At 35.5% G+C, this 267,722-nt stretch overlaps 32 protein-coding genes across 65 annotated transcripts in view; 16 read left to right on the top strand and 16 right to left on the bottom strand.

Moving 5' to 3' along the window:
* The first annotated feature begins 17,750 nt into the window (after positions 1 to 17,750).
* On the top strand, positions 17,751 to 25,876 carry LOC123316020 (lipase member K-like). The gene is made up of 8 exons (XM_044901929.1): positions 17,751 to 17,912; positions 18,336 to 18,509; positions 20,113 to 20,231; positions 20,286 to 20,526; positions 20,783 to 20,935; positions 21,059 to 21,283; positions 23,608 to 23,733; positions 25,766 to 25,876. Exons 1-8 carry the CDS (start codon positions 17,754 to 17,756, stop codon positions 25,874 to 25,876), a joined length of 1,308 nt encoding a protein of 435 aa, XP_044757864.1. The 5' UTR covers positions 17,751 to 17,753.
* Positions 25,877 to 42,029: 16,153 nt separating this feature from the next.
* On the bottom strand, positions 42,030 to 46,992 carry LOC123315421 (importin-11). 2 transcript variants are annotated; one of them, XM_044901110.1, is made up of 13 exons: positions 46,929 to 46,992; positions 46,615 to 46,842; positions 46,388 to 46,488; positions 46,074 to 46,327; positions 45,681 to 45,947; positions 45,149 to 45,612; positions 44,906 to 45,088; positions 44,117 to 44,449; positions 43,702 to 44,059; positions 43,397 to 43,634; positions 42,766 to 42,983; positions 42,396 to 42,676; positions 42,030 to 42,268 (listed from the first exon to the last, which is right to left on the bottom strand). In XM_044901110.1, exons 2-13 carry the CDS (start codon positions 46,777 to 46,779, stop codon positions 42,164 to 42,166), a joined length of 2,967 nt encoding a protein of 988 aa, XP_044757045.1. In that variant the 5' UTR covers positions 46,780 to 46,842; positions 46,929 to 46,992; the 3' UTR covers positions 42,030 to 42,163. The 2 variants fall into 2 exon arrangements, with proteins under 2 accessions (XP_044757045.1, XP_044757044.1); XM_044901109.1 differs by having other exon boundaries at positions 46,615 to 46,984.
* A 291-nt stretch (positions 46,993 to 47,283) lies between these two features.
* On the bottom strand, positions 47,284 to 62,387 carry LOC123316019 (anoctamin-6-like). The gene is made up of 30 exons (XM_044901928.1): positions 62,082 to 62,387; positions 61,790 to 61,983; positions 61,346 to 61,553; positions 60,733 to 60,938; positions 60,426 to 60,586; positions 60,257 to 60,347; positions 60,078 to 60,204; positions 59,852 to 60,019; positions 59,627 to 59,770; positions 59,029 to 59,198; positions 58,674 to 58,804; positions 58,357 to 58,562; positions 57,954 to 58,053; positions 57,532 to 57,707; positions 57,152 to 57,358; positions 52,736 to 52,927; positions 52,439 to 52,632; positions 52,136 to 52,346; positions 51,864 to 52,069; positions 51,438 to 51,559; positions 51,091 to 51,181; positions 50,835 to 50,961; positions 50,597 to 50,764; positions 50,385 to 50,528; positions 50,167 to 50,333; positions 49,966 to 50,087; positions 49,273 to 49,478; positions 48,984 to 49,080; positions 48,717 to 48,892; positions 47,284 to 47,490 (listed from the first exon to the last, which is right to left on the bottom strand). Exons 1-30 carry the CDS (start codon positions 62,247 to 62,249, stop codon positions 47,320 to 47,322), a joined length of 4,851 nt encoding a protein of 1,616 aa, XP_044757863.1. The 5' UTR covers positions 62,250 to 62,387; the 3' UTR covers positions 47,284 to 47,319.
* Positions 62,388 to 62,440: 53 nt separating this feature from the next.
* LOC123315774 lies at positions 62,441 to 63,328 on the top strand. Its single transcript, XM_044901622.1, has 2 exons — positions 62,441 to 62,459; positions 62,555 to 63,328. The coding sequence occupies exon 2, from the start codon at positions 62,608 to 62,610 to the stop codon at positions 63,292 to 63,294; it is 687 nt and encodes a 228-aa protein (XP_044757557.1). The 5' UTR covers positions 62,441 to 62,459; positions 62,555 to 62,607; the 3' UTR covers positions 63,295 to 63,328.
* A 1,024-nt stretch (positions 63,329 to 64,352) lies between these two features.
* Positions 64,353 to 65,416, bottom strand: LOC123315134 (60S ribosomal protein L24). The gene is made up of 4 exons (XM_044900710.1): positions 65,313 to 65,416; positions 65,117 to 65,192; positions 64,806 to 65,053; positions 64,353 to 64,517 (listed from the first exon to the last, which is right to left on the bottom strand). Exons 1-4 carry the CDS (start codon positions 65,315 to 65,317, stop codon positions 64,382 to 64,384), a joined length of 465 nt encoding a protein of 154 aa, XP_044756645.1. The 5' UTR covers positions 65,318 to 65,416; the 3' UTR covers positions 64,353 to 64,381.
* Positions 65,417 to 65,696: 280 nt separating this feature from the next.
* On the top strand, positions 65,697 to 66,394 carry LOC123315623 (transmembrane protein 216-like). The gene is made up of 2 exons (XM_044901380.1): positions 65,697 to 66,084; positions 66,136 to 66,394. Exons 1-2 carry the CDS (start codon positions 65,868 to 65,870, stop codon positions 66,327 to 66,329), a joined length of 411 nt encoding a protein of 136 aa, XP_044757315.1. The 5' UTR covers positions 65,697 to 65,867; the 3' UTR covers positions 66,330 to 66,394.
* Positions 66,395 to 66,712: 318 nt separating this feature from the next.
* On the bottom strand, positions 66,713 to 68,300 carry LOC123315184 (germinal-center associated nuclear protein). The gene is made up of 6 exons (XM_044900780.1): positions 68,138 to 68,300; positions 67,887 to 68,075; positions 67,588 to 67,749; positions 67,244 to 67,486; positions 66,984 to 67,121; positions 66,713 to 66,926 (listed from the first exon to the last, which is right to left on the bottom strand). Exons 1-6 carry the CDS (start codon positions 68,200 to 68,202, stop codon positions 66,728 to 66,730), a joined length of 996 nt encoding a protein of 331 aa, XP_044756715.1. The 5' UTR covers positions 68,203 to 68,300; the 3' UTR covers positions 66,713 to 66,727.
* A 265-nt stretch (positions 68,301 to 68,565) lies between these two features.
* On the top strand, positions 68,566 to 69,554 carry LOC123315173 (signal peptidase complex catalytic subunit SEC11A). The gene is made up of 4 exons (XM_044900770.1): positions 68,566 to 68,747; positions 68,810 to 69,069; positions 69,134 to 69,311; positions 69,459 to 69,554. Exons 1-4 carry the CDS (start codon positions 68,694 to 68,696, stop codon positions 69,507 to 69,509), a joined length of 543 nt encoding a protein of 180 aa, XP_044756705.1. The 5' UTR covers positions 68,566 to 68,693; the 3' UTR covers positions 69,510 to 69,554.
* Positions 69,555 to 69,831: 277 nt separating this feature from the next.
* LOC123315113 (J domain-containing protein CG6693-like) lies at positions 69,832 to 71,063 on the top strand. The gene is made up of 3 exons (XM_044900686.1): positions 69,832 to 70,021; positions 70,095 to 70,607; positions 70,668 to 71,063. Exons 1-3 carry the CDS (start codon positions 69,928 to 69,930, stop codon positions 70,832 to 70,834), a joined length of 774 nt encoding a protein of 257 aa, XP_044756621.1. The 5' UTR covers positions 69,832 to 69,927; the 3' UTR covers positions 70,835 to 71,063.
* Positions 71,064 to 71,543: 480 nt separating this feature from the next.
* On the bottom strand, positions 71,544 to 109,570 carry LOC123315609 (tiggy-winkle hedgehog protein). Its single transcript, XM_044901367.1, has 3 exons — positions 108,814 to 109,570; positions 77,966 to 78,227; positions 71,544 to 72,617 (listed from the first exon to the last, which is right to left on the bottom strand). The coding sequence occupies exons 1-3, from the start codon at positions 109,102 to 109,104 to the stop codon at positions 71,941 to 71,943; spliced, it is 1,230 nt and encodes a 409-aa protein (XP_044757302.1). The 5' UTR covers positions 109,105 to 109,570; the 3' UTR covers positions 71,544 to 71,940.
* LOC123315610 lies at positions 89,895 to 128,976 on the top strand. Of its 3 annotated transcripts, XM_044901370.1 has the most exons (6): positions 89,895 to 89,911; positions 89,976 to 90,035; positions 127,045 to 127,343; positions 128,086 to 128,235; positions 128,501 to 128,624; positions 128,722 to 128,976. In XM_044901370.1, exons 3-6 carry the CDS (start codon positions 127,275 to 127,277, stop codon positions 128,829 to 128,831), a joined length of 453 nt encoding a protein of 150 aa, XP_044757305.1. In that variant the 5' UTR covers positions 89,895 to 89,911; positions 89,976 to 90,035; positions 127,045 to 127,274; the 3' UTR covers positions 128,832 to 128,976. The 3 variants fall into 3 exon arrangements, with proteins under 3 accessions (XP_044757305.1, XP_044757304.1, XP_044757303.1); XM_044901369.1 differs by lacking the exons at positions 89,895 to 89,911; positions 89,976 to 90,035 and adding an exon at positions 99,767 to 99,948; XM_044901368.1 differs by lacking the exons at positions 89,895 to 89,911; positions 89,976 to 90,035 and having other exon boundaries at positions 126,878 to 127,343.
* On the bottom strand, positions 123,618 to 125,514 carry LOC123315611. Its single transcript, XM_044901371.1, has 4 exons — positions 125,181 to 125,514; positions 124,978 to 125,124; positions 124,407 to 124,530; positions 123,618 to 124,314 (listed from the first exon to the last, which is right to left on the bottom strand). Exons 1-4 carry the CDS (start codon positions 125,247 to 125,249, stop codon positions 124,223 to 124,225), a joined length of 432 nt encoding a protein of 143 aa, XP_044757306.1. The 5' UTR covers positions 125,250 to 125,514; the 3' UTR covers positions 123,618 to 124,222.
* Positions 128,977 to 129,090: 114 nt separating the features above from the next.
* LOC123315608 lies at positions 129,091 to 129,849 on the bottom strand. The gene is made up of 2 exons (XM_044901366.1): positions 129,679 to 129,849; positions 129,091 to 129,434 (listed from the first exon to the last, which is right to left on the bottom strand). Exons 1-2 carry the CDS (start codon positions 129,768 to 129,770, stop codon positions 129,107 to 129,109), a joined length of 420 nt encoding a protein of 139 aa, XP_044757301.1. The 5' UTR covers positions 129,771 to 129,849; the 3' UTR covers positions 129,091 to 129,106.
* A 98-nt stretch (positions 129,850 to 129,947) lies between these two features.
* LOC123315050 (NAD(P)H-hydrate epimerase) lies at positions 129,948 to 131,081 on the bottom strand. 2 transcript variants are annotated; one of them, XM_044900598.1, is made up of 3 exons: positions 130,984 to 131,079; positions 130,297 to 130,767; positions 129,948 to 130,247 (listed from the first exon to the last, which is right to left on the bottom strand). In XM_044900598.1, the coding sequence occupies exons 2-3, from the start codon at positions 130,764 to 130,766 to the stop codon at positions 130,019 to 130,021; spliced, it is 699 nt and encodes a 232-aa protein (XP_044756533.1). In that variant the 5' UTR covers position 130,767; positions 130,984 to 131,079; the 3' UTR covers positions 129,948 to 130,018. The 2 variants fall into 2 exon arrangements, with proteins under 2 accessions (XP_044756533.1, XP_044756532.1); XM_044900597.1 differs by having other exon boundaries at positions 130,297 to 131,081.
* A 257-nt stretch (positions 131,082 to 131,338) lies between these two features.
* LOC123315057 (protein OPI10 homolog) lies at positions 131,339 to 132,848 on the top strand. Its single transcript, XM_044900605.1, has 4 exons — positions 131,339 to 131,474; positions 131,667 to 131,796; positions 131,853 to 132,041; positions 132,128 to 132,848. The coding sequence occupies exons 1-4, from the start codon at positions 131,445 to 131,447 to the stop codon at positions 132,358 to 132,360; spliced, it is 582 nt and encodes a 193-aa protein (XP_044756540.1). The 5' UTR covers positions 131,339 to 131,444; the 3' UTR covers positions 132,361 to 132,848.
* Positions 132,849 to 133,451: 603 nt separating this feature from the next.
* On the top strand, positions 133,452 to 145,176 carry LOC123315713 (protein obstructor-E-like). The gene is made up of 4 exons (XM_044901545.1): positions 133,452 to 133,599; positions 143,503 to 143,733; positions 143,792 to 143,980; positions 144,356 to 145,176. The coding sequence occupies exons 1-4, from the start codon at positions 133,560 to 133,562 to the stop codon at positions 144,640 to 144,642; spliced, it is 747 nt and encodes a 248-aa protein (XP_044757480.1). The 5' UTR covers positions 133,452 to 133,559; the 3' UTR covers positions 144,643 to 145,176.
* Positions 145,177 to 145,596: 420 nt separating this feature from the next.
* Positions 145,597 to 147,372, bottom strand: LOC123315340. Of its 2 annotated transcripts, none has more exons than XM_044900999.1 (5): positions 147,135 to 147,372; positions 146,905 to 147,072; positions 146,532 to 146,717; positions 146,133 to 146,360; positions 145,597 to 146,071 (listed from the first exon to the last, which is right to left on the bottom strand). In XM_044900999.1, the coding sequence occupies exons 1-5, from the start codon at positions 147,183 to 147,185 to the stop codon at positions 145,700 to 145,702; spliced, it is 1,005 nt and encodes a 334-aa protein (XP_044756934.1). In that variant the 5' UTR covers positions 147,186 to 147,372; the 3' UTR covers positions 145,597 to 145,699. The 2 variants fall into 2 exon arrangements, with proteins under 2 accessions (XP_044756934.1, XP_044756935.1); XM_044901000.1 differs by having other exon boundaries at positions 146,905 to 147,069; positions 147,135 to 147,368.
* A 371-nt stretch (positions 147,373 to 147,743) lies between these two features.
* Positions 147,744 to 149,143, top strand: LOC123316147 (mitochondrial import inner membrane translocase subunit TIM50-C-like). Its single transcript, XM_044902140.1, has one exon. The coding sequence runs from the start codon at positions 147,885 to 147,887 to the stop codon at positions 149,109 to 149,111; it is 1,227 nt and encodes a 408-aa protein (XP_044758075.1). The 5' UTR covers positions 147,744 to 147,884; the 3' UTR covers positions 149,112 to 149,143.
* Positions 149,144 to 149,378: 235 nt separating this feature from the next.
* On the top strand, positions 149,379 to 150,805 carry LOC123316150 (ribosomal RNA-processing protein 8). Its single transcript, XM_044902143.1, has 3 exons — positions 149,379 to 150,196; positions 150,254 to 150,490; positions 150,549 to 150,805. Exons 1-3 carry the CDS (start codon positions 149,544 to 149,546, stop codon positions 150,757 to 150,759), a joined length of 1,101 nt encoding a protein of 366 aa, XP_044758078.1. The 5' UTR covers positions 149,379 to 149,543; the 3' UTR covers positions 150,760 to 150,805.
* LOC123316145 (helicase POLQ-like) lies at positions 150,800 to 155,843 on the bottom strand. Its single transcript, XM_044902136.1, has 17 exons — positions 155,667 to 155,843; positions 154,788 to 155,606; positions 154,457 to 154,635; positions 154,130 to 154,403; positions 153,776 to 153,978; positions 153,520 to 153,665; positions 153,339 to 153,463; positions 153,135 to 153,247; positions 152,867 to 153,081; positions 152,576 to 152,807; positions 152,404 to 152,521; positions 151,997 to 152,154; positions 151,804 to 151,899; positions 151,652 to 151,750; positions 151,403 to 151,591; positions 151,214 to 151,348; positions 150,800 to 151,116 (listed from the first exon to the last, which is right to left on the bottom strand). The coding sequence occupies exons 1-17, from the start codon at positions 155,719 to 155,721 to the stop codon at positions 151,006 to 151,008; spliced, it is 3,267 nt and encodes a 1,088-aa protein (XP_044758071.1). The 5' UTR covers positions 155,722 to 155,843; the 3' UTR covers positions 150,800 to 151,005.
* A 235-nt stretch (positions 155,844 to 156,078) lies between these two features.
* LOC123316149 (phosphatidylserine decarboxylase proenzyme, mitochondrial) lies at positions 156,079 to 162,543 on the top strand. Of its 2 annotated transcripts, XM_044902141.1 has the most exons (7): positions 156,079 to 156,205; positions 157,124 to 157,242; positions 159,085 to 159,267; positions 159,356 to 159,594; positions 159,705 to 159,868; positions 160,871 to 161,040; positions 161,541 to 162,543. In XM_044902141.1, exons 1-7 carry the CDS (start codon positions 156,177 to 156,179, stop codon positions 161,813 to 161,815), a joined length of 1,179 nt encoding a protein of 392 aa, XP_044758076.1. In that variant the 5' UTR covers positions 156,079 to 156,176; the 3' UTR covers positions 161,816 to 162,543. The 2 variants fall into 2 exon arrangements, with proteins under 2 accessions (XP_044758076.1, XP_044758077.1); XM_044902142.1 differs by lacking the exons at positions 156,079 to 156,205; positions 157,124 to 157,242 and adding an exon at positions 157,334 to 157,494.
* A 214-nt stretch (positions 162,544 to 162,757) lies between these two features.
* Positions 162,758 to 179,868, bottom strand: LOC123316146. Of its 3 annotated transcripts, none has more exons than XM_044902137.1 (17): positions 179,618 to 179,868; positions 178,024 to 178,295; positions 175,786 to 175,844; positions 168,083 to 168,387; positions 167,788 to 167,977; positions 167,500 to 167,675; positions 167,045 to 167,213; positions 166,856 to 166,993; positions 166,544 to 166,699; positions 166,332 to 166,493; positions 166,163 to 166,270; positions 165,929 to 166,108; positions 164,278 to 164,419; positions 163,967 to 164,160; positions 163,445 to 163,864; positions 163,028 to 163,228; positions 162,758 to 162,917 (listed from the first exon to the last, which is right to left on the bottom strand). In XM_044902137.1, exons 1-17 carry the CDS (start codon positions 179,854 to 179,856, stop codon positions 162,828 to 162,830), a joined length of 3,201 nt encoding a protein of 1,066 aa, XP_044758072.1. In that variant the 5' UTR covers positions 179,857 to 179,868; the 3' UTR covers positions 162,758 to 162,827. The 3 variants fall into 3 exon arrangements, with proteins under 3 accessions (XP_044758072.1, XP_044758073.1, XP_044758074.1); XM_044902138.1 differs by lacking the exon at positions 179,618 to 179,868 and adding an exon at positions 178,870 to 178,988; XM_044902139.1 differs by lacking the exons at positions 162,758 to 162,917; positions 163,028 to 163,228; positions 163,445 to 163,864; positions 163,967 to 164,160; positions 164,278 to 164,419 and adding an exon at positions 165,253 to 165,796.
* A 2,933-nt stretch (positions 179,869 to 182,801) lies between these two features.
* LOC123315253 (tropomyosin-1) lies at positions 182,802 to 189,018 on the bottom strand. Of its 2 annotated transcripts, XR_006537934.1 has the most exons (6): positions 188,864 to 189,018; positions 185,095 to 185,381; positions 184,770 to 184,992; positions 184,360 to 184,668; positions 183,661 to 184,107; positions 182,802 to 183,124 (listed from the first exon to the last, which is right to left on the bottom strand). XR_006537934.1 is itself a non-coding variant. In XM_044900875.1 (5 exons), the coding sequence occupies exons 2-5, from the start codon at positions 185,332 to 185,334 to the stop codon at positions 183,042 to 183,044; spliced, it is 855 nt and encodes a 284-aa protein (XP_044756810.1). In that variant the 5' UTR covers positions 185,335 to 185,381; positions 188,864 to 189,018; the 3' UTR covers positions 182,802 to 183,041. The 2 variants fall into 2 exon arrangements, 1 of the variants encoding a protein (XP_044756810.1); XM_044900875.1 differs by lacking the exon at positions 183,661 to 184,107.
* Positions 189,019 to 194,994: 5,976 nt separating this feature from the next.
* LOC123315664 (tropomyosin-2) lies at positions 194,995 to 218,721 on the top strand. Of its 23 annotated transcripts, none has more exons than XM_044901479.1 (10): positions 194,995 to 195,148; positions 199,946 to 200,089; positions 200,195 to 200,320; positions 207,907 to 208,040; positions 208,836 to 208,953; positions 213,221 to 213,291; positions 213,559 to 213,634; positions 214,298 to 214,360; positions 216,188 to 216,257; positions 218,440 to 218,721. In XM_044901479.1, exons 2-10 carry the CDS (start codon positions 199,976 to 199,978, stop codon positions 218,517 to 218,519), a joined length of 852 nt encoding a protein of 283 aa, XP_044757414.1. In that variant the 5' UTR covers positions 194,995 to 195,148; positions 199,946 to 199,975; the 3' UTR covers positions 218,520 to 218,721. The 23 variants fall into 23 exon arrangements, with proteins under 23 accessions (XP_044757414.1, XP_044757413.1, XP_044757411.1 ...); XM_044901478.1 differs by lacking the exon at positions 213,221 to 213,291 and adding an exon at positions 212,294 to 212,364; XM_044901476.1 differs by lacking the exons at positions 214,298 to 214,360; positions 218,440 to 218,721 and adding exons at positions 214,528 to 214,590; positions 216,517 to 217,763.
* Positions 218,722 to 220,198: 1,477 nt separating this feature from the next.
* LOC123316017 (protein JINGUBANG) lies at positions 220,199 to 222,284 on the bottom strand (the record flags this gene model as incomplete). The annotated part of the gene is made up of 6 exons (XM_044901927.1): positions 220,199 to 220,518; positions 220,628 to 220,785; positions 220,874 to 221,006; positions 221,463 to 221,696; positions 221,785 to 221,901; positions 222,258 to 222,284. Coding segments are annotated over 6 exons (906 nt in total), but the record flags the coding sequence as incomplete, so codon positions are not given.
* A 409-nt stretch (positions 222,285 to 222,693) lies between these two features.
* On the bottom strand, positions 222,694 to 223,404 carry LOC123315756 (small lysine-rich protein 1). The gene is made up of 2 exons (XM_044901593.1): positions 223,304 to 223,404; positions 222,694 to 222,998 (listed from the first exon to the last, which is right to left on the bottom strand). The coding sequence occupies exon 2, from the start codon at positions 222,992 to 222,994 to the stop codon at positions 222,749 to 222,751; it is 246 nt and encodes an 81-aa protein (XP_044757528.1). The 5' UTR covers positions 222,995 to 222,998; positions 223,304 to 223,404; the 3' UTR covers positions 222,694 to 222,748.
* A 2,063-nt stretch (positions 223,405 to 225,467) lies between these two features.
* On the top strand, positions 225,468 to 232,139 carry LOC123316016 (adenomatous polyposis coli protein-like). The gene is made up of 20 exons (XM_044901926.1): positions 225,468 to 225,659; positions 226,037 to 226,860; positions 226,951 to 227,399; positions 227,467 to 227,731; positions 228,257 to 228,393; positions 228,518 to 228,857; positions 228,913 to 229,109; positions 229,167 to 229,433; positions 229,495 to 229,668; positions 229,723 to 229,905; positions 230,024 to 230,218; positions 230,275 to 230,330; positions 230,422 to 230,596; positions 230,653 to 230,705; positions 230,760 to 230,889; positions 230,943 to 231,194; positions 231,256 to 231,314; positions 231,399 to 231,597; positions 231,674 to 231,717; positions 231,862 to 232,139. The coding sequence occupies exons 2-20, from the start codon at positions 226,141 to 226,143 to the stop codon at positions 232,137 to 232,139; spliced, it is 4,173 nt and encodes a 1,390-aa protein (XP_044757861.1). The 5' UTR covers positions 225,468 to 225,659; positions 226,037 to 226,140.
* A 34-nt stretch (positions 232,140 to 232,173) lies between these two features.
* Positions 232,174 to 236,794, top strand: LOC123316015. The gene is made up of 14 exons (XM_044901925.1): positions 232,174 to 232,442; positions 232,931 to 233,080; positions 233,136 to 233,188; positions 233,248 to 233,503; positions 233,558 to 233,598; positions 233,656 to 233,949; positions 234,054 to 234,246; positions 234,303 to 234,352; positions 234,408 to 234,561; positions 234,613 to 234,650; positions 234,706 to 234,949; positions 235,020 to 235,063; positions 235,121 to 235,325; positions 236,278 to 236,794. The coding sequence occupies exons 1-14, from the start codon at positions 232,174 to 232,176 to the stop codon at positions 236,630 to 236,632; spliced, it is 2,346 nt and encodes a 781-aa protein (XP_044757860.1). The 3' UTR covers positions 236,633 to 236,794.
* Positions 236,795 to 243,811: 7,017 nt separating this feature from the next.
* Positions 243,812 to 244,932, top strand: LOC123315587 (cardioactive peptide). Its single transcript, XM_044901341.1, has 3 exons — positions 243,812 to 243,861; positions 244,199 to 244,277; positions 244,568 to 244,932. The coding sequence occupies exons 2-3, from the start codon at positions 244,238 to 244,240 to the stop codon at positions 244,837 to 244,839; spliced, it is 312 nt and encodes a 103-aa protein (XP_044757276.1). The 5' UTR covers positions 243,812 to 243,861; positions 244,199 to 244,237; the 3' UTR covers positions 244,840 to 244,932.
* A 242-nt stretch (positions 244,933 to 245,174) lies between these two features.
* On the bottom strand, positions 245,175 to 252,962 carry LOC123316014. The gene is made up of 4 exons (XM_044901924.1): positions 252,945 to 252,962; positions 250,069 to 250,135; positions 249,848 to 249,963; positions 245,175 to 249,188 (listed from the first exon to the last, which is right to left on the bottom strand). The coding sequence occupies exons 1-4, from the start codon at positions 252,960 to 252,962 to the stop codon at positions 245,721 to 245,723; spliced, it is 3,669 nt and encodes a 1,222-aa protein (XP_044757859.1). The 3' UTR covers positions 245,175 to 245,720.
* A 10,922-nt stretch (positions 252,963 to 263,884) lies between these two features.
* On the top strand, positions 263,885 to 266,767 carry LOC123315497. Its single transcript, XM_044901209.1, has 4 exons — positions 263,885 to 264,105; positions 264,158 to 264,334; positions 265,933 to 266,047; positions 266,103 to 266,767. Exons 1-4 carry the CDS (start codon positions 264,060 to 264,062, stop codon positions 266,230 to 266,232), a joined length of 468 nt encoding a protein of 155 aa, XP_044757144.1. The 5' UTR covers positions 263,885 to 264,059; the 3' UTR covers positions 266,233 to 266,767.
* Positions 266,768 to 267,456: 689 nt separating this feature from the next.
* The window catches only part of LOC123314760 (neurexin-4), an 11,138-nt gene continuing 10,872 nt past the window's right edge, over positions 267,457 to 267,722 (bottom strand). For all 3 annotated transcript variants that reach the window (XM_044900094.1, XM_044900096.1, XM_044900097.1), the window contains one exon: positions 267,457 to 267,722. This exon is cut by the window's right edge and continues 392 nt beyond it. The gene's annotated coding sequence lies outside the window, so the exon portion shown is untranslated.

The following is a 267,722-nucleotide window of genomic DNA, read 5'->3' as shown; positions in this document are numbered from 1 at the left end:
CATATTCTCTGAGGCGATTTCTTATTGTCTGAGTGCTTATTTGCACCTCATGAGTTTGCTCAAGCTGAATTTGAAGGAGGCGAGCGGTTGCAAACCGTTGTCTCAACGAAGAAACCCTCAAGTAACGTTCTTGAATGGCAGTTGTTACCCGTGGTCTACCCTGTCCTGGTCTTCGGACATTCATACCTGTCTCCCTGAATCGCTGCAACATTCTGGACACACTTGTATGGGAAACTCCAAACCTTTCTGCAATTCTTGTGTATGTCCACCCTTCTTCTCGCAAAACTACCGCTTGGGCACATTCCTCTTGGGTCAAATTGCGTGTTTCGCTTTGCATAGCGATCGAGTGTAGAAACTCAAACGAAAGAAAAACTATTGATCACTAGAATTGATCGAGAACAACTGATTTAAGAATGGAGCCAATACATTCAAAATCTGATAATAGCATCTTTTTTTATTCCTGCTAGGAAAAAACATCTGTATTGAAGAAAACCGTTGAAAGTGGATAACATATGCATGCATAATTCTGAAAAAAATAATTATCATTGAGAACACCTTCAGTTGTAGAATAAATTTGAGATTTCCATAATGTGCGTTAATTTTTTTGCGCAGTATATTTTATCATTCATTTGATGAATCTTTTTCGAATACAAGATAACACCCACTTCTTCCAGTTTTCTCATTATGATCATTACGTACCATGAAAATACCAAAAATTCAAAGAACCCAACTGTCGGAACTAAGTTTGACGCTATCTAATAAATATTTGAACGTTTTGTAAAATAAAAGTATTCTTCATGTTTTCTCGTATAATGCAATTTTTTCGAGTAATTTGATTCGAAATTGGGTACTTTGGCTGAATGCAACTCTGTTCAAAAGGTCCTCAGATTTGTAGTGTCATAGATTTAGCTTGTTATTCGTAGGGAAATTTTGTTTCTCCAGGGTTGGTATAGCTCATTATGAAAATTAAAAATGGCTACATCAGGGCCGAATCGGAAATAATGGTAAAGGAAAAAAGTTTTTCTTTTGACCTCAAGCATCTACTGTTGAAATATTTGTAAGAGTCAAAGACTTACCCTGTATACGTTGCAATTTCATAGATGTTCATTTCGGATAGGCTGACTTGCCCTGAGGGGCAAAAAAAAGTGGTAATATGAGAGTAAGCTATGATAGAAAAGTGACTATTACTGTGATCATTTGTGTCATAGATGATTTGTTGGAACCTCAGCGTGACGTCTGGTGACAACAAATAAACAAGGTAAATAGGAAATGTCGATAAATATTTCAAGGGATGAAAAAACACAAAACATAAGTGCTTTCCTCTAATGAACTTATGCAATTCTATTCAAAATTATGATAGTTTTGAGGGACGGAGATCATAGACTTTTCATCAAAGCATGGCGTCGTCAATATGGCTCCAGTTCTTCTCTTCTGTCAATGATGACAGCACAAGGTTATTTTTTTTGCTTGGTTTATTTCCTATGTCTTTTTCAATTCGTATTAACTTAACTCAACTATCGAAAATTTGTGGGTTAGTCACCAAGATATCACGGTATGACATTGTCGGTGAAATAGAAGGAATTAGGGGTTATGAATGAACTGTTTTTATCTGAGATGATCATCTGGAAGGGGGACTACAACAAGCTGAGTATTTCATGGCCGGAAAGCTGACTTCCCATTAATCAGGGAGAATGAATCTGCTAAAAACAACTCGGAATCACAAAAGATATAATTAATTATTCCATATTTGTCGGAAGAGTGAAATTTGTAGTGGTATTATTCGATGATGGATTATGATTTTTAATTAATTGATCTGGTGTTGGAACATCAGGAAGTCTCCATGTTTAATTTCTCAGAATCGTGAAGATGATCAATTATTCAGTCTTCCAGGTAACATAAACATAAATTTATGAATCTGGTGATTAATGGTAGTGAGACAATTGCTGCTGTTTATTGGATGTCTCTTGATTTCTTCCCCGTGGATCATTTCAACCGTGCTCTAATTGGGATTAACTTCCCATGGACTCAGCAGACGAGCCTCTTAATCAATTAACAATTTCACATCTCTTCTTGTCGAAATAAATCTGGAAGAAAGTGACTCCTTCAATTTGGTGGAAGAGATTTGTCATATTGTCTGTTTTCTTTTGAAATCATTTGAGTAACTTAAATTTTCATTCACATATCCAAAGTGGCGGACTAGCCTAGACCAGTTCCATGCATAAAAAAAATATTACGTTACCACAGCAACGAACAATAACTCATTAGAAGTGTCAGTGTGAAGTTTGAGGTCAAAAAAGTAAACCAAAGTTACGCAATAAATTAAAAGAAAGAAGATGTCCACCGAAATTGTGAAAATCGAAAAATTGGAGTATCGAGCCATCATCAAGTACCTGTAAAAAGGGTTAAGAGCTAAGCAGATTTAGGAAGATATGCTTAATACCCTTGGTGAATGTTTTTCGTATGCGACCGTGAAAAATTGGACTGCAAACGTCAAAATAGGTGAATTTTCCATTGAAGATGATGACCGATCGGGAAGGCCAGTTTCTGTGTCAGTCCCCGAAAATATCGATGCAGTTCATGACATGATTTTATCAGACCGTCGAATTGGGCTAAAACGGATATCCGAAGCACTAAATATTTCATACGAACGCGTTCATCATCTAGTTCACGTCAATTTGGACATGAGAAAAATTGCTACAAAATGGATCCCCAACAGTTTGAATGTTGACTAAAAGCGTGCAAGATTAGAAGCATCGCGTTCGATCTGTGCTCGATTTGAAAACGATGTAGACTTCTAAAACCGAATTGTTACTATGGATGAGACTTGGGTACATTTCTACGATCCAGAAACAAAGCAGCAATCGATGGAATGGTGACACTCTGGTACTCCAAGACCTAAGAAATTTCGTGTCCAAAAATCTGCTGGAAAAGTTCTTGCTTCAGTTTTTTGGGATTGCCATAGAGTAATCATGATTGATTTTTTGGATAAGGGTAGAACAATAACCGGAGATTACTATTCCACATTACTGACCACTCTACAGGAAAAAATTAAAGAGAAAAGACGCGAAAAGCTATCCAAAGGTGTTTTGTTTTTGCAGGACAACGCCCCTGCACACAAATCTCATGTTGCCATTACTAGAACATCCCCCTTATTCACCAGATTTGGCTCCATCGGACTATCATCTCTTTCCTCAACTGAAAAAGAGTTTGAAAGGTCGTACATTTTCTTCCTACGACGGGGTAATAAAAGCTGTGGAGGTCTGGTTTGCAGAGCAAGAAGAAACATTTTTTCTGAAAAGTCTAGAGACGTTGAGGGTTCGCTGTAATAAATAAATCCAATTAAGAGGAGAATATGTTGAGTTATCGAATATTTCGACATTAAAACTTGATTTGGTTCTATAGTAGGCTAAGAATTTTCCAATATATCCACGTATGATCAACATCTGATTCCGAATTTTTGACAATATCGTTCACTATTGGGATTCTGAAGCTAATGTGTAGCGAAACACGTGTCGTGGTTAAATAACTCATGTAAGTGAAAAGTCAGGTAATGGTTAAATTGTATTTTTAATTTTTCTACTAGGGGATAAAGTGATAAGGTTTTATAGGGTTCATAAGCGTGGATGAAATTTTTTCTGGAAGTAAATAGATATGTATCTGTTTAGGTGACCGCTAGTTGAAAAATTGAGCAACAAACTTCACATCAACGCCTCCCCCATTTTTCATTCTAGATTTTAATGCTCTATTCCATACATCTGAATACATTTGTTCGAAATATTAATTTTTTCCAATCTTTCTGACCGAACAGAACGAAGGCTTATTAAAAATGGGTCTAGTCTGTTCCTATTTACGTGCACTACATTACCTTCCTACGGATTAAAACGGGAAAATACGAACATGAAGTCCATTAACAACTATGACAGAATCCTTCGCGAAATTGAAAAATCCCGGGAAATTTCACTCTAATACACCTCGCTCGAAACGCGAAGGGAGGATGAAAACCGCTGCTCTCATACCCACCACAATAACGCCTGCGGCAATTATAATTTCATCCGTATTTTCTGTTCCTAATTTCATCCATTCATTATTTGCCAGTCATTGTATGAATAGCCCGAATGAAATGGAGGACCAAACCACTCATGAAAGCGGAATAACAAAACGCAGATATTCCGCTGATCGATCGGAATGAACATTATGATTCAATTTGCATTCAAAATGTGCAAAAACAGACGATGAATCTGCATAATCTTTCGCGAAGTTGAGACTGATTTAGATCGGTTGGATTTCGGGAGTTTTGAAGGAGGACACTCAGTGGTTTTATATGATAGCTCCGTAGAAACTGATCCAGAAGTAACGTGCTTTCAAAAAATTCATTGTCAAGTAGGAACTTTGAATCGCTGGAATGTATAGGATGGGCAAAATTCGTTGTCTACTGAGGCGCTCTCGAGAACTATAGCAGCTAGAAGAAAACGGATGACACATACTTAAGTCATATCAAACAAGCAATCGACAAAACGAAAGCAGCGATGAATAGACTCTACCCTCTGATAGGAAGAAGAAGCCACATGTCGAAAGAGACAAAATTGAAGATAATCGAAGCCGTTGCTAGGCCTCAACTGACTTATGGATCAGTTGCCTGGGGTTTCGCGGCAAAGAGCCACATCAAAATAATTCAGGCCACTGAAAACAAGCTGCTACGATGTGCAATAGATGCACCTTGGTTTGTCAGGAATAGACAGATTTATAGGGACCTAAAATAGGAAACCATAACGGAATTCATGAACAGAAAAGCAGAGAAATTATTCGAAACAGCGAAAAACCATCCGAATCAAGAACTCAGGAGACTAGTGGAGTACGACCCAGAGGAAGACAAAAGGAGAATGCGAATTTACCGAAGGAGACCAAGAGATCAATTAAGAAGAGATTAATATAAGAACATAAACTTATTGAAAAATCCAATAAAGTGTTATCCAATAGAGGATAAACACATAAATCCCAGCACGATAGTGTGCGAGAAGAAAACCGACTACGAGATGAACGGTTAATAGGCAAATGCCTGGAACCAATATTCAAGAAGCAGTTAAGGGTTTTTAGTGAGTCTCGAGCTCAGGAGAGTGAGAATCCCCACACTTGTTTCCCCCCAGGAGAGGGTGGTTCGTTTGACTTGCAGATTTTCCCCCTGCTACACCAAAAAAAAAACACATACTCGAGCTCTTTTTTCATGACTAATCCAAATCTGAAAACAGAATCGGCCTATCATTTTTAGAATTCGAGTTATAAACAAAAATTGATATTTTAACGATTCCGAAAAGTTCTCGTAACTGTTTAGTCTTTGAAGTTACAGATCTGAAACTTGAACCTTCTCAGGCACTTTCATACGTAGAATCTACTGACAAAAGATTTTTTTCCAATTCAGAAATAACAAATTCAATAAAAGTTTGCACGTAAAAAAATGAAAGTTCACCTAATGTTTATAAATGAAAAAATATTTTGAGCTCATTAGTGGATTCTACATAAAAAAGTGCCGGTAGAAGGTTCAAGTTTCAGATTTGTAACTTCAAAAACAAAAAAGTTATGAGAACTTTAGGAAATTGTCAAACTCAAAAACGAAGTATAGAAGGAGGCTACGGTTTTCACAATTCTTTGTTTCTTTGAAAAAGAGCTCGGAAATATGTCATCCGTTTTCTTCTAGCTGCTATTGTTCTCGAGATCCTCTCAGTAGACAACGAATTAGGCCCACCCTGTACAGGGTGAGTCTTTGACTCGTAAAAATATTTTAACAGTAGATTTCTGAGGTCAAAAGAAACACTTTTTTTTCCTTTCCATTTTTTCCAAATCGGCTCGGTTTAAAAGATACAGGCTGTTGAAAAACCATAAAAAAATGTTTTTTAGTTCTATCACACAAACGGTTTTATCGAATGAAATGAATTTCGGAACATATTTTTTCATTTATTTGATGAAACTTTTTCGAACACAAGATATCACCCACGTCTTCCAGTTGACTCATTATGAGCATTACGTACCATAAAAATACCAAAAGTTCAAAGAACCTAACTCTTGAAACTAAGCTCGACACTTTCTAATGAATACTAGAATGTTTTGTAAAATGAAAATATTCTTCATATTTTCTCGTATAATGCGCCGTTTTCGTGATATTCCATGTTAAAAATTAAAAAATAACTGTGAAATTTGAAACATTGGCTGAATATAACTCTGTTCAAAAGATTCACAGATGTGTAGTGTCATAGATTGTTGTGCTAAGGGAATTTCGTTTTGCCATAGGTGGCATAGCTCATTATGTAATCTCAAAATAGATTCATCTTTCGATCAAGGCTGAATTGGAAAAAATGATAAAGGAAAAAAGGGTTTCTTTTGACCTCAAAAATCTTCTGTTGAAAATTCAAGTCAAAGATTCGCCCTCAGTTGAAAGACACTGCACTCAATATCAACTACGTTGAGCCCCACTTATTCGGAGCTGTTACCCCTAATCTGGGTAATCGATAAAAATCCCAATTTAATCAGTGCGACTTATTTACAAACGTCTTCAAATCCCGAATATCCAGTTACTCGAATTCCGAGGTATTTCAGTCAATATAATCTCTATGGAAGATTATGGAAATCATTCTCGAATTTTTCCAGATTTCCAATGCAAATCGAATCATAAAGTTCATCCCCACCGAACCGAAGCCGGTCGTCTTTTGTTATTCCGCTTTCGCGAGTAAGCATTTTCCATTTTATCCACACCGTTCATACAAGAGGATACCGATCATTATGAAATGGGGATTGGAAATGTGAATGAATTCGTAATTGCTTCGGGAGAATCATAGAATCCTTGGGGATGGCCTCTTTTGAAGGTACGCACTGTGAGGCAATTGGCAAAGGGGGTTATGAAATGGGCAGATTTGGAATTCATTATTTGATGATGGTTTTTATTAAAACATGTATACGAAGCTTAAGGCCTTAGACTCAATATTGACAAAACCAAAGTCCTGGTAAGTCCGCCAGAAAGCCTTCAAACATCATCCTGGAGGATGAAACTCTAGATCAGGTCGAGCAGTTCAAATACTTGGGAAGCTTCATAAATACTAGGGCTAACCTGGACAAGGAAATACACAACCGTATCAATTCAGCATCACGGGCATTCTGGAAGCTAAGAGAAGAGTGTTTCAAAATCATGACCTCAATCTGAAGACCAAGACAGCTGTTTCCAAAGAAGTGGTCCTCCCAATGCTTCTTTACGGAAGCGAAAGCTAGACGCCCTACAGGCCACATATTAAACAGCTTGAACAAGTGCAAGAACGTCATCTAAGACAAATAATGCACATCAGATGGTTCCACAAAGTTTCAAATGCAGAAGTCATGCAGCGCGCGAGTTGTATAACAATTGAGACCCAAGTAACGAGGGTCCGACTCAGATGGAGCGACCACATTCTGAGGATGCAAGACACAAGACTCCTTGCTTTGTATACAGGACCGAGCTCCCTCTGTAAATTCGCCATACAGAGCTATTTGGGGAGTCTTGTGTCTTGCATCCTCTGAATGTGGCCGCTCCATCTGAGTCGGGCCCTCGTTACTTGAGTCTCAATTGTTGTACAACTCGCGCGCTGCAAGACTTCTGCATTCGAAACTTTGTGGAACCATCTGATGTGCATTATCTGTCTTAGATGACGTTGTTGCGTTTGTTCAAGCTGTTTAATATGTCGTCTGTAGGACATCCAGCTTTCGCTTCCGTATAGAAGCGTTGGGAGGACGACCACTTTGTAAACAGCTGTCTTGGTCTTCAGATTGAGGTCGTGATTTTGAAACACTCTGACCTTTAGCTTCCAGAATGCCTGTGATGCCGAATGGATATGGTTGTGTATTTCCGTGTCTATAGGTATCTCTTTCCTTAATTCGAATGTGAGGGACAAGGACATTTGATCTGAATGGAATAGGTGCACTATTTTCAACAACGAATTAGTTACTGATCCCTCGAATAGAGTTCCTGGTTTTGATCTTCCCAGTAAAATATGGTGTATTCTGAATCGTATAAGAACAGATCACGGACGTTGCAATCGTATGCTTTTCCGATGGAATTCAGTTGAAAGCCCTAGTTGTGAATGCAGGGAACCAAAAAAAATCATAAATCTTTGTCCCATTTAGTATAAATTTCAGGATGGTTTTAGAGCTATTCATGCAGTTTCCGAATCTTTTTTTAATTTGGTTGTGAATTTTAGCTCAATCTAATCTGATATATAAAACATAATTTGTTATAATAAGGATAAATTCAGATGCATACCACCCGACGATATGAATATCGACAAGTGTTACGATCTGAATTGAGCTAGCCAATTTGCCATCGTCAAGGCCCCAAATGGAGTACGTCCCACCGAAGAAAAGCAGATGCTGACCATGGTTTCGGCCTCATTTGGCCTCATCAGAGCAACATAGCATTTTTCCACGGTGGAGAACGTTTGGAATTGATGGAACTTTATTCAATGTTGTTATGTTCTACCGGCCGAAACCATGGTCAGCATCTGCTTTTCTTCGGTGGGACGTACTCCATTTGAGGCCTTGACGATGGCAAATTGGCTAGCTCAATTCAGATCGTAACACTTGTCGATATTCATATCGTCGGGTGGTATGCATCTGAATTTATCCTTATTATTTTATTCATTGCCTCCCCGTTTAGGCGTGATCATTCTTCATTATAATTTGTTATGTCGCATTTTCCTGATTTTATTTTTTTTATTTCAGATGGTTTTCCTGGATTTTCTTTTTCTTCGAGGAAAGGATCAATTTTTGCAGTGCGGGATGCCCTTCAATATAAAATGTTTCAGTATATTCTGTAGACAGTTTCATCTCTTACAATCCTCTACAATCAGGGAAGGAAGGATTCTTTACTTGGGTTTTCCTTAAGTTCATGATTTCAAAAATTGTAGTAGTAGTAGTAGTAGTAAACTTTATTGAAACAATGTTTCAAAGGGCTAATGACCTAGGTCTTCCTGCCCTCAAAAATTGTACTGCTCTATATCAAAAGAAAATATATATAGAGAACATGTTTACCGTTCCCCTTCTTTCAATCTAACATTTTAAAATGGTTATTCTCGGAGAAAACGGATGAAGCAATATTACGTTTCAATCCAACTTCTGCAGTTTCTCCCCAGGTTGTTGGGGTATCAACAACAGAAATGTTTCTATAGCCAAAGGCTGCTGTTAATATCGACACAGGGCATTCTCGGCGAGAGGAAATAAAGGCGAAATTCAGTTTGCGCTGACCCAACTGGGGGCCTCCAGTTGACGATGTCTCTATTTATGTTCTCCCCGTAAACCAACAACAGAGTTCAAACAGAGGTGAATTATTCAGTTCAAGTCTCGTGATGTTTTGAATTTCACGCATTCGTAATTTGCCAGTCAACTGCCCCCACGGAAGTTTGTCCTGGCGGGGACACGTACCGTATGTTTCAACTTTGTTGGTGCAGATAGGGCCCAGTCCTAGTTTGAAATTCGCACTGTTTTTCTATCGAAGTTTCGGGCGGGAGTTTTATGACAACTAGATTAGACTGGAACTGTGTGTGGGAGACGTCTATTTTTGTGTCTCTTCTTGAGGGGGTGATTTGTTGGCTACGTTAATATATTTTTGAATATTCTTCCACACTGGGTGAGGGGTGAACAGCATTATTGGGATGTTCATGATGTGAAGCCATAGTGCTGCATGACAGTCTTGCAGCAACTGGCATCTTGTAGCTGAGAGGAGTATAAACAGAGATTATATCTATATACAGAATATCATTTTCATGAGGTAGAATCTGTTAGACTCCTACCCTACCTCTCTCTTCTTAAGGTGCATTTATACCAAACGAGCATTGTTTTCGAACGTTTCAAAACGTTTTGAAATGTTTTCAAACGTTCGAAAACTCAGAATGGGAGGTGTTCACACAGCCCGCGCCTGTCCGAACGAGCAGTTGTTCTTGATAATTCAACGAGGTCTCTCTAAAGTGCACCGACATGGCGCCCTCATTATCTAAAATTGCAATTTCTACTGAATCTATAGTACCTAATCAGAGTCTCTGATAGTAATACTCTCTCAAATAAAAGAACTACGCAAAGGAGGAGACGAACAACCTGGGTGAATTCTTTTCTGAAAGGAAGAAATGATACCCAGCTGCTAGATGACTTAAGAGTGGACGAAACTGAACTGTTTTTGGCTTCTTGGAGGAATTTTGGATGGATGAAATGATATTCTATTTTTCTCTTCGGTTGCACCATAGCTGAGCTGCCCCAAAGCTTCGTGCTCAGTGCTTGTGAAAGCACTTGGAGTATTTTTGTACTCCCGAGAATTATGCTCTTGGGAACTTTTCAAAACCTTCCTTACGGCTTAGTGATTCGAGCACTTTATCGAAATTTCTACATCCAGTTTCATAATCAAGTTCAAAGTCACTTTAAGTTTCGTTTAGTGTTAGTTTTGGTAGGGTTAAAAAAAAGCTTTAAAATTGAAGGGGCTTTGAGTTTGATTATGAAAGTGGCCATTAGTCCTTAGTAATCCCTATAAAGTGCTCGCGAGAGGCCTTCGGAAATCGTGTCAAAACACGAAGAAGCAATCGACTTATTGTCACCCTACGAGCATATATGGATACTACAGATATATTATATATTATTATATTATCCTGATTCCCCGTAGGTTACGACGAACCCCTCAGAAGCTCTGTGAGCTTGTCAGAATCAATAACGTCCGTTAAAACTTTTTAAAGAAAAGAGATAGGGTAGACATAGGTTAAGGGTCCAAATGTGCTTATACATGCGATACATGAGATAAATCTGCTCTACAGTGGGCATTCTGCTCACATGATTCGGCAACAATCGAAAGCAACAGAACATTCGACCAATTCTAACCCCACTACTGTCTTGCATCTCAGAATTCTGACTTGTATCTCAGAATTCCGACTTGTAACTCAGAATTTCGACTTGCAAGTCGGAATTTCGACTTGTATCTCAGAATTCCGACTTGTAACTCAGAATTTCGACTTGCAAGTCGGAATTTCGACTTGTATCTCAGAATTCCGACTTGTAACTCAGAATTTCGACTTGCAAGTCGGAATTTCGACTTGTATCTCAGAATTCCGACTTGTATCTCAGAATTCCGACTTGTATCTCAGAATTCCGACTTGTAACTCAGAATTTCGACTTGCAAGTCGGAATTTCGACTTGTATCTCAGAATTCCGATTGTATCTCAGAATTCCGACTTGTATCTCAGAATTCCGACTTGTAACTCAGAATTTCGACTTGCAAGTCGGAATTTCGACTTGTATCTCAGAATTCCGACTTGTAACTCAGAATTTCGACTTGCAAGTCGGAATTTCGACTTGTATCTCAGAATTCCGACTTGTAACTCAGAATTTCGACTTGCAAGTCGGAATTTCGACTTGTATCTCAGAATTCCGACTTGTATCTCAGAATTCCGACTTGTATCTCAGAATTCCGACTTGTAACTCAGAATTCAAGTCGGAATTATACATTTGGATTATTATTTTTGCGAATACAACGAAACATTCGACCAATTCTAGCCCCACTACTGTCTTGCATCTCAGAATTCTGACTTGTATCTCAGAATTCCGACTTGCAACTCAGAATTCCGACTTGCAAGTCGGAATTCCGACTTGTATCTCAGAATTCCGACTTGTAGCTCAGAATTCCGACTTGTATCTCAGAATTCCGAATTGTTTCAAAGAATTCCGACTTGCAAGTCGGAATTCTGAGCTACAAGTCGGAATTCTGAGATACAAGTCGGAATTCCGAATTGTATCTCAGAATTCAGAGTTGTAACTCAGAATTCCGACTTGCAAGTCGGAATTCCGACTTGTATCTCAGAATTCCGACTTGTAGCTCAGAATTCCGACTTGTAGCTCAGAATTCCAACATGTAACTCAGAATGCCGACTTGCAAGTCGGAATTCCGAATTGTATCTCAGAATTCTGACTTGTAACTCGGAATTCCGACTTGTATCTCAGAATTCCGACTTGTATCTCAGAATTCCGACTTGTAACTCAGAATTCCGAATTGCAAGTCGGAATTATACATTTGGATTTTTTTTTGTGTTGCCCTTCAGCGCTTTCGTAGATCACTAACTAATTCTTGGTTGAAAATAGTGCACGTATTCCATTCAGACTGCCAAATGTCCTTGTCCGTCACATTCGAATTAAGGAAAGAGTTGCACCATAAGGGTTCACGCGACTTCAGTCTGGGAATCGTATTTTGTGGTATATATATGACAGAATTGGAACTATATCGTGGAAGGAGTGGAATTTATTCCAAGAATTTATAACTGCACTTTGTCTACGAATATGGGATGGTACAATGTTTGAAAGAACTAATAGTTCCAGTAATAATTCTCATAGAAAGATTTAGCTGTGCATCAATTTTTTGTACATGAGCACTATCAACCCAAACAGGGTAACAATATTCAGCAGCCGTAGTTGCATCAGCACCTTATGAAGTACCAGCTAGTTTATGCAGGATATTGTTCCTACTGTTCATCTTCAGACGCGAATTTTCCAAAGTTGCTTTGAAATTCAGCGCAATTTTCTATATTTTTGACGCAAACGCCACTCGAAAAAGTAATTCTTCAAAATTTCTAAATATGTAGATAAATGATCTCGACGTATGGGGTACTTATGGAAGGGGTGTTTCAAGGACTCGAGCTTCGTCCTCGCTCCCTTAGAGCCCTGTAGGCTCATTTAGAGCGTTTTACCACCTTCTTTTTTTACCATTTCTATGTTCCATTTCCGTTTAGTATATAGATTATTGTCTATAATATAATGTGAGGTATATTACGCATTGTTCAGGAAATTGATTGAGCGTTCTATCTAGCTTGGTTGAAAATTTTCAAGCATTTCCTGGAGTTGGCAATTCCACGCCACATACAGCATGGAATTGGCTTTCCACGAATAATTTTTCGTGTTGTTCGCGCATTTTGAACGTTAACGACGCCGGAAAATCAAGTCGCCCTTCGGAAAAGAGCGCGGGAATTTTCATTTTGATTTCCCAGGGCGTCGATCGGCCTGATCGATTCGAACGGCTACAAACATCCGTCGAATGGTTCCTGGTTTGTCCATACATTAGCTCATTCACCGGATGCTCCGATACATCAATGGGAGGACTGGGGATCGAGTCCACTCAATGAACCTTCATTGGTGTAATCCTCCCGGTATATGGCACTGATACGGATCTCTTTTTTGTCATTCTTCGTGACAAATTGCGTGAAACCAATTAACTGAACGTGTTGAATCCGGTTCGTGATTTTTTTCAGGACGCTGCCTCATAAATTCATTAGGGATGGCGGCCTTTAACTGATGGCTTATTGATTCATCGATGAATTGACGTGGATGTGCAGATTGAGTCACTGGTTTAGACGGTTTCAATTGGCTTCCAAGCAGAACTTCAGTGTCACTTTCAACTTTCGAAATTGAACTTCTCATATTGAGTCCATCCAAATAAGATGGCTGGTTGATTCCACAGGGCAAACTGTGTCATCTTCAAGAGGTCATCAGATCTTGAAATTTGAGTAATTTTCTGACGTACATCTGATAGAGTAGATCTTAAGGTCTATTGTGCCCTTCCATCAGAGCTGTTCTAATCACTACGCCATCTACAACTGAGTTCCAATGAACTCCAGTATCTGGGTGGTCTTCAAGAAGGCTATGACCTCACTCCTCCATGCCTGAAGCATTCTTTGCATTGGAATGAAATAGCGAGAGACTCTGTTACTAGATGAACAGGAGTTTTCTCCTCTGTCCCACCATCTAATTTACATCCCTCAGTTTCTGATGGACTTCTTCTCATCATATGCTTTCTGAGGCCAGTGAGGAGGCGTAAAAAGACAAAGATGGAGCTAGAGCTCCATAGATGAAACTCAAATGTTGTTCTCAAGCTAGAAGAGCTCATGAATTACTCCCCCTCCTCCAGCTAACTACTCGCCAGAGCATTCGACAGAGTATGGCATGAAAAATCAATATATAAGAAGAGATGTGCTGGATGTTCGATCAAAATATGCAAGTTGATCCGGAATTATCTCAAAACTAACAGATTTTAAGTGAAAGTGGAAGGAGAATGCTCCACAACAAGAGATATAGAGGCTGGAGTACCCCAAGGGTCAGTACTTGGGCCACTTCTGTACTACTTATACAATCACGATATTCCGAAGAATGCAAGAACCATGCTAACGTTATATGCTGACGACACAGGCATTGCAACTCGACACCGCAACCCAGAAGTAATAGAACGAGTTCTACAAGAAACGATTGACGAAACAAATGACTGGTGCATAAAGTGAAAAATCAAGCTCAATGGACAAAAAAGCCAAGCAATATTACTACAGAAGAGAAGACTGCGACCCACAACGAATCTAGAAGTTGACGGCGAAGAAATCTACTGGAAAAATGAAGCCAAATACTTAGGAATAGCGTTTGACAAAGGACTTTCTTGGAAAAGTCATATCAAACAAGCAATCGACAAAACGAAAGCAGCCATGAATAGACTCTACCCTCTGATAGGAAGAAGAAGCCACTTGTCGAAAGAGACAAAATTGAAGATAATCAAAGCTAGGCCTCGACTGACTTATGGATCAGTTGCCTGGGGTTTCGCGGCAAAGAGCCACATCAAAAGAACTCAGGCCACTGAAAACATGCTGCTACGATGTGCAATAGATGCACCACGGTTTGTCAGGAATAGACAGATTTATAGGGAGAAACCATAACGGAATTCATAAACAGAAAAGCAGAGAAATTATTCGAAATAGCGAAAAACCATCCGAATCAACAACTCAGGAGACTAGTGGACTACGACTCAGAGGAAGACAAAAGGAGAATGCGAATTTACCGAAGGAGACCAAGAAATCAATTAAAAAGAGATTAAAATATGAAGAGAAACTTATTGAAAAATCCAATAAAGTGTTATCCAATAGAGGGTAAACACATAAATCCCAGCATGATAGTGTGCGAGAAGAAAACCGACTAAGAGATGAACGGTTTATGGGCAAACGCCCGGAACCAATATTCAAGAAGCAGTTAAGGGTTTTTAGTGGGTCTCGAGCTCAGGAGAGTGAGAATCCCCACACTTGTTCCCCCTCAGGAGAGGGTGGTTCGTCTGACTTGCAGATTTTCCCCCTGCTACTCCAAAAAAAAAAGTTAACTGTATCTCAGAATGTTGAATCTTCAGTAAACACCCTGTATACTCCCCTCAGATACGCCAAATAGGCGGATATCGACAATATTTGTGAGAATTTCCCAATCGATCTACAACAATTTGACTTCGCAACGCAGAATTCTTCGAAAGCAGAATAATTAGCGATATAGTGAAAAGTGGCCCATCATAAAGTTATTCTCGCCCGTTTGCCCATGAGTTCCGTGGAAAAAATCAGGAAATCCAATCAAAAGCGGACGCCGACGCGGGTCTGTAACTTTTTCGCAGTTCAGCAAACCGAAAAAAACTCCATCGCATAATGAGTAAATAAATTGCAGAACAAACCGCTTCAGAAATTTTACAGCTTATGGTCAAAGCACGGAAATAAGCTGCACGAGTGAAAAAACATGAATAACGTGAAATTTTTAATGACTTCTTTCGAATGCGATATCAAAGTAACAATTCAGAGGATGTTAAAGGAAATTAGTGGAACTTTACAGAGTAACGTGGTAATCTACAATGTACCGGTCGATTTTCTATCTTTTCGTATTCAGGAAAACATGAAGTTGGAAGAAAATTTACGACCTTGTAAACTTTTTTTCAGTTGAGGAGATGATAGTCGGATGGACTCAAATCTGGTGAATAAGGGGGGTGTTCTAGTAATTCAAACCTTAAATCACGAATTTTTCATGGCAACATGAGATTTGTCTGCAGGGGCGTTGTCCTGCAAAAACAAAACACCATTGGATAGCTTTCCGCGTCTTTCCTCTTTAATTTTTTCCCGTAGAGTGGTCATTCATGTCGAATAGTAATCTCTGGATATTGTTCTACGCTTATTCAAAAAATCAATCATGATTACTCCATGGCAATCCCGAAAAACTGAAGCAAGAACTTTTCCAGCAGATTTTTGGACACGAAACTTCATAGGTCTTGGAGAACCGGGTGTCGCCATTCCATCGATTGTTGCTTTGTTTATGGATCCTAAAAATGTACCCAAGTCTCATCCATAGTAAAAATTCGGTTTAAGACGTCTTCATCGTTTTCAAATCGAGCACAGATCGAACGCGATGCTTCTACCCTTGCACGCTTTTGGTCAACATTCAAACATTTGGGCATAGACAAACTCTCTGATTTGGGGATCCATTTTGCAGCAATTTTTCTCATGTCCACACGTGAACTATATGATGAACGCGTTCGTATGAAATATTCAGTGCTTCAGATATCCGTTTTAGCCCAATTGGACGGTCTGATAAAATCATTTAATGAACTGCATCGATATTTTCGGGGAATGACACAGAAACTGGCCTTCCCAATCGGTCATCATCTTCAATGGAAAATTTACCTCTTTTGAAGCTTGCAGTCCAATTTTTCACGGTCGCATACGAAGGACATTGATCACCAAGGGTATTAAGCATACATTCCTAAATCTGCTTACCTCTTAACCCTTAAATACAGGTACTTGATAATGGCTCGATACTCCAATTTTTCGATTTTCACGATTTCGGTAGACATCTTTCTTCTTTTAATTCATTGCGTAACTCTGGTTTACTTTTTTGACCTCAAACTTCCCACTGACACTTCGAATGAGTTATTGTTCGTTGCTATGGTAACGCAATACTTTTTTATGCATGGAACTGATCTAGGCTAACATCAATACATCCTCGCATATTCCAAATAACGCACTCATTCCAAAAATTTCTAATTGAAATCAATAACCCGGTGATTTTGCGACATATCCCTATTTTGGATTGCTACTAATGAGATCATACAATCTGGGAAATCGAATTAGTATACTCCCTAATTAAGTGACTACAAATCTAAAACGTTCGTCTCTTCTGTTTCATTATATTCGAATGGAGATCCCGAATGTAGCTGGAATAGCTAAAATTAACATGTCTGCAGTAATAATATTCGTATGTTATGTAAACACAAGGGAGCAGGTGCCATGAAGTATATAATAATTTTCTACTCCGCATAACGCGCGAGTTGTGCCGATGAAATTATTGCTTAAAATTGCGTTCATTAACTGCGTTATTAACTGGGAACAAGAGCTCGATAATCAGGAGAAAATATCATAAGTTAAATGTAACCATTCTATTTTGTATAGTGTCAGGTATTCCATGAAATACTTGACAATTGGAGGATTGATTTATTGGATTGATTATAATATATTAATTATTATTAACTATTATTTTATATCAAATAATATTTTTTGTCTTCATATGTGAATACTTGACAGGTAGGTCTGTAAGTCCAAGGTCTAACAAGTTAAACACAATTTTCACCAAGTTCAACTTCATACGTTAAATCTCCACCTAGCATCTCTCCTATATTGTTAAGTCTCACACGCAAGAACCATTGCATATTAGGTATTGTTGAAAATTAGATTCTCATCCTTAAAATATACATGTAAATGAATATTGATTCCTATTTTTGGCCATGATTAAAAATTCTCTACCCAAGCGTAGCCCAAGCACCTTGTATATTTGATAGATGAGGTCCTTCAATAATGATATCGTGTAATTAGCGCTAGATGCTAATAAATATAAATAATCGTTGGATTCGTATTTAATCGGATGCTGTGAGAGTTATACCCATGGTAATGTTTCGGTTAAGATTGCTTTTTTTTCAGTTCGTTCTCGCTAGTTGTGTATTTGCCAAGAATAATGTTTGTAAGAGTTTTTCCGACTATTGGTACCATGATTTGGATAAAAATGAAAATTGCACGTACAATCCTGACATGTACTTAGATAGTGTGAGTTTTTCAGTTATTTTTTTAATTTGAATGTTCAAAATCGAAACAGAATAGCTTCAGAGCCTAAGCCTTAGCTCGAAAAAAAATTTGAGTAGCGAAAAATACATGATTTAAGTCTTAGAAATAATATTTTTTAGAAGTAGAGCAAATGTCATTCTTACCAGTAAAAACAACATTTTTCAAAGACTAGAAAGTATATTTTTCGAAGCAGAGAAGAATATTCCTGAAGCTCTAGAAAAAATTTCTCCATGAACAAATAAGTTTGATGCCGAAAAGAAATACATTTTGTCTTGATATTTTTAAGAATTCTATGGTTTGTATTCATATTACAATTAAATGGCCACTGACAGTTTTGATTCGAGTTTCAACCCCAAATGAAAGGGGAAGAAATTTTTTTTCGCCATCTCTTCTCTCTCATTTCAGCCGCAGATTCTGGAGAAATATTTCGGAAAGTATGAGGTGCACGAAATTCCAACGGAAGACGGTTATTTTGTCACCACCTTCAGGGTTCCGAGAAATAATTCCAGAGGCACAATATTGTTTAGACATATAGCAACATCGGACGCCATCATTTGGCTCGGTTTTGGCAAAGATTCGGTGAGTATGCGTCTTCTAAAAATGAAGGGAGGTATGAAGGGGGTTCCTGAATTGGGGATATAAACGAAAACAGGATCCCTTGAATAATTTCAAAAAATAGCATAAAAGTGGGCTTCGTTTTTGAGATACCTACAGGGTTTTGAAGTTATGTAATGAATTGTAATAAAAATTGCACTATGCCTTCAGGATGATTTGGTTAGTGTAGCTATAAGTCACTCAAAAAGGGAGCAGAGGGGTTAATTCTTCAGAAAATACAATTGGTTGTTCACTTTCGATAAAATTGAAGCATGTACCATTTACTGCCTAATTAAATTTATAAACCTTCTCTCAGTAAAAAAGATTAAAGTATACTCCATTCACTTTTATTTTAGCACTCGTTTGGCCATGGAAATTTGACACATTTCACTCTGTATAGTACGAAAATGTGGGGTTATGACGCTTGTCAAAACATTTTTGGGTTTTAAATTAATGCTATGTTGCCCGTTCCACGTAAAAGTTTCTGTTATAACGTATTTTATCACATTTTATGTCGAATCTCTTCGAAAAATATGTGACGAACATAATTGAAGTTTATACAAACTGATTGAAGGCATACTGAATCCAGTTATTCGCATGGAAAATACAAGAAATCAGAATAATACCATAATATGCACCATCTTGAGGAGAGTTTATGTTCGTTATCTTTTTTGGCTAAAGTTTGAATACATTACATCAGTTGTCGTTTTCAAAAATATTAACCTGAAGATGAAATGCATATGATGCAGTGATTGGGAATGGGTATCTCCCGAAGGAATTAACAATTACAAGAATGTTAAATTCTTCAACAAAAATCATCTTGCATCAATATAAGTAAAAGGAATTAAAGGAAGTTTCAAGTCAAGATTAACTTCACCTTTGAACAAAAATTTCACATGAATAAACAATTAACAGGATCACCGTCGCGTATTTGTGGCTGTTCATCTTAATACATTGGTATAATAATAATAATTAGGTATTTATTGGTACCTTGAGACATTTACAATGTATAGGACAAATCAAAAGAAAAATGGAAAAATCAATTTTCGGAAACTTATTCTACGATGACATTCATCAAAAATTCTGTAGTAAACTTTTCGCATTAATTCACTCAAACATAAAATTCTCAAATGCCACCACTTTTTTGGGTCTCTCAATTGAAGGAAATTCTTAGTCATCCTCTTCATTCACAATCTTTCTGATTCTAGAAATATTCAGCTGAAATATAAGTCGTTTAGATTCATATGAAACATTATATAAATTCTCTTACATTGAATATGTTCGCTACCGTCTGACGTATTGTAGATTTTAGAATATCAGGGTATAACTATTTGTATTAGCGGACCTGAATTCTAAATAGCACTTCCTGAAACCCTTTTTTCAATCACTTTCGGCATTTTCGTAATAAAAATTGATATTAGTTGTGGAACCGGCGTTATGATATTAACGACATTTCATGAGTGCCAACCTTACTCCGTTCTAGTTACAAAAACTTGAGAAAATTATTTCATGGCCAACCGACTGCTAAAATAAATGTGAATGGAGTATACACATCAGGAATTTATGGTTTTACCCTTTTTTATTTCAGATAGCTTATTATTACTGGCAAAGAGGATACGAGCTATGGCTGACAAACACTAGAGGAACTGACTACTCAACCAAACACGTAAACTTGACTATCAACGACTATGCATTCTGGAATTTTAGGTAAACGTTAAAAAAATTCAAATTTTCGAAAATAAATTTTCTGTTCATCGACAGTTTCCACGAAATAGGCATATACGACCTCAGGGCTTCGCTCAAATATATCTATGAATTCAACAACAACACCAGTCCTGCTATCATTGCTAATTCTATGGGGTGTACAGAAGCCCTGATTTACGCATCGCTGTTTCCAGAGGAAGCAAAGAAGCTGTGTAAAATTTATATACTACACGCGCCACCCTCCAGTTTTCAGTATTCACCACTGAAATTCTTAGGTTTTTATCGCCGTTATTGGGACGTGAGTATTGTCATATACACAGTGGGTCATTGAAAACGAAACAGCGACTCTATGGGTCAGCAAAACCGAATTATATAAGTTTAGCATATTCAAATATTTTCATTGAATCCGTTCATTTTCGAAATATTCCCAGTTTAGGCTCTGTCGATCTACAGAGCCAACGTTTCGTTTACAATGGCCCACTCTGTATATTTTCAAATGTGGACAGATTATGAACTTTATCAGTAGTCGAAGCTTTGAAGATCTTTATTCGTAGTACTCCGCTAAGGAAGAAAAATTGGGCGATATCTTCAGAAGAAATGGTACAATTTCTCGCGTTATGCATAGTTTATGTCCTAAGAAACCAGATCTATGCATCACGTTGTTCAGCGCGTTTGGAGCTGGTTGGTCTCAACATGAACCAGACCCTGTAAGTATGTCACGATATTCGATTGCAAAATTTATTATAATCATGAGTAGATCCACCTGTCACCGAATATCCAGGCCAAAGAATATGATTCCCCTCAAATCATGGTTGCAACATAATTTTCAGCTTTTAGCTCCGGTGATGTTCATGCAAAACCCGAGATCTCTTTCGACGAAGGCCCTATCACACTATGCCCAATCTTTCATTTCTGGAAAATTCACGATGTTCGATTACGGGGAGAAAAATTTTGAAGTTTACGGAAGACACGAACCACCTGAATATCCTGTTTGGAAAATTGTTGCACCCATCTATTTGGTGCACAGCCCTGCAGATTATTTAGCTCCGAAAGGGGTGAGTTTGAGTCAAGTCTGCGTTTTGGATTTTTGTTATCAACAAATTATAAAGATGGCTCAACCTGCAAAATGCATCTACACTGCGCAAAAAAAATAACGCACATTCTGAAAATCTCAATTTTCATGTTAACTCTACATTGACTTTATAAATTATTTTTTATGTTCTCTCGGGAAGGTTTTGAACAAAACAAGACACATTAAATGGAATAAAAATTCTGGATTTCACCTAATCTTATGTGAAAGAAGAGAAATGAACAATTTTCAAAATACTGAAATGCTGATAAGTGATTTAATACTTGGTATTTCCACCCCTTGCGTTAATCACAGCTCGGCAACGACGGTTCATACTCAAAATGAGTGATCTTAAAATGTTCTGATCTAATCCTTCCCAGATTTCTCCGAGTTGGATTCCTAAGTCATTAAGAGTAGCTGGATGATTTTCGGAACTTCTCAGCCTTCTATTGAGGTTGTCCCAAACCTCCTCTGGACTTCTTGCTGGCCATTACATTCGAGAGACTTCAACCTCTTCAAGGTACTCCTGAACGATGCGCGCACGATGGGGTCTGGCATTATCGTCCATAAAAATGAAATTTTCACCAATGTATGGGGCAAATGGCACTACATGCTCTTCAAGAATGTTCCTTATATACTTATCAGCATTCATAGCTCCATTATCAACCACCACTAGGTCTGTGCGAGCAGTCAAAGTTATTCCACCCCATACCATAATCGATCCTCCCCCGAAACCAGTAGTATTCAGGAAATTGCACTGAGCATATCTTTCATGTGGACGTCTGTATACAAGGGAACCTCGATCACAATGGTAGAGGCAGAATCTAGACTCATCTGTGAAGAGAACTCTTTCCCAATCGGCCTCTTCCCAATGAATATGCTCTCTCGCAAAATCCAAACGCGCCCTTCGATGGGCTGGGGTAAGAGCTGGGCCTCTTGCCGCGACACGAGGCCTTAAACCATATTCTCTGAGGCGATTTCTTATTGTCTGAGTGCTAATTTGCACCTCATGAGTTTGCTCAAGCTGAATTTGAAGGAGGTGAGCGGTTGCAAACCGTTGTCTCAACGAAGAAACTCTCAAGTAACGTTCTTGAATGGCAGTTGTTACCCGTGGTCTACCCTATCCTGGTCTTCGGACATTCATACCTGTCTCCCTGAATCGCTGCAACATTCTGGACACACTTGTATGGGAAACTCCAAACCTTTCTGCAATTCTTGTGTATGTCCACCCTTCTTCTCGCAAAACTACCGCTAGGGCACATTCCTCTTAGGTCAAATTGCATGTTTCGCGTTGCATAGCGATCGAGTGTAGAAAATCAAACGAAAGAAAAACTATTGATCGCTAGAATTGATCGAGAACAACTGATTTCAGAATGGAGCCAATACATTCAAAATCTGATATCATCTTTTTTTATTCCTGCTGGTAAAAAACATCTGTATTGAAGAACACCGTTGAAAGTGGATAACAGATGCATGCATAATTCTGATAAAAATAATTATCATTGAGAACACCTTCAGTTGTAGAATAAATTTGAGATTTCCGTAAGGTGCGTTAATTTTTTTGCGCAGTGTATTATCAAATTGTACCTGAGGAATGGAAAGAAAATAGAAAGAGTGTAGATTACGAATATTTACAAAGTACTGTTTCACGATATGTGAAGTAATCATGTGTATTGTGCATGACAGAAAAAAGTATTTCCTATCTACAGGGCGAGTGTTTGACTCGTACAAATGTTTCAACAATAGATATTTTTGAGAACAAAATAAGGCCTTTTTTCCTTAAACATTTTTTCCGAATCTGCTCGGTTTAAAAGAAACAGGCTATTGAAGAACCATAAAAAAATATTATTCTTAGTTCTATCTCACAAACTGTTTTATCAGATGAAATGAATTTCGGAATATAATTTTTCATTTATTTGATGAATCTTTTCCGAACACCAGATATCACCCACGTCTTCCAGTTTTCTCATTATGACCATTACGTATCATAAAAATACCAAAAATTCAAGGAACCCAAATCTTGAAACTAAGTTGGATGCTATCCAATGAATATTTGAACGTTTTGTAAGATAAAAATATGTGTTTGAAAGATCCACAGATGTGTAGTGTCACAGATTTAGCTAGTTATTCTGAAGGTAGATTCCTTTATCAGGGGTGCATGGCACAGCTCATTATGAAAACTCAAAATGTCTTTAACATTTGATCAGGGCTGAATCGGAAAAAATGGTATAAAAAAAAAGTGTTTCTTTCGACCCCAAGAATCTACTGTCAAAATATTCGTATACCCTGTATACTTTCATTTTTTTCCAGGATACCGACGACCTCTATGACAAATTGACTAAAAGTGCCAAAATCTACGGAAGGTTGGTAGTAGAAGGCATGAATCACATCGATACATTCCTGGCCAAACTAAGAAATGAAAAGATTCATTACAAAGTATTGCTTTTGTTGAATAAAATCTTTCCAAAGTAATCAAGCGTTTCTTATTCGGAAAAAAATCGTTAACTTCGCATTTTTTGAGGACCTGATGACGTTATCGTACTAGCGAAACACATTTCGATAGTTCATGGAAGTCTATTCAGCGGAAAACATCTAGATTCGTCATGTCGTCAACTAAAATTATTTGCAAACCCTCACAATTTCCATTATTGCAGTAGATGAAAATTTCATGAAGAGGTAATCTTTTCCTGCAGTTCTTGAGGAACACGTTTTGACCTTGGAAGGAATGGTAGGGTTAATCTGATATGACACCTTTCAACTGCCTTAAATTTGAAACAGCAACGTTATCTAGAAAGACCCATTTTAAAACAGTACACCTTTCTATAGAGTACCAGGAGATCTATTTAGAAGAATCATTGCATCTTCTAACTGTTAACTTGACATTTTTTTGGGTGTTATACAGAAGCAACATAACAAACTCCGAAGCTGGTAAACTGAGATATATCTCAGTGGAAGGCTTAGAAATAGTTTCACAACTATTTTATCACAGATGTTGCTATATAAATGCATATCTTCTCTACCTTTTGGACCCTTTTCAAAAGAGAAACAACTGATTGCCTCCCCTAACATATCAAGTGATCTCCATGCAGTTACCAAAACGATCTTTGGTATTCATGTTCGTCCCATCTATACTACGAGTGTTCTCCTCTGTTATATTTACAGTAAAGAGAGAATCTTCAAGAATAGAACAACCATCCTAGAGCTCCAATTTTTTGGAAATTTTAAGTACTGAGGGGTGCAGATGCATGACTTATTTCAACTTTATTTTGGCTTATTTCAGTGTTGGTTAAAATTAGAGCTTTTGGGGCGAAAATTCTCTAGTTAAACATGAATTTCACCTAGAAATTTCAATCAAATAAATTCACTTAGTGCGAGATCGTGTGAAAGTTTTCTGAGAGATGATTTTTTCAGGAAAATAGTTCGAAACCTGTCTTGCAGTAAAATCCAAGCCGAGAAGACTGCATAATGGGATAGAAGACGCTGATTAAAAACGGTTTCATTTTGGGTAAACACTTCCTGGAGTACTCAAGATTCATCAACGTCTAAAGTACGCTGTTCGCATGGCCCAGATATCTTGGCAAATACCCAGAGAATTATGTAGCCAAAGCATAAGACGTTTAATACGAACTGACGTGAATGGTTAAACAAACTTCAACATATTCTAGATAATATTCCATCTAGTAAAATATTCTGAGGGGCAGTTTTCGTCTATATCACGGTATTCGAAGTTGGGCCGTGGATTAGAGTACATCCTTCCGCTAGAGCGACTCGGTAATTAGTTCGGAAGTTTTAGTTGAAATTATAGCGATTCCTTATATCTGAGTAAGTTCGACTTCCATCCGTTCCCAACCTCCTGGTGATTACTTACCTTGAGCTGGGGAGGATGCCGACAATAAACCATCGTTGGAGGATGCAGGAGTCAATTTTTCTACCCATACAAATGGGAAATGCGTTATCTGGAGGGAAATGCCTGGAATCGATAGGATTCTGCTTTCAGGGAAGGGATACTTTCCGGAATAATAAATCAGGATGGTTAATTCAGGTAGATTCCGTGGAAATCTCCAGCGAAGCTACTGTTTCGGATTTTAATGCTTATCTGAATGTTCGTATGTTGTTATACCTGTAAATTTGGCAGTAGGCGAAAACCCCAGCATTCGAAGGTTAATAAAAGCTGTGTTTCTTATTTGTTATTTCAAAGTGTTTCTAACCATAAATCTTCAATTCAAGAACGAAAATCCTTTCCATCCTTTAAAGCCATAACTGATGCTTCGATGTTGCTTCCATTTCTTCAATTATTGTCTTTTTAAATCGAACTCACGCGTTCAAACAAGAAAAAAACAAATACCGGGGTTTTTCATGCCACCATCAGCAACCTACTACAGTTAAACGATTTCAGGTAGCAAGAGTTTGAGAAGTGAAAAAAGAATGTGATTAAAACAACTCAAAATATCCCAGTTTCTTTTTAAAGAACACAGAAGTTCCAGGTAACTCAACAGAAATTTACCTGACTCTAACCACTCAAGTAGCTAGTGCCAGAACAACCGCTGAAGACAACTTCCATACTGCAGTCCAGAGATAAGACAGGACCACTTACTTTTAATTGGGAACCTCAGTTTCAACCTTTTTTCCTACTCAGTTCTACCACTATTGGGAGTACGATTTCCTGGATGGCGTGCAAACCCGCTGGAAGCAGAACCCAGAGTGGTGAACCATTGTGCACCCTTTTCCTTTAACCTTTTTGGTTTCTCTTCGCTCCAATAGCAAGACTTATATCCTTCATCGAGAGCATTTGAGAAGACTCAAAGGTATACCTACTTTTCTTCTTTTCTATATGTTTACGGTAGTATTATTATTTCCTTTTCATTTGACAGTTTATGATAAAACCATGATTTTGCAAGAATGTTGAGTCAAATCCTCACAAAAGCAAATGTCTTTCTAGAATGTTGGTCAATATTCTTATTATTTTCTTGAACAGCTTTACAGGTACCTACATCAGATCGACTGAAACACAGTTCAATTCATATAAACTGTATAAGTTACTGTTAGTTTCCACAAACTAAAACAAATTTCATGTTTGTTAGATCATTTTCATTTCACTTTCAAGTCTGAAATAAGAAAAAGTGAAGTTTTGTTTGTACCCTCCTCAAATATCTTCCCCTCCATTTAAACTGCAAAGTTCAAGCTCCGAAACATCAATTCCTGTGAAGTTGTAGCCGAAATTTCATCGAAAAACTTCGTTTTTAATCTGAATCTGTTGAAATACATAACTCAAATAACTCACAAACTCCGCATGTACTGCAATAATAAGTACAGGAAGTAACTGCTAGAAGCCACATCGGAAAGATCAACATATTCCTCTAACTCAAACTGGATTCTTAGTATCAATGGTCCCTTTCATCCTTCATTAGGGTCTAAATTATTCTTTGAAGACGCTGAATCCTGATTGCTGCAGGCCCATAACGAGTTCCACTTGTTCAAACTGAATCTGCGGCGAACACGGTCCTTCCTATTCGGCTAAAGCAAACTGCCGATGCCGTCGAGAATGGTATAAGACGTTGAACGATCGATCCCGTATGATTTTCTTTCAAGATCTAATTTTCCAAGTTGCTATCGAACTGCGACCGAGCTCTCAGACTGGGTTAATTAGACGTTCAGAATTGAAAGCTGTGTAAATTATTAAATCAGAATCGTACTTGGAGACGTGAACTTTAGCGTACATGCATTTTGCATTGAATAACTACCATGTAGAAAGCACAATGGAGTAATATATCGATAAAAATGTCTGATCCAACAAGAAAGTTTCGGTATTTCATCATCAAGTACCTGTATTAAAAAGGGTTAAGAGGTAAGCAGATTTACAAAGATATGCTTAATACCCTTGGTGATCAATGTCCTTCGTATGCGACCGTGAAAAATTGGACTGCAAGATTCAAAATAGGTAAATTTTCCATTGAAGATGATGACCGATCGGGTAGGCCAGTTTCTGTGTTAGTCCCCGAAAATATCGATGCAGTTCATGACATGATTTTCTCAGACCGTCGAATTGGGCTAAAACAGATATCCGAAGCACTGAATATTTCATACGAACGCGTTCATCATAAAGTTCACGTCAATTTGGACATGAGAAAAATTGCTGCAAAATAAATCCCCAAATGTTTTAATGTTGACCAAAAGCATGCAAGGGCATAAGCATCGCGTTCGATCTGTGCTCGATTTGAAAACGATGTAGACTTCTTGAACCGAATTGTTACTATGGATGAGACTTGGGTATATTTCTACAATCCAGGAACAAAGCAACAATCGATGGAATGGCGACACTCTGGTCCTCCAAGACCTAAGAAGTTTCGTATCCAAAAAACTGCTGGAAAAGTTCTTGCTTCAGTTTTTTGGGATTGCCATAAAGTAGGTAATCATGATTGATTTTTTGGATAAGGGTAGAACAATAACCGGAGATTACTTGCAGAGAAAGAAGAAACATTTTTTTAAAGGTCTAGGGACGTTGCAGGTTCGCTGTAATAAATGTATCCAATCTAAAGGAGAATATGTTGAGTATTAAAATATTTTGACATTGAAATTTTGTTTGGTTCTATAGTAGGTTAAGAATTTTTCCAAGTATATTTTGATAGTGGATTCGGTCAAGAGAAACACTTTTTCCCCTTTCATTTTTTTGATTCCGCCTAGATAAAAAGATGTAGCCATTTTAAGTTTTATATCGAGCTATGCCAATCCTGGAAAAACAACATTCTCTTCAAGATAACAAGCTAAATCGTTGACACCATACACATATGTGGGTCTTTCAAACAGAGCTGCATTCAGCCAACGTATCCAATCATTTTTAATTTTTGAATATCAAATAACTGGAAAACGGCGCATTATAGAGTCATTCGGGGTAACTGAGCGCAGTGGGTAAGTGTGCGCAGTGCGTATATCTCGACTATGCAATGTATGAAAGAGGGGTTCATTTGGGTGAAGCAAGGGCGCAGAATCGCCATATTAGTTTTTCATAGGAGTGCGCATTGCGACGTTTCGTTAACATTTTATTTGCAATCAATCAAATTCACTAGTTTTCTTGTTAATTTTTAGCATCTCTGCAAATTCTGCCAGGTCCAAGTCCCTCAGTGTTAAACAATATTTTATTCGATCATGGGCATATTAATCTAAATATGTAATAAAAAATTTTAGGTTCTCTTAGCTGCTCAACTCTATAAGAACGTCAATTCAAATTTTGGCTTACTGGGGAAAGTGTGCGCGGGTAAGTGTGCGCATAGATTCATTATATGGGCATTAGTTCAGTGAGGAATAAATTATGACATTGCTGATTTTCTTGGTTAAGACTCGATCAGTATTGTCCTATTTGTTCAGAAAAATATGAAGAGCCACCAACAGGGGAATGTATCAAGTGTTGTGTTCACCAAGAATTGTGGCACGAACAATAATGCACTGCTTGTAAAAAGACGCTTCTGTATTAACAATAAACAGCATTTCCCTAATATTGTAACATTTTGATGACATTATTTTGTAATTTGTTTTGATTGTGTGGTTCACAAAGCACTGCGTTCACTTACCCCGTGAGGGTGCGTACACTTACCCGCAATGCGGGGCATGTGAACGCACTCCGACTTTCTCTACTAAATTCTTTTTTGCGGAAAGAAAACGTTTTTGTTTGTTTGCTTTTTGATGTTTTTTTATAGATTAGAAAATTCTCTATCTTATGAATATGTTTTAATTTTCCTAGCTTCAACATTTGAAACAGGGTATGGCTTGAAAGGCAAAAGTGCGCACAGTTGCCCCTAATGACTCTACGAGAAAATATAAGGATTACCCACTATATGGGTGTTCATATGTGGAATCTCGAAACAGTATGGGTTTAAGCTTCACATCAATCTTAAAAGTTCGTTAGCCTTGCTGAAGCCGAATTTTACCAAAACAACTTCTCCGGCAAGTCCGTTCTTGGACCAGAAGTAGCCGGCTAAGTTGCACTGGACTCTGGACTGGAGACTTGGGGCGGAAAATCACTTTTTCGAATTAGAAAATTATGAAAGAAATGCCCGAAAAGTTTAACGAACACAGAAGACATCGGAACTTTTTGAGCTCGCAGCACATCATCAGGCGAAAGTCTTAATTCCCAAACGAATTAATTACGAAAAGGCGAAACTTGAAACTTTTCCCGCCGAATCGACTTCTGACCGGTCCGCGAGCCCTTCTAACGACCCCGTCCGGATTAATCCGGACCAAGTACTCCGTTAACGACATCTTCAACCCTTTTTTCCCGCTGCCATATTAATTTTTCGTTGTGTCTTTCTCGGAGCTCGAATTTAATGAGTCTTTTTGTAGGCCCGAGCAAACTGACGTACGTTGAACAAGCCTGCTGACTGAATACACCTGTTTTGATAGCTCTTGCTCTCGCATTCCGTTGGATATTTCGAACAATATTTCATTTGATGCGGAAAGTGCCTCCTACATGTATATTATATGAACGAGTATATTTGAAACGGGAAGAATTGAAGTGGCATATGCTGTTACGTGGATGCATGCACGCTGGAGTGGGTTGAAGGGGTTCTTCAGAATGGACGTGTAATGATATTTGAGATGCATTTGTGTAAATACGTACTCGCGTATGTTTCCGGCAACTTGTCGATCCAAAAATGATACATTCACCACTCGAGACTGCTCCATGATATCCTGTCAACAGCAGAGGCGGTCTGTGCCTACTGAAACTGTGAATAATTGAATCAAACCTGTTTTTTTCATCTCTGATTACCCAGGGAAATGAAAAACTTGGTTTTTGATGCGAACGCAAAGAGGCAGCCTCTCCATTCTTATACTAAGTGGTTGAAATACTGTGAACTCAACCAAAAAATAAACCATTTACAGGGAGAGTCTTCGACTCCTACAAATATTCAAACAGTAGATTCTTGAGGTTAAAAGAAACACTTGTTTCCTCTACCATTTCTTCCAAATCGGCTCGGTTTAAGAGATGCAGGCTGTTGAACAACCATAAAAAAAATGTTATTTTTAGTTCTATCTCACAAACGATTTTATTGAATGAAATGAATTTCCGAATATACACTGCGCAAAAAAATTAACGCACATTCTGAAAATCTCAATTTTAATGAAAGTTAACTCTACATTGACTTTATAACTCATTTTTTATGTTCTTTCGGGAAGGTTTTGAACGAATCAAGACGCTTTAAATGGAAGAAAAATTCAGGATTTCACCGAATCTTATTTGAAAGAAGAGAAATGAACAATTTTCAAAATACTGAAATGCTGATAAGTGATTTAATACTTGGTATTTCTACCCCTTGCGTTAATTACAGCTCGGCAACGACGGTTCATACTCAACATGAGTGATCTCAAAATAATAAACGAATTAATTCAGATGCATAACATCCGCAGATAATTAAATCAACGAATGTTACGATCTAAATCGAACTAACAAACTACCATCGCTCGAAGTATTACCAGAATTTTCATTTCGTCGACAAAGAGTAGATGCTGACCATGGTTTCGGTCTTATTTGACCTCGTCAGAGCAACAAAACTCAATTGTCAACGAAATGCTATGAATTGCTGGCTCCTTTTATTCCATATCAGTAGCGGGTATGATGTATAAATACATCGTACCGACATCTGACAGAGAAACGGGAACCAACCCAATTCAATTTCCTAACTCTCAGAGCGAAGATAGCAGTATGCATCCATATGCTTTATTCCCATATTGCAGATATCGTATATTACGATAATTAAGCAAGGGAAAAAGCGCGGAAAGGTTCGGATCATGGCAGTAACCGATCTGCCGCGGACATGTAAAATAAGAAATGGATCACGCCTTCACAGTAAGGCAGGTAAATAATACCTTATACATACATCTTAAAATGTTCTGATCTAATCCTTCCCAGATTTCTCCGAGTTGGATTCCTAAGTCATTAAGAGTAGCTGGATGATTTTCTGAACTTCTCAGCCTTCTATTGAGGTTGTCCCAAACCTGCTCAATCGGACTGAGATCTGGACTTCTTGCTGGCCATTCCATTCGAGAGACTTAAACCACTTCAAGGTACTCCTGAACGATGCGCGCACGATGAGGTCTGGCATTATCGTCCATAAAAATGAAATTTTCACCAATGTATGGAGCAAATGGCACTACATGCTCTTCAAGAATGTTCCTTATATACTTATCAGCATTCATAGCTCCATTATCAACAACCACTAGGTCTATGCGAGCAGTCAAAGATATTCCACCCCATACCATAATCGATCCTCCCCCGAAACCAGTAGTATTCAGGAAATTGCACTGAGCATATCTTTCATGTGGACGTCTGTATATAAGGGAACGTCGATGGTAGAGACAGAATCTAGACTCATCTGTGAAGAGAACTCTTTCCCAATCGGCCTCTTCCCAATGGATTTGCTCTCTCGCAAAATCCAAACGCGCCCTTCGATAGGCTGGGGTACGAGCTGGGCCTCTTGCAGCGACACGAGGCCTTAAATCATATTCTCTGAGGCGATTTCTTATTGTCCGAGTGCTAATTTGCACCTCATGAGTTTGCTCAAGCTGAATTTGAAGTAGGCGAGCGGTTGCAAACCGTTGTCTCATCGAAGAAACTCTCAAGTAACGTTCTTGAATGGCAGTGGTTACCCGTGGTCTACCCTGTCCTGGTCTTCGGACATTCATACCTGTCTCCCTGAATCGCTGCAACATTCTGGACACACTTGTATGGGAAACTCCAAACCTTTTTGCAATTCTTGTGTATGTCCACCCTTCTTCTCGCAAAACTACCGCTTGGGCACATTCCTCTTTGGTCAAATTGCGTGTTTCGCCTTGCATAGCGATCGAGTGTAGAAAATCAAACGAAAGAAAAACTATTGATCACTAAAATTGATCGAGAACAACTGATTTTAGAATGGAGCCAATACATTCAAAATCTGATAATATCATCTTTTTTTATTCCTGCTGGGAAAAAACATCTGTATTGAAGAAAAAAATTGAAAGTGGATAGCATATGCATGCATAATTCTGATAAAAATAATTATCATTGAGAACACCTTCAGTTGTAGAATAAATTTGAGATTTCCATAATGTGCGTTAATTTTTTTGCGCAGTGTAGTTATTCAATTATATTTGATGAATCCTTTTCGAACACAAGATCACCCACGTCTTCCAGTTTTCTCATTATGACCATTACGTACCATAAAAATATCAGTAATTCAAAGAACTCTTGAGACTAAGTTTTCTAATGAATATTTCAATAACGTTTCGTAAAATAAAAGTAGGTACCTACATAATGCTGCTTACTGATTTCCTCCACTCATTTTGGCGAACAGATTAAAATCATGTGAACTGTCGTATAGAAGGTGATTCCTATTGCGGCAAAAATTCGGGAGATGATTTCTTATCAGAAGTAATCATCAAAAAAACAGAATATTCTGACAATTACTTCATTCAGCATATCCCTCCACTTAACATCTCTACAGTGAATATCAAATAGTGTTCCTGTTCCAGAAATCCCAATTATTGTTCCAGATAGAAAAAGGGCCCAAAGGGGATGCATCTCCTGGCATTCCGATTGCTGGTGTCTGACAATTCTGTTTATTTTCATTGCTACGTACGAACTCCGCAGGGGTAGTAGAAGTGTTAGTATTGCAAACACTTACTCTTGTAAACATCAAGCGGATGCTGGAATAGCAATTTTGCGCTTGCTACAACTATCCAACGTATGTCCAATAGATTACAGCGTAATCGATTGGAGTGAAGCTAGTCCGAGAAATATAACATGAGTTCGAGAATAGATATACCCTATTTCTGTCCTTTGTTGATTCAGTGGGGGAAATAATCTTATTGAACAATATAAAAGGATTGTTCTGCCTCTACCAATACTTTGAAATATATTGCCACTGAAGTTTTGCGATTTCCATATCACGACGAGGAGTATTTTATATTTTTTCTCAACACAGGGTTTGTATGAATAAATAAAAGATGAGAAGAAATCTTAGTGAATTGATATGGAAATTTTGTATGAAAATATAGATTTCCAAAAAAACTGATTGATCTTATGGCGTCCTATTTCAAGGAAGTATAAAAAAAAGATGAATACAATCGGTGAATCTTCTTTCGTGCCTTCAAAAGTTTGCATTCAGGAATTAAACACCACTCATTCGATTACAAGGCACAAAACTGCCAGAACTACTCTCACAGTCTCAAATGAAAGGATATCACGAAGACATAAAAACTTCCAACATCGATTTTCTCAGATGACTCAGAGGAAATCCATTTTCAAGAGGAACAAATTAACAAATTAATCAGCTCTGTAGTTACCCGAGTTCAGAAATCGAACACGAATCCAAACAAAGCCTCCGTTTGATGCGATTGCTCATTCATTGCCCTATTTATTCATTATGCACTTAATTGGAACCAGTACAGATTGCCAGACTTGGAATTTCTAATCAGAGAATCTGAGGATTTAGATTCTTATTCGCCACTTTTCTGCAGTAGGAGTCGAGCAAGATGAAGGCTCAATACTTCTTCAGATTTTATGACACAATCGAGTTTTGAAAAGTTGTATGGGTAGGTACTTATTAGCCTTTTGAATAGTTTCATCTTCTCGATTGGTAAATTGGTATTTGAGTGATATTATTTCTCGCTCTATAGGGTGGGTCTTTGACTCGTATATTGAATAACCACTGGTATATCGTATATCTATGGGAAATGATTCCCCAACATAAGGGTCCTATAGTGTTCCTCGAACAACTGAAGAACAGAAGAATCATCACTTTGAAGACTGGACCAGGTCGAAAGACCCTCCCAGTCAAAAGCAAGATTTGGCTACTATTAATTTTCTACTGAAGGCATTTCTAACGACGAGGGTGATCCTCCACCAAGATCAGCAGAAGGTTTTTGACGCAGAGATGATATTCCTCGGAGTGCAATTGAAGGAGAAGTTATGTACCTATAATTATTTATTTTTTCTTCATTAATCATCTAGTCTTCGAATGAGTTTTGATGAAAGCTTTATTATTCACTTTTCTTCCTCGTTTTCTGCTCTGTTTCTTTGTTTCAGATGTTATTTCGCAATGAAAAGAGGATAAAGAAATTTTTATATCAATGGAAAAGAAGCCCTTCAGTATTAAAAGCTTATTCTGTACACAAATTTGTCATCAGTACACTACTCACGGGGAGACAGGGTTTTTTTTACTGAGGTTTATCCCTAAGCTCTTGTATCATACTCCAAATTGTATGGTACCCCGTTACACTAACTTTTGCTAAAACTCAACATATGCTATATTGTTTGATAACCAAAAATGTATTGCTTACATTCAAAAGAATATACAGGGTTAGAACTATTTAGAGGCTGACTATAAGAATATCGAAAAGCGTTAAAAATAAAAGGTGGCTCAAATTACAAAAAAGGAGTACACCAGTATAATCGCTATATAGGATTATGACTACAAACCGAATTTCGCGTAGTTATCCCCAAAAACAAATGAGTTATGAAGGAAAAATGATAATCTTGATTTTCAGTTTTTTCGAGATATCTCAGGACAATGAAAATTGGCCTTAAAGGTCACAAAAATCAGTTTTTTTTTAATTATCTCCTTCCTTGAGCTTCAAATTTTTTTCGCATTCATTATAAAAGTTGTAGAGCATAACATTTTCTACAAATTTTGTCCCAAGCAATTTTTTCTACGTTCAAACGTTTTTGAGATATATGGCGATTAATGCGAGGTGTTTAGCGATACATGCTGAAGCGAAAATTCACTCGTTGGAAAATAGTACATTCTAAGGTTCAGTCACAGACAATACTAAAATTTTCGTGTCTAATTCCGAAATTGTCATCATAGAAATACCTTGTCATTTTGACAATTCTAGATTAGACTGGGATTCTACATTGACCTTGCCCTTTCGCATGTGTGGCTGAGCTTCTCACACTTATCGCCCTCTAACTCGAGAACGGTTAAGAGTATGTAAAATTGCTTCAGACAAAAGTTGTGTAGAATTTTATTATCTACAACTTTCATAATGAATACAAAAACGATTAGAGGTACAGGGAGGGAAATATTCGAAAAAAAGGGATTTTTATCATCTTCAAAGTGTCAGATTGAGAAAACCCCCCCTGATCCATGATTTGTGTCAGATTAATGGGTCAACACGTCTACAACACCCAGATTAACCAACTGTATAAAAATCTGACACGCTCGAGTATGTACAAGTAACGATTTTTTTTTTACATTTTCAAAGGACCACTGTGACCTCGCGTCACGTCCAAATTGTCAGTCCTTTGAAAAGTAGCTTACTTTGGGTCCAATTAACATATCCTCCAAAAATCTGACACGCTGAAAAAAATTTTTTTTACCATTTTCAACTCTTCCGTAAGGCCAGTCCCACCGCACAAAGTGTCAGTTAAGAATGAATTCATTATCAGAGACACGTGGAGCATATACAGTATCTTAATCTGACACGCTCGAGTATGTACACCTGACGATTTTTTTTTAATCTTTGGGACCCTGCAGACGCTTTCCCCACCAAGTGCATACATCATAGAACCTTTTTTTCTTTCTACCATCTAATCTTCAAAATCCACTAGGTCTCCAGGAAGCTCGAGTAAATCCCGATTCAGCATCGTCGGCTCCCCAACTAAAATTCATTTCATTCGATGAAACCGTCTGTGAAATAGAACTGAAAATAATTTCAGGTTTTTCAACAGCCTGTATCTTTTAAACCGAGCCGATTCGAAAAAAATGTTAGGGGAAAAAAGTGTTTCTTTTAACCTCAAGAATCTACTGTTAAAATATTTTTACGAGTCAAATACTCGCCCTGTATAGCCCTGAGAACCATTCCCAACAGCCAACAAAACGATCCAAAAGTTCGGAATTCCTTTGCTGCATGCGAAAAATATCGAGGTGTAGTGCCATGTGGAAAATGTGAAATGAAAACATAAAGGAACCAGAACATCCGCACCATTCCAAGGATGAACCTCATTCTTCCACTCTCCGCAACACATTCACGGTTTTATTCGGCTGGATTTTCCGCTGATTGCTAGACGAATTCGAAACTAGAATGATATGAAACCCAGCTCATCACGTCGTTCTTGGAATAATATACGAGTTCAGAGTTATGCCACACTCCACTACACACATTCTCATTTTGTTCTCGAACAGAAAAGTTTCGCTGAGAATGTTGGAGGCGTAGCTGCGAGGGGCATTCGAATTTCCTCGTTTTATTTCAGTGTTGGGGAAAAATAGAAGTTCGGGGGATAAGGTGTCATGCGGAAATAATTTTCCTGTTTTTTTTTTCAGACATTAACGGTTACACTGCGTTTTATGAATATGGAGAGATTTGTTGAGTTTTCAACACGAAAAGAATTCTCTCACTTCACTCCTCAAGAATTAATAGGGAGGGATGACGTATAAATATATCATCATTACCTAGTGGCTCTTGTTAAGTTATCTAACATCTTAATACATGTGTTCTTTCAGGAAAAACTGGAATATTTTGTTGTTTTTATCATATTCATGCTCTTGTCATTTGAAAACGATTAATTGTACGAGGATATACTGAAAATTTTTTAGCCTACTATAGAACCAAACAAAATATCAATGTCAAATTATTTCATTACTCAACATATTCTCCTCTTAATTCGATACATTAATTACAGCGAACCTGCAACGTCTCTAGACCATCCAAAAAAAATGTTTCTTCTTGCTCTGCTAACCAGACATCCACAGCTTTTATGACCTCCTCGTTGGAAAAAAAATTACGACCTTTTAAACTTTTTTTCAGTTGAGGAAAAAGATGATAGTCGGATGGGGCCAAATAATCTGGTGACTGAGGGGTGTTTTCTAGTAATTCAAACCCTAAATCACGAATTTTTTGCATGGCAACATGAGATTTGTGTGCAGGGGCGTTGTCCTGCAAAAACAAAACACCTTTGGATAACTTTCCGCGTCTTTTCTCTTTAATTTTTTCCCGTAGAGTGGTCAGTTATGTCGAAGAGTAATCTCCGGTTATTGTTCTACCCTTATCCAAAAAAGCAATCATGATTACTCCATGGCAATCCCAAAAAACTGAAGCAAGAACTTTTCCAGCAGATTTTTGGACACGAAACTTCTTAGGGCTTGGAGAACCAGAGTGACGCCATTCCATCGATTGTTGCTTTGTTTCTGGATCGTAGAAATGTACCCAAGTCTCATCCATAGCAACAATTCGGTTTAAGAAGTCTACATCGTTTTCAAATCGAGCACAGATCGAACGCGATGCTTCTACCCTTGCACGCTTTTGGTCAACATTCAAACATTTGGGGATCCATTTTGCAGCAATTTTTCTCAGGTCCAAATTGACGTGAACTATATGATGAACGCGTTCGTATGAAATATTCAGTGCTTCAGATATCCGTTTTAGCCCAATTCGACGGTGTGATAAAATCATGTCATGAACTGCATCGATATTTTCGGGGACTGACACAGAAACTGGCCTTCCCTATCGGTCATCATCTTCAATGGAAAATTTTCCCCTTTTGAAGCTTGCAGTCCAATTTTTCACGGTCGCATACGAAAGACATTGATCACCAAGGGTATTAAGCATATATTCGTAAATCTGCTTACCTCCTTAACCCTTTTAAATACAGGTACTTGATGATGGCTCTATACTTAATTTTTTCGATTTTCACAATTTCGGTGGACATCTTCTTTCTAATGAGATATTGTTCGTTGCTATAGTAATGCAAAATCTTTTTTTTATGCATGAAACTGGTCTAGGCTTACTAGATATCAATACATCCTCGTACTAGACTGCAGATGGTAGCATAAAATGCATGTAGTATTTTTTGCTAAACCTTTACCTTTATCTATAAAATAGATTGAAGATCCTATAATGTCCCTACATAATAACTAGAGAAAACTAGAGAAAAGCAGTCACTTGGCAATAGGCTTGAATTTTCAAATTAAAACACAAAACTAACTATTGACGTCATCAGCATTATCATCTCGAAATTAGAAACTGATGTTTATTCATCACCTGAGTCATAATTGCCAGGCAATCTGGACAAACGTTCTGGTTATATTGTGGCTATGATAAGAGTCTATTTACACGCTCCTATTATCAGTCCGAATTACAAAAGATAAGGTTTTTCAATAGGCCATAAACAAGTCATACTTCAGCGCTCGTTGAATCAACTCTACTTTTTTTTTCCTCTATCGATAGAAATGCAACATATCACACCAGAAATAAAGCAAATGTGCGCGAAGTGTGCGTGTGCCAGTCGTACAGACGCAGGCCCAGTAGAATCTTCTATTTATCCTACACTGCGCGAGATATATGAACAAAAGGAGAATTACGTAAGGACCTCAACTCTTTGTCAGTGCCAACACTTTTCAAACCATAACCTAAGACAAGAGAAAACGTGTTACAAATCCGAGGAAGGAACAGAGAAAGAACAGATTCAGCAATGCCTCCGGGAGCGTCACAAGAATCACGAGAGTAGCCACAAAGATAGCAGCTTTGCCGAGAAAGTTTGCATATCCTGCAGCGGGATAGACGTTGAAATAGACTTCAAAACTTGTGACAATATATACGTGAACGATGTAGGAACTCTGCAGCTCAACTATTGTTTCAGGATCACTGGACAGGAGGACTATCAGTTTTGTATAAAAAACCTGAAGACTAATCAAGAAACCAGTTACAAGAAGATTATCGGCGAAGGTTCGCTTTTACTAGAATTCCCAGGAATTCCTGGCCAGCATAAAAACCACTCCCAAAACGAATGTGGAGGTGAACCTGTCGAAAATTATGGCCATGATAATCGAATTTTCCTTAACGATAACCATGAAAACGTTGTGGATCAACCTGATGTCATTAACGAGGAAATATTGACCAGTGGCTGCAGTTCGAAAGAAGACTTGATAAGTGAATGCAGTGAAACTGAATCGAGGAAGGAAAGCAGTTGCGAAACTATTGAAATAACGTTGAAAAGTGACGCAACAAGTGTGACAACTGTTTCGAGATCCAGCAAAGATTTCAGCGGTGAGAACATTGAGATAAGACCAGTAGAATCGGAAAGCATCGCGACAGAAATCTTCGACTCAAGCACCTCCAAAAAAATCTGTAGTAACTGCACTAAAACCATCGAAGAAGACACCATCTACCTCTGTCTCTTCGGGCACGATTCCTGCAAGGAATGTAAGGGAAGACCCTGCACCATATGCCACACGATGATGGGAGAAGCAAAGTCCTACTGTAAAAACCACCACAAAGGCTGCCCCGTCCTTCAAACTCAAGACCAACTGGCGAAACACGAAACAGACTGCGAATTCAACAATTTCAGATGCCCCTCTCCCAGGTGCGTTTTCCTAAACACCCTCTCAGACCTCAAACTCCACTTCTTGAACTCCCACGCCAAGAGTCTGGTTCAAGGCAACAGTATTTTGGAGGTTTTGTACGGGAGGAAGGACAGAAAATGGTTCCTGTACTGTTACGAAAGCTTGTTCGTTTGTTCCTATTATTACTACGGCAGTCATGTAGAATTTATACTCCAGTATATTGGCGCCAACGACAATGCGAAGTTGTTTGTGTTTGAGGTGGAAATTAAAACGATGAAAGAGAAGAAACTGTTCAAACGGGTTAGGTGTGCTGGGTGGAATGATTTGAGCTTGTGTAAGGGTGTGTGTTATGACTACGAGGATTTAACTAACTGTGATAATTCAAGATTTCAATTCACTGCCAACATGAAGATTGTTAATATGAATACTGACGGATTATATACATCTCTTTGATATTATTTGTGTTTTGATTCAATTCCAGTGTGAATACAGAATTGTTTAGTTTTCTTACAAGAAAACACAGCGAATTTTAAGCCTCGGTGGAATGTTCTCGAGTCATTTCGCAATAGAATTTGCAGATTATAAAAAAATCACGAGCTGTAACGAAGTATTGAAACTTATATTACTCGAGAACTTTGATTGTGGCAATAATAAGTCTTCTGAATATAAACTGAAGACTATAATGAAATGAATTGATGGAAAGAATAAATCTGAAGGTCAAACTTTAGAAACAATAAGTAAAATCTTTATTTGTTTATGTATGAATGATTACCTTTATTACCTATGTAACAGATATTTTTTCACCCCAAAAAATCACGAATGATGACCCCATATCATGAAGGAAATAACAATGCACAGATATGATGTGCCTACCTACCTATATGCTCTATACTGGAAAGAAATTATTCCAATATTATTCATAAAATATATTAATGCAACTGAAAAATAACGTTGAAACCACCAGACTCTGCTATTTTTTTAACAATATCTGAATGAAAAAGATCTATGATTTTCAAGAACATATTTTTCATCTGCAAATATCGATAGGACAGGAGACAGATGTTTTCGTTTTACCCTTCTCATATGAAAATTTAATTCATATATTCCTTCATATCGAATGTTTTGGAACTTTCCTTCCAATATGATAATTCCAGGTCGAGATGAGATATAATATATATGAGAACTTTGGATGTCTCCAGAAAAAGAAAGAATATTCAATGATATGAGGAGATTAAAATTCAGTAGCTTCATCCAATTTGGGTCTCCATGAATGTTTCTCTCTTATTTTTCTGAATAATTTGCAATGAGTATCATCTCTGAGTTTTCAAAATATTTTAAATAGTGATCAGACTAATAAGCAAAATCGCTATGTCACAAATTAGATTATGAAATTAATGTGAAAGATTTTAATATACTTGGTATGATCACAAGTTAATATAAACACCGTTATTTGTATATTCATTCTCTTGAATATCTGTTTCATCTGAAGAATAAATAAGGATGAGAAAAAATTATTTATCTCCAGCTTTATATAATTGTTTGTTTTTCACATCAATATCGAATGCAGATTGGTAATATACGTATATATAGAAATTAACATTCTTTCAGATAAAGAATAATGAAAAAATGTGTAAATTGCGCGCAGTGTTCCTACTGATAAGTCTCGTGAATTGAATATTTACCTTTGGTCGGAAAATATTTCAAAATATAGGGTAATTATATGAATTATTCATATCATTCGATGGGTCGCGATATGAAATGAGAAGTCCTTCCTCCGAATAGTAGATATAAAATTGCGCGTTAAGGTAGTCATTCACGTCTGATGTTCTTTGGCACAGATAACGTGAAATTTTCAACAGTTATTGTAAGTTTTTTCCTTTAAAATCGATTAATCAATTTGATCCCTCAAGCATCGCTATATTTGCTACTTTGTCAATCATAACACCCCCCTGAATTTTTCCTGTTAGTTTTTCATCAATATAAATGGAGATTGATTGGTTCTACCTGTCTGTAAGTAAGCAATCCACAAATTGGATAGGTCTCGATCTGAATACCAATTTTAATTGAATTATATTTTTATAGGCGAGTTATTATGCGATGCATCATGAAAAAATAATTGACAGTTAATAAAATTTTGACATTCCATAAGTAGAAGTTAAGTTACATGTGTGAACATGTAAACTAATGAATTGTCAAAATCGATAGTTGCCATTGACAGAAAATCTTTCAGGCACACCGTTTCTAAGGAACGCTTTTGTCTACCACCGGTAACCAAGAGCAACCGACAATTTTGACAACTCGTTATATTCATACACCATGGTGTGTGACGGTTCTTGCTTGTAGTATGACATTACTTTTCCATAGATCATAATGAACGAGCCCTTGTACTAAGAAACTGGATGAAATAAAACGACATGAAACTTTGGTCAATGATATAATAAAAATACAAATATTAAGATATTTAAATTAATTTTCCAATTAAATTCTTACAATATACATAACATTCAACATATTTCAAAATCAATAGGATAAAAACATGTCTTCTGAATCATATTTCAAAAGCTAATATACTCTTTCAACTGTGACATAGTATCAGCATCCACCAGACTCAACAACTGTTCATACTGTGGCAATCCTAACTGGTTTTTCAGGGAGAACATCTGAAAAAAACAGGTTGCACAACATTAAGATCAACCTACGATAACTGAGTTGTCAAACAATTTGACATTTGAGGTTATTACATACACCAAAGATAATTATTTTTGGCAGTTATACACAGTTACTCACTTGAGATTGAAAATATTCTTTAAGAACAATGGTATGGACCGGATCTGTATAAATTAATTGCTTTTTCCTCTGATCGTGTTCCGTCTCACATAACCCATCAGTTTCTTCATAGAAATAACTGGGACTCCTATCCCTATTCAGCACCAAACAATCCGAGATAATGCCATTTTCGTCTGTTTTGGTGACGTCATTCAGTGCTTCTAAAATCTGTATCATAATATTCCCGAACATTTCCATGGTCGGCCTCGACACAATAGTCAGAAGATTTGCCAGTGCTAAGGCTGAAAAAATCAGTTATTTGAGGTTAGAAATGAAAAGGTGAAGTTCTCGATGTCCCTCAGACATAAAATTGTAGAAATTTGGTACTAACCCATTACTTTCCGCTGTTCCGTTTGCGAGACATTCGGCATCTTCAGTAACCAAACTCTCAATATTTTGGACATGACTATTTCTTCGCTTTCATTATGTACAGATGCCAACCTACTTAATACCTGAGAGAAGACAGTATGGGATGATATTAAAACCCTAGATACAACAGTTATATACATTGACATAACCATAGGATATTTCTCACCCTCGTAAACCCCCCTGCAAGAAAAAACCAAATTCATTACATCAGTTGGGTTAAGTTAGGCTAGGTTATGTTAGGTTAGTCCAATAAATGGGCAATTAACAACAGTAAATACTCCCTCAAAGATTCTAGGTTAAGTTAGGTTAGGTTAGTTCAATAAATGGGTAATTAACAACAGTAAATACTCACTCAAAGAGTCTAGGTTAAGTTAGGTTGGGTTTCGTTAGGTTAAGTCCAATAAATGGGTAATTAACAACTGTAAATACTCACTCAAAGATTCTAGGTTAAGTTAGGTCAGGTTTCGTTAGGTTAGTCCAGCAAAAGTGTAATTAACAACAGCAAATACTCACTCAAAGATTCTAGGTTAAGTTAGGTTAGGTTTCGTTAGGTTAGTCCAGCAAAAGGGTAATTAACGACAGCGAATACTCACTCAAAGATTCTAGGTAGAATAGGCAAAACCGTTTCGGCCCCCAAAGACGGACTAGCTCTCAGATACAATTCGGCAACTCTCAAAATCGACATAATTCCCTCGTTCTTCATATCGGCCATCATATTATTACAAACTGTCATTATTTGAACACCGTGCGACCTCATAACGAGTTCAGGCGCTAACAGAGTGTGAACTGAACAAATTGTTATGCATAAATTGAAGGCTTCCGTTGAGTAATCTGAAAAATAAGCAAATTCGTACAACCTCAACTTGTTAAAACTCGCAGAATTCGGATCTTTTCTCACCTAGGAGGGACGGCACATTGTCGAATAACTGAATGAGCTCATTTGTGATGCAGGAAGAATTCTCGAGCACGGTTAACCACAACTCCAAACTGTCCTCTAGTAGATACACAATGGCCGACTGCTTGGGATCCGTACCCAGCATTATTATTGGCATTAAGAATGGGGTCAATTCCGGTACAACGGTTCCTAGAGCCTTGACCAACTGCACTAAAGTTGACACAATGGCGCACCTAAGCATGTTGTGGTCGTCGGATTCTTTCCATATGAGAGGTAGGTATTGGATGAGAGCATCGGAATGCGGTTGGATGGTATGTCCAACTCTTTCGACTATAAGCGTCATAACGTTTAGAATGTGCATCTGGAAAGATAACGAACAATGATTTTATTCACTCACTCCAAAAAATAGGAATCCTACCTTTGTCTCGCATTCGGAAACTTCTTTGAGCAGCTGAAAAAGTAAGTTGAAGGAAGCCTCCAAATAATCCTTGAACTGCTCGGCATCGAACTCAAAGTCGTCAATGGCAAACCTAAGAGTTGACGATGCGGTTAACCTCACAGCCATGTCCTCTTGACAGCTCAACAAATTTATGACACATTCGTACAAACTCGGTCTCAGTTTAGGGGACAACTTGATGCCCGCCCACTTTCCCATGAGGACGCTCACTCTCCTCCTTATTATCCTATAATTGTTATGTTTAATTTTCAGTTCCTCACTCAGGGTGGTGGTGAACCATTGGTCGAAATCCACCTGGGAAACAAACCTATTTAGTTCTTCGTCGTCCTGTCAACAAATCGATTAAAAAAAATTTAATATCGGAATGTATAAGAACGATATCCATGGACAGCTCGATCCTAGTCGTCACTACCGTCCTATTCCATGGAGAATACTACCAACTGCTACTTAAAAACAATACAATTAGATCAAAAACCTTTCCAATCAATATCCAACGAAGGGACCATAAACTGGATAGGAAATATAGGTTAGAACCATAGAAATGTGTGGTAAAGTCTTCCACTACCTCCTCTGCCACACTCAAACTATTCCATGATCGATTAATCTAAGGGCTAGCCATACTTTACAACAAAAACAAATTCAAGATATACAGTGTGCTTCAAGTAACGTGAAACACTTTGTATATTGTTCAAACACTAACAGAGTAAATTGACGAATCCCAAGACGAAGAACTGAACAAAAATAAATTACCTCTTCGTACAAATCAAAGGCTGCCAAAGCTACAGCATTGTAAACGGCATCTTTTTTCAAAATCCCAGGCATATCTTCCGGGGGCACTAACCCACTGGTTTCCCTTATCAGATCCAACAAAACTGGCGCTAAGATATCCCTAAACTCGTGAAACATCGTGACAAAAACCGTTTCCATACTGGGCTGAAATAAAAACGTATTGTCATGGTTCTGTGAAAATTTTGGGAAGTTTTTTTTGCTCACCCTTAAGCTGTACTTCCAACTGTCACCGATTTCGTCGTTTGCGAATGTTTCGGGGTCCGTGTCCCACATGTCCAACTCGTCCTGGTTCAAGATGAAATAATGAGTTACAAGCCTCCTACAGATCTCAGTCAGTATGTTTGGTTGGAAGAAGTTCAATTTTATATCTCTAGCGTGAACCATCTCGGAATATTTCATACTTTGTACGTTTTTTCCCGGTTTATACTCGTTACAATGCAGTATTCCCTTTATTATGTTGAAACATTGGATGGAAAATCTTTCGTATGTATACTGGATTCCCTCAGGGGTGAATAAATAGTACATTGTAAATTCTAAACTGCTATGTATTAAACTGACGAAGGAAAAGGGGTGATTTTCCAATAGAGATATCAAAACTTTAGTCGAGTGATTGATATATTTTTCACATAATTCTAAAACATATATTCCTTTGCCTTTTAGCTGCTTTCCTATAAATCAAACAATAAGTGTTAAAACATAAAAATACTTCAACTCTTGTAATTCATCCTTTACTTACTGCATTCTAAAGCCGATTTGGTTTTATCGAATAAAACTTTCAAGAAGTCGAGACAAGCCCGATTCTCATGAGGTCGATTCAATCCATAAACAGTCAACTTCCTCAATATTTTCAATGTTAGTACAGCTTTTTCCAAGTTGGATATTGTCAATTCTACGTTCTCATTCTGGCATATATTACTGATAAATAAGTCAGTAAAAGTGTTCCATAAATTTACAATAAAACTATAAATATTTGTAGTAAAATCTTGAAATATTCTTCTATCACCTGAAAATAAAAAATTGTTGAACAGAAGTGAGAAAAAAGAAATATCAAGAATATCAATAAATTAAACATCACATCATGGAACCAGACATGAATAGACAACATCATTTCATCTTTTAGTAGTCTTACCCATCAATCTCCTCGATGATATTGATTTGATAACGTGTTGGAGGGTTAAAATCGATCTGTGTTGAATAAGAATATCGTTGCTCAAAACCATTTGCAAGAGTGTTGGAAGTAGTTCCTCCCATTCCTTTGGGCAGTCTATTCTAGCTATCCTAGCTACCAAGACAGCCCTTTGTGTAGCAATTTGGTTTACAGGTTCATTAAATGATGAAATCAGTCCCCTTTTAATCAAAGTCTTTTCATCTTCACTTATAGCACTAAAAGCGTACAAAATTAATAATACCGTTCTGTATAGAACATAATATGCTAACACCTACTTCGGAGCACTCTTCCTCCAATACTTATCAATACCATTCTTCATGTACAATACAGCCATCCATCTTATGTTCAAGTCTAAATCATGAGTCGCTATTATATTCTGCAAAAAAAGAATAGTTAGGTTATAGGTAACAAAGCTTACAACAAGAAGAAAGAACAAATTCTCAAACTTCTCAATATTTGAAAAATATGTTTTCTTTCCAACTAAATTCTTAGCAACACTCACAAGTAAGGCAGAGTAAAACCCAGGTTGAACTTCCCATTCACGCAATTTGGCTTCTGCAGGTTTTAATATTGCCGCATCTTGACTAGACGCTCTTCGCAATGCTTCCAATAAATTATCCTCTGTTGCGGCAATATCCAAATTCATGATTCGAGGTATCAAATCCATGATTCGAAGTATAAGTCTAGCAAAACACTATCTTCACAAAATTCAATACATATTATAACGTCACTACAAAAAAATTCCAGGTTAACAATATTTACAGAAACTATCAAACGGCACTTGGTTCGAAACTTCTCATGAAACACTTCAAATACCTTTTTCTTCCGGAAATTTCAAGATTTTACTGTTTTGATTTATAACCAAATCTTTTATTTTGACATGAGTAGCATAGAAGATGTTGTCATAGAAATTATCATATTTTGCGCTCTTTTTCTTCTTTTTCTAAGATATAGGCTTACCTATCTTCAATCTTAGTGAATTTTGACCTGCATCGGCTCCCAAGGTTGTGTATTAATTAATTTATATTTATCATCTACTTAAGGTTCAGAATTATATTGTTATTAGGAAAAGAAAAATATTCATGGTTTTTTTTTCTATATTATTATATCTCCAGGATGTATTCATATAATGTGATACATGTGATTATACAAAAAAAAACACTGGTGATAAATGAAGATATTTTTCAACGAAAATGCAAAATATTTATTATCTTCTGTGCACACCGAACGATACCCGCTTATCCAAAAACTTTTTATGGCGGTGCATACGCAATAGATTCCTCTCCTCAACCATTTGACGATGAAGATGCTCCTCAACGTCAGAAGAAACGTCTGGGATGAGTTTAGCTAAGATAATGGATAAAACAAAAACGACGTGCTGAAACAATTTCCACATGTTAAGATGGACATTTTTACAAAGAGAAGTTCCATTTGAAATTTATTTTTTTTTATTTATTGAGAAAAAGGGATACAAACAGGTTACACCCAAAATAGCATCCACAAATAGATAGAATACAAAAAACTTATAAGTGTCTACAAAAGTACCCACGGTTATCCGGGAAACCAACAATGTACATTCCACAAAAAAGAAAAACCTAAATAACTAGTATGCACTGTCTTATAAACAGAAAATTTCCTTACATTTCTTCTTGAAGGAGAGCAAGGACATAATGAAAATATTTAAATCAATGACATATTTATTAAAGTGGTCACACATCCTGGTCACAGGGGAATTCCTACCCACGTTTGTCCTGAAACTTCTGTTATGAAAAAGCTGTCTATTTCTCGTTTGCCTCAGCGGTACATGAAAATGCACGAGTGATAATAACTCCGGCGAGTCGTAGCAATTCATCACGATCTTGAAAAGGAAAATTAAGTCAGAAATTATCCTCCTTTGTTCTAAAAGTTGGATACCATATCTGTTTCGAATATCACCGATTCCCAATGTTACGTATTCCCCTGTTATTTTGAAGTGAAGAAATCTCACCAATTTATTTTGCAGTCTTTCAAACCGTAGCTTGTGCACATTATAATATGGAGACCACACTACACTACCATAACTAAGTTTACTGAATACAAAGGAATAATACAGAGATTTCACCGCCGCTTCGTCCTGAAAGTCCTTGCATATTCTACATAAAAAACCTAATGCCTTATTAGAAGTAGACATGACAAGATCGAAATGAGCATGAAAAGTCAGTTTTGAGTCAAATAGTATGCCAAGGTCTCTAACTTGGTCCACCCTGACAACGCTATTCTGTTCCAGATGGTATCGAAAGTTGATCCAATTATTCTTCCTTGTAAAAGTAATACATGCACACTTATCATAGTTGATATACAACTTAGAAATTTATATATAGTAATTCCATATATTCTAGGTGGATAACGTTAAACTTATTTCCAATATTGATTTCTATTGATATATTCTTGTTGTTGTCATTACACCAAACATTTTCTACAGGGCAAATATAAATCCTAAACCAATTCTGGGCCCATAACCTGGTGATTTTCTGTGGATATTTATGAAATATTCTGATGAACACAAGAATTTGGTTGTTTCCATGTCTGTGGTGGCAAAATTATTTATGAAATTCAAATATTCACCTGATAAACAACAACGAAACAAGCTCCAAATGCTAAAACAGGAAATCTCTCGGGGCTAGCCTCATACTTATTGGCATGATCGTATGAATGACGAAACGGCCTATGATATAAGCAATATGTTAAGTTCTCAACTTGTGTTTTGATTTTTTCGTTTTTATAGTCGGCGATAGCAAATTCTGTAAGAAAAATAAATTTCTCATTAATCTGGTTCGAGCATTAGAGATACATCGAAAAAGAAATCAGAAAATTTAACGAAGAATTCCTTACTTGAAAAAACCGTATCCAGATATCCATCCAAATCTTTATGTCGGTAATTGTAATATACAATATCCAAGAATTGTTTTGTCAGTAACGAGGTGAGAGCCTGGAAAATAAAGGTTTGATTCGATGGACAATGTTTCGTTACAAACGATAATACTTGTGTCTTTCCAATTAAGATATTATCAGAAATTTGTATGTGGAAATAGATTTCTAGAGCAATGTAAAAACAGTTCGAAATATGTAGTTTCACTAATTCTTCTGCCTCTAGAAGAAGAATAGAAATTGAACAACTCACGTTGATGAACACAGCAACCACCACAAGAAACTGTAAAATGTAGGCCCATACTCCCAGCCCAGTTACTTTTCTAGGTATGGGTCTTCTGCGAAAATTGACATAGGTGTTGGCATCTACCCTCTCTTCAACATAGTTACAGAAAAATACGATGAGAGGTACAAAGGGAAAAACTGCCGTGAAGAAAAGGACCATGGTGAGCCTGGCAACTGAAAGATGAGAAAACTAAGAGTATCTAGCTAGAATATCCACAATTTGATTCAGTTGAAAGTCTTATTGCTCATGATCTTTGAGTTTGTCATTGGACTTATAGATTTGCACCCTATTTTTTTCAAATATCTCTCATGACCTTTTTTACATCCAAAACTGAAGGAATTTTTCAAGTCTGACTAGTAGTTCTGGAGATAGTACATTGGAAGTAAAAAGATTTGTTTTGCGCCTTCGCCATTTTGCAATCGTTGTTAGCATAGATTAATAATAATCTATGGTTGTTAGTATGTGGTGGCAAACTGGCGAATGCGCTGGTAATATTTTTCCAGCTGTCGGTTGTATGAAGTGTGCCAACCATAGACATATAGACATGTCTCTATGTCTATGGTGCCAACCAAGCAAGTGCCATTTCTTGGTGTGGAGGTACAATTTGTAGAGATAGTGACATAATGTAAAATGCCAATGTATAACAGTGAAAACACTCACCAATTTCTGCATATTCCAATAGAATACTCAATTCCGTCACACTGTCTAGAGGGTAATCGCTTTCCCACTGAACTTTTTTCTCAACATGATGTACTTTTCGTTTGAAAATATACTTCATTATTCTATTAAAAAAAAAAGTTTACATCTAAGATTAAAGCCTCACAAAATTTCATGTTGATATAGAAGTTAAATTTCACTCACGGTAGGAAAACTTTGTTAATACATTTTACCAAGAGAGTTCGAATAGCCAGGATGAATGTTAACAAAATTATGAGGTCCACATTACAACCAGCCGGTCCACATAAGTCTCCCTTGAAAGTGTAATCTAAATAAACAGTTTCGTCGCCAGGATTTGTGTAAAAGATCCCCTGGAAAAAGAAAGTTTGAACAACTCTACTTCTTCCATTTTCCACACTCACTTTAGCAAATGCGTTGTAAAATAGAGCCGCAAACCCATTGACGAAACCAATAATCCAAAGTTTCATGACATACGAATTGTCGTAATCCATTTGAGTCCTACAGTTTTCCAACTCGGTCATAAATCTTACAGCTGGAGATTTGACCTATGTTAAATATTCAAATTTGGATCATCAAACACTCGAGAAAAAAATTCGGCGATTTCGACACTTACTCTATCGATGACCATAATAAAGAGTACTTGTATGAAAGATCCCGCACAACTTAGTAAGAATCTCTTGTGTTTGAGCAGAAGGGGTATGTGAATATATTTGATGACAAACTTTGCGATGAATTTGTTAATGATAATTGTTATGACTACGAAGAATAACACGAAGAACATCTGAAAATATTTGAGTTGGATTATACGTATACGAAGGATTATATCGTCCACTTTTGAATTGAGCACTCACAAGGGCTAACATTATGAGGACTATCACAATATATCTCCAAGTTATTGAAGTTTTCGACATTGCAGGTTCCCATTCATCAGTTATTGGTGATAAAACCAACACGTCTGTTTGTTCCTCATACCCAATCCTACAATTTTCAATGTGAAAAGTTTTTGTACATGATTTACATGAACTCGAAAAATATTGGTATCGTCATAGTGCTAAGTTATGAGTTTGATTTTTATTTCTTCATCGAATTTGGTATTCTGTGAAATACCTTGTGGATATATCCAACTCAACATGTAGTAGGTTCCATTTTATGAGGTTGAAATTTTTTCTTCGCGTCCATAATTCTAAGAAAACCGTACCTGAAAGGTAAACAATGCAAGTACTTTCTCCCTGTTCTCAATTAAACAGTATTTTCAGCATGGACAATAAGGAAAACAGTCAACAACCTAAATTGTCTCAGGTTCAACTCAATCTACCTAGAGATTTATAGCTACAGTTAAATCGAAAGATTAGGGGCTTATTGAGCTATTACTTTCAATGGACAACATGTAAGGTAGTCTAGAAATGTGCTATACAAACCACAAAGACTCATAAAGATGCTCAGAATGAATGTACCAATGTTATCGTAGATATGACTGTCTTCGAAAGAGTCACAGAAACCCTTCATGGGAATCAATTTGCACAGTTCTGGATCGCAACCAGCACACAGATATTCTTCACTGTTACATACTCGTTCTCTATAAAAAAAAATGGATCCTTTCGTCATATTTCAATTCTGACATCTGCTTGTATGAAGGATATCACAGGAGGTACAAATTAGCTAGCTAATGTAATATCCAACTAAATCATTAGTTAATCAACTAACTAAACAATTAACTAACTGAGTAACCAACTTACTAACTAACCAACAACTATAGATTAGTGAGGATAAGTCTATATATAAACTTAGTTATGAATAAAATTAGTTATGAACTGTTATCATCTTTTTTCTGTATACTGCAGAGGAAGAAGAAAAACCAGAAATAATATTTTTTTACATACCTTACTTTAGACAGATAGCTCCAATCATAAGCATATCCGATCAGGAAGAATAACACACTAGAAATACTCGCAAAAATAAGCAGGTTGTCCAGAAATCTGACGAAGTCAAAGTAGAACGCCAATTCTGGTCCGAAATATTTTTGAATGGTATCCAGGGGTTGTTCTTTCAAGAAATTACCTATATCTCCCCAATTTGCAGCCAACAACTGAAATATTGTGGGACTGGTCGAAAATTCAATCATAGTAAAATTCAGTTGAAGTTAATTTTTAACCTGTCTATCTGTTAGAGGACCTTTTGGGGTCAAAGCTGGTGGACCTTCGTGTAAGGCAAAAGAATCCTTCACAATTCCTCTTGTCCTCAAACGTCGTAAGCTGATGTCGTATTTACCAAATCCAAATGGAATTTCTTGCAGCATGTTATAGGTAATGAGAATTCGTTCAGCTTGGGTCATTCTTTTAGGATGTTCGCGACCAATTGTGGCTCTGCAGTTGTTCGAATTTTCATAAGGAAGTAAGAATGTGGAATACATAAATTTTGGAATGCATCAATAACATTTCGAATGACTTGTACTTACTTAGCCCTATGGTAAACAGGACTACGTTCGTCATCATAGGATAGAGCAGTTCTGCGACACTTTAGAAAAGCGTTTTTATGGACAATAGCAAGGGGGGTGCTTTTAAACATCAGATCTATGTTCACCACATCTGCATAACCCACAAGAATTTCATGGGGCACATGTATTTTGATGAAACCGATATCGGGATCTTTCTGTGAAAAAAAAATGAATTTCTTCGATATTTTTTTATTATCTGATTCGATTGTGGATTGAAAATCATCCTTCCTTCAAATTTGCTAGCACTGGCACACTCACTGTATGATGTGTCTGTTCCAAATGAAATCCCCTTCCTACAAGATTGTCCAAGAACCTGGCAAAATGATCTCTTGCAACTTCTGAACTCAAGACCTGTCTATAACTGAACACTATAACGTAGTCTATACGTTTGCCACCACTTCTGAAGTAGAGATCGGGAAAGAACTTTTCTCGAGTGGATTTTTCTTCCATCTGATGGCATATGATTGAGTAATGAAATGCTTTGTCAAGATATATCAACGAAAAGTGTGCATAGAAAATTACTACAATTACTTCACAATTATTTCCGGATTTTCCCAATGATTATTTCAATATTCTTATCCTTTCTTTCCATAAATTTAATCGACTTCAGTGCAACCATTCGGCCTTTATGAATTTTCAAGTGACCCCATCTTTTTGGGAATTTTTCAAAGGTCATCTTTCGAGTTGCGTATCTCCCAAAAAAATCACCGAAGTGCTAAAAGTGATACATATTCTGAAAGAGCAACCCTTCTTGCAATAAATCTGGGAAATATAGCGATCTCTAAGCAACCGTTCGGTCTGGACGAATTTTTAACTGATCCCATCTTTGTGGGAATTTTTCGAAGGTCACCTTTCGAGTGGATTATCTTCCAGAAAAATCATCACACATCGGAAAGTGATGCACATTCCGAAAAAGCAACTCTTCTAGTAATAAATCTGAGGTCTACAGCGATCTCAAAGCAACCATTCGATCTTGAGGAACTTTCAACTGAAATTTGCAATTCATGAAAAATGCCATTTCGAAGATGAAAATTAAACTAAGAGAGATAGGCTTACGATTCTATTTTCAATCGATTCTGCGTGTTCGAAAACCTATATTTCCATACCAAATTTACGAATCTTTGACGATGATTTCGAGAAAAATGAATTTTTTATTTTTCCATCCTTCACTTTTGAGTTCACTTTGAAAGGCTGTCTACGGTGCAATTTTCCATTGGCTCATCAACTCATTGGTTTTTTGAAATCTTCAAAATGACTAGTATGAATTTCTTTCTCTGTAGAAATGATAAAACACCGTACTTCTCAGAGAGAGGACCAAATATGTGATTTTAGGGGGGTCTAACCCCTTGCTCATTTTTGACCCAAAAATTTGGGATTTTCGAATTCGAGTTTTTGATCTAGTATTGAAGCCTGACTAGTGCTGATTACGAAACCGGAAATCTCAATTGGATCGGACAAGTATAACGGGAGATATCGCAGATTGAAATTTGTAATTTTTTGAAAAATGCCATTTCGGAGATGAAAATCTAAACGAAGAGAGATAGGCTTACGATTTTATTTTCAATCGATTCTACGTGTTCGAAAACCTATATTTCCATACCAAATTTATGGATCTTCGACGCTGATTTCGAGAAAAATGAATTTTTTATTTTTCCATCTTTCACTTTTGAGTTCACTTTGAAAGGCTGTCTACGGTGCAATTTTCCATTAGTACATCAACTCATTGGTTTTTTGAAATCTTCAAAACGACTAGTATGAATTTCTTTCTCTGTAGAAATGATAAAACACCGTACTTCTCAGAGAGAGGACCAAATATGTGATTTTAGGGGGGTCTAACCCCTTGCTCATTTTTGACCCAAAAATTTGGGATTTTCGAATTCGAGTTTTTGATCTAGTATTGAAGCCTGACTAGTGCTGATTACGAAACCGGAAATCTCAATTGGATCGGACAAGTATAACGGGAGATATCGCAGATTGAAATTTGTAATTTTTTGAAAAATGCCATTTCGGAGATGAAAATCTAAACGAAGAGAGATAGGCTTACGATTTTATTTTCAATCGATTCTACGTGTTCGAAAACCTATATTTCCATACCAAATTTATGGATCTTCGACGCTGATTTCGAGAAAAATGAATTTTTTATTTTTCCATCTTTCACTTTTGAGTTCACTTTGAAAGGCTGTCTACGGTGCAATTTTCCATTGGCACATCAACTCATTGGTTTTTTGAAATCTTCAAAACGACTTGTATGAATTTCTTTCTCTGTAGAAATGATAAAACACCGTACTTCTCAGAGAGAGGACCAAATATGTGATTTTAGGGGGGTCTAACCCCTTGCTCATTTTTGACCCAAAACTTTGGAATTTTCGAATTCGAGTTTTTGATCTAGTATTGAAGCCTGACTAGTGCTGATTACGAAACCGGAAATCTCAATTGGATCGGACAAGTATAACGGGAGATATCGCAGATTGAAATTTGCAAGTTTTGAAAAATTGCCATTTCGAAGATGATATTCTAAACTAAGAGAGATAGGCTTACGATTCTAATCTCAATCGATTCTGCGTATTCGAAAACCTATATTTCCATACCAAATTTATGGATCTTCGACGCTGATTTCGAGAAAAATGAATTTTTTATTTTTCCATCTTTCAATTTTGAGTTCACATTGAAAGGCTGTCTACGGTGCAATTTTCCATTGGCTCATCAACTCATTAATTTTTTGAAATCTTCAAAACGACTAGTATAAATTTCTTTCTCTGTAGAAATGATAAAACACCGTACTTCTCAGAGAGAGGACCAAATATGTGATTTTAGGGGGGTCTAACCCCTTGCTCATTTTTGACCCAAAAATTTGGGATTTTCGAATTCGAGTTTTTGATCTAGTATTGAAGCTTGACTAGTGCTGATTACGAAACCGGAAATCTCAATTGGATCGGACAAGTATAACGGGAGATATCGCAGATTGAAATTTGCAATTTTTGAAAAATTGCCATTTCGGAGATGAAAATCTAAACGAAGAGAGATAGGCTTACGATTCTATTTTCAATCGATTCTACGTGTTCGAAAACCTATATTTCCATACCAAATTTATGGATCTTCGACGCTGATTTCGAGAAAAATGAATTTTTTATTTTTCCATCTTTCACTTTTGAGTTCACTTTGAAAGGCTGTCTACGGTGCAATTTTCCATTGGCTCATTAACTCATTGGTTTTTTGAAATCTTCAAAACGACTAGTATGAATTTCTTTCTCTGTAGAAATGATAAAACACCGTACTTCTCAGAGAGAGGACCAAATATGTGATTTTAGGGGGGTCTAACCCCTTGCTCATTTTTGACCCAAAAATTTGGGATTTTCGAATTCGAGTTTTTGATCTAGTATTGAAGCCTGACTAGTGCTGATTACGAAACCGGAAATCTCAATTGGATCGGACAAGTATAACGGGAGATATCGCAGATTGAAATTTGTAATTTTTTGAAAAATGCCATTTCGGAGATGAAAATCTAAACGAAGAGAGATAGGCTTACGATTTTATTTTCAATCGATTCTACGTGTTCGAAAACCTATATTTCCATACCAAATTTATGGATCTTCGACGCTGATTTCGAGAAAAATGAATTTTTTATTTTTCCATCTTTCACTTTTGAGTTCACTTTGAAAGGCTGTCTACGGTGCAATTTTCCATTGGCACATCAACTCATTGGTTTTTGAAATCTTCAAAACGACTAGTATGAATTTCTTTCTCTGTAGAAATGATAAAACACCGTACTTCTCAGAGAGAGGACCAAATATGTGATTTTAGGGGGGTCTAACCCCTTGCTCATTTTTGACCCAAAAATTTGGGATTTTCGAATTCGAGTTTTTGATCTAGTATTGAAGCCTGACTAGTGCTGATTACGAAACCGGAAATCTCAATTGGATCGGACAAGTATAACGGGAGATATCACAGATTGAAATTTGCAATTTTTGAAAAATTGCTATTTCGAAGATGAAAATTTAAACTAAGATATATAGGCTTACGATTCTAATCTCAATCGATTCTGCGTATTCGAAAACCTATATTTCCATACCAAATTTATGGATCTTCGACGATGATTTCGAGAAAAATAAATTTTTTATTTTTCCATCTTTCACTTTTGAGTTCACTTTGAAAGGCTGTCTACGGTGCAATTTTGCATTGGCACATCAACTCATTGGTTTTTTGAAATCTTCAAAACGACTAGTATGAATTTCTTTCTCTGGAGAAATGATAAAACACCGTACTTCTCAGAAAGAGGACCAAATATGTGATTTTAGGGGGGTCTAACCCCTTGCTCATTTTTGACCCAAAAATTTGGGATTTTCGAATTCGAGTTTTTGATCTAGTATTGAAGCCTGACTAGTGCTGATTACGAAACCGGAAATCTCAATTGGATCGGTCAAGTATAACAGGAGATATCACAGATTCAAATTTGCAATTTTTGAAAAATGCCATTTCGAAGATGAAAGTTGCGTATCTTCCAGAAAAACCGGCACAGATCAGTAAGTGATCCTTGATCACCTTTTTTACCCTGTACAATAGTGTGAATCCACCGATCTGTTTTATAGAAATGAAGGAACAAACAAATAAGCAAAAAATAAAAATACTGAATATTATATTCATCATATTTTTCAACAATTATCATTTTTAAGTTACGTCCTCTTCATCTTCCTCTTGTTTGCTTGTAGAGGGAAAATTATGAAGTGATTTATGTAGACTTTTGGTCGATTGATATTGCTGGTTCCTGAATATTCTTAAATCCTTTCTATCTTCAGCATACAGAGAATTCACATAATCTGTCACGTCCGAGGAGCTATCGGGGATGAATAGGGCTATTAATCTGGTGAGCAGAAATACCACATGCTGAAATGTGCAAAAATTAAGTTTATAGATACAAGAGAAAACATTGGGAAGTTAAGTTGGTCATATTTTTTACAACATTTTGGCATATTTCTGCACCCTCAACAGCTTTTTGATTTATTTTTATTAAAAAAAAACAAATTCCAAGATATCCCATAATTCTTTGACAGGCATACCAAATATACCACAACCATCATCCAGCCAAATGCATTATATTTGAGTTGATCTTCGTGCTCTTCATATTTCCGAGGGTGATCTGGTGGGAATCTATTTCCAGGGTAGTAACAAGTCATGTTTTCCGGGAAATTCATCTGTGTTATATTTATATATTCATAATCGGCCATCGAGAAAACTAGAATATTTAAATGACTTCAAAATTCTCATAGAGCGATATCTGTTGAAAAATTGCACGAGCTCTATTCTAGGTTTAAAGGCATAATGAGAATAAAGGCTATTCTCATGAATTTATTTGCCTCATTTTCTAAAATTCGTGCTTAAAAAAGAATATAACAAATTGATACTATGGGATGAAATGAAAGTTACAAAAGATTCTTGTTATCTTGAAAGAGAATAAATTTATCAATAAATTTCCATTCACCTGAAAAGCGTTTACTCATGAAAGCGGTTATATTATTATCCACCGAAGCTAAATAAAAGTGCATCTTTGCGAAATTTTTCGTCATCAGTGCTAAAAGAGCCTGAAAATGAAATTGTTTATGTCTGAGTCTGCATGAGGTAGAACATATCTTCATCAACTGAAAAACTGCAAAAAGAAAATTTGCAAAAATCACATATGTTTTTACCGAAAAAGTTAGTGACCATGCCATTATTCCACGTAGAAATGGACGCCTGAACTTTGTCATTTTTTTTTATGAATTAGTACGAAAGAACTAAGCGGAGATGCAGAAAAATATCAAAATTGCCAGTTTGAGCTGGCAAATCTAAGTTATAATATTTTTCTTCAACATGTCTGCTATTCGCTTTCATAAAATGACACTTACATTCACTGTTACACCGAACCATGTAAGGGCTTGCAAAATAAAATTAAACATTTCAATTCCTTGAACTTTTCTTGGTATAGGTCGTCTATAAAAATGAATATAAGCGAACGAATACAATTTCATCTCCAAGATATTGACGATGAGTGTCAACAAAGGTGTGAAAGGGCACACCGAAGTGAAGAACAAGACCATTCCATGTCTAAGAACTGAAAAAAAAAATTTAAAAAAAATCACAAATCGAAAAAGCTAGATTTTACAGTATTGGAAATGTAATACTTAAGAAATAAAACAATCATGATAAAATTCAATAAAATTACTTATTTCAATATATTGCTTCATTATGTCGTATCTACCAAATGACTTCAGAATGTAATCCTTCTCCCATTGTTCTTCAGCAACTGATGATTTCTTTTTCCTGGCATATTCCTTCCAAAATACTACACTCATTCTGTAAAATTCACAACTTGAATACGTATTTCAGCAGGATAATTGTATTAAAAACATCCCCTCAGTTTAGTCTGGTAAAATGACCCCTTCGATTCGTATAAATGAAAAATAATATCATGAATGTCTTGATATATAAAGTTGGAAAAAAATTATTCGAAAAATAAATAATTTTCCGTTATACTCCCATTATAAAGGATTTTAAATGAAGAAAAATTAAAAATTTACTTGAACATATATCTCCCAACACATTTGAAAAATAGATGCTTGATACCAAGGATGAGCATCACCTGAACTGCTAGATCAGAATTACATTCTCCCAAGTGACAGGTGTCAGTTATGTATGCCCCTCTAAGATCGCTCAAAGTTTCATTACCTGGGTGGGTGAAAAATTTACCCTAAAAAGGATGTTTTTGAAGGTGAGATTAGATAAATGCTCCACAATTTGAATGAAGAATCTAGAATACCTATAGTATTGAAAACCGCTGAACAATGCGTGAATTCAATCAAATTGAAATAAGGAAAAATACTTTTAAATCGAATATGTAAAATGTTTAAAATAATATCTAGAATCGATGAAAATTTAAAAAATCGCTGATGTATATACAAAGTGGTAAATGGGCGGAAGCTAAGGGTAGGTAGAGGACACAAAGGTAAGTTTAGCTTCCGCCCATTTACCAATGATTCACCTTGTATATTTTCCCTGAACAAAAAATATAAACAAACAAAATTCCAAAAGAACATATGAGGTAGATTTTTATTCTCCATTAGTAGTTTAAAAAAATGAAAATGAAAAAATAATTAAAACAAGGAACAGTTATTCTACCTTGAAGAAAGCAATATACAAAATCATTGTATAGTTATTTGCAAATGCAAACAAAAAGCATTTCATCATGTAAGAATTATCATATTGCGTTTGAGTTCTTGGATTCTCCCAATCTGTCAGGAATTTCGAGACAGTTTTGTAGACCTGTAAATAAGAAAAAAAAAATAAAAAAAAAAGAAAAAGAATTAAAATTTCATGTAGTTCCAAGTACTTTCAAATTCTCACCATATCAATTATCAGAATAACAACAACAGTAGCTCCACTGCCGGTGAAAGAAACGATAGCGTCGACATTTTTATGAAACAATTCAGGATAATCATTTTTATCGAGCACTATTTTGAGCTGCATCTTCATCATTATCACAACAATCTCCATTCCAAACACTAAACCAATCTGAAACGGATGCGAAAACTGATCATTGCCATGAAAAAACAAAAATTAATCAAAATACCAATAAAATAACAGAAGCTGCAGAAAGAAAAACCCTAATAGCAACATCTGGCAATGACATAGTAGGCTCTAATTCGTTGGTGAATGGATTTAGAGTTAAAAGATTCGCTCTTTTCTCATAACCTGTCCTGAAATAAATCGAAAATTATTCCTATTGAGTATTATAGGCAATCCTACCACCTTATCTGCAGGTCAGTCTCCAAAGAGGTAAGATTCCATCTCAGAATGAATAAGGTCTGCCTTCTCTTCCAAAATTCCATGAAAATTGTGCCTGCGGAGTTTTTACATAATTAGAAACTATTTGTTTGTTTTTCATTCGATGTCCATTATGTTAGTTAGCCATACAAACCCCATAAGGTGATACAAATGCCCAACACAAACATCTCGACGTTATCGAAGGTTTGGTTCAATTGAAAGATGAAACCGCAATACGTATGCATATGCCTGGGTTTGCAAAATTTCGGATGGCATGTAGGACACATCATTTCTTCGCTGGAACAAATATATGCCCTGGAATCGACAGGAAAAAAAATTAATAGGCGAAGAAATCAAGTTTGCTTTTAGCCCATGTGAAAAGTAATGAAGTAAACAATGTTTTTCCCTTGATGAGCATTATTTTCGCTTTGACAGATATTGGATATCTCTCAGAGTGTTACCTTATTTCCTTGGCATGTCTTGATTCAGCGGATATTCCAATAATGAAGAACAATAACCCCATAATACTGGCCACAAGTTGCATCTCAGTGGAGAGCTGAAGATAAGCATACAAAAATGCCATTTCAGGTCCAAAATACTTCTCTATGGCATTTAGTGGCTGAATTTTTGCCATATATCTCAAACCCGCCCAATACCGAGACAGCAACTGAAAAAGGCCAGACAATATCGAAGGACTTCATATAAGTATTTGTTGAATTGTTTATTAATTTATCTATTCATTCTTTCATTTATTTATTCATTCTTTTCATCAGTAGGTCGCAACACAATGAACACATTTTTACAACTAGTAAGATGTAGTAATCTACAATTATTAAAGTTTCACATCAAATGAACCAATCAGAGAAGGAAAATCATGAGAAGATGAATATTAGAAGCCTTCTTAGAAAAAAAGGGGTTTGCAAGTTATTCAGGAAGTTCGTTATCAGTTCTTCATTGCCTTGTATAAGCTTGTGGAAAATCAACTGTTAATATAAAGCGAAGTTTTCACGATATTGAAATACTAAGGGTCTCCACACATTACGAGATCTGTCAAATTTGCTGCGTCCATCTCACCTGCCTCTCACTTAGGGGTCCTTCATTTGTCCATTGTGTGCTACCCTCGTGCAATGGAAACACTGCTTTGACTATCCTCTTGTTCAGAATTCTCTCTACACCTCGTTCATCAACACCTTTTCCAAATTTTATATTTGTCAGTACGTAATTTGTCAAGAGGATTCTTTCAGCTTGGGTTAGGGAAGCTTTGGATGATCCACCCATAATTCTACAATCACCGAAATGGATGTTTTCAATAATTTCAATTTGCGTACTATTTTATTTTTAGGTCTAAAAATATCCAAGGTGATCGAAGAATTCGTAATTATTCCAACATAGGCAGGATCTTAGAATATATGATATGTGTATTATGTAATATGTAAGAGCAGGAGCTATTTCAAAAACGACGTTTTCTGAATGAGCCCAAAAAAAGTCTAGTGGTATTAAATCTGGGGATATACCCACCTCAATCTCTTGGTAATTTCGTTTTTTGGGTCGGGAAGTGATAAAATGGTATGCAAGCAACGACACCATTGCAGGTATTCTCCAATCTGCGGTGATTTACTTTTGTAGGCTACTTCCACGTTATGCAAATTGGCAAATTCTTCTAAAATATATGTAGATGCGTGAATCTTCAAACAACGAAGATCTTCGTTCACCTGAGAAAATAGAAATATGCCTGACAAGAAAAATCTACGTTTTCAAGCAACTCTCTCCTGGAGTTATAAGAAAAACACGTTTCGAAAAAATCACTCACAGTACTAGTCGAGATTTCATAATCTATATGAAATTCGCCCAACTGCGCCAACAAATTTTCAAAAATCCTCTTGAAGTAACGTCTCTTGGTAACATCCGAGTAACTATATACAATAACGTAGTCTATTTGAGAAATTCCATCGCTCAAATAGAGATCTGCCTGTTCCATGTATTTAAAACGAACAACTTTTCTTATTGTTGGCAATCGATTAACTGGAAATCAAATTTATATGTCAAATAGTTTGGATATCCGACATCTGTGTTCTCTGTAAAGTTGGTTTTGTTCGAATTCTCAACCAGGGCGTTCTCCCATCCATATATTGAACTCGACCGAAGCTGCTTAAGCTGGGGACAAATTTGTACCCAGCAAACAACACCAGTGAGTCTATCATTCCATGGCCTCTTCTCGGACCTAACATAGATTGATCCTAATGGATTTCTATGCACCTTGTGAACCTTCCTTTGACATTTCAGCACAATTTTTCTGATAACTCTCGAGAAAAGTCACCCTTCCGAAAATCATCACGATGGACGATAACGACGATTATTCCGAGATATCGACGGACTTCAAAGACGAGGACTTACAGGACCAAACCATCGAATCCGATTCGGAGCTGGATATCGCAATAAACGAAGAATTGATCTCGAAGAGCCAGGAGGAAATCAAGAAGAGGATGACGTCTCTGAGTCTCCTCATTTCCGGACTTAAGGAACAACTCAGGAACGAGAAGGAACTATGGAGGCAGGAGATCGAATACGTCATAAACTGCCAAAATAGCTTCATGTCGCAGGCGATGTGCTTTCCACCAAACTACTGTAATGTAAGCTGGGAAGAACCCTCGGACTACCCCAGACGAATTTGCAGCTCATCCCGCAGCGATGAGGACATACCTTTGAGGTATGGCGATTGTAGATATCGCCATATGAAACTGACCAATTGTCGACGGGAGATGGAAATCGAGAATTACAGGAGAAAATTGCTGGAAGTCGAAAGTATGTGTACGATGGAACTCAACAGGGTGAAGAACAGCGTTCAGAGTCTTCAGGTGCTGCAGCAGGTCGCGGCAGAGTGGGACCAGGCGTCTGGAGATACAGGACACAAGCCTGTTCATCACAAGTCGATACAGTCGCCAGATGAAGGCGATGAAAATTCGCTGAAAAGCAGCGGTGATTTTAGTCCTACCGCTGAATCCCACGACACTGTTGAGGCTTAATTTGCGATAGTGAATAATAAATTTTTTTTTCGAAGAATGCTCTAATTCTTTCTATAAGAAAGGCGCTTATTACCAAAAATTAGAACTATCTAATCTTTGCTTACTAAGGTAAACTGTAGGCCCAGATCTGGTGGAAGAAACTGTAATGCCTACACCATAAATGGGGTCGAAGTGGTTTGTACTGGTTCTTCCGTTAGCATCATAAATGATTCAGAAGGCAAGAGATAAAAACTAAACATTTTTCTTTGAAAAAATATATTATTCATAACAGAGAACAGAATAAGCATATGGAAATTAATCGAAAACAGTCGAAACAAAACGATTGAAATAAATCCTAGTGCATCTGCATTGTAGACGAAGCACATCTTTGGTGGCACCATAGAGAAAGACTTCCTTTGTAGCTCTGCTACAGAGACATTGAACTTAAATAAGTGTTCATAGAGAGTCTCTATGTCTATGATTGAACTCTATGGGAACCCATAGAGTTATATTAGTGTTCTGTGGTTTAAGGCAGAGACCTTTCTCTATGGTTTGAAGTACAGAGAGTTCAGAGTCAAGAAACTAGAGAATCTCTATGCACTGCTACGTCGCAGTGTTGGCAACACAAATTGTAGAAACATTTGGTACAGTGAATTCATAGATGTATACTAACTTTTCCATGAGTGACTTTCGGTAAATCTAGTATGCAGAATTATTTATGACTTCTTCGAATAATAAGCAAAAGCCCTACGAAATTTCGCATAGGAACAACTAGTACCGCAGTCAACTAAATTATTGAAAAAAATTATATCAACACAACTGGCGGGATTTCACCTACAAGCCAAGTAATGAATCTATATAAAACTCATTTTGTCCAGATACAAAATTCCACTTTTTAACATCAAAACAAAAGTCAATCTTTCCCTCACTGTCTTCAGCTTCTTTCAACTTTCATTGAAGAGTAGTATAGCTCCCCCATCTTTTCACCCATTCTTATAGAATTCACTCTACTGGATAGTTTATCATTGATTGAGAAGTCATGCGAAATAAAATTTGGCAAAAGGAAAAATGAAAAACACTTTTTAACACAAGCTTTTATTTACTTAAATTAACGCTTTCCTCCAACACGTGGAGCTGCTTTTGCAACATTTTTGGCTGCCTTCTGCTTGGGTGCAGCCTTAGCCTTAGGTGCAGCAGTTGTCTTCTTGGCTGCCTTCTGTGATTTCTTCTGTTCTTTGGCAGCCCTGAAAAGAAAACGAGTCTCGTGAAATTATCGAACAACCAAATTAATCCAGCATCAATTCAGATTGTTCACTTCAAGTCCAAGGGAACTGAGAATAAGAATCTATTTAGGAAAACAATATATTCGATTCACATTCCACAACAATACAAACTATGCAAACCTCACTTCATGTGAGAACATATTGTTTTGGTTATAGGTTCTATTCTGAAAAGAACAGTGATCAAATATTGTTATCCTAAATGAAATCGACTAGGTTAGGATGGCAACTATAATCAATGAACTGACTCACCTAATAGCTTGTTCTCTCTGTGCTTTTCTTACTTCAGGCCGTTGATTTCTCTTGGCCATAATATCATTAAGAGAAGCTCCTACAATAGCTCTTTGGAATTTTTGCGTCCTCCTGGTACGTTTTTTTGTAGTTTCTTCCTCCTGACCCTTCTTGTGTTTCCTTCTGTAGAGGATTGTCCATGTTACCTTCCTTGGATTTCTCCTCATCAAATGGGCTCTTTCACATTTTGAGTTCAGGAAAGTGAATGACTAAAATCGATAAAAAATATTCGATGAGCATACAATCAAATTATAACCTTTCGACATATTTACCTTACCATCTACCTTAACTAAGGTTTTTCCATGGCCTGGGTATATTTTGTACCCACTGTACGCACACAATCCGATCCTGAAAAATAATAGATTGATAAGATACAATGAATAATCAGTTTTACGATATTATGGTAAACTTTATGTTTAGAATGGAGATTTTTGAGATAGAGACAGAAAAAAATTATTTAATACTTACTTCATTTTGAATGTATATGCTTAAGCAGCACTGCACTCAAATGAAAGAATCGACAAAATGACAGAACGCCACATGTCATGGAACCATAGAACCACAGAGATGCGTTTGATCTCAATGTTGCCAACTACCAAAATTACAAAAATTTATAACACTCCAGAGACAGTTTGCCTCTGTACACTCCTTGCATACTTGTTGAAATAGATTTACCTTATTTATTCACCGAAATAGAAAAATTCTTTGAATGACTGAAGATGATTTAACACTCAAGTAGTTTTCTAAAGATGACACCATGGAGGTGTGAGTATCTTTTCCTACCTCCATGATTCACACCAATATTCTATGATTGAAGATACAGATTTCAGAGAGCGCCTTATTTGAAAATTATTATTTCGTTTTTTTGCATTAATTCGTCACTAACCAATTCTTCAGGAAAGAATCCTTCACGAAGCATGAGATAATTGAGCAAGGGAAATTAAACTGGTTGCTATAACATCATAATCGTTGCGATACAAACAAAAACATTGTTTCTGGTGCGTTTAATGCAAATTTGATACGATGATTATTCCCTTAATATTTGAAGTTTTACTTTATTTGAACTCCTATTATTTCGGTTTTTTCGCTCTCTGTGAAATATCCATGTTTAGTCTGAAGTATTTGAATGGAAACAATGAATCAGAAAAATATCAAACCGACTTCAGCATACTAGCATTCATATGCATCATAGAAATATTCAGAGTTACTTTAGCAAGAAGAGGAAATCTTACAGAAAAGAGTGAGTAAAAGTACTCTGATCATACATTGAGATAAAAAATAACATTTTCAGGATGGACAGTTTTCATAGCTTTAATGTTAACGATCCCTTCCGGCGCTGGTTTAATGTTCTTAATCTTTCTTCAAACCAAGATACTCAGGCTGGAATATACTATTTGCCTGATCCAATTTGTTTTTGAAATATTGGAAATTGCGACTGGTATATTACTACTGCTTCCCTCAAATAAATCTTCCCAGTATTATTAGTGATAAATAATAGTATGTTAATATAAAACTGAATGCTTTATTCGAAATATAATATGTTTTAAGTACAGGAACTTTTTCATAGTGTAACAAGATTTCTTTCATACTCAAAAATTATGTATAAAGCTCGAACAGGAAAAAATAACATAAAATAAAACTGTCTAAAAATCATCATAAAATCATGCAAAAACACTGGAGGAAATGAACAATGATAATTATGAATATTACAATTTGAATGCATTGAAATTTTCAGTTAAATCCACTGTTACATCTTGTCCAACCATTAGAAATGTAGATCCGTTTAAGTTTTTGAAATATTCTTCCAAGAATGAGACTTTTTTTGGGCAAGTCTAAAAAAATAAATAACTTGGGTGTTTAGTACAATATCTGCAAAAGAAAGTTCATTTTACCTCTTCCACTAAATTATTAAATGAATTCTTATCAAAATGAACACAATCTTCATTTGTATGTAGACCAAAGTGTGTACAATCTTCAAAAACATCATTTATTGATTCATATATCAACAACTGCTTCAGGTCATGCAGAGGAAATTTCAAGTTCTTACTGCTATAAGCTACCGACATTATTTGGAGGGTTTTCCTGAAAAAAAATATGTTCTGAATAGTATGTATACTTATGTATGCACAATAATATTACCTTCTAACGACTGGAAGCTGTAATATAGATATACCTGCTAGTAAAGGCGTCAAATCTCTAATATATCTACACACTTTCACAAAATTTTTCCTCATATAATTAACAGCCATCAAGATTGCAGTCTTCACAATAGAAGTTCTGAAATTTTGTTTGTCAATCTTCTTTCCTTCTCCCAGGATCAGTAGCGTTAATGAATCAATTAATAACTCATAATCTATAAAACTAATGAAGGAAATACTTTTCAAGACAGAAAACTTTACCTAAACTTCGTGGGGAGACATATCAGTCTGAAGAGAATTTCTTCATTGCCCAAATTCAATATGAGATTCAAAGCTTCAAAGAATGGTCTGGATATATTTATGTGATTCAGGAATCTTTCCTCATAATGTGATGATGGAAATTTTTCAACTTGATCATACAAAATCAGTAAATTATTCAAACATTCCTGGAGAGTTTTTCTGTTTAAATGTGGATCAAAATGATATATGTCTTGATCACATGACCTAAAATTATTGAATTCTTCAACAGATAGATTAACTAATCAACACAACTCACTGACAACTATACTCTTACAAATTTGAATATTGAAATGGGTTTGACTTACCAATATGCAGAATAAGCATGAAATCTGACCATTGGTTCTAATAAACTTATGGCTTGTGATCGGGAAACATTCTGTATGATCATATCTTGTCGGACTGCCCTTAATCTATCTGTTATAAAATCATATTTCGTTAACCAAGAATATCTTGTGTCTTCTATCACACTAAAAATTGGATCTTAATGAAAACAATCAACCTTGAGAAACAGATACATCAGTTTTCGAAATCAAAATAACTTGATAATATTTCAAAGTTTAAGAGCTGGACGAACTTTGATAACATACTTACTGAATTAGCTTACTTTTCAAGCAAAAATTTTACAGTTTTCAAGAGGACATCAGGAGGCCTTAGAAAGTTTTCATTGGTCATAAATTTTCCTGCTGCGGATCTATTATACATTTTAACAGCCCTATTTGGGTCAACTAAGGGATTCCTTTTTTCGGTGCCTGGCACCATTTCGAATACGTGTAGCAATTTTTCTCTTTGCCTCCTTCAAGAACAGAAAAATTGGATAGGATGAGTGGAATGAGGAAGGATTAAAAATTGTCTTACATTTTCATTTCTTCGATAGGGCACATCGTTTCACATTTTCCAGTCGCATATTTTGTATTCATCATTAGAATATAATAATTGGAAAATGAAAGCAATACGAAATAAATATTATTTGATTAAAATAATTTTCAAAATTTGTTTGACAACTATCAAAAGTTCCTAACCTTAATTGGGAAAATAGTGAAAACACAGAATTTCATTTTAATTAGTTTAGGTCTATCTTCCATAGGTCTACCCATAATTTGAATATGATTAATTGATTAAATTGCCATGATTGTGGCAGTACGAAAGGAACAAATGTGGACTCTTCATTGTATGAAATCCAATTTTTCAAACCTGGAGTTAACTATTTTGTAGAATAATCAATAGAAAAATTCACTAAAGAGTAGGTGCAGTTTGATTTTGTTGACAACTAGATTACATGTCAAATACTTCAAAACAGTCGGGTTATCATTGGTTGACGTGTATGTATACGGTCTCAGAAACAACTTTGAATTTTTTATGAGAAAAAGGTTTATTTCGTATCGAATTTTCCAACATATAAACAACTGATAAAATGGAAGTTGTAGCATCTTTATTCGATGATGTGAAACGTATGAATAAAAGACAGGTGAGGTGTGAAAAATAACCATACCTTACCTATTTTGACAACATATTCGAACCAATTTTTAGTTTATATACCAAGTTTTGAGTTTTGGTATGATAGTATCATCGGCTCTGATGATATGGAAAGGACTTATGGTAGTAACTGGAAGTGAAAGTCCTATTGTAGTTGTATTATCAGGTAGTATGGAACCCGCATTTCACAGAGGGGACTTATTATTTTTAACAAACTACCCAGAAGAGCCAGTTCGTGTTGGTGAAATTGTAGTATTTAAAGTTGAAGGAAGAGACATTCCGATAGTTCATAGGGTTCTGAAGTTGCATGAGAAGTGAGTGGGTCATCATGATTTTGTATAGTAATGTAGCTTGGTTGAGTACCATTATTTATTTCAGGGAAAACGGTACAATTAAGTTCCTTACGAAAGGAGACAACAATAGTGTAGATGATAGAGGGTTATATGCACCTGGTCAACTATGGTTGACTAAAGATGATGTTGTAGGAAGAGCTCGAGGATTCTTACCATATGTTGGAATGGTCACAATTATGATGAATGAATACCCTAATTTCAAGGTAATGATTAACAGCAACAGACTTTAAGAATTTAATGACTTATGGACAATTTAAAATTTCCATGTAACAAAAAATAGTCATCTTGTGCTTATGAATGTATGGTACTGAAAATTTCAGGCAGATCTAACAAACTTTTCTCTTTTTCAGATTGGTGTACTTGCTTGCTTAGCTTTTTATGTTCTTATTCATCGGGAATAAGTACTAGTTTTGTATTTATTACTTTAAATATAAAATTTGTTTCTATATTGTATTTTTATTCATTGGATTTGTAATCATTCTGGCTGAATTTTCATTCAGCATGTTTCCTTACATCATCAGCGTATCGTAAAATACTCAGCACAGGACATCCAATATATTCAGATTCACTTAACGTGCCATCCAAAGAAGGAGAATATTCGAAATTCAAATTTTAAGTGACGGTCTCAGACTTCCGTCAGTGATATCTCTGACTTCCGTTCGAAAATATTTTGAAGCGATCAATATTTTGTTTTAGTTTGTTGGGCACACTGAAATTGACAGGGGGAGTTGACGTTAGAGTAGTTTATTTTTCCCGCCTTTAAAACCAAAGATCTAATCTTTGTTTAAAACTATTCAATACAACAAATTTTTGTGTGAAATGCATAACTTTAAAGAAATATGCAGGAAATATTTTGGTAGTAGTGACTTCTATGAAATTTTGAAAGTTCCCAAAACCGCCTCTCAAAAAGAGAGTGAGTATAATATTAACATTCGCTTGGATAGCTATTCTCAGTGATTTTTGTGTGAAACTCAAATAATTTTCAGTTAAAAAAGCGTACCACAAACTATCACTGATCGTCCACCCTGATAGAGTCGACGAAGCCGACAAACTTACCGCTAATGAAAAATTTAAGGTCCTTGGAAAAATCCATTTCATTCTGCAAAATGAACAGAGGCGAAAAATATATGATAGTGGTGGTGAATTCGATGAGGGTGAAGACATAGAATGTAACTGGATGGACTATTGGAGAAACATTTTCAAAAAAATCAGTATTAAGGAAATCGAAAATTATGAGAAAGAATATATTGGATCTGATACTGAGTACAAGGATATTAAACAAGCTTACGAAATGAGTAAGGGAAATATGACGAAAATGATGGATTTTATTCCATTCGGAAGGCCAGAAAGTGAACCCCGAATTATTGAAATTGTCAAAGGGATGGTTGACCGTGGGGAAGTCGTGGAATATGATGAATTTTTCAATGAACCAGCCCGAAAGAAGAGGCAAAGGCACATGAAATACCAGAGAGAAAAAGACGAAATAACAGAAGACCAAAGTGAGTTATCCAACTCAAATAGGAAATTTTTTTGATTGAAATACATGTATTCTGTTCCAGTGAACGATCTAGAAAAAAATGCTAATGAAATTCGACAACGCTGTTGTGATAGGTTTGTCAACCTATTGTCTTCTTTGGAGAACAAATATGAAAATTCAAAAAGGAAGGCTATAACTCCAGATGGGGGCAGTCCTAAAAAAAGGAGGAGTTCAAGAAGAAATAAATGATCTGTTGTAATTTTGATTTAATTCAATCTCTTCCGACATGAATATATATATTATTTTTTTATTGATTGATGATTGATTATGTTGTTTAGTTCTCAGAATGACCCATCACTTGCGATTGATTTTTTTTTTTGTAATTAATAGTAAAAGTTCAGAAGGCTAAACATTTTTATTCAATTCAATAGTAGTTGTACTTTTAATAAATGAATGTATCGATATAAATTATAAAAAATCAGAGGCTGATTTGATTCAATGAAAATATTTCCATGGGCTTGGAAGCGTAAGGGACGGGGTGGTCACAATAACCCTCATACAGACATTTAAATTGACCTAAAAAAAACACCTGGTCTCGACAACGAATATTCCCTAAAATTGGGATAGGGTAACTTTCAGCATGGATGACATTTACTTCCAGTTTCATAATCAAATTTAAAGTCACTTTAAGCTTAAAGGAAGCTTTAAAATTAAAGGTTTGATTATGAAACCGGCCGTTATGCTTTTTGTTTATATGGTGGATGCGCTTTATTAAGATACAGTCATTGATGTCCAAAATTGTTTACAATAGTCTCTAAATGGGTTCTTCAGTTGCTAACAAAGAGCAACTATTTTGAAATACTCCCGTTTTTCATGAAATCTTTTATAGAATATCACTGGTTTGTATTTCGAAGGTAATAAATTCAAGGAGGTTGTAAATTCAATAAAAATAGTCATATACTTCATAAAATATTTAATCATAAATAGAAAATATTAATATATTTCATAAATAATAATTTACATTTTCACAAATAGTTTACTATACAAGTTATGTACATTAAATTACAGTAAATACATGTTACTAGAAAACATTTCCACAATTGTTCGAAGTATGTGGATTAGCAGAAATTGTCTTCCTCAACATTGAAAACAATCGGAAAATATGCTGGAAATCACTGGCCATATTTGATGAAAACCTACTTACTTACAAAATTATCACCCAATAAAGAGAACCTCAAAACGACACGCTCGATCCAATCCTTCTAAAATTGGACGAAAACACCGCATCAAATATAATTGAAGACAATCGATCTTCGGAAGAAAATATTCACGAGGTTCTTTAATATGAATATCACTTATTGAAGAATCTTAGGGTAGAAGATATCAACCAGGCTGTATAACATTTTCCCATACCAATGCACCCCTATCGTTGGTTTAATGAACGATCTAGAAGTGTTCCAACCGGTTATGGGTCGACTAATTAGAGACCAAAGTTTTCGTAAACCTTCTTTCATGTTATGAATAAGCCTCAAGGGCCCGTAAGCCAAGTGGGCTAAAGCTTGACTATTCACAACAGCGTAACAAGAAGCCAAAACGTCGTTCACCACAACTGTTCCAGCCTCAGTCAGAGGGGCGTACAAGCCCTTCCTTAAAACTTGTTCAATTTCAACTATAACATCTTCTTGAAGTCCATTTTTTGAGTCACTTGTTAACATTATATCACTAGGTCTTAGGTCACCGGCGTAAACTATCCTGTTAGTTTTCAAACTACCGCTTAGCACTAAATGGGTTGGGGTAACAGTGAGTGTTTTTCCGGATTTTAAGGTTATCATCACAAACTGTCGGATCTCCTCTGGATCGTAATGTAGGAACAGTAGGACATCGCTGAAGGTGAGCTGGAATGTGGATGGGTCAAGAGAAAGGATCTTCTCCCCTATTTTAAGGTCTGGAAGTCTCTTGGTGATCCCTTCAGAGGTGAGGACTGTAGTCTCAGCAGAAAAACATCCGCCATATTTCGCAGCTTGGGAAGATTCTGAAAGAAAAAAAAAGAATAAATTTTGGGTTGGGTTCAAAAGAAAATAGGAAGCAATGAATTTCAACTTTTTCAAGATATCAGAGCAGTGTTCGACTTGTTTTGAATCCAGTCCTTACATTCTGGAAAATATTTCCACGAAATTCTTTTCTGAGGCAGATTCAGAGTCAGCAAATAAAGTTTTGTGTCTGTGTTTGTCTATATAATCTGAAAAGACACGCTGCAAGTCTATTTATAATCTATCGAGATCAATTTTAGCACAATAATTATGCGGATTATAACTGGATATTGTTATTTGATTTCTGAAAAACTGCGGTAGAAATGGTAGAAATGATAAAAAAGATCGGATTCGCATGAAAAACATAAGAAATTTCAACCTCTATATCCGATTTTTTTGCAAGTGAGCAGGTACGAAATGAGAAGCCTCGTCATAGACGGGCAGTCATTTTCGTAGACATATCGAAGTATCCATATAAATTTTCATCATAACATCAGCTTTATCTTATGCGATATTAATTTACAAGTCAATAGAAACCGAACCAATTTACATAACAAAAACAAAGTGAAAACCACTCCTTTGAAATGGTAGATTTTATCGATCATATTTATGGTGACAGTTTAGCTGATTGTCAACTTTTTCAGCGAACGACTACCATGGGCGATGTCCCCTGTGCCATTGTAAAGACATAGGTCAGCTTATTTTATATTTGCTGTTTATGCCATGGTATTCACATCGGAGATTCATGCATTGATTTATTGCGGATTTATTTCTGATGCGATTAAATGATATGGGGTAGGTCGGAGGTACTTAATGTAACATGGTTTACTCCAAAAAAAAACACCGAAGGCGATCAAACGATCAACGGAAATTTAAATTGTTTGGTTTACGAATTTCATAAAAAGTTTGTCTAGCTAGGTAGATTTATAGAAATACTCATTAGTGTATTGATGTTTGCCGACGCTGTAGTTTCAGGCTGCAAGGAATATAACGGACTGAATCTATGCAGGCAGCCATAAGCAAAAATGTATTTAGGGTTGCGCACTGAAATGCTAGATTTGAAAGTAAAAATGCAGTAAGGATGTAGAAGTGGTTAAAGAAAATGCAAGTGGAAATTTCAAATATTTCAATAATTTACTGACAGAAAATGTGAGTCTAAATTCTTTCTGTACTTTTTTTGCTCTTAATTTTTCAGATTTTGTATAAGCAGATGATAAGTTAACGTGAATAGTTATGATTCGTATATATATTCTTAAAAGAATCTTTGCATATTTCCTGACATTGTTCTGCCAGAAATGCAGTTTGAATGGAAAAAATTGGTAATTTCTGCCTAAATCTCACAAAGCTTTTTTGAGAGCTTTCTCACAGGACAACAGTTTCTAAAGGGTGATGAACGGTACAAACCAAAATATTGTCATCATCTGCGAGGACTTAATTTGATGTTTAAACCTGTAAGATCTACCAGGAATAGGACAGATCACGTACGAATCTGAAGTGTTGGCAAATTCTAGCAAACAGAATGAAGGAATTCAAAAGAGGATTCAAAAGACGAATGTTGGGCCGTCGTCAACCTCAATCTTTCCAAGGACCATTTGACATCTTTCTGAACAAACATCTATGCTAGTTTTCTTCACAAGCCATGAGCCAATATACCTAATCTAGACTCAGGTGCAGGGTCGGTTGTTTTAGCTATTGTAAAGCGATTACAACGGTTTAAGACTGAACCGGGAATAACTGGTGTTTATTTAACTGCATTTCTGTCAAGATTCTGTTTGTAGATACGGAGATTTCGTCAGGGTATTATATTCGTATCTTCTCAACCTGTCGTCGCAAGATTTTTCTGAAGAATCGGCAGGGCCAACCTCGTGGTTGGCAGAGGAAAAATAACTTCTCCACCAATTATAATAGTTACGAATTGAGCGAGAAATTCATGATTGGTGTTCGACGTCTTTAGATATCTGAATCATGAATGGCGAAATAGATATTATACAGGGTGTGCAAGTTATCTCTGGCCAAATTTCACAGAGTAAATCTACAAGTTATATCCAAAAATGTTTTTATAAGTACAGTACCTACAGTACAATTACATGTCTGATATTCTGTAGAGTTTAAGCTATGTCTTGTTTTGAATGAAAAATTGTGAAACGTCACTCAGATACTTGAACCATACTAGGACTTCTTCGTTGCAAATTGCCTGTATACAGGGTGAGTCTTTGACTTGTACAAATATTTTAACAGTATATTCTTGAGGTTAGAAGAAACTCTTCTTTCCTCTAATCTTTTTTCCGAATCGGCTCGGCTTAAAAGATACAGGCTGTTGAAAAACCATGAAAAAAAGGTATTTTTAGTTCTATCCCACAAACGGTTTCATCGAATTAAATAAATTTCGGAATGTAGTTTTTCATTTCTTTGATGAATCTTTTTCGAACACAAGGTATCACCCACGTCTTCCAGTTTTCTCATTATGACCATAACATACCATAAAAATACCAAAAATTAAAAGAACCCAACTCTTGAAACTAAGTTGGACACTAAATAATGAATATTTGAATGTTTTGTGAAATAAAAGTATTTTTCATCATTTATCGTATAATGCGCCGTTTTCGAGTAATTTGATGTTCAAAAATTAAAAAGTATCTTTGAAATTTAAAAAATTGGGTACTTTGGCTGAACACAACTGTGTGTAAAAGATCCACAGATATGTTGTGTCACAGATTTAGCTAGTTATTCCGAAGGTAATAACACAGCTCATTTTGAAAACTTAAAATGGCTATATCTTTTTATTAGAGCCGAATAGAAAAAAATGGTATAGGAAAAAAGTGTTTCTTTTCACCTCAAGAATCTACTGTTGAAATATCTGTACGAGTCAAAGACTCATCCTGTATATCACGTTGGGAAATTTGGAAAGAGATAACTCTATGGTCTTCGCTATTTGGAACCATCGAAAAACCCATTTCTATGCTGGGGTTTTACCCTTTATTCTACAGATGATTGGTTGGAAATATCTAAAAACTATTGTAATATTCGTATTTATGGGTTTAGATCCACGAAACCTCCTCCATTCTTAAAAGCGGTCTCCATTCAAGTTGAACAGCGACAGGTGATTCCAGGAAACACTCGCACACAAAAAACCGCATAATTAGTATCAATACAACATTAAGCATCACCTGAAGATGTTGGAATAGACGCTAAAGAGTCCAACCGAAAGGCGACCGCATCTAAAAAAACCATAGGCACCTTTATGGAAAGTTCCTCTTGCGGTTATCTGTTCAGAGCATAGATAAAACGGCCTACTAAAGTTAATTTGAAGCTATAAAACTAGCAGCAAATGTCAAAGCAGATAAGATCGGAGATGTATCGCTTTCAAGTGCCGTCCCCAGCGTGTTCAAGAAAAGCCTGGGCGTCCAAAATAACAAATGACCGGCTCGTTTGGATTTGATGATAATGCGGTGCAACTTGCTGAGATTGGGGGCCGTTTGGAAATTAAATATCCTGGTAAAAGATTAACCTTACATTTATACCCAAACCGGTTCAACTCACTGTTCTTTCCCATCCTCTTTTGGCGAACGGGTATGCTGGCGCATACTTTTACGAAGATATGTTTTGAATCATCATATCCAATGTTCGATGACTCTTCACACTTTGCTTTTCTTGACGTCAGAGCTGATTATCATGGTGGATGATCGACCAGTCCTCGGATTATGGCGTATCGTGAAAAATATACTGCGCCAACCCGAAAAATCAAAGAATCTAGATTTTTTCGGTTTCCTGAAGAGCTGTATCTTTCTGAGAAAATCCGATGCCTATAATTACCAAAATTTCAACTCCCCTTGCTCTTTTTCTTCCGGAGTTGGACTATGTACGTACGGTCGGACATAATTGATAGTATTTATACAGGGCGAGTCTTTGACTCGTACTAATATTTTAACAGTAAATTCTTGAGGTCAAAAGAAACAAATTTACCTTCAGAAAAACTAGCTGAATCTGTGACACTACATATCTGTGGATCTCCTAAACAGAGTTGTATTCAGCCAAAGTACCCAAATTTCCCAAATTTCACACATACTTTTTTATTTTTGAACATCAAATTACTCGAATTCCATGCATTGTACGAGAAAATATGAGGAATACTTTTATTTCACAAAACATTCAAATATTCATTAGATAGCGTTCAATTTAGTTTCAAGAGTTGGGTTCTTCGAATTTTTGTTATTTTTATGGTACGTTATGGTCATAAGGAGAAAACTGGAAGACGTGGGTGATATCTTATGTCCGAAAAAGATTCATCAAGTAAATGAAAAACTATATTCCGAAAATCATTTCATTCGATGAAATCGTTTGTGAGATAGAACTAAAAATAACATTTTTTTTATGGTTTTTCAACAGCCTGTATCTTTTAAACCAAGGTGATTCGGAAAAAATGGTAGAGGAGAAAAATGATTCTTTGGACTCCAATAATCTACTGTTAAAATATTTCTACGAGTCAAAGACTCACCCTGTATATACCAGATACGTAGAACAGTCTTTCATGTTAGTGTAAAGGGGTCGTATCCATTGTCACGTGACCTAAAAAAGCCACTTTCCGTTCACAAAGATTAAAAAAATAAACCTTCCACCATTATTTTTGTGAAAATTTTATAATTTCCACCATTTCAACAAATTTTCATTATTCTTCTCAAAATTAACAACGGGTTTGAGTCTTTTGTAGCAAACTTGACATGAAGTTTAAGTGTATTCAGAATTTGATTTGCCAAAACAATAATGGAAATAATATTCCCAAGTCTCTCTTATACAAAATACCTAAGCTTCGATGGCAAAAAAAACCTACTTATGAAATATTGCAATTATATCTTGAATTGTCGCTCATAAAACTCCATTTATGAGTTTTCAGGCAACATTTTAATTATTCCGTATATTATGTAATCTAAATGGAAACCAAATATTTTTCAGCCTTCCCGATAGTGATACTAAAAATTTTCCTAATTGAATTATCGATTACATAACAACAATTATCGTACCAGAAGAGTCGATAACAACCCATAAAGAAGTTGAATGCATTTGAAAAGTCATATAAGTATAAGTACTTATATTCTGCGAAATATCCAACCAATAACTTTTACATTGTTTCATTTGTGTGTGTTACGTAAATCTCTGCAAGATAAATATTTCCTTTATGATTTGTGGTCACCATAAGGAAATTCAACAATGGGTTATGCTGAAGATAACTCTGTGTTCTTAATGAATGCAAGCAATTCAATAGGCACATATTATTCAACGTTCTATGAAATCATTCTTCTGTTTGATTAGATAGAGCAATCATTTTAGGTATCTGTAAATTTTTAAAACTCACCTGACTTGACCGAGCAGTGTATGTGTGCTCTACTTTCATAGTAGACCCAGTCGAAGCCTGCTTCCACTGCCAACCTTGCCAACATGCCGTATTTGGAACGATCTTTGTCAGAAGTTGTTAGGTCTACAGCTCTACCCTCGTAGTGCAGGGAGTCTGGAGTGTGGTAACCCTCCTCGTCCCAACCTTCAGTAACCACCAAATGAACACCCGGCCACTGATTCATCACAGAAATAGCTAATGTGTTAAGTTTTTCTTTGCAACGCTGGAAAAAAAATGAAATTTCAACATATGGGAATTGACTAAGACAGAAAATAAAGGGTATAATCAAGTAAGCTCTAACTGTGACATATGACGTCCCGTGACGTTTGTGCCTAGCTTCTACAGTGTGGTTTCAAGGTTGACAATGCGGAAATGAAGGTAGAAGACATAGAACCCTTTTTTTTTGCCCCAGCTGCAAGTTTGCAAATTTTTATGTCACCTCATTACAACACGAAAACCATCCCTAACTTCGCCATCGTTTTGCAGGTATCCTGGTTTATTATCCGAGAAATATGATAAATGCCGAAGGACCTTTATCCTCCGAATATTTTATGGCGACAGTTCCGTAATCTTCGAGAACGTAGATAAGAGGCAATCTCCTTCAGCAATCGTTGTCCTATGTTTGTGCCTCTCAAAAAGACCGATGATTTTGTATTGTAACATCCGGTACTGCAGCAGCATTTACAAGTGTGAACGTGATGAATGGTAATTTTCTGGGAAGTTTATATCCGTCATATTCTTCAGAACTTTGCAATTGAGGTACCTCTCACCTACCATCAGTAATTTACCAACTGGTTGGGTAACAATGTAATAAAATATGAAGGGTCTTTCGAATCTTTTTTTCAGAGAAATGAAACAAAAAAATGGCGTCGATTTTCGAAAACTTTCTATTGGGGTATGAAGTTATAATACAGGGGGTAATTGAAGATGTGGCAAAAATACAGCAGGTATGAATTCTTGCCTGAAAACATTAATGTTTCGTTAAGAAAATGGGACTTCAAAGTCTGCTCCTTTGGGTATAGTATTTTTTTTTAATTCTATGGTCTGCTCACTTTCATTTCTGTCAGTTTTCTGGTTTCTAAGAAAAAATAAGGTTTTTAGGTGCCATCTTTGAAAGCCTCTATGAAAGATGAAAGCAGGGACTGTTGAAGAAAATTATATGAAAGGCCCACACAAATTTTGCAGCAGCTATCCTTTTACACCTTATACCCTGTAGTAGGCACTATTAAAATATTTTCAAAAGTGGCGTTGTCAATCTGAGCACCAGTCCCACTCATGCAGTAACTGGTCAATGCTACAGGGGGAACCTAAAACTAATCAAACAGTCCGAAGTTGTCTTAGCAATTCGATACAAGCATATTTTCATTATGACAATTCCATTTCGATTCTTCTTCTGTCAACTACTACACGCCGAGGATTTCAATGGGACACCCGGGACAAAATAGGATCCTTTTTAGGTGACAAAGAAACGAGTGAAACGAATCGCGAACCTTTTCATTTATCTGAACTGCGACACTTCATACTTCCTTCTCCTTTAGGAAATTCTTTGCACACCCGAAATTGATTTCACGTACTTCAGTCCAGATTTGTATAGTTTTCCGTGTTATTTTGACAAGGTCCAAAATATTGTGATCTCGGACAATGAAAACAACCGACAGGGTGCTCGCATTCAGATGCCCTAAAACCTTTCTTCGAGACTGAAAATAAGAGGTCGTAAAACTACTGCGTCGAAGAAACTACTGTTTAGTGCATTATGTAACGTAAAAATTGGGCTACCGTTGATAATTTCACCCTGAAAACGTCTTTTGCTTCATCATCGGGCCATGATATTCTTTGCAGAATAGCTCGGAAGTCGTTTTCAGTTTCAAAACACTGAAAATTCTTCGAATTGGTTAAATATTAGTGAGGTGTTTCCTTCAAACTTTAGTTTTTCTGTATATCCTATATCTTATAGAGAAGGTCCTGAAATAAGGTTAAATCCAATTCAATGGTATATTCTACGTCGAAAAAAGGACGAAAACCTTATCCGCAAAGGGTCCATTTTCGATATACAGGTTGATGAATTCTCCAAAAACAGTTATTTTTAATTTTTCACGAAACTAACAGAGAAAAGTGTGTAGAAATTTGTACAGTCCTGAGATTTTTCAGCCTATGTAGAATGAAATACAATAAATAGATAAGATCAAGTCAGTGACGGGTAGTACTGGGGGGGGGGGCATAGGCAAAATGCCCCATATTTTTTTCCTGAAAGATTTTTGGCATTTTGAATATAAAATATTATAGGAGGTACCTAAATTTCTCCACAAAAAATGTATACCTTTTGTAGGATACCCCATATTTGAGAAAAATTCATTCTAAGAAGGTTGTGTGTTACTTTTTCCTCATTTTATACAGAGTTGTCCATTGAAAACGATACGGCGTCTCTGTAGGTCGACAGAACAGTATTAAATAAAAAACATCGAATTTTGATTCAAGAGGGACAACTTCTAAGATCAAATTCAAAACAGTACCGCTTCAGCCCTTAGTGTTACAACCCCAACCCCTATATTTTGAACAGGTAAGATGGTGTAAGTGATACCTCATTTGAAAGGTCTTAAAAGTTCATAAAATAATTTGATAAAAATTTTCCCCTACTGTCGCAGTACCACTGTCATTTTGGTTCATTAATAGTGGAGTAAACTGAACAATTGGGTTTCTTCAGAGTAGAGTGGAAGACCTTCAAAGAACTGCGTTGAATGCGTCGAATTTTTCGTTCAATTGGAGCATAATCGAACCGTTAAAATTGTTTTCGGTTTGTTGTGATGCTAGCTGGCTTTTGCAGCATCACAAAAGCTTACATGCACACGGTTAAGTGGCTAAGCAATTTGCAGATGAGGATTACATCGTCGTACCCTCGGTCCCATTTCTAAAGAACCTTTTTGGATTAGTTTTAGCCGGAGTCAACTGAGAGGAGAATTTTAATAGAAAAAGTGGTTTTCGGTTATGAGTTTCAGCACGCTTGAAAAAAGATCTTTTGCGATTCGACCGATAGTGACTTGATCCGGCGTGGTGTAAGTCTGGTTAAAAGTTACCGATTCCATTGGAAATGAGCCTCTTTCTAGGCCGTATTATCCCAATTGGCAACAACAGTAGCGACTGAAAAATTTACAACCTATTCTTTGGAATTGACAGCACAATGAATGCTGCACACGCATAAGTTGACGCATATTGAGAAATTTTTACGAATTTTTAAGTGGATTTCTTTGCCTTTTTCTGCGATAATGCCCAACTTCCTCATCAGTGTAATTATATCCCACCACTTGAGTATTTTAGATAGGTTGAGACTTGTACCACGAGGAACTCTCTAAATACAAAGGGCTCATCATAAACTTCCTCTCACTACACTCCAATGATCCACTCTCCGATCATTTGAGAAAAACATTATTTCCAAAATCTTCGAAATGTATCATAGGATATTTTATGCAGGGAGATTCATTAATAGATAAGTTTTTGTACCAAAGGTTATAGTTTTCTTGTTTTTTTTATTGGAGTGCATATTTAACCCTAAGTTTTCCCACAAAATGTCAAGGGATGTTTCTGCAGCATGGAATTGCAAATTGGCCAAAAATTAAAGTGTATTTCTATACCAGGTCTTTTTGTCGTGAGTTGATGACGTATTGAAATTGACATTCCAAAAAAAAATCGATTAATTTTAGAGTACCTATCAGCTATTTTTCTTCATATACCTATAGTGCGAGTCCCTGACTTCAATCAATGAAATTTTGAAATGATTCAGGCAGTTTAAAATGGAATTTCAAGAGGTTTTTCTTTATTACTTGTTAACCCTGTGGGTTTCATTTAAGTTCGACATCTTGTATTTTGCCCGATTTTCCAAAAGACTATTGAATATCACTTATCTTGTCTTCATACTACCACTCTACTACTACTTTTTCTACTTGTTTTTATTTAACGTTTCGTCTAACAGCAATGATAAACCAATCAAATACCTCTTGATATTCTATATTATTCAAATTGCCTGAATTATTTCATTGAATTGAATCAGATTCTTCTTTTTCCAATTTGTTGATGTAGTTAAATATCTCTATGATCATAAAGAAGTAAGGATTGGCCTTTGTGAAAATAATCAATGACATCATATCTCAAATTTGGGATAATCAGTATTACATTTTCTTACATCAAAAATACGAATAGACCTATTCTATCACATTCACAGAAAAAACTGTCTTTGATTTATTGAATTCACTTCAGTTATTATACGAATTAAAATGAACAATTGAAAAGAAAATTTATTATGGTAAAAGCTAAAAGCACACAGAAAAGGTGTGTAGTAAAGAAAATGAAATAAGAATTGAAACTCTGTGGTAGTGAAGAGTAGCTATTGTTTATTGTAAAAATCACAACCTAGAGTTATTTATCATTAGGGATAAATTCTGGAAAACTTTCATCCACAAGGTTACCAACATTGTTTGCAGCTTAATGCGAATTCCTCCAAGTTAAATGTCACAACAGCAAGAATCACTTTTTTCAGTGCCAGTAGGTCCAATTGACCTAGAAATATATTTTCCCATATTATTCTTCCAGCCAGTTTCAGTAACCTCAAGTAGGTCCAACACCAAGAACAAGGACCCGACCCTAACAATGAATAAAGAACCTCCGCGTTTGTGATGGACCCTCTTGTCCAGCAGAAAGAGGAATGCCGTTGCGGTGCCCTTTGGTCTTTATATGTGTACCTATTCATTTTGAGGCAATATATTTAAAATAGACTAATGGATAGATGTGTACACAGTCAGTGTTTACCCATTTAGGAGATCTGATGCAGGTATTGTGTGGGCCACCCTGTGGATAGACACGGTCACAATGCTTTGCGGCTTTTCGTTTATTGTCGGACCAGTGTAAACTATAGTTATCTTCCGGTCTCGATATGACTTTTGATCTTTGTGAAGACTGGTCAGGGAGAATTGTTCTTTTGTGGTTGCGTTAAAGGAAATTTCAAACAAATCTCGAGTTAAAGAGGACGCCGGTTTAGTCGAGAATTGTGACGGAAATAGACTTTGATGATTAGTGAGCAGGTGTCAAAGAGATAGGCCAGAAACTGTATGGATATTGTAGAAAACATATGTCATACAGACCATACAAAATTTTGCACGATTTTACCAATATATGTCATTTCCCGCGCGAATGACTCGTTTGGTCCTTCGGGCTGGATGTGAAAATTCAGTGAATCGAAACTTGTTCTGTGGACAATTATCGTGGATGGCGCTATGAAATGAATAACAATTGTGACAACCTGTTGAACAGTTCGATCCATGTGCCACAAATTGTTCATTCACCGGTTCGTCGGCCATCTTTCAATGGTTTGTCAAACCATCAACACAGGCCAACGAATCATAACTCTTCGTTCCCTAGGTCTTCATATAAACCGGTATCATAAATATTTAATCAAAACGTGTCAGGCATCGTGCATCGAAACGAAACACGGGCTCCTTATCGGTTCTTTCTTTTTTCCCCGAATGGCCTCAGCGAGTACAACCGTTTTAGCCATCAGGTAAAATATGTAACAAATTATCCAGTTCTCGTATTGTTACTTTGATGGCACCGTTTGTTCGTAATGAAATTAATGCACGAGTGTTTTGCGATTGCAGCTTTCGGGTATGGTAATCGTATAAACATTTATCGCTGAAGCTCGCGTTTATCGTTTATATTTGTTCAATCAAGCGTTGTAACATGAAGCTATTAATTACCTGTATGAGGTAATAACTGCCGTTTGTGAGAGTTTATGGCAGAGTGCGTTATTAATTGATTTATTATCCTGTTTTGAGTGGTACATTTTAATATACTCCATTCACTTTTATTTCAGCACTCGGTTGGCCATGGAAATTTGACACATTTCACTCTGTATAGTACGAAAATGTGGGGTTATGAAGCTTGTCAAACCATTTTTGGGTTTCAAACCAACGCTATGTTGCCCGTTCTACGTAAAAGTTTCTGTTATTACGTATTTTATCACAATGTCGAATCTCTTCGGAAAATATGTGACGATCATAGTTGAAGTTTATAGAAACTGATTGAAGGCATACCAAATCCAGTTATTTGCATAGAAAATAGAAGAGATCAGTATAATATCATAATATGCACTAGCTAATGTTCGTTATCTTCTTTGGCTGAAGTTTGAATACGTTACATCAGTTGTAGATTTCAAAAATATTTACCCGAAGATTAAATGCATATGATGCAGTGGTTGGGAATGGAATGGGTATCTCCCAAGAATGTTAAATTCTTCAACAAAAATCAAGGAATTAAAAGAAGTTTCAAGTCAAGATGAACTTCACCTTTGAACAAAAATTTCACATGAATAAACAATTAGCAGGACAACTGGCGCGTATTTGTGGTCGTTCATCTTAATGCATTGATATAATAATAATAATTAGGTATTTATTGGAACCTTAAGACATTTACAATGTATAGGACAAGTCAAATGAAAAATAGGAAAATCAATTTTTGGGAACTTATTCTACGCTGACATTCATCGAAAATCCTGTAGTGAACTTTTCGCATTAATTCACTCAAACATAAAATTCTCCAATTCTTCCAATAGAAGGAAATTCTTTGTTATCCTCTTCATTCGCAATCTTCCTGATTATGAAAATATTCAGCTGAAATATAAGTCGTTCAGATTCAGATGAAACATTATATAAATTCTCTTACATTGAATATGTTCGCTACCGTCTGACGTATTGTGGATCTTAGAATATCAGGGTATAACTATTTGAATGAGCGGACCTGAGTTCTAAATAGCATTTCCTGAAACCCTGTCTCTTTTTTCAATCACTTTCGGCATTTTCGTGATAAAAATTGATATTAGTTGTGGCAACGGCGTTATGACATTAACGACATTCCATGAGTGCCAACCTTACTCCGTTCTAGTTACAAAAACTTGAGAAAATTATTTCATGGTTAAACGACTGCTAAAATAAATGTGAAAGGAGTTACTTTCTTATCGAAATGAAACACTGACAAACAATTGAAGTTTCTTCTCACTTCAACAATAAAAGAATCGCTTATTTCCAGTAAAAGTGAATGTAAAAATTTGGTTCACTTAAATAACATTTTTCACCTTTCGTAATCTTTGGAAGAATTTTTCATGGACGATAAAAGTATCCACGGTTTCCGTTTGGACAAGAATTAACATAATTGGCCCACCTTATCAAACGGCCAGGGATGCCATCCTTCCATACCGTCACACCTAGCATTCCTCTTCAAACATACCAAACGGAAAGAAATAGAAAATCATGCCGGCATAACGAGGGGAGCAAAGACACCGTGAATGGGGCACAGGGGTTATAAATTAGGCAACCTTCCGCCCTTACAAGCCACAGGATATTGTTAAAAGCTGTTTACAACAGGTAAACAATGCGACAGTTCTGGCATTGTTGTCACAACTTTTCGGTCCCAAATAAATGATCAATGAGATTTATTAGATGAGGTTCTTTTGGCGCCTACGGGCCGAAGATTTGATAGAATCTCCGGGTTATTGGATCACCGATGCGGATGTTGTTACCCGAAGGATTTATTATCTACTTATCTGGGTTCATTTCGGAAAATAATCGCTTGTAAATCGGGGATATAAATCAGACAGATCGGCTTGTCTGAGCTCAATGTGGGGACAGGGGAATTCCTATCCGGCAACGTCGCATCATTACTGTGGCAACGTCGCATATGTTATGAATTTGATGTTTCGAAATATATAATCATATATTGTGGAGGTATACCCATTTTCGAAGGAGCTCCACATCAAATTCTCCTCTGTACGATCCGAAAATATTATTTCAAAGTGAAAAATTAAGTATTTTCTCACTTGAGCTCTGAAATTTGAGCGAATGAGTTGGTTGGGGAGGCAGTTTTCAGAGTGAAATGAAAAAAAAAATGATATAAAATCAATTCATATATTTTCGTAAGTTCCAAATCTGAAAATTTATATACTTTTTTTATAAGTATAAAATGGAAATATTCAAGTATGTTTCGGGTAGTTTTACGAAGAAAGAGTTTTTCCAACACATCAACGATAAAGAATTGAACGAATTTGATTCTGAATATTTCAGAAATTAAAAAAATGCGATTAGATCCATAAATATTGTATTCATTAGGTACAAAACATTAATTCTTTTCATTAAAATTGTTTGTTTTTCAATTGTTCTCGTTTGGCAGTTTTATTTATTCGAAGGCTAAAAGATAATTCGATAATTGAAAGGAAATCAATGACAATGCACTATAAAAACAAGTTTTGATTAAATAATTGTTCGTAATTAATAATAATTTGGAAATTAATTCATCATTTCTGAAAATGTTTATTAATGCAATACAACGAAGAAAATCTATGAGTATTAGAGTTGAAATTATGTGAATACATTGATGTAAAAATCATAAAATCAACATTTATTTACGAAGTAGTAAAAATTGAAATAATAAATTGAAGAAATTGCAAGAAAATTTCCGCCTTCATTAAATTTTTCACACATATAGAAATTTTAGGAGCTTCCCTCGGTATATTTTAATTTTTAAGCTTTCGCCTCAATATTTTTAGTACTCTATTCATTTTAAATAGAATTTCGGTGCATTCTTCTCACTTCTGGAAAAACCGTCGTTTGTTATTTGCTGAAACCTTTTCCCAAAATCCGAATCGTAAATTTGACAGTTGAAAATTTTGTGGTCCAAGCTATATAAGCACTTCTTTCGGAAATAAAACAATAACGGCCGGTTTCATAATCAAACCTAAAGTCGCTTTATTTTTAAAGTCTCCTTTAACCCTACTGAAAATGACAGTAAAGGAAGCTTTAAGCTTAAAGTGACGTTAAATTCGATTATGAAACTGGACGTAATTTGTGAAAAATTCGTTGGAGACAACTGTTGAAAGCTGCTCTATGAACTAACCGCGTAAATTTCGTTAAGGTTATAATTTATTTCTCTGTTTCGTTCCACAGAGTTACTTATTAGTAGAAAAAATCATGAGAATCTATACTCTTCTTTTCCTGTTGGTTTGACACTGAAATGGAAGCAGGAATTTTAGGTTTGATTCAACTGATCCATAGTGAAATATGGCATATTATAAAGAGACGAAGGTGGTTGGGAGAAACCTCATGGAAATTCTGATGGAGCAACAAGCAACGACGCGTCTTCGGCCAGCCAAGGTAGAGGTATATACCCATCGTCCAACCAGTTATTAACGAGAGCCGAGGAACGGTTCGAGCCTCTCCAATTCAACACCTTATAATAAACTATGGAGTTATGATTCATGAAAAATTCCTAGCGAATTCGCTGGAATTCATATCTGTGGTAGAATAAGTGATGGCCTCTTGTAGGCGGGCAGCAAACTCGCCCGCCCCGTGACCGTTTTCGTTTTTTGTGGAGCGTACCCTTATTTCGGCTTCACAAAGAGAACACAAAGCGAGAACACAATCTCCTTGATCATAGCCCAGTTGGCATCCTTGTCATATAAATGAACAACAGTGTTGCCTGCTATATTTGATGATTTTCTATACGATTCCGTCTACACGAGATCGTTTTCTATGTCAAAAACAATATTCGAAGAAGAAGAAGAAGAAAATAATTAAATCAATTTACTCAAGATGATGTTGAAAAGTATTTTGATTCGAATACAAGATCGCATTACCAAGTCACCTTCTTATAATGGAATTATTACTGTTATTATAAAAACATTTGTCGATATGAAACAGAAAACCATAGAAAACTTGAAAGTGACACTTTTTATAAAAATCATCGACGAACAAGAATGGATTCAGCATTTGAAGATGCCATTTAATAAAAGATATCTCATTTGAAAAAACAACAAACCATAAATTTTTTAAAATTGGCAACACTACAAAATTTCAAAAGCGTTTTTTGTACAAAAGGCTTAAAGTTGAATATTTCTAGCTATGTGGACACAAACTACCATTTGATAGCTACAAAGGTGCACTACTTATAGAATTTCAAATCTCGGAGCATTTTTTTCGAATAAACGAAGAAGTAGTGTGTCAGTTCTTCGAGGAAAAGTAAGAAAGTTGAACAAAACTCTGGATTCGTCATTTACTTTTGAGTAATGAATAATGGCAGTGTCCATTTTGGAAAAAAAGTATTATATTACATATATTTAAAAAAAATTTCTACTCGTCACATATTTCGAATATCTTTACACTTATTTAGTGTTATTTCTTATCAAATGTACTAAAGTCATTATACTTTTCCTACATTTATTTCTAATCCATTCCACATCCCAGTTCCCAGTGAATATTAGACGATAAAAAGATCAAATAAAATTCTACAAACTAATCCCGAAAGTTATAGTTCTAAGTATTCATATGAATTCTCGATTTAGAAAGTTCCAATCTCATCTTATATTTTATAACCTCATAATAGTGAATTTAGTGAGTATGCGGCAACATTGCAGAAGTCATCAAACTAACCAGTTCGCTGTATTATGAATCGTAACTACCTATTGCCCCACTACTATAAAATATCGAACATCTAATAACTACCACCATTAAGTATAAGGTCAGTTCTGAGACACTATTTGACCACATTCATCCAAGAAGAAGAAATCCTTCCCACATGTCTAGAAAGGAACATGAGATAATAAATAATTTAATCTGTAAAAAAAAATTATATTATCATATAATAATGAAGAAACTACCAAAAAATTTTAATTAATTTTTATTCGATGACAAAAAATGATTTTAAATTTTAATGCTTCAAAATTAGTGTGAAGAAAGCTTCAACAGTCTATCAAAATGCCTAAAGTGTCATTTGAAATGTCCAAACTAGGTAATAAATAATGATATAAATGGATAACCCCCTTGAAGTGATTTTTTTTAACGAAATATGTAGGGGGGGCACTATCAGATTTCTCTTCGAAACAACCGCAACTGAAAAAAAATCAAGATTTTTCCTTGGTATGAATTTATTTGAAATAAAAATAGTGTTTTAAAAATATCAACTCAAATTTGGAATTTTTTTGAAATTGGAACCGAAGACTTATTTGAAATTGAAAAAATATGTATAAAATTTAAAAAAAAATATTTTAATTTTTAAGTAGTTCTGTATTTATAGTCGTAGATAGTAGATGAAAAATCTTCATCGAAAATTCATTTTGTAAAAAGCATGAATATATGATATTGAGTGTTACCACTGGAGTTCTGAGTTTGAAAAATTTATATTGATTAACAGATTTTTCTTTCAAATAACCGCAACTGTAGAAAACAGTATTTTATAAATATCAACTCAAATTTGGAATTTATTTTTGGAATTTGAACCGAAGACTTATTGGAAATTGAAAAGATATGTATAAAATTAAAAAAAATTATTTTAATTTTTAAGTAGTTCTGTATTTATAGTCATAGATAGTAGATGAAAAATCTTCATCGAAAATTCATTCTGTAAAATGCATGAATATATGATATTGAGTGTTACCACTGGAGTTCTGAGTTTGAAAAATTTAAATTGATTAACAGATTTTTCTTTCAAAAAACCGCAACTGTAGAAAACCCTTGATACTTATGAATTTGAGCAGGGGAATTATTTGAAATAAAAAAAAATAATGATAAAAATTTTTTGACTCTTTTTTGACTTTTCCACTAGTTCTGTATTTCTAGACAATGGTAAAATTTGATCTAAAATTCAATGTTTGAAATGCATTAATTTCCATGGATCAACGTGTTCTGAATTTCAGTGGATGCGAAAACCTAACTTAGAGTAAATCCCTGGACAATTAATTCAGAAGTGAGCACTATTCTGACATGTTTTGCGGTCTGAAAAGATGTCAAACCTAACAAATTTCACCACATTATGTTACACCGGATTCAAAGTCGGTTTTTGTTCTCGTTTCACACGTCTGGCCCTCGTCTGACAGCAAATGTAAGACATTAACTAGCTCGCCATACAAGAATCTCTAGCCGAGAAATAAATACGATTTCTGTAGGCCATTACTTCCCCATTCAAACGCTCCACACGGCTATCTCCAGGGAAGCAGAAATCTGCGGTAAGTACACATAATGATACCTGACACTCAACGTTTTCTTTTTCGAGATTTTGACATGATAAACGATTGGGCTGCGAATATTTTCACATTCGCATAAAGTGATGATTAATATGATGATGATAATAACATTCCAGCTTGTTTGTTGGGGTTTGTGTGTAGGTAGTGGCTGAGGCGTACGAGACCAACGTTTCATCCGTTCAGTTCGTTATGGATGATTCCAAATTTAGGAAGATTCGGATCACAATTTTTTTCGTCGTGGCATAATAAACTTGAACCGAGATTAATGAGCGCCATTAGTTTGGATTCAAATGGCCAGTTAGCCCGATCAAAATTGATTGTCGGTCTAGAACTTGGAATTCTTTGGGGGCGTAAAGTTTAGATGTTATCTGAACTGAACAGCCATGAAATTGGCAAGTGGACGGAATATAATTCAGGCGTCGATTACTTGAGTCGGTTGACACTTGTATTAAAATATAAAAAAATCTAGAAATCGGTAAATCAAGTTTTCACAAGGTAATTCTTCTTCTTAGGGGTGCTAAATTCACCTGAAGAAGTTGATGGCTGGACTGAGCATCTCTGATTTTCTTCCTGCCTCCTTTGAGAGCTTGAGAGAAGTATTTTTTCGAAAAATTCTTTTATTTCCTCATATCTGAATGAGTTTGAAAATACAGGGTGGGCAAAATTCGGTGGGATTAAATGGCAGATGGCAGCTCTGTAACCGTGAGAGCTAGGGAAAAATGGATGACACGTTTCGGACCTTGATTTTCAAAAAATTGTTAATGGCGAAAATCGCATCCCTCTATCTTCTTTTGTTTTCAAGTTATAAGTGATAACTCATTTTTCGGCTCTTCGTACTGATGCCTCTATTTCGTTAAGTGTCAGTGATATCGAAAAACAAATGCTACATTCTAGAGACACTTTTTCATGTAGAACGCAGTGGCGTAGTCAGAGATTTTTTTCAGTACGCCACTTCGAGGATATAGTGGTAACTTTTATTTTTCCAAATATAAACCCTGTGTTATTTTTACATTCTCTAGTCCCATATTTTTTTCTGATTCAGAATATATAACATACGTCGTGTCTCTAATTGTTCTTTCAATAAAGAAACTCAAAAACTAGTTCGGTCTAGTTGGCAGGTCATTTCATTGATAATGAACTTAATGCTCCTAAATTTTGTCAGGTTATTAAATGACAAAGGCTTTGCCTTTAGTGGTTTTCCTTAGGTTTATAATTCAGATATTAAAATTGTAACAACCTTGTAGATTTCAAAGAATAAACCTCATTATTATTACTAATATGAGAGACCGTGAAGATCATTTTCCATCCGGAGATTTGAAAGGATGAAATTTTTCAATATGGAATGAATCACTTTCAGGAAATTTTATAAACCTGGATTCAACTGAATACGTTCCTTAACCTCTTCAACTAGTAGATAATCTAAATACCAGTACCATAGCCTTCTCAAACACCTTCACAAATAAGGCTGTGCCACTACTAGTAGAGGTTAATTGGTAAATATGAAGTAGTCATGGAAATTCTCATAATTTCCTCATTTCCCGAGCATATACTCGAATATCCGGAATAAAAGTGATCTCCAAAATCTCTCATAACCTGACACAACATAGAAGCATAAAGTTCATTATCATATTATCAATGAAAATGACCTGCCAACTTGACCGAACTAGTTTTTGATTTTTTTTTATTGGAAAAACACTTAGAGATACGATATATGTTATATATTCTAAATCAGAAAAAAATATGGGACTGAAATATGTAAAAATAACACAGTGTTTATATTTAAAAAAATGGAAGTTACTATATCAGTGGAGTGGCGGACTGAAAAAAATCTTTGACTACGCCACTGTATTCTACATGAAAAAGTGTCTGTAGAATGTAACATTTGTTTTTCGTTATCACTGATACTTTACGAAATAGAAGCAACAGTACGCAGAGCCGAAAAATGAGTTTTCACCTTATAACTTGAAAACAAAAGAAGATAGAGGGATGCGGTTTTGGCCATTAACAATCTTTTGAGAATCGTGGTCGGAAACGTGCCATCCATTTTTCCCTATCTCTCATGGTAACAGAGCTGTCATTCATGCCCCAACCCCAACCTCAATCCTGGAAGCGCTACTGCAACGAGCTCGATGAAAAGTCAAGATATATGTCTGTGCCAAATGTGCGGATAACTTTAACACTTTTTTGAGGGTTACTCATGACAGAAACCACAGCTAAAGCTCGTGAATCTGCACTGTAAGTAAGACAAACGAGGCATTTTCATATTTGTCAATTGGCAAATGAATGAAGCGTTGAGATGGGTTTCGGAAATGGCTGATGAAGAATGTTCCGCTGCCGACTGTCACCCGATCCAGGTATTATTAAATTCTGGATATCCCGAATCCAAAACTCGCAGGTAAAACATCGTGTTCGAAAAATTCGATACCGGCCAATCAGTTCCCATTAGTGCGAGATAAGAAAGTTCAACACTATCGAATTGACAAAACCGCTGATGGTTATTGAGAAGTAATCTGACCATGCGTCTGTTAATCGGGGTTGACACCGAAGTCACTCTAAATTCTGCTCGTATTAAGTTACAAGCACGATAGGACCTGATTTGACTGTGCAGCCGTGAGCTCCCTCTTGTCAGCGTCATATTAAATCTCATAAAGATAAATATGCGGCGTGAATAGGATCGGATACCATCAGTCAATAAACAAATAAAGGATTACTCAGCCATGCAGGCCATTCCGTGCAGCGGGAGCAGAACAAAATCACAATACATGATTTTTCGAATGACACTCCGTTGTACTGACAGTCTGGAAAGCAGAATGAACAAAACATTCTACAAACTTCTGCTGAATCCAGCAGCCTTTGATCACTAAAATTGAGCACGTTTGTGAAGCCGCTTTTTTGCACATAATTCATTCATAATTATACCGTAAGTTTCATTAGAATTGGGCAGTTTATCAAGATTCCTCGAAAAGTAGACTCTTTTTGAAAACAAGTACAGGGCAGAATTCGATGGGGTTGAATGCTACTTCATATTTACCAATTAACCTCTACCAGTAGTGGCACAACCTTATTTGTGAAGCTGTTTGAAAAGGCTGTGGTACTGGTATTTAGATGATCTACTAGTTGAAAAGGTTTCGGATCATACACTGCGCAAAAAAAACAACGCACATTATGGAAATCTCAAATTTATTCTACAACTGAAAGTGTTCTCAATGATCATTATTTTTATTAGAATTATGCATGCATATTTTATCCACTTTCAACGGTTTTGTGTATTGGCTCCATTCTAAAATCAGTTGTTCTCGATCAATTCTAGTGATCAATAGTTTTCTTTCGTTTGATTTTCTACACTCGATCGCTATGCAACGCGAAACACGCAATTTGACTCAAGAGGAATGTGCCCAAGCGGTAGTTTTGCGAGAAGAAGGGTGGACATACACAAGAATTGCAGAAAGGTTTGGAGTTTTCCATACAAGTGTGCCAGAATGTTGCAGCGATTCAGGGAGACAGGTATGAATGTCCGAAGACCAGGACAGGGTAGACCACGGGTAACAACTGCCATTCAAGAACGTTACTTGAGAGTTTCTTCGTTGAGACAACGGTTTGCAACCGCTCGCCTCCTTCAAATTCAGCTTGAGCAAACTCATCAGGTGCAAATTAGCACTCAGACAATAAGAAATCGCCTCAGAGAATATGATTTAAGGCCTCGTGTAGCGGCAAGAGGCCCAGCTCTTAGCCCATCGAAGGGCGCGTTTGGATTTTGCGAGAGAGCATATCCATTGGGTAGAGGCCGATTGGGAAAGAGTTCTCTTCACAGATGAGTCTAGATTCTGCCTCTACCATTGTGATCGACATTTCCTTGTATACAGATGTCCACATGAAAGATATGCTCAGTGCAATTTCCTGAATACTACTGGTTTCGGGGGAGGATCGATTATGATATGGGGTGGAATATCTTTGACTGCTCGCACAGACCTAGTGGTCGTTGATAATGGAGCTATGAATGCTGATAAGTATATAAGTATATAAGGAACATTCTTGAAGAACATGTAGTGCCATTTGCCCCATACATTGGTGAAAATTTCATTTTTATGGACGATAACGCCAGACCCCATCGTGCGCGCATCGTTCAGGAGTACCTTGAAGAGGTTGAAGTCTCTCGAATGGAATGGCCAGCAAGAAGTCCAGATCTCAATCCGATTGAGCAGGTTTGGGACGACCTCAATAGAAGGCTGAGAAGTTCAGAAAATCATCCAGCTACTCTTAATGACTAAAACTCGGAGAAATCTGGGAAGGATTAGATCAGAACATTTCATTTTGAGTATGAACCGTCGTTGCCGAGATGTAATTAACACAAGGGGTGGAAATACCAAGTATTAAATCACTTATCAGCATTTCAGTATTTTGAAAATTGTTCATTTCTCTTCTTTCTCATAAGATTCGGTGAAATCCTGAATTTTTCTTCCATTTAATGTGTCTTGTTCCGTTCAAAACCTTCCCGAGAGAACATTAAAAATAAGTTATAAAGTCGATGAGAGTTAACTTTCATTAAAATTGAGATTTTCAGAATGTGCGTTAATTTTTTTGCGCAGTGTATTCAGTTGAATCCAGATTTATAAGATTTCCTGAAAGTGATTCATTCCATATTGGGAAATTTTTCATCCTTTCAAATATCCGGAATGAAAGTGATCTTCAAAGTCTCTCATAGTAGTAATAATATTGAGGTTTATTCTTTGTAATCTACAAGGTTGTTATTAGTTACGCGGAAAACCTTCCAATTCCACCCCTGAGCATTTTTCGACTAAAGGTCAGTACCCACTCTCGGACCTGCCCGTTCAAAAGATCCGCGTTGCATCCGCGGCCTCGTTTCAAAGTAGTTAAAAAACCGCATCGGCTTTCTCACCGAAAATTGCGTGCGCAACCCTCCCCATCATTATTCCGCGCCGCGAAAATAGCCCCGACGGCCCGACGAACGGCTTTTCGATTTTGATATACGACCGTAACAAGAAGGACCATATAACCGAGATGATTGAAAATGTGCGTAACAGTTCCGCGGCCCATTATCGCTCGTATTTCGAGGGGCATAATTGAAAGTTAAAATGCCAAGCGGCCCCTGCTCACAGGCCGGTGGTTCGTGAAAGCAAATTAGTGTGAGAATATCACTTAACTGGTCGTCTTGTAAAGTTGAGATTTCTCGATGCCCGTGGGAGTGGTTCCATAAATTTCGCGAGTAATTATTTTTTGACAGGTTAGGTTGTGATTCGGTATATTTATTAGTTTATTGCGGAAAAAAGATGGTAACGAGATACCGGCCGAAATGTTTTATTATGTTGTACAACCGGGTGTTCTTATTTTTTTTTAACATACTACGCGACGCTAAGAAACGAGTTATTACAGGTTGAGGTTGGCGGAACTGTCTTTCATACCCACGCGAAGCTTAAGCGTCATCTGTCAATTGGTTTCTTTTCTATGCTCCATTTAAGTTGGGGAGCCGAAGAGGGAAATTCGGGATTTACTCGAGCGTGTCAGATTAATATAAGGGGACATACTTTGGACCCTGTAGAGTACCTCTAGCAAAAATTAGACCTGTATATAGGGGGAATAGTCTACAATAGCCTGTCAGAATAGTTGAAAAAAAAAACGATCATTGTACATACTCGAGCATGTCAGATTAAGATGTGTGGTTAATTACATGTTGAAAAGTATATATTCTCTTAATCTGACAATTTAAGGGTGTCGAAAATGTGTGGAAGGGCGCCAAAGTTGCAAAAAAAAGTCACGTGTACATTCTCGAGCGCGGTGGCGTTTTTTCTTATTTCGAAGCTAATGATTCAAGAATAAAGGAAAGAATATAAACTGACAGTTTTAGCAAGCCGAAACAATAAAAATTGGCCATAAAGGTCACAGAAATCAGTTGTTTTGAATTATCTCCTCCCCTGGGCTTCAAATCCTTTTTGCATTCATCATGAAAGTTGTAGAGCATAATATTTTCTACAAACTTTGTCCCAAGCAATTTTTTCTACGTTCAAACGTTTTTGAGATATATGGCGATTAATGCGAGGTGTTTAGCGATACATGCTGAAGCGAAAATTCACTCGTTGGAAAATAGTACATTCTAAGGTTCACTCAGAGACTAATTTCGAAATTGTCATCATAGAAATACCTTGTCATTTTGACAATTGGATGAATGTAGATTAGACTGGGATTCTACATACATTGACCTTGCCTTTTCGCATGTGTGGCTATTATGCTCGCCATTAACGCCCTCTAACTTGAGAACGGTTAAGTGTATGTAAAATTGCTTCAGACAAAAGTTGTGTAGAATTTTATTATCTACAACTTTCATACTGAATACAAAAACGATTAGAGGTACCACCAGGGAAATATTCGAAAAAAAAGCATTTTTATCATCTTCAAAGTGTCAGATTAAGAAAACTCCCCCTGATTAGTGTCAGATTAATCGGTCGACACGTCTTCAACACCGAGATTAACCATCTGTATGAAAACCTGACACGCTCGAGTATGTACAAGTAACGATTTTTTTTTACATTTTCAAAGGACCGCTGATGAGCTTTCTCCTGAACAGTGGCATGTAGGAAATTTCGATAGAGCAAAATACGTGGCTTCTTAATTTCACGAGAACTGCCTTAACCTAATCATAACTTATAATATTATTGATTCATGACTTGGCAACAATAGTCAGTATTGTTCAGCAACAAGAAAATAATTTAGTTAAATCGCCAGTACACTTTCAATACAATAGAGGAGTTGTCGTATGGTAATGAGAAATGCGAGATATTGATATGCCGATATCATATTTTAAAACACTGTATTGTTAACAGGCATAATTCCAGGTACGATCCTTGTAAAAATTCTGCTGAGTATGTTCACTGACCTACTATCAATTCCTGCCAGACAGGTTCAAGAGGCATGGAACCCCCAGAATAAATTCGACCCTCATAGTTAGTCTTTAATCGTTTTAACTGTAGATTCTTTAGGTCAAAAGAAATACTTTTTTCATTTACCATTTTTTCGGATTTGGCCCTGTTGAAAAGATAAAGCCATTTTAAGTTTTCTTAATGTGTTGTGCCACCCCTGGAAAAACAAAATTGCCTTCAGAATAAGTAGCTGAATCTATGACTGTACGTATCTGTAGATCTTTTAAACAGAGTTGTATCCAGCAAAAGTACCCAATTTTTTAAATTCCACAGATACTTTTTAATTTTTGAACATCAAATTACTAAAAAACGGCGCATTATACGAGAAAATATGAAGAATACTTTCATTTTACAAAACGTTAAAATGTTCATTGAACAGCATCCAACTTAGTTTCAAGAGTTGGGTTCTTCGAATTTTTGGTAATTGTATGGTACGTAATGGACATAATGAGAATTTTCAACAGCCTGTATCTTTCAAACCGAGAGGATTCGAAAAAAATGGTATGGGAAAAATGTGTTTCTTTTGACCTCAAGAATCCACTGTTAAAATATTTGTACGAGTCAAAGACTCTCCTGTATACAGGATGAATGAAGTAATTAATCCAATAATGGATTATACTCTCAAATGAAGCATATTTAATTGTAATTCAGCCACTTGCGAATTCTCCCATATAACATATACTTTCGGTAATTTTCATCCGGAATGAAAACCGCAACTTAGTATTAACATTATTATTATAACTCATTCAGAACGACTGTTTGATGTTATGCACAACATAAAACGGTGGAAAAACGTTGCATTGTTTGCGCTCACCATCAATCGTAAAACAACGAGTTTGCAATAAAATGCACATTTAAGAACATACATTCAGGTTATTAACTACGATAAATAATTCAGTTATGTTGAGTGACAAAATTTCCCATGATTTACAACATAATTCCAATATGTTATTAGGTACACGGGAACAATTTATACGTTTATTTACGACAGAATAAAGTCTCGGAACGTATGTGATTCGCATCGATCGTAAAACATAAAAAACTTGAGATCATAAAATCAAAAATGACAGGGCGAACCTGGAGTAAGTGCGACTGTCAGATTTAATTGATTGCGCACTCGAGCACTTCATGATTGACACCTTCCATTCATTCGAAAACAATTTGCAATTTGCTGACAGGAGACCCAACTCTTTCGTCATTATTTCTTCTTCAAGTTTTGTAAATCCTCATTTTTAAAGTTATTCGTAATAACTTTTATACTATTAACATGAGAGCGTAATTTTTTAAGCATAAAAGTTACATACAGGCATGCTACGTTGTCAATAAATTCATCAACATAAGAAAAGGAGAATTAATCAAAATCATGTTGGGAAAAATTGATTTACTCGATGATCTGATAAAGTATAGTCCGAGATGGGTATCAACTAATGGTATTGTCAGCCTAAATCGGATTGAAAGGATTCTCCTTTCATAATGCTGTGAAGAATTTGTGGATTATATTTCATAAATCGACTACTGTTGGAAGTCTATTGAGCTGAAGTACTGATAATCTTCTCCAATATTATTCTCCAATGACCCGTAGATATGTTGGTTTGTCAGCTTAAAATCACATTTCTCGAGACTGTCAAGGGCCAGTAGCTACAATTTTTTTGGGCATAATTCTCAGTAGAGGCTTTTGATTAAGTTTATGCGAATATTGAAGCTGAAGAATCCCATCTAACATGAAACTCCGAATTTGAAAGAAGTGTAAAATACATTCTAAGACTAATGGCCTATAGAAAAGTGAATTCTATTCATAATGAGAAAGATAAATGTTTCTTGCTCGACATAAATATGAAAAGTAAAAAGCAAAATTCGCAATAGTCGAAGTAGAGTTCAATAAGGAAGCCAAGAATGTTGAAAACATATCACATATAATATTTTATGACGAAGAAATTAAAATTTTATGACGGAGAAATGTCTTTGATCGAAATGTGATTCTATTTATTCGAAATGTGTGTATGAAAACGTGACAGAGTACAGGATTGGACTGGAATTTGAAAGTATGAACTTGGCTTCATTTTAAATCATGAGAAATATTTTGTATATTTGGTCATTTGATTGAATTTCACAAAATCTCAATTTTCTTCCATTTTCATTACTAGGGTAAATAGTGCAGACTAGGAATGAGTGCTTAAAAATGTTTCGATCTCTATTTCATACAACGTGCACCAGAAAAATTAATGTGAATTTTAGATCAAAATATGACGTGAAAGCCATTTGAAATTGTCTTAATTTCCATTAATTTTTGAATTATCACAACAGAGATGCCCGACAACTTTTTCACATTTTGAAATAATCGCTTCATTTTAATCAATTTTTCCCAATTTAATTGATATCCGCTGATATTTAAAATGTTTTTTCTTCGAAGTTCTTCTGATGCGAAATTGAATGAAGAATTACTTCAGGTAAATAAGTATCGAGTATAAAGAATAAAGAGTGATCCATTCGTTTTTTTGACTGCAATCCCAAATAACCCCCAATCTGAAGAATTACTGTTAGTTTTGGTAACCTATTCAAAGAAAGATCTTTAACCTACATTTGTTGATTCTTCAGTGAATATGCAGACAAATTATGAATGGGTACGAGCCTGTATCAAACCCGAGATTAATATTTTCAATAATTCCAGTTTACAACACTCGCTACATACATCAATTACATACTCTATTAGAACTTGTAAATGGGGGAACACTATGTTATTAAAACGTGTTACTTATTCATATTACAAACGAGTATAAGTACGCTGAGAGTGAGTTAACGCTTTTACTATTGGACTTTACATATTGAAGGCAGACGACTGTCGAAGAGAATTCTTTGGCGTCTGTGAAATTGAATCTGCATCTTTCCGAGTACTGTCAATACTTTCGCTTCAAGAACAAGTGGAGTTATTTCTCTTTCTCTTATTACCATTTGAAATCGTAAAGGTATGTGTTTAACCAATATAATTTTTGCCAAAGGACTTCAAATTGTTTTCTCTGTCGATATGGTTGTAAATCTTCTTGATGTATATCGAAAAATGACTGTCAACAGTCAGATTCTTTAAACGGCAACCGTGTAATACGCGCTGAAAGGATCTGCAATTGCTGAAATTCCAACAGTTCCTCTTTACATATTAAGTAACCTCGTTTTTATTTATGATAATGTTGAATACTGTCCAGATAACATCACGATTACAAGCTTCCAATGACGACAAAATGGTATTAATTGTCATAATTATTCCTTCAGTAGGAATTCACTCCGAGTGAGGTTTAATTTTTATATTCATCAGCAGAGTGTTGATATCTGTTGAAGCATGAGCTGCAGTTACTTCTTATTCATTATGCAATATTTGATTTATGATGCACTGGAAGCTATTATGTGCTTTTTACTACTTATGAAGATTTCTTATTCATCTTCTATTGTACTTGGCGAGAGTTTCTTCAGAGGAGAAAGCTAACGAATGGAATAAATCAAGTTTTTGCTAATTTTATACCATTTCACCTCCAGAAACTGAGGAATGAATTATGGGATTCACCTACGCGAGAAGAATCATCGGCATGTAGATGCCAATTTACAGGGATATCAAACCAAGTAGCTGAGGAAGTAAAGTACTAGATCTTCAGGTCCGCTCATTCAAATATATAGTTATACCCTGATATTCTAAAATCCACAATACGTCAGAAGGTAGCGAACATATTCAATGTAAGAGAATTTATATAATGTTTCATCTGAATTTAAACGACTTATTCAGTTGAATATTCCACAATCAGAAAGATTGTGAATGAAGAGGATGACAAAGAATTTCCTTCAATTGGGAGACCCAAAAAAGTGGTGGCATTTGAGAATTTTATGTTTGAGTGAATTAATGCGAAAAGTTTACTACAAGATTTTCGATGAATGTCATCGTAGAATAAGTTCCCGATTTTTCTATTTTTCATTTGACGTGTCCTATACATTGTAAATGTCTCAAGGTACCAATAAATACCTAATTATTATTATTATATCAATATGTATTAAGATGAACAGCCTCAAATACGCGCCAGTTGTCCTGTTAATTGTTTATGCATGTGAAATTTTTGTTCAAAGGTGAAGTTCATCTTAACTTGAAACTTCTTTTAATTCCTTTTACCTAGATTGATGCAAGATGATTTTTGTTGAATAATTTAACATTCTTGTAATTATCTGTTAATTCCTTCGGGAGATACCCATTCCCAATCACTGCATTATATGCATTTCATCTTCGGGTTAATATTTTTGAAATCTACAACTCATGTAACGTATTCAAACTTTAGATAAAGAAGATAACGAACATTAACTCTCCTCAAGCTAGTGCATATTATGGTATTATTCTGATCTCTTGTATTTTCCATGCAAATATCTAGATTTGGTATGCCTTCAATCAGTTTGTATAAACTTCAATTATGTTCGTCACATATTTTCCGAAGAGATTCGACATTGTGATAAAATACGTAATAACAGTAACTTTTACGTAGAACGGGCAACATAGCGTTGATTTAAGACCCAAAAATGTTTTGACAAGCGTCATAACCCCACATCCTCGTACTATACAGAGTGAAATGTGTTAAATTTCCATGGTCAACCGACTGCTAAAATAAAAGTGAATGGAGTATAGTATTCCCAGTAGTAAGAAGCTTTTACTCAATGAAAAGTAAACTCGATCGTTTATTAGAACATTTCCAACCAATTTCGAATCGTGAATTTGACAGTTGTAGGCCAACCTGATAGATGACCCAATATAATATTATGATTCAAGCTTCAGACACAGAACTACGGATTTTGATGAACGCCCGTTATCGTCCAGTAGTAGCCGGTAGTCAAGAAACTTGGTGTGGACTGCTTTTTGACGTGTCACTATTCGCTAATCGCTTTATGTCTCATTTGCCATCGATTTCAGTGAAATTGACGCACATTATCCTTGACAATGATGTAAGTAGCACGCGAACACAGAGTCGCTTGAGGTAGGTCATTAAATTCCTTGACCAAAGAGCTTATTGTTTCGTTGAAAACCACTTCGGCCTATATGGAAATGGACGTAGTGATCTCGCCAAGTCTCATTTTTTGCCGCGTTCAAACGAAATATTCAGTCGGATATCGCCTTGCTATTGCCATTCCCTGAATTAAACGACATTTTGCTCGTCCTAAAAGGCAATTCTGTAATTCAATAAGTAGCGAATGACTTCTTCCTTTTAATTTAATTGTCGGTGATTCGGTTTTTTTGACGCTCTTCTCGATGGCGATCCCTTCTGGGGATAATTGTGGCAAATGAAGAAATGCTACTTTAGTTATTCACGAAAAATAAATTGAAAGATCATCCGTATATACTCATTTCGTGACCACCGATTCAGAGAGCTAAGAAAATCAGCTGGTTTTGGGTTATCTGTCCGTGAGCAAACCGCTGCATCTTTACTGCCTGCCAAACGAAAAACGAATAATCGTAGCCTGCCCAGCAAATACTCTTGACCTGGGAACTACAAGAGAAATGAGAAAAAAGCTTCAGGAATTTGAAATTTTTGACGTTTACCAAATGCCAGTTTTGACAGTATACTGACAGAAGTGAGGTTAGCACGGATCACGGCAGGAGTGAGTAGAACCGATTCAGCTCATCGACATCTAGTGTTTTTGGCCTTAATATTTATGTTTTTTTTTTGTGGCAAAGGTGAATCTACAGGCCTGGACAAACAGATCAGTTATTGGATTCAGAATCGTTCATGCAACTACTCAATGTTTAAAAAGTCGAAAATATTTACATTCCGAAATAAATAAGTACATTAAATATTGAGTATAGTGATAATTTCTTAGGCGCCAATTACAAAGGGTAAATATTTGATGAAACTTTGTGCGTTTGTCATAATTCATAAAGTTTCCATAATTCATGAAAGAACTGATACTGATTTAAACTTCAACGCATCTTCAATAAACAGTAATATTTATGGAGTCCAATACGAAGACTTCATATGGGAAACTGGATTCCAAAAACGTTATGGAGATATACAACATTGACAGTTCTTTTTATGATTTTCACCTCATAAATTTCATCATATTTCGTTCGCATTTTTCAATTTAAAAAGTGCCTACCAATTCAGGGCAGTAACAATTTTCTGTTATACTACTGCCGTTAGGTATTTGATTGAAAGTGATCTAAATAGGATGAAAACGTAAATATTTATAACTTGGACCAAACAGAATCCAACATTCCAAATCCATTCATCCCAGAATTCTCTAGACGAAGCTTTGGCGGTATAAAAAATAATTATTATATGGGTCAAGCAGACAGTTGGTATTGTAAATAAGATGAATGATGAAAACATGAGTTATAAAAACGTATATACCTACTACTGAGCTAGGAATGAATTGCTACACAAATTCCATGGAGAATAATTCACAAAATTCAGAATGAATTGCTTTTTGTTAGAGAAAACTAACCATTTCGATGAGGATTATTGATATGATTAAATGAGATCCACTTTCAAACAAGAACAACAATTTTTTGAATTTGTTATTCTAGTGGACTACCACCATACATATTGTTCATCACTGGAAAACCACTTCAGCTAAACTCCTATGAAAAAATAAGGATATATACAGTATGTAGTACACTTGTAGTTCTGTGAAAACCAAAAAACTCGAATGTATCGCAATCCACAATTTTGGTCGTTTTTGCCGAAGTGCAGAAGGATGTGGCGTCACCCATACCTCCTTAAAACGCTGGATGGTAAAGATACATGTAGAAAGCGAACAAAAGTGATACGGGAAAGAATCCTCAGAAGTTGATGGTCTTGTACTCGTGAGAAACATCTGAACTGAAACCACGGATGACGAAACCGAATACAACTGGTAAGATTTCAGGAGACGGATAAAGAAAGATGATGGTTAAATTCGTCGGATAAGTATTAACAGGACGCCGCTGTCGTGTATTGGAAGATGGAAAGACAAGCTCATGATTATTGGATATATTCTTTATCTATATGACTTTCATAAAGATTGCTGGTATTACATTTTTCTCTTGTGAAATCGTGTCTATATGTACATGGAATGTTGTATGTACGAAATTTCTCTGTCCATCCCAACTCTGACCCCAATTTCGGAAACATCATGAAAATACTCTCCTTCAACAACCTCATACATATAGAAAAGGTTCTTCTTTGAAACTACAGAATGAGCAGAAGCGTTACGTTCATACACAGAACATTAACTTCCAAGAGTTCTCAGGCTACTTGAGAATGAATTCAGTTAAACGATCGTTATTTGACAAAACTAAAAGCCTTGACATATTTGAGGAATTTTCCGTACTCGCAAATATTTAAGAAAATCTTTTATGTTGCTTTAACGAACAGAAATATTTATACCGTGAAACAGGAGAACAATGAAAGGTGGGTTTTCACTTCGATATGAGTTTATGTACTCATTGTTTCTCCTATCATCTGATTTAATATGATTTCTCCTTCACGTGTTTTTTAAATATCCATCTGAACGCTTGTGTACTTGAAGAAATTCCTAATAGTTAGAAATTTTTTATGACTTCTATTCATTTTTATAGGAATTTAATAAGAACTTGTCCTTTTTTTATGAAAGTGATTTTCATTTTAAACTTTTTTCTAAAACAATGAAGAATATGAAACTAGCTTTTCATCTATCAATCTGAAGATTTTATAGTGTTCATAAAACCCTATTCAGTGGTTGGTGTTCTAACTAAAACCCTTAAGATGTGTTTAGATAAAGATTTCCACATTTAACCAATGAATCAAATGTCATTCATTTGTTAAAATACGTTATCTAAGTAATTGTGAGTGGGTACAGGTCTGATTTGGATGTATTTATGCCTAGGAAGTTATCAAAGACTATCATAGACATACTTCAGGAGGAGCTTTGACGGTATAAAATAATTATTATCATATAAGGAAAGTAACAGGTTGTTAGTGTCACTACGATAAAAGATGAATACAATGGGTAATAAAAAGAGATAATACTTGAAAAGGAAATGAAATGAATTCTAGACAATTTCTTCCATAACTCATTCTTAAAGAGTTCAAGCTTAAAGAATTCTTATATTATTGTATTATGATCGATATTCTGTTGGAATTTGGATATATTATATCCAAACAGAGGGCAAAATCAAACGAATATTGTCTATATGGTTTTTCCTTTCTTCTCATCAACTAAATTATGAAATTTATTTCATGAAAAACTTACGTTACTGACCTATGAATACCTGAATTGTAATTTTATCGATCTCACTCTGTTGGAGCTCATCTCAGATTTCACAATTTCTACCTGTCCATACAGCATAGATTTCTTAGGTTGTTTTGAAATATATTACTTTGCTCACCATATTTCATGAATCTTGGATAATCGATCAAATACAATCTTTCCAGTTGATTCAGAAAATCAACTTTATCCACCTCTATAGCTTGGTTATATGAGCAAGAACAGACGAGCAAGGAATTTCCGAATAAAAAATTCAAGTGTTATCGTTTATGGATTGAAGAAGTCGAACCATTGTTTTAGTAGATCAATCCTTCGCTGAGATTTTTTCAGTGGCCACATCAACCAGTCAATTGATCAGCTGTAGGTACACCTTCAGAGTGTATCGTGAGAACTTTTAATACAAACAACGTATTGTTTGAAGAACATTGTAAACTTGTCCCTGTCTCCAGACAAAAGATAAAAGTATTTACTCTTCGACATATCCAAAATGAAAGAGATCTTTGAATAACAGTGATGTGTACGATCAACACTGCTCTTCGAAGAATACTTCCAAGGATGTGCTTACGCGGACAGTGGAGGAATGAGCATTGATAATTTTTTTTTCAATTCGTTTCGATTTTTTTTTGTACGTGAAATAGGGGAATATTTCTAGATTGATAAGATGGTTCATCTGGTCATAGTGGAGTTCAGAGAAACTTCCAGAAGAAATGCATGAATGTAATTCTAAAATAGCTATAAGAGTTACCAAAAATCATTTTATAGATAGATATTCTCATGAAAAATGGGCTACCCAAATTTTTCCTGGAAAAAATGAATTCATTCGTGTAGAAATGAAAAAGTCCATTCATAAAACCCAGATTAAATCCCAAAATATTCGACGATGCAGTCAATGAAGTAGCCACCTAACCAAACAATGTTCCAGATAAAAAAAATTCAATAAAGCACAGGAAATTGTTAAGGTGCGTATCTCTATTACATACCTATCTGTTCACATGGTGTGTAAGCATAAATATTTACATTTTGTTTAACCGCTATAAATAACTACTTTTCATTCTCGAGGCATATTTTGAGGATAGGAAGATTATTAACGCAGGAAGTATGTAAACAGGATCTGACGGCATATTTATCTGATCATCGATGAAATGTTAAGAACAGGGTTATGTTACAGATTTCAGGAATACGTAATAGACCGCGTAAAGATTAAGTAGGTCAAGCCGGAGGATGTAAGCGCAAAGGACCAAAAATAGTCCTTTTTCTACAAGTCCACTGCTGCTCATCAAGAAATCTGGACAAATAAATCCCATATACGAACTAAATCAAACTTTTTTTGAATATTACAATGAAATCTAAATTAAAAAGATAACTTTCTTCAGGAAAGGTCAATTTCCGAATCTTTTCTGCAGAGAAGTCATTGAAATTCAAGGATTCAATGTGTGGATTTGAATAGAACCTTTTCTCTGAAATTGATGAACAATGTTGCTCTTCTTTCAAATATTTTTTTTGGGAAAATACTTCAAAAGCTGTGAAATAAACACAAAATGTGTATTTTTCTAGAGATTAACTTTTCGATTATACTGGAACCCATTCATTCCTTTAGAATATATACAATTTGTTTTTATAATCCAAGACCTTATGAATAAAGCTACATTCTTTCGATATTGCGCTAGGAATATAATAATAAATTTTAATTTCTGCTAGCGGCGGTATCTCAGTTTTTCAATCTATCAGTTTCTAAGATGGGAAGATTCAGGATAATATTATAAAGAATATATTGTATTTCTTCACACATTTAAATCGATGAAAGATTTAATTAAATATGAAGAAATGGGAAGGTAAAAATGTGACAAATTGTGATGAAACTTGAGCGATTTTAATGATTTATGACAGATTGAAGTCTGACCAATCAAATGAAAAAAAATCCCTAAATGATTCGGCAAATTTGACGAAATGAAATAAGTAGAAGGTGCATGTTTTAATTTCATAAGTTAAGGGAATGCTTTGCTCACGCTTTCTTCTTTATTGTGACAAGAAATTTCGTTTATATTTTTTCATGGTTCAGTACTGTGACTTTAAACTCAAATGTTCGACTGAATTTGACTGTTTAAATGGAGTTTCAGTGAATTGATTATGAAACTGCTGAATATCTCGATGATCGAGTCAGTTTTACCATTACAATGATTCATGACAGATTGAAGTCTGACCAATCAAATGAAAAAAAATCCCTAAATGATTCGGCAAATTTGACGAAATGAAATGAGTAGAAGGTGCATGTTTTAATTTCATAAGTTAAGGGAATGCTTTGCTCACGCTTTCTTTTTTATTGTGACAAGAAATTTCGTTTATATTTTTTCATGGTTCAGTAATGTGACTTCAAACTCAAATGTTCGACTGAATTTGACTGTTTAAATGGAGTTTCAGTGAATTGAGTATGAAACTGCTGAATATCTCGATGATCGAGTCAGTTTTACCATTACAATGATTTATGACAGATTGAAGTCTGACCAATCAAATGAAAAAAAATCCCTAAATGATTCGGCAAATTTGACGAAATAAAATGAGTAGAAGGTGCATGTTTTAATTTCATAAGTTAAGGGAATGCTTTGCTCACGCTTTCTTTTTTATTGTGACAAGAAATTTCGTTTATATTTTTTCATGGTTCAGTACTGCGACTTTAAACTCAAATGTTCGACTCAATTTGACTGTTTAAATGGAGTTTCAGTGAATTGATTATGAAACTGCTGAATATCTCGATGATCGAGTCAGTTTTACCATTACAATGATTCATGACAGATTGAAGTCTGACCAATCAAATGAAAAAAAATCCCTAAATGATTCGGCAAATTTGACGAAATGAAATGAGTAGAAGGTGCATGTTTTAATTTCATAAGTTAAGGGAATGCTTTGCTCACGCTTTCCTTTTATTGTGACAAGAAATTTCGTTTATATTTTTTCATGGTTCAGTACTGCGACTTTAAACTCAAATGTTCGACTGAATTTGACTGTTCAAATGGAGTTTCAGTGAATTGATTATGAAACTGCTGAATATCTCGATGATCGAGTCAGTTTTACCATTACAATGATTTATGACAGATTGAAGTCTGACCAATCAAATGAAAAAAAATCCCCAAATGATTCGGCCAATTTGACGAAATCAAATGAGTAGAAGGTGCATATTTTAATTTCATGAGTTAAGGGAATGCTTTGCTCACGCTTTCTTTTTCATTGTAACAAGAAATTTCGTTTATATTTTTTCATGGTTCAGTACCGTGGCTTTAAACTCAAATGTTCGACTGAATTTGACTGTTTAAATGGAGTTTCAGTGAATTGATTATGAAACTGCTGAATATCTCGATGATCTAGTCAGTTTTTCCATTACTTATTCGCAATTTGAATTGCTGCGCTCGAGATTTATTAAAACGTCAAAACCTTCTGTCAAATCATAGACTATTTCAGCTTTTTCATGGATGCTTCTGTGGTTATTGTTGAGTTAACGAACTAGTGTGGAAAAGTGAGAGTTTTTCTACGATCTGAATGGGAATTTTGCAAAAATTAAGATAGAATGAGGGGGTTAAAGGTGTAAATACCTGGGTCATGAGCCTGTCGGCCCCAGTCCCTTCCTCGTCCTTAAAAATAATGTCCTGGTTATAGTTCGGCACCAAATCCCTAAACCTTGTATCGTTCCTGCCAATCCTGCCCTCACCCAGACCGCTCGCAGTGATAGTATTTTCCGGCACATTAGGAACGTGCTGCTTGAAAACTAGCGGAGTGAGTTTCCTAGGGCCTCTCCGTCGACCCGCGCCCCTTCCAGGGCCACAAGCTCGGGCCCCCAGCGCGAGGGCGAAAAAGAACGCCAACACGGGAACGCACCACTTCATCTGGATGCACCACCGGTCATTTCCTAGGGAACGCACTCATCCTTTCGCACTCTATGATTAGCATATCCGCTCTGTGATCTGTCGCGATTTGTGATCTAGTCTGATCGGCGCTCTTGACGCTCAGGTAAATACTCTTGCACTTGTCATAGGTGAAACACCGACTGATGAGCCCCACTCTGTGACCCAGGCCATCTTTCGTTCTTCAAGTGAGCCCATTGGTGGCTAGGCGGGGCGAAGCGGATATTACCTGGTCCTCGCAAATCAAAGAGTGCTTAAGGTCAAGCGAATCTTTGAAGAACTCACCTGGACCAGGCTTGGGCAACGCATCCATCGCCAAAGAACCTCTCCTTGAGGCAACCGCCGATCTGTGGTCGGATTCCACCTTGATAATGCTCATAATTTCCGTTGTTGCCCTTAAACTTCTCACGCGGCCTTCTGCTGAAAAGTTTTCCGATCTACTGGGCTCCTTGTGTCTTAACCATTATCGATAATTGACTAGATAATTCCGAATTAGTCAATACTTGGTCAAGATTAGTCATTTTAAGTCTCGAATATGTAGATATTTCTATTAATTATTCATGCTTACGGTGTTTGCTTTATTTATTTGCTTAGGCACGATGATAATTTCTCAGCGTGGTGTTTTTATTGTCTGTATATTAATTATAAAACGAGAAATGCAACGGCCTTTGTTGGTTCATTGTCGTTCATTGCCATGAAAATCTATCATTTATGCTTTTATACGTCTTATACATCTAAATTTTGAACTATTCTTCCATTCCAATTCAGAAATAAACAAAGAGTATGCACTAAGATACTAAGAAGTGTCAACGTCAACGTCAACGTCAACGTCATCTGCCAATTAGATTGGTCTCCATCTTAGGTCTTAGTTCTTAAGGACACTCTGCATAAGCACCATTGAGCCTAGGCTGCTTGAACGAACTCAGGTTACGTAAATCGTATGAAAATTTCAACAATTGTTTGGCTAATTCCTTCTTCCAGAGTATATAAATGTCGAATTGAATCTTTCCTGAAGTATAAACGCCTACAAGAATAATAAACGAAGTTGAAGTAGGCTTCAGCTAAATTCTGAAATGTGGTTTTCAATTGAAAGAGTTCGTGAAATTTGAATTTTTATTGAGTTGAATTTACTACTGCATACTACCAAGTCAAGCTTATTCATAAATACAAAAATTGCCAAGTAGTCCTGGAACTATTTAAACATTAAGGTTCATGTTAAATTGAAAGGAAAATGTTTAGGAGTTTAATTTCATTGTTTTTCGAGATTTTTTTTCAATGTTAATCATGAAGGAGTAACTCCACTCCATATTATTTTATTTCTCAATAACATTCCTAATATATTTTATGCAAAAGTTATTCATATAAGTAGTTGATTCTTTTCAAATCGAAACTATGAATTTTTATTCAATTATGCCAAATATATGCATTTTTTACAAGGTAAAGCTTTCAAGCGAAAAATTACCATAACAATTTTTAAGATATACAGGGTGAGTCCTCGACTCTTATGAATATTTTTACAGTAGATTCTTGAGGTCAAAAGAAACACTTCTTTCCCTTACCATTTTTTCCGAATCGGCTAGCTCTTAAAGATACAGGCTGTTGAGAAACCATAAAATAATATTTTTAGATCTATCTCTATCGAATGAAATGAATTTCGGAATATAGTTCTTCATTTATTCGATTAATCGTTTTTGAACACAAGATATCACACACGTTTTCCAGTTTTCTCATTATGACCATTCCGAACCATAAAAAAGCCAAAAATTCAAAGAAGTCTTGAAACTAAGTTGGACGCTATTTGAGCAATATTTGAACGTTTGTAAAATAAAAGTATTCTTCATATTTTCTAGAATAATGCGTCGTTTTCGAGTAATTTGATGTTCAAAAATAAAAAAATCTGTGACATTCGAAAAATTGGCTACTTTGACTGAACGCAACTCCTTTTGAAGGATCCACAGATGTGCACTGTCACAGATTTAGCAAGTTATTCTGAAGGTAATTTTGTTTTTTCAGGTGACGATTAGATAGTTACAGGATTCTCATCTGCATCTTCCATAGCTTTTGGAATTTCCATAGTAGTGAAAGGAATACCTAACTTTTTTTGGGTTTTAATCTCCACAAAATTTCACATTCTAATCAATTGACACACAATGAACAAAGGATGGATATCCCATATCAACCTCAGCGATATTTTGGTTAAGAACAAGTCATACAGTTCTGCGTTTCATGGTTCCCCTCATTTATCTACGTACACCAGCCACATACCGAGGGAAAAATACAAACAAGCAATAATATTCAAATTATCTGCTTTGACACATATCTCCAATCCTTCAATAATTATATGGTCAATTGAGTCACTTTGACTATGCACTATCTCCATTTTTCGATTGGTTTTTACCAAACGTCGATTGAACATAAACGTAAGAGAAGATATCTGTTAGGGTTCAATGAACCATTTATTGTTTCGTGTTTATTTTAGGCCTTAAATAAATATTAGTTATTATCTATGTTTGCATATTAAGCTCTATAACAGATTATTCTGGAATATGTCACGTTATTGAAGTCAGGCTTCGTAAAGCTTGGAAGGAACAGGTGTTCAGTTGAAATACAAGAAGCTACCAACTTGGGTATTTTAGAATTGGAAGTTCTGCACTCCCACTTTTCAATGATTACGTTCGTATGAGGATTTTCCTCTTCATTCCTAGGCATAATTGTTAATGTCATGGTCGTCTGATAATATTGTACGAAGGAACGACTCTTTTTAATTTGTAAGTACCTATGCGAAAAAAGAAAAAAGACAATTTGGAAGAGGACCTGGCAAAAAATTGATCTTATTCTGTGATCATGTGTCATTTTTCAGTATGACATTCGACAGAACTTCTGTTGGATTTCTGTGAACCAATACCATAAAAGTTCGCAAGGTTACCAACATAGGAACCTGAAAATGACGGTCGTTTTTCCAGCTTCATGCGAATTCCAGCGAAGTTCAATGCCAGTTTCGACTGGATAATTAGGTACTAATGAAACTGATTCCGATTTTTTCTCGTCATTCATAACGAACCGCGATGTGTAGATAATTGTTCCAAATCGTTCAGAGATGCCGATCTCGAGGAATCATAGCCCGTCTTTCGTTGGTGGCATTCAAGGCGAGACCGACCCTAATTAGTTTAAGTGCATGTCCTTAAATAAATACCAGTATTGGCACATTAAAATTACATCAGGTTTTTCTGGCTGGAAGAAGTTTATAACTTGGTAATTGGATATTACGATCGTGTAAACTTGCAAACGGAATGCGACATAGTATACGTGTAATTTGGAGTAATTGGAATTCTTCTCTGAACTTGGCCCTTTTGAGGATATAATCCACCGATGGAGGAGCGACTGAGTGAAATTTCGCTTTCTAGGTGTCAACAATCCTTCTTCGCAAAACTTTAATCCTTTATCACATCAAATTTTAACGGACGCTGCAGCTTTGAAGAGCGATAATGCAATAGACCATATGTGAGGTTAGAACATAGACATAGTCTCTTGTCTATGGGTTAGAATCACTCGGCATAGACATAGAGTCTCTATGTCTATGCTTTCATCATTTTACAATCCTTGGAATGAATTTGGCTCTCAAATCCAAGTGATATGGGAGAAAATTTATATTGAATTTTCCATAGACATAGAGACATGGACTGAGCAATGTCAGCATGAAATTGGCTATTTATTAGAAAGAGAGAAAGGCTCGTCGGGACATACCTTTCTCTTTTTTGTTCACATAGAGGTGAGTGTAGACCAATCAAAATTCTAGAAAAAGACAACTGCATTCCCGACGTGTTTTTCTCTCTGTCACTTTTTTTGACCGTATTTCATGCATAGATATAAAGGGAAGGCACAGTCCATGTCTCTATGTCTATGGAATTTTCAAGGTGAATTTTGACATTAGTCAGGCGTTTTTTTCGTGTTTCGTGCATTATATTTATGGTTTCATCCATAGACTATTTATTATTCATAGACATAGAGACATGGACTGAGCAATGTCAGCATGAAAATGTCTTTTTTATAGAAAGAGAGAAATGATCGTCGGGAATTTACCTGTCTCTTTTTTGTTCACATAGAGGTGAGTGTGGACCAATCAAAATTCTAGAAAAAGACAACTGCATTCCCGACGTGCGTTTCTCTCTGTCACTTTTTTTGACCGTATTTCATGCATAGATATAAAGGGAAGGCACAGTCCATGTCTATATGTCTATGTTATTATTAGATTAGACTATGGTTTCATCACAGAACACCTCAACTACTAATGTGTTTTGTGGTGAAACCATAAACAAAAAATGACAAGAGACGCTTTCGCCTTAGGATGATATCAACTTTACTAGTTAGAAAAGAAATGAAGCTGAGACAAACTTCCAGATATCTGACGAAAGACAACAACAACAATCTTCGATATAACATTCTGCAACAACTGTGATTATCCACCCCATCGTGTCGTTTAATTTATAATTAATGGTTTATTATCTAAATTGTCTATTATACAATAAGTAACAATCAATCAATCAATGAATTGGTTTAAAACATAAAATGTCATCTATTCGAATGGACTAAAAATAAAAGAAACAACAGTATACAAAATCCACTTTTATTGCTCCCTCGTGAATACTCTATAAAACGAATTGGTGTGAACAGTTCACAGTGATAAAAAACCGAATCATAATTCTCCACACACTCACACTTCACCTCATTATATGATAAATAATCAGCGGTCGGACTAGTGTACGGGTGGCCCCCATTTAGCACACCACAGCCGACCGACAAATTGGACTCCGTTCTGATTAACAAGACAGCGCGGTCGATCCCGTGACGCCAAGTAGCACCAGAACGCGTGCGCATCCGAACATGGCCGAACGTTCCACTCCGGAGGTATCGGCCTGCGCGTGCCAGCGTATGTGTGGTCCCTTTCTGCCTTTGCGCACCTGCGAACACCCACGTAGGAAGCCGAGAGTTGTGGAACGACGTTTACATCGAATTGGCTGTGAATAGTCATGGCGCGTGCCGTTATATGTGTGGTCCTCGGAGGTGTTTAACCAGTTCTTTAGGCGTAATATTATTTCGAAATGAATTTTAATAGAACGCAGGTATTCCTTCACAGCATCCGAATGATTCAGTGCCGTTTTCTCGATGGATCAAGTGATTTAGTATGTAGAAATTATTGGAAATAAAATTATGCGCCTGGTTTATGTTGTTTGAATGTGACACTTCCCTTAACCTATAAATTGTTTCCAATGCGGTCGGCGTATTTTGGAAAGGAATCCCATTTATGCCGTTATCCGATGATAACGTCGATATGATGATTTTTCGATCGTATCCTCAGCCTTGCATCCAGGTTCATCCCTGTCGGCTAACGATGATGATCGCTTTTTTTTTGTTTTGGCAGATTCTCGATGTGTAATTTTGTGCATCGTCTTTGAAGAGAGAGTGAGAATGAGCCAGATTCAAGCTTTGCTACTCGATACCAAGGATTGATTGGTCAGCATCCTTTGCACAGCTGAAAACTACTTGGGATGCAGCCTGGGGAAACAATTTCCCTTCATTATTCTCACTAGGGTGTCTGGTGCATCGAAAGAGCTGCATATTTATGTCGCTTTCATACCTGCAACTCATTTGAAGGATTCAAAATTCAGCTAAGAAGAGGAAATAAAATTCCATCAATGCTAAACATATTAAGAGCCCTTTTGGACAAGGATAGGAAATCATAAGTGGTCTTCATCGCTGGAACATACTTTTATCTGAAGGACAAAAAATGTTGGGTCAGTAAAACATGGTGCTCTGAAAGCACAAACAAGAACCTTGTCTCCAAAGATGCAATTAAAAGTACCAATACAGTTGATAAAGGACCAGGAGCATCAATCAGGGGATTATTTAATGATTCCTTCACATGTTGTGACTGTCCATAAGGGGGTTTTCCAGAATCTGGATTCTCAGCTTACTTGTAGCCCAATTTTGTTCGACACCAAATCATCAACTTCCTGATGACCTAGTTGATTTCACTCAAACAGAAGTCTATTTTTGAGTGACTGGTACTGGTAACTGCTGTAGAATGACGATCAGGGAAGTTAACAATATCAATTCAGTTTGGCAATACATGATGGCTGTAGAAGGACCAAGTAAGGACATGAGAATCTTCTTCTCCATGCAACAAACTTTGAGGAATATGCTATTGGGTGCTAAAACTCTTGGCAGTATGTCTCTATTTGGTATTTGTCAAAGACCTCCACTGAATGCCATATTCTTATTCCATTCCTTCAACAGTTGTAGGATCTATTTTCACCAGAACCACAAAATGTTTCTATAAGCAGAGGATGATATGAATCTCTTGCATTGGTGGGGTTATTGTTGAATCCTCAGCAGAATTTGTAGGCTTTATAGCATGAGTTTGCTTAGGTTACAATACCTCAAGGGTAGGTCAAATCATTTGCAAAATTTTGGGGTTCTTCTGCCTTGAAGTTGCCACGTTTTAGTGACAGACAAGTTCGATCCAAAATTATTCCCATTATGGAGAAGGTATCAGTTTTTTCTTGTTCCGTTTTGGCAAAGATCCACCATTACCCGCCCCAGCAACCCATTTGGTGTGAGAGCCGCAAGCAATGGCCCCGACAGGGTGTAATCGGACATGAGAAATGTTGACAATATCAATCCAGCTTGGGAATACATGATGGCTGTAGAAGGACCAAGTAAGGACATGGGAATCTTCTTCTCCATGCAACAAACTTTGAGGAATATGCTATTGGGTGCTAAAACCCTTGGCAGTATGTCTCTATTTGGTATTTATCAAAGACCTCCACTGAATGCCATAATCTTATTCCATTCCTTCAACAGTTGTAGGATCTATTTTCACCAGAACCACAAAATGTTTCTATAAGCAGAGGATGATATGAATCTCTTGCATTGGTGGGGTTATTGTTGAATCCTCAGCAGAATTTGTAGGCTTTATAGCATGAGTTTGCTAAGGTTACAATACCTCAAGAGTAGGTCAAATCATTTGCAAAATTTTGGGGTTCTTCTGCCTTGAAGTTGCCACGTTTCAGTGACAGAAAAGTTCAATCCAAATATTATTCCCATTATGGAGAAGGTATCAGTTTTTTCTTGTTCCGTTTTGGCAAAGATCCAGCATTACCCGCCCCAGCAACCCATTCGATGTGTGAGCCGCAATCAAAGGCCCCGACAGGGTGTCATCGGATATGAGAAATGTTGACAATATCAATCCAGCTTGGGAATACATGATGGCTGTAGAAGGACCAAGTAAGGACATGGGAATCTTCTCCATGCAACAAACTTTGAGGAATATGCTATTGGGTGCTAAAACTCTTGGCAGTATGTCTCTATTTGGTATTCATCAAAGACCTCCACTGAATGCCATAATCTTATTCCATTCCTTCAACAGTTGTAGGATCTATTTTCACCAGAACCACAAAATGTTTCTATAAGCAGAGGATGATATGAATCTCTTGCATTGGTGGGGTTATTGTTGAATCCTCAGCAGAATTTGTAGGCTTTATAGCATGAGTTTGCTAAGGTTACAATACCTCAAGAGTAGGTCAAATCATTTGCAAAATTTTGGGGTTCTTCTGCCTTGAAGTTGCCACGTTTTAGTGACAGAAAAGTTCGATCCAAATATTATCCCCATTATGGAGAAGGTATCAGTTTTTTCTTGTTCCGTTTTGGCAAAGATCCACCATTACCCGCCCCAGCAACCCATTTGGTGTGAAAGCCGCAAGCAAAGGCCCCGACAGGGTGTCATCGGACATGAGAAATGTTGGAGCGGAAACGCAGAAGATCATTATCATTCTTTCATTGGCGATCATCAATCGGACTTATTTGTCACTAGCGCTAGGGCTGGCCAAAAACCTCCCTTTCCGGACAGTTTCAATTTATCAGGACGGGCATAAACAGCATGCCATCAAAGTTCGAGCATCTCTTTAATATATGGTAATTATTCGTCGGGAACATAACTCATTGTTCAAAAGTCGTTATCGTAAATCGGCAATGTTGAAACATAACTAAAACGCTTAAGGTTGCTTTTTAGTGCTGTAGGAGTGAGAATGGGTAGCGATACAAGATATAGGTACCTATGCCGGTCACATTGTTTATATTCACACCTAGGGCGGTGGACCCAGGGATGAACCCCTAACCAGGCCCGAAATTATCATCCGGAGAAATTATATATGGTGCGGGATTATGAATGTGAAAATGGTAGTTATCTGATTGGGCGGGAGCAGGTCTTGAACAGTGGCGTAGTTACGCGAGATGGTGCCGTGAAGATATTACAGATTCGGAAGATAAATCAAATAGAAAGCTTGCCTGAAATATCGAGAAGAAAGATCAATTGATCAAGTGCGGCGTTGGTATCACATCCGCCTACCTGCCAATAGATGGCGCTCAAGTGTGTATATCTCTACATTTTTAATGATATGAGCATCCAAAGAAAGCAGAATCATCGCATATGCTTCTGTAGAGGTGTGTGAAAGGTGAAAGGAACTGGCGCGGCAAACCTGATTGGTTATTCCTTCACCCAGTTCCACAATGAAATATTTTTTTGGATATTTCCTTTTAGAAGAGATTGCTCTTTGAGAATATGTATCACATTTAGATCTACCATGATTTTTCTGGAAGATACTAGTACGAGTAGAAAACGTTGACCTTCGAAAAGTTCCCAAAAATATAAGGTCAGTTAAAAAACCGTCAAGACCGAACGGTTGCATCGAGCTCTATGAAATTCCGAGATTTATTACTAGAAGAGTTGCTCTTTTAGAATATGTATCATATTTAGATCTATGATGATTTTTCTGCGAGATACGAGTGTGGAAAATTGACCTTGGAAGGATCCTGAAAAAGATGGGTTCAGTTAAGAAATTTCCTAAAATCGAACGTTTGCACTGAGATCGATGAAATTTTGAGATTTTTTACTAGAAGAGTTGCTCTTTCAGAATATGTATAACGTTTAGATCTACGATAATTTTTCTGGAAGATAATCGACTCGAAAAGTGACCTTTGAAAAATCCTGAAAAAGATGGGTTGAGTTGAAAATTCGTCAAGACCAAACGGTTGCGCCGAGATGAATGAAATTCTCAGATTTATTACTAGAAGAGTTGCTCTTTCAGAATATGTATCACATTTCCATGTACGGTTACTTTTATTGAGAGATAAACGACTCGAAAGCTGACCTTCGAAAAATCCTGAAAAAGATGGGTTCAGTTGAAAATTCGTCAAGACCGAACGGTTGCGCCGAGATGGATGAAATTCTCAGATTTATTACTAGAGGAGTTGCTCTTTCAGAATATGTATCACATTTCCATCTACGGTTACTTTTATTGAGAGATAAACGACTCGAAAGCTGACCTTCGAAAAATCCTGAAAAAGATGGGTTCAGTTAAGAATTCCTCAAGACCGAACGGTTGCGCCGAGATGGATGGAATTCTCAGATTCATTACTAGAGGAGTTGCTCTTTCAGAATATGTACCACATTTCTATCTACGGTTACTTTTTTGAGAGATAAACGACTCGAAAGCTGACCTTCGAAAAATCCTGAAAAAGATGGGTTCAGTTAAAAATTCGTCAAGACCTAACGGTTGCGCTAAGATAGATGAAATTCTCAGACTTATTATTAGAAGAGTTGCTCTTTCAGAATATGTATCACATTTCCATCTACGGTTACTTTTTAGAGAGATAAATGACTCGAAAGCTGACCTTCGAAAAATCCTAAAAAATATGGGTGCAGTTAAAAATTCGTCAAGACCGAACAGTGGCGCCGAGATGGATGAAATTCTCAGATTTATTACTCGAAGAGTTGTTCTTTCAGAATATGTATCACATTTTTATCTACGGTTAATTTTTTTGAGGGATAAACGACTCGGAAGCTGACCTTCGAAAAATCCTGAAAAAGATGGGTTCAGTTAAAAATTTGTCAAGACCGAACGGTTGCGCCGAGATGGATGAAATTCTCAAATTTATTACTAGAAGAGTTGATCTTTCAGAGTATGTATCACATTTCCATCTACGGTTACTTTTATTGAGAGATAAACGACTCGAAATCTGACCTTCGAAAAATCTTGAAAAAGATGGGTTTACTTAAAAATTCGTCAAGACCGAACGGTTGCGCCGAGATGGATGAAATTCTCGGATTTATTACTAGAGGCGTCGCTCTTTCAGAATATGTATCACATTTCCATCTACGGTTACTTTTTTGAGAGATAAACGACTCGAAAACTGACCTTCGAAAAATCCTGAAAAAGATGGGTTCAGTTAAAAATTCGTCAAGACCGAACGGTTGCACCGAGATGGATGAAATTCTCAGATTTATTACTAAAAGAGTTGTTCTTTTAGAATATGTATCACATTTCTATCTACGGTTACTTTTTCTGAGAGATAAACTACTCGAAATCTGACTTTCGAAAAATCCTGAAAAATATGGGGTTCAGTTAAGAATTCGTCAAGACCGAACGGTTGCGCCGAGATGGATGAAATTCTCAGATTTGTGACTAGAAGATTTGCTCTTTCAGAATATGTATCACATTTCCATCTATGGTTACTTTCTTGAGAGATAAACGACTCGAAAACGGACCTTCGAAAAATCCTGAATATCAACACCTTACAGTATTTCGAATATAAAATAACCCTCCAAAATCACTCCTGGACCTCCACAGCTTGCAACGTTGCCATGTAGTATCATGTTTCACTGACCGATTCCCTGTACCTTTCTGGCGTGATGGTATATGCCTCGAATCCAACCGAAGCGAACGTAAACGAAGTCGTCGTCTAACTAGAGTCCGGCGACTCGGATAGTTCCCACGGACGAGTGGTGGAATGTCGCAGCGGCTCTCCTGCCGTCCCTCGCCCCCAATCGGTCCTAATGGACCAGAAGAACAAAAGACTGCCTGCGTCCGAATCACGGACTCCGGCTTCTTTCGTTGATCTAAGCGAGGAGAGGAATAAGGTGAACCGTTGAAAACGATGCAGCTGGTCGACCGGAGAGCGGTTTAGCGCGATTTTTTGGCAAAACGCTGAGAGGAAAACTCAAGGATGTCGCTTATCTGGATACGTTCCTGTGCTGCCCAGATCGCAGATGATGATGGCTAGACTGAGATCAAACAGGAACTGCGTCAACACTTCAGAGTTAGAGCCGGTCGATTCTGGAACTTGGCGATGCACTTGTTTCCGATGGTATACAGGGTGTTCCTGAATAAGAGGTTCAGACGAAAAGGGGAGATTCCTTGAGAAATTTTAAGATGAAAAGTCTTATAAACATAGGTCCGCAAACGATTCGTTTTCGAGATACAGGGTGTTAAAGTTAGAATTTTTTTCCAGTTTTTTCCTTCTAGTATCTACGCTTCATAAGATATTCAACTGAAATTTGGCATTAATATTATAATTGATGGTTCACACCATATGACATGCCAATTTCGATAGCAAATCCACAGGGTGATATTTTTTTTAGAACACGCTCCCCTATTTTTCTCCAGAACTTTTTTGTAGCGAGCCACTGTTAATTTGAAAATATGTGAAAAGAAGCTTTGTTGTTTTACTAAACTTTTTGATCTCTTGGAGTTTTGTCGTATCTGCTACCGATTTCGAGAAAAAAATTCCTGAACGATTCTCTGGAAATTCTTAGAAAAATCCAAATTGTCATAAAAAAATTCAGTTAGTAAGCTGAGGCAGTGTCGCATCCAGAGTCTGAGTTTGGGGCAAGTTTTAGGGATTGAGTTTAGCTCACCTAGATGTAGTGAGGAAAACTCTTTTCTGGGTAAACTTGATATTTTTATTCATGAATGTGTTTTCAACTTCTTTTGATACCAATCCAAAAATTCAAACTTTAACACTGCGATTTTTCGAGAATTACCTCTGAAAAATTCAATAAGTCCATTTTTCCCAAATAAAAAAAAACAGGACATGCTATTTGAAAAAAATTGAGTTATTAGCATTTTTAATGGCAATTTTCGAAGAATTGTGTGTCTTTCGGACCAACTGTACAGTAATCCGAAGAACAGAAGACTTGAATCCGAAGAACAGAAGAAAATCCTTCAGGAATCCTTGGTAAAACATCCTGCGTTTATGTCGAACGGTTTTCAAGGTAGACTGAAAAATTTTTGATGAAGTATCATCCTGAAATCTATAAATTAACCGTTTTCGAGTTATTCAGGGAAAGTCGATTATGAGAGGTCCTTTTTTTAGCATCCTCAGTAAGTTTTCTTGGTGTTCTATTCTATCACGCCTGGCACAATTTAGAAGTGGGACAATTTTGGCTAACCTTGCTAAAGTGTTGAGTGTTGTAGATACACAAGAACATTATTCAGTCTTCAAAAAATATGAAGAAAATCATTCCCCACAGATTATAGCTGTATATCCATCTCATCATCATTATTAAAATATCAAACCTGATTAACACTTCAATAATATCACTCATTATCCTATATAGATATCATTGTTTCTATTCTCGTGCTTTTAATGATTGTAATTTTTCCTATTCATATCTAGAATTCCTATTGAAAATGAAAACTCACCTTGACATCTCGTTTGACCCAGACTTTTTTTACCCTTCATTATACTCATTAATAGAATCACTCTCCCGTTATAATCTGTCCATCTGAATGCAAAAAAAGGAAGAATAGGTTTATGCTAATTCCACCTATCAGTTATATCAGCTTTTGAAATTATAAATGGCTACTGAGAGTGTTACAGTTACAATGACTGACTTATTTTCTCAAATTGCAAAATTGGTTTCTATTCCTGTAACACTTTTCGTTCATTAAACGCAATTATTTTCAATGATAAATTCAGAATGAAGGATGGAGGAAATGTACTCCAGACTTTATACATCGAAGTTTCAATTTTTGTGTATTACCAGAACATAAATATTAATTATAGCATTATATTAATTCTTGCTTTATCTGGAAATATATGGTCATCGATATTGTTTTAAAACTGCAGTTATTTCATTGTGTCGAACTAGTTGAGGCTTTTAGAATATTTTTTAAGGACAAGGAATAAATTAAATGAAAATTTTGAGGTTATTTCTAGTGAAAGTTGGCTACAAAAATTCATGAACATTGACGTTTACGTTTCGAATATATTAAGTGGTGTCATACTCCATCCTATGTATATTATTATTCCTAGCAGGAAGTAGAAATGTCTTATAGGTTTATCAACCAAAAAACAATCAAATTATTTCTGTAAAATCGCTATTAATTTCGCCTCTAAATATACCTATAATCACGGCAAAAAAAACTCGTCTACACGAATAAAACAAACAAAAAACGCTGTGGTGGATAACCTACTGAGCTCAAAATTCAGTTCTTTGTTTTTGATTCGCAAACTTCATAAATTAGTGAATGGCATTCACAATCTGATACATCCAAATTAACAATGGGGTCCGTTTCAACCAAATCAATCTCGAGCTGTTTAGCTCGTTTCTCGGAAGAGTCTTGTTCTGTATCTGTATCCAATTTCGGTTTTGCTTTGTGTCGACCGCGCTAATTTGAAATGGGACAAAGGATTATGCTGATTCCGCTAACGATGAAATTATAGGTGCTAGACTGTTAATTTAATTAGCCGTCAAGAGATTCGTCAGACAGAAATGGTACGAGAGGTTTTTTCGAACGATCGACAAAGTACAACCACTTTTTTTGTATCAAATGAAGCTGCAATTTCATTAATAGAATCAATGAATATCCCTGTGATACCTGGTTCTTCACTTTACATAAATAATTTTTTGCAAAAACTTCCGTTTGTTCAAGAATGCAATTTTTTTGGGAGTATTCAAGATTTTATGATTGAAATTTGGTGATCTTGAATTTCCGGTATTTTCATTCCATTGTATGGCATCGAAATGACTTGAAAGTAATCGTAGTGATTGCAATTTCGAGCATCGGTTGAATACCGGAACTACGGTGGATGCGCTGTGATGAAATCATATATCAAACATGGTGGATGCGCTTTCAGAACTCAATTCATTATTGTTCTCTAACATTTTTCTTCTCTAATGTTAATATAACGTCACTGCTATTCAATTTGGAGAACCCATCATAGAAATACATCTATGATGATTGATAGAGAATATGATTTTTAACTCGAAAAAAATCAATTCTGTGAAATTCCATTTTCTTACCATAGGTGACTGCTACATAAATTCTCATTTTATCTGCTACAGAATTGTTTCCATTATTGATTTAACATATACAGGGTCTGGCACAATAGTAGTGATCAATAATTTACCACCGTATTCTACTACCAAAACTATGGGGAGAAGTGTATATAGGTTCTCAACAACTTTTCCAATATTCTTCAATTTTTAGGCAACTTTTTCAAAACCCAATGTTAACGATAGTCATATATGTATATGAATAATCGATAGCAATCACAAGAATTCTAATTCGAATTATTACTAACAGGTTCAATATATTTTATATTAATAAAGAAATAAACTTCATGTACATTGAAGAATATTGAGCTATATTATGATAAAAAGTCGTTTATACTGAAATTTATATTTGTTTACATTTCACATACACAGTATATTTCACATCATCGTGGTTATTTATTATCAAATATCACGCAGTTAACCGATATATCCACAAACATACAATGGACTGGAGCTACTTTTCCACCCTTACAATATGAAGTTATTCTCGCAGACAGTAACTTTTCCTTTGAGTTAATTCTTCAATCGATATAACCAGAAACATGTACTGCATGTTAAAGTTTATCTTTTTGTATATACATCTCAATTTATTTCATGCATATACTGTTAGATACTCTGCGCAGAAAACACCCTCGATTTACTTTATGATACTCTGTTCTGAATATTTTCACCTGCTAAATTAGCAGAAAATTGCTAAAATTTATATCTGCATATTAGTTTTTGAACCGATTCACGATAAAATTACCATAGAAATTCGTTCAAAATAAATAGTAGAAAAAGTAGCCCCAGTGAACTGATTATTTTCGGATATGGGACGAATATTCCCAACATATGATGACTTTTTCGATTTGCACTCGGAAATATTAGGAGTATTCAGATCCCTTCTGAAAATTCTTGATAATTCACATAAAAATCAAGCAGTATTCAGACTGGCGTTGCTGTGTCATCAGTGTTTTTCTCAAGAACTAATATTTGAAGGTAGCTGTACAATATGAACCATCCAATGAAGAAGATAGCTGAAAACATGTTCAATATCTAATGTAACTGGTCTAGTCATGTTATAGGTATAGCAAAAAATATTTCGAAATCTTTTTCTTTTTCAACTTACAGAATAGTGAGAAGAGAATCAAGAAATTCGAGTTGGCTGATGTGCTTGCTTCCGAATATAGGGTTGTCCCTGTTATTGTTGCCAAGCTCAACATGGAAAATAGCAAAGCACATCTGTGATGTTCCTGAAAGGTAATCATAGATTTTTGATCAGAAAAAATACGGAAACACAAGTAGAAATAATACCAAAATAAAATAATAGTAAAAGAATAACGTTATATCTCCTGCATAATACAAAAAAAATTTTTATACTCGATAATAACAACAACAAAATTGTATGAATTATTAAAAGGTTGAAATAGCGTGATTAATTGGAATAATAAAGATTTGGAAACTCTACTTCAGAATCATTACGCTGATTTGAGGCTTTATCATAGAAATTTGAAGTGTTAAATACTGGAGTACCATAAATAGTGATTTTTGTGTGAATTCAATTCATAAAATAAAATTCATTCGAAAGCTTCATTCATACTTTTAAGAGTAACTTCAGAATGTGCGAAAAATACTTTATAAATAACGATTATTACAGAATTCGCAACTTTGGAGCTCAAAATACATCAAAAATCACTCACCTTATATAAAGCTATCGATATAACCACTCCGAAAAGTATCATCACAAAAGTTAATACAAGCGCAACTCTAAGAAAACTTCTGGTATAACTATCGTGCGGACTATTCAACTTCAAACTGCACATAACAACTCCGGAAATGCCAAATATCTGAAAAAATACACAATTAATCTATTTCAATCTGAAAAATTTCGATTATGATTTACGAAATCTATGAACATCATGGTTAACCATCTTGCGTTTAGCGTATAACAAAATTTTCCATCCTCATCCATTATTTTCAGGATGATTAACAGGACCACGGTCGCCAGCCAGGACTCAGTTGGATGTTTTGGAGTTTTCAGGGGATGATTTTGGGTGTGCTGCAACTCGAATCTCCACGTTCATATTGTCTGGATCCACATTTTCCACTGGTTTAATACTACAGCATCCCTTGATATTGAAAAACATTTTCGTTTCTTCTAAATATTCAGCAAAACCTCAGAAGGTCCTCGAAATGCTAGAGTTCCTCTATCGGTATATCTAAAACTAGATTACCAGATTTGTGGACTTATACAGGGTGAGTCTTTGACTCGAACAAATATTTTAACAGTAGATTCTAGAGGTCAAAAGAAACACTTTAACTAGCTAAATCTTTGACACTACGTATCTGTGGATCTTTTAAACAGAGTTGTATTAAGCCAAACTACCCAATTTTTCAAATTTCACAGATACTTTTTAATTTTTGAACATCAAATTACTGGAAAACGGTGAATTATACCAGAATACATGAAGAATACTTTTATTTTACAAAACGTTCAGATGTTCTTTAGATAGCATCCAACTCAGTTTCCAGAGTTGGGTTCTTTGAATTTTTGGTATTTTATCTTAAGTTATGGTCATAATGAGAAAACAGGAAGAGTTGGATGATATCTTGTATTCGAGAAAGATTTATCAGATAAATGAAAAACTATATTCTGAAATTCATTTCGTTCGATAAAATCATTTGTGAGATAGAAGAAAAACAATTTTTTTATGGTATTTCAACAGCCCGTATCTTTTGGACCGAGCCGATTCCACAAAAATGGTAAAGGAAAAAAGTGTTGCTTTTGACCTCAAGGATCTATTGTTGAAAAAATTGTACGAGTCAAAGACTCACCCAGTATATTTTTCGTACATACTCCTTATAAATTTTCCTGTTGGAAATCAACAGAAAAGATTGCTGTCTTTCGAAAAAGATAATACCGAATAAAAACATTCTCTTTCTAATTTTTCCGTCATAAAGTTCCAAGATGAAATTTTCAAAACTTCAATACCATTGGGAGTCATTTTAGGGCCTCAACTTTTTTAAATAACTGCTCTAAAATATCTTGATATCACATCAAAATTGCAGTATCGTTTTCCATAACGTTAATTTTTTGTATCCCGACAACAAATACAGAAAATAGAAAATATACGTCAATATCTGAAATGAAATGAATAAGAAAAACTTTGTCAACACAAAGAAAAACATGAAAATTATGAAGAAACCTTATAAATCAAATTTCGTCCAATCCTAATCTATGAAACATTCATCGTATAATTCTACGAAGATTGGGATTGTTACATTACCAAGAAGGATCTCCCCAGTTTGGGATAAAACTCTGGATTCACCCCTATAGACGCAAGAATTCTGGCGCCAGGAAAATCTAAAGACTAAATGTTCTGTAACAGCCGCTCACACTCTCCTATCGCATTAATTTTTGTAGGAGAAAACAATAATACATCGTTCATTGAAAATTCAGTAAGTACCTTGGTATCTACTAAAAAATTGAGGTGTCCTGAAAAAAAAATGGAAGTTGGAAAAATTTTTCAATTCATCGACTCAAAGTTAAGTTAATATGAATCATCATATTATTAATGTCCAGTGAAAGAGTCAGAAAGAGTTATAATATTTAGTGGTGATGACTACTGAAAAATTGTGAGTGTTTCCCTCTACTGAAGCATTTTCAGGTTTTCGAATAAGTTATCAATGAAAATTTATTCCAGGGCCTGCTCGTGTTTGCATACTATTACATGATACATAGGAAATCATAATTTCTCTGATTATAGGGATACACAACGGATAATGAAGGAGATATCAATCACTTTTCCGATCCACCAGGTTCTCCTCGGCGGAATCCATAATAATGTTTACAACTTCGTCTGGAGCCAGAAAGTCTGCCGACATCAGAATGGACTAGCCGTTTTTCCCTCATATTGCCGATTGCTCTATCCATTTTACACGTTTCTCCCCTAAATTCCTATGCCTTATTTTATGCATAGATCCGAAATCATTACGAATGGTTGACATAGAAAGGGTCTGTAGTGCTTACAAGTTTGGCTGGTTCATCATCATGTTTATCAACTTTGTAAGTATAATTTTACGTTCGTTTTTCACAATAATTTTATGAATGGCGAGACTTTGACTCGAGAAAGTAGATTTTTGAGGTCAAAAGAAACACTTTTTTCCTTTACCATTTTTTCCAAATAGGCGCGGTTTAAAAGATACAGGCTGTTGAAAAACCATACAAAAATGTTGTCTTTAGTTTTATCTCACAAACGGTTTTATCGAATAAAACGAATTTCGGAATATAGTTTTTCATTTATTTGATTAATCCTTTTCGAACACAAGATATCGCCCACGTCTTCCAGTTTTCTCATTATGACCATTACGTATTATTAAAATACCAAAAATTCAAAGAACCCTACTCTTGAAACTAAGTCGGATGGTATCTAATGAATATTTGAACGATTTTTAAAACGAAAGTATTCTTCATATTTTCTCGTATAATGCGCTGTTTTCGAGTAAAATTAAAAAATATCTGTGATATTCGGAAAATTGGGTACTTTGGCTGACTGCAACTCTGTTTAAAAGATCCACAGATGTGTAGTGTCATAGATTTAGCTTGTTATTTTTAAGAGAAATTTGTTTCTCCAGGGGTGGCATAGCTCATTATAAGAACTTAAAATGGCTATACCTTTTTATCAGGGCCGAATCCGAAAAAATGGTATAGGGAAGAAGTGTTTTGTTGCACTATTGGAATTTCGAGACAATCATGCATTTTGAGTCATATATTATGAGCTGATATGTGAATTTTTTCCCCATCTTAGTTCTTTGGAATATCTGGAATGACAATTTGCAGTTTGAAGCTGAAATATGCGGAGAATAGCGATACTAGAAATGGATTTTTCAAAATATCGATGATATTCGCATCGAGCAACCTTACCCTAAGTATTTTCTTACTTATAGCAATAATAAAGGTAAGATACTGAAACCATTCTAGTTCAAATCGAGGAAAATTTGAAGAAAAGCTTAATCAATAAAAACTTCAGTATGCATCAGTGATAATCGTTATAGAAACACAAAATTCAGAAGCTTCGGCTTACTATATTATGATGTACTTATATATTTTTTTAATTAGTCTTTGTATCGTTTTTATTGGATCCAATAATTGGAATATTCAAGAGATGTACCAGATATGACTGCCCATCATTCAACTCAAAATTATTACACTTTTCATTTCAGAATAGTCACAAATATGCATTTCTGTATGCGCTCCTGAGTTTCATAAATCTATTCACTGCAGTTATTTATATTGAAAGTAGTACAACGGCAGATTCAACATTCTTACTTGTCTTCTCTGTTTTCGGTGAGTTGAAATGAAAATTTCATTCAATATCATTCCTTCATTTCATAATATATATGTAATATATTATTACAAAAGTGGTACTTGTGTTTTCTTTCAGCTTCACTCTGGCTCCTGTGGTTTTTAATCTACGGCGCATATCAGTTCTTCATCAAGAATACATTGGAAAGCGATTCTAGCTACTTCACCCCCGTTGGGGTTAGTGTTTGAACGAATAGAAGATCGTTTCATTCCAGCAGCAAAAACAATGGAAACCAAAAATTGCAACGAATCAAGAAAACTTCGAATAGTTATCAGATGTTTATCAGATTTTTTTGAATAAATATGAACAGAACAAATAAAAAATTAACGAATTATTGAGGCCTAATATTTCTAGTGTTTTTTATTGAGGTCAAAATATACCTGTGATTTCTCTTATTTTCATGAGAGAAATATAATATGTGGGAATTTGGGAATAAAACTAAGAGGACATTTCGAAACTATATTTACGCCATATGTGGGTTTATCCAACCCCATGTGCAGAGAGCTATAGCACTGATGAGATTTACTATCGGAAAAATAATCAGTGTGTATATCATAAAACCGACTGCTCCCAATACCGAGAGTTGCCCGACAAAAATCAGCACTTTGTGCGTCCTTTCTTGCAAATTTTGTGTCTGGCTAATTTCTATCATCTTGTCCAGCAGAAATCTCAAAACGCAAAGTATGGAATCCATCATGGGTGATAAGTTGTACAACATCGCAAAAATCACTACGAAGGCGTTGTAAGAATGCTGGCATAATGTTGTTAACAGGCTCAGGAAACTGTATAATCTGGAAAATGTGTTAAAATGAGTAAAACACCTCTCATACTGCGATTCTTATTATGACAGAGATCCTCCGCCATATTTGATTCAGAAAGATCCATAAATTCGGAAGGTGAAACTTATGCAACCAGTAATTCACTCAAATTGAATTTCAATCACACCCTTTGACACCTTCAAATTATAAAAATTTCTGTTATCTTGAAGTCTTCAATAATATACTTTAAAACATGTTTTTGAGTTTCATTACTTACTCCTCCCTTGGTACCCCTTTTTGTTCTTGATAATCTGCTAGAGGGTCACGAATTTTTTGCAGATAATAAGAAGCGTCTTGAAAATAAGCCATTTTACAGCATACTTTTTTCTGGTCAATATCCTCAGAAGAAAATATCTCAAATAAATTGTTGAATTCCTTCCATTTCTCACACTTGACACTTGACACTCACACTTGACAGAATCAAATTGATGGAATTTTTTTTTTCTCTATGTATGAAAAACTTGGTGGATCAATTAAATTGGAATCTCTAGACCAACTTTTATTTCATGATTCAACATAAAAAAGCTTGTAACATATATAAACAAACAATATAAAAATCACTTCTTCAACAGTACACAACACTCTGTTCCAGGGTATTCTGGGAGTGAAAGATCATATTTTTCAGCTAGTTTTGGAGGTACAAACCGACCACCTAGATAATGATATTTTCCTTCAAATTTCTGTGCACACAGCTTGGGGGCAGTTAGGGAAATAAGAAGGTCGGGTTTTATACCTCCTTCATTAGGTTCCCCCATTTCGATGTCCCAACCACTGGGAATATCTATGCTGCAATTTCAAAGTTAATCGAAGATATCAAATCATTTCAATGTTTTACCTTGCAACAGGTATTTTTGATTTTTTTAACATTTCTAAAACAGGTACAAACTCGGCTCGTACAGGAGGTTTGAAACTGAATCCAAACAATGCATCTACAAAAAGACCATACGTCTCTAGCTGATTAGCATCTGGCAGCTTATCAAGAACAGGAATATTCATTGATATACACTGATGCAGTAAATTATTATATAATGGTTTATCTACTCTCTTTGGATAATATAATTCCGAATTATACCCAAACAATTTCATATGCCTAGCACATACAAGTCCATCGCCTCCATTATTTCCAGGACCAACACAAATCAATAGGCTTTTATTTTTTAATTCATTGATTGGGAAGCTCTTTGCAATAGCAGTGGCACAACTTAAGCCAGCTAGCTCCATAAGTTGATCCACAGAGAACTTGTACTCATTGAAAAGTGCCACATCTATATCTATCGCTTCCTGCTGTTTTAGATACTTCACCATGCTTCGACAAGAATAGATAGTTCTCTTGTGAATTGTTAAAATATTCATCAACTTAATCAACAATGTTATGTAGTCTTAGATTACAGTTTCAATAGGATAAGATCCATACAAATTTTCTACTTCGAGTGATCCTAATGAATGATGGAAATGATTTATTTCTTATATAAATAAGCCTGTATCAATTGGAATGAATAAGAATAATTATCCTGGAATATACCTATATTTATCTCAAAAATTTTTAAACATAAACAATAAACTTAAAAATGACTAGCTTTGTGTTTATGTGTTTCTGTTTTGTAATTTTGTTCTCGTGCGAGCGAACCACAGACACCAAACTGTCAGGGATATGCAAGGTTAAAAAATTATCGTGAATAACAGTTATTTATCGATTGATTACTCTCGAACTGTCAGGACCGCTACTGTTGTAGTACCGAACTGGTTCAGGACTTTTCTGTTTCTGACATTCTAGAAAAAATCACAGAATGTGAGAAATACATGAAAGAGGAAACACCACATAACCAAGATATCGCTTACCGATTTTTCCCAAATTTGCGAGATTTGTAATATTTGTATTTTGTATCATAGTTTTGTATACCCAAAAATACGCTCAAGCATTCTAATCACTATCTCACAGAAGAAAATATTGAATGAATATACAATATATTTAAAACATCAATAATGTTTGGTGTTATTGTTTCCGGTCGCTTGGTAAATTGAATGGAATATTGTTTATTTTTACTAGATCCTCAATAACAAATCACTATTTCAATTCAACCTAATGATAGTCTCCCCCAATTACACACAGATCCTCTCTACCATAGTCTCGATTTTTCAAAATTTATTATGAAAGTGAATTCCAACGTGTAGAACAATGTATTCACATAATCCTTCTGATTCCAGGTGCAGACAGAATTTCAACCGATAAGCCATACTCAATTTTTAACAACTATACCTGATGCCGATAGCATAAACCATGTGGTTGTATTTTTAACAGGAGTTAGCCCTTTTCCAGAGGGTACAGCTGGACAAGGTTCGAATTCTTTCCCATATAAATTTGATCCTTATTTGAATTTTAAAATTTTTCAGTGTACTTCAGTTGGCCCGATCCGAACGCTCCACCAAATTGGCAAGTATTAGGGCACATATCTAATTCGAAGCCTTCTGCAATATTCAAAGTTTCATCATTGAAAAAACTCCATGAAATCGATAGTTTCTCGAACACCATGTTTGGCCAGAGCAACATTTGTCATAATGCTCAAATTGGAATTTCAATTGGTAAGAACGATCCCCATATTTCATGATCTTCTTTTATGAATTCGAATGGAATATATAAGTTTGAATGATTTATATTCTTGTTTCAGAGCCTATAATGAACATTACAGAAGTCCCATCACCCAGTGGTCCCGAAAACAACATCACGTTTGCTCAGAAAATGCTTGAAAATTTCATGAATTTCATATTGAGCTACTCGGTTACTCAGGGCAATATGTTACCCGATCCAACTGCAACCTATGTTCCATTATCATCAGTTCAGACTTGGTATACGAACTTTGAGAGACGATTAACGCAAAATCCAAACTTCTGGAAGACATAGAAATTATTCTTCTACAATATATTTATTTCTCCATTATTCAGATATTAAAGGTTAAAGTTTTGATAATTCTCAGAGCCAACATTATGCAGCTGCACTTTTTCTCAATTCATCTATATCTTCACATATAGTGATTACTTGGAGAAATAATTTACCAGATTTTTGAAATAAGTATTTTGATTCAGAAACGGAATCTTTTTTCAATCGCTGCCAATTTTAATTTTGTTTCTAGTGATCTCTGTGTTTGAGTGAACTCTAGTGGAACTAGAGATCATATTTGCTTAGGTCATTATTTTGTGTGGACTAGAACAGTTTAAAATTTCGCTTAACACTTTGTGTTATCATCTTGTTTTATAAAATTTTATTTTGATGAGTTAGTTGTAATTTGAACATTTCATTTCATTGAAATATTGGATTTGAATTGAGAGTTGTCTGATAATAATCTTATATATATGAAATATTGATAATAAAGTTGACTCGAATGATTTTTACAGTTTTTGTTTTTTTTAAATTTTGACAGTAATTTTCTGTCAAGACATACCTCCATATGACGTAAAATACCATAATCTTTATTTTAAATACCCCCCTTGGGGACGACTCTAAAGAAGGTTCTTATGGAAAGAAAATTCCTCAGATGGCGTTATAGTCGCTGATTCATAATCTAGCCTGGTAGATGGCGTTGAAGTCAAGCTCTGATTTGAACCAGCTACTAGAAATTTCGTTTCTACGCGCCCTGGACGGCAAATTTTTTGAAAATTATACAGTTTAAGTTTTGTACCATCCATCAGTTATTCAAAAGTTTTCAGTTTCGTTGCATTTTCTGTATTAAGATTTCTGTATTTTTAACAAAAACTGGCATATATTCTCGTAGTTGAATGGCTCATTGAATTACATATTTTTTTTCTTATCTTCATTCAAGAATTAAAATATATTGACCATCCCACTTTACTGGAAACATGAGCAGTGGTGAAAAAAAGGGTATGATTATCATAAGAATGGGCATGAATTAATCTTCTTCGCTATTTTTAAATTCTTCTCCATTGCCTCATCTTGAATCGTCCCTGAATGTCACCAGAAGGTGGGGATCATCAGGGCCCCCTCTTCGGGGTTCGATGGAAAGCATAATGAACGCTCCAAGTCTACTTTCAGTGATTGGTAAATATTTGTTGGTGAGTTAGTCGACGGTAAAAAAGTCGATCAGGATGCGGTGTGATTTGTTTTTTATTGTATTGGCTGTGGCTGGTAAGTTGAAGGATTCTCTTTGCGTTCAATCGAAAATAAAAAAAAAATTGGATTTCCCAGAAAATTGTAATAATTTTCACAAGACCTGAACGAAGGAAATACTTTTAATAAAGTCTATTGAAAATTTGAGATGTGTTGGTTGAAAGCTTCCTCTCGCATATTCTCATCATGAAATAATTTGATTTTCGTTATCAGGGTTTCGAATTTCGAAAAAAATTAGGAAATTTTCATTTGGAGGATTCGAAACAATCTTTTTTTTGTAAGAAAAATAAAGTAAAGTTTGTTGGGAAAAGGATATTTGTAACTCATTCGAATATTTCGAAAAAAATTCACATAAAGTTAGAGGCAGAGATCTTGTTTCTGCTTGAAATCAAATTCTCAATTTATATTTTTTTTCGACAGAGAAATTTGTGGAAAATTTAGTATAGAACTTTATTCAAACGAAGAAGTTAATAGATGAAAATATTCTTGATGAGAGATATTCAATTTCAAATGGCAGGAAAACGAAAAAAAGTGTATTGCAAAAGATTCTAATGATCTTTGTTAATACACATCAAATTAATTAAGTTCACAGTTTTTGGGACAGGGAAATGAGTGAAAGAAACCTTTTTTCATTCATTCATTCTTTTCTGATGGTTTGAATCTATCATTTTCCTCGTTCATTTAGCCAACTATAATGTGTCGTCATATGTAATTAATATCAATAGAACGTTTTATGTGTGAGGAAAACTTGTTCATACAGACGCGTTCTATTTACCGGTATACCGAACTAAAGGATCGATGGTACGAAAGATGAAAGTATATTTGCAATTGTATAACACAATAGTTTATTTGAGTGAAAGCGTGCAGAAAGTTCTCTCATCTGATATTCAGTTCTTGAATGTTGAACCGAATTTATCTTGATTAAGGATCTATACCGGTAGATATCTTTCAGTTCGAAATCTTTTGTTCTTGTTCAATCGAGAATAAAAAAATTGGATCCGAGTACAGAAAAAATCTCATGAGTAATGAAGAAAGAATTGATAATAATAGGATAATCGAAGTTTTCAAAAGAAAGGGTTGAACCGTTGACGAATATAAGTACATATTTTTTATATTTATACAGGGGGAGTCTTTAACTCGTAAGAATATTTTAACAGTAGATTCTTGAGGCCAAAAGAAATACTTTTTCCTCTTAACATTTTTTTTTTATTCGGCCCTGATAAAAAGATATGGTCATCTTATGTTTTCATGATAACTAACAAAATCTGTGACAATACTCATCTGTGGATCTTTTGAATAGAGTTGTATTCAGCCAAAGTTCCCAATTTTTCAAATTTCACAGGTACTTTTTAATTTTTGAACATCAAATTACTCGAAAACGGCGCATTATACGTGAAAATATGAGGAATACTTTTATTTCACGAAACGTTCAAATATTCATTAGATATAGCGACCAATTCAGTTTCAAGAGTTGGGATCTCGTAATGGTCATAATGAGAAAACTGGAAGACGTGGTTGATATCTTGTATTCGAGAAAGATTCATCAAATAAATGAAAAACTACATTCCAAAATTAATTTCATTCGATAAAACCCTTTGTGGGATAGAACTAAAAATAACATTTTTATGGTTTTTCAACACCCTGTATCTTTTAAACCGAGCCGATTTTGGAAAAATGGTAAAGGAAAAAAGTGTTCCTTTCGACCACAAGGATCTACCGTTAAAATATCAAAAGACTCACCCTGAATATTTAGCCATTCTTCGTTCAAATAAAGTGCAAGGTCCTTCTACTTGAAAATATGACAAAATCTGCTTAGACAACGCGCAAAATTACCAAATATGCCTGACGTAAAATAACGAAAGCACCACAATGAATGTCACTGATGCTTGCCCATCCTTTCTTTCATAAAGTTCATGAGAATAAATTCCAACCAAGCGAAGAATGCAATAATAACTCAATGAACCGAATACGATCAGTTCATGAGAATATTTCGTAGAGGAAAATAAGCAAGTATAAATCCTCCATTTGCAAGGTTACCTGTGCTTTCTCTACAATTCTCCTGATGGGAAACTTTTAACCCGAATGGTATTTCGAAATGAGAACATAATTTGGAAACTCCGTCATTTTTACACATTGGTCCATTATTTAGTTCCCTGAAGATGAAAACAGATATGTTGAAACTTGGAGTGTTGTGAGGGCAATCCATGATATATTCCGCGAGCAATAAATCTTTCTTATTCAATCTCCTAATCGCTACAGATTTTCCAAACAAATCAAGTCCTTGGGAGGTAGCCCTGAGGCTACGCCTCTGGTTACTTCTGATATTTCAGGTGCTCCTGTGATAAGATAAATTTTAGAAAGCACTCAGTGAAAGCGAATGTCAGCCTTTTTCTATATTAGCGACTTCCTTCGACCATTACTATCAGGGGAGAGTAGAAATATATAGCACCAGTTTGGCACAAAGGTACTATTATATACCTAAGCTCTAACAGCATCCAAAATAACGACCGAAGGAGAAACTTGTTAGATCGGGCTAGGATAAATGATGTATCACATAGGTAGATTGTATAACATGTTGAGAAATTAGATAATAATGTCTACAAGAAGTCGAGTAATGTTTGTTTTGGTCTTACATCATATTCTGCATCTATTAACTAGATATTATCCATATAGAGGATTGAATATTTATTGTAACATGATCGGATGAGTTTTCTTGAAAATATTCGCACCTGACTTTGAATCAGTGCTTTCCGTATTTTTTCTAAACTTGTCAAGTGTATTGCCAAGAGAACGCGCAGATATAACTGGTCGTCTATTTTATAAAAAATAAGAAATTCACTGATGGACTCAGGGAGTATTTTCTTTTCATACTTCTGTTCATGATTTGAAATGAAATACTATAGAGTCATTCGGGGTAACTGAGCGCAGTGGGTAAGTGTGCGCAGTGCGTATATCTCGACTATGCAATGTAGGTATGAAAGAGGAGTTCATTTGGGTGAAGCAAGGGCGCAGAATCCCCAGATTAGTTTTTCATAGGAGTGCGCCGTGCGACGTTTCGTTAACTTTTTATTTGCAATCAATCAAATTCACTAGTTTTCTTGTTAATTTTCAGCATCTCTGCAAATTCTGCCAGGTCTAAGTTCCGAGTCCGACAGTGTTAAACAATATTTTATTCGATCATGGGCATATTAATCTAAATATATAATAAAAAATTTCAGGATCTCTTAGCTGCTCAACTCTATAAGAACGTAAATTCAAATTTTATCTTACTGGGGAAAGTGTGCGCGGGTAAGTGTGCGCATAGATTCATTATATGGGCATTAGTTCAGTGAGGAATAAATTATGACATTGTTGATTTTCTTGGTTAAGACTCGATCAACATTGTCCTATTTGTTCAGAAAAATATGAAGAGCCACCAACAGGGGAATGTATCAAGTGTTGTGTTTACCATTATTTAACAATAATGCACTGCTTGTAAAAAGGCGCTTCTGTATTGACAATAAACAGCATTTCTCTAATATTGTAACATTTTGATGACATTATTTTGTAATTTGTTTTGATTGTGTGGTTCACTAAGCACTGCGTTCACTTACCCCGTGAGGGTGCACACACTTACCCGCAATACGGGGCATGTGAACGCACTCCGACTTTCTCTATTAAATTCTTTTTTGCGGAAAGAAAACGTTTTTGTTTGTTTGCTTTTTGATGTTTTCTTATAGATTAGAAAATTCTCTATCTTATGAATATGTTTTAATTTTCCTAGCTTCAACATTTGGTACAGGGTATGGCTTGAAAGGCAAAAGTGCGCACAGTTGCCCCGAATGACTCTATAGAGTAAATTTTGCCTAAATCTCTTACGTTCAACATTTCAATAGTTAAAACTGTAACAAAGTCGTACCTATTTCCAATGCTCTTCATCAACATTTAATCACAAGTAATCAATCAATGTTTTCTCATTAACATCTTTATGGACAGTTTCAAACTAAAAATTCGTTGATTCGACGAATGAAACTGGTATATATAGGATGGTATACAAAATTCGGTGTATAAAGGTACAAACTTTGATTAGTTATTTCTTAAAGCATTGCACGATTCTGCTTTACTAGAATTTTCTGATACACGGATGTAAAACCAGACGCTTTACTGCCTTGGCATACTAAACATGGAGTCTGAAGCTGGTTTAGAAATCAATTATATAAGTAGGTACGTTGATATATTGAAGGAATAAAAGAGTACAATGACCCTTAGTAAATTTGAGATATATACAGGGTGAGTCTTTAACTCGTAAAAATATTTTAACAGTAGATCCTTGAGGTCGAAAGAAACACTTTTTTCCTTTACCATTTTTTTCGAATCGGCTCGGTTTAAAAGATACAGGCTGTTGAAAAAGTATAAAAATGTTTTATTTTGTGTTCTATCTCACAAACGGTTTTATCGAATGACAAGAATTTTGGAATATAGTTTTTCATTTATTTGATGAATCTTTTTCGAGCACAAGATATCACATACGTCTTCCAGTTTTCACATTATGACCATTACGTATCATGAAAATACCAAAACGTCAAACAACCCAACTGTTGAAACAAAGTTTGACGCTATCTAATGAATATTTGAACGTTTTGTTAAATGAAAGTCCCTATCCTTCATATTTTCTCGTAAAATGCGCTATTTTCGAGTAAATTTGATGTTTAAAAATTAAAAAGTATCTGTGTGATTGGGTACATGGGTACTTAGGCTGAACACAACTCTGTATGAAAGATCCATAGATGTGTAGTGTCACAGATTTAGCTAGTTATTCTGAAGGTAATTTTGTTTTTCCAGGGGTGGCTCAGCTCATTACGAAAACTTTAAAATGGCTATATCTTTTTATCAGAGCCGAAACGGAAAAAATGGTATAGTTTAGATCTGTAGAATCTACTGTTAAAAGATTTGTAGGAGTCAAAGACTCACCTTGTATCTACTTACAAACCTTCGTAGTTGATAAAACACTACCTACTCTGGGTAGTTTTTGAATTCTTCGGAAACTCGAGGTTTTTAAAACATTATCAAAGAAAAATCGTAGAATTCACTCAGCCGGCAGACGAAATGTTATAAGCATCATAAATCTCTTCTTGTCTTTGTATCCTAAGTTCATCAATGCCGCATGAATAACTGACTGATGTGAATAACAAATAACCATTGATGTCATTAGACACAGTTACGTAAGAGGTCATTCGTTGAATACTAATTTATGAATATGCAATGAAAGTTAATGGGACACCTCCCACATATTCAAAACTACCGTTGGGATGTTTCCATTGTTATGTAATTTTTTCTGAATCTGTTCCTTTTCCCATAACTTCGGTTTAAGTATAGACAGAGCGGTGAAAATACGGAGGACAACTTGCAAAATTTTAATAGTAGGTAAGTTTGATATCGGTCAAGTCGATAAATAATAACAACTGTGAGAAAAACCGTGAAAAAATCCGACAATTGTTATTGTCCGCATGTTTATTTTTCAGCTTTTATGTCTAAAATATCCGCTCAAATACTCATTAACTGAATTTAGGTTATATTGCCTTGATTTATAGTTTTAATTCAGCCTAGCATAGAAAATTCCAAACCTCTTGTTTCATTCTTGCATGAAGAGATCCGGAATATGAAAGAACTAAATTATCAATTGAAGGTTACTCTCTTGACCCATCGTTAAAGTCTCCATGTATAGTCGATCCTAAAAGTGCCTTAGAAAATGGTCTAAATGTGTCAAATTGTTCTCCGCTGGAAGTAGAGAAGAAAAAGTTGTTTTCCTGCTGTGTTTCATGCTCTAGGTCGGGTATGAGAAAGAGAAATGGAAATAACACCAGACACCTTCTTTATTTCATATCCAAAGTCAAATACGTATGAATTTAACAACAGAGCAGGTTACTCTCTTAACCCATCGTTAAAGTCTCCAAACAGTCGATCGCAATTTCTTTTGTACGTCTCAGAAAACGCCTCAAATGCCATAACTCAACATTTTCTCGTCAATCAGAATATCTAACAGCATGAGCATTGATTCCAAGATAGATTTCTCGGCAATTTTTCTTATTTTCTATCTGTATAACATTCGAATTAATTTCGTGCTCTATTTCGAAGGTTCACTAATTCAAAAATAAGCCAAAAACGAAGTCTCGAAGTTAGTGAGGATGAACTGAAAAGAGAGAGCTTATAATGTCACGGTAAAAGTAAACTTTTATGCAGTATTGAACTTGATCATGTCAATAAGTTGACCATTATGCTCGTCCAACGGAACGTGAATTTGCATCTGTCGCAAGATTATTTTCTGGGTCGGTTGGAAGACTAATGGATTGAAAGGATCTATTCAATAGAAAACGCAATCTCTCTCTGTAATTCTAGAGGTTTTTTTTCTGGAAAGATTGATAGTCGTTTGACATCATAATTAGAAGATTAATGGAAGTAGTTTCAATTAGGTAGGTATAATATCCGCTCTTTCTATAAAGATCTAGATATATCGCTCAATTCTTCAGTTAATCATTATATGCAATTGTTGAAATTGTTAGAGAAAGAAATCATAATTGCTCCTTCGTAGTTATATAAAATGAAATATGAGAGACATTTCAACATTTAGAATTCCGAGATAGACAGGAGTTTGAAAGTTGAAACTTTCATATATTTATACACCTTCTTATTATTCAAATTACGAGGATGTATTGATATCTAGTTAGCCTAGGCCAGTTCCATGCATATAAAAAATATTGCGTTACCATAGCAACGAACAATAACTCATTAGAAGTGTCATTGTGAAGTTTGAGGTCAAAAAAGAAATGTCCAGCGAAATTGTGAAAATCGAAAAATTGGAGTATCGAGCCATCATCACGTACCTGTATTTAAAAGGGTTAAGAGGTAAGCAGATTTACGAAGATATATGCTTAATACCCTTGATGATCAATGTCCTTCGTATGCGACCGTGAAAAATTGGACTGCAAGCTTCAAAAGAGGTAAATTTTCAAGATGATGACTGATCGGGAAGGCCAGTTTCTGTGTCAGTCCCCAAAAATATCGATGCAGTTCATGACATGATTTTATCAGACCGTCGAATTGGGCTAAAACGGATATCTGAAGCACTGAATATTTCATACGAACGCGTTCATCATACAGTTCACGTCAATTTGGACATTAAAAAAATTGCTGCAAAATGGATCCCCAAATGTTTGAATGCTAACCAAAAGCGTGCAAGGGTAGAAGCATCGCGTTCGATATGTTCTCAATTTGAAAACGATGTAGACTTCTAAAACCGAATTGTTAATATGGATGAGACTTGGGTACATTTCTACGATCCAGAAACAAAGCAGCAATGGATGGAATGGCGATACTCTGATGGTTCTCCAAGACCTAAGAAGTTTCGTGTCAAAAAATCTGCAGGAAAAGTTCTTGCTTCAGATTTTTGGGATTGCCATGGAGTAATCATGATTGGTTTTTTGGATAAGGGTAGAACAATATCCGGAGATTACTATTCGACATAACTGACCACTCTACGGGAAAAAATTAAAGAGAAAAGACGCGGAAAGCTATCCAAAGGTGCTTTGATTTCGCAGGACAACGCCCCTGCACACAAATCTCATGTTGTCATGAAAAAATTCGTGATTTAGGGTTTGAATTACTAGAACACCCCCTTTATTCACCAGATTTGGCTTCATCTGATTATCATCTCTTTCCTCAACTGAAAAAAGTTTAAAAGGTCGTAAATTTTCTTCCAACGAGGAGGTAATAAAAGCTGTAGAGATCTGGTTTGCAGAGCAAGAAAAAACATTTTTTTTGAAAGGTCTAGAGACGTTGCAGGTTCGCTGTAATAAATGTATCCAATCAAGAGGAGAATATGTTGATTAATAAAATATTTTGACATTGAAATTTTGTTTGGTTCTATAGTAGGCTAAAAATTTTTCAATATATCCTCATACATGGATACTCATATTGCTATCTAGTTAGCTTATATTGCATCTATGGATGAAGAAAAGGTTTCGTCGAAATGAACAATAAGTTATCACAAGTGTCAGTGAGAAATTTGAAGTCAACCTCTAACAGATATTTTATGGGGAGAGAATGGTTAATATAAATACGAATGACCACATTTTTGAAATGACCTTTCTAAGAATTCAATTGGATCACAATATCCCATCAGAATTCTAATCCACATATGTTCATTTCAAACAATAACAAACGTTCTATATAGGTAAGCCAACCCAAAGTCACACTTTGAGAGACTAAAACCCAAGTCTGATTCATTTGAATTATGCCTACCTTCTTCATTGAAATTCATGCATCCAGTTTTGGGCAGCTTCATTGAAATTCTACAACCATTGTAAAAAAAATGGTCGGAGTATATCTATACCTACCTTTCAGTTGAATGACGATAAAACAGGTTTAAACTTAAACGGATCGATCGTGCAAAACGCATCGGTATAGGATCTTCAAGAAAGTAAAAGTGCTGCGTCCTTGGAGATGGTCGCTTTATATAAGATTATTTTGAGAAAATCCGCTAGCTCCTATGTGACGCGATACAAACGCTCACAGGATATCATGCTTAGGTGTTATGTAAAGTTACATATGAGCAGGCGATGGAAGAATACCATGTTATTCAATTACTCCCGTAAAATTATATACCTACGTTCCTCAGTTACAACTTACAACGTGTTAATAATTGCATACATTTCCATTTGTGTGAACATGATAATTAATGTGAAAGTATCTATTATTTCATTACATTCTTCTTCCTCCATTCATGATCTTTCTAAATCATCTGGAACTCAATGTATACAAAATTCCTTGAGACTTAGGTCCATAGATAAATTCTTGGTGCCATACTATGCAAATTCTTCAAAAAGATTCATTGTGTACCTTCCAATGATTATGCAAGTCGAAGGGTTATATTAATTTGGAGGATTTTGCACAGGATGATTTGTTGCTTAGAATACCAAATTAGATTTCACGGAATAAGTAAAGATCAAGGCTAGATTGCTTCGAGATTTCTTTCATAAATTCGGATCTTGATGAGAAACTTGAATGACGAGGAAAAGGTGAATCAAGTGAAATATTGACCCTATACTTAGACTCAAGGATAGATTGGATGATTCATTCATTAACATTTGATGCGAAACATGACTGATCAAATCTTTTTGTGGTGAAATAGAAGAGTTATTGAATTTCTAACCTTCTACTCTGCACAAATGAACAATGCTCTCAATAGTTCTTAGTGATAACGGTTCATTATGTAATTTAACCTAATTTTTCTTCAGATATTTATCTATTTGCACGTGTTTTCATAGACATTTGTGCCTACAAAGTGTACAGGGTGAGTCTTTGACTCGTAGGTACCTACAAATATTTCAACAGTAGATTCTTGAAGTCAAAAGAAACACTTTTTTTCCTTACCATTTTTTCCGACTCAGCCTGTATCTACTGATAGTACTGATGATTGATAAGAATCTGAGGAAATGAAGATAAATAAATTCAACAGCACATAACAGAAAACTTTTATACTATACTAATAGATGATAATGGTTGCTCAACTGCTTTTTATTCAACGTGATGAATAAAGATTCCAATCTAAAAACGAAGAACAAACAATGTGAACTCATTATCAGATGTTCATTCAAATGGAATACGAATTGAATGAGAAAAAGCCTGTTCGATTTAATCATTAGGAATAGAATTGAATTCATCTTTTTTAATTGGGATCAGTCAATTTTGAAAGCATTTTCCAGGGTTGATATTTATCAGTTTTATTCATTGAGAAACACACTGCTTTTGTGATGTAAACGAGAGACAAGAACCATCAAATGTTTCATTGGAAATTATTTTACTCTATGGGCTGGGGGTGTTCCTCAAGGAAATATTCTTGGGTCGCTATTTTTAATATAGACGATGTTTTTCTCTTCGTTTCAGGTGGAACGCTTGCCCAACAACCGAAGGGTAACCAGGAGGACCCATGCAAACTGAAATCCAGAGTTGTGGGTGATGAGGTATACTGTGACAGATACTGGGAATGCGTCAATGGTCAACCTGAACTCTACGACTGCCCCAACGGTCTGGTGTTCGCAGGTAAAAACAGGGGTGTAACTGAAGGCTGCGACTACCCTTGGAGGTCGAACTACTGCGATAACAAACAGCAAGCAAGTGAGTTTTCCCATAATGTCCATTTCTGTTCAGATTTGACCAATGTCGCGTTTTATAGATCCCCCAATAGGTACAGAGCATTGCGATTGGTTGTATGGAATCTTTGGACACGAGACTTCATGTACCAGATATTGGACTTGCTGGAATGGTACCGCCACAGAGCAGCTTTGCATCGGTGGATTGCTCTACAACGAGAAGTCTCATTCTTGCGATTGGCCTGACAATGTAGAAGGCTGCCAGAAGCATCGTGAGTATTTTCCTTCGATTTTTATGGTAGGAAGAGAGTTTTCCTGGTATAACTCAAAAATCAAGTGAACCATAGATATTTGCCAACATCTGCCAATGATTGTTCTTTCCTTAGTTCTTAATTCTTAGAAACCCTTCATTGATAGGTTCAATACAGAGAGAAATGAAGATATGTTACGTTTTACTGGATATTCCTTGAGTTATCCAAGCTCGAAATTGCAAAAAGTATTATGTTTTTGAGCTTCGATTGCAGAATTTGTATTTGACAGGATAATTCTCAATTTCTGTGTGAATGGCTGCTTCATCTTCTGTGGTTTAATCTATCTTCTTTGTTAGAATTTCTTTACCATCCTCATGGAAACTTTTTCATTTCCAGCATTATGTAACGAAGACCCTAACGGAAATGTAGCTCTTGGTAAATCGTGCAACAGGTATTGGCAGTGCCAGGGTGGTTACCCACGTCTTCAGAGATGTCCAGCGATGTTGGTCTTTGATCGTAGATCGCTGAGGTGCGTGGTACCCCCAACGGAAGACTGTGACGTTCCAAGTACCATACCTCCGCCTCTTGTAGAAGATGAAGACGAAAACATTCCACAGAATAATCCCAAGTTCGCCAACTTACCCCCTGGCGCCATAGCAGTTCCGAGCAAATCGAGAAACTGAGAAAAATCGACTGCACTAGAGACAGTAGAAGCCTTTCGATATCTCCGAGAAAATAGTCTTGATGAACCAAAAATTCAGCCAATCATTGATTAAACATTATCGACTTTTTGTTATTTTATGTTGAGCTGTAGTCTTACCGAGGAAATTGTGAAAATAAACCACAAGTTTCAAACATAGAAGATCTTCCGAAGAAAAATTTCGATTTCGTACAGATACTCTGTGCACATCATAGACTGCAGGTTAACCTAAAACACTTCTTCACGGAAATTTCATTCAACGTCACCAACGCACTGAACTAAATAGAAGCATCAGCACCAATAATTTATTCTTGAACGTTCATAGGACAAATTAGTATTTTTTTTAGATATAAATTACTTATACCTTGTATTTTATTCTTCTTTTCACTGTTGTATATTTTCTTGTGCCAGTATGTTAACTTGTTGTTTGTCCCTTCGAATGGAATTCGGAATTATATGTCACAATCTTCATTCATAGGTTTTAAGTTTTATGTAAAATAAATTACTACGATAAAAACATGGTTTTATTGAATCAATTTTTTTCTGGAGTTTTCAGAATGGAATATCGATGACTTTTCAGGGATATACGCGTGTTGAAAGTTGACCTTCGATCGAAAAATTCCGAAAAAGATGGAGTCACTTAAAAATTTGTCAAGACCAAACAGTTCCACTGAGATAAATGAAATTTCGATATTCATTACTAGAAATGTTGCTCTTTCAGAATATCATTCATATTAAGCGCTGCAATAAAGATTTATTGAGTTCAATGGTCGAAACCACAGAACACTAATATATGTCGAAACCATAGAGTCAATGATCGAAACCATAGAGTCTATGGTCGAAACCATTGAACTCGATAAAAATTTATTGAGTTCAATGGTCGAAACCACAGAACTCTAATATTCTGTCATCATGGTCATCGAAAACATAAAAAATAAAAAAACTGCTTCAGGTATATTTTCTTAAAAAACACTACAATTAGAAAATTAAACCTTAAAACTGGAACACAAGTCGTGATTAAAGCCTCGTAACTGCGAACTTCATGGTATATTCAGATTCATTGCAAACTGCTGCAGCTCTTGGTTCAGCTCCGGATCATCTTGAAAGTCGTGACTGATGACCCCTCTCAGATCGCCCGCCAATCTCTTCTTGTTTTTGCTGCCCGGCGGTCTACCCAGGCGTTTTCTCCTGCCCATAGGGCCCACGGTGTCCACGGCACCGTACTCGTTCGCGTTTTCCGCGATGAAAACGTTGTTTCCATCGATGGTGATGCTGGAAATTGCGTTGCGAAGCTCATTGGCGGAGATGTCGTTGAATTCGGCTATGTCCGGCACCGGGGGTAATTCCCTGATGCCCCCCAGCTGCGGATTTATCATGAGATTGCATTGGGGGAATCCGAATCGTCCGAGAACCTTGAAAAATAAAAATTTTGGTATAAGCCCTGATGGAGGGGCCCATGCGTCTATGACTTACTTGCGAAATATAGAACTGTTTTTCTTGGACCCCGAGAGAGTCCCAAGATGCGGACACAGCAGCTTTGATCTGCTGCTTGGGCGCATTGGGGTGCATCCAGTGGTACAGAGTCCTCGTCCGTTTGGAGAACAGAGATTTAGCCGCCTTCATAACCTCGTCAACTCGTGCGTCTACGCCTTGCTGTAAGCTTTCCGATGACGTGGCTTTATCGTAAATTTCCCCCAGAACCTATCGAGAAAAAAACCCATCGTTTTCCAGAATTGCGACATAACCTCTCAAATCTGATTACATAGACATAGATTATGACCATCGAAACAACAAACAACTTTTCTATGTTATAGCACGAGAGCCTTCTATGTTCGATATTTGAACTAACTAATATTCGTGCTATAAACCTACCTCTACAGGAATTTCAAGCGTTTCAGTCCTTATATTATGTGCTGCTGAATAATTGGCTACAAATTCCTCGATATTATTTCTCCTCCTCCTCTTCTTTCTAGGTGGTGAAATATACTGGCATTTAGTGGAAGAAATCTCCAAAATTTCCCCACCATAACCCCCATTTCCATTCATAGTGGGCGAGAACTAGAAGAAAATTGATAGGTACGTTGACGGTACAACTCACCTTTATATACTCAATTATAAAAAAACTTTTTTTTTTCAGTACCTCCCGAAAACTCAAGAGTTGTATTTCCGGTTCCTTAAATTCAGTTTTTCAGTACAAAAATAATGAATACATACAAAAAAGTGAATAAAAAAAGCGTATATTCACCATTCTTTTCCTGAAAGCATCATTATTCTGATTTCCGAACAGAATTAAGTCATTCGACTCATTCTCGTAATTTCCAGCTTGACTTGGTCCTGGAGAAGTTGCGGAGAAAAGGTTTGCATCCGTTTCAATTTCATATTTTGGTAAATCGTCAACGGGGAAACGTATCTGCTTGATGATTTTTTTTTTATTAGAACGCTATCGCTGAGTAACAAATAATGGTTTCTACTCACCTGTTTATTTCCATATTGCTTGGTAGTGAAAATTTCATTTACCGTTTCCATTGAGAATGAAAAACTTTTGTGTTTTGTCAATATAGTTTTCTGTCCGTCACGTTTGTTTTCCCGGGGTTCTTGATTTTCAAATTCGATCAGGAATAGAATTTTGCTCTATGCACAAACGGCACTGATTCCAAAGAAATGAATATTGTTTTTCATTTATATTGAAGTTCAGTAACCAAGGCCTCAAGATGGAGAGGGAATAAATTCAAAGTTTGATCAATATCACTGCGGCGATTTTCATTATCATTGTGAAATCATTTGGTGATGATTCATAACGAACCCCAACCATTATGTTTAAATTAGGGAGGGTAAGGTTCATTTTATGCTTTGAAAGAAACGCTTCATCGTTAAACATCACCGATTTTAGATCTTTGAAAAACATGAGGAAGGAATTTTCAGCAGTAAAATTGCTAGAGAATGATCATGAAATATTGCAAAATAACGTAAAAAATATAAGCGATAGAGAAATTTAAGAATACTGCACTGAACAAAACGTACCGTCTATCTACGGTACAAAAAGTACAGTCACAGATTACAAAGTGGAGATTACTCTTAGAAGAAGAGCAAAAACCAGCATCTCAAAGAAAAAGATTTGAAATGTCCGAAAGTTAGGTTATGTTTTGTTACTTTGTTTTTATTTGTGATTTATTGGGAATTCAAATATTCCTTAATAATTTGTGATTCTGAAAAAAACGATAAAAAATGGGAAAATTTGCTTTGCCGAAGTGGGATACTAATGAAGTAGGGGATAAAATATGTAAAACTCTTTTCAAGGTAAGAATTATTCCAATCTCCCCCAATATTATGAAACATTCTTTAACAGAAGGCTCTGTTCGTTCATTAGTTTTCTTGACAGGTTCAGTTATGAATTTCAAATGGAGGCCCATTTTATCTCTTATTTATTTAAAGTATACAAAATATTATAGTAATTACGTTCTCCCTTCAAAATCTGCCATTTCATACAAAAATTTTAATTCGGTTATGAGCAAGTCAATATTTTATCATACACATTGTTCTCAAAGAATTGTCAGTACCTTGGATAAGAAAGTAGTAGAGTGTAATGAAGCTAATGGTAATGAAAAGGAAAATTCATTGAAATCCTTGAAATACTCTTTGCTATGTTTGGGATTCGGCATAGCAACTATTGGATCTTTTTTATTTCTGAAATATGGAAGCCCAAGAATAGATGATAGTGGAAACATTATCCAAGATGAATATACAGAACTTCCGGTTTGGCAGCAATACATATATCGATGTATGGATGCTATAAGAACATTAACCTTGTTCATTCAGCAACCCTCTCGTGAAAAGTTATTGCCAGATCCCTTGAAGCCTCCATATCATCAACCTCCATACACATTAATTTTAGAGTTAACAAATGTACTTGTACACCCAGACTGGACTTATAAAACTGGTTGGAGGTTCAAAAAACGGCCTGGACTCGATCATCTTCTAGAAAATTTGGTTGGATTATATGAAATAGTTATATTCACTGCAGAACAGGGTATTATTGTCTTTCCATTATGCGAGGCTCTAGATCCAAAAAATTTAATCTCCTACAAGTTGGTTAGAGATGCCACTCATTTCATAGATGGTCATCACGTCAAAAATCTTGATAAACTCAACAGGGATTTGAGTAAAGTAATCGCGATTGATTTTAATGACGAATCTTTGAAACTACACGGAGACAATCTGCTCAATATTGGTTCTTGGAATGGTGACGATGATGATGTTTTAATCGATTTAACATCTTTTCTGACTACCATAGCTCAAAATCAAGTGGAGGATGTTAGAGAAGTTTTGAAATACTACAAAACTTTCAAGAATCCATTAGCGACTTTCAGGCAGAAGCAGAAGGAAATTTTTGAAGAGAAACATGAAAGTATAACTATGACACAGCCAAAAATTAAAAGGAAATACTTTTTTTAGAATAACGCAAGGGAATAAAATTATTAGACTATTACAGATTTTTATTGACTCACGAGATTAGGGTTGTGTTTTGTTTCGCTATTTTTGGTTTCAAGATAGTGGTTACAAGCTGTACTTTCAGTATGTAAGGATTAAATTATAAGAATCCAACAGATTTGAGCGGTGATTATATCCCCCCTTATCATTTTTCTAATATATTTTTTGTTATCGGTATCCTTGAAACCTCACCCTTATACCCCTAAAAAAAATCTTATATTGTTTTAGGAAAAAATTAAAAATAACAGGAAGAGAGAAAAATTCAGAAATGGCGGTAAAATTATCAAAGCAAAATTCAATAAAGCTAAGAAAGAAATTGGGGAAAAATTTGTCAAGAATATTGGTGCAAATTTAAAAAATATCAAAAACACAGTTAATCAGAAAAAAAATAAAATAATGAAAAATTCAAAATCGAACAAAGAAATATCCAGCACTCCTATCAAAAACGAAATGCATAAAGGTCAGAAGAAATTGAAGAAAATAAAGAAAAACTTGCCAAATATAAAACATTTAAAAAGTATGCTAGAGACAAAGCTAAGTAATGAGGAAGACAAGAAAATGTTGTGTGAAGAAGAAAGTAATCAAACAATTTCTGAAAAAGTCGAAACTAAATCAAAAAAGAAACTGAAAAAAAGAAAGCTTGAAAAACTGAAAAATGATTTGAATGTTAAAATTGAATCAGATATTGTCAAAGTGACAAATAAGAAAAACAAGAAAAAAAAGAAGTTATCATTGGAAAATATTTCCAAGGATTGTAATTTGAATGATACTTTTGATTCAAATAATGCAGACTGTAATAATCTTGTTCAAAAAAATGGTAGGAAGAGTAGTAAAAATTTATCTTTGAGGGAAAGAATGTTGGCCAAGTTGAAAGCTTCCAGATTTCGGTATCTGAATGAACAGCTGTATTGCTCACCCAGTAAAGATGCTCAAAACCTATTCAAGACTGATCCAGACGCATTTAAAGCATACCATGAGGGTTTTAGACAACAAGTTGATAGATGGCCAGTTAATCCTGTTGATGTTATCATCAAAAGTCTAAAAAAAATGTGAGTGATTCATTTCTAGATTTAGTAACTTTGCCTAATTTCCCCTTTTTTTCCAAGGAACAAAACTTATGTGATAGCAGACTTTGGTTGTGGCGATGCAAAAATTGCTCAAGAAGTTCAACAAAAAGTTCACTCTTTCGATTTAGTTGCTACTAATGATAGAGTGACAGAATGTGACATGGCAAAGGTCCCATTGAGTAAAGAAAGTGTTGATGTTGCTATTTTTTGTCTTTCTCTGATGGGAACAAATCTCCAGGATTATTTGAAGGAAGCAAACAGAGTACTGAAAGTTGGGTGAGTTGCATTCCGTTCAGTTTACGGCCAAGTGGCTAATTTCAATATTTTTATGCAGGGGAATTCTCAAGATTGCCGAAGTTGAAAGCAGAATCGATAATGTGGATGAATTCATTAAGGCGGTTCAGTGTTTTGGATTTCAGAATACATATAAAGACTTGACCCATAATATTTTCTACTTTATGGATTTCAAAAAAGTTACGAATGTTAAGAAAACCAAGGGTTTACCCACTTTAAGTTTGAATCCTTGTTTGTACAAAAAGAGATGATTATATGTTTATCCCTTATTTCGTTGAATAAAATCAATTTCAAAGACTTCATTTTTTATTTCAGAAAATACAAAAACACCTATCAAAAATCCTAAATAATTTGAATTTCCAAAATATTTCGTCTTAATATTGATGAATGATAACAAGTGGGAGGAGTCATCTAAAAAATGTATAAATAGTATCTATCACAACGTGTGTATAAATTCATGAAACAACAACATATTTTCAAACTGAATAATGATCATTTCAACGCGGAAGACTCATATTGAACTGATTGTGCTGATAACCTTCGCTTACCCCATTCAGAACATCTTCTGCTTCTTCCCTCAGATTCTCTACTTTTTCCAAGAGCAACATCTGTTAACAAAAAAATAATCAAAGACTTGTAATTTTTTTGTTTAAATTATTTTCTGTTCAAGATTGAGTTAGATCACTGAAGAGTTATTTAAGTTACCTTTGCTGCAGAAATTAACTGTACAGCAACCCTCCGATTCAAATACTCGATGTCCCTTATTAGATCTTCAACATTTGCCTTAGCAATCGAATGCAACGTCTTGTAGCCAGCGTTGAACAGTTGTTTAGCCCGGCTCTGAAACAAAACCATACACAATCAAATTGTTAGGCTATAAACATCCGAATGTACTTGTTTCACAGCTGGCAATTCCATCAGAGGCATCAATTCCCTAGTACAACAATGAGATAGCCTCATACTCATTCCTTTCAAAAGATGAGCGAAAGGCCAGAACTCTTCCAATTCTTGACAAAAACTCATCACATTGCTAGAAAACGAAGCAGAAGACTGCATTAAATTCTGAACCAATCCCCTATCAACCTGAAAATGAAATTATACCACTGTTAACCAACGTTTGAAGCTTTAAATGTTAAATCCTACCCCATATTTTTCTGCAGCTTCGAAGACAGGCATTTCGTTCCAAAGATCGTATAACATCAATGTTAAGTAGAATCTATTCAGGACACGTTCTGAAACAGTCTGAAAAGTAAAAGGAAATTAAAATAGTAAAAATGGACTATGGAAGTACGCACCTTTATTGGTTGGTTAGACATCATTTTAACAGCTACTGACTCTGTAATTCCAAGAACCTTAGCTGTGTGCAGCTCCTTTGGGGGTAACTGTTGAAACTAAAAGACGAAATGACAATAGAGTACTTCAATCAATTGATAAATATACGCAAAAACAGCCCTTACCTAGTGATGTACTTAACCTATCTTAACTTACCATTGTGAAATAAGAGTTCATATCTGGTTTTATATGTTCACTCAGATCATATGGGGTTACCAAGTACAACAAGTGGAGAACATCCAGTAGAACCAGACTGTATTGAGCTTGAACCAAATCTTCATACAATATATGTGCTTTGGACAATTCGAGTCCACCTATGAAAAAAGTGGTATCATCACTACAATGTGATTGTATTTATTCACTGAAGGAATTGATGCCACTTGACACTATGCTGTATGAGCATAGTCATTATGCGTCTACTTGCATCAATTCTAGGTGGGAGTTGTGTTGCTCTGACGAGTTCCAAAAAAACCGAAACTATGGTCAGTATCGACACTTTCTCGATGAAGTGGCTTTTGGTTAATTAATTTATATTACTTATTATTGTCCACCTTAATATATACCTTTTATTGCTGCTATTCCCAATTTGCTTATAACCAATTTTGTATTTTTCTGTATGAGCAAATGTTTCTTTTTGCTCTTGTTTGTATCTTGGCTCTCAATGTTCTCTTCACTATTAATCTGTAATGAGTACAATTCAGAAAAACCCGCATTTGAAAATTTCTGATAACATACAGTAGTTTCCAATTTTAGAGATACATTCGATGCTACTCTCTCAATATTGAGACTAGGATTGTTTGTTTGTAAGGCGCCCAAGGTGAAAAGATTCTTAATTATTTTATCTGTCAATTTTTTATGTTCAGCTTGGTTTTTGTTCTGCACTGCCCAAAGAGTTTTATTAGTTACAGCCTGAAGTTCAGATCTCGTATTTGCTATTCCTAGAGCTATACAGCTGAGGAGTAAATGTCTGAAATTCGTTTCAATGAGAATAAACTGAAGTAAATGAAATGATTTTTTACAACTTACCTTAAACCTTTACCCTCGTTCTCATGTATGGAAGACATAGATTTATCCATGGGAGATTTCAATAAAGCAATGACTTTGGGAAGATCTCTTTGAGTACATATCAATATGCTATCTCCCTTCTCGCCTAATCCTGCTCTGCCTGCCCTTCCAATCATTTGTTTATAACGAGAGAGATTCATGAAATCTCTCCCAATGTAAGGTGATCGTAGGATAACCTTAATAAAACGCTATTCTGTATTCTGAATTTGAGCAAGCATTCACAATTTACCCTTTTCGCTGGTAAGTTCACACCGGCCGCTAGTGTTGAAGTGCAACATATCACTGATATAGCCCCCGCCCTGAAACCATCTTCGATAAGCCGCCTTTCTTCAGTCGTTAACCCTGTTGAGTAAAATCACTCTTTGGTAGCATATACGCTTGAAAGATTCGCAAAATCTTTAATTAAAAGCAGTTGAATCAGGGGAAACATTACCTGAATGGTGATATGCAATGCCGTAAGGTATTGAGAATTTCAAAGTTTCACATAAACTTCCTGTTTCAGCTTTGAGAGCCTCTAATAAAACCTCTTTTTCCTCCGTTTTGTGTGTTTTCAGAGATCTGTGAAATAGTTTTCATGCAAATTGCGAACAACCGGGTCAACTAACCGAACTTACTTGAATAAAATTCTAGATAAAAGTTTGGCGACATTTTCGCAATTCTTTTTGGAAGCACAAAAAATTAAACAGGAACCCTTCGGTATGACCTCCATAACCAATCCACCTAATTGGTCAGGATCAAGGGCTTTTATTGCTGGAGCGTACTTAAAAAAAAATCATTTCTTGATCATTCAAGTGAAATCCTCACTTGATTCATTCAGATTTCCCACGAGATTTTATTCAACGAAGAATACATGTGCCATTTATAACTCACCTTGAAATCGACAGTTCTCTCAACTTTTAGCAATTCGTCTTCGTCAGCTGCAAGATCAATTTTAGCGATCTCAGCATCACACTTCACATATTCTGTTAGTTCAACGGGCCTGAAATTTTTCGTATACGCTTCTGCATTCAAAAATGTGCAAATATCTTCTAAATTACCAATGGTAGCACTCATCCCAATTATCTGTACTTTAGCTGAAAAAATTACCCTCTTGAAAAACGATGGAATACAGGGTGTCCCAACAATACTGCCCATTAAAAGTTTGTAGAGAAAAATACATTTCTCTGCAAATTACTAATGAGCACTATTAGTTGAACAGCCTGTATAGTATTAAATTCAAATTACCATTTATAACAGCTAATTTTGTTAAAAGGGCTTCCAAAGTTGGCCCTCTTCCAGGTTCACCTAATAAATGCAACTCATCGACAACTATAAGGCCAATTTCATTCAAACGCCCTGTCTCTATTAGGCTGTTGATTAATCCGAGAGCTTTTTCTATTGTTGCTATGAATATTGAATTTTTTCTTCTTCTTTTCCTGGGAGGGTAAACCCCTTTACTACCTGCGTATTCTTCAACCAAGAAGTCTAAAGCTACTGCAAAAGGGGATAATGTCCAAACCTAAACAGTGAGTAGAAATAGTTTGTTGGCTTTGGAATCTTTTGCGTTATTACCTTTTCCTGCACAATGGCAACAAAGGGCAGAATAAAGATGGCATTCTTCTTGAAACAAAGCAATTCTCTCAAGATGAGAATCTCAGCAACTAAAGTTTTGCCTCCACTTGTAGGAAGTGCATAAATAAGATTTTTTTTCTGATGAATGGCTGGGAGATTCAAACACTCATCCTGCCAATCTGAAGATTAAGATAACAAATAATGTTTCCACATTATGAATAGAAACAATTTCAACATTATCAATTTTTTTCATTTCTGAGTATAAGACTCAATAGTTTCACGTAGTCAAAATATTACCAATTCAGAAAACATATAAGGCTTGACATCTTACCGTAAAGTTCATCGATTCCCTTATAAAGTTTGATAAGATCTTTCACTTTTGTTGGCAATCCATAAAACGGTCCTAATTCTTGAAATTCTACAGCTTCCTCAGAGAAAGAAAGATTTGATGTTTCAGCCTTCCCCACTGTTACACTTTTAGAAGCATTTGCCAATAATTTAGATTTGAAAATACTGCTGAAACTCAAGTTAGAACTGGAAATATTGAGAAGAGACTTATCTCCTTCTTGAAGCTCTTTTTCACTTTCACATAGCATCTCTAAGACATTATCATGTGTTGAGCTCAATATTTCTTGCGATGTTCCCATTTGGTATATTGAATTTTCTATTTCATCAAAAATTACATCCATATCACTTTGATTCAATAACTCAGATAGGGTTCTATTATATTTCTTCAATACTGATTCTTTATTGGAAGTTGAGGCTTCAACTAGCTTGGGAATTTTGAATAATTCCTCATTAGAGTCATGATCATCTTCTTTTTTACGTTTTCCATAAGAATTCCTTTCTTCATTTTCACTTGATGAACCTTGATTAATAGAATCTAGAGCATATTCTATTTGACCCATAACTTGAGAGTCATCGAAAAATTGAGAAGGTATAGGGCCCTCTTTAACATCAACTAGTTCTGAGTTATCAATATAATGATCCCCAACATTTCTTAGAATTACCTTATTTGAAACTGAAGATTCTTTCTTTACCCCCAAAAACAATGATTGAGTGGTGATATCATCTAAGGTATCTCCTAATTCATCTGTAACCGTGTTACAAAGTTTCTGTATATCCTTACTTGAGTTTCCCTTCTGAGTACCTATAAAACATACATTTTTCAGAATATAATACAAATAAAATATTGTTCATAACATCTCACTTGTAACAATACTGGACATTCCTTTCTCCCTTGATACTTTGGATTCGAATGGCATTTTTGTCTAAGGAATTTCATTTATTCACAAAATAAAACCAATATCAACATTTATTTGAAAGAAAATCTAGTTTTGCGCCTAGAAAATTTGAATTCATTCATCCTCATTGTTGTTAAGAACATTCAACCTACGAAACCTTGAACCTATTCCTTTCTGTTTCCGAAAATTTTAGTCTTTGCTTTAATGTTTCAAAGGAAAGAATATTTCTTAACGAATTTGCTTTCGAACATGAAGTTATTAGTTAAAAGCTAAACATATATAAAATTATCTTAGGCTTTTTTCTATCCATACATTTTTATTCTTCAGTAGAATGAGATAGTTCAAAATATGTATAGTGCAAAAGTAACAATTGTCAAGAGGGATTCTTGTCAACCTAAATTTTGAATTGAGGTTAAATTAATTTAATTATGAATGTTATGAGAAATTAAGCCTCTGGATACAATTTTTTTACAATAATGTGTTCTATTCTCAGTTTCTATAGACTGTGAGTGTTTTTCATGTTGAAAAGGGGGTTTTCATGTAAAATAGAGCTTCACTCATATTTTTTTCTTCCATGAAAAACACATGGAACATTTGAAGTACTTCATAAATGATTTATTTGAATAAAAGATTGCTCATTGTGTTCATTGAATTTTCATCTTCTGTAAGCGTGGATCAATAAGAATTTCTTGGCGATTATAGATCATTGTCGTTGACAAAATGATAAACAGATTCAGAAATTTTTGTCGAAACCGATTTTGCAAAAGTTGAATGATCTACATCATCAAGTTTGATACGATATCGCTTTGGTCCATCGATTCTTAACGATTCTTACGATTTATAAACATAAAAAAATTTGGAATTCTAAACAGCAGTTAACAATCTGAGAAATTTAGTTTTGGGGTAGCAGCCAAAGTCCTGCAGAATGTTTTGCAAATAGGCAATTGAATAATTTCGCTCCTTCATCATTTTTATAATCTAAATCAATCAGAATAATTTAATTTGTTTAACGACTCTGATATCTTAAAATTTACCTTTTCTCCCACCCTTTATTTATGGGTTTTAAAATGAGCGTTTTCTTCTGATATTATAGTAAAATATTTTCCTACAAATAAAGAGAATGGGATTTATCAGTCAACCAAATAATAAATACAATGACATCCCGATTATTGGCGTAGAAGAGATTTTAGAGTTTTGTTAATTAAACATTACGCGCGTTTTCATTATTTCACTCAGATGCGATCGCTGCCAGCGTCAGAGAATTTGCTATGTGTATTATGTTTTTCTTCGAAAAATTGATTATTAAAAATATTCTCCTCAATTTAATCTTTTCGTTCATTAAAGATCAGAGTAAAAAAAAAAGTTTTAGAAACACACATTGTTAGATTTGTAGGTACCTACATATTTCTTTGGATTTTTGCAGGTACCAACGTGCCAGACCGTTCAAAACAATTTATGTCAATAAACGTTACAATAAAGTTCTACTTCCGGGTCATTTGATCCAGACGAGGAATTATTCTTCGAGAAACAACTCTACACAAAGTGAGTACATTCATTTTGTTGATAAAGAATATTAATCCATTGATATTAGTTATCAACTGGCCGAGAATATATAAGAGTGGTCGTCTAATTTTTGACTTTTCACGAGGTGCTATCGTGGGAGTTGTGCGAATACGATAGTTACTCCAGTCGCGATGAAACTTCTAAACAAGAAAAATTTGATTATATTCTTGGTGCCGTCCGATTATACGGATATTGGATTGTATTTTATTCAGTACTTACTTATTGTTAAAGGTCAGTAACTCCAAAAGAGAATAATTATTCTGCAACTCAATAATAAAACTGATTTTTCTATACAGTGTGACTCACTGAAAATGGAGCTGAAAGGCTCTTCAAATTCAATTTTGTCCCCATTGCTCTAACATTTTTTATTGCTGAAACCATCATGATATCATTAACTTCTGAATCTACCCATTGAAATTTGAATAGCGATTTATTTTTTTCTCTAAAATAAAGTAAAAGAAAAATAATTGAAATCTGATTATTCGTTTTGAATTTTCAACTTCTCAATACCTTATATTAATTCCACAAAAACATTATTTCTTTTTTTATGCAATTTTTCGTTCCTACATATACACTTCGAATGGTTCTTTTTTGTGAGCATATAAAAAACCCATCAGTAACAAAACCTAATTTCGAAGATATATTATTAAGTATTTATATTTGGGGGCTATACCAATTCTTCTCTTGAAAAAATAGCGATTCTTGAAAAAATATATCAAAAGGTACCTATATGTGTAGCGTGAATCGTAGGTATATGCTGGAATTATCTTCGATCTCAAATCTGCCTACGCGAATATCTGGCTGACCTATTATAGGGGAACATTTCTGTCAGTTTTTTGGTTTTATGATGAAAATTAAAAATTGCTTTTCAGATACCATCCTTAGGGGGTTATATCTAATAAGGGGCTGCTCAAAAATAAAGATTTTGTATACGAAAGACCCACATTTTCTTCAAGAAGGAATTACGCCTTAAATTTTTTTTCATTCTATTCATTTACCTACATATATCCTGTATACCTATTATTATTGGTTATATGAATCTTTTATTTTCATATAAGTCTATACCACGAGTTTGAATACGACAAGTATTTTTATTGAGAACATTTCTCGGAATATTTTAGCCTATAGAGATCAAGGTGAAAATGAATACGATTCCAATTCTGCGAAACCTTATAATTAATCGAAATTTTGATCAGTTTTTTCTCATGATGAACATTAATTCCATGTTTATTTATTCTGATTATTCATTATCAAGTTAATGACCTGATATGGTTTCATTGTTGATTTATAATGAAAATAATCATAATCATAAATTGATATTCCGCAAATTTTTTACTCAAACATCAAAAGATCAAAATAAACATAAATGTGAACTAGGAGATCTTTTTCCAACAATTTTTATTTCTTTATTCGCCAACCCTTTTCTATCTGAATAAAAATATATGAATGGATGAAAATATGGACATCAAAAGTACCTAACAGAAAAACAAAACTAATAATAAACAATACACGTGACATAAAAAACCTTATATATTTTCACAATAAAATTATGTGAATGAATTTCCGAAAAGAGAATATCCTTCAAGAAAGAAGGCAACAAATTTATAAATATATAAGAATTCAAGTGGTTTGGCTCATTCATTATGTTCTGTTGTATTTCTCACAAGTTATTACAGCTGATTCTATGTGGGGGAAGTATTCAGAAATATGTGAGGTTCATAAAACTATATATTGTTATGTTTAAACAATGCATGATGGATTCTCAGTTTAAACAATGTCAAACATCTCAACAAAATATACGTCCGAGTTACTTTATTCCAGGGTGGTCTGAATGGAGTGGAGTATTCACCAAATTTATCCCAGTAGGTGTGTGTCTTATAGCAGTTATGCAATGGAGGGCATTTCGAAAGAGGAGTCACGATAAAGTAGCTACAGAACTTGAAATAAAATGTTACTGTTTCTTGCCTTTACGGACAGTATCTAGATGTTGGGGTTGGATAGCAGGTTGGTTTATTACAAACAAAGTGTTATTTCAAAAATCCCTATCAATTATGTCGAATCCAAATATAATACGAATTCCTTGTTTTTTTAGATATAAAATTACCGGAAGTATTAAGACCTTACGTCTACAGCATGTATATCAATATGTTCAAAGTAAATTTGTCAGAGGCTTTGAACGAAGATCTAAAGTCGTATTCGAGCTTAGCAGATTTTTTTTCAAGACCAATTAAAGAAGAAGCGAGGATTATCGATCAGAAAAGTTGTTTGGTTTCCCCATGCGATGGTACGATATTGAATTTAGGACCAGTACGCAACGAAGACATCGAACAAGTAAGTTGCGATTCGTAACTATACTGCACACAAAATTTCTGAACTCCCTCAACTTTTGTGGAGCAGTATATTACAGATAAACCTGCAATTTGATTTTTCACCTGTTCCAGGTGAAGGGTATTACCTATACATTGCCCAGTTTCTTCGGTGAAAACACTTGGAATAGAAAAATTGACCAATGCCCCGATTACAGAACGTCCCTGCTACATAATAAAAAAGATTGCCCCCAATTGTATCAATGCGTGATCTACTTAGCACCTGGAGACTATCACAGGTAAATTGGGCTGACAGTTTATTCTAAAGAAGGCACACTTTGTTATTCTTGCACGTGATTGTTAGTGAAAAATTTCGGAATCTCAACAAGCATCTAATAATTCTGCAGTGAGGGGGTATTTCAGATGATTGTCGTCGAATCTTGTTGGAGTGATGAAAGAATGGAAGAATTTTGCATTATATTACTCTCGTCTCTACGCGGAATGAAATATAGGGTTTTTGGTAGTTCCCGGATTTTAGCTAACTCGTTTTTGTTGAACTGCGAATTATTCATGTCATTGATTGATACCAGATAAATTCTGTCAAAGGTTATCATCTGAGGAGGTCTTCTCGTGCAAAAATTATTTCATAAAAGTCTGCCTCTTCGTGCATTTTTATCACATAATTATTCAGATTTTCGATATATGTGTCATAGTAAATATTATTGAAGGATCATAACCTTTGGATTGTATACACAGCTGGGTCTTCTGCATCGATAAATTTCAAAATTTCACACACTATTTTCATCCGAAACTCCTTACTGAATGTACGCGGATAGAAATAAGTGATTAATTAGTTTTTTGTTGAATTTGCACTGATGTGTTAATAAAATTATTGACCTTATTATAACATTATAATCCAACCAATGCCAGAAACATATCCATATCCTGGATTATAAGTTGATTAAATGTGCTCTTTATTCTCATTGCTTGACCAGATAATAAATTGCCAATTTGCGTTTCGGATAATCACAGGAAAATTTGCTCATTAATTCAGTGAATGAGCTCTCATTATAAAGCTTTTGTTCCTATTTACCTTTTTTGTATAAGTAAGCCTTAACCTTAAACAACTTTAGGGTTCTTAAGATAATTCGCTGAAAACAAGTTCGAATGACCCTCTCTGTTCAATGTTCGATATTTAATTCTTATGTTTTGTGTTTAAATTTTTTTTATGAACCGAGAATTTTATGAAATATTTTGATGCCATACATTTGTTTATAATGTCTCTGTGCAATTTTTTATAGATTCCATTCTCCGGCTGATTGGAAACCTACACACCGTAGGCATTTTCACGGTGAACTTTTATCAGTTAATCCCAAAATAGCCAGTTGGATCCCTGGTCTTTTTTCGATAAACGAAAGATCAATCTATCTCGGCGAGTGGGAGCATGGTTTCTTCTCATACACCGCTGTTGGTGAGTAAAATTTTTGATAATGATGTTAAAACTTTCCCTCTGATGAAAAGAAATCTTTGGCTTGAATTTCCATTTGTTGTTTTTGTGAAGAAATGATTGAACTCGAGGAAAAACACCATTAGATTTGCCTAGAAACTTGTCAATCCAAAAAATCTGCCTCATTTCATTCTGAATATGGAAATGAGAAGCTTGCAATGCCTCGGAAACAAAAAGTTACTTTTCCGGCCTAAGTATTATCAAATTTGTAAGAAAAAATAGCCTAGTTCTGTGATCATATCGTCGAGGTATTGACATGACAGTTGATGGAACTTCCGCTTGATTTCTAGAACCAATGAGAGTGCTTTATTTGCGTGACGAAACTAATATAATAGCGCGGGCTATTTTGAATGGAATTCGACTAAGATATTGAAAAAACCAAGGCGTTTATGTCTTTCTTGACAATTTCAGCTAAAAAAATGATTTTTTGCCTCTATTTGCCTATTTATGCCCTTCGATTTCAGGAGCTACGAACGTCGGAACGATCAAAGTGTACTTCGACAAAAGTTTACAAACGAACTGCTCGAGGAAAACCAACAAATGTAGAGACGTATGTTTCGGGAACTCCCTCGAGTTGAAAAAAGGTGATATTATCGGAGAGTTCAGGATGGGTTCGACCATCGTGCTCGTGTTCCAAGCACCCTCTGATTTCCGCTTCAACGTTGCACCTGGTGCTAAAATAAAGATGGGGCAAAGTTTGGGTTGCGTCAGCGAACACAAGCAAGCTGAAAAGATGTAGAATATCTGTAATGAAATAATGAGATCAGAAATGGTAGCAGTCGCATCGACACAGTGGTTGTAATGACCATAATTTTTACCACGCAGATCAGACGAATTTGATACTTTTTTATTAATGATGAAAAGTTTGATAAGCTAAAGATGTCACTGCTATCAATTCCTCCATTTTCGAGATATCAAAGTTCAACTTAACGTTTCTTTCTGTTTTCTTCTCAGTTTGGAACACTATTCTCACTTTTATAAAGTGTAACGCCTGTAATGAAAATTTCAATGTGATATAATTGTCTAGAAGCATATTGCATTTAAGAAAAATTTTACATAACAATGAGTTTAAATCGTTAATTGTGAAAACCCCAGTGATGGTTTCACTTATTACTATAATCAGAAACTCGCAGAAATCACCGCCGCCTTAGTTTTTTGGAAATGGAATTGAATAATTTCTTATAAAAATAAAAAATGACCCACCAAACTATTTGTGCAATATTTAAAAATTGAATTCATGATGAACATCACATTAAATTGTTTGTAAATATGTATATGGCTCAGATTGTAATAACCACTGAATTGTTCAGCATGAATCAGAAAGCTGTTGGTTTTATTGAGGTTATGTTTCGAATGATAACTGGTCTTTCAATAAAAATTTCTATAAATTATAAAAACACAATACTATTGTAAACTATCGATTCCTAAAAATGTTGTGTATGAATAATAAAATGTTTATGCTTTTAACGTTTGTTTTTATCGAACAAATTGAGATATACAAATACAGCAACAATTGAATGAGGATTCTTACGAGTTTCTCCATTAATTGAAGTTTCAACGGGCACATGGAATAAAATTAAATAAAAAACACAATAAACAGTAATTGCGGCAAATTGTTGTTCTTTAACAGAAAACGCGCCAATAGTCGTGGTGGCCTATGCAACAATACAAACAGTATAGGTACAACTTCAACACATTTTATTAACAGTTTGTTACAGTCACAATTGGATGATCGACAATTACTTGATGAATTAATTGAAATGTCGCCTCTTACAACACTCACAAACAAAATCCCTCGTTACAGTACCACCTAAAGTTCTCCTACATGCCGGCAAACATTCCTGAAAAAATCGTATATATTCATTTTTTATGAGAAAGGCAGTAAAGTAGAACATTTTTCAGGTTTAATTTACAGCAAGTCAAGAGAATTCCCACAAAATTATTGACTCACTTCTCTTAAAGACCTGATTTTCGAAGCTTCCGTAGGCATTGATATTCTATTGATGATTTCTTCAGTCAGCTTGCCTCTAATTCTTCTGAGGTCTAATCCGTATTTGAAAATTTTCACAGGTCCCGCATTTATATTGAAGGTTCCACTGGGCCTAACTATTATCTCGTAGCCAGTAGAAGTAGTGGAGGATCGGTCGATACTCTTGAAAAATGATGCAAAATGAGCTGCACAGTTACATTCTCAGTTTTTTCGACTATTTGAAAAAATTTGGACGATATGTAAAGTGCTTGTGACTTTTTCGTCAGTTAAGACTGTATGTGCGGACAATTTCGAACAAGAAGAAGACTTTTAAATGAGTGTCAACAATGAAATAATCACTTTCCACCTTACTAAGCGATACAGTGCAGTGATACTAACCCTACTGGAACTGTCATCCCCTATTTGAACCATGCCATATTTGAAAAGTCGATATGAACTTGAGACAGACTCCCTCCTCCTCAGTGCAACCTGTTTGTGGATGTTCTTATAGCTGCTCGTCTCTGTATTTACGGTCGTACTCTGTTTTTCGCATTTATTCTTTGCTCTGAACGGGATATCTGTCTTTATCTCTGCAATTTTTTCCTCCTCAGGTTCTTCTGGTACGCTAGGGCATCTACTTTTAGGCCTCGACGATGATGGTTCTGCCCTCTTAAGTTTTAACAATGAATCTCCCTTATTTCTCCCGAATGCATCCTTCGACAGATCTTCGAAGATATTTTCTTTTGTTGTATTGGCTTTATCGTTCTTTATACCAGATTTCACAGACTTTTTCTCGGATTCTTCATCGGTTGCGCGCAACTGTTAGGAAAAAAAGCATTCAACAAGTCTTTGATGAAGTGCAACAATTCAAACTCTTGTGTAAGTGGACACTATGAGCTAGAGAATAAAAAAGTTCCTCACTTCAGCATTTGCAGCATTTCGTTTCGAAATATTTTCGTCCCATTCTGACAGCATCTTCTTCTCATCATTGGGAGGTTCTTTCGGTATTGCGTAGCATGGTTCGCAGCTTACTTTGTAAGATGCCGATATCAAAGTTTCGAGTTGATTTGTCGTCAACTCCCCCAATATACCTCCAGCTTTACTTGCGTCATCATCTGTAAACATCAAGCGTCTTATGAGAAAAGCTTCGATATTTTTTTGGGGGCTCAGTTCTGGCGCTTATTTTCAACATGATCAGATGTGTATTTTCTTGGACATATTGGAAAAATTACCGTCTACGCTTCTCGAAGTCACCGTCACTGTGGGCTCATTCTCTTTGTTCTCTGTATGCGATATTTGCAGCTCTACCTCAGCTCCATCCGTTCGCCAAATACTCTGCGGTGACTCTGGAGAAAGCTCAGCTTCGGAGAGTTCCTATGGACAAGAAAAATTATCATTTTGCTTATCCATTGGTACTTGTACATACCTCGCGATTGGACGTTGATCATCGGAAAGAGATTGTAAGGTTGTGAAGATTTATAAGTGGAATTTTTGGAGGCATAGTGGTCATTCAGATCTATTTTCCCATTTAGCTCGATCTACCCTTGGTGCACTTATGTTTTTTCCCCAATTTTAGTTATTTTCAGTGGGTTCAAGTGTTGTGTAGCCTTCATGGCCATAGTTCCGAACAAAATGGACTAAAGCAATTTGTACGTATTCAAACCTTGCTCAAGCTGTTCCCAAGAAGGCATTCGATGGATCACCTTCATAAATCTAGCAATTGCTCTTGGAGCTTTCGATGTCACTACCTAAAAATGAAGAGCTGTTGCAAGACAACATAATTGCTCAGGTCCAATGGGTTTAACCTTTGATGTACTTTTCGCAAGTTTATCATCATTTTCATTCACAGTGGCCTGACACCCATGAAAGAGGCATTTTAGAGCCTCTATGCAGTTGCTTGAAGGTGTTGAAGCATTCCCAGGCCAGCAAAAATTTCTGGCAGTTGGTTCCAGAGGTCTTAGAGTTGCTTGGCTGTCTGATATTATATTGATATTATGAAGATGACCCTTAGGAAGAGCCTTAATTTCGGTCTCCTTTCTCTGAACTCTACAGATTTTGAAGCACCCTGTAGTTGACGTTTTGCCGAATAGTCTAGAGCACTTAGCCCTTAGCCGGTCATGAATTTTCGTCGCCAAATTTGTCTCGAAATCAAACATACTTGACATTGATTCAAAAGGTTTGAGTTCGTTGAAAAGAATACCTAACAGTATAGGAAAAATATTTTATTATATACGTATTATATAGTAGTAAACAATAAAAATACAACACAACCTTAAGATAAATTACTCTTTAAACATCTCGACCCTCTCGACTGGGTGTCTCGCACAAGCTGGGGGGATGGTGGGTACAGTAGGTGGGGGGAAAAGAGACAAAAGTGACTGGGATAACGAGAGGGACTTTCTGTTTGTTCTTTTCTCTGGTCAACTTCAGTTTTGGTAGGAGAGGGACGGACGAGGTCGAGTTGTGCTTGGCGACCACCTCGTCGATTCGACAGGACGTGCGCACGAGCTGTTGGACGATGTTTTTCGAGGAGAGGGTGGGCGCAGTGCGAGAAGGGGGCAAGAGGTTTTTTTTCACGAGGCTGGATTTGATGGTGGAGAGATAGTGGGTGGTTTCCGTCCACCATCTCTTGTACTGATGCCGTTGCGGTCGTTTCAGCTCTTCCTGCATCTGACGGCATCTCTGGCATTCGTGACACGCGACTGTTACGTGTCGTAGGAATGAGTGGGTTGGCGCTGCGATCCTTTCCATCTAGAAGGATCAAATAGGGTCATCTCGCCGGTCACCAACACCTCATCACAGGTTTATAACTACTCTCATTTCAAACCATCGAGAATTTTTGTTTAATTTCGCAAAACCCAACAGATTGTGCCAATAACTCACCTCGAAATCCTTCAATCTTCTCCTAGTCCTCTTCTGTTTCGGTTCTTGTTTCGCGTTCTGCTGTTTCTTCCTGCTCTGCTTGGACCCTTTCTGTTTCGAAGAGTTGCTGGTGTTGCTCCCGAACAAACCTCTCTGCTCCGCCATCTGGATCATGTATTTATTGTCGAGTTTCAGTACTTTCTGAAAAATCTCACGTCAATGGACAACGCCGAACAGAGGTTCAAACATCACAACCTTTCTTTGTATGAGCGCCAAGTAACAGCCGTTCTCCATTTTGCAGTTTGTCTCTTCCGGACACAGACAAGGCAGATCTGGGGTATCGAATAGGTCAGTTTCCGGCACCTGTAACATTCAATAAATATGTACTCAACTTCCTTTGTTGAATGAACAATACATCACTCACATGAACATCCTTGAAGTCACAAGGATCCTCACAGTGGACAGGATCTGGGATGTTAATCCTGGAATTATTGTCACCAGCGTCGAACTGATCTCCCTTGTTTTCCTCCATTTCTTGACCCTTCTCTTCTTCGTTGTTATTTATCTCCTTCAGTAGTTCCGAGGGCTGTAAATTTCAGTTTAGCCTTAGATCATTAAGGAGTCCTTATCTCTCACCATTTGCATGGTCGTCAAATAATCCGGGCTTATCAAACCCTTAAGGGAGGCGTGGTGTAGCTTGGCTATCCTGTTGATCTCGTTAAGAGTTGTCTTCACCATCTCGCAGTTTTCCACATCGAGTTCGGAATGAGTCTCGTAAAGGACAACCTGGATCTGGAAAAGAAGTATTTATATTGATCAAGTTGAAACTCACAGTTTCAAAAACGAGAGGACAAGGTAATACTAAATATATATTATTTGGTAATGCCTTCTAGAGCTTTATTGTGATAGTACGTAATGTGCAGTTTGATAAAAACGAGTGATACTTTCCTGTGGCCTTGACATCGCGACCTTCAACGTTTTCCGTTGTTCTTCCAGAATTTTCGTCACCCTGTTTCTCCCCTCTAGGGTATCTTCAGATTCGGTCAGAATTTCGAGCATCGATAGGTCCCCGCCTCTGCTGCAGACCTAAAACGGGGGAAATGAGGAAAGGGTCGACGAAATCGAGAAGGAACCTACCAAATCTATGGGATCCGCCACTGCCGAGTAACTGTTTGGCGGAGTGGCGTAAACTGCTACTACCTCTTCCATGCAGGGGGATTCGAACCCGAAATCCACCAGTTTATCGGAGTATACGATGACGTTCGTCATTCCCAGTTCGTGGAGGTAGTTCTCGTATTCTATCTTTCTGGAAGAGGTTCATAAATGAAACGAAAAACACGAGGAGAAACGCGGTTTTGATATCAAACGATATTTCTGGATCCCAGACTTCGTCGCCAATTTTGCAGTTTTTAGTTTACTTCCCAAACCTGTATATTATCTATTGAAAGGCTCTCAAACCTATCTTGGTTTGATACGCTGACTTGACTGAATGAATCCTAATACATTTTTTGTTCGAAAATTTCCAATTGTCAAACAAATGACCGAACATTTCACACAATCAGCAATTGTCCCATATCATTATCAAATTTTACCTTCTACCTGCACTGAAAGCCATCAGTTTCTTGATTTTTTCATTCTGCGACAAGAGGTTAGCCAGGTAAGCCGTAGACCTTGGCGAATTGACGTGGGTTTGTATGACACTGCCAGAAAGTTGCAAGTCTTCCACCACCTTCCAGAATGTTGCTGCTCCAACGCAAAATGATCTATCCTAAGATATCCAGATTAGTCCAATAAAACTTTCTTTATGATCTAAATATTCAGGAGATGATCGCTTTGACAGCTTTCAGAGCTCACAATTTTCAATAGATTTTTATGATTACCTGGACTATGAGCTTATGGCTTCGAACCAGGTTACTTTTCGCCAGTTCAGTCCTCATGGAATAATGAAACGCGACAGTCAAAGGACAATGGCGATCCCATTTGAAGGTGTTAGGTCCTAGATCCTTCAGATCATCCACCAGTTTAACCTTCAGGGCATGTTCTATTTGTTTTTTGATATCGTTGACATTTCTGAAAATGGAAAATGAATCCATTTCTACATATCGAATGCTGATGGATTATAACCTATTTTCAGCAATTTCTTATATAAATTTGAAGCATACAAAGGCTGCTTACTTGAATTTTCTGTTGTTTACCCACACCGTAACCGGTATATTTCGACTTTCTTTATTCGTCCTGTCTCCTCGAAGATGGGAAGGAAGCAGGTCCATGAGGCTGAGGGCGTTGTATTTTATTCGCAATCTCGCCACGGCTGCGGCTAACTTCACCCTCTGACACCAAAGTGCGTTCTCTGCCAAGGAAAGTTTCGCATGGTGAAACAGCCTCGCAGCAAGCTCCCTAACGGACGTCTCCCTTTTCTTGAAACTCCTGTGGTAGAGATCGTAGAAAAGGAGCCACACGATAGGTACGGAAGCCTGGAGCTGAAATGGAAGAGTTTGCCATGTTTTTTTTCTCCATAAAGTGCTGTGGATATTCGCCCATGGTTTTGGAAGTGCAACTGTCTGTTTCGAGGATCTTATGAGTTGTAGATGTTTTGCTTTCAATTTAGATTCGGAAAAGGCGGAAGAAAATCTTATAATGAATTATCAGTTGAACAGGCAGCTATTTTATTTATTTTTTTTAGGTTCAATCGATTCTGAACCCACTAACTGAAACCAACTTTTTGGGAATTTTTCGAAGGTCATCTTTAAGGTAATTTATCTTCCAGGAAAATTATCGCAGATATAAACGTGATACATATTCTGAAAGAGCAACTCTTCTAGTAACAAATCTGGAACTTTCATCTATCTCGGTCAAACCGTTCGGTCTTGAGGAATTCTCAAGTGAAATTCGAAATTTTTTAAAAATACCCTTTCCTAGATAAAAATCTAAATGAAGGCAGATAGGCTTTCGAAACTGCTAGCAACGCTGATTATATAACCGGGAATCCCAATTGGATCAGACGAATATAACAGGAGATATCGCAGATTGAAATTTGCAAATTTTTGAAAAATGCCATTTCCAAGATGAAAATCTAAACGAATGGAGATAAGCTTTCGAAATTGTTTGCAATAGATTCAGCGTGTTCGAAAACTTATATTTTCATACCAAACTTTCCAATATTTGACACTGTTTAGGAGAAAATAATTTTTTTTGTTTTTCCACTTTTCATTTTCGAGTTGACTTCGAAGAGCTCTCTGGAGTGCAATTCTCTATTGAATCATCAACTGTTTGGTTTTCTAAAATCTTCAAAACAAATTCTATGCACTCCATATCCTAGGACAGTAATAGAACATCCTGATTTTTAGGCAGAGTAGCAAAAAGGTCATTTTGGGGGGGTCTAACCCCTTGCTCATTTTTGACCCAAAAAATCGAGATTTTCGAAATCGAGTTTTTGTGCTAGGGTGGAAGCCTAGGCAACGCTGATTATATAACCGGAAATCCTAATCCGATCAGACGAATATAACAGGAGATATCGCAGATTGAAATTTGCAAATTTTTGAAAAATGCCATTTCCAAGATGAAAATCTAAACGAAGGGAGATAAGCTTTCGAAATTGCTTGCAATAGATTCAGCGTGTTTGAAAACCTATATTTTCATACCAAACTTTCCAATATCTGACACTGTTTAGGAGAAAATAATTTTTTTTGTTTTTCCACTTTTCATTTTCGAGTTGACTTCGAAGAGCTCTCTGGAGTGCAATTCTCTATTGAATCATCAACTGTTTGGTTTTCTAGAATCTTCAAAACAAATTCTATGCACTCCATATCCTAGGACAGTAATAGAACATCCTGATTTTTAGGCAGAGTAGCAAAAAGGTCATTTTAGGGGGGTCTAACCCCTTGCTCATTTTTGACCCAAAAAATCGAGATTTTCGAAATCGAGTTTTTGTGCTAGGGTGGAAGCCTAGGCAACGCTGATTATATAACCGGAAATCCTAATCCGATCAGACGAATATAACAGGAGATATTGCAGATTGAAATTTGCAAATTTTTGAAAAATGCCATTTCCAAGATGAAAATTTAAACGAATGGAGATAAGCTTTCGAAATTGCTTGCAATAGATTCAGCGTGTTCGAAAACCCATATTTTCATACCAAACTTTCCAATATCTGACACTGTTTAGGAGAAAATAATTTTTTTTGTTTTTCCACTTTTCATTTTCGAGTTGACTTCGAAGAGCTCTCTGGAGTGCAATTCTCTATTGAATCATCAACTGTTTGGTTTTCTAGAATCTTCAAAACAAATTCTATGCACTCCATATCCTAGGACAGTAATAGAACATCCTGATTTTTAGGCAGAGTAGCAAAAAGTCATTTTAGGGGGGTCTAACCCCTTGCTCATTTTTGACCCAAAAAATCGAGATTTTCGAAATCGAGTTTTGTGCTAGGGTGGAAGCCTAGGCAACGCTGATTATATAACCGGAAATCCTAATCCGATCAGACGAATATAACAGGAGATATTGCAGATTGAAATTTGCAAATTTTTGAAAAATGCCATTTCCAAGATGAAAATCTAAACGAATGGAGATAAGCTTTCGAAATTGCTTGCAATAGATTCAGCGTGTTCGAAAACATATATTTTCGTACCAAACTTTCCAATATCTGACACTGTTTAGGAGAAAATAATTTTTTTTGTTTTTCCACTTTTCATTTTCGAGTTGACTTCGAAGAGCTCTCTGGAGTGCAATTCTCTATTGAATCATCAACTGTTTGGTTTTCTAGAATCTTCAAAACAAATTCTATGCACTCCATATCCTAGGACAGTAATAGAACATCCTGATTTTTAGGCAGAGTAGCAAAAAGGTCATTTTAGGGGGGTCTAACCCCTTGCTCATTTTTGACCCAAAAAATCGAGATTTTCGAAATCGAGTTTTTGTGCTAGGGTGGAAGCCTAGGCAACGCTGATTATATAACCGGAAATCCCAATCTGATCAGACGAATATAACAGGAGATATCGGAGATTTAAATTTGCAAATTTTTGAAAAATGCCATTTCCAAGATGAAAATTTAAACGAATGGAGATAAGCTTTCGAAATTACTTGCAATAGATTCAGCGTGTTCGAAAACATATATTTTCATACCAAACTTTCCAATATCTGACACTGTTTAGGAGAAAATAATTTTTTTTGTTTTTCCACTTTTCATTTTCGAGTTGACTTCGAAGAGCTCTCTGGAGTGCAATTCTCTATTGAATCATCAACTGTATGGTTTTCTAGAATCTTCAAAACAAATTCTATGCACTCCATATCCTAGGACAGTAATAGAACATCCTGATTTTTAGGCAGAGTAGCAAAAAGGTCATTTTAGGGGGGTCTAACCCCTTGCTCATTTTTGACCCAAAAAATCGAGATTTTCGAAATCGAGTTTTTGTGCTAGGGTAGAAGCCTAGGCAACGCTGATTATATAACCGGAAATCCTAATCCGATCAGACGAATATAACAGGAGATATGGCAGATTGAAATTTGCAAATTTTTGAAAAATGCCATTTCCAAGATGAAAATCTAAACGAATGGAGATAAGCTTTCGAAATTGCTTGCAATAGATTCAGCGTGTTCGAAAACATATATTTTCATACCAAACTTTCCAATATTTGACACTGTTCAGGAGAAAATAATTTTTTTTGTTTTTCCACTTTTCATTTTCGAGTTGACTTCGAAGAGCTCTCTGGAGTGCAATTCTCTATTGAATCATCAACTGTATGGTTTTCTAGAATCTTCAAAACAAATTCTATGCACTCCATATCCTAGGACAGTAATAGAACATCCTGATTTTTAGGCAGAGTAGCAAAAAGGTCATTTTAGGGGGGTCTAACCCCTTGCTCATTTTTGACCCAAAAAATCGAGATTTTCGAAATCGAGTTTTTGTGCTAGGGTAGAAGCCTAGGCAACGCTGATTATATAACCGGAAATCCTAATCCGATCAGACGAATATAACAGGAGATATGGCAGATTGAAATTTGCAAATTTTTGAAAAATGCCATTTCCAAGATGAAAATCTAAACGAAGGGAGATAAGCTTTCGAAATTGCTTGCAATAGATTCAGCGTGTTCGAAAACCTATATTTTCATACCAAACTTTCCAATATCTGACACTGTTTAGGAGAAAATAATTTTTTTTGTTTTTCCACTTTTCATTTTCGCGTTGACTTCGAAGAGCTCTCTGGAGTGCAATTCTCTATTGAATCATCAACTGTTTGGTTTTCTAGAATCTTCAAAACAAATTCTATGCACTCCATATCCTAGGACAGTAATAGAACATCCTGATTTTTAGGCAGAGTAGCAAAAAGGTCATTTTAGGGGGGTCTAACCCCTTGCTCATTTTTGACCCAAAAAATCGAGATTTTCGAAATCGAGTTTTTGTGCTAGGGTGGAAGCCTAGGCAACGCTGATTATATAACCGGAAATCCCAATCTGATCAGACGAATATAACAGGAGATATCGCAGATTGAAATTTGCAAATTTTTGAAAAATGCCATTTCCAAGATGAAAATCTAAACGAATGGAGATAAGCTTTCGAAATTACTTGCAATAGATTCAGCGTGTTCGAAAACCTATATTTTCGTACCAAACTTTCCAATATCTGACACTGTTTAGGAGAAAATAATTTTTTTTGTTTTTCCACTTTTCATTTTCGAGTTGACTTCGAAGAGCTCTCTGGAGTGCAATTCTCTATTGAATCATCAACTGTTTGGTTTTCTAGAATCTTCAAAACAAATTCTATGCACTCCATATCCTAGGACAGTAATAGAGCATCCTGATTTTTAGGCAGAGTAGCAAAAAGGTCATTTTAGGGGGGTCTAACCCCTTGCTCATTTTTGACCCAAAAAATCGAGATTTTCGAAATCGAGTTTTTGTGCTAGGGTGGAAGCCTAGGCAACGCTGATTATATAACCGGAAATCCCAATCCGATCAGACGAATACAACAGGAGATAGCGCAGATTGAAATTTGCAAATTTTTGAAAAATGCCATTTCCAAGATGAAAATCTAAACGAATGGAGATAAGCTTTCGAAATTGCTTGCAATAGATTCAGCGTGTTCGAAAACATATATTTTCGTACCAAACTTTCCAATATCTGACACTGTTTAGGAGAAAATAATTTTTTTTGTTTTTCCACTTTTCATTTTCGAGTTGACTTCGAAGAGCTCTCTGGAGTGCAATTCTCTATTGAATCATCAACTGTTTGGTTTTCTAGAATCTTCAAAACAAATTCTATGCACTCCATATCCTAGGACAGTAATAGAACATCCTGATTTTTAGGCAGAGTAGCAAAAAGGTCATTTTAGGGGGGTCTAACCCCTTGCTCATTTTTGACCCAAAAAATCGAGATTTTCGAAATCGAGTTTTTGTGCTAGGGTGGAAGCCTAGGCAACGCTGATTATATAACCGGAAATCCCAATCTGATCAGACGAATATAACAGGAGATATCGGAGATTTAAATTTGCAAATTTTTGAAAAATGCCATTTCCAAGATGAAAATTTAAACGAATGGAGATAAGCTTTCGAAATTACTTGCAATAGATTCAGCGTGTTCGAAAACCTATATTTTCATACCAAACTTTCCAATATCTGACACTGTTTAGGAGAAAATAATTTTTTTTGTTTTTCCACTTTTCATTTTCGAGTTGACTTCGAAGAGCTCTCTGGAGTGCAATTCTCTATTGAATCATCAACTGTATGGTTTTCTAGAATCTTCAAAACAAATTCTATGCACTCCATATCCTAGGACAGTAATAGAACATCCTGATTTTTAGGCAGAGTAGCAAAAAGGTCATTTTAGGGGGGTCTAACCCCTTGCTCATTTTTGACCCAAAAAATCGAGATTTTCGAAATCGAGTTTTTGTGCTAGGGTAGAAGCCTAGGCAACGCTGATTATATAACCGGAAATCCTAATCCGATCAGACGAATATAACAGGAGATATGGCAGATTGAAATTTGCAAATTTTTGAAAAATGCCATTTCCAAGATGAAAATCTAAACGAAGGGAGATAAGCTTTCGAAATTGCTTGCAATAGATTCAGCGTGTTCGAAAACCTATATTTTCATACCAAACTTTCCAATATCTGACACTGTTTAGGAGAAAATAATTTTTTTTGTTTTTCCACTTTTCATTTTCGAGTTGACTTCGAAGAGCTCTCTGGAGTGCAATTCTCTATTGAATCATCAACTGTTTGGTTTTCTAGAATCTTCAAAACAAATTCTATGCACTCCATATCCTAGGACAGTAATAGAACATCCTGATTTTTAGGCAGAGTAGCAAAAAGGTCATTTTAGGGGGGTCTAACCCCTTGCTCATTTTTGACCCAAAAAATCGAGATTTTCGAAATCGAGTTTTCGTGCTAGGGTGGAAGCCTAGGCAACGCTGATTATATAACCGGAAATCCCAATTCGATCAGACGAATATAACTGGAGATATCGCAGATTGAAATTTGCAAATTTTCGAAAAATGCCATTTCCAAGATGAAAATCTAAACGAAGGAAGATAGGCTTTCGAAAATAATCGCAATAGATTCAGCGTGTTCGAAAACCTATATTTTCATACCAAACTTTCCAATATCTGACACTGTTTAGGAGAAAATAATTTTTTTTGTTTTTCCACTTTTCATTTTCGAGTTGACTTCGAAGAGCTCTCTGGAGTGCAATTCTCTATTGAATCATCAACTGTTTGGTTTTCTAGAATCTTCAAAACAAATTCTATGCACTCCATATCCTAGGACAGTAATAGAACATCCTGATTTTTAGGCAGAGTAGCAAAAAGGTCATTTTAAGGGGGTCTAACCCCTTGCTCATTTTTGACCCAAAAAATCGAGATTTTCGAAATCGAGTTTTTGTGCTAGGGTGGAAGCCTAGGCAACGCTGATTATATAACCGGTAATCCCAATTGGATCAGACGAGTATAACAGGAGATATCGCAGATTGAAAATTGCAATTTTAAAAAAATGCCATTTCCAAGATGAAAATCTAAACGAATGGAAATAGGCTTTCGAAATTGCTTGAGTGCAATTCTCTATTGAATTATCAATTTCAAATGGCAATCAGGTATAATTGTCAGTCAATTGTCCTATCAGGAAAATTTCTGTTTCAATAGATTCGTCTACCCCATGAAAGACAGCCACTTTTCGTAAACGCCGCTTCCGCAGCAGTAATTGGCCGTTGTTAGGGTAGATTCGCATGCGGCACTAAACGGTTGCACAATTTATATACATGTAATACGTGGCATTAAACCTTTCGGACTATCAAACTCATCACCGTTTCGCCCTAAAATTCTGTTGCCCCATTTAATTTCGGTGTTTGTTTGTCGGCGCTATCACGCAAGGCGAAAAGTCGAATAGACGGAAAATTAATTGTCATTTGGAAATCTGCATGTATATACGTGACAAGTAACTGATTGGAAAAATGTGAATCATTTTCCTCAATGGTAATAAGGCGCACCTACTAATATATCATTATCAATCTTTGATCTCTGCTCAACGAGTATATTATAGATTCTCTTTTTCAAATGAGCACACAACAACCACAGGGTGTATGATCCCAGGACCAAGGGGTGAATTCACATTTTTGTCGGCTTGTCCCAGGGTTTGAGCCTCTCAAACTACAAGCGGATGAACGATGGACTAAAAGGCCTCAGTTCAGCCTGGCGGAGGTATCGCACGCAGAAGAAGATCGGTCGCCCATCCAAATCCTGAACGCGACCAAAGCTGCTCGAATTTTCGCAAATCGGCAAACAAAAGAAACCCCACATTTGCAGTTTTATGGGTGAACCATACGGACTATTTCCAACTGGCGCGGATAAATCGCAACCCTTTCATGTCCAACCGATATAAGACCGGTCGTAACTTACCTGTTCGAAGATCTGGAAGAAATTTATGTCGTTCAGGGCCTGCATCAGTACGTTCTTATCTGCGGAAAAACAAAGGAACCATCAATGACATGAACGTCGCCGGATTAGGATTCTTCAAATTTTATTGCGCTGGGATATAAATTGGAAAGGAAAGTTGTAACTTGTGTGCCGATATTCCGATCACGCCAGTTTGCCATCCCTCTGAATGGGTAGGATAGACTGGGGACTGGGCATTATCGGAATTTGGGTCGCATGATGGATTGTTATATCGGCGGATTTACATATATGCAAAAAGGCACAAGACATGAACCTGATCTGTTCGATACGGCTATTAGATCTAATAAAAACTAACTACTTTTATTTGTATTGGTAGTGGAAGGTCATCAAAAATTAGCTCGATCTGTTAAAAAATGGTTAGGTTAGATTTAGATATCAGTCAATGATGATAACTCCATATGCGCTTTTAATTTCATACAAAAATTTCTTGACTAACTCGTGAAAATTTCCAACAGCAGATTCTTCAGCTCAAAAGAAACACTTTTTTCCTTTACCATTTTTTCCGAATCGGCTCGGTTTAAAAGATACAGGCTGTTGAAAAACCATAAAAAAATTATTTTTAGTTTTATCTCACAAACGGTTCTATCGTATTAAATGAATTTCGGGATATAGTTTTTCATTTATTCGAATAATCTTTTTCGGACACAAGATATCACCCACGTCTTCCAGTTTTTTCATTATGACCATTATGTACCATAAAAAATAGCAAAAATTCAAAGAACCCAATTCTTGAAACAAAGTTGGACGCTATCTAATGAATATTTGAACGTTTTGTAAAATAAAAGTATTCCTCATATTTTCTTGTACAATGCGCCGTTTTCGAATATTTTTGAAATTAAAAAGTATCTGTGAAATTTTAAAAATTGGCTGAATAGAACTCCGTTCCAGGGGTGGCACAGGTAATTATGAAAATTTAAAATGGCTATATCATTTCATCAGGGCCGAATCAGGCAGGAATCGGAGAAAATGGTATAGGAAAAAAGTGTTTCTTTATATTTGTACGAGTCAAAGACTCATCCTGTATACTAATTTCGTAAGCACCAAGTGGGACAAGTAGAAAGTGAAAATAAGCCGATTTAAATCACTATATGTAGGCCAGAAAACCTTCAAACATATATCAGCTTGGAGAATGAAACTTTAGAACAGGTCGAGCAGTTCAAACACTTGGCAAGCTTCATAAATACTAGGGCTAACCTGGACACGGAAATACACAACAGTATCAATTTGGCATCACGGGCATTCAGGAAGCTAAAGGACAGAGTGTTTCAAAATGACGACCTCAATCTTTTTTTTTATTATAATATGTATTACAGGCAATCAGAATAATCATTCTATGAGCTCATTTGCTGGCTTTAAAGCTAGATGCTTTCAATTGTCGTGATAAGGTCCTGTCCAGAGGTAGTTCCAACTCAAATCTCTTTCAGATCTGAAGACCACTACAGCTTTTACAAAGCAGTGGTCCTCCCAACGCTTCTTTACGGAAGCGAAAGCTGGACTCCCTACAGGCGACAGATTAAACAGCTTGAACAAACGCAACAACGTCTTTTAAGACAAATAATGCACGACAGATGGTTCCACAAAGTTTCAAATGTAGAAGTCTTGCAGCGTGCGAGTTGTATAGCAATTGAGACTCAAATATCGAGGGCCCGATTCAGATGGAACGACCACATTCTGAGTATGCAAGACACAAGCCTCCCCAAAATAGCTCTGTACGGCAAATTCACCGAGGGAGCTCGGAAACCAGGAGGCCAGTATAAGCGGTTTAAGGATATACTGCATCAATCCCTAAAATCAGTTAATGCCAATCATAATTGGGAACAACTAGCGTTAGACAGATCACAGTGGAGGTCTTTGGTCCACAGTTATAATGGAGACTCGAGAAGAATACAACGGCGGCCAGATCTGGTTGGTGACTATCCATGACAGGAGTGTTGAAGGATCTGTAGGTCACGGTTGGGTCTCTTCAGTCACAGGAGGGCACACAGTCGCAAGTACCCCTAAGAAATTAAGAGTTTGATCTCACCGATAGTCTGGTTTTTGAGTCGTTTTGTAGATTTATTCTCGGTAGCGAGATTCAGCAATGAATGAATGAACGAATGAATGAATGAATGAATATGGGGGCGACTTGCCTGTCCAAAAAAAAAAATTTCCTACTACGTATTTCCCATTCATGAAACTCACATCTGAACACGTCGTAAATGAGGGTGTACACCCTCCTCATCTCCTGTTCATCTTCGAAAGCCGTACCAATGGGGGGTGAATGCAACAGGCACCCTGCTTTAGCAAGGTCGCTTACTGTCCACGTGATTGGGTCCGGTCCATGTTTCAGCCTTTTCCTGCCAATATTGTTCGGTTTTGCCTCATCACATTCGGTCCTCTCGTTCTTAGGTATGATGTTCCAATCGTGAAGTTTGTTCTCGTTCGGATTTTGTTGATGTAAGGGATCCAACATCCTGAAAGGGAAGAGAAAGACACGATTTCACATGAAGTCACATGAAAAACCCTACCAACACTGGAAAAAATTGTGATTGTGAACTCTGTTAATTTGAAGAAATCACTGTAGTACCAAAATAGTCTGAGTTTAGGACTGATTATTGTTGGTTTATATACCACAAGTTTAGCAAGCTCTTCATAAAGAAAATAGGCTAATGTATGGCAATAATATAAGTGGAAATTGTGGAAGAAAAGGAGTTAAAAGGAGTTTCAGCAAATTATACTGCAACATTTTCATTTGGCATGAAATAAAAGTTCAATCGAGTCAATTTCAGCTAATAAAAACGTCAAAGTAACCACCTAGCCCAATGATTTCCCTAAATTCAGTTTATTGTATGCATAAAAACTTATACAATCAATGAAATTTTCTTCACTCTGAAATCCCAAGAGTAAGTTTATTGAAACCGATGACACTTCCATGAAATCTAATCAATTACTCAATTTCCGAAGCAGTGGAAATCTTGACGATACCAAATGTATAATATATTCGTTTCTGCTCGGAAAATTTTCTGATGGAATGATGTGAAAACCTACCTTTAATGTGGAAGTTGACAGAGAAATTTTACTGCAATTTATTTTGAAATAAACTGGACATGATACTGACAGTTTGTCAGATTCTGTTATCTGTGGTCAGATTCAAATGCAATCACAAAGAAATTACTAGGGAAGAGTGATGAAATTGTTAACAGGAAGGAATTGCTGGTACCAAAGTCATAGTGCTGATGTTGAATTAATTAATTATTATGGTGTTCAGACATAGGAAAATGCTCTTTTCACGAAATGTTCTATTGTTCGCATGATGTAAATTCCGTCAAGTTTCACCGTTTCATGCACGTATTCTGAACTTCTGAAGTATGTATCCTACATGCAGATTAGGCTTAACGTCAAATAGACGACACACTGGTGCAGGAATATGATGAGGCATTTATTTGTAAGTTACATAGACAACAGAACACACAGTTTTACTGAATTTATCACAATGATTTTCGTATACAAGTGTCTTGAAGATATTACAATCATTGAGCAATAGAAAATCAACTCTTTTTGCAATATAACCTGAATAAATAAAAAGATTTGCGTGGAAATCGTTATAGATAATCGCAATAAACAATTCTTCCCCAGTTCTTGGGATTGATATGCCTCTGGCGATATTTTTCAAAATTTTAAAAAATTATCGAAACTTTTTTCTAAAATTTTTTCTTCTTGATACCAATTGCATTTCTGTGATCTGATCTGAATGCGAACTGTTCAATTTTTCATTTCTATGGCCATAATTACTTACTCAACTTCTCCAGCGGCGTCCGCTCTCCTCTGTTGCTCCACCAGCCTGTAGTAGATTTTTTCCTTCCACTGCTCGTCACTGGGAAAAATCATGTCGAATGGCTCGTTGGCGGCCCTGAGCGCGTCCTGCGTTATCATTTTCCGAAAAAGCTCCGGTAGGAGATCGAACACGTTACCCTCGCCGAGAGCACTGAGTTTCACCCAAAGACGATCAGTCGAAGGGTCCTGTGCGTCCCCCATCCTTGTACGGCGCTGCGTAGAACATCGCATTATTGCCCGTAAAATGTGTCGCAGTTTCAGAATGAGGAATTATGTTTTTATGAGGTGTGATAAATCGTTTTTTCCGCCCTAAACTGGATATCAATCAAGGATGAGGGAGAGAAGGCTCTTTTCGACAGGTTGAAAAATGGAGATGTTAGCTAATCAGCATTTTTTACAACTAAATATAGTAATAACTTTTCCACACAGGAATTCAGTCTTGTCGCACTGTCAACTCCGCCTCTGTATCGCTGATTTCTTCTTTCAGTCATTGACCACCTAGGATAGTTGACCAGTTGGGAAACCACAGCCCCCTCAAACACAGTTTGAGAGGGTTGTGGGGAACTTCTCATCCTGAGAATACTTAGAGTCCTTCGTAACAATTAGGTATACAGGACGAGTTATTGACTGATATATTTTAACATAACTTCTTGACGCCAAAAGAAACACTTTATTTCTTCACCATCTTTTCCAATTAGTCCTAGATAAATAGATAAGGCCATTCTAAGTTTTCATATTGAGGTATGACACCCCTGACAAATTCCCTTCAGAATAAATACCTCAATCTATGACACTGCACTTCTGTGGATCTATTAAACAGAGTTGCATTCAGCCAAAGTACCCAATTCTTCGAATTCCACATATTTTTTTGATTTTTTAACATTAAATTACTCAAAAATGGTCGAGTATTCAACAGTGAGCGTTCAACATACATTCAACAGTTGGGTTCTTTGATTTCCTGGGAGTTTTTGGGTATGTACCTAATGGTGATAATGAAGAAACTGGATAGTGTGGGTGGAATTTTGTAATCGGAAAAGATTCATTACATCAGTGAGAAAGTATATTCCGAAAATCATTGAATTCGGTAATATTTTTTGGGAGATATAACTCAAAATTAAATTTTTCATGGATTTTGAAAAGCTTCTTCTTTTCAACCGAAACTAATTGAAAAAAATTGAAAAGCAGTAATCTCCTGTTAAAATATAGGTACAGGTCAGAGATTCACCTGTATTTTATGCTTGTAGAGATAAAAAATAGTGACCAGGTTTCGAAAATCAACTTCGATATAAATTGTATTGTAAATTTGAATTTTATTATGCCTTTATGAACTGCTTGCATGAAAAAAATGTTATAGTTCTAGTTTCAGTAATAGTTCAAGATTTTCAGTTGATCATTAACAGCAGCAAAACTAACTGATCAATCCAGTTTGTCGATCGGTCAATAGAAAAAAATTTTTCATCTGATTTTGACACATTTGCTTTGAAAAATTCTTGAATTGCTCGTCAGTATATTAACAAAATTTGTACTTCTTGATTCAACTGAAGAATTTCTTCTTCGACCCCAGAATTTTGAATGAAATATTCCCTTTTCCACATAATATTTTGAAAAATTTCCTCGACTCAACACCAATATTCCAAAAGCTGTTTTTACAAATGGCTACAAAGCGGAATATTTCCCCACTAACCTTATTGGCAGATTTCAAGTTTAACCCTTGGAAGGTAGAGTGGCACTAGACCTGGATGATTCTGAGGTGACTGTATTTATTTTAAACTTCCACACCTGTTACCACCCCCACCACTGACACGCACGCCCTCAACTTTCAGGTTGTCATATGCTGATAAAAAAGTTTATTTTCCAGAGTGAGGGCACATATACTTCTCCAACTTGAAACGAGCGCAGGCACAATATATACGGGGTTGTTTCGATCAAAAACCAAAGAGAAACTTTAAAACGGAGATATCAAACCAGAATTAGTAGGCAGGTAAAATGAAAATCATAAATAATGGAAATTCTACATGGGTGTATCTTGGTGGTCATTTATCACAATAAAACTAGTATAAAAATGAATTATGGTCGCATTTGCCACAACTTTTTTTTATCTTGTTTTTGAACGTTGAACGTTTTCGAAATAAAAGGTAAGGTTTTTCAGATTGAAAAACGTCTGAAAATTATTATTAAGTGCAGAAACTGTTTTATGCATCAAAACTCCGGTCCTGTTGAGAATGGCAGAGTTGCCTGTTACTTCATAACGAATTTTCCATTTTCCAAGTTTCGTACTCTTTGGCACTCTCCTCTCTTTAATGTTGCCTAATTTCCTCCGGTAACAGGTTATGTTGGTGTAAGGACACGCCATAGCACCAATTTGTACAATTTTGGTATCAGTTTATGCAGAATTATGTTTAAGAAAGAATTCAATTATTCTGTTCGCCACAATTAAGTGCTCGCTTTCTCTGAAAAGTTCTGGATTGAATATTTAGGTATTTGGCATGGAATAGAACAATGTCCTGTATCCTGTATTAAAAATTGATTCAGTCAGAAAAAAACTTGATCGAAGTTTCTTGTTGCAATCATTGATTGAAGCTCTCATTCATCTTGTCTGGATAACTGACTTCATCTCAACAGTACCATTGAAGAGAAAAACCATAACATTTTGATGTTTGCAATAGATCAATGTCTCGAATTTTTTTTTCAGTTCGTTTCGTAGATAGGCACTAACACCAAAAAGACGAGATAAAGTGATCTCGATAAACGGAAAGTTTCGATAAAAACGAAGTCGTTTCCCATAAAAATAAACGTCTGAAAATAAACAGATTCGCGTGACCAATATCTATTAAATGATGTAATTGAGTTCAGCGGAGAATACGAAAAAAATCACAGTTCTGATGATCAATTATATCTTCTTCGACGTTTCCTATTTTATGTTAACCTATAAGAATGGAAATGGCTCATGAATCAGAAAGAATATTATACTAGAAAGAGCTTTTTGTGCCTTTGTCACATGTAGAAACCCAAAATAGGGAATAGGATCTGCTAGAAATCATAGGTCTATATGGATTTTTTTGATAGTTCGAATCTTTCTTCACCTGCAATTGGGATGAAAAAATCTCAAGCCTAAAATATTATATATCGAATCAATGAGAACCATATTTTCCTTACAACTTTATTAAAATAAACAAAACAAACAATTCGATAAAATAAAGGTCTATACATGTCATTCAAGTGAATCAATAAGGAGTTGCAAGTTCAAAAAGCAGAACATACATACATAAATAATACATAATGGCCGCGTTAGATCTCAGAACACCAGATGTACAATATCGATGGGGCCAATCAGTAGATAAGAGGATGAAAAATATATTTTGGATGGATCTTAGATGTAAAAAAAATTAATAACCTGCCAATTCAGCGAAGGTGGAGTCCATCTCGTCGGCCAAAGACTTGTATCTGTCTTTGTTGATTCCAAGCTCATCTGAAAAATTCGAATATTCATCAAAAATGTTCATTTCGCAATTTTCACGAATAAAACAAATAAAACACTAAAATAAAAATTCTCCATCTTCACGTCTAGTTTATTTTTTATTTTCTCCTTTCTTTATCCTTTTTGAAACCATAATTTATAGTAAGAAAAAAAACTATTGAAGATGTAGGAAAACTTAAATGTTCTGGCAATAAGTAAAACTATTTTTGAATATTTCTTCAAACATAAAATCCTAATTTCGTATAATCTGGGTTATGTGCCAGGACTATCAAATTTAAAAATAAATGTTTCAGAACCATTCTTGAATTTGGTGAATATTTTTGTCGAATCACATAATTGATTGTATCAATTCGATAGAACAAAGCAATTTGTTCTAACTTTAGAAATATTTCGACGAGAAAGATTGTTAAAACTTCGACAAAACTCAGACAAAGTCGTTTACGCTGACGTTAACACAGTTTAATCAACAAATATATCAACACGAAGGACTATTCAATTCTTCACAACATGTAACATTGAAAACGTACCTTTTGAAAACCCCAGCGAATAACTGGAAACTTTCAAGCAAGCCATTGTGTGAAATAATTAAAGTTTCGCATATAGTAGTGAATCAGTGAATGTAATATCGAAGCTAATGATAGAAGGGTCGATTTATTTTCGAGAAATAAGCATTAAAACGTCGAATTAATGAACACTTTCAATATTTTCATGAATATCCTCATTTCCCCAAAAAATGTGAATTATTTTTTTTAAAAGAAATTTCTCATGATTGATGGAAGTGTTTTCGTTAGAATGCATTGTGAAATGAACGATGAAGTGAAAAATGAATGGGATTTTTTATTAATGTCTAGTATTCGTTGCAAAAAATGAAAAGAATGATTATTTTTTGGATGCTTGTGATGACATTTCGACGAATGTTTTGTCTATATCTGTAACAATGCCATGATACTTGGCCTTTTCACGTAGAACAAAATCTGCAAAATAAAAAAGCAAAGTAAAAGAAATAAGCGGAAAGCAATGAAAAATAGATTAAAGCTAAGCATCAAAAGATCAGAAATAATCTGTCAACCAAATTTTTTCTCCAAAAAAATTTGGTCTTTCACGAGAAAGGATTTCCAATGGCAAAATAAAACATTCATATGTTTCTTGAAGAAAAAATTCAGAAATGAAAAAGGAAAGAAACAACTGAGTAATTCCAGATGTGGTGTTATCAAAATATCTCTGACCTTCTAGCCTGTCGACTTCCTTCTGCAGTTTCTTCACAGTCTTTTCAGCATATTCGGCTCTAGCTTCAGCTTCCTTCAGTTTGACTGTCAAGGTTTTGAGCTGTTTCTTGAATTCTTCCACTCTCTGGTTGGCCTTCTCTTCTGACACCTCCAGAGACTTCAGGGAGTTACCTACAACTTTCAATTCCTCCTCCAGTTCCATGATCTTGGCGTCACCTCCTTTAACACGGTCTTCAGCTACTTCGAGCTCGTCTTCAACGAAGGCCAGCTTGCGGGATACTTCATCTGATTTGTTGTCAGCATCCTCAGCTATAAGTTCGAGAGGAAATATGTTAAGTTCTTTCGTAAAGCAATGATTTGGAGTTAACCTCCAAAGGTTTCAACTAATGGTTATGTTCAAGGAGACTTACCCAGCATACGAGCTTCTTTGAGTTGGTTGGTAAGTTGGTCCATACGTTCCTCGTCTTGTTGGGCCCTGTTTTCCAATACTTTGCACATACGGCTGCTTTCATCGGCTGCTTGGGAGGCTTCGGCCAATTTTGTTGTGGCAGTTCCTAGACGCTCTTCCGATCGTTCAAGGTCTTCTTCAATGGTCTGGACTTTACGGTTCAGAGAGGCCATTTCAGCTTCAACCTTCAGACGAAAAGTAAGAACATGATTTCACTTCTGTCATAGTTCATCTGTCAAATTTACGACAAGATGTCTGAAACATCAGGATCAATTTCAGATACTGACCTGAGTCAACTGCTTTTCCTTTTCTTCCAAAAGGTTGTTGGCCTGTTCCAGGTTGGTCTTGGTAGTCTCAAAGTCAGTTTCGACCTGTGTGAGCTTCTTTTGCAACTCACGGACCTCCTCGTTCACCTTTTCAGCACGGAGGTTCGCATCCTTGGCCTGCGCCTCCATCGCATCTGCCTTATCTGAAGCATTGTCCTTTTCAAGCTTCATAGCTTGCATTTTCTTCTTGATGGCGTCCATGGCTGGAGGTGTTGTGTTGCTTCTTTCTCACGGGATAAGATAAAGGTCTGGGAAGAATATCTGAATCAGATTTTGAATCAGAAAAGTTCCTTGTCTATTTTATGAATATTGTTGTTTTTTTTCCACCCTGTATACATGGTTCGAAATCGAAATACTTCTTATAAATCTTGAATTCGCCCTTGATTCTGGTACCCCATAAAGGCGTACCTCTATTTTCATGCTTCGATTAACAAGAACAAGAAAAGTTGATGAGAAATGAACTGCTTGTATGCAGGGCGATAACGAAAGTTCGGTTATTACGCTATTTTCATTCCTACGGGCCACTAACAACCTAATTCTACTCGCAATCGACGACCTTCTATTGCGTGTTAATTTTTTCCCATCCAGTTTGAAGTAAAAGAGTTTATATTCAATTTTAAAACTTTGGGGTAGTTATCGAGTATGAAATTTTATGGTTTTATAACTCGTTGGTTTTATGTTGGATGATTAATTGATATTTTTGAAGTTTTGTTAATGAGAAAATAGGATTAGTCGCGTGTCCGTCAATCAGAGGAATCTGCTCGAAGAAAGGAGTTAAAATTTGGTATACAGGGTGAGTCGTACAAATATTTCAACAGTAGATTCTTGAGGTCAAAAGAAACACTTTTTTCCTTTACTATTTTTTCCGAATCGGCTAGGTTCAAAAGATACAGGCTGTTGAAAAGGCATAAAAAAAATATTTTTAGTTCTATCTCTTGAAACTAAGTTGTTTAATGTAATGAATATTCGAACGTTTTGTAAAATCAAAGTATTCTTCTATTTTCTCGTATAATGCGACGTTTTCGAGTAATTTGATGTTAAAAAATTAGGAGATATGTATTTGTGAAATTAAAAAAATTGGGTACTTTGGCTGAATGCAACTCTCTTTCAAAAATCCATAGATGTGCAGTCTCACAGATTTGGCTAGTTATTTTGAAGCTTATTTTGTTTCTCCAGGGGTGACAGTGTCATTATGAAAACTTAACCCTCTAATACCCAAGTCCGCCTTGAGACTGGTTGCATATAAGTGGATAAAAAATTATTCTGCCCATGTCCCCTTCAGTATAGGTTCATTTAGTGAGTATACAGGTGTTAATGTAAATCAGTTAACTATTTGCGAAAAAAAGATGTAGATTACATAAGCTGATTTGAAACTAGACGGAAATAATTTCAAAACAGAAAAAAAAACTTGGGCATTAGAGGGTTAAAATGGCCTTTTTTCGTTTTTTCTTTTGACCTAAAGAATTATCTGTTAAAATATTTGTTTGAGTCAAAGACTCACCCTGTATATACAGAGTCATCTGCGGCAATGTCCAAGTTTGGTAATAACTCCACTCATTCTATGACGAAATTTATTCCGATAACCAATTTTTTGTGGTAGTTATTCGAAGAAACGTATGATACCTCGAGCGTCTATCCACTTATTTTTCGCGAAAATTTATTGGTTTTATTTCCTCCCAAATTGTGAAAGTGATGGTGATGAAATCCCTCGTGTGGATGACTTAAACTAGATATTGTATTATTAATGCGAAGAATAAAGTGGTGCAAGATGTGAACCGAATACCTACTATTTCTCTCTAAATTTAGCGACACCAAGTAAGGTCAGAGCTAGACAGCTCATTCAACTAATTTATTGCAGTCCCTGCTCATACCACCAGATCAAACTCAGATAAATCCAGAACGAGGGTGGAGTACCTTTTATTCTTTGATTTTTGTCGGAGACTTAAAATTCTGTAACACGTTGATCGCGGTTTTGAAAAAATATTATATACATACATATTCCGTTTCAAAAATTAGGTAAAAAAATAAGTGAATGTTTCAGCAATTTTGAGAATAAACTAAATATTTGAAAATTAAGCATTTTTATGTAATTTCGAGGGCTATGTGCTGAATAAACTATGAGCCTCACTGCGAAAAGAATCAATTATGAGATGTTGTGAAAGGTCTGGAAATATTTTTTAATTTATTAGAGTAATTGAAAAGATTTGCATAAAAAAGGAAGCAAGGGTTAGGGAACTGTGCCATATCAATTTCCACTCGCTTTTTGAACAAACAATGCGGTTGCATAATATTGTTTTGCAAGTGATTTATTATTAGAATTCGGAACCACCCACGCAGAAATTTCTGACGAACAAAATCACTCATGAATGGAAGATACTTCAACTCACACGTTTTCCCAGGAAAGATGATAATATATAAAAAAATAACAAATAATCACTGAGCTGAATTCAAATCAAAATGAGTACCTGCTATTGAACTACGTATATATAAGTTATAAGTTTGTTGAGTTCATAAGTGCAGTGTCCTTTTGGGATAGGCTTTTTACCTCGATTTTCCACCCTCGAAATAATTTTTTTCTCTACTTCCACTAAATCCTCATTGAAACCAATAAATAAAAATCAAAAACATGCTTTCAAATCTGAGCAAAAATATCTTCTTGGTGATAAACGAATATTTTCTATCACCCAGCTGATGATGCTATAGTGATAACAAAACACTTATAAGGTTTCAAAATACTCATATAATTCAGTATTAAATCCAGAGTTCTCTTGGTATGTTAATGAAAGAAAGTATCTTTTATTGTTCCCAACTTTCGTAACTTTGAAATAAATGATTCCTTGATTCAAGTGTATGTATATCTACTCAGAACAGAAATAACTAGCTAACTCGCGTTTGAATTTGGGGATGCTATTTACAGATACTTTTATAAACAATTCTTAACTTCTTCAATTTTCCCTTTTATTAGAATCAAAAGAAGCTTTGATATTAAGGAGGTCTCAAAGTGATTATAAAACTATATGTAAGAGTATTCAAAAAGCGCAAATACTACAATTTCTTTATCTGTCATATGGCAATTGTCAAAATGTTAAAATTTCAAAACTCCGCAAACTCCTTCAACTTTGTCAAAAAAAATCTTGATTCGACAGATAGAGGTGCAAGAAAGTTTCTTTATCTTCATTACGAGAAAAAAATATTCCAAAACATTCCTCCTACAGTGCCATTTACACTGTTAATGAAGACATCGTGTACATCAATTTTGAACCTTTCCCACCTTCTTAAGTGACGAATAGTCAAAGCAATTAGGTTGATGAGTTATGACAAGAAATGTGACACTTGTTGGAGTGTAGATATAAAAATTTCGAATCAACGAATGGAAAAAAACTAGAGTTTTTGATGATTTACAGAAGTAAAATAGACAATCCCGAAATAATCCAGAAAAACTGGACCAATTTCGAAATCGAACAAATGGAATGGTTTCCCAAAATACACCTTCTTCCCAATTGATAGTTGTTGATGTAATGCAAAAATCTTGGCAGACGTCCAGACCTCCAAATTTAGAGAAAGGGACGGTGGTTATGACAGAACCACTCTCGTATGAACATAAATTTTCAAAATTTTTTGTCTGATTTTTCTCGATGAAGAACACAAGAAATCACCCCTTAGATATTTATATGAGTATCCCCCGTTTATTATTTGAGGTTAAAGGCACACTTCACAAAACACGACCTACCTGGTTTCGCCTGAAGACGCTCAGATTCGACGCTGTCCAGGGAGCTACAGGCGTCGGGATGCTCATTGTGCTCACGCTCCTGTTCCCCTACCCGGTGTTCCCCTAGCATCACCCCCCACTTCGACGCCCGATGGCTTAAGTCAGGAACGAGCAGGAAATGCCAAAATGTTGAGGTTTCACCCGGTCAGAGGAGGAGAATGATGGGATTGTTCATTCTGGGTTTCTTTTTGCTTATTTGAGATGGATTCTTTGTTTGATTTATAGAATGGGTTAAGATGTGTTCTCCAGGGACGCGTGTTTTATACAAAAGTAGTTTGCTGTTACAGATTGTTTGAAATAGTCATTGATAATACCCAAATAAATAAGCATCAGAGTATTTACTTGTGTGGTAAGATTTAAGGGAACCAGTTGTGATGTATTATTATAAATCTCGAAGATACGTGTATGTTTTAAACTATAGACAATAAAAAACTATGGAAAACGCTGAAGGAAAATCTCATCATTCCAAAAATTCCCTCTTAAGCATATTCTGCATTCTACTGCAAGTATCAAACAGCTTTGCCAATAATTTTGAAACTATAACGACTGATGGACTCGGTTCACTTAGAGAGATTATGCATCTTCATTTACTCTCTAGCTTCATCCAAGAAGAACCACATGATTATCCACGATATGTAGAAAAAAGTTTTCCACATATCCACTTGGGTTGAAATAACAATAACTTGCAACGAGTACAGTTTTCATCTGATAGATTTTACCTGATATGGAGTTACATTTAATGTATGTCAATGCTTATTGATCACCCTAATGTATGAAGATTTCTTTTCTAGCCTGATTAAAACCATCTTGATTGAGTCTTCATTGCACTCGATCTTCATGTTTGATATGGATCAAAGAAATGCAGCGATGTCAGAAAAGTTACTATGAGTACTATTAACGCTGGCAGTATTGAATCCGTATTGTTGAAAGTATACATAGGGAATCTCTGAAATATTCATGTATTTTTCGACGTCAAATTCCATCTCCTATCACTACGCAGGTACGCTTGTCGTAAGTCAACCTTCGAAAAATTCCCAGAAAGAAGGGTTCAGTTAAAAAGTAGTCAAGACTCAAAGGTTGCACCGAGCTCGATGAAATGTTGAGATTTATTACTAGAATAGTTGCTCTTTCAGAATATGTATCACATTCAGATCTACGATAATTTTCCTGGAAGATAAATCACTCTTAAGATGACCTTCGAAAAATTCCTAAAAAGTTGGGTTCAGTTAAAACTTCCTCAAGACCGAACGGTTGTGCCGAAATGGATGAAGTTCTCTGATTTATGACTAGAAGAGTTGCTCTTTCAGAATATGTATCACGTTTAGATCTACGATGATTTTCCTGGAAGATAAATTACTATAAAGATGACTTTCGACAAATTCCTAAAAAGTTGGGTTCAGTTAAAACTTCCTCAAGACCGAACGGTTGTGCCGAAATGGATGAAGTTCTCTGATTTATGACTAGAAGAGTTGCTCTTTCAGAATATGTATCACGTTTAGATCTACGATAATTTTCCTGAAAGAAAAACTACTCGAAAGCTGACCTTCGAAAAATTCCCAAAAAGTTGGGTTCAGTTAAAACTTCCTCAAGACCGAACGGTTGTGCCGAAATGGATGAAGTTCTCAGATTTATGACTAGAAGAGTTGCTCTTTCAGAATATGTATCACGTTTAGATCTACGATAATTTTCCTGAAAGGAAAACTACTCGAAAGCTGACCTTCGAAAAATTCCCAAAAAGATGGGTTCAGTTAAAACTTCCTTCTTCGAGATAGGAATTTTGAGTATGAGGAGTGCCACTGCATTATTAAATTATTTTCAAGATGTTTCAACAGAAATCTTGGGGTACTTAGCGAAAACAAGATAATATTTTGCGGTTATCTAATATCTATTTCAGCTGGCGCAAAGTATAGCTTATTATTTAATGGTTGTTTAACTGAATTCGAATTACAGTTGTGATAGAGTATCTTAATGATGTCCTACTGAACTAAAAGACGAATATATTTGGTGACATCCTTCCCAGTTTATTGTTGTAGTTCGAAAGTCGAATTACATGCAATTCATTTTGTAATTCTTCTCGCGTTCTTGTTCCGCACCCAGAAGTTTGCCGTTTCCTAAATACTTGTTACACTGAAATTGATTCTTGAACCGATTTTTTAAGGATAAGTACTCGGTCAATTAGTGTGTGATCCGATTGAGCAAATATTCCGGTAAGTAATTGTTATTGTTGTTCAATTAGAACGCTCATAGAAGTGTATATAGCTTCTGCCTGCTGAAAAACGATCTTATTATGTTAATTACGTTGATTATTCCGAAAATTTCAATTCTGGAGTTCTCATTACATCAGAAAAATTAGGGTTTTGTTTCTGATGAATCCGAAGTTCAAGAGGAAGACTATATGTTGAGAAATAATCTTATGTTGATATGTCGTGGAAAATTATGGAAAATGAAGTGAGTTTTGTTTGACGAATTCCTTTCTCTAAGAGATTTGAAGGTTCTAGTATTTTCAAAATAATTTTCAACTTGAAGATCTCAAGAGGTTCGATTCTAATTCAAGGAAATTGAATTTGTGGGAACTGAAAAGTTTTTTAGTAAAACATCAAAAAAAAATATAATTTTATATGTAACAGTCATCATCCATTCATTGCCGAGAAGAAACATGTTAACAATCCAAGTGAAAATTATAATTTCTTTTGAGCAGATCACCTTCATATTCGTTTTGCCATATATGGGTCAAATCTGAGAAGACTGAATGCATAACCCATTACATACTGTAACCAATTCGCTACTTATTTGACCTTCACCAACATATTATCACTCCGTATATGGACCTAAAAAGTCATCATATCATAAACAGTAATCCAAGCTGTTTTGATTTCAAGCTCGCATTCTTCGAAAAAATATCGCGGGATGAATACTTCGAAAAGATGCACTGAAATTTCAACGCTCAAATGCAGCTGCATCGATCAAGGTAGACGAAATCTGTAAGTGGGCCATGAATCCGTTTACTACTGAAACTCTCACTTTACGAGAATCCTTATATCTTCCTTTGGTAATAGAGTACTCTTTCTGATTCCTAATTTACTAAAATACACAAGATGACTTGTGGGCAAATCATAAACTTCGCTTAGTGTTCTTATTCTAATGTACAGAGTGGAGCGTATAAGACCAACCTGAAATATTTCCATGGCAACATGAGATTTGTGTGCAGGGGCGTTTTCCTGCAAAACCAAAACACCTTTGGATAGCTTTCCGCGTCTATTCTCTTCAATTTTTTCCCGTAGAGTGGTCAGTAATGTCGAATAGTAATCTCCGGTTATTGTTCTACCCTTATCTGAAAAATCAATTATGATTACTCCATGGTAATCCCAAAAAACTGAAGCAAGAACTTTTCCAGCAGATTTTTGGACACGAAACTTCTTAGGTCTTGGAGAACCAGAGTGTCCCCATTCCATCGATTGTTGCTTTGTTTCTGGATCGTAGAAATGTACCCAAGTCTCATCCATAGTAACAATTCTGTTTAAGAAGTCTACATCGTTTTCAAATCGATCACAGATCGAACGCGTTGCTTCTACCCTTGCAAGCTTTCGTCAACATTCAAACATTTGGGGATCCATTTTGCAGCAATTTTTCTCATGTCCAAATTAACGTAAACTATATGATGAACGCGTTCGTATGAAATATTCAGTGCCTCAGATATCCGTTTTAGCCCAATTCGACGGTCGGATAAAATCATGTCATGAACTGCATCGATATTTTCGGGGACTGTCACAGAAACTGGTGTCATCATCTCCAATGGAAAATTTACCTCTTTTGAAGCTTGCAGTCCAATTTTTCACGGTCGCATACGAAGGACATTGATCACCAAGGGTATTTAGCATATCTTCGTAAATCTGCTTACCTCTTAACCCTTTTAAATACAGGTACTTGATGATGGCTTCGATTTTCACAATTTCGGTGGACATCTTTTTTCTTTTAATTTATAGCGTAACTCTGGTTTACTTCACACTGACACTTCTAATGAGTTATTGTTCGTTGCTATGGTAACGCAATATTTTTTCATGCATGGAACTGGTCTAGGCTAACTAGATATCAATACATCCTCGTAATATGAGAAAATTTAGGTTTGAATAAAACCTACAGAAAATTTAAAGTCTTGGTAAAGTTAGTACTTGTTTTGACCTCGTCTCAAGAATTCTAGCCTTCGAGGCATACGTTCGATGTGCCAATTTATGAAATTTGGGGACAAATTGGTACCAATACCCAGCAAAGCGTTATAAAGCTGCTCCAGATTGTTTATAGGTTGTTCTAGGGAAAAAAGTTGTCTAACGGCCGTTTTCAATAACCTATCTATCCATCAAAACTGTGGATAGATAGATACTAGGGATAGACAAATCTGTCATTCTGTGCTTGTTTACGTTTCAATATTCTATCTGCAGATAGCGATTCTTACTGGCCGCAGCGATCTATCCCTTCCTCTGAAATGAGGTCAGATTGACAATCAGAGATAGGAACTTTCATTATATATGCGCCTATCTGCGTTTCAAAGAAATTTGAAGTAAACCATCGATTGTAAAAATTATCTCCGGTAGTTCAGTTTTTTGATCTGTCGAGTTCGAGCAGTAAGGGGTAGAGATAAGCGTTGGAAATTGCTATCAGGGTGCATTTTAGTGCTTTTTTCTTTACAATTGAATTGTAATTAACTTTAAAAAATGGATTATTTGAGTAGCGACATGGAATTATTAGAGATGATTGATGATGAAGAAAGTGAATCGGAAGAGACCCAAAAAATTTATGAAGCACGAGTTGATTACATGATTATTTTGAATGATTACGAGTTCACATGTAGAATTCAACTGAGCAAAGGTGCTGTGAGTGAATTATTGGATTTAATTAATCCATATTTGAGGGCGCAATGTGGGAAAATTGAAACCGAAGAGTTGAACGATTCGGTCAATCTTCTCCAACTCTCCTCTTTCAATTTATTGTTGGTAGCATTAATAGCTCTGCTGGTAATAACCCCATCAGCTGCTACAAATTGTACCAAACGCATGGCCTCTTCTTTAGTCATTGGTTTTGATTTAGGCTGAAAAAATCATGGCCTTCAGAACTTGAAATTAATGAAAAATGAATATCGATAACAACGGCGCTTTTATTTGAAGGTACTCACGGTTGAGGAATTCATTTTCAAGTATTGCGTGTTTGAGAATCTCGATCAACAATTATTGTGATGTATTTATTGCCGTATGCACCTTTCATTGAACGACGTTTAAGCATAGAATCTCTATGGGAAAAAAAGACACTAAGGAATTGAGCTCGTTTTGAAATGGTGCATACGGGTATGTAGTCATACACACACGATTAACCTTCTATACATAATATTCAAATATTTACACTTTCTAACACACTCCAATATCTCACCGCTAGAAATGAATTAATGATGTAAGGTCTTATATTAGTGTTCTGTGGTCTGAGCCGAATAGATTCCTATCTATCCTTGCCTTGAGATAGATAACGTCAAACCTTAATTGTGAAATGCAAACCATAGATAGATAACTACAAGGATAGATAGGCAGACAAACTGGAGATAGCGATCTATCCCTTATCTTGGATAGGTTATTGAAAACGGCCGTAAAACATCTCTACCCAGATATGCCCTATGCGATTCATGCCAGGAAATCGAGCTGGCCAGCTTCTTTTACCAGGCAACTACTGTGGGAGGGCATTATCGTCAATAAAACTGAAATCACCAAAAGCTGCCTTTGGCCTTTTGGCTAGTCAAACTAGCGTTCTGCAAAACAACCGATTGTTTTGAAGTTTGAAATCGAATTATTCAAAATATGAAATATTTTCACATTTTTCAGGTCCTTCAGTACAATTTTATACTTGAAAGATATAAGATAATTTCGAAGACAATTTTTGCAGAACTCACCAAACATACGTGTAAGAACTGTAAGAAGACCATTGATTTTTAAAATTCTTCTGGCATTCCGAACCACTCGATCTGGACCAGTCAATGAATTCTCCCAGTTTTCGCAGAAAAAAGACCAGTAGGTTGGCCATATCGATAAACATTTTTAGTCGCACTGCATCGGTGTCGTTTTCTGATTTTAGCCTCGCTCTGTATATGTGGAGGGGCTTCTCCCGGTATGGTGCCCCGTAAGTCGATAGCACTTTTCTCAAGTTGAATAAGACAGTCGCTCTCTAACCTCGTGCCGTGTGTTGTCAGCAGTTATTTTGTTGCTTACGGTGAGTATTACGCTAATTTTCACGTAAATCTATGGGGTTATACCCCTGGAATCGCACCTTTTCACGTGTTTTTTCGCTGTTTCGGTACGGTTGTAGCCGTTCAGATTTGTGTAGGAGTAAAGTAGGAGCAGACTTGACTTAATGACATTGCTGGGATTCCTCGACTTCTTGCAGGTTGCAATAGTTGTTATCATATCTGCATACCTGCAGGAAGGATGTTGCAGAAATTGTTTTTCAGCGGGGAAAGTACAGTTTTCTTGACCGACGTGTTTTTGACACAGATCGTTTCTCTTATGAAACAACTTATACTAATATTGTCGAAGAATTTGATGTGTTAAGGGGTTCAATTTTTTAAATAATCATAAGTTCTCAAGACCATATCAATGAGGGTTACAGATAACAGAAGTTGCATTGAATATGATAAATTTTCTATTATCGACAATATCGACATACCATCGATTGAAGCAACGACAAAATGACTCATTACGTACATATTTGATCGGAGAATCTTCTTTGGAAATATTGCTCATGGAATTCTACACTCGCATTGGTGGCATTGCAAATTTTCTCTTTGATATACAGGATAAGTTACCTGGGGTCTATTGCACCAAACTTTAGGTACCTTGCAACTTTTCACTGTGCATTGTCTCAAATTCGATCTAACTGAAAGAATGCTTCTCAGTTTCACTTTGCTTTTTACAATCCTTAGGATTCTAACTGATATTATAATTTTGATGGTTTTTTTCACAGAAATAATACTGCAATTCTAGAAATAGATCATGCTTCATTTCAAAACTTCAGAGTACGATTTGATATAGCTTAAGTTAGGTATAGAAGTAGTTGAAGTCTTATCATGTTCAGAAACATAAGTTTGATCAGAATGTCATTATCGTTGTATTTATAGTTTTCAGTTTAAACCATAAATTGAACTAAAGCCAAGTCTAACAAGTGTTATTGATTGCCAAGTCCTTTGCATAAAATGAATATCCGATCCATTTCTACGACAATGTCGGTGATAAAACAAAACCCTTCATCTATAGTATCTACTGATTCTTCTTACTTTTGACAGGTTTTAATTTGATGAGGTTTAGCAGATGTTGACATTTTTTAATTCTTTTCTGGTTGTGTCCCATCCAGTTCTTCTTTACACCGTTATGAGCTGAAGAATAACGATTTCCTACACAAAAAAGAGATTGGAGTTAATAAGACTATCAAATATGGATAATGATAATCAATTAACAATCGATATTGCGATAAAAACCTTCTAAATGATGGAAATCCTATTAATTTGTAGGTTAGGGCCTTGAGAGAAGACCCATATAAGGTTCGAATTAACCTGAATGGTAACATCACTACTGACAACATCCCTTATGGAATGACTTCTATTGTTTGCAGAACAACCTTAACCTTTTATGAGATGGGTTCTTTTCTACACTTTCACGGTCTAGATGAGGTCTTTTTTTCGATAAAACCTTTTTGCTCAAAGAAAGAGTTCCCAATTTTCTTCACAGGACATAATATCTAATGGAATTCAATTTTTAATTGATGTAATGCTGAATTGAGGTGATATTCTGCCGACAAAAAATCATTATAATCTTTCGAAAATTCTCGAATGTTCAAGTATTAATGAAAAATGATTAAAAGTTGGCACTACTTTGTTATTTGAGAATTCTTTTCCAACCATAATTACATGATAAATCTGTTTCGATAATGATTCAGTGTCTCATGGTTTTATTATCTGGAAGTCTCGTGATTCATGTCTCTAATGAAAAACACAGGTTTGTCATCACTTTCGAAATGACCAAAATTTCGACTAACGTATTTCAACGAAACTACACAATTGGGGGCTCTTGAAATTGAAAATTCTAACAGCCAAGGTGAATGGGACTATAAAACCATCCAAATATGAAGAACTATCAAAGGTTGCAATTATCAAAGTTATTCAGAGTACGTGCTCTTTGTTATAAACTCCAATTTCTATATCTAGTTCTACTCATTCTCGACAGCAGATTCAAATGCTCGTCGTCGTTAATTGAAATATACAAGGTGATTCGAAAAGAGAAGGTTTCATGAATGAACATACATCTAAATAAAGGTAGTCGAATTTTGAGCATTTTATGTTTCATCCAATTCTTATTACCTAATTGTGTTTCACGAGTAGGTATATGCATTTCGAAAACTACCAATTTTGGGTGAACTATACTGATTTTAATAGAGCCAATATACTACACAAATTAGAGACAAACAACAAATGGATTTGGAATCTTTCAACACAGATTCAGTTTGAAAATTGCGTTCATTATCACCAGAACGATCAGTACCTATACCTGCATAATTTTTCTTCAGAAAGGACTTGATTCTACAACACATACCTAGCTATTCTCACATGAAAAGTCATGTGATAGGCAACTTAACAACTTACAACAATTGTAGACGAAAAGTTCTAGTTATGTATGAGTGATTCACTAAAAGATATTGGAAAAAAGGTGGTTATTGAAGCTGATATAGCAAATGATGAAACACGATAAGAAAAAATAACAATTGCTAGCGTTATATTTTTCCAGCTATCTGCTCACATAAAGTTATACTGGAAAGCATGCAACTTTATCGATAAATTGATCTGATTGTCTTTGGAATTCCACAATTCTCAATAAGGAGCATACCAACTAATTTTTGCTGCTGACTCTATTAATAGTGCCAGAGCATACATATCTATATATAAGTTTTTATACTGAGATTCACTCCGTTGGAATAAGATAACATGTGACGTGAACTATCCAGCGATTTACAACTCGAAGTAGGGCGTATGTTTATTTTGGTATGGTCTGAAAATAAAATGCAGATGGGCACAGAGTGGGTTTCTACATTTGATTTAGGTGGTTTTTATTGGGGAGGCACCCATAAAATTATGAAAAACACAGTTTTATGGGTCATTTACAGTCATTAGGTACACTCGATTCTGTTCGGTCAACTTCTGGTATCTATAGAGAGTAGGTATATAAATTTTGGTCTTGGTGGAAATACCCAAGAAACACTACTTGGAGCTCAAACCTAGTAGATGACGTGGGAATTCATCCCAAAATACGGAGAAAATGCAAAAATTTGTTTTCTCAACGTAATAGAACAGATGAAAAATTTGTCCATTTGCAAGGGTTGTGTGCTGATTGTTATATTATTCATGTTGATGCAAAATAATGAGAAAATTCGATAGGTACCCATTGCAATGGGTCCAGACTAATTTTTGTAACAACTATTTATTGTCCCTATCAGCTTTCATCATACTCTCTCTATTGAACTTTTAGATCTTCTTGCGAAACGATCTGCTCACTCTAATTTTATAACGGTGAGACCTTGTACGAAGTTCTAAAATTTGCAGATATAGTAATAGGTGTGAAGGTGAACTAAGTAATTGAATTTTCATACTAAATGATCCACAAATATTGCTAAGCAACTTAGATCAATATCTTGATGATAATGAAATTTCACATTGTGTCAATTCGACAAGGAGAAAGCATTTCTGCCATACAAGGCTCTATAAAATTCGATCGGACATATTTTGTGCCACTTTCCAAAGACTTTTTGAAAGTTCGAAGAAAAAGTGATTTCAAGGCCCTCATTTTTGAATTAGATCCTTCAAAATAAAATAATAATCTTCATAAACCGTGTATGAGACTTTTAATAATCTAAAATATAATCAAACAATTCGCCAAAGAATGCCAACACACAACAAATCATGAGATGCATAGTGTCTGAGGGACAATTTAATGAAACATGATTCTTCAACGAAATATCGCTCGATTAAAGTGAAGGAAATATCCAAACATAGTAAAATCACGATTAATTACGTGCCTTTTTACGTAAATATTTAGGCGGTCATAAAATTCGCGAATTCATAATCAACAATATGAAATGCCAGTATCAATTTTCATTGAATCGTTGTGTGTGAAAGAGGTGAGGTTTTAAATTAGAGTTAGTTGTAACTTCAAATGTTTGTCTCGTTTCGTAAAAAAAATATTGTTATTTCAAACACTATATCTTCACTTAAAGCTTAAAGCTGAAGATTTTGTATATTTCATTGAAGTAATCACAAAATCCGAGCTAGTCAATTTTTGACTGGAAGATTGAGGTATATACCCGTCGACAATATTCAGTTTTTGTCGATGTAAAATTCATTCGTCATTCAAACACCTTCTCTTTTTATGCATCCACCATTTCTGGAAGAATTCTTGCCTCAATTCTTATTCTTGCGAATTTTTGCTCTCTGGAAAACACGCCATATGGCAAACGAACTTGACCTGCGTTAAAAAAAAATGTAACAAGTTCTGCCCTTGATTACGCAGTGAAAATCAGAGATTGATTCGGTGTTATTCAACATATGAAGTGGTCAAGGTGACAGTTTGAATTTTCGCCATATTTGGAAGCAAGTAAGGTTTTAATCCTACTTCGGTTATTTTTCTTGATGACGTTTTATATTGCGAATTCTGCGGTTTGATTATAGATTGTATAAGTATACTGAATTCAGCAGAATGGTTTTACACTATCGAAAGACGTGATGATCATAACTGGAGTGGAATCTGTGTAAATTGGTTTACATTATCTTGGATTAATTCACATTGCACTATGCTAATTAATAAATATTCGATTTGCCAGTAAAGAAGGACCCTAAAATTTGGCTCTTACCTTTAGTTTCACATGCACATAATTTCTTATTTTATTGCTCCCCTTGTTTTTAAAGACAAAACTTTTATTCTTCTTTGAAAGATATTAGTAACTAATGATGGATATCTCTTGTTGCAGTGTTAAAAAAGCGTACTCAAACCAACCAACATGGATGCCATCAAGAAGAAAATGCAAGCTATGAAGCTTGAAAAAGACAACGCTCTTGACCGTGCTGCTTACAACGAACAGCTCGCCAAAGATGCCAATCTCCGTGCTGAGAAGGTAAGAAAATTGTCAGATATCACTCCCAACAGAAAATCTCTTTTCAGCAATTTTTTTATTGAATTTTGCAAGGTTGATTACAGCGTTTTTCATGTTTTTTTATAGGCTGAAGAGGAAGCACGCTCTCTGCAGAAGAAGATCCAGCAGATTGAGAACGACCTCGACCAAACACAAGAACAACTCACACAAGTCAACGGAAAATTGGAAGAGAAAGAAAAGGCTTTACAAAACGTGAGTATTTCCCTGATAAAAATTCCATAAAATTTGCAGCATGATGGACTCCTTAAAAACTAGTCATTTACACCGTTTATTATAGAAGTTTGTACCACATAACTATTGCCCAAGCAGTTTTCGAGTCATAAAATTTTCGCTTGGGTCTAATCATAGACATATTAAACACATGGACACGGCGTAGAGAGAGAGGTGGTGCGGCCGAAATAAGATAGAGCTAGTATGGGCAGAACATTCGTTTGAGCTTTGTATTTATCGGAATTTTCAGAATTTTCTCATCAATTTTAGATCAACTTTGAATGTCGTATCCTTTTTCTATTATGAAAGTAATAATGGTGTCCTCGTAGAGTGCAATTAATAGTACGAAATGAGTTGAAAAGACAGATAAAGTGAAATTTCACAGGTATAGTAACTTCGAATGTATTAATTGATTTATTATATCATAGTTGAATTATTCATTTCAAATCAATAAATGTATGTCAATTCTTTTCTCATCTAGCTAAAATAATACTCAAGAAGCACTTGAGACTAGAAGAGAAAATTAGTATGCTGATTGTAATGTCTATTTTTCAACCATTTGATCAATATTGATCAATGAAATATTTTTTCAGATATTGAACAAGAAATCAGAATATTGTGTTGGCCAAAAATGTGCTCAATTGTTTTTATTCACATCAATTTATTTACAAACTTTTCATGAACTTATCTGTTGTATTTTCCGAGGAATAGTTGCCGAAAGCAAAAATTGTGCTCTTTAGTTCTAATTGGATCATTAAACGCAATCTAAATGATACTAATATTCGTTCAATTTTTTATATTCGATTATAGGTACTTGTTTTTATCTCTAACGGGCGCAAATATACAAATAGAGCTCGGAAATTAATACCATCTTGCCCATACTAGCTCCATCTCATGTTGGCCGCACTCGTGGCTATTGAAACTCACTGAAAGGGCGCGTCCATGTGTTTTATAGGTCTATGGGTCTAATGTTTTATCTTTATGATCTGGATTTGGAAAAAGATCGGAATATTTCTATCACTTCGCAAAGAATGGCCTTCTATGTGAACTATGCAGCGTTTCATATACAATTTAATCGAAAAATAGAAGAATCCTGAAAGATGGACCAACGAATTATAAACATTCTCGACGGGATGTGCAGAGAATGTTCAATTTGTTTTCAGTCTTTCTGTCGTATATTAGTATATTCCCTCCTATTTGTAACCACTCTGATACCGTATAATACCAACAATTTTGTTGTGGTAAATTCGCACCTTCTGACCTTGAAATAGGTCATTATCTCCAGATGGATATGGATATACAATTTCATCTTCCGATCTGATATATATTTATGGTAAGGTAAATACCTTTCATGGGACGTGTATAATGATATAACCACGTTGCATCCAATCATCTGAAACATCCACATTCCTTGAAATTAATTAATTTACCATCGTTTCATTCATTCATCTTGAACTGAATATTGAATTGATTAGATAATATCGTCGTAGTGAACAAAGATACAATAGTATTATAGGTGAATGGTGAGGTTGTTCAGGGAATAATTAAAAATCACTGCTATATTTCGATGAGAAAAATCTTGTTTTCTCATCAAATACCAAAGAGCAACGCTTGCAAATATACTAGGTGATTTCAATTTGTGATTACCCATGTATACAGAGAATGAGCAAAAAATTACGCATAATTGATGTTTTTTTTTTCATTTTTTCGATAGTAGTTCAAAGGCAGCAATATATTTCTTGAAAGTATAGGTACACAGGTACAGAGATAAAAGTGTTGCGTTAACTGATACGCTCAAGCCATTCAAATTCTCTTCAAAAGCCGTTACTTTCGTATTTTTTCTCTCAAATGCGACACCATGACCTCACCAACATGCTATGCATTATGTAAGTTTTATTGTCCTATACACATACATAGGTAGTTCGTTTATCTACATGTTTCATACCAATAAAACGCAAGGTCGTGCTTAGACCAATGAACCTCATGGCATAGAATGAATACCAAACTACAACAAAAAATTTTAGTCAGCCCCCCCGCGTGGAACACAAGAATGAACTCATTTACAAAGTATTCCTCGAATGAAATATTTCCGGCTTTGTTCGCGTATGATTTACACTGCTCCATCTCTGCGCCACATCCTCCGATCTAAAAATATCCAGAGAACCTGATCCGTTGCCAAATATGGGTTCTCAGATTAACTATCCTGCGTCAAGGGATTCTACGTGTGAAACATCCCACGAAACAATAGCGATGGAATCTATCCCGTTGTTTTTGCCCGTTCGAAATGACTCCCATGGAATTTTAAGGAAATAATAAGACATGAATGATTACTCTAATTATGGAACGTGTATCTTGGGTTGCCGGATCGCGACGGACAGGCGTTCGAGAAAATAAGAGAAAGCTGTCATGCGCGCCAACTGTGCTCTGTTTCGAACTGTCACCGCTAGTCCGCAGTAGTAGCAGCAGTTCGTAAGATGTCAGTGGCTATGTGGCCGCTCAAATCAACATCCAAGTGACAATGTCACAAAATACGGGGCCGAGGGGCTCTGCCAAAAAGCGTGGACACCAACACCACCCCAGAAACGAAGGGAGTCGCAGAAAGGCGCTGTTAGAGAAAGATGTAGAAAGTTCAATTACGCCCCTCAGTGAATACAGTCAACAAACAGTGATAACAAGCAGCCCCACTGTGATCAAAAGTGCCTCAATTTCGAATGTAATAAGTGATATTAAGTCAAGTAACGAATGTGATAATGTAGTTATAGACCTAACGAATAGCGAAGACGAATTAGAAAGTAGTAAAGTACCAAGTAAAGAAACAAGCCCATTTTCCACGCCTGTCAAAGATAGAACCAAAAGTAATCAAAACAAACGTTTGCGCCAAGTACATAAGTTACCTGAAGATGATTTTGGGGATGAAGACATGTCGACAATCTACAGACCAGCTGCAGAAGGCTCGAGTCAGAGCGACGAGGAAAGGGACCCCGAATTGGAAGAACTTTCCAAACTTCGTTGTACCTCCGAATGTACGGAAGTTGTTGCTGAACGAGAGAATAGGAGAAGAAGACGATGTGCGGACTATCCAGGACTGGCCTTCAGTTCCATCTTCAGCTCGGACACCCTGATGAAATTCTCGATAATCCGAAATGAATTACACAATATCATGAAGACACAATTGAAGAGGGTATGTTGATATCGAGAAATTAGCATTTCTGCTTCGAATTAAAAAAGGCATTTCCCTTAGATTCGATCTAGTCAGAGAGAAAAATTATATTTAAAAGAATGAACTACGCATAAATAAATAAACTCGTCACTAGTCAGCTGACGTCTGTCACATGGATTTGTTTGTGTCGAGTGTAGACGCAACAGGTAGACGTCATGAGTATCGATCCACATTTAGGTTAGGAAAATATGAAAAGTATACGTTCTGTGCTCTCCCTTCTCCGTTTGAATTTCCCGAAAAATATCATCAAAAAATTAATCTTTGATACCATTAATTGAAATTCATTCATATTGCGATTATTTATTTCTCTATTTTGTATTTATGAACCATAAGTGGCTTCAATGATGCTCAATTTGAGTATTAAGGATGAGCAATAGAGCAATATGTACCTAACTGTTTTATGAAAGTATTCGTATTCATAATTAATCATTTAGTTTTCACTTGATGTAAACTCTCTTGTGAAAGTTATAGAATTGATTAATATTATTCACCTACTTTTTATTGGAGTGAAGAAGTGATAATGTTTATTACACATATCAAAATTATGTAAAAGGTTATATGAAACAATGGGACCTTCAACTTGCGATCGAGATATTGAGAGGGCCACAGACATAGCTCCCTAATTAAAAGAATTGGGATTAAAAAAGTCATCTTCCAATCACCCAAATTCTTCCAGACATTATGTTGTTGTCTTCCTCCATAAACTTCATCATCCACCAAATCTACATTATTTGATCAATATCCTTATCTTGACAAGTTAATAATGGTGACTCCTATCAGGATATTATAACACAATTATCAAAACAACCAAAATGAGTACCTATTCTTGATTAGATATTGCAAATCGGTTTATATTGAAATTATAAACAGTACTCCACCTAAATTGCCCTATTTGGTCTGGAAATGGAACAAACAATCAACTAGGAATATGTATATTAATTTTCCGAAAAAGTAATTAGATAAGGAACTGGACTCTGGACAATTATCTCGGAAATTTCAGTTTAGAGCAAAATATTTCATCGGTTGTTCTTCATTATCCTATGAATTCCTCATAAATAAAAAATTGCCGATTGAGTAATATCCTCGCAACTTATTTATTACTGTTTATCCTTATAAATTCGATCCTCATGAATATTTTCACTATGCATGAGTATCAAAATACCATCGATAGACCATATGGTTCCATCAAAATATGGGCATCAATATCTTGAAATCAGGCCACAATCATTAACATGACCATATATGGTAATAATAGTGATGTAACTTCAATACTTCGAGTCAGTGAAAAAAATCCAGATTGATTTCAATCTCCATTCGTCCTAAAAATATCAGAAAAACAGAAATTGAGTCGCATTTCGATCAAATCATTTGTGTGCATCCTTTCTGTGCAATCTCATATTTTTCTTCAAATATGTCGATCGATTCCAGTATTCATAATAACATGTTTCATTCGTCGATTATTGAAACACTGGTTTTTCTTTCGGTGCTGATTGAGGAATTCTCAATGATCCTTTTTTCTAGAGATTATTTACAAAACATACGTTAAAACCGTGGAAGAAAGAATGTGTCAAACTCGCATATAGTCGTTCAATTACTTGAAAAGGAAGTCCTCGATGGTCGAGTACTACCAGTACTACATCTACCATTATTATCAATTATAATTCAATACAATTGTTAATTACATTTACGATTTCACGGTTTGTCGAACAAATTGGATAAAGCGTTTCGAAATTTGGGGCGCGCCTCTATTCAAAAACGACGGAAGCAGAATATACAGGTGTTTCCTACGCAGTCGCAGACGCCATATTGAATCATAGGCCGGCTCGCCCAGTTTGTTATCAGTTCGCGACCGTTGAAGTTGTTTAGTGTTGCTTTCGTTGTCGTGTTTCATAAAAAAAGTCAAAATGACTACCACATTACCCGTAACAACGTCCATTCTGGATGTACTTAAGAAAAAAATGCGTCAAACGAAAGAGGAGTTGGAACGGTATAAGGATGAATGCGAGGAATACACTAAACGTCTGCAACTGGAAGCTTTACGACGAGAAGAAGTAAGCTATAACTGTACTTCATATTCTCCGGAATCTACAAATATTTCAAAGATGAAACCAGGAAAACAGTACAACAACTAACAAAAATTATATGAATTAATTGTGCCATGTTCCACGTTCACAAATTATCGATTTTAATTGATGACGTATGTGGTCTTTAACCAAATATTTATTTTACCTTGATTGGAATCCTCCATAAGAATTTCTTGTTCCGTTAATATTACGGAAAATTATCGTGAATTATTGCTAGGATACAAAGTTATCATTGCGAATCCTTAACATGTGTTATTTTGAGGTTAATTGAATATACCTGTACCTGATTTTTTCATGAACTCGCGTTTTTATATCCAGTTGATAACCTGTCATGTTTTCCATCTAGTTTCGTTATCGTTAATCATTCCTGATAAAATGAACTGTTATTTCCACTATTATTGGGAATGGGTGAAATGTATCAAGAACTGGTTTACAGTGTTGATTACCTATTCATTGGTGTACTTTATATTGCATGGAACATTTTCCTATTCGTATAGTGGGATAAGTTTATTTCAAATTGTTCTGATGAATTAATCATTTCTGTTATGTTATAGAACATATTGAAACTGAAAAAGTCCATACAACTATCATTATTCAAGTGATGGGTATCCACTTGTTATTATAAAATGATCTGTTCGGATGCACAGTTTATAACAGCCTAAAATTAAATATTTTGGTTGTACTCTGGCAGTACAATATCCGGAGGTTCATAATTGTTTTAGAAAAATTGCCTTTCCATGAATTGCTGAAGAAATTTCCTTAAAACAAACCAATAAATTGATAATTTTGTTGAAAGTTTTCGACAAAATCATAAAAAAAACGAAGGTACCTTGTACAGAGGTGTAGAATTTCCAAAGTCTCGACATACATATTCTCTTCCAACATTCCAACTCAAAATTCGTACTTACATATGTAATTAATAGTTCATTTTCATTGAGCTATTGGGGTGTGCGAAATTAATGTTTTTAGAAATAAAATGACTGATACACCTTCAAGTTTTCATCATTCGTTGAGTTACGCAGGTGAAAAGTATTGTAATAAGTATACTTGATTGAGAGATCTGTCTAAATAAGCTTCACTTCAGCATTTATTATTATTCACACCAAAGAGAATGAAAGAAACTTTAAAAATTAAAATATTTCATGCCATATGTAGGCACCTCCTATTTTGGAAGCAATTCTTCCTCTGTTGTTAGGCGTGACTCAACTCGATTAATACGCTAAAGAAGTCGATAAAATGAGTAATTCTCAACAAGTGAACAGCATTCGACAATGCGTGTAAACATTCGTAAAAGGGGCCAAAACAAAGCGTTGCATCACAACGCCATTCGAAAAATAGTCATGGCCAAACTATACGTCACTGATGAAAGACCGGAAGGAAGTATGGGTTTTGGGTACTAACTTTGTTCTGTGATAGTATCCGCTACCATAATAATTATGATTTTAGGGAGTGGATTGTTTTCGAACGATCTGCGAGAATTCTGGTTCATCAATCGCATTGGCCGATCTTTAAGGGTAGAAAAACGCGCAAAAATGGAAACTACATGTGAAAATTCTAAAGAAATTAGGAAAATTCTTTTGGAATTGAGAATTGACTAGTTCAGGAGTTCAATTTGAAATTAATAAAGCTAAAAACATTAGATACATGAGAATCATCGAACTCGACTTATTTCAAACGATTCTATTCATACATACACTTCCCTTAACTTGACCCACCTGAAGATGCTTTTGTGATAGCGAAACACGTGAAGTGTTTAACGCAATGATTCTTTTGAGAATCATTTTATTCGGTTTCTACTGTAGTATGTCGGGCGATTGAGAAAATCCACTATTATTTCTGTTCATATAGTTTTATTTTTAAATCCACATATAAAAGCGCATCTAACAGTTCGTCAGGGCTACCACCGTATCCTCCTTCCATTCTAACCTAACTTATCACGCGCAAGCGCAAATACATAAGAGTTCCGAACATACAAATAGGTTTGTTCGTAGAGTGGTTTGCAACGGTTGTGAACTGTACAGAGCAAGCGCAACGCAATTCCATTTTAGGGTAGCGAAAATCCATTTGCGCTTGCTCTTTACAGTTCACAACCGTTGTGAACCACTCTACGAACAAGCCCTATATATAGGTTATTAGATCATAAAGATACATAGAACACAGAACAACATATAGGTTATCTTCGTAAAGCATATGATACAAATGTCAAATACTATACTAGCATGATTGAATATCGATCAATAATCGTTGTTTTTTTTTTATTTCAGGCGGAATCGGAAGTAGCCGCTTTAAACCGTCGTATTCAGTTGTTGGAAGAAGACCTTGAACGTTCTGAAGAACGTTTAGCTACAGCTACTGCCAAATTGGCGGAGGCCTCCCAAGCTGCAGACGAAAGTGAAAGGTTTGTTTTCCCACCCTTTTGAAGATAACATGCGCCCTCAATGTTGTTTGTCGACTATTCTACACAGGGGTTGTATACGAAATTAAAAAAAATACACTGGTTTTTCACCAAATTTGTAGTCCAAACAATTCACATGATGATATACTGAGTCTCATTGCAATAAGAACACCCTGTAGTAGGAATATTTCAGCATGACTATCACAATGTCATTCTCAATGTCGCTGTCATAGTCTTCATCACTGTCATAATAAAAAAATTACATTCATAATTTTACCTGAAGCATTTACGCTTATGATCGAGACAACATGTATGATTGAATGACGTTACACTTGACATTGACATTACGCTTAAGACTAATGACAGTGATATCTATGTGAGGCATATAATACATTGTATTGCCAAAACATCTACTGAGATTAGGACTGGCAACTATGAATGACAATCATATACAAATTAAGACATCCTAAGGGCCCCTCTATGGTTCGTTGTCACCATCATAGTCCTCATCATTGTCTGAGTATAAATCGTAAAATCAAAATAATTCTGTGCCGAAACTTTCATAAGGCGCAGATTAAGATTGATCCAAGTTATATTTGTTTTTGTTTAATTTTTATGTTCACTTTTCAATTTCTCATTAATATGCGTGAAAATTTCCTTCTTCGCGTCTCTATGCAATGATTTCGACGTAAATTTTGTTGTTCTGCTGGAATATTCCGAACTATGCATAGTCGACCATCTGCATTGAAAACTGTGTGTTCCTCATTAACATCCACAATCTTCCTTGAATCCCGTCAGGATATGCAAAGCCCTGGAAAGCAGAAGTAACATGGAAGACGACCGAGTGACCCTTCTAGAAGAACAACTTGCCCAAGCTAAACTGATAGCGGAAGAAGCAGACAAAAAATACGAAGAGGTAGTTTCCCCTTCCCTCCTCTTCACTTTGAACTCGGCGGATTCGAAGAAAGAATATTTTCCAAGATGGGAGGGGGAAAATTACCCATCGACCTTGGAAAATTTTCTTTGTTCGATTCCTGTCGGTTATAGATAAGGAGTTAGAATAAGGTTCTGTTCTGAAGCAGGTTTTTAGGCGACCAGGGTCCAAGGCGTGGTGTTGCAGATTTATTTCTGTTAATATTCGAACAACTCAGATCCATCGGTGTTGTTATTATCCAAAACATGCCTTAATAATGATCCATCGTATTTGACACTTCTTAGACCTTTCAAAATTCATTCAGAACACGGTTGAAGAAGCCCATCTACGACAATCGTCAGACTTGTCAGTCTGTCAATACTAAATTTAGGTTTGACATAAAATAATATATGAAATGAATTAAAGAAGGCAGAAGTATTTGAAGCCATATGTTTTAACTTTTTAATGAATTCAGACAATTAAAAAAAGATTATCTTAACACCTTCTACCATTGGATCATTTCAACTGCTATGTAGACAGCGGAGGGATTGGTTTTCCCATCTTTCTGTTCGAACCGTATGTATCTGAGTTGTCGATGACAGTTCAACTGTGCATCGTTATCTTGTCATTTATATTTTGAATTTACTTTTTCATTAGGCAACGCAAAATTCTCGAGAATCGCTCATTGGCCGATGAAGAACGTATGGACGCACTCGAGAACCAATTGAAAGAGGCCCGATTTTTGGCTGAGGAAGCCGATAAAAAATACGATGAGGTTTATAAAAAATACTTGACTTAGCATATTTTCGTTTTTTTTTTGTGTTGAGAAAGCGTTTCAGTGTGCGCTCTAGTTCTTTTCTGATACTTGGCTACTAACACAGTGTCTTCCTCAGTGGTGTTGAGTGGTAACGACGGTAGATGTCGCGCTTGTCCGCGAGGCTTGATACGACAGATAGGTAGAAGATCGAAACGGATAATGTGAAGTGAAAAAAAATGATGTGACGAAAGATGTGGTGGCGTAGTGCGTTACGCTGTCAAGTCGCCGACAGTTCCGTCCTTTTAAGATTTTAACTTTGGTTGGTGATGTGATTGGGGCTTAATTGTTGAAGGTATCGATAAGGGGGGTGCGATAATGATAATATTACGAAAAAATATTTTAGATTTTTATTGTTGACCATCTGATGGGTTCAAAATATTATTGCAGCAATATCTATTGAACAGGATCAGTTTGACGCTGTCACTGTTCGAACAGAGGCGTTTTCTTCGAAAGGGCAGCTGAAACGAATCGAATGCAGCTTTTTTTTATATGTACACCACTGCCCTCAGTCTAAAACTTATTATTTAAGACCATAAAAACAGGCGATCAGAAAGTGGAATTATTGTTGTATAGCTTCTGGTTATCATTGTTTTATATTGTGACACAATTTATTGTCAATCGACAGTAAATGATCGATTGGAATATTGAATGTTTCGATCTTTCAGACGTCTTCATGTCATATGTCAGATGTAATATCAGTGATCAGTTGAATTGATAAGCAGAAGACTAAGATATTCTTCAGTTTTAGTGATATCTAAATTCACCCACAATGCTGATATCAAGTTTTTCAATGTGGGCAATAAGTACATGTTATCTCGAACAATCTTTGAGTGTTCCTTTCTGATCATCCTGTGCCTTGTGGTGAATACATAACCAATGAAAATTTATATGAGTGTATTGCGAGTAATAAAGTTGAAAAAGTAAACATAAGTAATTTTTCAATGGTGACTTTGTCATCGTGTGTTGTAACCTTGTATAATTTTCAGAATATGCGTAGTATAGGCAGCTTTTGGCACAATCCTGAGTAATAAAAGGTGAATGACTAGTATTCCGACCGTAGTAAAGACTTCATTCTTGTTTACCGTTTGAAAATTCTGTTTGGATGGCCACTAAAAAGGAAGAGAAATATTAAATGTCTATACGAATTGTTGTTTATCAGAATTCTAAGATATTTTATCGCTCCCGTTTGTTTACCAGTTCTGATAAGAATTTATTTTGAAATTAATCGAAATGCACATCAAATATTTGATCACTGAGATCACTGTATTTTTATCGCAGTGTGTCATGAGTATAAGGAGTGTCTCGTACTTCTTAGCATTTTGTCTATGCGAGATAAATCTTTTTTTTTTTCAACAATGATCAGATTTTTCATAACTTTGTGAATTATTGTTAATTTCGTTCTCCTTATTCATCAGTTAGTCTTGCTGGCAATAATATTTTGTGCTTCTCACTCAGTAAAACGGTCAGTCTTGTAATCCACTGACAGTTAATGTAACTTTGATGTCTAATTTGGAATTATTTTGATTCTGGCGATTCGTTTGTATATGTAGTTTTATCTGAATTGAAAATTGTCTGGAATGTCGAGGATTTAAGTGTGCGTTGAATATTATTTGAACTCTGGAATACAAAGCGAGATCATGAACAGATGGAAAAAAGGATATATGCAAGTGGCGATAATCAGATGAGTACGTAAATTTTCTTGGCATAATACGTCATTTTGAAATACAAATTGCATCGTAAGATATCCATTTTTTATGGGATTCAATTCGCCAAAGAAACGAGTGTTCAATTTGCCATGTATCTCGCATTATTTATTTTTTCTGCTGGAAACGGTAAAGCTTTCTCTAACTGCATTCCGGCGTCATATTTTCCTGGCTGAAATCCACGTTTTTAACGGATTTTTTCTATATTACGCGTTACGTGTATTGCATTAACCACTCATTAAAACTGTAACAAATATGAATGTGTGTTCAGAGGCTTAAATAACAACCAACAGTAAAGAGTGATATGGGAATACATTAGACAATCAGGTTGGCAAGTTCTTCCAATCGTAACAGTTTTATTCACACCGCATAATATACAGCATGTCCCTCTTCAGAGAATCAATGCAAGATTGACCAACTTGTTTGTGTTCAAGTTCTTGAGTCTTTGAAAGTTGGAACAAAATTCGATTTAATCCTGAAGAAATAAAATTATAATTCTGGAAATATTGAAGCTGGACTTCTTAAGTTCCTGGATGGATCCCCTTCCTCCTGGGTGGAACCACACCTTAAATTTTTATTTTATTCATTCATGCAAAGAAACTTAGGCGAAATTTCAAAAGTATCATTGATTGTCGTGTAGCTTCAATTTTTTACATGGTATTGTATTCCATTCACTCTATTGTATCTCTCGAGGCATCGTACTCATCAACTAACGTATAGCGTTACGCAACTTATTAACAGAAATAAAATTAAAACCTTGTTTTCCGTCACGACCGGTATACGTTACGTGCCAATGGATCTGAAACATTTTATTGATATACAGGTTGCCCGTAAATTGGCCATGGTTGAAGCAGATCTCGAGAGAGCCGAAGAACGTGCAGAAACAGGAGAATCGTAGGTGTCCCGTTTGAAACGCGTGGTTGTTGTGCATGTCTCGAAAAGACCAGTTTTTCCTATTCTAATGTGTGTTTTTTTTTGTCTACTTGCATTGAAATGTGTTTTTTTTTTCCTATTTATATTTTATTCTATTGACCTTTTTTGACTGTGCTGAATCCACAAGTTTCATTTACATTTATCTTGAATGTGGTGAGCGTTACTCTTTGTGCCCACTTCAATTCAACGTTACCAGCGGTTTCTTCGTGAATACTAATGGTGACATTGACTATGAATGTGCTTTCCTTGATACTCGTTTACCGACGTTAATTTTCAATTTGAATTTCGCGGACATTCCAAGTATGTTAGATAATTCTTTATGCACACTGTCGTGTATGACTTGTTCATCGCAGAAACAATATTAAGTGATTACCCTTTGATTACGGGGAAGCTATATAAAGATAGATTTAGCTGGAATAATAAGGGTTTGCTTGCTGGAGGGTGAAACGATGAATTCCAATTTCAGCATAGTATTTTTTCAATAAAAATTATAGGGTGTGAGCACGAATAGATAATCTGAATGATGTATTCCAGCCGGCATTTCATATCGGATATTGTAATTGTTGTAATTCAGTGTTGACCTGAAAAAGTGATGATTCATAGGTGACATTGGGTATGGCCGGTAACAATTCAGAAAATTAAGCATTCCAATCGGAAAAAATGCGAACTAAAACCGTTTTACGCCCTCAAGAAACTAATATGCTGAAGGATGATCCCCTTTATTTTTTTTTTTTTCGAATTGAATGAAACTTATGGATTCTTCAGTACTGATTTTTGTGTGAACTGCTTGTATTTCTGCATGATTTGATGTTGCTAGGTTGCCCGTAAATTGGTACTGATGGAACAGGATTTAGAAAGGGCAGAAGAACGCGCTGAACAGAGTGACAGGTAGGTCAGAAATATTCAAGTCATTTTATGGTTCAAAAAGCTCGTTAAAAATTGTCTTAGCCGAAAAGCCGGGGATTTTCAGGCTCTATCGCGTCCTTAAAGCCATTTTATATTCAAAATTTTGTTTAAATCGAACAACATTTTCATCAAAAATCTAGTACAAATTGAACTCAGGTAGTATTTGTGTGCTTGTTGTGTAGTGTGGTTCCTTGAATTGTCCCATGATGGAATATTTTTCTTCATTTAACGTTTTTTATATTTTTTCAGGAAAATCGTAGAGCTTGAGGAAGAACTTCGTGTTGTAGGCAATAACCTTAAATCCCTTGAAGTATCTGAAGAAAAGGTGAGAAATTTTTCTGATACAATTCCAGATTATTATCTATTCCTTAAATTGAAAGGTTTCAACCAATTTTTTTCCACTTGAATTTAAATAAACTCAATATTGCGACACTTCAAAATTTTTTTTCATTCTTAATAGTCTTGAAATTTTCATTGGTCACGCCGATTAATTATTTAATGTGTTGAACGAAAAATATCTCGGATACAGGCCATGAATTTTGTTTGTTTTTTATTTTTAACTTTTGAGCTTACCACTTTGTTCTTAATTCAGCATAGAACAAAGGAAGAAAGGTTCTTCATAATTTTAATTTAAATGAATCAGAAGATTCTTCAAACATTTACTGAAACACAACCAAATTTTTGATTATTTCTAATTGTTTGTTGTAAGCCCAAAACAAAAAACAAATCTCATTCAAACTGTCTTTGTTTCATTGTCGTGATTTTCTTCGACGGCTATAGCAAAACTAGTCCGATTTATTATTATTGAAAACGATTTTATTCCATTTAGTTTCCATTTTCATTGAGAACTGAATAATTATTTTATCATTCAGTATAGAATCGCTCGATTTGAGTTATATTATCTGTTCGTAACCAAATTATGTTCTTCAATGAAAATAGAAGCGCGAAAACCCACTTTCAGCCATAAATAATACGAATATTTATCCAGGCCAACCAACGTGAAGAAGAATACAAAAATCAAATCAAGAATTTGACCACCCGTCTAAAGGAGGTACACACCTGAGTATAGCGTGTGAATCTGCTTGATTTGTGATTTTTTCTTTTCGTTTTAACCCTGACCAATTCAGACACAAACCGATCTGAATTCGTCGATTTTTTGCATGATTTTTTTAGTATTTTATTTTTGTGCTTTATATGTTATCCATAAATGTTGAATAGGCCACAGCGAGGGAAGAGGAGTACTCGGTGGCACTTAGACAGGTGGAAGACAAACTTGCGGAGGTAACAACTAATTGAAAACCCCCTTTTTTCTTTTATTCATAAAAGGTTTTGGCTGTCTGTTGGACGTTGGAGGGGCGTATGTCTTCAGATGTATTTATCATTGTCACTTCACTTTAGTATTGTCTTGATCTGTATAACGCATGTATGTATAGCATTGTTTGTGTACAGGCTGCCATTACAAGAGAGCATAGTGAGGATATAATTCATTCCATGTCTGATAAGTTGCGTGAAGTAAGTTTAGATATGGTCGGTTCTACATTCACAATTTATGTCTATTGGGGCAAATGAAATATACTTGCTTTCCTTACACATTTCAACCTCTCATCCTCATGGGTATAACGGAAACGAACTCAAAGGCAAAGAAAAAATAAAACAATAAAAAAACAAACGTTGACAGAAATCCATTTGGTATAACCATATAATGTATTGAACGAATCATTATATGTTCTCTACTTAATTGCTTAATGCTTTAAATTGTTGACACAGAAATTTGGCACATTCTAGCATCCAAAAACGAACTTTTTCACTTTATTCTTTTGAGTTAAATCGACATGCTCGATGTTGAAATCTATTCGTCTATTGAGCTTGTTTCCACAACTTTTTTCATTTTTCTCTCATTTTTTTTTTCACGGATCAGAGTATTTTTTGTCATTCTTCAATTCATATTAATGATACATTTAGGTACTGTGTCTTTAAAAAAAAATTCAAAAGAGAATACTCTGATCTTGAAAGTATTAAAATTAAAGTATTTTAACTGGAGAAATACTGGAATAAAACCGGTAAGTTTTAAGGGATTGAAAGATTTTTCACGTATTCGTGTGATTTATAAATTTGGGATAAGATGAAAATTCTCTACTCAATCGTCGAAACTTGGGACCTACCTAACATTTCTTCTTCGAATTTCCATCTTTTCACCGCATGTTATATATAGCATATTATTGCCTAGCTTGATATGGTAGTAATTCAAGGATTTCTAGAAGATGCACTGCTTAAAAGTCATTTTTGTTTCATTGAATTGAACTAACCAATAAGAACAGAGTCTTTATAATTAACTATTAACAACGCTCATCACTCAAGAGTTTTAAACTAAATATATATTTTCAAAATTGACTACCATATTAAAATCATTTATGAAGACCCTGTTTCATATCTAGATCATTCACAGGTTGAGGCAATATATGTTTCATTTTCTAAAGCTTTCTGCATGCAGTTTGGATTATCTTTTCACATTTGTGTAAAAAAAATTCCACTTTGTGTGTTTGTTTCATTGAATATTATCTGTTCACGATTTTATTCGAAAATGATTCCATTGAACTCGTTGGATTCAATCTGTCAGACGTTTTGGTTCATGCTGCCATATCATGCAGTTATTTCAACTTATTTGTTTCTTTAGTTAAGATCATCCAAATTTCATGCATTCAAATGTTCAGTGGAATCGTTTCATCATCGATCTACTTGCTTAACTTTCAGTTTGAACTACTCAAGTTGGTCAAATTTTCTATTTTTTTCATTGAGTCATTTCTCTATTGAGTAATTCAAATTGAAACTGACAAAAGTTGGATATTGATCATATTTTAATCACTATTTCATTCCACAGGCTGAAGCTCGTGCTGAATTCGCAGAACGTTCTGTTCAGAAACTCCAGAAGGAAGTTGACAGATTAGAAGGTAAGTTCGCTATTGATGTGCATTAAAGAAAATCTAACTATGCTGTGAAAAAGTACTCGCGGAATTATTTATCTTCAATGAATCAGTGCAAAATTGAAAGGAGACAGGGGAGATATTTCTTTCCTTGGTTATAAGATTCTTTTCAATTTTTACATCTATAGCCAGAAGTTTTTTTTATTAATTTCATCTAATTTTGTTGTTTTTTTATTTCTGTATTTTTTTGTTTGTTTGATTTTAACCCTAACCTTTAACATTGCAGACGAACTAGTTAACGAAAAAGAAAAGAACAAACGGCTCTCAGACGAGATGGAGGCAACCCTTTACGATATTCAAAATATGTAATTTAAGGATTCCTCTCCTTGAGCAACCAGTATATAATGAAAAAACGCAACATACATTCCCAAATCGATGTTCAAATTGGTGCTTCTAAAAAAATTACGTAGTCTTAGAAATTCCGATTTCGCATTATCAAATTCGTTTAGTTTTTGAATAGTTTGAGGCTAGCCATTCCGTTGATCTCTCCTCTATTGCAATATGATCAACAACTGCCATATACAGACTTGATAGCGTCTTTGATGTCCGATTATTTAATTTAATGCAGAGATTCCTTTGATGTGGGATCATTGATTGTCTATAATTTGTCTGAATTAAGGTAGCTAAAAATGGTTCGAAGGTTCTCACAGTTTCTTTATATGTACCAAAATTTAAAGTTTGTTTTATACTGATTAATATTTATTTTCCTTGAGTTTGGGAACTTTATGTTCGGTGAATTGATAACTGGCGGTTATTTTTGTAAATAGTTTTATTATAATTTATACTTTCCTCATCTGGAGAATTGCATTCGGCATTAGGAGAACAATATTGAATATTTATTTTCTATTGTTTTTATTGATTTGGTTATGATATGAAAAGTTTGTGACATTTTGATTTTTGAAAAGGATTAATTTCGAATGTGTACATTCCTTCAATGTGAAAACACAATTTAATCACCGATGTTGACTTATAAGCTTAAATAAAAAGCTTTTGCTTAAATTCAAGAAGAAACTATTCTTTCCGTCGTACTTTCTTAGTTTATGTCTGTTAGGAGAAGATATTTTCAAGATAAAGATTCGCATTTATATATTTAGTTACTTGTTTTACTGATATTCAAGTTCTATCGTGCGAAAAAAGTCCGAGTTAATTTCATTGAATGACTCATTTTGTACGATTTAAGTCTCTTTCAGTTATTTTGAGCAACTGAACTTTTCATATAAGGCAAAATTATAACATCTTGCTTACAAAGTTTCAAATGATTCAATAAGTTCGAGATTCAATTCGAGCAGGTTTCAATCTTACATAATTATTTTTATATATTTCGTTTTGAAGCTTCAGCTTGATATGTTTAAAAAAAGTTGTTTGAATTTCACAAAAAAGTATTATGAAGAAATTTATTTTAGGGCCTGTTTATATCTAATTTACATTGTATTTTTTATGCAATTACACTAATAACACAGAGATTTTAATTTATTTTTGTATTATTTTTTTTGCTTTGCATGGTTTTCCCCCTCCTTCGTGTGTCCAATAACAACGTGTTGTGTGAAAGAGACTCGGTCGTTCGCAGGTTAAGATCAAATTTTTGATTTTTCTCTGTGAATTATAGATCGTGTCATCATGAGCTTCATATCGCAATTATGTAAAAAAAGGTTATTTTCAAGAGTTCAATGTTAAATAACGAGATTCCTTACTAAAGGGCCTTTTACGTTGCCTACCGCTAGGTAAGTTTGATTTTTGAGAAGTAGAAATCACCGCCGACTTTGAAATTAATGATTTGATGGCAGGAAGCCCCATCTGAATACAGAAAATTTCATTCAAAAACCTTATACCTCGACTGCAACGCCGCCTACCTAGCTCGATTGTAATTCTGAACCAACAGGGGCACAACCTTAACCTACACAATTTCACCAAATTCCTCCCAACTCTACTTCAACGCCACCTTGCCTTAACCCACACAAAATTTCATAAAAATGGTTCTAGTCGATCTATCTGGCTATCGATGTCAGAAAATGATTTGGGAGGGACAAAAACTGTTGGACGAGTGGGACAATATATAATTTCATTCAAAAATTGAGATGAAAGGCGATTTTTTGCGATATGAAGTTCACTAACATCTACCGACACATATCTACAACACGAATGATTATAGATGAGCTGGTTGCCGAGAAAGAGCGCTTCAAGGAAATTGGGGACGATTTGGACACAGCCTTCGTCGAACTCATCCTCTAAATTTTTCTTTTGCAATGTGTATATCTCATATTCCCGAAGTTTCTCGATGATCCTCCGGTAAGGTTAAATGTTTCCTCCATCAAGATCGGTCTGAGGTCTAAGCGACTCTGTATCATCGAGAAATTTTCATTATTTTTCAACTTATAAGTTCTGTATATTTATTTATTTATGTGTATTTAATTTATAAATATGTTTGGTTGATTATTGTGTTTTATTTTATTTATTACCTTTTTTTTCTTGTAAAATCTCAAAAATGCCCCTTGAAATAATACAAACTGAAGAATAAATTTTCCCGAAATGTATGAAACAGCACAAGGTAGTAGAAAATGTTCAGTAGATTTGAGTATTTTCCCCAATCCCCAGAGTTTTTTATCGACTTTATTTCAGATGCTTTGATTGACGAAAGAACAAGGTACAAGCAGATGGCTGAAGAGATGGGACAAACAATTTCGGATATAACTGGCTACTAAACGCATTGAGATTTTAAAATGCACTGGGAAATTATCTTTAAGGAGTTGAAGAAAATGTATACCTTCTTATTGGAACTACCAATAAGAGTGTTTACTAGGTGTATTTTCAGCTTCTTCTATTTGAATCGGATATATGGCTAGATATTAGAGGCATGTTCAATTAATGGAATTATTTGTACGAAAAATTATATTTTTTTAATGACTAAAACAAAATTTGGTATCGTCGCTCATGGAATCTATCTAATATTGCTTTGTTAGTACATTTTTCAATCTATCAGTTGTCGCAGAAATAACATTTTGAAAATACTCATCCGCTTACATTAAACATCGGACAGAAGCTTCTTAAGAAGAAAAAAAATTATCTCGATTCGGTATATTATAGGCTATAATTTGTGCTTTTTTGTGAAAATTTCTCGTTAAATCGTGTATTAAATATAGGCTTCTGCTTTTCCTCATAATTGGAAAATTCACCAAAAACTTCACAGCACTAATTCAAAAAAAAATCTACAAAAGTTGAACGAATATCATGTGAAAGCAAGGAAGAAAAATTTAATTTTGCATTGAAAGCTTTAATCCTAATATGAATAATAAGAATGATCATTAGAGTGATTTCATTTTATTACTTCTAAGCAAAAGTTAGAATGGAGCCCATTGGCAGAAAGTTAGGAGAAAAGATAATGGTTGAATCCATATTCTTTTAAACGCTCGAAATTTGATCGATTGCATTCCACAGATATAGATGAAGAAGTGATTACTATTTTAGGATTATTGTTTATTGTTGTGCTGAAGTGGAAATTACCCCAAAAGACACTGCCTTTAAATTGTAAATATTATATAATTACATAAAATAATATGTTTCCTCATTTTGCTCATTGTAAGAAATGATTATTGGTATATGTCGCGAATAAAGCCGATTTTCATTTTATACTTTTTATTTACCCATGCAGCAACCAAATCTGATATAAAAATGGCCTAATATAAGATCGTAAATAAAGCTACAAAAAGGAATATGAAAGATTTTATAGATATAATCTTTGAGGAATATTATCTCACCGAAAAGTCGTATGTATAGCATTATATTGCCAAAAATAATTGTGAGCACTTTTTTTCATAATATTCATAACTCTGAGCCCCTCCACCTTTTTGATATTCTGCCATTTCTTAATAGTTATGGGGTGAAATCATGAAACATACACCAGTTTTTTAAGATTCATTTTGATAAATATTATAATCTTAAAAGCTGACACGAATAAATAAATTTGAAAGTCTGAATCCTGATATTAATAAAAAAATTATTTCGCATCTATCTGCACCATATTTCCATTTTCACCAGCTGCGTAGACAATTCCATCATCTCCTAATACTAAAGCGTTCACAGTGAAACCAACATCGCAAGAACCCTTATTTTCGATCTTATTGTTCTGAATGATCCACGCCTTGACGTTTTTATCCCAACCACCACTGAAAAGATGGACTTTTCCATCCCTGAAACCTCCCGCCAATGTGTTAATAATTAGCTCATGCGCCCCCTAAAAAATCCAAATATACTTAGTACCCTCTCCACTTGTTGTATTATACAATTGAAAAAACATGTATTATTATTCTTGTTCTGTGCACTAGACGCTCATTTGTACCCACCTTCAACTGAGCCAATTCTTTCCACTTTTTATCATCGTCTTTTTCGTGGACTATTATATCTCTACCTTCTCTATTTGTGAAGCACAACGTATTTCCAGCCAGTGTGATTGGGGCTTTACCGCATATATTTATTCTGTTTATACTTTGAAGGTTTTTTCCTGGAAGTATTGAAAACAAGCCATTCAAGTTGCGTTGCTTGAACCTATGGAGGGAAGCCTCCATATACTTGAACCATTCAATTCTCACCTTGCAGTTTAACATCTGTAACGATTATATCAAGATTGGCAGTAAAGAGAATGTGCCCATCGACGGCCATATCTTTTACGGGTTCAGCGATGTTCATAATTCCGTAATATTCTTCATTATTGTATACGCGAATCTGAAAAAGTGATTAAAAATGAAAGGATCAAGAAACAGAGGTACATAGAGATGCAAACGACTCAGAAAGAAATAGTAGACGGAGTACATTTCATGCTTTTGTTCAGAATAATGAAAGACTAACAGAATGCCCAAAAGTCTAGTGAAATATCTCTTGCGCTTCCAATTTTATCAACGAAAATGTGTATATGAAGGCTGAGAGAAACAGAAAATAGTTGGTTTTCATTGAGAAATTTGCGCCAAAACAACAAAGAAAATTGGTCGGTTCAGTAAGAAGTAAGAAGCTTTAGTATTCTTGAACAGTTGTCAGTGTAGCTGTTGCCTTTTCTTGACTTGAAATTTTGAATTTTAATTGTTGTTATGTAGGACATTCATAAAACTGGAGCCAAATATTGTTAAAGTTTTGGCTTATCTCATCAACTTATTTTTCTTAGTTCTACGAAAAGTTTCAACATACGTTTCCTTGATCGTCTCCTACATACAGGTATCCATTGTTCCACGCAACTCTCCAAAATTCGAAATTCGGTTCGTTTAAGAGCGTTTTCTTTTCCTTCAAATCGTCTAGAGACCACGCTTTTACTGTTCCATCATTCGAACTGGAATACAGGGTGTCCTCGCTTGCTGCTAAACTGAACACCGAACATGGATGCGCCTGAACCTCCCCAAGAAGTTTCAAATCTGGTGTCCAAACCTGAGAAAAATAGTGAATACTTATCACAATCAGTACCCTTCATTGAAGAACTGGTGCCATCACACCTTAGCTATATGTTGATAATTACCTTGATTTTACCATCATCAGCAGCACTGTATAACTTTTCTTTCGCGTATAATAAGAAGTTAACATCAAACTCGTGTTTGTCTTTATTGTCAGCTTCGACCGAAACCTTCATAATAATCTGTAAAGGCAAAGAACCAATTCATTATTATAGGCATTCATCACTCATTTCAATGTGCCTCACTTTGGTGAGAATTATCTCATATAGGTAACAAAAGGTAACGAAAAAGTTGTATTTATCGACAAAGCTCTGTGAAAAAAGTTCAGAACACTTTGATACATTGATATTTCCAAATGTTCTTGTGAATTGCACTTTCTGAATACGACAAATCTTTATAGTATTTTATCATTGTATCCTACAAAGGTAGCTATGGCTTATAAGTAATCCTAATTAATAGAAAGAGATATATGCTACATTCTCTATAATCGGGTGTTATATCTACAATAAAACAAATCTGGAAAGATAATAATACTCACGATGTAAATCCGTTCTTGTTTCCAAAACAGAGCTCTACTATTTATGATCCAGTTCGAGATTTGGAAGACGTCTTCCAATATTCACATTGCGCTCTATATTTAAACCAGATTTGATAAATAAACCTGAGTAACCTGGTTTATATATAGATATAACAGAGTTATTCTCAATGTAATTTTCACGTCCCGATGTGATGGAAATTTACATAAAAAGTAATTTTAGTATTTGTTGAATCCTTCTCTAATGTTGATAAATAATCACTTTTTTTCAATATAAAACAAGTATGTTAATCGAACTACAGGGATTGTTTGTTGGGATTTGAATGTATATTTTTATCTTTAACTAATAAATTATACCTAATACTTTCACTAGCGATAATAATATAATATAAGGAAGTAATTAATCAATAACAACAAGTCTTTGTGTTTATTACTGTTTACATATTTATTTTCTTCGTTTTGAGATACAATAATGGTGATTTTATTTCACAAGCTTACTTCTTTCCTTTCTTTTTCTTTTTCTGCGCATCGGGCCAGGGGAACCCCCTGTTTTTTAATAAGTCTTGGACGTTATGACATGTGGTATAAGCGTTTTCCATGGCTGCCTCTGTGAATATATCCACAGCAAACCTTGCACTCTTGTATCTACCTTTTTTACCACCTTTTTTCGATTTCTGGGGTTTCTTCTTCTCCTTCTTGTCTGATCCATTTCCCTTTTTCTTCTTACTCTTTTCCGGCATTTCACTACATATAATCAATAAATAAAATCATGAATTAAAGGTATATGGTGGAAGGTATTTTATTGAAGTGAATTTTTATACTATGTACTACAACAGCAGGGAGAGGTCTTATATGTTAGTTAAGTTAGGTTTCGGTAGAACACTTTCATATTTATGATGGTGTATAACATAATATTGAATATTCATTTCAGTTATACGTAGGAAAACTTCACTCTATTCTGGGATTGAGAGCTCGTCGTTTTCAGAAAACGCATATACGTATTATTTATCACATAACACTTACACATAACATAATAGTAGGTAACTTACCCTTTTTTATCAGTTATCCCCAGCCGAGCAATGACTTGTGGCGAATGTAACTTTTGTGCGTAATCGAAACATATTAAATCGATATGGTTGTCTATAGAAACAAGAAACAACCATATTTGGTATTTGATATGGAGGGTAGTATTTGAGGTATTTTTCGAGATACATAACAAAAAATTTCAATACTATCCACTATTCATCATCAAGATTTCGGTGTTCCACCTGCCTATATCATGAAAGCATATATTTTTTTAATTTTCCCTTTCCATCATTCTAATATGAATAGGTATTATATAAGTACTATGGCCATGAAACATGTCACTTGCCATTTTAGGTATTTTATTGGATAGCTATATATGTACTATCAGTTGCTTTCTTCATTTATATATGATAATTAATTAATTTTATTTATGAAACCTCAACAACTATTGCTGAAATAATTGGTGATGCAGGAAATTATTTCCGATCTTCTGAGTAAGGCCACTAGGTGTCACTATGGTTGGTGTTGCCTACAGTGACTGGTGTATAAAGTCACTGTAGTCAGAGACTCTGCTGTAGTGTTGCCCATAAACATGTTTAGTCTATGGTGTTGCTATACAGTTAGTGTTATATACCACAGGTGTATAAAGTCACTGTAGTGTTGCCTACAGTGACTTTATCAATTTTTAATAGTCACTGTAGTCAGAGACTCTGCTGTAAAGATTTTGTAATCTGTAATTGGTATTTGGATGTTGGAACTACAACTAATGGGATAATCCAAATCTTTCTGCAAAAGCATACAGCATATTATAAGAATAAAATTTTTTTATTAGTGCAATGTAAATATTTACAAATCTTCTTAGAAATATGTATATACATTCTTTGGATATCAAAATTATATAAAAAGTTGAATTAATGATAACAAGATAAAGCTATATCTCCTTGTAATAAACTGTGACTCCGCTTTCCTCACTTTTGAGGTATTCTCATCTCTACCTTGTTCCAAAGCCGTTCGAAATTTCCATGTATTTGTCATAAAATTCTCGAAATCATTTCTATTTAATCTATGGAGAAAGCCCTCAAGTTCTTCTTTAGCTTTCTGAAAGCCAGCTGATAAGTTCTAATACAAATCAGTTTTTATTTTATTTTTACCTTTCTCCTTTCTTCAAAATTAGTAGTGTGTTGCTTGACTTCACTGTTTGTTTTCATTCTTACAGCTGGCTCTGCAACAAGAATGTATTCTTGTTGTGTTTGTCGAAAGAACATGTTCTTTTGAGACTTTGATAGTCGTTTTGCTCTTTGATTATTACCATGGCCCACATGCGTTTCCACAAATGTTACGGTGAATAGGCCTAATAAGACATTTACGAATTGAATTGATACCCCTTACCATTTTGAATGTCCTAGCTTTAACATAGTCAGCCTTCTTATTTTCTGTTTCTAGCCAGACTTCAAACTCTTCCCGGCTCCTAAAATTAAGAGCACTCTCTTTGATATTGATATTATGTATATTTGTTAAATGCTTATTTAAATTATTATAGCTGGAAAATGTCTCTCTGCTCTCGTTAGGACAAAGAGAACACTTTATATGTTGCGTCCTATTCATTGGAGTACAATTGTCCTCATACACATTATGGATGTTCCGAAGATGTCTGTTTTTAACAGACACGCTGGTAAACTCCTTTTGACATATTTGGCAAATACGTGGATTGGCTCTGCAAGAAAGTCGAATATTTATTCAAACTGCTATTAGACTTATACTATTTTACTAATGTACTGATTATGTCTGGTTATGCTTACTGAACAGGGTCCATAATTATGCCAAAAATCTGGAATCGTGGAGGATTAATATTGAGGTGGAAACTAAAGGTAGAAGTGGCTTCTTTTTATTGAAACTGCCGTTTAAATTTGCAATGATATTCTTCAAAAAATAAGGCAACAAGGTGAGCTCAGGTTAGGTTAGGATCCAAGAAATCACGCCAGAAAGCCAGAATCTCAGGTGGTTCTCCAAAATCAAGCCAAACAATTTTGCACATAACGGACCTCATCAGAAAAATCAAAATTTTATAGAAAAAACTTGAAATTTCGAAAATTTGCCGAAAATACGTTGACCAGTTGACTGTTTTGATTATGCACTTGACCAACTTGACTACATCGACAAACACCGTTTCATAGAAAAACGTGCGTGTGCTCATCGCTAGTGCTGTGCTAGTGCTAGGATGAGAAGTAAACAAAACAAAGTGCAATTTAAATTAAAAAACAGAAGACTTAAGTATTGAGAACACTATTATTGTGATATCACAATTTTTATTGTAGTGGCGAAGTTGTTTAGCTCGATTTTCTTTGTTTTATGGTATTGTTGATTCATTTGTTACTGTAAGTAAGTATTCACTTTTGAGATGTTTTATACAATATATTACATTTATTTACATTATGTTATATGATTTCCTCTATTCTATTATTATGTATTCTATTATTATGTATCGTACCTACAACACTAACCTAGGAATACATGCATTTTAAGCTAGAACTCCCAGTCATTGGACTGGTATTTTTTAGAATACTTTCAGATTTTTAGATACCCATAAGTATACCCCTTATGTATATTATAACCGAGAAGTACTTCAATGAATTTGCCTCTAAAGATAACGTAGGATAAGATATTAAGATAACGCAATAGATTTCATTAATATATTCTTGACCATGTTATCATATTCATGGATTGTTATCATATTCATGATCATTTTTTGTTTCTAGATATGATGAAGCAGAGCCATGTAAATTTTTACAGGTACCTTTTAGATTGAAGTGACTTCAAAAAGAAATCTGAAGCACAAAATCCCACTAAGATTAATTTAACGATGGAGGATTACTCAGAACCATTGGACTTAAGTTTACCATCTGTAAAGATGAAAAATAACCATTCTAATACAGATTTGCCTCTTGACTTATCCAAAAAAAGAATTGACAATCCCCAAATAGTCCACTCAGGTCCATTTTCCAATTCAATTATCAAAAATATTCCAAACTTCAGTTGTGATAAGAGGTCTAGGATGCATCAAGCCTGTGGACCCTCCAGTCTGCCTTATATGAATTCAACCAAACCAAGAAATGCCCATTCTTGCATCCCTGTACGAAATAACTATGCAGATAACTACGAAGATGAGCTAGAAACTTCAGAAACACCATTCGATTTCAGTTGTCGATATGCAGAGACGAAAACTTGCAATAATGGACAGAAAAACGAACATTCCAATAGCAACTATAAGGGGAAGAAATCCAAGAATAATAATGGAAATTTTTCTATTTATGCGGAGACTGATTTAGATCAACCTACCGATTACTCATTGAGATATGCTGAAAATAATCCGGAATCTGATGTGGAAGTTTGTGATAATGAAGAAAAGACTGCGACAACAGAATTCGTAGGAGATTCAGTTAAAACTTATTGTACTGAGGGGACACCATACGAAACTCCTTTCAATTTTTCCACATCCACGTCTATGTCGGACCTGAGAATTGGTGACAAAAATTTAGCAGACGGAATTGATATGAGAGAAAAGAAAATGAAAATGGAAAAGGTACAGTGCAGAGTGATTGATTATAAACACCCCCTCCCCTTTTTTTGTATAATTCATGAAGAAGTGAGAAATTATGTTCTTATTTTGTAGAGTACTCCGGAAAATGAGATAAGTGATAAAATCTCAGAAGAAGAAATTATAGTTACCGATGATCAGCCTCAAACGCCAAAAATGAAATCAGAGTTCAATTCTGGCCTCACGTCCCCTGAAAAACCAATGAATTATTGTGAAGAGGGTACTCCTGGTTATTTCTCCAGGGTCAGTAGTTTCGGTTCATTGAACTCAGCAGCCGCTGGATCTGGAGAAGAAAAATCATCGGAAGACAAAGATAAATGCGAGGATAGATTGAATACGCCGAAAAGTGACAAAATGCATCAGAAACTACCAGGCAGCGAAGTGAAAGTGGTCAAATTTGAAAATATCGTTAACTATTGTGAGGAAACGCCCTTGATGTTTTCTAGGTCTAGTTCCCTTGGATCTCTGGACAGTATCGAGCAATCTATGCACGACGATCGAAGCTCTGTGATTTCTGATTTTAGGTGAGTTTCCTCCGAACAGAACGAAAAGTATGGGCATCATTCATTATTTCCTGTTTTTTCTTCGTAGTCGTTTGACCAGTGGTATCATTTCTCCAAGCGAAATCCCTGACTCTCCGACCCAAACTGTACCGCCAAGTCCTAAACAACGGAAATCTTCAGATTTAGGTGGTATGAGGCGTCAATCTTCGGCCCGTAGATCTTTGCCAATAAAATGGAGCATATTTGAAGACGATGTTACGAAATTCAAAGAGGAAAATACTCCGGCTCAGTTTTCTGTAGCTACCAGTTTGAGTAGTTTAACCATCGATGATCACGATGAACCGCAAATGCAGGTAAGTCAAGACTACGAATTATTCCTGTCAATATTCATTTCCAAGAAAATTTCTAGTGTTTGTGTGTGATCTAACAGTTTTGGAGCTGTAGAGCTCAGTATCTCCAGGTTTATGTGGATTCACAATGCTAAAAAGCCTGATTTGGTGGGAATCAGAAAAACGGTTGTTGAGTTATGCAAAATTTCCAAAAAAATTGTTGTGGGCACGCTACAGTTTGCAAATTTTGCGCTTTGGTGCATTTTGGCGAGAATTGATTCAGAAGTTTGATTTTTTTGAAATTTACCGGAATTGCGAATGTTTTTTGCGAAAAAATCTGGATGCAGCTGTATTCTAAATAAATCCGGCAATTTGGGAGTTTATTCTTGACGAGAAGCTCGTCATTTCTTCAATTCGGAAGATGCCCAAATAGGTAGATTTATTTCATTTAGATTACACTACAGCGCGCCACTTGGTGTTAATTTTTCGTTTGCTTACAATGCTTATACCAAGAAACAGACTCTAAACTGTGGATTATGCATATTTTAGAACAAGTCTGAACAAAATTGCGCTAATGGGAATAGGAGGGATGAACAAGATGAGAACATTACCATGGCCAAAGATAGTTTACATGAGGAAACAGACAGAGTTTCTTTCCATAACACAAGGGAAAATATGCAGAACAGGTAATACATTTTTGGGGAAAACGTATCTCAGTTCGCATGTCAATGAATTAAAAATCAAATGGGGCAAAACCAAACCCCTAAAAACTACTCAATTTCAATTATCGATTCACTATGAAACCCACAGATGTTTCCCCTTGTCTGGAAGTGGACAGTTCCAATCAAATTTCCAAGATTCTCCAAGTCTAGCCTACAACGATGTTTCTTCCAAGTTACCATCCCGGGTACTACCTCCACCCTTATCCGCCGAAAATAATACCCGCACTTATAACACTGAAGACACTCCTGCAGTATTGAGTCGCAACGGATCAGTCTCTGAATTGAGTTTGAGCACCCTTTCCATATTGGACGAAGAACCAGCGCCAAACAGGGTTTATCTATCCGAAAATAGTAGTCAGTCTTCCGGGGAGCGTAGAAATAATTTGGAAAAAGAAAAATGGTCGGAAACGTCCGGTAATAGGATAGAGGTAGGATTTTTTTCCAGAAAAAAAATTTTTTCGTGATTTTCGATTGGTTTTGTAGGTGGAAAATGTGTGGGTTAGAAGGCAATCGACGAAAAGTTCGAGTCCTTATAGAAATGTCGATAATTTACCCCCGTTCGTGGCTTCTAAAGATGAGTGCTGCAGATTCGCTGTAGAAGACAGTCCTGCTCAATTTTCTCTCAGGTCTAGTCTCAGTCATTTGACGATAGAAAGTGAAATGGCTTCTGGAATTCTAGAGTGAGTTGATCTCCTTCAAAATTAAACCCTGGGTAAAACATACCTGAATTTTCGCAGTTTCTCACTACCGAAGGAAGCTTCTGAGTCTCCTCTTCGTGATAATCAAGAAAACACAGTGAATACAGCCGAACATGATTTGGAACATCCAGTGGATGTCGTAGACAGTAAAGAGGAATCTTCGGCTAGTTCAAAAGATCAGGAAGATGAGGTTGTCACAGAGAATACTTCAACCGATCTCTGTTCGCATGAAGAAGAAAATATAAATCCTTCAAATGAAAATACTCAATCGTTTGAACTTAAATCCGATGATTCCAGATACAACAGGTACTGTATCAGATTTTAGGTAATACTGGGTGGTTTTTTCAATATTTCACAATTTTTTAAGTATGAAGAAACGTAAATGGAAGTGGAAGTGGCAGTTTGGATCCGAGGATGGTCAACACAGCGAAAGTGGAGATAGTACACAGACCGACAGACTATCATCGATAAATAACGAAGAATTCGACAACGGTAGAAGGGGTAGGAGTGAAAAGAATAACGGAGGAAGTTTGGATGCTAGGTAAGGTTCCATCTGTTTTTTTGGGGAAAGTTTAACATTGACCGTATTTTAAAGTTTCAAAAAGAAAAAATGGTGGAAGTGGAAGTTCATTTCTAAAGAGAAGGATCAGGCCGGTGGAGCTGCAAATGTGCAAGAAACAGCCCATGATAGCGCTGTTGATGATGCTCAGTCCCAAATAGCTAATTCTTCGGAAGACAGGGAATCGTATTCAAAGGAAGCCGGTACACTTGAAACAAGGTATTCATCGCATTATTTAGGGAATAATTTGAAGGGTTCACCACTTTTAAGTTATGTAGAGCCAGTTTTTTTTTTTTACACACTGTGGTGATGAGACTAATTTATGAACTTCACCCAGAAATAAATCCAAGAGATGGAAGTGGAAATGGAAATTGAATTTCAAGGACGATGAGAATTCGAAATCCGAAAAATCTTCGTTAGGTTTGTCCAAATTGAAGCACCATGTTAGTCCAGAGATCGCAAAGGAACCACTCTGTGTTAATGATGTCTTTCAGTCCACCGATGGTCCAAACGAGAAGAAATTGGTGGTCAAGTAAGAGGTTTTCCTCGATTTTTCAGCAAAAACTCACGAATAATGATAAATTTCAGGTTTTTACCAGAAAATCGAAACGGCGCAGTCTCAGAGGTTGATGGGAAGTCCATAGGTGATTAAATAATTTCTAAAAATATTAAACCAGTATAATTATATTTGAGTTTCTTCCTAATAATTTCATAATATTTCTCCTACATTTGCAGAAATGGCCAAACCTGATGACCAATCTCCGAAAAATACTATTCGGGATGAAGTTCGTCCTGCACCTGTAAGAGAAAAATTAGATACCCCAGAACCTTCGGATTCAGAAGATTCGGTTATAATCGAGGAAATAAATGAACTCAGTTTATCTGATGTATATCAGAAATCCAACAAAAGGTATTGAAAAAATTTGAAATATTCTGAAAGGAAATTGGTAATATTTATTGTTTCAGGATTGTACTGGATCATGCTTCGAAATCTGAAGAAGTGGGTGGTTCAGAAAACGGTGAGTTCTTGATTAGAAAGTTACGTATTTTGTGATCTGTTTATTTTTTTTCAGGTACCAGGAAAATTATGTGTGACGATCAGTCTGATTATGCAGTTTTAGTAGAGGAATGTATCCAATTGGGGATGCCCAAAAAGAAAGCATTAGCCAAAAATGTACCTCTCAATCATTCCCCAGCCCTCAGGTAATGAAAAATATATTTTTAATCAATTTAAATTGCGATTATTCCCATTTCAGCTTTTCCCCACAGAGAATTAATGGACTGGATAAGTCGGAGCCAAATAAAGAAAATTGTGATATTTTCACTTATAATCGTGCAAGTGACTACGAAATTAACGATGAATACATCGAATTAGCAAGGAAGAATAACGGTGGAGACGTTGATTCGAACAAATACATTGAAACTAATAGTGTTCATTCGAATCCAAGTTATCCAGCAGTAAGAAACGCGAACAGAATAACGAACTTCGATTCTTCTTCATTGAACAGGTGCATTTTTCATTATTCAACGAAAAATAACAAATCTTGACAATACTTTCTGATTTTCCAGGTTTTCTCTAGGTAAAGCAAGCAGGAATGTTTTCAACTCCAACGATAATATATTGGGAGGTGAGTATTCTGTTTTTTCCAGCTCATTTTGTATTTTTTCCTGATCATTCTTAAAAATTCTAAATACGTGAACGAATTTTTAAGATATCCCTAACCGAACTTCTGAAAAAGTCAATAATCCAAATGTGAAGAGACCAAGCTATGGTGGATTTGACGGGGAAGGAAAAACTCCTGTTGTGACAAAAACTGAATGTAGCAACAAACCTAAGGTGTCTGGCGAAATTAAAGAGTTTGTGAATGGAAGAATAACGAAACAGGAGATGATCAATTCCCAGTCGAAAAGGTATTTTGAATACTGACAGGATTTCAGAGTCGATTTATAGAATTTTCACAATTTACACATGATTTTTGCATTTCAGAACTGTTCCTAAAATGTCTGAGTCACCGTATAACACTGGCAGAAGTGAGTCCCTTTTTAAATTTTACACATTTTCAAACTAATTCATTTGTGATCATCTCATCTTTTATTTATCTCAAATATTCCTTGAATACTAGGTGATTTAACTTCCCTTTTTTGGGATGTATTTAAATTTCGACGTGTTTTAAGGTAATCTAAGTTCGTCGGATAAAATTATTCCGAAGAATACAGCACAAGCGTCGTCCCGAAGTGAAATATCCGTTAAGTCCGGGTGTTCCACTACTTCGGGTAAGAGTCCAGATTTCGCAGCTCTGATAGAAGAATGCATCCAGTTAGGAATGCCTAAAAGGAGGGAATCATCGGAGGAGACCCTGAGTCCAACCTTATCACCATCATTGATGCATCAGAAACAAAATTACGCCAAGAGATGGCCCGAATATTTGTCCAGAATTTCAAACGGTAAGTGATGATAATATCTAGTTCTCCCGCATACATACAACGATGGGTGAGTCTAATAATTACAGTTTTCTTTCAGAGAACAATAAAAGTGCATCATTACCCAAACCTTCGTCTCATCACACAACTAATCAAAGTTATTGTGCCTCGAATGAAGATTTTACTGCATCAGATTTAAAAGTCAAGAGGGACCTGGTTTTGCAGCGTACTCTGGAGAAGAATGTAATTCGTAACAATTTCACTAATAATGTGATCAAACGGGATGTTCCAGAGCTCACACAAGGAAGAAGGGGCGATTTGCCAACAGAATCTGAGTGAGTGACATCTTGAATTTTCAATCAAGTGAAAATAACTTAACAATTGGCTAATTTTCACTCCGAATAAAATTCTCAAAAGAAAATATATATCACAAATTAACAAAGCCATAATGAATATAAAAAAATGAAAAATATTTATAAAAAATAAAAAGAATTGAAAAAAATTAAAAATATTCAACAAAATATAGTAAATGCCAGACCAATGTTTTCCACTTTAAACCTAAACTAAAGAGTTAAACATTCGTCTGGCATCTGTACTATAAATATTTTTTGTTATTTTTTATCTGAATTTTTTATTCAAATTATTTATTTTTTATTCTAATTATGTTTTTATTTTATTCGTATTCTGTTATCTAAATGATGAGTTTTCATCACGATTCTATATGGATTACGATTAACTCAATGCCATTTATCGGGACTTTTTCGACAGATGTTCAAAAAATTAGAGTTCGTCAATATGGGTGTATATTTGAGGCATCTTTCAGGCTCAATGAACGCGTCCAAACAAACTGTAACCGACTTAATGAAACTCAGAGTACCGAGGAAAGTGAAGAGTCGTTGTATGCTAATGCTGATGAGACCAGGAGCATTTTCAGTGCGGCTCATAAACGGGAACTGTCACATATGTACAAAAGGTGATAACGCGAATTTAATATCGATGACACCCATACTAATCCTCGTTTTTTGCAGTCTACCCCCTGAAAGAATCATTCGAACCCCTGGTGAATTTACATCCGGCAAAGGTGCTCAATATTGTAGTAACGAAATTTTCATTTTATAATATCAATCATTTTTTCCATAGGGGAGAACGTGGATAAAAACAATACTTTCCCGGATGAGGATTGTATTAAATTCGGAATTCCAGCGAAAAGACTGGAAAATATTCGTAGATCTTTGGGTAGGAGCACCTCGCAAGAGATGGTGAAGCAGACTAAATACGATAAAGTCGAGGAGATTTCTAGAACAGCGGATTCCGAGGATGAGGCAGTTTATGCTAACACAACCGAAAGGTACTCCACGTTTAGGACCACGCCAAAATCGGAATTGGGAGTCGAAAGGTTTGTGGAGTTTTAATTGAAAATAGGAATGATAAATGTCGAAATTTGTTGCAGAAGTAAGGAGAAATGTTCCAGTCCAAAGTTTGTTAATGTTGGTAAGTGAACATTTCATAAGTGATTTTTCTTGAAATAATTTTTTGTTTTGATTTCAGAGGTGGCCCGTTCCCCAGTTCTACCCGAGAAAAAACTGTCCCCCTACTTTGTATCGAAGAATAACGTTGGAAGTAATATTCCGCAAATTAGTTCAACAAAAACAGAAATTTCATCCAATGCTCAGCCCAAACAGGATTTTGCAGCTATAATAGAAGAGTGTATTCAGTTGGGAATGCCCAAAAGAAAAGAATTTTCCAGAGAGACATTGAACTCTAATTTATCGTTATCTTCAACGAATTCTAGGTGTAATTCCGTGACAAGGTGTACAGAATATTTGCCAAAGAGTACTTTGGGTGAGTAACTCACAGAAATACTGTAGAGTATTTGAAGACTGATAGTTCCCTAATTTTTGACTAGCTAGATATTTTTCAATGGCTTATTTTTCATTCTTTGACAGAATCCAACAGGAGTGCAACATTGCCTAAAGGTTCCACGCATTTCTCAACTTCCTACAATCATTATTCCTCAAATGAAGATTTCAGTAGGGCAATTTCACAGAGGAAAAATTCCTGTGGAACTTTTGGACAGGATAAAAACCAGTTGAATATAACGAAGAAGGAACCAGACAGGATGTCAAATTCACAAATTAGGTATATAAAAAACAGGGTCTTGAAATCCTGTAAAGTAATAACTATTAATTTTACAGTTCTAGGTCGTCTTCTCAGAAGGACAGTTCTCCTTATAACATTCGAACAGGTGATTTTTTCTCATAAATAATTATATGTTGGTTCTTCAATTCAACATTTTTCAGTACAATTGCCCCAAGTAAACACGAATATGACTGATAAATCTGATATCTCGTATGGAGAAGAAGAACCGGAAGAATCGCTTTATGTCAACGTCAGTAAGCACGAAGCATACTCAAGATGTACAAATAGACGAAATACCACACAGGAACCTAAAAAGTATGTTTATATGATTGTTCGTTCCTAATTTTCAACAAAACCTTTTTTCAGTTTGCCAACGAAGAACACCTCAACCTACAACACGAGAGGTATAAGTAAAGGGATCAATTAATGCTTATAAATTATTCCTATTTTACTTTTTAGATCCCAACATTAAGGAGCCAAACTATTCCGCCCTTGTCGAGGAATGTATTAAATTAGGTATGCCATCCAAGAACATAGGTGAGGTGCAGAAATATCTGAAGAAATTTGTTCCGCTGGTTCAAGATCAAAACGAAAGGCCCGATGTGTTTGATTCTCCTGATGACACCGAGGAACAAATTTATGCAAATACATCTGATATATTTACTGCTGTCAAAGGGTCCCCCTCAGAATCGGTGCTAAACAGGTAATTAATTGTTATTAAATGTATTGAAATTTATTTATTTCTTTAATCCATTTTAATATTATTTTCAAAGAATTCCCAGAGCAAAGGGGCCTTATAATTCGAAAAAAAATATTGGTAAGTTAAGATCTATATTTTTTTTTTACGGTATTTTAATTTCTTTTATCTTTGCAGATGAATTGGAAAAAGAAAAAGTAATCGCTTCTTCTAATACAATAGAAAAAGCGCTAGAAGAGTGCATTCAACTGGGGTGGCCTAAAAAGAGAGATCTTGGGAAGGATCCTTCTCCAAAATTTTCCATTACGACTTCCGCTGATGCATCGATTAAAAAAACTGAAAAATCAGTGTCAAAAAACGTAAATGTTGCGTCTGTTGTCAGGTAAATAAGTGAATTATTAATTTGCTTTTTATACCGCTTTTTTAGAGCTTCCATTTTCATTGTGTTTAATATTTTCCTGATGATGTGCAATAAATATTTGGATCGATTGTTTCCGGAAGATGTTATCTGGAATATATTTTTGCATATGAAAGATATGCAATCAATATATCTTCTTTAAAAAACTACGATTTTGAATAAATGCTTATCAAAGATTGTTTCCCCAATTTTTGAGTAAGTTTTGATCTGATTGTATACTATATTATGAATTGAATGAAGTAACACTGTAATTTTTTTCGAAAATTTTTATTGAAATTATTGTTAATCATCTCATTGTGTTCTATTCTATCACATTTTCACATATGAAGTTTTTTTTTGTAGAAAATTTATTTCAAGACTGATTTAAAAAAATGGGAATTATACTCAGATCAAATTTCATCTGTACAAATAATGTTAACTAATTTTTATAAGTAGAATTATTTAGTTTGTTGACAACTTTATCATTAATGAAATTATAATATTATTTTGTAAGTAAAATGTGTTATTTCCATCCTATTCAACAGTATTATTGGCTGGAAACAATTTAAAATTAAAAACAGTTCCAAATGTCCTAAAAAGATTAGTTCCTTTATTGTTTCTTCATTCCTCTAATAAAACTTTTATTATAGGATTTATTATTTTTGCTGAACCTATCACATATTTGAAGATTATTTCTCATCTTCCTTCTTTTGTAATTGCAACACATTTATTGACGTTAATATTGCTAATAGGTCAATAACTGGATCTAATATAATGCTATGTAATTCATTAGAATCATCTGCCTCAGCTATGGAATGTATTGATAAACGCTTTCAGCAGCTTATTCATTGGATCATCTGGGGTTACATCATTGAGCAAAAAGCTTGCAAGTTTTTGTAGGTGACGTTATGAATTTTCATAGTATTCGACTTTACAGGAACATGCAAAGACAACATCTCGCGTGTTCCAAAGTTCCATCAATGACAACAGGCGCAAGGGACGACTCAGAACATCAAAACGTGTCCACGACAGACGTAGAAGAGACATTAACATCAGACAAGCTGAAGAATGGATTTGATGCGACTAATTCAGAATCAGAATGTTCGTCGACCAGCGCGAACGAATTTCTCTGTTCTGACGATAATCAGGCAGAGTCCGAAATGAGCTTCTCAAGTTTAGCTGATGTTGATGTGAAATTGTTAGATCCGCATCTGGTGCTTCAATCTCTCGAACAATATACTGCCCAATTGATTTCTGAAGCGGAACTGAGGCTAAATTCGAAAGAAAGCTGAGCTAACTGGAGAAACACTGCCGGAAAGTTTTTCTGGAGCTGAAATTGTTTCTATGTTGCATATAGATACTGTTCAGTGAAATATTTTTGAAAAGTTTGTTATGATTTGTATATCTGTTGATTTCGTTGGAATAAGAAAATAAAGATATTTTTGTAGTTCAGATTCATCGACTTATCATTTATTATTGAGCCCAGAAATTCACGATAAGTAACGATAATCATCACAGATCGTGAAGTGATACACATTCCTAAAAAGCAATTCTTCAAGTGATAAATCTCGAGATTTCATATTTCTCGGTGCAACCGTTCGCTGTTGACGAATTTTTAACTGAAATTTGCAATTTTTGTTAAGTGCCATTTCGAAGATGAAAATCTAAACGACGGTAGTTAAGCTCATGAAATTGCTTGCAATAGATTCAGCGCGTTCGAAAACCTATATTTTCATACCAAAATTTCAAATATTTGGCCCTGTTTAGGAGAAAATAATTTTTTTTGTTTTTCCACTTTTCATTTTCGAGTTGACTTCGAAGAGCTCTCTGGAGTGCAATTCTCTATTGAATCATCAACTGTTTGGTTTTCTGGAATCTCCACAACAAATTCTATGCACTCCATATCCTAGGATAGTGATGGAAGATCCTAATTTTCAGACAGAGTAGCAAATAGGTCATTTTAGGGGGATCTAACCCCTTGCTCATTTTTGACCCAAAAAATCGAGATTATCGAAATCGAGTTTTTGTGCTAGGGTGGAAGCCTAGGCAACGCTGATTGTAAAACCGGAAATCCCAATCCGATCAGACGAATATAACAGGAGATATCGCAGATTGAAATTTGCAAATTTTTGAAAAATGCCATTTCCAAGATGAAAATCTAAACGAAGGAAGATAGGCTCTCGAAAATACTCGCAATAGATTCAGCGTGTTCGAAAACCTATATTTTCATACCAAAATTGCAAATATCTGGCCCTGTTTAGGAGAAAATAATTTTTTTTGTTTTTCCACTTTTCATTTTCGAGTTGACTTCGAAGAGCTCTCTGGAGTGCAATTCTCTATTGAATCATCAACTGTTTGGTTTTCTAGAATCATCAGAACAATTTCTACGCACTCCATATCCCAGGATAGTAATGGAACATCCTCATTTTCAGACAGAGTAGTAAATAAGTCATTTTAGGGGGGTCTAACCCCTTGCTCATTTTTGACCCAAAAAATTGGGATTTTCGAAATCGAGTTTTTGTGCTAGGGTGGAAGCCTAAGCAACGCTGATTATATAACCGGAAATCGCAATTCGATCAGACGAATATAACAGGAGATATCGCAGATTGAAATTTGCAAATTTTTGAAAAATGCCATTTCCAAGATGAAAATCTAAACGAAGGAAGATAGGGTTTCGAAAATACTCGCAATAGATTCAGCGTGTTCGAAAACCTATATTTTCATACCAAAATTTCAAATATCTGGCCCTGTTTAGAAGAAAATAATTTTTTTTGTTTTTCCACTTTTCATTTTCGAGTTGACTTCGAAGAGCTCTCTGGAGTGCAATTCTCTATTGAATCATCAACTGTTTGGTTTTCTAGAATCTTCGGAACAATTTCTACGCACTCCATATCCCAGGATAGTAATGGAACATCCTAATTTTCAGACAGAGTAGCAAATAAGTCATTTTAGGGGGGTCTAACCACTTGCTCATTTTTGACCCAAAAAATCGGGATTTTCGAAATCGAGTTTTTGTGCTAGGGTAGAAGCCTAGGCAACGCTGATTATATAACCGGAAATCCCAATTCGATCGGACGAATATAACAGGAGATATCGCAGATTGAAATTTGCAAATTTTTGAAAAATGCCATTTCCAAGATGAAAATCTAAACGAAGGAAGATAGGCTTTCGAAAATACTCGCAATAGATTCAGCGTGTTCGAAAACCTATATTTTCATACCAAAATTGCAAATATCTGACCCTGTTTAGGAGAAAATAATTTTTTTTGTTTTTCCACTTTTCATTTTCGAGTTGACTTCGAAGAGCTCTCTGGAGTGCAATTCTCTATAGAATTATAAACTGTTTGGTTTTCTAGAATCATCAGAACAATTTCTACGCACTCCATATCCCAGGATAGTAATGGAACATCCTCATTTTCAGACAGAGTAGTAAATATGTCATTTTAGGGGGGTCTAACCCCTTGCTCATTTTTGACCCAAAAAATTGGGATTTTCGAAATCGAGTTTTTATGCTAGGGTGGAAGCCTAAGCAACGCTGATTATATAACCGGAAATCCCAATTCGATCAGACGAATATAACAGGAGATATCGCAGATTGAAATTTGCAAATTTTTGAAAAATGCCATTTCCAAGATGAAAATCTAAACGAAGGAAGATAGGGTTTCGAAAATACTCGCAATAGATTCAGCGTGTTCGAAAACCCATAATTTCATACCAAAATTTCAAATATCTGGCCCTGTTTAGAAGAAAATAATTTTTTTTGTTTTTCCACTTTTCATTTTCGAGTTGACTTCGAAGAGCTCTCTGGAGTGCAATTCTCTATTGAATCATCAACTGTTTGGTTTTCTAGAATCTTCGGAACAATTTCTACGCACTCCATATCCCAGGATAGTAATGGAACATCCTTATTTTCAGACAGAGTAGCAAATAAGTCATTTTAGGGGGGTCTAACCCCTTGCTCATTTTTGACCCAAAAAATCGGGATTTTCGAAATCGAGTTTTTGTGCTAGGGTAGAAGCCTAGGCAACGCTGATTATATAACCGGAAATCCCAATTCGATCGGACGAATATAACAGGAGATATCGCAGATTGAAATTTGCAAATTTTTGAAAAATGCCATTTCCAAGATGAAAATCTAAACGAAGGAACATAGGCTTTCGAAAATACTCGCAATAGATTCAGCGTGTTCGAAAACCTATATTTTCATACCAAAATTTCAAATATCTGGCCCTGTTTAGGAGAAAATAATTTTTTTTGTTTTTCCACTTTTCATTTTCGAGTTGACTTCGAAGAGCTCTCTGGAGTGCAATTCTCTATTGAATCATCAACTGTTTGGTTTTCTAGAATCATCAGAACAATTTCTACGCACTCCATATCCCAGGATAGTAATGGAACATCCTTATTTTCAGACAGAGTAGTAAATATGTCATTTTAGGGGGGGTCTAACCCCTTGCTCATTTTTGACCCAAAAAATTGGGATTTTCGAAATCGAGTTTTTGTGCTAGGGTAGAAGCCTAGGCAACGCTGATTATATAACCGGAAATCCCAATTCGATCGGACGAATATAACAGGAGATATCGCAGATTGAAATTTGCAAATTTTTGAAAAATGCCATTTCCAAGATGAAAATCTAAACGAAGGAAGATAGGCTTTCGAAAATACTCGCAATAGATTCAGCGTGTTCGAAAACCTATATTTTCATACCAAAATTTCAAATATCTGGCCCTGTTTAGAAGAAAATAATTTTTTTTGTTTTTCCACTTTTCATTTTCGAGTTGACTTCGAAGAGCTCTCTGGAGTGCAATTCTCTATTGAATCATCAACTGTTTGGTTTTCTAGAATCTTCGGAACAATTTCTACGCACTCCATATCCCAGGATAGTAATGGAACATCCTAATTTTCAGACAGAGTAGCAAATAAGTCATTTTAGGGGGGTCTAACCCCTTGCTCATTTTTGACCCAAAAAATCGGGATTTTCGAAATCGAGTTTTTGTGCTAGGGTAGAAGCCTAGGCAACGCTGATTATATAACCGGAAATCCCAATTCGATCGGACGAATATAACAGGAGATATCGCAGATTGAAATTTGCAAATTTTTGAAAAATGCCATTTCCAAGATGAAAATCTAAACGAAGGAAGATAGGGTTTCGAAAATACTCGCAATAGATTCAGCGTGTTCGAAAACCTATATTTTCATACCAAAATTTCAAATATCTGGCCCTGTTTAGAAGAAAATAATTTTTTTTGTTTTTCCACTTTTCATTTTCGAGTTGACTTCGAAGAGCTCTCTGGAGTGCAATTCTCTATTGAATCATCAACTGTTTGGTTTTCTAGAATCATCAGAACAATTTCTACGCACTCCATATCTCAGGATAGTAATGGAACATCCTTATTTTCAGACAGAGTAGTAAATAGGTCATTTTAAGGGGGTCTAACCCCTTGCTCATTTTTGACCCAAAAAATTGGGATTTTCGAAATCGAGTTTTTGTGCTAGGGTGGAAGCCTAAGCAACGCTGATTATATAACCGGAAATCCCAATTCGATCAGACGAATATAACAAGAGATATCGCAGATTGAAATTTGCAAATTTTTGAAAAATGCCATTTCCAAGATGAAAATCTAAACGAAGGAAGATAGGGTTTCGAAAATACTCGCAATAGATTCAGCGTGTTCGAAAACCTATATTTTCATACCAAAATTTCAAATATCTGGCCCTGTTTAGAAGAAAATAATTTTTTTTGTTTTTCCACTTTTCATTTTCGAGTTGACTTCGAAGAGCTCTCTGGAGTGCAATTCTCTATTGAATCATCAACTGTTTGGTTTTCTAGAATCTTCAAAACAAATTCTAGGCACTCCATATCCTAGGATAGTACTGGAACATCCTAATTTTCAGAGAGAGTAGCAAATATGTCATTTTAGGAGGGTCTAACCCCTTGCTCATTTTTGACAAAAAAATCGAGATTTTCGAAATCGAGTTTTAGTGCTGGGGTGGATGCCTTGGCAACGCTGATTATATAACCGGAAATTCCAATTGGATTAGACCAATATAACAGAAGATATCGCAGATTGAAATTTGCAAATTTTTGAAAAATGCCATTTCCAAGATGAAAATCTAAACGAAGGAAGATAGGGTTTCGAAAATACTCGCAATAGATTCAGCGTGTTCGAAAACCTATATTTTCATACCAAAATTTCAAATATCTGGCCCTGTTTAGAAGAAAATAATTTTTTTTGTTTTTCCACTTTTCATTTTCGAGTTGACTTCGAAGAGCTCTCTGGAGTGCAATTCTCTATTGAATCATCAACTGTTTGGTTTTCTAGAATCATCAGAACAATTTCTACGCACTCCATATCTCAGGATAGTAATGGAACATCCTTATTTTCAGACAGAGTAGTAAATAGGTCATTTTAAGGGGGTCTAACCCCTTGCTCATTTTTGACCCAAAAAATTGGGATTTTCGAAATCGAGTTTTTGTGCTAGGGTGGAAGCCTAAGCAACGCTGATTATATAACCGGAAATCCCAATTCGATCAGACGAATATAACAAGAGATATCGCAGATTGAAATTTGCAAATTTTTGAAAAATGCCATTTCCAAGATGAAAATCTAAACGAAGGAAGATAGGGTTTCGAAAATACTCGCAATAGATTCAGCGTGTTCGAAAACCTATATTTTCATACCAAAATTTTAAATATCTGGCCCTGTTTAGAAGAAAATAATTTTTTTTGTTTTTCCACTTTTCATTTTCGAGTTGACTTCGAAGAGCTCTCTGGAGTGCAATTCTCTATTGAATCATCAACTGTTTGGTTTTCTAGAATCTTCAAAACAAATTCTAGGCACTCCATATCCTAGGATAGTACTGGAACATCCTAATTTTCAGAGAGAGTAGCAAATATGTCATTTTAGGAGGGTCTAACCCCTTGCTCATTTTTGACAAAAAAATCGAGATTTTCGAAATCGAGTTTTAGTGCTGGGGTGGATGCCTTGGCAACGCTGATTATATAACCGGAAATTCCAATTGGATTAGACCAATATAACAGAAGATATCGCAGATTGAAATTTGCAATTTTCGAAAAACGCCATTTCAAAGATGAAAATCTGAACGAAAAGCGATAGGCTTCCGAAATTGCTTTTAATAGATTCAGCGTATTCGAAAACCTTTATTTGCATATCAAACTTTCAAAAATCTAACACCACCAGACGTATTAATACCTAATTCATCATTAAATACGGCAATTGAATAATTTTCTTCTGGCACTGTCCCATTTTGTCATAGGGAAAACCGAAAACGTTATGCTTCTACCTACAATAACCCTATGCTAGAAAAGTTCTTATCAGAATATAGGAAACGTCGATTTTTAATCAGTCTCATACTCCCATTCGTATCGTTGAAGAAAATGTGTGAAAATGACGTTTCACTAAGGACCGATGAGGGTTGAAACACCGCGGTTTTTCAATCTCAGCTAAATTGTTTCAGGAGAAGCTATCAATGCAAACCGCGTAATTTTGAAACACGTTATAAATAAGACGTCCTTACTGGATCATGCACCAGAATATTCCTTCCATGAAGGAGGTAAGTTATCGAATATCTAATGCAAATTCTGTTCAGTGTGTATTTTTAATTGTTCCTTGTTCAAATATCCTATTTTCCTTTATAATCTGATTTCCATAACTAGTGTCAGAAACACAGAGTGAGTAAGAAGTATTATCTTCGTTATTCACTATTTTATAGAATAATGCACGAATTATTTCAAATATCGCAACTTTTTATGTGTAATTCAGAAGTTTTGCATGAAGGGGGTGGAGGTTAGTTGAGTGTTTTTAGATGGCCTAAATTTCTATGCCAGAAATGGATAGAACTTTTGTTGCTGAATATTATTTGTTAATGAAAAATCAAAGAGATGGTTATCATTCTGCTCAAATGGCTGTGATTTTTACTCTTTGATGTAGAATTCGTCATGGTCAAACACAAACTAAAAGGGATTCGAAATTGACCTGCCAAATTATAGTAAGATATCGTATACAGTTTGACGTTGTATTTTGGGACACATGTTTACAACTATAATCATTCAATATCGTGGTCGATGGACTAATGGGTAAAGTTAGTATAGTAAATAGGAAGAACTTCACTTATTTTTACCAGTAGCTTTCAATATTCTGATATATCGAAAGAAACACTTTCAGAATAATTCCTAGCTCTTTACTGTTCGATATATTTACCCTTCGTTTCGTTGAAAGTCCCTAATCTTGATGTTAAACCATCATTTTCCATAACTGGATGAAGGGTAGGGAAAGGGAGCATGATGTATTAGGACGATAACTTAAGAAGCCAGCAGGTATCGAAAGCGTATACTTGTTGCTTAATGTATGGTAGTTATACTTAGTTCAAAGAATTTTCCTCATTTCTCTCTGACCGTTGTTACAGTGCACATTGCCATGCTTCCGACCAAAACCATAGTTTTTTCAACAATCATCGCTTCAGTATTCATCGGCGAAGCCTACTTTTATGTTCTGCAGAAAAAAGTGAGTGGTTGTGCTTATATTAATACCTGAGAAATCTTTCAAAATGCTTGAGTCAAGTTCGTCTTTTTTATTAGGTATAAAACATGTTTCAAGTCCACTTTAATCATTTCCAGAAAAAACGTCATGCTTTGGATTCAGTAACACTTTAACAAACTAAATCCAACAAAAATCTTGTGAAGGACCATTTTTTGTTTGTTAGTTTTAGTCCAATAAAAGCACTCAATTTGAAAGATTATTCTATATTAGATTTTTATTCAAAGCGTATTCAATACTTGCGCTATTTTTTGGGCGTAAAGACCCAAGGTTTCATTCTATCATCTAAGCTAGATTTTTTAAGGGTGGTGTTTACACAATCGAAGAGCGACTTGAAGATAATATGGATCCCAAAAAGAGGCCATTCTGCAATGCTTTTACTGGCAAGTATACTTGGAACAATCTCAATAAACATTTTTCTTTTGGTTTTGTTATGGACGTATGTTCAAGGCTTGAGGAAACTTTTTGAACCTTCATGTCGTGAATTTTTGCTGGAGAATTCATTATTTCTCTTATTAGAGATCTAGTGTATCATTCGAATTCTGAAAAACGCTTCATTTTTACGTAAGATGAGTTGTTTAATTATCTGTTAGCTTTTTCTAAAAAAACACGTACCTTTAATATAATTTACAGGAAGATACTCTATTTATAAATGTTTCTATATGAATTTTAGGTTGCGGCAGGAAGAGATCTAATCTTCCAGCACTCACTAGCGATGGTGAAGAGATTGATGACTCTATCAGCGCTCTTCTGGAGCTAAACGCAGAGCCTGCTGTTGAGAATTTGTCTAGGCAAATAATGTCTGAAGCAAAGCTATGGGAGGCCATTCAGGAGGCGAACATGGAGCTGAATAGACATCGTCAAAAAACCAAGGAAAATATCAGTCAGAAGAATAAGATTCAAGTTGCGGGTACTTGCGCACTACCACCATGTTATACCATCTGAAGAAAATTGACGAAATGTCAATAGTATATTAATTATTTTTGAGATTTCGATTTGGTTTATACTATAATAGTGATTTCTGTTGTTTTGATTATATTCGTGATTAAACATCAGTTTTTCTGGAACCCTAGTTGTTTCCTCCTTGTCGTCTACACTTCATACACAGCGAGTCACAAACTTAAGTCCTTCAAATCCAGGTGAAAACAAATCAACAAGTCCTAAAATGTGTATTTACTGAGGTACAGTTAAGTGAGAAAAAAGCTTCGAATATAAAGACGAGTCTTTAACTTGTACAAATATTTTAACATAGATTCTTTAAGTCAAAAGGAAAAACTTGACAATATTGGTAACTTTTTTATTTATTGACTTAAATAGGGTTCAAAATATACAATATGGAATATTCAACATTTATGCCTTTTTTCACATTTACATGTCATAAAAACAAAATAATAAATACAACTGACTACATCTATTCGTAATAAAAACTATATACAAAATTTCGTGAATCGCTTTAATTCTAGATATTTTCACTTTCTTCATTCTTAGGGATGTTCGAAACAAATTTTTTTCAATAAAAACTGATATTTCAATTCAACATTATGTGGAAATGCTTTGGAACTGGTATGCTAGTTGAGGGAAGGTTTACAACGAAAAGGATATGGAGCAAGTTAGGACTGTAAACGGTGCATATCCAATCAGACACTTGCCAGAAGTAGTGTTCCTGCATTCTCTAACGATCAAGTTCAAGTTCCAGATCTGAGAAATTCGAGAGAGATAGAGAGAAAGCCCCTTTTCTTCGATTTATCCAGGTTGGACTTCACCCTGAACTTTTCCCCAAGATTGATTAATAAACTATTCGAAATATACAAAGGTTCAACATGCTATCATCTTCCGAACTTCGTCGCAATATTATACAGGGAATTCAGTAATTGCAAAGCCCTTGCGTCTTGATCCTTATTCGCAGACGCATCATCTTCAACACTACCGCTATCCGTACTGAAATTATCTTCAGTTTTTCTCTCCGGATTCAAGAACGGTATCAGTTCTTCCTTCTCGTTTCTGGTACTTTCGCACTCGTGGATAAGGAGGAGGATGAGCCTCCTCGTCAAAGGGTTCTCTTCAATCTTCTTCATCCTATCCAAGAACTCATCTTCGGTCGTGTTCAGTTTTCGTAGAATCCGATGCAATCTTTCCGATTCCGACGTGGTGCTTGAATTCATGAAATCGATCAAGATACCTTGGAGTTTCGATGAATTGGTTGGTAACTTTGGAAATACGCGAAGTTCGTATTTGATCTCTTCTTGTTCTTCTGAGGAGATGGAAGGAGGATCCACTTCTGAGTAGGTTTCCGTTGGTTCAGTTTCAGTGGCGACTGCGGTGTAGGATTCCGTTACTAGGAAATCCTTGTTTAAAGAGAATGGATCCACAGCGAAAGTGGTTCTCCATAGGTTAGTGGCGTGAGGCGAGGAAGTCCAGTGGTTCTTTGGCAGATTGTCCGAGCCTACCTTCTGTTTATCTTCGTAATTCAAGCTGTTAAATTGAGAAATGAAGGATTGGCTGTCAGCTATCGATAAACCTTCTCCCTCAGATCCGATGAAGTTGTTGTTTTGGTCTGCATTGACCTCGGTTTTGTTGGGGGTTATGAAGCTCCAGGTGGAGTTGTACAAAGAGGCTAAGGTGTTTTTCGAATCGTCTTCAGAGAAGCTGAGCAGTTCTTTTTCAGTGCTGAATACGTAACCTTCGCTTGGTGGTTCAGTTGGACGGACTTGAATCAGTCTGTTTTTGAAGTTCATAGGATCGTTCAAGTAGTCAGACAAAGCTTGGGAGAATAGTTTAGCCAATTTTCTCACCTTTTGGGTATCTTCCGGATTCTCTTCCGAGTCCTCATAATCTGCTTCTTTAACTGTCGTAGTTTCAACGGTATCATCACCGTCGCTTTCCATCTGTTTGAACAGCTGCTCGTACTTCTGCCTGGTCATATGGCTCAGTAAAGCTCTAAGTTTTTCCTCCATATCAACATTGTCATCGTTCAAATCTAAATTTTCCCTTTCTTCTGAAGTCATGTTGCTCAGGGCGTTTTCGAAATATGCTGCTAAAGTGTGGAGGGTTAGGGGACTAACTGAGGAAGGTACCACCAAGCCAGGTCTGAAGGTTTCTGATGATTTTTGACCGTCATCATTCACGCTCACGCCATCTGGTTTTATGTAAAAATTGGTTGGTTCAGTTGTTGGAGCTTCAGTTAATCCCAAATAGTTATCGTTTTGAGTTGCAACTTCTGGTAAGGAGAACGGGCTGGCAGTGGATATTTTGAAGAAGGGGTAGGGTAGAAACTCATCAAATTTCTCGGACTTATCGTTACTCACTCCTAAAGATGATGATTCTGTTGAAAGTACCTCAAAAGGTCTTGGTTTCAATCGAGGAAGTGGGGCTCTTGTTGGTATTGGAGTTGTTGTTATATCTGATCCCTCTGTAGAAGAGCTCACTTGATGGTGGAACTCCTCAGGGTCTTCTTTGAACCTGATTTCCACCTCATCAGGATACCCTGGCTCTAGGGTTGTGGGTATTTCCAATCTCCTCGAAGTAAATGGAGGATCAGTCGATGGTGCTGTGTTGTTTGGAACTTCCAGTACTAATGGAGGTAACTCAGTTTTTTCCTCAGTTGGCTTTGGTTGTACAGGTGACCTACTTTCTTCACTGAATAGGGATTCATAAGCTTGTGCTGTATTCAGCGATATTGTCGATATTTTTAATACGTCTTTATCATTCTCAACTGGTTCGGAGTTCAATTCAGTTTTGCTCAAAGGATTCAATGTTGGAGTGTTGGAAGGCTCTGTTGAGGGTTCGAATGTTTCTTTAGCTACATCAGCTGTTGCTTTCGTACTTGGTCCATCAGTTCTGATATAAGGATCAAATGGTTCTACAGTATTGAATGATATGGTTGAGAGTTCTTGCGTTGGTTTGATAGGAGCAGGGGTGTTCACTACTTCTAAAACAGGGGATTTGAAAGCTGTTTCTTCGTTTTGGAAAGGGTTAAGTGCTTGAGCAGTGTTGAAAGCTATAGCCGAGAGTTTAAACGTCTTCCTATTATGGTCTCCTATGTTCAACGTTACACTTTGTCGGTTATTTGTTGTTTGGTTTCTAGGTATAGGGGTGCCAACACTACTGCCAACAAACGTTTTACGGGTATTGAATGATTGTGTCGTTACATACTGGGAAGTTACTGGTACTATATTGTTGAAGTATTTTTCGTTGTAAAACCTAGGATCCTTGATTTCTGTGTATTCTGGCTTGTGGTTTTCATAGTATCCATTTGTTTTTTCCACTTTATTCCTGTTGAAATTTTTATAACGACTACTGTCAACTATCGAAGCCGTCTCTTGAGGCACTTGAGTTTCATCGGAATCTTCGGATAATGTGTTGCTGTCTCCGTTCAAGTATTTCGTTGGGGAGTCCAGTTTTGTGTTCTTCTGGCAAGATTTGCAGAGGTTATTGGATACCCTATAGTTGTTGGCTCTGAGAACCTTTTGTCTCGTTCCAACAAATATATTCACATATTCGTTTTGATATCGGGGTTCTTTATCCAAATCAGATTTTGTATTGTCGTTATTTTTATGTTGTGTTGGAATGTTTGGACTTGAAGTCTGGTTTGCCCTCCTTGAAATGTAAAAGCCAGATGTTGTGGTTGCTTCCTGTACCTTGTTGGATATCGTCGAACTGTACGGTTTTTGAAAATCTTTATATTGGAATCTTTTTCTGGATGTTGATGAAATGAACTTGGTTGTTGTTTCTGGTGTGACAGTCATGATGTTTTCTTCATATGTGTTTCGGGTCGAATCTCCTGATGTATCCCTATGTTTTGCAGTATTGGTAATTTGTTTTGTTTCTCCTGTTGGTCTTTTCCTCATGACGATTTTTCTATAGTTACTCTGTTTTCTTTTTGGAATTTCAGTTGTTGTGGAAGTATTTTCGATTGTTTTGTATTCGAGTGCATGATCGAGATTTCTGTTTTTACCTTTATCACTCCATTGCGGTTCGTTATAAACAGAAGACCAATTCTGTTTCGAATTGGCTTTGTCCTTTTTGTCCTCATAAGCCTCTTGGTTCGTTGGCGACTTTTTTTGAGAACCCCAGTTCAGACGATATTTATCTGAACCTTTGTGAGTGAGTCTGCGGGATGACTTTTTCTTGATGAGTTCCTCTTTGAGCTGCTCGGAGCTTTCTTCGTAAAGCAGAGGAGAGTTTGTGCAGTTCACTTTGAACCACCAGTCGCAAATCAGGTCAGACTGCTGGAATATCGTTCCATTGGGGCATAAAAATGACGTTTTCTTTCCATCTTCGCAGATGTGGAAGACCTAGAAATGGAAAATCGTGCTTATGTCCCTGTCTATGTCATTAACAAGATATAAAATCTCAATTGATATATTTTCAGGTCCTTTTTTAATCCCTCAAATGTTAGAAGGACTCTAATTACCCAAAATTCAAGCATCCCTTAGAAAAAGTTCAAGTTCTTGAGGTAAAATAATTGAAATTAGGTTAATATGAATTGTAGGGGTCAGAATAAATAACCATAACAGTCATAAATCACTCCGTGAGTTATGATCCGACCAATATTTAGCTATCATGAAATACGCTTTTGATGAACGATTCATTATATGGAAGAATATTTCGAAATTCATTACGGAATGACTTACTGCAAACACCATTGTTCTATCCTCAGATATTCTGGTGTTAATCTACATTTGAATCGTGTCGTAATCCGTGTCACGTAAGAAAAATTCATTCATCTGGACTTTAATGATGTGGGGAATAATCGAGATCGTTCTTCAGATCAGTAGGTCGAGTAATTTCTCCCCATAAAATTATAGCAGTTTTTTGGGGCTTCAAAATACACTGGGATATTTCATGAACGAAAGAGAAATAAAATACTTATTTAATTTGGATTTCATGAAAATGGAAGATCGAAGTTTTTTGTTCAAAAATCTGGAGTATTTTCCAGAAATTGGTATCTTACCTGACAGTTTGTTTCTAAATCTGCATAGTATCCTGTTTCAATGTCTCTACAACTGAAACTCGTTTTTGGAATGGCTGTCAGTACTGGAAAATCTAATCCAGGTTTACCCTGGACACCTAGAAGAATGAATCAATTGACGTATTTTTTTCTGATTGAGGTTTAGGTGGCTAACTTATGGTCGAATAGTAGGGATTTATTGTCAGATCCAATCTAGTTATTACCTTGATAATTAACTGATGGTAGTTCCGATTTCTGGGAACCAGCTGTGTTTTCTAAGCTATGGACTAGCTGTAAAGAGAAAACTGTGAAATTATGTCCATGTATTATGATTTTTTTTTCGATGAAATTTCAAAACATATTTTGAGGTCGGCCACGGATAAGAGGAAGCGAATTCTACTATCATTTATATCACAACATTCAGACTGTTGCAACTCTATAATTCCTGGTTGAGATTGAACCAAGAAGAATCTTCTAATTTCGAAACAAATAATCGTCTTTCCATGTCCAATGGAATGTTCAACCAGTCATTAATTCATTCTAGGAGAAGAATTAGTATTCACGCGGAAAAAACTCGATTACTTTGATGGTTACCTGTAATTGGTGAAGAATCAGAATCCGGGTAAACTATCGCATTACAACAGTAAAGAAATAAGGAAATGGAGAATGGGTACATATTCACTACTGAAGAATTTTCAAAGAATTGACACAAATCATTTAATCAACGTTTCTGTATAAAGCGTGTCCAATATATGGATGAGATTGCTTGAAGATCTAAGATATAGATAGTTGAAATACAGGAAAATTGTGTCTGAAATTTTACGAAATTTGACGGATCTCGAAATAAAAAATTATACATAAAATGATATTCTGAGAAGGTATAGTTATTTTTTTTCACCTCACAAATAGAAAACGAACAGGAAATATGAAAAACTTGTAAATTAAGTGGGTTATACTCACTTGAATTTTGGAAAGGTAATGAAAACTGCAGAGAAGAAGGAGATTTCCTGTAAGAGAAACAGAACTTTCATTTGATTACCAAAATTTTGGTTGTTTAAAAAGTCAGGGCTGTTGAAAATTTTTTGAAAGTAATAACCCTGCTTACAGCGCTCGAATTAAAGAATTCAAGAAAATTCAGAACTAAAGCTAGTATATTTATAGAAAAATTTATTGAGATTTCAAAGAAATAAAAATAAAAAGTTTTTCAACACATTATAGCCAAACCACATATCTGATATTCTAAATGGGTCCTTCCATTTAGGATTTTTTCCTAAATCGTTATAATTTGACCAAAAAACACTGTTATTGTTAGTCTTTTCGGTCATTAGAAGATTTTTTAAGAATATAGTATAAAAATAAGTTTTTTTTTATTGTGCCTTCGAATTTTTGAAAACCAACATATCACATATAGGTTCTACCATCACATAATTTTCTATATTCAGTATATTTTCTAAAATGAATTCTTCGGGCAATCTTCCATATGAAAAAGTAAGAAGATGCCCACTTTACATACAGAGCTTACACAAATCCGAGAACAGATATTGCAATACTGATGAATAATGGGGTACGATAGATCACATACCAATTAGAGCCAAATAAACAGCAGCATTTTCATCGATCGATGTGAAAGTGAATTTAACGATACTTTCCATTCGAGTAAGTTGTCGAACTATCCTTTAGGAGAATCGTGATTGTTTGACATCTGACCCCGAAGAATTCAAAAACTCCTAGCAGTGCGTACATATACATCAAATCGTGAAGATCGTTATGATATTGAGACATTTATCGAGAAAAAATAGGTCGTAGAGCTTACATTGGTGTAACAGAACAGAAATGGAACAGTAAGAGAGCGTATTTGTCGTAGAGAAGATGGAAATAAAATACACTTCATCAAAGAAATGATAAAAACTTAAATAAAAAGTTGGACATATTTATCGTGTATCACATGAAAGGGAAAATAACTGTATTTTGAAAAATGATTGAATGAAAATTGAAGAAAATAAAATAATCTATTAATTATATCCGAATACACTGTCCCAAAAATTTTGAAAAACAAAAATCCTAAGTCTTTGGTGATAAAAAAAAATTCGAAGAACTAAATGGCTAGAAGCCTATATAGTGCTCATTGGTTTTCAATTTAATGATATCCATTTTATATCTGTCTTGGATGAGATAAAAATCAAAAGAATGGTCAAATTTTCTTTCCTTTATCCCTTTCTTTGCTTTTATGTATGTGGTTGGGAGAGTCAGACGTAAAACATTGAATTACACTTTTTTCAGTCAAAAGGAAGAACTTAGGAGTGTACTCACCTATATTAAATTTACGATGGCGCTTCATTTTTTCGAGGCTGAAATAAAAAAAAGAATTTTACATCAAACATGAATTTATTAACTTAATAAAAGCTGTTTTGAAAAAAATTTCCTCAATCAGATTATGGAATTTTGGACTTTTCACATGTTTAAAAACCTCTCTTCTCTTCACAGCATTCATGAGACTTTTATGAGGTTATTGGATATACCTATATAGTGACAATATGACCTATATAGTGACAATATGACCTATATAGTGACAATATGATCTATATAGTGACAATATGACCTATATATTGACAATGTGTTCAACTGTTCAACATAATTCAATATCCAAGTGTGATTCCATAAATACAGGTTGTATTTGAAGGTGAGGCTTTTTTTCAACAAAAGGTAGAACTGGTCAAAATAAAGTTTCACCGAAAATCACCTATAAAAATGACAAAGTTGAAAAAAAAATTGAAAATGATTACTGAAATAGATCCTAATACGACCCTAGACTGTTTGTTAGGTGAATTATCGCAAAGCAGTGGAAAAAACTTATGTCCTGATTCGACCATGTGGTTTCGTTTAGGATATTGGCTCGTTAGATATTTACGTGGTAATGAAAATGGAAACTCAGGATTGCCGAATTGTTCTCATTATTTTTCAGTAACTTACACGACTTTATGAAATGGCTCATTTCGATACCAACTGACAGAAGAGACTTAGGACACAAGTGTAAAAAATAGAATGATACTTCAAAATCTCACCAATTAAATTCATCTAAATTATTCATGAATTTTCTCACAATGGGCATCACAATCATCTTGTTCGACCATTCCAACAATCGTCGTAAAAATGGAATGAAATGGGGAAACATCATAGCACTTTTTCAACATAACTAACATAAGCACTTTCAAGAAACTGCCTCGATTTTTTACACTTTTTTTTCACCCTAAATTGCACGATGATTCTCTCAAAAGTGACCTGATGCATCTAATCCGATGAACTTGGTACTGAACCATTCATTGTCCAGCCATATGTTTATGTTTTGTTTCGTTTTTGCGATGCCAGAGTCAACTTCCACATTCCCTTACTTGAAATTCAATAAAATTTTGTCGAACTTCTAGGGGTTGTATCTCAGTCATCTTGGATATTTTATATAGACAATTTGTGGTTGAACGACTTATTTTATTTTCTACCTTCTGTCAAAAAAAAGCGTCACCTTTGAAAACACCCTTTATATCTTAATAAATTTGAGGAAGGTAGGTAATTGATATTGTAACCAGAAATCAACAAACAGCTAGAGCTTTAGTGCTATATGTTACAATTCAACAAACAGTCCATTAAAACCGAAGCAATTCGTTTAACGCTCAATGTAGTCGTAAACGCAAATGCAATAAAACCATCAACGGCATCAACATAACAACTCCATACATTCAGCGGGTTTCAGTAGATATCTTCCTACAATAAAATTTAAATAACACTCAAAACGAATTGTGGTAACTCGATATTAAATCGGTAGCGATTTATGGACCAGAAATATGCAGATCTGACATATTCGAGCCTCTTCGTCTTCGTTAATTAAACCGCAAAATAACGCTAATAGATTCGGCACAAATAGAGCAATGAAATTTGTGTTGAAAGGAAACGAAGAGCTCGGCAATATCCATATATTAGCACCATTTCGGATGAATTCAATACACGGAAAATGGGTTTGGCAATTGGATTCACGAGATCATGTGGATTTCGATACCGTTTGATGGATGTGGTAGACTCTTCCTGAGCCAAGTTTGCTATTACAGCAAGGATGTTATTCGTAGTGGCACATATACCGAAATGCACTTCGAAATAGCCAAAAACGTAGGTAAATAAAAAATACTTGATCGCCATCTGCCAATTAGATTGGTCCCTGTCTTAGGTATTCGTTCTTAGTAACTCTGCATAAAGTCACCATTACAAGGTGTGCAAGAATATACACTGCGCGAAAAAATTAACGCACATTCTGAAAATCTCAATTTTAATGAAAGTTAACTCTACATTGACTTTATAACTTATATTTTATGTTCTCTCGGGAAGGTTTTGAACGAAACAAGACACATTAAATGGAAGAAAAATTCAGGATTTCACCGAATCTTATGTGAAGAAGAGAAATGAACAATTTTCAAAATACTGAAATGCTGATAAGTGATTAAATACTTGGTATTTCCACCCCTTGCGTTAATTACAGCTCGGCAACGACAGTTCATACTCAATATGAGTGATCTTAAAATGTTCTGATTTAATCCTTCCCAGATTTCTCATTAAGAGTAGCTGGATGATTTTCTGAACTTCTCAGCCTTCTATTGAGGTTGTCCCAAACCTGCTCAATCGGATTGAGATCTGGACTTCTTGCGGGCCATTCCATTCGAGAGACTTCAACCTTCTCAAGGTACTCCTGAACGATGCGCGCACGATGGGGTCTGGCATTATCGTCCATAAAAATGAAATTTTCACCAATGTATGGGGCAAATGGCACTACATGCTCTTCAAGAATGTTCCTTATATACTTATCAGCATTCATAGTTCCATTATCAACGACCACTATGGTAGATGAAGTATCTAAACTCATCTGTGAAGAGAAATCTTTCCCAATCGGCCTCTTCCCAATGGATATGCTCTCTCGCAAAATCCGAACGCGCCCTTCGATGGGCTGGGGTAAGAGCTGGGCCTCTTGCCGCGACACGAAGCCTTAAATCATATTCTCTGAAGAGATTTCTTATTGTCTGAGTGCTAATTTGCACCTCATGAGTTTGCTCATTCCTCTTGGGTCAAATTGCGTGTTTCGCGTTGCATAGCGATCGAGTGTAGAAAATCAAACGAAAGAAAAACTATTGATCACTAGAATTGATCGAGTTAAACTGATTTTAGAATGGAGCCAATACATTCAAAATCTGATAATTCATCTTTTTTTATTCCTGCTGGGAAAAAACATCTGTATTGAAGAAAACCGTTGAAAGTGGATAACATATGCATGCATAATTCTGATAAAAATAATTATCATTGAGAACACCTTCAGTTGTAGAATAAATTTGAGATTTCCATAACGTGCGTTAATTTTTTTGCGCAGAGTATTAACGACTAACTAAATTTTATATTACATTTATAGATATTTATGCTGCTATTTATTCATGACTAAACAGAGAAAAACTCAAGAAGCCATCCGATAAATGAGTGATGGATCTAATCAATCCTTTTGAAGGATCTCATCCTTGAAAATGAAGTTCCCACAAATAGGAGTAGATACCTAATCACGATGTTTCAGTGAATAATTTCACGAAGTCGGAACAAGTTGGTCATGCATTAAAACGAAACAGATCTAACATATATATATTTATCTTAATTGACCAATAATCAAGACATCTGCAAATCGAAAGTCATGGTAACTGTATCATCCTTTCCAAATAACACGAGTTTCAATGCCGTTCACTAAATTGATATGAAGAATTTCATCAAGTAAAAAAATTTGAGGTCGATTTGAATCAATAATCTTCTTGAAAAAAAAAACGAATTGAAAAACAACTAGGCATAGGATTAAAAATTAACATGTCTAACTTTTCTCAATCAATGTATTGGCCAGGGAAATGAGGAAACAGATTACAAAAATACGAAGAAGGACAATTCTGAAGACTGTTGGTTTTCACCAAAATCGATTTGTGAATTTCTCTCCGATCTCTAATGCGTTAAATAATATCATTTGTGAAAGATACTCCGGTAAATGAAATAAATGTCTCATGAAGATTGTCAATTTCTCATTTGGTGCCTTATGATTGGGATGAGTAATTGCCAAAAATTATGTAATCCAGTTAATCAACCTGAGAAACGGTTCAGAACACCTTGACACAATTCACCATCATTTTCGTATCTAATCTTGAAATGAACTGACGTGTTTTTTTGGAGATTGTTCTTTCGCTAGAAATTGATATTCTCGATATCAAATTTTTTTCACTCCTTCGAGTCAGGAAAGGAATTTATTTTCCTTCTTCTGTACCTACGCGTTTCTAATGTACTTTCCCTATAGTTCACAATCCGCAGAATGAAACCAATGATGCGGAATGTTTGAATTCATGATCATCAAGTTCAAGGGTTTCATCCGATATAATTTAATGAACGATTAATTTCGTAATGTAGGTCATCAGGTTCTCTGCACCTTTCAGTTTGTTACATATAGATAGAGTAAATGTATTTCCATGGACATGTTGTTGAAATCCGTCCATTTTCTTCATTTAAAACACATCTTCATCTACATAGAGGAATCAGAATGACATCGATAAGCTTTGTATTCATAACACTATCAGAAAAAAAGTTAAAATTACGATCCTTTTACCTCAAAACTCAAAATACTTTGTTTACTATTGTGATCTGTGTAAATACTCTTTTTTATTTTGAAATTTTTCTCAAAAATAACCTTATCGTATTCAACCAAATTTTCAATTCAATTTTCCATCAAGAAGAAAATTGTTGAAGTAAATCACTTGAAACTCAGAAGAACACAAGAGCCATCAGTAGTATTTTGAAATGGATTCTTTCGATGCTTGAATCAAAATGCTAAGAGAGGTCTCATTTTCCTGTCTTGGGAAAGCTTTCAGCTCTTTGTGAAAAGCCTTATCCATGCCCTTTAAGTGACTTTTCCCTTCATCGAACAATTCCGTAATTAAACACCTCAAAAATCGTGAGCGAAATTTCTAAATATAATGTCGAATGACATCATTGACATTTCGTTCAAGATAATTCATCGTACTTACTATTAACATTCGATATTATTTATCGTTTACCATGTCTATTACTTAGAGGAAATAACTATCATTTAAAATACGAATTTCTTACATTGGAGGATCATTATCCAGTTAGAATTTTCCTCTTGTAGGTACCTTTATGTTGGCATAATTCGGTTTATTTTTGTTAGGAAATGTTGACTGGCCTAGACATGATATAACATCGGATGGACATTTTGCTTCATAAAGCAAGTAAGTATCTTTGAAAGATGAGGTCAATATTTATGAAATTTGTCAAAATCTGCAAATATATCTCCCATTTGAACGAAAAAGGGGTATTTCCTTTGAAACTGACAGAATATCATATGCTTTTGTGTACCAGCCTGCCAGGTTTAATTTCATATAGTTCTTTTTGTTTTAAATTATTCACTTGGCTTCAAAACTTCATATCCCAACCCTCAAGTTGAACACTGGTATTTGGCCCTTGCTATTTTACCTCGGAAGTTGAAGACTGTTTATGGTCTGATTGTTTTCGATCACTAATTTTCATCAATGAGTGCAGCCAAATCGTTTAAGACAATTTTCGACTCACAATTCGAGAATAGCAGAGTTTTTGGGCATTAGGATAACGCTCTCATTTGTAGGATCCTCGTTTCTACTCGAAAAATAAATTGAATCTGTGTTTTAGACCTTGTAGTGAAAAGGTAATTTGCCATATCAATTCAGGAACTCACTTTCTTCACAAGGAAATGAATGCTGGAGAGTATTTCTATGAATATGAAGCGGACAAGTACGTCATAAAACCAAGAGGAATTGTCTTGTGACTCTTGTGAGATATGATCGCTTTCATTAACGAAAGACCTTCTGAGAATAATTAATGCTTTAATTGCCAATTCAAGTCGCTGCATTTTTGACGGAAACAAATATATAGATTGATGAAATTCGATTTAAATATTCATCAAACTAATCCTCGGAGCTGACTAAGGGACTGTTTGTAGACCTGAATAAAGCATGTGTCAGTACAAGTCATCACAAGTTAATGTTGATAAAGCTGCACCAATAATGTGCAAGAAAAAGATCCCTAAAAGGCAATATCTAACAAAACTGGAGAAATGAAATCTAATTCTCCGGTAATTCATTAGGTAGGCAGTACCCCAGGGTGACATCTTGGGCCCTGTGCTCTTCATAATCTTCATAGCAAATCTTGAGACCATTATTTTAAAGTGGACCCTTTATGATCAACCATGTCGATGACATAATCTTCCTAAGAAAGCTAATATTGTTCAGTTGGTAAATGAGGTAGATATGGTTGCAACTAGGAAGTGTTTCATAGTGAATGGCTCATCCCTGAACTCAGATAAAACAGACATAGGAGCCAATCCTCATTGCACATGTTCAAAAGGAAATATATACGAGGACTAGTTAGCCTAGACCAGTTCCATGCATAAAAAAAAATATTGTGTTACCATAGCAACTCATTAGAAGTGTCAGTGTGAAGTTTGAGGTCAAAAAAGTAAACCAGAGTTACGCAATTAATCAAAAAAAAGAAGATGTCCACCGAAAATGTGAAAATCGAAAAATTGGGGTATAGAGCCATCATCAAGTACCTGTATTTAAAGGGGTTAAGAGGTAAGCAGATTTACGAACATATGCTCAATGCCCTTGGGAATCAATGTCCTTCGTATGCGACCGTGAAAAATTGTACTGCAAGCTTCAAAAGAGGTAAATTTTTCATTAAAGATGATGACCGATCGGTAAGGCCAGTTTCTGTGTCAGTCCCCGAAAATATCGATGCAGTTCATGACATGATTTTATCAGACCGTCGAATTGGGCTAAAACGGATATCTGAATCACTGAATTTTTCATACGAACGCGTTCATCATATAGTTTACGTCAATTTAGACATGAGAAAAATTGCTGCAAAATGGATCCCCAAATGTTTGAATGTTGACCAAAAGCGTGCAAGGGTAGAAGCATCGATCTGTGCTCGATTCAAAAACGATGTAGACTTCTCAAATCGAATTGTTACTATGGATGAGACTTGGGTACATTTCTACGATCCAGAAACAAAGCAATAATCGATGGAAAGGCGACACTCTGGTTCTCCAAGACCTAAGAAGTTTCGTGTCCAAAAATCTAATGAAAAAGTTCTAGCTACAGTTTTTAGGGATTACCTTGGAGTAATCATGATTTATTTTTTGGATAAGGGTAGAACAATAACCAGAGATTACTATTCGACATTACTGGCTTCATCCGACTATGATCTCTTTCCCCAACTGAAAAAAAGTTTAAAAAGTAGTATATTTTCTTCCAACGAGGAAGTTATAAAAGCTGTGGAGGTCTGGTTTGCAGAGCAAGAAGAAACATTTTTTTGAAAGGTCTAGAAACGTTGCAGGTTCGCTGTAATAAATGCATCGAATTAAGAAGAGAATATGTTCAGTAATAAAATATTTTGACATAGAAATTTTATTTGGTTCTATAGTAGGCTAAGAATTTTTCAATATATCCTCGTACACCAATTCTGTCGAAACAATAAGACTTTCAATTCGAGAGGATCTCGTGGAGAAGTGGTACCTTCTTAACATTCATCAAATTTGACTCATCTCCAGCTGATATGATACACATATTCGGAGCGGTTACACAAGAGTCTCTCGAGATTCGTGAGGAACCACATTATGCAATGATTACCCATACGACGATCTGTTTTTCGATTTCATTTGAAGAAACCGACCGTCTGCTGAGTTGTGAGCTACCGCTGACATAACCGGAAGAGATAGCGGGACGAATGCAGGAATATTAGCAAGACGGTCATCGTGAAACGAATGTCCGCAGGCGAATTGTTCACTATCGAATCTCTAATAACAATAAATCCCGTACTTAGAGACTTCGACGATGATAAAGTGATTCGTGTGGATAATACTCTTTATTGTTTGTTACTATTCTGCCCTTTAAACTTTCTCTCGGTCAATAAGAGCTCTACATGAGGATAGCTGACATTTTGAACCTACGCGATGTCCATTGAGTCAATTGAGAAATCATATGTACTTTGGGAAAAAATCACTGTTAGTGAAAATTAAAAAAAAAATTGGTCAACTTTACGGCGCTGTAGCAGCCAGAAAAGAGGCACTGAACATAAGTTGATTTTTTTGGTGATAGATTGGTTCTTTGCGAATAGAAAAAACCAATTTTCATTCATCTACGTCGAACAGTTCAGATTTTATGATTTTTTCCGCGAAGGTCCAAAATTTTCGATTTTTCATCAACCGTAACTTGAAAACTAATCCTTTCAGGAAAATTCTGTTTGCATATTCGTAATCTACGACCTCGATTTAGTGAATACTCCAATTTTGGTGGAAATCAGAGAGATCGAAACTTTTTCAAATTTTCCATACAGATGGAAAAATTGCTAATTTTTGAAAAATATTTTGGTCTCCGATAAAAGCCAAATTTATACTGTACACTAATTCGAGGGCGTAGAACACGAATATACAAACAGATATTTTTTTAAAAATTTATTTTTCAAGTTGTGGTCGATAAAAAATCGGATATTTTGGACCTTCGCAGGAAAAATCATGAAAACTAAAATGTTCGCGGTAGATGAATGATATGTGTTTTTTTCTATTGGCAAAGAACCAATCTATCACCAAAAAAATCAGCTAATGTCTAGTGCCTTCTATCTGGCTGCTATAGCTCCTCGTTGACCAATTTTTTTTCGAAATTTTGTAGGGTTTTTCACTCAATCCATAGACTTGAATTGGTAATTAAAACATTAATCATTCTCAGAAGGCTCGAAGGTCTGTCGTTGATTATATATAGCGATCATATCTCACAAGACGATTCTTCTTGGTTTTATGATGTACTTTTCGCTTTATATTCATGGAAATACTCCAGCATTAATTTCCTGGTGAAGAAATTGAATTCTTGGATTGATGTGGCCGATAAATACATACTTAAAATTTGCACGAAGCTTCACAATTTATTCCAGTACGAAACATATAGCAGTTGCCAATTCGATCGGATCTGTATTTTGCAAATATTGAGAAAATAACATTTTCTCAGGGAGAGCAGCCTTGGGCGTGTTCAGTACCTGGATGAGTGCTCTAACATTTTTCTAATAATCTTCTTAATGTGTAAAACAGGTGCAGAATTTAAAAAAAGAACGGTAATATCACACATGAGTAAGTACAGGTACTGCTATCTATCAAAAATATTCTAGTAATGACTTAAGATCATTAATAAGTAGGCAATAAAAACTCAAGGTTTTCTGTGGGTAAAAAGGCCAATTCGATACAGATAGGTGTCATGAACGATTAGTGAGAGCGTTGAGTCGGAGGACAAACAAAATTAACATAACAAAATCTGACGAAGCAAACAGATCCTGAAATGGTAATAAGATAGTATGGTATTATACGTTTCGATGAGCTTTCATGCATATTAAACGTGAAATTACCAATAATGAAACGTTTTATTAGCTGAAAATAGGACCTTTTCAAACGTTATTCATTCATTAGAAGATTTGTGGAGATTTTCCGAATGCTGTTTCAAATTCGACGAAAATTTATTACATTCGTCAGTTTCCAATAATTCATACTTCCCGTTCAAGGTTGGCTTTAATATTTTGCCGAATATCACACAAAAAACCGTAAAAAAGTATCGTGTAAACATCACTCATTTTTTTTTTATTGCCTATTATGGTTTCTAAGGAAAAGAAAAGGATTTTCAGGTGCTTTCTTTAGTGGGCTATAAATAATCAGGAGCTGCCAAAAAAAATTGTATAGGAAAGACCCACACTATACATTTTTTATCCACTTATACCCTGTATACTTCCCTTTTCAAAAAACTGTGAAATGTGAGGGATTTAACTTTCGAAAACTCATCATTTCTACAAATCGGAAAATTCTCTCAAATTGAAAAGATACGATGGTTTTCAATTCAAATTACCATTAAGAGAATTCTTGACCCACTTCCTCAATTTCCCCGAATTTATTATTGCATAAACCCCATTATAAACGTTCACCATTTGAACACCATGGGAAAATAATCTTTCTGAAGCTTCATAAGATTGGACTAGCTAAAGACATGAGAAAATCATTTTACGAAAATAACACATTTGAATTTATTTTCCTATATCAGCGAAATGAAAGAAAAAATTGAAATATGCTGATGAACCGGTTAAAAAACATTTGAAATGAGAATTCCTAATGGCATTATTGAATCTCATCAAGTGCCATTAAAAAAAATTTATAACTATTATTCTTGTGGGTAATTGAAGTTATACTTAAGTGTTAAGTACTCACCAAGCGAAAAGGCTATACCTATATCGAAATGGTACTAAAGTTCTCACCTATTGTTACTACGACAAGCACTTTCAAATCTGGCGGTAAGAAAACAACTGAAGAGTCTGCAAATGATGATCCCAAACTTGCTCTCTCCCGTGCATCGGATGTAGCAGTTTCTTTACCCATGAACGACCTTTCACAACGTTCACACGCATATTCAACAAAGGCCAAAGAATTGTATCTTAGATGTTAGTTGAGTTAAAGTTCATAGTCTCACTACCTGTAAATGAAGAAGCGCCAATTCATCTTTATCAGTCGATAGGACGGTAATTTGCTTCAATTTGATTATACAGGATATGCCAGCGTCTTTGCTCCATCCCGAAAACAGAAAAAAAACTGTTGACGTTAGGTCTTGACGACTCGATGGCCTAATGGAGGTGACGAGGTCATTCTTGAACTTCTTTTACGCCCCTAGGGTAGACTTCCACAAGATACGCTATTGCTAGACTTTTGATAACTAAAATCTTGCGAGAAAGAAATGGCTGTAAGTTTAAGTGGTGTCAACTCCAAAAAAACACCCTTGAAAAAAATAGTAGGTGAATTACCTTATTTTTTGTTCAGAATGAAGACAACATTTAACGGAATATCTCCAAGGAAAATGTTCTCATTTATATCACCTCCTATTCCAAAGGGTTTGATATCTGGCCCCATTTTTTTCAAGGAATGTTTTCGGAAAATGAATTACCTTCTGCATTTTTGCCGCATATCTTCATAGTAACCTATTAGTAGACCCTCTAATCTGCAAGAATTCCCATATATACCCATATTCCTTCAAAAATTGCTAAACAATTCGACTTTCGGTCCACCCTATATACATCCAGAGTTACCTTGCGATGTTAATCATGTTTTTCTTAATTCGCATGCCAGTTGGTCATCAATCCAGGTGTACTCGAACAATTCGACTACTCCACGGTTGCATCAAAGATCAATTCGGTAATTGGTGATAATTAGTTTTATCTCAGAATCCTGAAAAGCGATCAAGGCTAAGTTCTTAGATTTGGACGGTGGTGCATCCTTTAATTGAGCACTCATCTCGACCTTTGTGCCATTATTTGATGCGCTGAAGGTTTCTGTTGTTCCGAAATCGATTCTATACATTTTTCCTTTCAAAGAGATGTCTTGGATTACTCACAAGCTACCTTAAACTTCAGGTGAACGATTGCTTCTCTCTGATTTAGCGTGTTCGTGACTTTATAACGATGTTATCATCTTTCAAGAGATTTTTTCAAAGAATTCGGCTTCATAAGCATGAGGAAAACAATAGATTAGTTGATACTTTCGTTCTCTACTTTCTGAGAAGATTTTAAGGGTTTCCCGCACTGCTTAGAAGCATTTTATTCAAGAAGTGGGGATTCAAAATATTTCCCATTCGTATTTGGGAATTATTGATAAAATTATATTAATTTTTTCGAGCTCGAATTGAAACACCAGAAACGTTGGAACAAAACTCCTATTCTTTGGACACGTTTTAAGCATTCATAGAAGGTGGTAATCTTGTATATAAGGGTAGGCTCAATTTTCAATAAAAATCGACGTTTTTTCCTTTAAATTCTGGAAAGGCACACCCATCATTTAACTAGGTCATAAGAACCCATAAGAACTTGACTTTCAGAAAGTCAGGTCGTGACTTCAAACCACTAACGTATTGATTCCCCTGAAGAGAAATCAATAATTTTCCTTGTGCGCCGTGCATCCTCCACCTAATTTAAGAGATTTCATGTTAAACACCCACATACCTTAGTTTCCCTCACCTCCTCCCGAACGAAAATGCGTGTGAGAAAAATTGCATCACTCTCTACCTGAACCGAATTTTTTTGTTGGGAAACAAAAATGCTTCTACTAGGAATTTTTTTGTGTTATTTAGGGCACAAAACCGGTAAGTATTTCTGCATACTTCCGGTGCTTTAAACTGATTATTTTCGTTTCAGTGCATGCGATAGATTGTTTCAAATGCATATCGATGAACAATGATTACCCCCCATGTGAAGATCCCTTCCATAATAATTTCACGGTGGATATTTACGAATCGCCCTGTATGGGTGGGAGGAGGGGCAGAGATGGGGTTTTTCCTGCTACTTCTTGTGTCAAAATAACAGGAACTTTTGGTGAGAACCATCAGCATCTTTCAGATGATCATCATTTAAAAATCACAATATTTTTATCTCACAGCAATTATGACACGTGGAGTAGATAAATTTCGGGATTAGGTATATTTTTCTAATTATAGAAATTATAAGACAATTCTTTAAGTGCGATTCCTCGTTATTATCCAACGCCAATTTGAGATTCTCAGATGAAAGGAAGGATAAACTAAGAAAAAACCGATTTAATAAATTCACTTTCATTCCTCGACCTCCAATTCTGTACAATAATGGATCCAATAATGATCTTCGTCTCTTTCCTGTTATAAATTCGTGAAAATAGTATCAAAACGGCCGAGAAATCATTGCAACTTTTGTAGGTAGTGGCGAATTCCCAGCTAGAATGTTGTAATAATGGAATGAAACAATGTACAAAATACCACCAGTGGGAAATAACAGACTAATTATGCGTTGAAGAGATAAATATCAATTGGACCCACTGTTCCACGCTTATAAAACACTCTCAAAACAGAAGGCGTGAAATAGAAGCGATCGAATATTAAAGAGGAAAAATGCCATCGATTCTTATTATTGTACCATCGAAAATGTTATGTATTGTCTTGAACGCGATGAAATACAATATAATTAATCTTGACATTAAGGAGAAAGAATATAGATCGTTCGCTTTCTTAACCTTCATTCCTTTCATATAAAAAATGAGTGGTCAGTCTTACAATATTGATTCATTGGAAGATTGATTACCTATATCTGTTGATTAGTTCAACATAATTGCTCAAAATCCCAAATGTCTTATCAGGAAAGCGTCCAGCTTTTAATTGTTCATGATCATTTAGAATTGTCTTGATATTTGTTTCAGCGAATTTATGTTGTCTCACAGTTATTGTTCTTGAAAATGCTCGCCCCCATACCACACTTATGTTCATCATAATTCATAATCTAATTATACTTCAACATGTACCAGTAAATGAAGAATCTCTCAACTTATGACCCATCACAAGACTGTCACTATAATAGAGTGAGATTACAGACAAACCTGATTTATTATCATCTCGCTTTCTATTGCTAATATTACATTTGCCAATATTGTCTTTACATTTCAATTTGATAACATCGAGTTTTCTCAATGTAAAAGTTAACCGAGATCCTTAGATACCGATCTGATTTTATTGTTGTGAAATAAGAGCTTAGAGTAAGAAGAAGACATTAAAATGTCGATCAACACTGAAATTTCATAAATGAAGACCATTTTACGCAACTATTGACTAGCAACAAACGATTAAACCAGATATTTTTTGGTAGATTATTGCTGAGAATCATTCAATTTGAAGCTATATCTCAATTTCCTTTCGAGTTAAAGTACAGCAAGCACAAAGTTGATAGGATCTTTTGCTGTCCTTCCACTCTAGGCATTACAAATTGCTCCAAAAGATCCTCTCTTTGTATCACAGGAGGTTGATTTTGCATGAACCTAATTTTGAGGCTTCTTCGAATCTGGGTAACCGATGAACAAGAGTGCAAAGCCTACGGATTATTCCAAAAGCATTTTCCTTATATCCTGATGGCTATATAGGAACATAGCTCATGATCAATGAATTTTTCAGAGGGCAGTGATGAAACCATCATGATAAGAGGATGTGCCTTGGATAGTGGGACCCTTACCACAGACACAGAGCTTGTACGAATGTCACATTGTGGTGCATTTTACTACGATAACAGGTGGGGTAATGAATAATTTCAGAAGCACATCACAGATTAACGAACCATTTTCCAGATACGTCCATGGATGTGTTCAAACATGCAACGACGCCGATGCTTGCAACGACTCCTTTAAACTCCGTTCCAGTTTTGAAATAACAGCCTCCTTTGCTATAGTTTTTTCAGCAATAATGGCAATTTATTGAATTCCGTTAGGAGTATACTTCCGATGAAGATGCCTTAAATGAAAATTTGATATTTGTTTGTATGAAATCATATATTGCAAATATCTTTGAAGAATGTTAATCGTGGACCAGAGTAACAAATAATGTTCTTTTGTTTTCAATTCGGCCGGTTGATGAAAATAACATATCATTGAGAAGATATCAGTTTTTATAAAATGAAAAAATTATCAAGTTTGCTCAATTCTTGTTGAAGAGTTTATAATAAAATGTTATTAAATTTGTCCAGAAAGAAAGTTCAAGATGTTGAAAAAATCAGTTTCAATAGTTTTACTATGACAACTTTAAAAAATTGCTTTGTAGAAAGCAAGTGGGGCAACTTGTTTCAAATGAGCTTTTTACCTCAGTTTGTAGAAATTCCGCAAAAATTGTCAAACTTTTGTATTCGAATATTTACGTATGTAGATCACATAGATGTGTGAACAATAAGTAGAGGAATTGATTAAAATACCATATATTAAGGAAACATATAAATCGAATTTACGATTCTGAGAACTTCTTACATATCAAAAACATATTCAAAGCCTTTATTTAAGATTTGTAGAAATAAATATACGACGAATTATTTTGAGAACAATGTTATTATTTCACATTATGTTGGGGATGACAGGAGAGACATGGGAGGGAAAGAAATACCTTAAGAGGGGTCTACACTGTTTCAGTAGTCAGTTCAAAAAGCGAAAAGTTATATCTTACGTCAGAAACCACTAATTTATATGGCGTTTTCAATCAGGAAAAAAATAGGAAAATTTTTTCATTGAAGAACGTATGTTCATTCATGTTATCCACTTTCCGAGCTAAAATGCTTTTTTTAATGAATTCCCACATAAAAAAATTTCTCGAAAAGTCTAGCCATTCGCTACAATTCGAAACCTGCTGACATTGAAAAAAGACGTTCGTGAAGTGCTGCCATCTTTTCGATGAAAGTCCCTTGATATTCTTAGAATGGCCTCACTGGCTAATCTAACTCTCACAAGATGAAGAAGTGTGAGATCTGTAATGATCTCCAGTGCCCTATTTAGACACGTTCTGGTAGCTCTAGTGATGCAAACATGGGCTAGTCTTTGTATTCTACCGGCGATTTTCCTCGTACTGTTTTAACTTGTCCTGTCTTGACAGGTTATTACATAGATCGCAGTATTTTTGGGTTATATCCCTAAGTTTGGGAATGGGAAAAACAAAACACAATTAAATTTATCTTCGTTATATTTCTTGGAAAATATGTATAATGTGAGTCGTTACTATCATCAGAATCCTGCTCTAAAGCACCTACGTGCTTCAAGTATATAAATTCAATTCAGTCCAGTTTAATATCGAGTGCTCAAAAAATGAGTGAGCAAAAACTTTACAAGAAATACTCGAACACCTTAGTTCAAACAGTTTCACCAATTTAATAAATAAGAATATAAAAAACTTTTTGTTAGTACAGTAAATGTTTGTAGATATAATTTCGA

The sequence above is a fragment of the Coccinella septempunctata genome, chromosome 6 (genome assembly GCF_907165205.1).
Source record: "Coccinella septempunctata chromosome 6, icCocSept1.1, whole genome shotgun sequence".
Classification (NCBI taxonomy): domain Eukaryota; kingdom Metazoa; phylum Arthropoda; class Insecta; order Coleoptera; family Coccinellidae; genus Coccinella; species Coccinella septempunctata.
This window is presented reverse-complemented; position numbering and strand designations above follow the sequence as displayed.

Excerpts from the sequence above, each read along its gene's own strand:
- LOC123316145 (XM_044902136.1), bottom strand. The coding sequence starts at position 155,721 with ATGCCATTCGAATCCAAAGTATCAAGGGAGAAAGGAATGTCCAGTATT. Across the intron at positions 153,248-153,338 it reads CATTGCATATCACCATTCAG|GGTTAACGACTGAAGAAAGG; the intron begins GTAATGTTTCCC and ends TTTACTCAACAG. Across the intron at positions 152,808-152,866 it reads AACGAGGGTAAAGGTTTAAG|ACATTTACTCCTCAGCTGTA; the intron begins GTAAGTTGTAAA and ends AACGAATTTCAG.
- LOC123316016 (XM_044901926.1), top strand. The coding sequence starts at position 226,141 with ATGGAGGATTACTCAGAACCATTGGACTTAAGTTTACCATCTGTAAAG. Across the intron at positions 230,331-230,421 it reads GGTTGATGGGAAGTCCATAG|AAATGGCCAAACCTGATGAC; the intron begins GTGATTAAATAA and ends CTACATTTGCAG. Across the intron at positions 230,890-230,942 it reads AATCATTCCCCAGCCCTCAG|CTTTTCCCCACAGAGAATTA; the intron begins GTAATGAAAAAT and ends TTCCCATTTCAG.
- LOC123315057 (XM_044900605.1), top strand. The coding sequence starts at position 131,445 with ATGTTTGGTGTTATTGTTTCCGGTCGCTTG. Across the intron at positions 131,475-131,666 it reads TTATTGTTTCCGGTCGCTTG|GTGCAGACAGAATTTCAACC; the intron begins GTAAATTGAATG and ends TTCTGATTCCAG. Across the intron at positions 131,797-131,852 it reads AGAGGGTACAGCTGGACAAG|TGTACTTCAGTTGGCCCGAT; the intron begins GTTCGAATTCTT and ends AAAATTTTTCAG.
- LOC123315050 (XM_044900597.1), bottom strand. The coding sequence starts at position 130,814 with ATGAATATTTTAACAATTCACAAGAGAACTATCTATTCTTGTCGAAGC. Across the intron at positions 130,248-130,296 it reads TCAAAAATACCTGTTGCAAG|CATAGATATTCCCAGTGGTT; the intron begins GTAAAACATTGA and ends TTGAAATTGCAG.
- LOC123316015 (XM_044901925.1), top strand. The coding sequence starts at position 232,174 with ATGGGTGAGTCTAATAATTACAGTTTTCTTTCAGAGAACAATAAAAGT. Across the intron at positions 233,189-233,247 it reads TGAATTTACATCCGGCAAAG|GGGAGAACGTGGATAAAAAC; the intron begins GTGCTCAATATT and ends TTTTTTCCATAG. Across the intron at positions 234,353-234,407 it reads TCCTTATAACATTCGAACAG|TACAATTGCCCCAAGTAAAC; the intron begins GTGATTTTTTCT and ends AACATTTTTCAG.
- LOC123315611 (XM_044901371.1), bottom strand. The coding sequence starts at position 125,249 with ATGGATGAGGATGGAAAATTTTGTTATACGCTAAACGCAAGATGGTTA. Across the intron at positions 125,125-125,180 it reads CCATGATGTTCATAGATTTC|ATATTTGGCATTTCCGGAGT; the intron begins GTAAATCATAAT and ends GTATTTTTTCAG. Across the intron at positions 124,315-124,406 it reads GATTCTCTTCTCACTATTCT|CTATCTTCTTCATTGGATGG; the intron begins GTAAGTTGAAAA and ends ACATGTTTTCAG.
- LOC123316146 (XM_044902137.1), bottom strand. The coding sequence starts at position 179,856 with ATGGGGGACGCACAGGACCCTTCGACTGATCGTCTTTGGGTGAAACTC. Across the intron at positions 168,388-175,785 it reads TCTTCCAGATCTTCGAACAG|CTCCAGGCTTCCGTACCTAT; the intron begins GTAAGTTACGAC and ends CTTCCATTTCAG. Across the intron at positions 162,918-163,027 it reads AAATCAGGTCTTTAAGAGAA|GAATGTTTGCCGGCATGTAG; the intron begins GTGAGTCAATAA and ends CGATTTTTTCAG.
- LOC123315253 (XM_044900875.1), bottom strand. The coding sequence starts at position 185,334 with ATGGACGCCATCAAGAAGAAAATGCAAGCTATGAAGCTTGAAAAGGAC. Across the intron at positions 184,993-185,094 it reads AGGAAAAGCAGTTGACTCAG|GTTGAAGCTGAAATGGCCTC; the intron begins GTCAGTATCTGA and ends TTTCGTCTGAAG. Across the intron at positions 183,125-184,359 it reads GGAAGTCGACAGGCTAGAAG|ATGAGCTTGGAATCAACAAA; the intron begins GTCAGAGATATT and ends CGAATTTTTCAG.
- LOC123315608 (XM_044901366.1), bottom strand. The coding sequence starts at position 129,770 with ATGGCTTATTTTCAAGACGCTTCTTATTATCTGCAAAAAATTCGTGAC. Across the intron at positions 129,435-129,678 it reads AAAGGGGTACCAAGGGAGGA|ATTATACAGTTTCCTGAGCC; the intron begins GTAAGTAATGAA and ends CACATTTTCCAG.
- LOC123315173 (XM_044900770.1), top strand. The coding sequence starts at position 68,694 with ATGGAAGTTGTAGCATCTTTATTCGATGATGTGAAACGTATGAATAAA. Across the intron at positions 68,748-68,809 it reads AACGTATGAATAAAAGACAG|TTTATATACCAAGTTTTGAG; the intron begins GTGAGGTGTGAA and ends ACCAATTTTTAG. Across the intron at positions 69,312-69,458 it reads ATGAATACCCTAATTTCAAG|ATTGGTGTACTTGCTTGCTT; the intron begins GTAATGATTAAC and ends TCTCTTTTTCAG.
- LOC123315609 (XM_044901367.1), bottom strand. The coding sequence starts at position 109,104 with ATGAAGTGGTGCGTTCCCGTGTTGGCGTTCTTTTTCGCCCTCGCGCTG. Across the intron at positions 78,228-108,813 it reads CCGACAGGCTCATGACCCAG|CGTTGCAAAGAAAAACTTAA; the intron begins GTATTTACACCT and ends TTTTTTTTCCAG. Across the intron at positions 72,618-77,965 it reads ACACTGCTCGGTCAAGTCAG|AATCTTCCCAAGCTGCGAAA; the intron begins GTGAGTTTTAAA and ends TTTTTCTTTCAG.
- LOC123315774 (XM_044901622.1), top strand. The coding sequence starts at position 62,608 with ATGGACGATAACGACGATTATTCCGAGATATCGACGGACTTCAAAGAC.
- LOC123316147 (XM_044902140.1), top strand. The coding sequence starts at position 147,885 with ATGGGAAAATTTGCTTTGCCGAAGTGGGATACTAATGAAGTAGGGGAT.
- LOC123316150 (XM_044902143.1), top strand. The coding sequence starts at position 149,544 with ATGAAAAATTCAAAATCGAACAAAGAAATATCCAGCACTCCTATCAAA. Across the intron at positions 150,197-150,253 it reads ATCAAAAGTCTAAAAAAAAT|GAACAAAACTTATGTGATAG; the intron begins GTGAGTGATTCA and ends TTTTTTTCCAAG. Across the intron at positions 150,491-150,548 it reads AACAGAGTACTGAAAGTTGG|GGGAATTCTCAAGATTGCCG; the intron begins GTGAGTTGCATT and ends ATTTTTATGCAG.
- LOC123315134 (XM_044900710.1), bottom strand. Across the intron at positions 65,054-65,116 it reads TAGTTAAGGTAGATGGTAAG|TCATTCACTTTCCTGAACTC; the intron begins GTAAATATGTCG and ends TATCGATTTTAG. Across the intron at positions 64,518-64,805 it reads CAGAGAGAACAAGCTATTAG|GGCTGCCAAAGAACAGAAGA; the intron begins GTGAGTCAGTTC and ends TTTTCTTTTCAG.
- LOC123315113 (XM_044900686.1), top strand. The coding sequence starts at position 69,928 with ATGCATAACTTTAAAGAAATATGCAGGAAATATTTTGGTAGTAGTGAC. Across the intron at positions 70,022-70,094 it reads AACCGCCTCTCAAAAAGAGA|TTAAAAAAGCGTACCACAAA; the intron begins GTGAGTATAATA and ends AATAATTTTCAG. Across the intron at positions 70,608-70,667 it reads CGAAATAACAGAAGACCAAA|TGAACGATCTAGAAAAAAAT; the intron begins GTGAGTTATCCA and ends ATTCTGTTCCAG.
- LOC123315421 (XM_044901110.1), bottom strand. The coding sequence starts at position 46,779 with ATGGATTTGATACCTCGAATCATGAATTTGGATATTGCCGCAACAGAG. Across the intron at positions 46,489-46,614 it reads GGTTTTACTCTGCCTTACTT|AATATAATAGCGACTCATGA; the intron begins GTGAGTGTTGCT and ends CTTTTTTTGCAG. Across the intron at positions 44,450-44,905 it reads CCTTTGATTTGTACGAAGAG|GTGGATTTCGACCAATGGTT; the intron begins GTAATTTATTTT and ends TTTGTTTCCCAG.
- LOC123315756 (XM_044901593.1), bottom strand. The coding sequence starts at position 222,994 with ATGCCGGAAAAGAGTAAGAAGAAAAAGGGAAATGGATCAGACAAGAAG.
- LOC123315664 (XM_044901467.1), top strand. The coding sequence starts at position 202,857 with ATGTCACAAAATACGGGGCCGAGGGGCTCTGCCAAAAAGCGTGGACAC. Across the intron at positions 214,822-216,187 it reads TGTCTGATAAGTTGCGTGAA|GCTGAAGCTCGTGCTGAATT; the intron begins GTAAGTTTAGAT and ends TTCATTCCACAG. Across the intron at positions 216,258-216,516 it reads GGAAGTTGACAGATTAGAAG|ACGAACTAGTTAACGAAAAA; the intron begins GTAAGTTCGCTA and ends TTAACATTGCAG.
- LOC123316014 (XM_044901924.1), bottom strand. Across the intron at positions 249,964-250,068 it reads ACCATCAGTTAATTATCAAG|GTGTCCAGGGTAAACCTGGA; the intron begins GTAATAACTAGA and ends TCATTCTTCTAG. Across the intron at positions 249,189-249,847 it reads ATTTAGAAACAAACTGTCAG|GTCTTCCACATCTGCGAAGA; the intron begins GTAAGATACCAA and ends TTCCATTTCTAG.
- LOC123316020 (XM_044901929.1), top strand. The coding sequence starts at position 17,754 with ATGGTAATGTTTCGGTTAAGATTGCTTTTTTTTCAGTTCGTTCTCGCT. Across the intron at positions 20,232-20,285 it reads TATGCATTCTGGAATTTTAG|TTTCCACGAAATAGGCATAT; the intron begins GTAAACGTTAAA and ends GTTCATCGACAG. Across the intron at positions 21,284-23,607 it reads ATTATTTAGCTCCGAAAGGG|GATACCGACGACCTCTATGA; the intron begins GTGAGTTTGAGT and ends ATTTTTTTCCAG.
- LOC123315340 (XM_044900999.1), bottom strand. The coding sequence starts at position 147,185 with ATGGAAACGGTAAATGAAATTTTCACTACCAAGCAATATGGAAATAAA. Across the intron at positions 147,073-147,134 it reads AGCAATATGGAAATAAACAG|CAGATACGTTTCCCCGTTGA; the intron begins GTGAGTAGAAAC and ends AAAATCATCAAG. Across the intron at positions 146,718-146,904 it reads ATGCTTTCAGGAAAAGAATG|TTCTCGCCCACTATGAATGG; the intron begins GTGAATATACGC and ends ATTTTCTTCTAG.
- LOC123315497 (XM_044901209.1), top strand. The coding sequence starts at position 264,060 with ATGCTTCTACTAGGAATTTTTTTGTGTTATTTAGGGCACAAAACCG. Across the intron at positions 264,335-265,932 it reads CAAAATAACAGGAACTTTTG|AGGGCAGTGATGAAACCATC; the intron begins GTGAGAACCATC and ends TGAATTTTTCAG. Across the intron at positions 266,048-266,102 it reads GCATTTTACTACGATAACAG|ATACGTCCATGGATGTGTTC; the intron begins GTGGGGTAATGA and ends ACCATTTTCCAG.
- LOC123316149 (XM_044902141.1), top strand. The coding sequence starts at position 156,177 with ATGTGTTCTATTCTCAGTTTCTATAGACT. Across the intron at positions 159,268-159,355 it reads ATGTTGGGGTTGGATAGCAG|ATATAAAATTACCGGAAGTA; the intron begins GTTGGTTTATTA and ends TTGTTTTTTTAG. Across the intron at positions 159,869-160,870 it reads GCACCTGGAGACTATCACAG|ATTCCATTCTCCGGCTGATT; the intron begins GTAAATTGGGCT and ends AATTTTTTATAG.
- LOC123315587 (XM_044901341.1), top strand. The coding sequence starts at position 244,238 with ATGGATCCCAAAAAGAGGCCATTCTGCAATGCTTTTACTG. Across the intron at positions 244,278-244,567 it reads ATTCTGCAATGCTTTTACTG|GTTGCGGCAGGAAGAGATCT; the intron begins GCAAGTATACTT and ends TATGAATTTTAG.
- LOC123315610 (XM_044901370.1), top strand. The coding sequence starts at position 127,275 with ATGGTTGACATAGAAAGGGTCTGTAGTGCTTACAAGTTTGGCTGGTTC. Across the intron at positions 127,344-128,085 it reads TCATCATGTTTATCAACTTT|TTCTTTGGAATATCTGGAAT; the intron begins GTAAGTATAATT and ends TCCCCATCTTAG. Across the intron at positions 128,625-128,721 it reads ACTTGTCTTCTCTGTTTTCG|CTTCACTCTGGCTCCTGTGG; the intron begins GTGAGTTGAAAT and ends GTTTTCTTTCAG.
- LOC123315713 (XM_044901545.1), top strand. The coding sequence starts at position 133,560 with ATGCGGTGTGATTTGTTTTTTATTGTATTGGCTGTGGCTG. Across the intron at positions 133,600-143,502 it reads TATTGTATTGGCTGTGGCTG|GTGGAACGCTTGCCCAACAA; the intron begins GTAAGTTGAAGG and ends TCTTCGTTTCAG. Across the intron at positions 143,734-143,791 it reads CGATAACAAACAGCAAGCAA|ATCCCCCAATAGGTACAGAG; the intron begins GTGAGTTTTCCC and ends CGCGTTTTATAG.
- LOC123315623 (XM_044901380.1), top strand. The coding sequence starts at position 65,868 with ATGATTATTCCCTTAATATTTGAAGTTTTACTTTATTTGAACTCCTAT. Across the intron at positions 66,085-66,135 it reads AGGAAATCTTACAGAAAAGA|GATGGACAGTTTTCATAGCT; the intron begins GTGAGTAAAAGT and ends TAACATTTTCAG.
- LOC123316019 (XM_044901928.1), bottom strand. The coding sequence starts at position 62,249 with ATGGAACAGGCAGATCTCTATTTGAGCGATGGAATTTCTCAAATAGAC. Across the intron at positions 60,587-60,732 it reads AGACATGCCAAGGAAATAAG|GGCATATATTTGTTCCAGCG; the intron begins GTAACACTCTGA and ends TGTCGATTCCAG. Across the intron at positions 50,088-50,166 it reads ATTAACAAAGTTTTCCTACC|AATAATGAAGTATATTTTCA; the intron begins GTGAGTGAAATT and ends TTTTTTTAATAG.
- LOC123315184 (XM_044900780.1), bottom strand. The coding sequence starts at position 68,202 with ATGATGAATACAAAATATGCGACTGGAAAATGTGAAACGATGTGCCCT. Across the intron at positions 67,750-67,886 it reads GTAAAATTTTTGCTTGAAAA|TGTGATAGAAGACACAAGAT; the intron begins GTAAGCTAATTC and ends TCCAATTTTTAG. Across the intron at positions 67,487-67,587 it reads CATGCTTATTCTGCATATTG|GTCATGTGATCAAGACATAT; the intron begins GTAAGTCAAACC and ends CAATAATTTTAG.